The sequence below is a fragment of the Staurois parvus genome, unplaced genomic scaffold, assembly GCF_062004578.1.
Source record: "Staurois parvus isolate SC_StPar_1 unplaced genomic scaffold, SC_StPar_1.0 ptg000053l, whole genome shotgun sequence".
Lineage (NCBI taxonomy): Eukaryota > Metazoa > Chordata > Amphibia > Anura > Ranidae > Staurois > Staurois parvus.
In genome coordinates, this window is record NW_028317849.1 from 2009481 (window position 1) to 2297838 (window position 288358).

The 288358-nt window shown below is 42.9% G+C and overlaps 3 protein-coding genes across 3 annotated transcripts in view; 2 read left to right on the forward strand and 1 right to left on the reverse strand.

Moving 5' to 3' along the window:
- LOC149470066 (guanine nucleotide-binding protein subunit alpha-11) overlaps positions 1-17931 on the forward strand; it is a 99182-nt gene extending 81251 nt beyond the window's left edge. Inside the window, exon 7 of the mRNA XM_089667121.1 lies at positions 5614-17931. Coding sequence (XP_089523247.1) covers positions 5614-5804 — 191 coding nt within the window. The 3' untranslated portion in view covers positions 5805-17931. The remainder of the gene's footprint in view (positions 1-5613) is intronic.
- A 29010-nt stretch (positions 17932-46941) lies between these two features.
- Positions 46942-161305, forward strand: LOC149470067 (guanine nucleotide-binding protein subunit alpha-15-like). The gene is made up of 7 exons (XM_089667132.1): positions 46942-47566; positions 76819-77003; positions 89091-89245; positions 101887-102015; positions 103423-103552; positions 124880-125033; positions 156745-161305. Exons 1-7 carry the CDS (start codon positions 47422-47424, stop codon positions 156972-156974), a joined length of 1128 nt encoding a protein of 375 aa, XP_089523258.1. The 5' UTR covers positions 46942-47421; the 3' UTR covers positions 156975-161305.
- A 9093-nt stretch (positions 161306-170398) lies between these two features.
- On the reverse strand, positions 170399-224538 carry LOC149470068 (mast cell protease 1A-like). Its single transcript, XM_089667143.1, has 5 exons — positions 224429-224538; positions 211928-212072; positions 197915-198053; positions 195278-195529; positions 170399-170746 (listed from the first exon to the last, which is right to left on the reverse strand). The coding sequence occupies exons 1-5, from the start codon at positions 224496-224498 to the stop codon at positions 170594-170596; spliced, it is 759 nt and encodes a 252-aa protein (XP_089523269.1). The 5' UTR covers positions 224499-224538; the 3' UTR covers positions 170399-170593.
- Between the last annotated feature and the right edge of the window lie 63820 nt (positions 224539-288358).

Sequence of the window (288358 nt, forward strand, 5' to 3'; positions counted from 1 at the left end):
AAGATTCTGGCTCCGGTTCTGGGGCTGCTCAGAACTCGGGGAATATCAAATTTGGGCTGTCTGGACAATCTACTGCTCAGGGGTCAGTCAGGTCCAAGCCTGAGAAAAATGTGGCTGTCAGGAAAAGCCTGCCCATAGTGCAGGTGAAGTTCCACGGCGCACAAATATGAGTCCTTACAAGCTGAACAGATGTACAGGCACTTGGACATAGGCGCGCATACGGGCGCGCGCCTGTCACTAATGCTGGCGCCAAAAGTGCTATTTAAACTGGCTGCTGTAGGTGTCCCATTGCCGTATGGTCTTATCAATGCTCGTGTTCCCTGATTCCTGTGATTGTCTCCTGATACCGAACCAGCTTGTTCCTGACCTCCGCTTGATTGCTACCTGCCCTGACCTCTGGCTTGTCTTTATTATGATTATTCTTCTGTCTCTGCTCCTGTCTGATCTTCTGATGCTGACCTGGCCTGTGACCCGACTACTCTTCCTCCTGCCGCTTAAGCCTAATCTGCCTGACCGATACCGAACCCGGCTCGTCTGACTGCATCCTCAGCACGCTGCCCTCGAGTATCCATCCAGCACGGCTACATCAGAACCCTGCTCCCTGCCTACAACTCATCAGCTCATCCGCTATTACTGGACTGATCACAGGCACTCATACTCCACCGTGTCCCTGCGACCGCTGTCCCACCATCAGCGGACCTTGAGCAGGAGTTGTACGGAAGGCCTGCCTCTTCACGTCAGGCTCACTATCCAGGTACGTGACAGTGGCCCTTGCGGTTCATACTCTGGAACGTTTGGGCTGGGTGCTCAACTTCAGCCCTTGAGCCAGTACAGAGTCTGGAGTATTTGGGATTGGTCCTAGACACTGTTAAGGCAAAGGTGTTTCTGCCTCCAGGAAAGGGCTGCACCCTGAGAGATCAGGTTCGGAGTTTGAGGAGCAGGAAGTATCCTTCCATTCGTCTCTGCATGAGGTTGTGGGGAAGATGGTATCCTCATTGAAGGCAGTGCCCTATGCGCAGTTCCGCTTGAGGCCTTTGCAGAGGAATATTCTGTTGGCATGGAACAAAGATTCCAGAGCTGGATTGCCGCATGTGTTTGTCCCCCTGGGTGCTGTAAAGCTTGAATTGGTGGTTGGACGCTTGGAATTTCGGAAAGAGAAGATCTTTCCCACCAGTGATTTGGAGCTGCTAACAACCGATGCCAGCCTCTCGGTTTGGGGGGCTGCTCTAATAGGGGCTACAGTCCAGAGGACATGGTCGCCACAGGAAAAGATCCTGCCCATCAATATTCTGGAGCTTCAGGAGGTACGGCTGAGATATTGGACGACCAGGCTTCGTTGTTGGGCACTCAGGGTCTAGTCTGACAATGCTACAGCAGTGGCATACATCAACCACCATGGCGGTACCAAGAGCCGGAGGGCTCCGGAGGAGCTAGATCATATTCTGGCTTCGGCAGAAGGGCATGTTCCAGTTCTGTCAGAAGTATTCATTTCAGGAATAGAGAATTGGCAGGCGGACTACCTCGGTTGTTGGTGGTGGTTTCCAGAGGAATGTGCTCTGTATCCTGAGGTGTTTTCGGCAATCTGCCAGCGTTGGGGGTACCCAGACGTAGATCTATTGGCATCCAGGTTCAACAGCAAGTTGGACATGTTTTTCCTAATCTATGCCTTTTCTCTCGTTTCAGCTACTCCCGTGGCTGTTATGCAGGATTCTCCTTTTGGTGGCAATCACCTCTGCAAGAAAGGCATCGGAGTTGGCAGCTCTTTCTTGTACGGAACCATTTTTGGTTTTACATCAGGATAAGGTGGTTTTGCGGCCCCATCCGTCCTTTTTGCCTAAGGTGGTTTCTAGTTTTCATGTCAATCAGTACATTACATGGTTACATAGTTAGTCTGGCTGAAAAAAAGAGAAAAGTCCATCCAGTTCTACCAAAAAAAATAAAATAAAATTATAATCTTATATCCACAGTTGATCCAGAGGAAGGCAAAAAAAACACCCCAGCAAAACATGATCCAATTTGCTCCTGCAGGGGAAAAAAATTCCTGATCCCCTGAGAGAATATTCCCTGGATCAACTTTATCTATAAATGTTAGTATCTAGTTATATTATTTGTATCTAGAAAAAAATCCAGGCCTTTTTTTAAAGCAATACACTGAGCTGGCCAGAACCAACTCTTGAGGGAGTCTAGTCCACATTTTCACAGCTCTTACTGTGAAGAAAGCTTTCCGTATTTGGAGGTTAAATCTCTTTTTCTCCAGACGTAAAGAGTGCCTCCTTGTCCTCTGTGATGACCTCAGGGTGAATAACTCTACACCGAGTTCACTATGTGAACCATGAATTTGTACTGATGTATTTATGCATGTTTATCATATCCCCCCTTAATCTCCTCTTCTCAAGAGAGAATAAATTCAGTTCCTCTAATCTTTCCTCATAGCTGAGCTGCTCCTTGCCTCTTTATCAGTTTGGTTACCCTTTCTCCAGTTTCCCAATGTTCTTTTTGTGAGTTGGTGCCCAAAACTGAACTGCATATTCCAGATGAGGTCTTACTAATGATTTGTACAGGGGTAATATGATATCTCTCTCTCTGGAGTCTATACCTCTTTTAATACAAGAGAGGATTTTGCTGACTTTAGAAACCGCAGCTTGGCATTGCATGCTATTATTAGGATTACGATTTACCGTAACTTCTCCACCATTGATTCCCCCAGCTGTACTCCCCCCTAGCATGTATGATGCATGCATATTCTTAGCCCCCAAGTGCATAACCTTACATTTATCAACATTAAACCTCATTTGCCACATAGTTGCCCAATTAAACAGCATTGAGGTCGGCTTGTAAGTTGCAGACCTCCTGTAAGGACATTATTCCACTGCAAAGCTTGGTGTCATCTGCAAAGACTGAGATGGGATTTTTAATCCCAGACCCTATATTGTTTATAAATATATTAAAAAGTAAGGGTCCCAACACTGTACCCTGGGGTACACCACGAACAACCCTAGACCATCAGAGTATGAATCCTGAACCACTACTCGCTGAATACGATCTTTTAGCCAGTTTTCTATCCATTTATATACTGAATTATTATTTTTTATTTTCAAGCCTGTAGACTTTACCTTACACATTAGCTGTGTGTGGGGAACTGTGTCAAATGCGTTTGCAAAATCCAAGTATACCACGTCCACCGCCACCCCTCTGTCCAAGGTTTTGCTCACCTCCTCATAAAAAGAAATAAGATTTGTTTGACAACTTCTGTCTTTAATGAGTTCTTGCTGGAAAAAAATATTTTAAGCACCAGACAGCATGGATTCATCTATGTGATTCTTTTATTAAACTCTCCAGTATCTTCCCAAATATAGACGCTAAATTTACAGGTCTATAATTGGTGAAGATTTTAATCCCTTTTTAAATCTAGGCACCACATTGGCTTTACACCAATACAGTGGTACAATGCCAAAGAGTCCCTAAAAATTAGAAACCATGGCTTTGAAATTACAGAGCTCAATTCTTTAAGGACCTGTGGGTATATGCCATCCGTATTCACCTATATTCTCAATATTTCTGGATCATCTCAATTGTGAGCCAATGTGGATCACCTGTGACTGTGTCAATACCATGCCCATTATGGACAAGAGCTCCCCCATGCTCCTTTTGTATATGCAGAGCTGAAGAAGGTATTTTATAAATTTGCCTTCTCTTTGTCCCCAGTCACCCACTCTACATTATTTTTGTAAAGGGCCTACATGCTTGGATCTGACCTTTTTACTATTAATATATTTGAAGAATTTTTGGGGGTTTGTCCTGCTATCTTTTGCAGTCTGTCGTTTTTGAAATTTTTGTGGCCTTTATTTCCTTTTTGCATAATCTTGTTATATTTTTTGTAATGTTTAAACGATGATAGCGTTCTCTCATTTTTAGATTTAATAAAAGCTCTTTTCTTGTTTGTTGCTTTAACTTTGGCTGTAAGCCACATTGTTTGATTTTTAGCCTTTTAAACTTGTTGCCCATGGGAATATATTTTGCAGTGTGTTCACATAGTCTTTTTGAAGAACTCCCATTTCTGTGTCGTTCATCAATGCCAATATTCCCTCCCAGACTTAGACTTGGAGAGCAGCTCTCAGCCTTGGAAAATTAGCTCTCTTAAAATTGAGTGTTCCCTTCCCCCGTCCCCCCCCCCCCCCACCCGTATGTGCTTGTTTACAGCTAATAATAAATGAAATCATGTTATGGTCACTGCTATCCATATGTTTTTATATGGACATTAGTAATAAGCTCTGCATGGTTTGAGATTACCAGGAACAGCAGAGCATCATTCCTAGTTGTGGCCTCTATGAACTGTATCCTAAAGTTGCCCTGTAGTAGGTATATACATTTTTACTCTTTAACTGTTCCTGTAGTACCATTACTCCAGTGAATTTCTGGGTAGTTAAAAATACCCCATTATTATCACTGTTCCACCCCTTTCGATCTGTGTACGGGGCTGACATTGTTCTGCCTTCATTCTTTCCTAGGCTTGAGTCGGCAAAAGAGATCTTTGCATGCCCTGGATGTGGTTTGGGCAATGAGGGTTTTTTTGAGAATGAGGTTGCAGATTAGGCCAATTCCTTGTATTTTTTTGCTGGAAGGACCCAGGAGAGGACAGGTGGCATCCAAAGCAACTATTTATAAGTTGATTCACCAGTTAATCATTTAAGCCTATGGTTTGAAGAGCAATGTTCCACCCTTGTGGGTGAAAGCACACTCTACCATGACTGTCAGGGCATCTTGGGCTTTCCGCCACCAGGCATCAGTTGCTCAGGTTTGCAAGGCTGCTACATGGTCTTCGGTTTATACATTCACAAGGTTTTACCAGGTGGATGTCAGAGCCACAGAGGATTCTGCCTTTTGGCCTCGGTGTTTTACAAACCGCTTCTTTTTGGGATGTTGATGGTGGTTATTGTGATGTTACCCACCCCTCAAGGTTATTGCTTTACGTCCCACATAGTCATTATTATGGCCTGCTCTGTGTCCCATGATGTACGATCAAGAAATGGATTTTACAGTTAAGTATGTAGAGAAAAAAAATCCTATTTTCTTTGAGTACTTCACAGGACACAGATGTTCCTCCCCTCTTTCTGGATTTTCATTGCTTGCTACAAAAACAGACTATTTCCTGTGTGTAGGAGGGGTTATATGGGGGATGACTACCTGTTTAATTGGTCGGCCAGTGTCCTTTCACGTATAGGTGGCATATAACCCACATAGTCATTATTATGGCCTGCTCTGTGTCCCATGATGTGCGATAAAGAAAAAAGTAGTTCCTACAGAGAACTTCCTGAGAGAAAATCCAATGTTTTCATTGCCAAGAGTTAGGTATGTAATAGTGCAGTACTAACCCAACCAATCCTCCCTCCTTTTTTTTTTTTTTTTTTTTTTTAAATGTTCCCAACTAACAAATGGCTGAAAAAAACAGGAATCTGTCAGCATATGAGAACAGAGAATACAGGATACGACTGGGAAGGGGCCACAGTGCTCTGTGCAGTCAATCATGGTTTTTCCTATATGCAAATGTAGAAGCATAATGGCATGCTAAGAGGGAGGTGTGAAATTAATTTTTTCATATATTTTGCTTTCTAGGCCCTCAACGAGATGCAACGACCGCTCGTGAATTCATCTTGAAAATGTTTGTGGATCTGAATCCCGACAGTGACAAAATAATCTACTCACATTTTACCTGCGCCACAGACACAGAAAACATCCGCTTTGTATTTGCTGCTGTAAAAGACACCATCCTACAGCTAAACCTTAAAGAGTACAACCTGGTGTGACCAAGCTCCATCACTACTCCTGCTCGCCTAAATGATGTTATATATCTCGCCACCAGAGTGTGGAGCAACTGCATAACTGAGGAGGAGGAGGAGCCTCCAATCCTACATTTGTTTATTCTTTCTTTTTTTAAATTGGTGATTTTTTTTATTTGCCAAATTACTGAAAATGCAGCAAAGTGCTGCACGTCTGCCTTGGAAATAACATAAAATTAATGTGATTTTTATTTTCTTTTATATATATATATATATATTATATATTAAGTTGTTTCTAGAGAAATGTGTTGCTTCATCCTTAACTAAGTGGATGTAGTTATTTGAGCTGTTTGCTCAGTGTGTACATGGCCATTTTACAATCTTCCTTTTTATATACTTTTGTTTAGACAACAAAATGTCTTGCCTCCAACTTAGTTGTTCAGGTCTGCACCCATAAGTGGTTTCCCACCTTGTTTTTTTATTTTGTCAGTGCTGTTAAGCTGCATTGCATGGTTTTAACAGACTACAATATACATGACAGGGCTAAAATTCTGTATTTCTTTCTAGAGATGGTAAAATCAATCAGTTTTGTGTGTATGTATATTGTATATCATATATAGGTATGTATATTTTTCTTTTTTTTAATATTATTTTTATTCTGGACATATCTTCTGTCTTAAACTTATTTGCCCATGATCTCTTTCTGGAGTTTGAGCTTTCTCTATTAATGTTGGCTCTCCAAAAGTTATGATCTACAATAAGTTAGTAAAGTCTTAAGGGGGCGAGTCCCAGAAATTTTCCAAAAATACCTCAGATGATTTTTTTTTTTTTTTTTTTTTTCTAAGATCCTAAAGTATTTTCAATGTTGTGAATCTACTTGGGTATGCATTAATTCTCAAACACAGTTGTCCGTTTCCACTGTCCATTCCTGACAGCTCAAAGCAGCGTTGTTTAGTCTCATCAAGAATAGTGTCAGCCCTGCCTATAGCACCAAGTCAGCATCTTAATTACTTGGTGTGAACAACAATTTCTTGCAGGATTCTTTACACTTTTGGATCTTTATATGAGCTTATGGTTTCACCTCTAATTTGGTGAAGAGAACCACAGAGCATGACCTGTTAGTGGGCCATTCGAGATGGACTTCAATTGCTGAGCTATAGGAAGCTAAAGATACATTGGACTTTTTTTTTTACCAAACAGTTAATATAGTATTGGGTGTTTCCAGACCGTTTTTCTGCATTTATGTATTAAATCCTGAGGCCACTTCAGTATCCTGAATACTTTGCAGTAGATGGGCTATTCCGCAGTATTTTAATACGTTAAGGAATATGGTGTGGCAACAGGGCCTATACTTGAAGTTGATGAAAAAAAAATGTACTTCTATGTAAATTTCAGTATTACAGCTCACCAGCTGGTATCTGCAGTCACTATATTCATATAATGCAGAGCTGTTTGTGCTGAAGTAAACGGTTTTATGAGGTTTATGTAGTGTTTACTAGATCTGGCACTCCATAATTCTCCCCCCAAAATTGTCAATCAGTACTAAGCTGTAGATGGGGCTGTTCTAGTTTGATCTCTTGGGAATGATGGGCAGCCCGTCACAAAGCCCCCCAACCCAGTTTTCTGCTTGGCACGGGAACACTGTCCTGTTGAGATACTGAGATTTCATCAAGATAAAGGTGCGATTTGTTGCGTATAATTTGTCTGTGGAGGCCAGCAGGAGTTCTGTACTGATTTTTATGTGTAAGTGCACTTAAACTTAAAGGGACATTGAAGCCAATATTCAACTAATATTGCGTATTTCAAAAGTGTCAAGTGCTTACCAAGAGATGGAAACAACTGCAGTAAATCCCCCTGCCCTGCAAAGGAATTGTTTTCTTATAGCTTACTTCCAGTTAACAAGCCTATAGAAAGACACTACATGGCTGCCTTTGGTAAGCCTTATGTAGCCTAAGATGGCTTATAATGGACAGTTGTGCTCAAAAGCTTGCATACCCTTGGAGAATTGTATACAATATGTACCATTTTTAAAGAAAACACGAGTCAGCAGGTAAAACACATTTTGTATTTATTATGTGATTCATATTGAGCTGTAGGTCAAAACAGAATGGCACAATCATAAAATAAAACATGGCAACAAGTAAACTAATGGAATGTCCCCAGTTCAAAAGTCTGCAAACCCTTCGTTCCTAATACTGTGTATTCTCCCCTCTAGCATCAATGACTGCATTCAGTCTTTTTTAATAGTTGTCTATGAAGCCACAAATTCTTGAAGGTGGTATAACTGCCCATTCTACTTGGCAGAATGCCTCCAGGTCATGTAAAGTCTTTGGTCGTCTTGCATGAACTGCATGTTTTGAGATCTCCCCAGAGTGGCTTGATGATATTAAGATCAGGAGAATGATGGCCACAGTAGAACCTTCACCTTTCTGCTGTAACCACTGCAGGTCAACTTGACCTTGTGCTTGGGCTCATTGTCATGCTGGAAAGTCCAAGAGCATCCACCGCACAGCTTTAATGAAGAAAAATGCAATTTGTCTGCCAGAATTTTCTGATAACATGCTGCATTTATTTTGTCATCAATTTTCACAAGATTCCCTGTGCCTTTTATCGCTTGCACACTCCCAAAACATCAGTAAGCCACCACCATATGCTTCTCAGTGGGGATGGTATTCTTGTCATTGTTAACCCTCTCCAAACATAGCGTTTATGGTTGTGACCATAAAGCTCTATTTTGGTCTCCTCACTTCAGATTACAGTGTGCCTGAAGCCGTGAGGTGTGTCAAGGTGTTGTTGGGCATATTCTAACTGGACTTTTTTTTTCGGCATTAAAGCAGTAAATGCTTTTTTCTGGCAATTCGAGTATGAAGCTCATTTTTTGTTCAAGTATCGTCGTATAGTGCTCCTTGAAACAACCACACTGTCTCTTGCCGGAGCAGCCTGTATTTCTCCTGAGGTTACCTGTGGCTTTTTCTTTGTGTCGCAAACAATTCTTCTCTCAGTTATGGCTGCAATCTTTCTTGGTCTATCTGACCTTGGCTTGGTATCATGAGATCTCCCAAATTTTCCACTTCTTAATGATTGAACAGTACTGACTGGCATATTCAAGGCTTTGGATATCTTTTTATATCCTTGTCAATCTTAAAAAGTTCCATTATATCGTTACTGCTATTTAAAAAGCCACCGGTGTGGGAAATTAACCTTTTAATCGCCATTTACCCTGTGTGTGTCCCCTTGTGTGTCTGTACCAAGGCTAAACATTCCGGGTATGGAAACTTTTGATCATGGCCATTTGGGTGATTTCTGTTGCTATGGTTTAAAAAGGAGCCAAATGACTGTGTGATAATAAATGGCTTCATATGATTGCTATCCTTAAATAAGATGTTTTTTTGGCATGATCAGTCATATTTTCAATATCAAAGCCAAAATTTCAGGACTTCTGCCAGGGAATGAAAACTTTTGAGCACAGCTGTAGCTTTATGGCAAATATCTTAGCTTTTGTACATATGTCTGCATCTCTCTATCCATATTGGCAAATCGTGGCAGTAACTCTTACCCACGTATAATGTTCTATTTTCTGGTTCATTAATTCCAGTGCCATGGCTCACTCCCATATTTTTGTGGATGTGACTATACAGACTTTATAGATTACATAGCTTTTCCACTAACTCGTATGCTGAAAACACTAAAGGAAGCCTTTTTTTTTACCTCATGTTGGAAATAGCAAGGACTGTGGCGGTCTTTAAATATAAAGTTTCAGCTTGGGAAGGGTTAAAATGTATGCAAAGTGAGCCTGTCCTTGTAGGCCAAAGTAACAGATTCACTTAATTATCACCTGCCTTCTATTTGCTTATCAGCCGAAGTGAAATACTTAGTACTTCTGGGTATAAAGAAGCATGTGACTCTTCCATTGTCCTACAGTGCAATGTTGAGTGCCTGTTAGACTAGGTTTGCCTGCAACCATGTGAGGGCTGGGAGGGAGCCCATACTTCTTTGTAACCCCAAAATAAACATGAACAATTTTCCTTTTTTCTTTCTTTTTTAGTATGCTAGTGGAATGGTAGGGATGTAGATGGAATTGGGTAGTTTAGGCAACAGGGTAAAGGTTCAGAGGGCAATTAGGTGAAAGTGTTAATTTGCCCTGCATGGGTAAAATTCACTTGAAAATATTGTAAACGGTTTTGTTGATTTCCTGTGCTGCCCTCTAGTTTTCAGCAAATTGAAATGTGTTAATGCTTGTGTGGTGGTTTTCTGTAATATTAAGATTTATTCATATATCCGTGTAAGTCGAAATGTTTGGCTGCTTGCGTTTTCTGCACATTTTTGTCCCCTCAACTAATTATTCCAGTGTTTTCTGGCGTGCACTTTTTTTACATGGAATAAAAGGATCACTTGTGAGCAGTCAACAGAATATATTCTTATTGACATTTGATGTTTTTAATTGTCAGCTAAAGTGCTGGTAATATCCAGTTGGAATTGACCTTCCTCTAGTAAGAAGCTGATAAACTGCTGTATTTGGCTATACTGATTAATAATCCGCAAATTTTGTGCCTTATGAATTCAGTTGGAACAGTATATTTATTCCCTAGAAATATCATTTTGGACTGCTTCTAAAAAGCAGCAGTATTGTGTAAGTTTGAATCCTTTTATGCTAGGCGATGTGGCATCTGTGAGCAAGTTGCACTACATAGTATGATATTTTCCAGTTTTGATGCAGCTTTTATTTGTATCAGAAGCATGTTGTTGTTGTTGTGGTTATTGGTACTTCTATTAGTGACACTATATAGATTTAGGTTTTTTTTTTGTTATAAGTAAACTTAACCAGGCCATAGAACAATGTGAGGTATCCAGCAACCATCTTCAGGCATTGGTTGTCATTAGTATGTCCACTCTTCTGAGGGAATCTGTTTATCATTATTACTCTTTGGACTGTATTTAAGGGAAGTTGCCATTCTGAAGTTCCTGGACAATGAGCACGAAGGGTCCTGTCAACAGGCTTTTTTTTTCATCAAAACTGCCTTTATCTCCATAGAAGTAAATAGGAATTCAGAAACGGCCTGAAGCATAGGAGGTCTAATGCAGGTCTGGACGGCGTCAACTAGAGGCCAGATGTTCTGTACATGAACTCCAAAAGCTCTCAGAAGCATATAAAGCCAATGTCAAATGCATGTTGAATGCACCTAAAAACTGTATACGCCCACTGATACTAGCCCAAACTCATTGACACCGGTCTTGGGTCTGTTCAGACTCTTGACCTGGTCCAGTAGTCAGAAAATTAATTTGATTAATTTTCAAGGCAATTGTCACTAAAAAAAATAAATTTTCTTATCAGTGACAAGCTAAGTTCTTTTTTAACACTGGTCTGGTGCGAGTTATCTTTATATTTTAGCAGAGAATCATCTAGAAGCCTCGGGGTGCCTCCTGCGGATTGTCTTTTAGGAATTATAGGAAACTAAAGGAGAGGCAGTACAACTGTAAAGGCTCTTGATTTATCATGGCAGTCCTAGAAATGGGTGAAATCTCCAAACTTGGATCCTTGACAAAGCGATGGAACAAACCCTGTCCCACACCACAGAAAGTAACCGCTACTTTTTACTAACATGAGGGCTTTAAACATCTGAACCTAAAATGGCAACAGTGACTGTCCTAACTACTAAAAAGAGAGGTTTTTGTTGCATACATTTGCAAATACATATGGAATCTATACTGACACATCAAGGCATCTCTAATAAGTGTGGTTCCTGACTCTGAATTACAGGGGCCTTGGTGCCACTTGCCCTCCGGAGGATTTACCCCCCCCCCCCTCCTGGCCATGCCATTTTTTGCGTTACGGCGATGCGTTACTTTAACTGACAATTGCGTGGTCATGCAACGCTACACCCAAATAAAATTTACGTATATCCAGTAAAAAAATTGAAACCTCAAATTTCGTCATAAATTTAGGCTAAAATGTATTCTGCTACAGGTCTTTGCTAAAAGAAAAAAAAAATCCCAATACATGTAAATTAATTGGTTTACGTGAAAATCATAGCATTTAAAAATGGCGGTATAGATGCTGGAATTTTTTTTTCTTTTTTAACTAGTAATGGCTGCAATAAGCGACTTATAGCGGGACTGCGGCAGGCATTCTGACACTGGGGGGGAACTGACTTGGTGTCACTGACATCCTCAGTGACACCAATACAGTGATCAGTGCTAAAAAAAAAAAAACAAAACAAAAAACACTGTACTAATGGCACTGGGCAGGAAGAGGTTAACATGAGGGGCGATCAAAGGGTTAACCGTGTGCTGTTTCACTGCCATGTGCTTCACTGTAATCACACCATCCAAAGCAAAGTGCACGAGCTGACAGGGAGAACTGTTTTGTTTACAAACAGTTCTCCCCGTTTGGAGATGCTCAGCAATCACTGGACGCCGGTGTGTAATCACCAGCCAGGACCCGGTGATTGGTAGCCACAGCTGGGAACGGCGACGCAGATAGGGCACACGCCTCACGCGCACCCCCTACCCGGAGATGCAAAATCACGTGTATGTGATTTTGCGCACCCGTGCCGCCCTGTAGCAGTGTATCTGCTCTAGGGCAGTTGGGAAGCAGTTAATGTATGCAACTGATGTCTTTTTTTTTTAACCTGATTGAGTTGTGTGTTTTTTTTTGTTTTTGCTGTGGACCCCCTTTGTACTGTTTTTAAAGTGAACCTGTCAGTCATTTTTAAAATTTTCAAACATCATGCGCATTGGAAAGCACCACAAATTGTCTATTACCATTGTTGGCTACAAACGCCTTGTTTTGGGCATTTTTTTGCTTTAGTTTTATTGTACTAGAACTTGGCATCCTTGACTTTGAGCTCCTTCATACCTCTACTCCTATCCAATAAGTGTCTTTCATGGCTTCTGAATTGTTTTCATTGGACAGGGGAATGGAATTTGGGCATAGCTTAACCCTCATGCCCTCCCTAGTAATTACAGTATAGATGAGCTCCAGCATCCACCCAACTCTTGTTTTAACCCAACTTCCCATTTTTGTACTCCAGTGAGTTGCAGCCCTGGACATTCCTAAAATAACCAGGAACCCCACTGGTGTACAAAAAAGGTTGGTTAGAGATGCTCAAAGATGGTCTAACTCATCTTTACCATTAAAAAAAAAAATAAAATAGAGAAAATGAATTTAGACTCCCAGAAGAGGCTTTTCAGGCTAATTAATGGTAATATTCACTTTATAGTAGCTGCTATTTGAAACTTTCAGGTTTGTAGGGTTAAAATTGACGAGCCTTAAGGTACCTTTTTGGTTTCATTTAGCAAGTATTTTTTCATTTGTCAACTTTGTTGGACAAATGTTTGAAATTTTCTTGTGTTGAAAGTGGAATGTTATAAGTAAGACCCTGAAAAAAACCCTTACGTTTAAGCAGCCCCTGAACTGCTTCCTTTGTTACTGTTAAGAATTAACTAAAAATATAAAAAAACAATTTTTTTCTGACACAAAAAAAAAAAATAGAGAGGTAGGTGTTTGGAAGAACAAAAGCAATTTCTGAGATTATACTTGTAACTAGCCATGTCTAATTTGCATAGAACCTACTCCTTGGACAGTTTGGTATACAGGTCAGTGTTGATTTCCCCATGTCATGCATGAGCTTGTGTCTCTGAAAACTAACATTCAAATTGCCTGCTTGCTTCTGCTTAGACAATCAATGCTGGAAACTGAATCAGCTTTTTATGAATGTTAGATTTCGGAGTGTTCAGCTCATACTGGTTGATTTCTGAAACCTACTCGTTGCCTAAAATCCTGAATTTGCATGAAAAGACGATGATTAGGTGGAATGATCAGTAAGTCTTGATGTCAATCTTGGCGAATTGGTGTTGCAAATTGTAATCTGATAAAATTGTTGGCTGGCTTCCAGTAGCCCCAAGTGTTGTGCCAAGCATGCTCGTATTATAAAAGTTCTTCAGCCCAGCCTCCCATCTTTCAGGACAGTTGGTTGATTGCGATTCATAAGAATTAAATCAGAGGCTATGTCTCACTAGCAACTGCGTAGCAGCAATGACTACAAATATCTGCTTATTTTCTCTGGCGATGTATGTAGCTAGCTACAGAGTTGTTGCTGGCTACAATACATGTCTATGCAGCTATAAATCCCTGGTGTGCCATGATCATCAGCAGTTCCATTGGTTAACATGAGTAGCTAGTAAAAGCTGGCATTTGTCACTAGCTTTAAATGCCCCAAAGTCAGTCACTTAGTGATTTAGCTACAAATCATTTAGAATTTCCAGTGATGCTGAAATTTTAGATTTTTTTTTTTTTCCTAGCAAAAAAACCCTATTTTTTAGCTGCTAAAGATCACTACAACAGAATCACCAGTGTGACCTGGGCCTAAGAATGAGTGCCAGATGTTCCTGATATAATTGTTGGTGGTTTTGACATTTTTTAGCATTTTAATTTTGCTCAAATCATTTATGCAACCTAAGTTTTGTGGACTATCGTGTTGACATGTGCAATCAGATATAGATGTACAGTACTTACATAGAAAATGAAAGCAAACATCTTGTTGTTTACAAGACGCACTCAATTACCCCATTTTAATTTTTGTAACATGTTTTGTATAGTGTCTGTAGTGGTTTGTATATTTTATTCCACAGAAAGACATTCCTTTAAAGATGAACTCCAGGCAGGTATAACATAAACACTTTGATTTACTTGAAAATATTAATTATATTATACATGTTACTATCCTAAGCACTAATAGATTCTGACAGCTTCTTCAGTGTTACTGATCCTTCCTTTGTCCAGTCATAGGCTGGGGGAGAGGGGCAGTAAGGTGACAAAGCTGTGTTGCTTAACTACAAAAATGTCAAGTCACTAGCCTGGCTATGCTGTGTGACAGCTGTGTAGCTCTTGAGAGTGGATAGATGGGTAAAACAGCTCCCATATACAGTGTTCCAGCTGTGTATAAACACTGCTTACCCAAAGTTCAGGGTTACCTTTTACGCTTTTTCTGAATTAAGCATTTTAACTTTTTTTTTTTTTTTTGTGAAACTTTTTTTTTTTTTCTTTTGGTGATTTCAGAAAATTTTTATGAGAACACTAATCTCCCTTAACTATAATTTGGCCACAGAAGTTCACCGTTTTATTATTATTTTTTAAATACTTCTACACTGTTTGGACTTTAAAGTAACAATAGCTTTTTATCCATTGTCAATTTGCTCTGTTTTATATGCTAATATTTATGCTGTTGTGGCTATGAGATGACAACTCACCTAGCACTTCTTACTTAACCGTGTTCATTTTGCACCGTGTAATATATAAAGGATTGCCTAATGGGATTTTCCACTTTCCTTCCAGTATAAAGTAATGTCCACATAAGGAGGGTGTCCCTTTCCTGTGTTTAATGGATCTGCTGAGTACTGTGATTCTTCAGTTGAGGAAAAGAGTGCCTAAAAAAACCTTTTCAGTGGTATACTAAGGTGAAGGAGCCCCAAAACTGGTTATTAACCTAGGCTGACTAGGGATTTCCTCTTATACCTAAAGTGGAAAATTCCTTTAAATGCTCTATTCCCATTTTTGCTTTTGCTATCTTATATTTAAATGAAGCTTAATGAAGGCAAAACTGTGAACACTTTTCTAAGCATAATGTCTTACTGCTATCTTCTAACTTGCTCCACAGGCCTTCATATTTATACCCCATGTGAATTGTTTGCTCTTTTATTGTAAGTCTAAAGGAAAAGTGCCAAAGTAGTTGAGGTTTCAGCTGCATGGTTTATAAAAACTCCCTTTGTATAGGATAGAAGATGCTACTGTATTTTATAAGGTCCATTTTTTTTCATTCCCATTCAGCAATTTGCTGTTTATTGTAGCCCAGTTATGGGAAGTACGGAACACGTAAATCCGGACTCAGACCGTGATAAAATATCTGAAAGAACCCCCTTCTGCAATGAAAAAAAAAATGTATATATGTAGCCCTGGTTTGGCCTGATGACCCTTGTCAAAGAAACAGTGATGCTGTTCTCACTGGGACATTTACCCACACATCTTGTTCAGGTGTTAACACTTGTACTGTGACAAATGTCTCCCCCTAACTTTGGAGAGATTTTATCACATTTGCTTGTGTCTCCAAGAAAGAAAGTGAAGGGAAATCTCCCCAAAAGGGCACAGGCAGGAAAAAAGACCTGATAGGGGTTCTAACCCATTTCTTGGCTATACATAAGTTTTTAAAATCTACAGTGAAAGAGAGGAATCCTGGGTAGCTCTTACCAGTGGCTGGGGGAGGTATTGTTTGACAGATTGCATGTAATGTGACATAATGGGGTTTATGTACTAAAACTGGCGAGTGCTTTCTATGCAGATTTGCACCAGATTTTGCAATCTGTTTCCAAGCTGAGTTAGATGTTAGAAGCTGATTGGCTACCATGCACAGCTGCACCAGATTCTGAGTGCACCACTTTTATAAATCAACCCCAATGTGTGATTACATTCCCCTCCTCTGATGTTATTGCTGAATATGTATTCAATATATTTGCCATCATTTTATTTCCTGCATCACCAATACATCAGTACTGGGGTGTTACTGTCATTGCTGGCAGGTATTTTTGCTGATAGTGAGCACTGAGGACATGTAGTATTTTACCAACATTGTTTTTACTTTTATGTACATAAGCTGCATTTTTCTTCTCTATCTGGAATTTCACTGTAGGAATTGATGTAAAACTTTGCTGTATGAATTAAAAAATGTATCTATTGCAAGTATTTGTTGGGGAAAAAGTGAATTTGTTGTAAACGCATTTTATGCCTAATAATTTGTGCATTATATAATGGCAATGTACACCATAGGGCCCATTAACACCTCTGCAGTATTCATTTAGTGTGGTGCATTTTGATGCCTTTTGCAAGTGGTGCTCTTCATTCATTCTTTTAGAACATGCACTGCTGGAATCCACACCAACAGTGTGGCAAATAGGATTCAAAGAAATACACCACACTAAAATGCATAGATGTGAACCATCTTAAGCTGTATCCTCCCCAATGTCACTGGGATGCATAGGCTGTGCAGTTTCCTGCCATTTACTGGATGCAACATGCTTCTGATCATTTTAGGAGTTCCTCTGGTCAAATAGACATGATGGTTTGACACAAGAACAGAAGCTGCATTCAGCAAAATCTTTAATGTAATACCTCCAAGGAAACCTGTTTGTTACGGCTCGGTGGTGGAGAGTTTTTGTGGCTGTGTGTAAATTTATGCTTGCTTTTTGTGTCCCATCACAGTGCAAATCTCCAGAATATCTTCTGCTTGATATTGCTCTCTGTGCTGGTATTATGAGCAAGAAGGTGGAGAAAAGGAGATGAAAGAATGGTGACACTAGATGAAAATAAAAGGGTTCCAAATGCAATGATATTTTTACTATAGTCTATTAAAATTATCCTCCACCTAAGACTTTTAGCTTTCTCTCCTAATATGTACACTTTTTTTTTTTTTAGCAAGACCCTTATTTTTACTATGCCAGAGTTTTCTTATGGCTTTGGGCCCTGCTTATGAAATGTAAATCAGGATATAGAGAAAGTGATAACAAAGTTAAATACAAGCACAACATTAGAATTTCATGACTTTTTTTTTTTTTAAGTTAATCCCCTGGTAAAAAAAAAAAAGTTAATGTCAACATTGCTATCATGGGTTTAGAAAAAGAGGGAATAAAGTAGTATTGGTCAACCACCATGACATAAATCAAATTGGTTTGATAAAGTACCCAGTAAAACAAATGACTGACTGACTTGATAAATTGAATTAATGTTGATGTTCTTTCCAGATATTTCTGTATACATGGAAAAGTTATACAACATGTGGGGACCTTTTAAATTCTTTTTAGATTTTAATTCCTATGTGATTTTTACATGTCCTTTTAAATATTCTGCCGCTTCCTCACTTTTCTGAATGTACTAAGGATGTGGAGCATCCTCCACTCAAAGAATAGTAGCAGAATTCAAATGGACCCCATTCACTGATATGTACATGCTATACGCTCTACGATATATCCAGGCAGCCTGCACCCTCCACTCCTTTCCTTGAACTGACACTTGTCCCCTTGTGCTATCTTCCTTTTTGCTCATATGCACACACTGGAATTTGATTTTCTTATTGTGCTCTTGAAAATAAAATGTTTGAAAGTGGAACATGTTTCTGCACAGTGTCTGGTATGTTTTGTGTGTCTGTGTGGTTTTTATTATATAACAACAAAAAAAGAAGAAAAAAAAAAAAAAGTATATGGATATATCTATATAAAGTTGTGCGAGTTTGGTGGTGACCGTAGAATATGGTTAAAATTAAAAATAATAGTCCCCAGTAGGGACATTCACCCTCTTTTTGTCCTGGTTACCATTATCTGAGAAAGTAAAAGAAAATCCCAATTTTTGGGTTGTCCCCAGAAAAGTAATTGGGGGAAAATTTTCCAATGGGGACACTAGTTCTGGGGGACCACAAGGGATTCCCTTAATTTGCAGGGATTTTCTCTCACTTCCTGTTTTGGCAATGGGACAAGATGTGAAGGTAAATCTCTCCAATGGGACACAAATGGCAACAAAAATACTGACGGGTTCTGACCCTCCAGTACGCTATCCAATATTAAATAGAGAGTTTTGCCTATAGTTACACTTTCAAACAGCCTTTCAACATTGAAGAAGGGGACATACCCCGAAAGCTTGTCCTCAAAATTGTATGTTAGTGCAAATAAAAAAAGTATCACGTCAGTACTCAATTGTTTCTGTCGCAAATGCACTAATACGGCTACAATCACCTCAAACAACTTTTTCAAAACAGAAGAACCCTTAAAATACCTTTCCGGTTTTAGGAAATCCCCTGCTTAAATCTGCAACGCATGATACATTAGTGTGATGGTCAATGGGAAAAATGCTCCTTACACTGGTGGTCACTGGGAAGAATTACCCCCTTTATAGATAGCGAAAAAGATAAATTATGTCAGTGGGAACTTGTGAGTTGGAAGATATCTCTAAAAAAAAAATTGTGAAAACGTAAAGTATACCCACTACATATAACACAGTATGTTCTAACAAGGGATTAGACCATTGTGGTATGCATGTACATTGTATCATGCTTGGTGTTTTTGCAGAAAATGATGTAAATGCATGTATATACACACAAAAAAGTCTTAGCAAATCTACACCATTACATGTAGTAATCTATTTTCTCGTCATTTCAATAGATTTTCAAAGTAATCAGGTGGATTACTAAACGCACGTAGACTGAGCACTTTGCAAGTGAAGTTGCTCCAGAGCTTGGATGATGGAAGTCAACACCGCTCCCCTCATTTACTAACTGTGTACAAGCAAAAATGCTGTCTTTATTTTCCTTGCATGTGATTGGGTATTGTAAAGTGAAGCTTTCCCTCATTTTCTAAGCTCTGGAGCAACTTGGGTTGTTCTTTGGTGGTAGGTTATGGTAGTGACAATAAACGATAGCTAAATTTAAAAAAAATACCCATTACCATTTACCACCAAATGAAAGCCCAATTTGTCCTGAAAAAAACAAGGTATAATTCACCTGGATGTACAAAGTGATGTGTACAGTTTTACTAACACATTAAAGCTGCTAAGTTGTGCTTAGGCGTTAAGATTTGTTTTCCCCCTAGGCATGAAGGGGTTAAGGAACTTATTGAACATGCTTTCTCCACACCTGTGGGACATAATTTATCACAACCAAACCACACTATGGGAGATCATATTTTTTTAGTTCTTAAAGTGAATTTAAAAGCTACTCAGGAAAGGAAAACTTTTGAACTAAGAATGATAATTCTGTTTGACACAAAAGATGATGGTTTAAATGTAGACCTGGGCTTTCTTAATCATTATCCAACAGTTTGTATGAGTCCCTCTCTGGCTTATACTTCCCTCCAGTCTATAACTCTTATCTCAGTAACTATCCTAGTTTAAGTACCCTTACTGTGTACTGCTAAAGCTTTTGTGTATTAGTACTGTTTGGGTCTTGAAGACATTCCCCAAACATTTGTCCTAAAAAATTGTTCTTTAGTGCTAATAATAGTTTCATGGACAGTCCTCAATTGTTTGTCTTGAAACAGGAAAGTAGTGTTGTAGACTACCTAGCTAAGTCTTTCCTAACCTGTAGTAAAAATGGGGAGGAGTTAGTGGAGAAAACCTCCCCTAGGTGGGGGTGAGAAAAATTTAAGATGTCTCTGGGTCTACTTGAAACTGTAATTTCGGATTTGCAAGGGTCGATGAAGGAATATTAACCTCTTGGCGCTGGCTGCACGCAAATGTGTGGCCTCCCGGCGTCTGGGCCTTGAGGCCGAGCAGCCTATCATTTGCGTGCAATTAAGAAACACATATGTGCTGAGAGTGCGCGCCCCCAGCACACATGTCCAGTATTTACGGAAAGGTCCTTATCTCCTCTTTCAATTGGGACCTTTCCTGATCATGTGACTGCCCTAACAGCAAATCACGATGGTCACATGACCCTAAAACCTCGCCCTGCCTCCCATCTTCTGAAACCATTAAAGAGCCGGGGCCAAGGTGTTAATATATAAAGCCTCCAATTTTTGAAGGTTCAACTGAAAGTCAGAGCGCTATAGTTTTGGAATTCCATCAGTAAACTGGGTAAAAAGGTGGTTGGTTGGGTATGAAAGAACAGCACATTATCCACCCCACCATCATGTTGACACCTTTAAGATTTGTATTAGGTCCATACTAGAAGGGTTCTAAAGATAAAATAAAAATGAGTGGTGACATTGGGCATCCCTGCCTTGTAACATTATGAAGGTCAAAAGTTTCTGAAATAACACCATTCATTTTAATCAATGCAGCAGGATGGAAATACACTATTCAAAAAAATTAAAGGAACCCTTTTTAATCAGAGTATAGCATCAAGTTAATTAAACTTCTGTGATATTGATCTGGTCAGTTAAGTAGCAGAGGGGGTTGTTAATCAGTTTCAGTTGCTGTCTCAAGAGCAAGGAGGAGATTCCAGGAGACAGGCAGTTACTCTAGGAGAGCTGGACAGGGCCGTAGAAGGTCCTTAACCCATCAGCAGGACAGGTATCTGCTCCTTTGTGCAAGGAGGAACAGAATGAGCACTGCCAGAGCCCTACAAAATGACCTCCAATAGGCCACTGGTGTGAATGTCTCTGACCAATCAGAAACATACCTCATGAGGGTGGCCTGAGGGCCCAACGATGTCCTCTAGTGGGCCCTTTGCTCACCGGCACCATAGAGCTCGATTGGCATTTGCGATTGAACACCAGAATTGGTAGCTCCGCCATGGGCGCCCTGTGTTTTTCACAGATGAGAGTAGGTTCACCCTGAGCACATGTGGCAGACGAGAAAGGGTCTGGAGAGGCTGTGGAGTATGTTATGCTGCCTCTAACATTGTTCAGCTTGACCGTTTTGGTGGTAGGCCAGTGATGGTCTGGGGAGGCATATCCATGGAAGATGTACAGACCTCTACAGGCTAGACAATAGTCCACAGTAGCATTGGCAGAGCAGAGTAGGACTGTCCAAAAGGGATTACTTTGACACAGTTGCCCAGCTTGAACATGTATTGCAATAGATGTGAACTAAAAATCCCTATTTTGTATTGCAAAGTTTGCTGGAAAGGGTATATAGTAGTGGGCAGAGGGTTCCTTCAGAATTTCTAGTGTTAATATGTGGCTACACCCCTTTAGCAATTGATAGATAAATGCATATACAAGCTATTGGGATTTGATCAGAGGTATATCTTGTTTGTTTCTCTAATGTAAGAGGGAACACTGCGGCCTCTGATGTAAAGGAACAGTGATGGGGGTGGGGGGGGGGCTTTGGTGGCCAGAGTCCACCTTACATCAGAGTTCCCATTTAAATCACGGTCCCCAGTGTTTCCTTTATATCAGAGTTCTCCTTTACATCCAGGGTCTGCAGAGGTCCCCCTTACATTCTGATGTAAAGCAGAACTCTGAGGACCCTGATGTAAGGAAAATTCTAGGGACTCTTGTGTAAGGGGGGGGGGGGCTCTGGTGGTCCCTTTACATCAGTGTTCCCCATTTTCATCACCGTCCGCAGCATTCCCCATTACATATATAAAAATTTAAAAAAATCTTGGGGGAGGGGTTCAGAATTCTCTGCCTATAGGCTAAGATGTAAATCTGGCCCTGATTAAAATGCTTTTTACAATGGGGCAGGTTTATTTATTTCAGTTACTTATATGGCGCCGTCAATTTATGCAGCGCTTTATATATATATATATTGTGCATTCACATCAGTCCCTAACCCTCAAGGAGCATACAAGCTACAGTCCCTAACTTACATTCATATACAAAGGCCATTTTAGACAGGATCCAATTAACCTACCAGCATGTCTTTGGAGTGTGGGAGGAAACCAGAGTACCTGCAGGAAACCCATGCAGGCACAGGGAGAACATGCAAACTCCAGGCAGGAGGTGCCGTGGCTGAGATTTGAACCAACGACCCTAGTACTGCTAGGTGGAAGTGCTAACCATTTAGCCACTGTGCTGCCTGGATTGAAAGAAAGAATAATACATATTTTGAGAACATTTATATTGCTTCTATAAACTTATAAAATTCACAGGAAATAATTAGTTTTTGGCAAGTATAATAGCGTCATCCATGCTTTACCTCTAGAGCTTTGTTGGCCTTATCTACTAAGCTTGTTACTAACTAGCCACTGACCAGATTTTGGATGGCACCTGTACTCATTTCTGGTGTGCTTTTGTTTGACCACTAGGTGTCTCCATTGTAATGTTAAACACCCTGTAGTCTGCCAGGACTGGAAGTAGATATTACATAACTGGCTGCTGACCATGGAAACATTTGCTGAACATTCCAGCATTTTTCATTTCCAACAGGCTCTTACTGGAGATACATTACCTTTTCACAACTTGTAATGGCAATTTTGAGGACAGGGATTTTGATTCCAGGATTTTCATCATAAACACTTATGGAACAAATAATCTACCACTTGTCGTTTTGGCTTATTTTCATACCTGAACAAAAAAAAAGATATTTTCATTTTGACAAATAGCTAAACCATAACTTCAACATATCCTTTAACTGAAATCTAAATGCTTCTCCTCATTGATATGAACTAAAAACTATACCATATTGGCAAAACGGACACTTTCATGGTAATAAATAGTATAATAATACTGGGGTACATAGCATGAAAATTGGCAATAACAGAATAAACTCTCCAGCGCTCCAGGGATCAAATGCCAAAGGAAAGCCAAGGGAACCAGGACCACAATCGCTTATGGATAGCCTTTCAGAGATGCTGCCCTTCTCAGATAGGGAAATCAACTGTCAGGGAAGGCCTGCCCGTACTATAGGTGAAGCTCCACGGCGCACAAATATGCGCATGTGCAGGGTTCTGGCAAGCCGAGCAGATGTGCGGGCGCCTGGACCTCCTGTTATTGAGCCTAGCCTGGGACCCGACTATTTTCCTGCCTGCCGGATCCCAGGCCCTCTTACCCCGCCGAGCTCCCGCGACCACTGTCCCACTCTCAGCAGTCCTCGAGCCGGAGTTGTACGAGAGGTCTGCCTCTTCACATCAGGCTCACTACCCAGGTACGTGACATCAACAACTGAAAAAAAGAGCAAACAGGAGACGCACACCCCTAGTGCACTATCCAAGGTTATTAAAGGTAAAAAGGGATGAAAACATACTCACAAACATGGCATAAATGTAACGCTTAGTAGAACGGTAGAGATGGCCATAACATGACGCGTTTCAGGGCTGAATCTCTGGTTTGGAAGTGTTTGTTATTGGAAGCTTTAACATGGGAAGTGTCAGGTACTAAAATGGCTGCTGGAACGCATGCCAGCATGGTCGTGCACTCCAGGGCCTGGAGGGAGGAATCAGAGATCCGTTTCCTGGTGTGGAAGGAATGAGGAGAGGAAAGAAGGCCACTGGAAGGCATGCCAACATGGCGTTGCGCTCCATGTACTCCATGGGCACCCGGAAGTATGTCAGAGCTGATGTCACGTCTGCTGTTGGAGGAAGAAGCCGTTGGGACCGGCCAAGTGTCCCTGAATAGGTGCTTATACTGCGTTGCCTTCGACTGGGACCCCGGAGTGCAAGATGGAATGAAGCTTCTTGTGTTTCACTCAGGGGAAGTGCCATGAACAATGGAATGATTTAAAATAAATAAATAGATAAAATAATATAAAAATGATATAAATACAAATTAATATGGGGAATATGCTGGTTGGTGCATAGTGGGGACCATAAATGAAGTGTCGTGTGCATGTGGAAATGATGTAAATCTATATATACAAGTTTATAAAAGATATATATAAAAATACACATATAAATATATTAAGAAAAAAAAAAAAAGGGAAAGAAGTGTGTATGTGCTCATATGTCTGGTTGCACAATGATGTAATTCACCCTAATATTGCGGGCAATAATAATAATTAAAAGAAAGAAAAAATAAATAAATAAATCTATAAATATATATATATATAAGCAGCACAGTGGCTAAATGGTTAGCACTTCCCCGCCTGGCAGTACTAGGGTCGTTGGTTCGTATCCCAGCCACGGCACCACCTGCCTGGAGTTTGCATGTTCTCCCTGTGCCTGTGTGGGTTTCCTCCGGGTACTTCAGTTTCCTCCCACACTGCAAAGACATGCTGGGAGGTAATTGGATCCAGTCTAAATTGTTCCTAGTATGTGTATGTAAGAAATGTAAGTTAAGGACTTTAGATCGTACGCCCCTTGAGGGTTAAGGACTGATGTGAATGTACAATATATATATGTAAAAGCGCTGCGTAAATTGTCAGCGATATACAAGTACCTGTAATAAACATATATATATATATAATACTAATTAAGAATAGTAGACTTTATAAAAATGAAATAAAAATGGAAATGAAGATACAATCAAAAATGATTACAATCTTATAAATAATACTGATGTTAAAAACAAGGTTGATACAAAGCGGCATACACACTGAAAGCATGATGTCCTATGATGTTAATATTATATATATTTTTAGCTGATAAATGATAAAAGGTGCACCTGCCTTTGTATAATTTATAAGACATAGAATGGACAATAAATGTACTCAAGTAATGAACTCAAAGATACGCCCTGCTATGTATGCGTCATGGGACAAGTGATAACACTGTGCACCAGGCTGTATATATCTCATGGGATATTTAGTGGATTTTATATATATATATATATATATATATTGTGACAGGAGGTCAGGAAGAACTAAGACTACATTCACACTAGCGTTGTGTGCAGGCGGCAGAGAGGCGTTTGGGAAGTGTTTTTACCGCTTCCCAAACGCCTCGGACAATTCTGCACATTGCAGCACATGGTGCTGTTCTAACGGGAGTGTTAGCATTGCGGCAAAACGGACGCCTCTGGTCGAGTCAGAAGGCATTGAAGCCTCCTATTCTAGTCTATGGTGCCGCTCTGCAAACGCCCGGCCGGTGTTTGCGGTGCGGTTGCAGGGCGTTTGCGGAGCAGTAACACCATTTAAACTTCATTATAGGCGTTTGTGGGGCGTTTTAACACTTGGTAAACACCTAGCAACCGCCGCTAAACCGTGCTAAACGCCGGACCAACGCTTGCCAAAGGCTATAGGGGCGTTTGGCAAGTGTTGGTAAAACAGTCAAGTGTGAACGAGCTCTAAGGGATGTGTCCAGGATGGGAGGTATGTTTGTCCCAGGTTCATGCTTTACACGGACTGTTTCTCCTTTGGTGCTGTGTAGTGAGCCTGTCTGACTCACTAATGATTTAATGATCTCAGCTGTAGTGAGTTAAGGGCTCTGGGCTCTATAAAATGCCCGGGCTGCTTAGACTGGCCATACATTATACAATTTTCTTGAGATTTTTGGTTTAGATTTACCAAAAACCATATAAAAGGAGGTCAAACCTAACCACACTTTCAATTATATCCAATTAGGCAGGCTCTTGCACTACATAGTTGAAGGTAAATCTAAAGGAAATTGGGCAGAAATTGGACAGAAAATTGTATAGTGTATGGCCAGCCTTATGCAGGCCATAGATTTCCAATTTTCTTGCCGAATTATCAATAATTGGCCGATATTCATACCGTTAGTGGGGAAAAATTTCATCCGTTTTCTTAATTTTAAGAGATTTTGAAAATCGGCCATGCTGGAAAATCCTGGGATGATTTGTTAGATCAATTACCTTTCCATAATCTACAAACATATACCATAATCTCATATAAACAACATAATGTCCATCAAAAGTCCCAAAAAAAGTCCAAAAATTAAAGTCCAGAAATCTATAAAATAATAAATTGTGCAAATAACACTCCTCACTTCTTCAATCTTCCAACTGTGACAATGTCCAAATCTTCCCTTCAATCCAAAAAGTACCTCAAAAAAACAAACTAGATATGGTGCATTATCTTTAAAATCAATAAATGTGATAGCATGCAACACACTAGTGACATAACATCACACATGTGAAGTGAAAAAAAAAAAAAAACACACAACACACCACTTAGCTAGTGGTCCTGTGAAACTACCACTGCAAACGTGACAGTCTACAGAACACACTAAGTGATCAGTGACAAATGGTGTCAAATACGTGCCACTCCACGTGTAGGATAAATACAATTACCCCCTTGAACTTTGTGCCACATATAGTTGCCTTCACTGGGGGTATATCATCCTTGACAGTAGTAGACAATAAGAACTTCCTCACACAATGACGGGCATCGGGATCCCCGTTCCTCACAGGACAAATGGGAGCAGACTCAGTGGAGTAGTATAAATGGTAACATAATTTATTAGTAACAGCTTACATGGTAAAATTGCCGTCCATCCTCGCTGGTCTCCGTACTCTGCTGAGACCTTCTCCAAAATGGCCGCTCTGCACCTTCCGGCCTAGCGTCTGACGTCACGACCCTGACGCGTTTCGTCACTTCCGACTTTTTCACAAGGATCCCTTGTGAAAAAGTGCATGTGATTAGCTGTGACCATTCACAGCTAGGCACTAGTATACAATGGATGGCATCATGAATGAAGCCATCCATTGTATACAACTGTCATGTGACCTGCTGTGATTGGTCACAGCAGGTCACATGGTACCAGCAACGGGAGCCGGTACTCGGATCTGTCATCGGCCGTGTCCGAGGTGTGCGGCCCGTGACAGATCCCGCTGCTGCGCCGCTCTGCATTACCGCAAACGGCGCATGTGCGGGAGCACGCCAAATGGCGTGCACCCGGAATGAAGAGGCACATCTGAAGCCGCCAAACGGCCATTGGCCGGGCGGCTAATGGTTAAAAAAAACAAAAACAGACGATTTTCCCCACATCTATGGGCTGCATTAGACTGTGTGAACCCCCTGTGTCTGAGCAGTGGTAGCTGTATTCAGACAGCTAGATAGGAAACCTGGGTTTGCAGTTAGATGCCCAGTGCGGCAAGGCTTTATTTTCTGTTTGTTGAACACATGGTGCATATAGTCAAAACAGCAAAAAAAATACAGACTTGTAAATAAAGCACAACTTTTCACCAAGATCCTGCTGTCGTGCTGAGCAGGGGCGGACTGACCATTTGGAAACTCAGACACTGCCCGAGGGCCCGGGGTCAGTAGGGGGCCCCATGAGATTCCCCTGGTACCTTTTTCATAGGCTTTTTTGAGTTTGGGCAAGGACACAGGGGCCCCATGATCCCCTATTGCCCAGGGGCCCCATGAGTTGTCAGTCCGCCCCTGGTGCTGAGCCTCTTTCACGGTGTTCTGACCCATCCAGGGGGTCAAGCACAACCCGCTACTGGGCTAATCCCTCACTAATATATATATATATATATATATATATATATATTCAAGACATGAACTCATGATAGAAAGGTACACCTTACTATGTATATGTCATGGGACATATAATAGAGGCTCTGCCCAAGAGTGTATGCGTGGAAACGTATTAGGAGGACTATTCCGCCAGAGACTTTGTTATATGAGAGAATTGATGTCTAGCCCTTAATTGAGTCCTCTGGGTGATAGTGTTCCTGGATGGTGTATCCAAAAGGTCTCTCTCTGACATAGGCAGCAAAATCGTCTGCCAGTGTCTATGTCCCTAGGGATACTGTCTAGCCCAAATACCCTGAGGCCCGATGGGTTCTTATAACGTTTCTCCTTGAAATGATTGGGGATAGAATGCCCCTCACGACCATGCTTGATGTTTTTCTTATGCTCCCCAAACCTTATACACAATGTGCGGATGGTCCTGCCTACATATAGCAGGCCACAAGGGCAAATGAGGCAGTATATGACATACTGTGTACTGCAATTGATGAAACTTTTAATGGTATATGGGATGCCGTCATTTCCCATTACCTCTTTCCTCTTGTGCCACATGTATTTGCAGCATCAACAATTGCTGACACCACACCTAAAGCTTCCCTTTTGATCAAAAAGAGCATTCCAAGAGGATGTTAAAGACTGGACACTTTTCACTCTTTTAGTGGCTATGATGCTTTGGGTTTTCTAAAAATGATCTCCGGATGGTCCGAGATGACATTATTTAGAAAAGGATCTTGTTGTAGAATACCCCAATACTTTTTGAAGATATTTTTGGAAGGCCTTAGAGTTATATCGTGTAATAAAGGCCATCTGTTTGCTGGGTCTTTCTTTCTTGTGGGGTATTCTATCTAGCTATGGAGTATCCAAGAGGTATTCTGTTCTAGTGTATTGTAGTGTATCCCTTTTCCAGAAATGTTTTCATTAGGCAATGTTCTGTGCCTCAAAGTCTTCAAGACGCATGCAGGTTCTTTTTGGTCTACAAAATTGCCCCAAGGGGATGTTTTTTATCCATCTAGGATGGTGTTGACGTATGAATTATCCATCTAGGATGGTGTTGACGTATGAAGTGTTATCATCAACGACTTTAGTAAAATCGATGTTAAAAGAGTTGTTCTGGCAATGGGAAAGAAACTGATCTAATTCTTTATCCATGCCATCCCATATGATCAGAATATCATCAATGATAAACTCATAGAACAATGGCAGTGTACTGAATATCATGTGTTCACTGTCATCAGACTGCCATCTAGTGGAAGACATTTAAAACTACAATTCTGTATGATTATCCTATCAAGAAAGCTGACCATACACAAGCCAATTTCTGGTGATTTTCAAACACTTTCGTCCACACAGGAATCCACACAGGAATCGCACATACGATCGCAAATAGTCATCTGAAACTAATGAACATTGAGTTTGATCAACCACCAGAATTCACACAATTGTGAAGTTGAAACTGCAACACTGTACCCATATGAAATTTTTATCATTTGTTTTTGTGACAGAGCTTTATTTTATTTATTTACACTGAATGGCACTGTTAGGTGGCGCTCATAGGTGGCACTGACTGGCGCTGATAGGTGGCACTGACTGACGCTGATATGTGGCACTGATGGGTGACACAAAGACAGCTCAGATGGGCACTGATGGGCACTGGCAGGTGGCATGGATGAGCACTGAGAGCTGGCACTGATGGACACTGACAGGTGGCGCTGCTGGGACTACACAGATCATCAGGGCACACTGATCATCAGTGCTCTGATGATCAGTGTACATGTCCCCTCCGAGGAATGCCGATTACCGCCTCTCCTCTCCTCACGTGCTGTCAGCTTGGATTGGACACAGCTGATCACATGACCGAGCCGACATCTTCAGCTCTTTCTGAAGATGTCGGAAAGCATGGTTAGAATGGGAGGACGTCATATGACGTCCTCCAAGAATGAGAAAACAGCCTTGCGTCCGTCATTTTACTATATAGCGGGCGGGAGGCGGTTAAAGACTAGTCCCCGCTCCCCATTACAGGTTGGTAAACCAAGCCCTTCACTGAGTTCAAAGACATTCCAGAGAATGGGAAAAAAAATCATATCGTCACTCACTAAAAAAATCATATCGTCATATTAAAAAATCTCTTTTTAAAGATGCAGGATATAAACAATAAAATACAAAAAGGTTCACTACAGGTTTAAAGCTGTAAAACTTGATATTCTGATTGCACCCTATTGCTATTAAGCTATTGCTGTTATGTTTAAATTGACATAATAAAGCTATGTTATAATTGCAGTTTTTTATATTTTGGACTCTTTATTCTAAAGAAAAATGGAATTTCATAAGCTTTAAGGGGGCATGGTTGGGGGACGGCTGGGGGTGGGGTTGGAGGCGGACCTGGGCAAGGTTGGGTGGGGCAACTGGTACAGAGTAAGGTTTGTGCCTGGCTAGTAGGTCTAGACTCAAAATTTTAAGCTCTGCCTTTAGTACAGTGTCAGTGCTTTTTATTAGCACTGATCACTCTATTGGTGTCACTGGGGATGTCAGTGACACCAAGTCAGTTCCCTCCAGTGTCAGAATGCCCGCCGTAGTCCCGCTATAAGTCGCTGATTGCCCGCCATTACTAGTGAAAAAAAAATTACAGTATATATAACGCTATTTGTAAATGCTATAACTCGTAAACGAATTAATTTATACATATTGGGATTTTTTTTCGCAAAGACATGTAGCAGAATACATTTTGGCCTAAATTTATGATGAAATTTGATTTTTAACATTTTTTTTACTGGACATTAATAGCAAAAAGTCAAAAATATACGTAGGTTATTTTTCAAAATTTTTGGTCTTTTTTTGTTTATAGCGCAAAAAATAAAAAATGCAGAGGTGATCAAATACCACTAAAAGAAAGCTCTATTTCTGGGAAAAAAGGACATAACTTTCATTTGGGTGCAGCGTTGCATGACCGCGCAATTGTCAGTTAAAGTAACGCAGCGCCATATCACAAACAATGGCCTGGTCGTGAAGGGGGGTAAATCCTCAGGGTTGCAAGTGGTTAAGATTCAGTTCCAATTGACTTCAATGGGGTTCAAACATGGTCTCTGAACTTCAGTCATGTTGCCCGAGCTTGTGTTGAGCCAAACCCAGGTACGTTTGGCTCATCCCTAATAGTTGGGTCTTCTGGAGAAGATGCATGCTATTAGGCTTTGTACACAGGTTCTGACAATGGAGGGCCACTCACCTAGCTAAAGGCTACTTGCCCAGCTACCTCTGCCTGAACAGATGTGGCCCCTCTGAGCTGCTAGGCATGTTCAGGAACCCATGGAGGGGAATCCCCCAGGGCTGCGGGAAAAAGAACTAAAGAAGCCTGCATCTGAGCATGGTGAGTAAATGGGCACTGTGTCACACTATCTCCATCATCAATCACCTGCTAAAATTTATGCACAGAACCGTCAAAATGTTGATTGGCGTACCACAGGAACTGGATCTAGCTGACGCAAAAAAAAGGGGCTACCAATAATAATTAGAAATAGCAATGTAGATGGTTGATCCACAGAGTATCCAATTGCCTTCCTGTGCAAGGAGTGGTTATAGGAATGAGGAGGGAAGGGGGGAGGTGAGAAGAGATCTCTGTTCTTTATAATAAATCAGAAATGAAGTAGGCAGGGCTGACACCATGTGCTTAGGAATGCAGAGTTGCGTTATGTCATGGAGGGAGGTAGGAGCACACTATATTTTTGGTGCATCACCAGTTATTTACCTGTACTTTCAGTTTGTTTAACCTCCCTGGAGGTATTCCCGAGTGTAGCTCAGGGTAAAGTTTTAGCACCACAAGCGGTAACCCCGAGCTACACTCGGGAATACCCTGTAGCGTTGCTCCGGGATCCCTCGATCACTTACCTTGTCCTGTGCTCCCGCGATGTCCCTCCTGCAGTGTCCCCGGCAATGTCCTCTGGCCGATGCCGGCATCTGTCTTCTGGGTTCCATTCCCTGTGATGTCAGGACGTACGGGGGACGGAACTGACGGGAAATTCGAAAGTTGTAAAAGTGACATTCACTAAATTCACTAAAATCACATAGTAAAACATTACTGTATCAAACCATTTCACATACATGTTGTCCCTAGTGCTTTGTCCTGTGCCCTGCCTGCATTTTTACTGTTCTTTCTGCCTGGAAACTGAGAAACGTCCATGGTGTTCAAAAAGCGTCCCTTTAGGTCAAAAGTGGTTTTAAACCAGCTAGAGAACAGCGATAGTAAATTAGAACCACTTGGAGAATTGAGTGATAATGATTCGTGGGGAAATTCATCATCAGACACAGAAAACGATTTTGCGACTTTGCTCAGTGATGTGCGAACTTGGCGCTCTATTTAAAATTTCAGTGTTTTTGGTTTGATTATATTATTTAATTACATTTATTATTATTATTTTTTATGATTATTTATTAAATTATAATTTATGATTTGGTGTTTCAAATTTTAACATACCCGGGATGTTTACTAGACTTGTTCGGACAGATTTCAGTGTGTTATTCCTAAAAATTACAGGCCTACAATAAATAAAATACATATTTCCATGCAAACAAATGTACCGCTTTGAGCACAGAAATATGGACATAATCAGACCACTAGGGAGGTTAAAGAGATAAAACTTGGAAAATGGGCATATATTCCAGTGATGTAGTAAATATGTTCTTTAGCATTGAAAAAGCTCAGTCTATATTAATAGGTAGGTTAGGGGATTGGGTCAGGAAAGGAGATATATACAGTCAGTGTAAACCTTTTCCCAGTCATGTGCAATCAATTCTGAAATATTAATTTCTGATTGACCAGGGCTAATTCATTTATGAAATAAACTAAACAGTCTATCTATAATAGTTCTATAATAGACCCATTATATCAGCCAAATCTCTTCCCTGACTCTTTTAGAAATATCCCTTTCTCTCACTTTAAAACCAGCTAACGTATATGTACATTTAAAGTGGTTAAAGTACATTTAAAGTGGTTATTCTAGGTCGATGCCTGCAGGCATCATCCAGGCATTGTATTCTTCAGCCGGAGATGCTGTTTTAGTAAAATCCTGCCCAGATCAATTTTACACACTTTGAATGACAATTACTCAGTCATGCTACACTGTACCCCAACAAAACTTTTATCAATTTTTTCACAGAGATAGAGCTTTATTTTGGTGGTACCTAATCACCACTGTTTTTTTTTGCGAAAAAAGTGAAAAGTAAAAAAACCCAAAATACTTTTTTTTTAGTTTCTATTAACCACTTCCAGACCGGACACTTTTACCCCCTTCCTGACCAGGGCAATTTTCAGCTTTCAGCACTATCACACTTTGAATGACAATTGCGCAGTCATGCAACACTGTACCCAAATTAATTTTTTACCATTTTTTTTGCGACAGATAAAGCTTTATTTTGGTGGTATTTATTCACTGCTGGGATTTTTATTTTTTTTTGCTATGTAAATGAAAAAGTCCAAAAATTTTGAACAAAAGTGTTTTTTTTATAAAATTTTGCAAATAAATAATATTTCATCATAAATCTTTGCCAAAATGTATTTCATTATCTTTTTAGTAAAAAAACAAACAAAAAAAATTAATTTATAACCAAAAATTATAATTTTTAAACATTTTTTTTTTACATTTTTATTTTATTTTTTTATATTATTATTATTTTTTTTTTTTTTTTTTTTTACATACTGTCACCCTAGCAGTACAGTGTCACCATGGTGACACTGTACTACTTGTGGAGGGTGATGAAGATTTTTTATTTTTATTTTTACAATGATTGCTTTTACACCCATATAGGATGTAAAAGCAATCATTTCTCTTTCTCTCTGTGTGCATTCCTGCACTCATTGAGAAATACAGAGTGAGCTGTGATTGGTCAGAGCTTGTCACATGGTACAAGGCTATTGTGAATAGCCTTGTACCATGTGACCTCTGTGATCATTCACAGATTTCACACATAGTAAGCAATGATGTCACAAATGACATCTTGCTTACTACTTTGCATGTGATCACTGATTTGCCAATCAGTGATCACATGATCGGGATCTCGTACAGAGGTCCCGTCCGACGATCGGTGTTTCACTGTGTCCGGAGGACACAGCGGGCACCGGATCGCGGTGCTGCGCGCTCCCAGGGAGCGCACACAAGCAGGGTGCGGGGAGGCCATTCATAAATGGCCACCCGACCCTGCAGTGCCACCGTCCGGCCGTTTATATTCAACGGCCGGTAGGGAAGTGGTTAAACAATTTTGCAAATAAGTAAATTTTCTTCATAAATTTAGGCCAAAATGTTTACTGCTAAGTTTCTTTGGTAAAAATAACCCAAATCAGCGTATATAATTTAGTCTGTGTTATAGAGTCTACAAGCTATGGTACCAATCATTGAAAACTGATCACACCTGATGTACTGACGGCCTATCTCCTTTCTTGAGGCCCTAACAATGCTAGGAAAGTACAAATACCTCCAAATGACCCCTTTTTGGACTGTAGACAGTCCAAGCTATTTAGTAAGAGGCATGGTGAATTTTTTGAAGTTGTCATTTTTTCCATCAATTCTTTGGAATATTAAGAAATTTTTTTTTTTAACACAAAATTGTCATATTAACAAGTTATTTCTCACACACGACATATGCATACTTGCAATTACACCCCAAAACACATTCTGCTACTCCTCCTGAGTATGGTGATATCACATATGTGAGACTTTTTCACAGCCTGGACACATACAGAGACCCAACATCCAGGGGCATAAATTACACATCTAACTTCCTGACTACCTATCGCATTTTGTAAGGCCCTGGAGCACCAGGACAATGGAATTACCCACAAAATGACCTCATTTTGGAAAACAAACACCCCAACGTATATTCTATGAGGCATAATGAGTATTTTCCACAAGTTTTTGAAAAATATGGAAAATAGATTAAAACATTTTTTTACACAAAGTTGTCAGTTTATAAGATATATCTAACATATAGCATGTACATACCAAGAATTACACCCCAAAATACATTCTGCTACTTGTGCTGAATATGGTGATACCATATGTGTGAGACTTTTACACAGTCTGACTACATACAGAGGCTCAAGATCCAAATAGCACCTTTAGGCATTCTATGGGCATAAATTACACATCAAATTTCCTGACTACCTATCACATAGGAAGGCCCTGGAGCACCAAGACAATGGAATTACTCACAAAATGACCTTATTTTGGAAAGCAAACACCCCAATGTATACTCTATGAGGCATAATGAGTATTTTAAACCTGCCATTTTTTTCTACAAGTTTTTTGTAAAATGTGGAAAGAAAATTAAAACATTATTTTTTTTTTACACAAAGTTGTCACTTTGTAAGATATTTCTAAAAACACAGCATGGACATAGCAAAAAATACATTCTGCTACCTCTCCTGAGTATGGTGATACCACACACATGAGACTTTTTCACAACCTAGCTAAACAAAGGGTAAACAGAAGATTACCTGTGGTTATAGTAGAGAAGTTGTCTGCAAAGGAGAGCAATGGTCCAGGAAGCAGGCAGAGATGTGGTCAGCAATAGCCAAATGAATAGTCCAGGCAGCAGGCAGGAACAAAAAAAGTCCTGGGTCATTACAGGCAGCAGGCAGGAATATGATCAGCACAGCCAAAGTACTGGTTCAGGTAGCAAGCAGGAACATGGTCCATAAAAAGTCCAGGATCATTACAGGCAGCAGGCAGAGATATGGTCAGCCCAGACAGTAGAAAGGAACATCAAGCTTAGGGCCTTGGTCAGATAAGACCTGGCCACAGGGATAGAGGCTTCGTCCCACCCAATTTCTTCAAAGCCTTCAGACTAACAGACCCTGATCTGGGAATTACAAAACCTGGTGAAAACCAAAAACTGTTTTTCTCTACTCTGAAGCCCCTCGCATATGTGAGACCCCTGTGTTATTTTGCATCCCACTACTACAGTAGCAGGGCAAAAGATCAGTTCAAGCGGCAGGCATGGTCGATTAAGAGGCTGAGGTCAGTGTCGGTAGACGGCAGAAACGTGGTTTGGAAACAATCCAGACAGCAGGCAAAAGCATTGTTGGTAAACAGGCCAGGGTCAGTTCAGGTGGAAGGTAGAAAAGCGGTTTAGAAACAATCCAGACGGCAGGCAGAGGCATCGTCGATAAACAGGCCAGGGTCAGTTAACGTGGAATGCAAAGACATGGTCAGTCAAGGCAGCAGGCAAGTGATCAGCACAGATTTTATAAACTGGAAAATAGCAGGCTGTTTAAAAATAAGAGGAACTAATATTTTAGTGATGTGTGATAACGTCGGAAGCAATCTCCGATGCATAGGCCTGGTTGGGAGGGACATTGGGGACAATGAACACTGGTGTCTCTCCTAACTCCTCTTCTTCCGCATACCCGACATTTTTTTTGGGTGGAATGTTTTCTGGAAAATGTTGCTCGTGAAGTCTGCTCACACAGAGTGAATATTTTTTGTGGGGGGGATTCTTGCTGGTAGATCAGGGCAGTGATAATTTCTTCTATATATTTTAGGAAGGTGGTGGGTCTTTCTGTTGACTTTTGATAGATGATAAATGCATTGTAAATGGCCAAATGGAAAAAATAAATTGCAACTTTTTTATACCAGAAGAGGGACTTTCTTGTTGACAAATAGGGCTGTAGCATCTGATCATTTAAATCCACCCCCCAGAGTGCATATGCGCGGCCGCCGGGATCAGATGTCCCGGCGATAGCTCCGCACACCTCCGGCGCTGATAACAGCCCATATAAGGGCACTGTGCTTTCCCAGCTCCTGGGACCCCCCCCCCCCGGACCTTGGACCTTGCTCAGACCTCGGGCCCTGGAATCATGCCGGGGAAGGCGGCGGGGAAGAGCCGCGGAGGCTCCCATATGATGATCCCTGCGGGGACAGGGAGATCCAAGATGGAGCCCGCGGCTCCTGTCACCTCCTCTGCTCCACGCTCAGCAGCACCTCTCCCCCAGAAGGAAAAATTGGGCACCTCCTCCTTCACTGGACTAGAGGGGACTGCGACTGCTTTGCCTCCTAGGGTGAGTGACCCCCTGCGGCCCCCCCGGTCGCCTTCCAGCCCTATACTACCAGAATCTCAGGCTTCGGCCTGTTCCTTGGGCCACAACTCCCCTGCCTCCTCGCCACTGAGCAGCGAAATCGCTGCTATTTTTTCTAGCCAGAATAGTGGCCCAGAGCCCGTAGATGACAGCCCAGCTCCCTTGCCAACAGTTCCGCCAGACCCACTACAATACTCAGGTGATGCAACCTTGATAGCTCGGTTCACAGATTTGCTGCAACGCGAACTGGATAGAGCCACTTCAAAATTGGTGGCTGACCTTAAACAGGATTTTCAGGATTTGGGCCAACACCTAGACCGTATCGAGTCTAAAGTTGATGTGACAGTCCATAGCGTATCCCAAAATTCCAAGATGATTATCGACCTGCAAGATCGCTTGGAGGAAGCTTATTCAAAAATCGATGATTTGGAGAATCGGCTAGGCGATACAATTTCCGCATTCGAGGACTCCCAGAGTCAGTAAAAGAGCTCCCTAGCTGTGCACAATCCCTCATGCGGTCTGCTTTACCCGATATTGATGATCTTCACACTGAGATAGATCATATCCATAGAGCACTGATGCCCCCCAGACAAGGGGGACCTCCCAGGGATGTCATTGTCAAGTCTCATGTTTTCCAGGTCAAGGAAGCGGTTATGAAGTATGGCAGGGCAACTCCGGACCGGGAGTTTGCGGGGCATAAGATACAAATTTTTGCTGATGTATCTCCGACCACCATCCAGAAACGGCGTTCTCTCAAGCCACTACTTTCCCACTTGGTACAGAAGGGCATTCGATATTGTTGGGCCTACCCTTTTCGCCTGCAATTCAATCTTAATGGAAAGCCTTATGGGTTCTCTACATTGCAGGATGGCGAGGACTTATTGCTTCAACTGGGCGTTATCTCCCGTAGTTCTACATCCCATTCCCCTGCAGGATCGGCCACTCAACCTCCGCCTCTCTCCACTCTGGTCTACTCCAAATTCTAGGAAGAAGGAGTTACGAAACTCACCTGGGAAGATTTCTTGAACTTCCGTATCCTTTTGTGGACTTTCTTCGGTGATTTCCGATAGATGGTGGCCTCTCTGTGGCCCCTTGGGAACCTTGGCTGCTGCTCTGTTTTCGTGGGAGGATTGGCGGGGGGGGGGGGGGAGGGGATTTAGGGGTTACACTATATCTGATTATTGTTATTGTTATTTTTATCTACACTAAATTTTCGCTATATTGCTGATGGGTTACTGTTCTTGTCAGTGCCGGAGAGTGTCCATGCGCTCTCTTTGACTGGAAGACTCTTCCCTGAGTTCACTTCTCTGGGTAGATCCATTCCACTACAGGGCTATTGCTCTGTGCTTTCTGGTACACAGTTTGATTCATATATGCTATATTATTTTGAGTACCACTACTGGGTTACTCGACATGAGGATTTTTGTGTTCCACATGTCTTCTCTCTTCTCTTTTTTTTTTTTTTTTTCTCTCCATCTTTTCTCTCCCTTTTTTTTTTTTTTTTTTTGTCTTTCCCCAGGGTCAGCTGGCAACATCTATGGACTCCTTGGAATATTTCCATTCTTTGGGAATGGATGGTTCCTACCCTACATAGCTCCTTAACTATTTGTTATGTCTTCCCTACGGTCTGATAGAGGAGCTATTCGTCTACTATCTCACAACGTTCAGGGGCTCAATTCCCCCTAAAAACGCATAAAGGCCTTTAACTACCTGCCGACAGCAGATAGCCGAATGACAGCTTCACTGCGGCCGGCCAGTTCTGAGTGGACGTCATATGACGTCCCCCCAGAACGCGCTCTCCTGCGCGCCCCATGGGGCGCGCACCCGGCGATCTACGTGATCGCTGTGTCCTACGGACACAGCTGATCACGTGATGTGGTAAAAGGCCAGTCACAGCGGCCTTTTACCACCTGATCAGCGGTGTCCAATGACACGCTGATCAGAGGGAAATGCAAGTGCCGGTTCTCGGCTGCACTTTCCTCACGCTGTCAGATCGTGAGGAAAGTACTGCCGAGAACCGGCAGTTGTCAGAGCGGGGATCGGCACCGATCATCAGGGCACTGATGATCAGTGCCCTGATGATCGGTGCCCAGCAGTGCCACCCGCAAGTTCCGCCCACCTGTGCCCAGCAGTGCGCCCACTAGCTCCGCCCACCTGTGCCAAGCAGATCACCCACCTGTGCCCAGCAGTGCACCCACCTGTGCCCAGCAGTGCACCCATCTGTGCCACTCTGCAGTGCCACCTACCTGTGCCCAGAAGTGCCACCTACATGTGCCCAGCAGTGCCACCCACCTGTGCCCACCCACCTGTGCCCACCAGTGCCACCCACCTGTGCCACCCACCTGTGCCCACCCACCAGTGCTGCCCACCAGTGCCACCCACCAGTGCAGCCCAGCAGTGCTGCCAGTCAGTGCCACCAGTCAGTGCCCAGGGGTTGTGCCAGTCAGTGCCCAGCAGTGATGCCAGTCAGTGCCGTCTATCAGTACCCATCATCAGTGTCACCTATCAGTGCCGCCTATCAGTGCTGCATATTAGTGCCGCCTATCCGCGACACCTCATTAGTGCTGTCTATCAGTGCCGCCTATCCGTGCCACCTCATTAGTACTGCCTATCAGTGCCCTTTAGTGCTGCCTATCAGTGCCCATCAGTGCCGCCTATCAGTGCCCATCAGTGCTGCCTCATCAACGCACATCAGTGAAGGAGAAAAAATGCCTGTTTGAAAAATTTTATAATAGAAACAAAGAAACTTTTTTTTTTTTTTTTCAAATTTTTTGCACTTTTTTATTTATAGCGCAAAAAGTAAAGCGCCCAGTGGCGATTAAATACCACCAAAAGAAAGCTCTATTTGTGAGAAAAAAATGATCAAAATTTCATATGGGTACAATGTTGCATGACCGTGCAATTGTCAATCAAAGTGCGGCAGCGCTGAAAGCTGAAAATTGGTCTGGTAAATAAGGGGGTATAAGTGCCTGGTAGGCAAGTGGTTAATTCACATCACTCATTTGGGTCTGACATAGTTGCCCTGCACAAGACGCATTTTCCTCCCTCCTTCTCTCCACAATATGTTCATAAAAATTACCCTGTCTGTTTTTTTGCTAATGCTACAGAGAAAAAACGAGGGGTGGCCCTTTGCTTTTCTTGCCGTTTGTCCTTTACCGAATCTTAAATTATCCGGGACAGGGAGGGACGATATCTTCTGGTGAAAGGCCCCTTGGGAGGAAACCTCCTCACCTTTCAAATCTACTACACTCCAAATACCAATCAGGTGAACTTTTCCAATCCTTATTAAGCTCTATGACCAAGGAATTTGAGGATGAGGTTATTCTGGCTGGTGACTCCAGTTTGGCGTTGGACCAGATTCTGGATCGTTCCCAAACCGCCACGCTTCAGCCCCCTTCTAGACAGAGCCGTAAGTTGGCCCAACTATTGTATCGTTATGACTTTATTGATGCGTGGAGGGAAGCTAACCCTACTTCTCGAGACTACTCCCATTACTCCAGGGCTCATAATTGTTATTCTCGTATTGACCATATATTTCTTCATACGCATTCACTCCCCAGACTCCTCACTGCTAAAATTCTCTCCATGCCTTGGTCTGACCATGACTCAATTTCCATAACTTTGTCATCCTGGACACTTGGTAAGACGGCTTTTCACTGGTGTCTTAATGATTCTATTTTGGGTAACCCCTCTCATTGTCGGGGAATATCCTCACATTTAGAAGCATTATTTGAACTTAATAAAGCAGAGGACACCAATCAGGCGATTAATTGGGCAGCCCATAAGGCCTCGGTCAGGGGGTGTATTATTCAACTCTCCTCCCAAATTAAAAAAGCCCAAAATGACCTACTTACCACCAAACCCCAATCATACAGTGACTTGGTTGCTCAACATAAGCAAAATCCCAGTCCAGACTTGCTACTTAAACTTGACCAGGCCCGACTGGAACTTAATTTATGTCTTACTACCACTGCTGACAAACAGCTTTGTTGGTCTAACCATAAATTTTTTACTTGGAGGGACAGACCTGGCACTTTATTAGCACGCAAGCTGACTCCCAGACATTCCCAGACGGCTCTCCCCAAACTCAGATTGGATAATGGAACGCTATCTCAAGACCCTAGTAAGATCCTCCACAAATTTCAGTCTTTTTACACTAAACTTTATAGCTCGCCTCGGGGGGCTGCCTCTTCATCTCTCAAAACCTTTTTGAGTTCTGTTTTGCTTCCCCCCCCTCCAGGAGGCCCATAGGAAACTGATGGAACGGCCTATCTTGTGCGAAGAAATTGGGAGTGCTATCAAATCTCTTACCTCTCATAAGGCCCCAGGACCGGATGGTCTTCCCCATAGCTATTATAAAGTTTTCCCTGATATCCTGATTCCCCATATGGGCCTTTATTTTAACTATTTGCGGGATGGGGGACTGGTACTCCCAGATGAAAATAAGGCATTCATTAGTGTCATCCCCAAACCTCTTAAGGACGCCTCTATGGTTTCTAATTATCGCCCTATCTCCTTGATTAATTGCAATTTAAAGATTCTTACTAAAATCCTGGCCCTACGCCTCCATAAATTTTTGGCCCTATATATTCATGATGACCAGTCAGGATTCATAAGCGGTCGACAAACGTCGGACCAAATTCGTCAAACTCTAGCCCTATTGTCAGCTGTGCAGTCCAATTGAGACAGATCCTCACAGAGGGAAATCCTATTATTATTATTATTACAGATATCCAGAAAGCATTTGACAGTCTTTCTTGGGACTACTTGGGTTTGGCCCTTATTTTACGACGCTATTACGGGCACTATATTCCAATCCGTCCGATCAAGTTTCCATTCGTGAATATAAATCAGCCTTGTTTTTGATAGACTAGACAGGGATGTCCTCTTTCTCCATTACTGTTTGCTTTGGCAATGGAACCACTTGCAATTGCTATCCGCTCTGATCCCACCATCTCGGGCGTCCTCTGTGGTCAACGGGATCATAAATGCGCCTTATTCGCGGATGATGTTCTTATGTATATATCTAATCCTCGAATGTCTTTACCTGGTTTCCTACACCTGTTTCATTGTTTCTCTGAGGCCTCTGGTCTTACGCTTAAGTCTTCTAAAACAGTTGCCTTAAATATCTCATTACCCGACTCGGAGGTTCATTACCTCCAGGACAATTTTGATTTCCAGTGGGCCTCTAATTCTCTCCCCTATTTGGGGGTTCACCTCACAAAATCTATCTCGACGTTATATAAGACCAATTATCTCCCACTTTTCAAACAACTTAAATCGGACTTACTGGACTGGCAGGATCTTCCACTTTCCTGGTTTGGTAGAATTAATTCTATTAAAATGACCTTTTTACCGCGACTGTTGTACTATTTTCAGATGTTACCAATCATGGTCCCCAAACGGGAACTGCTATTATTACAGGCAGCCGTCTCTAGATTTGTTTGGAGGGGAAAACACCCTAGGATTAACAAGTCTACCTTATTTTCTCTAAAGAGGCATGGCGGTTTGGGACTTCCCAATCTTTTGGCCTACTTTCAGGCGGCTCAAATAGCACAGTTATCTTGCACTACGGCCAGGGAGTACGTCCCCCAGTGGGTTGGGATTGAGGCTTTATCATGCCATCCGTATGCTATTGGTACTCTCATGTGGCTTCCCAGTCGATTGCATCCTCCTATTTTGTGTCCTACTCTATCCTATTCGTTAATGGTGTGGGATAGATGGCGAGCTCGCAAACCTTTCTTCTCCCTGCATACCCCATTGGCTCCAGTATTTTGTAATCCTGAGTTTGTTCCGTGTTTATCTCCATCGGTGTTCCAATGGTAGATGAATAAGGGTTTGCTGCGTATCGGAGACTATCTAGATGGGTTTCGCCTTCAGTCTCTTCAATATTTGTTGATAGAGTATCAGATGCCTCCCCAGGAAATATTTCGCTATTACCAACTTAGCACTTTTATCACTAGCAAACTTAGATTACTCTCAGAACCTTGTGCACTTACTCCCCTCGAGGTCTCCTGCGGGGCAACTGGGATAATGAGAGGTCGTTTATCCATTATTTATGCTTCCACTGTTGACCCCCTCACTAAATTATCCTATATGACCCAATGGGAGGGGGATTTGAATAGCTCATTAGACCTGGATACTTGGCGGAATGCGGCCCATACGTTATCAAAAATCTCAATTAATACTGATCTTATCGAATCTAATTATAAAACGCTACTTCGCTGGTATCTGGTTCCCACGCGCCTTGCTAAAATGTACCCCTCAGTATCGTCTAGTTGTTTCCGGCGTTATGGTCAAGAGGGTACTATGTTCCACGTTTGGTGGAAATGTCCGATAGTGAGTAGGTTCTGGATCCGCATCTTTAATTTTATCTATTCAGTAACAGGAATTAATATTCATAGATCACCGGAAGTAGCCTTGTTTCATTTATACCCGCTGGCGTTCCCAAAAAATCGACTAAATTAATTTTATACCTCTTACTGGCGGCTTGCATTACCATAGCTAGAAGTTGGAAAAAATCACTGATCCTGCTAGATGGGGTTAAACAAAAACTTAATTGGATAATGGTAAATGATAAACTTACAAGTATTGTCAATAATGATGTGTCGAGATTTGAGGAGACGTGGGAGCCTTGAATCAGTTATATTTCTGTATTTTGAGAGTTCTACAGCTGACCCCCTCTTTTTTTCTCCTTTCCCCCTTTGGAGTCCCCCCCCCCTTTTTTTTTTTTTTATTTTCTCTTCTTCTCTCTCCTTTGATTTTCTTCCGTTTAATTGCCTTGGATACGTTTGGTTTATTTCTACGGTTAAGCCTATGTTTATTGCTTGCTGTTACTGGGTGGAGGTGGCGCTCTCGTGTACATTGCCATTGACTGCTACTAATTTTTTTTTTCATGTGTTCATTTGTTCTATATTTGTGGTCACACGTTTTGTTTCACCATGTAGGGGGGATTTGTTGCCATCTCTTTTTATGCCACTGTATGCCTATCTTTCAATAAAAAAATTGAAATATAAATCCACCCCCACATGAACCAATTATAATCCTGGATACATTCAGGTTTTTGGATGGGACCGCGTCTTCCGTGAATTTCCACCAAGGTGTCATTGTGCATGGTGCACAGGACGGAAACATTTCTCTTATCGTTCCACTTCATGGTCAACACTTCCTCGTTTCTCAGACTTGCAGATTCCCCCCTTTGTAGTCTTGTGGTTACAAAACTTTGCGGGAAGCCCTTTCTATTTCAGGTGGTACCACCGGCTAAGGTTTTCACACAGTGCAGATGCCGGAAAAGAGGAGACTGGTATAATAGTCATCAAGATAGATATGATAACATTTTTGAAACAGTGGGAACGCCAGGTCCCAAACAATTTTTCCACTTATGCCAATGTAGGTTGGGCACTCAGGGGGCTGGAGCTGGAAGTCTTTGCCTTCGTACACATGGAATGCATTCACATATCTTGTAGCTTTTTCGCAGAGCTTGTTTAGCTTCACTCCATACCTGGCCCTTTTACTGGGAATGTATTGCTTGAATCCCAGCCGGCCAGTGAAGTGGACAAGGGATTCATCCACACAAATTTTTTGCTCAGGGACATAAAGTTCTGCAAATCTCTTAGCAAAAGAATTTATTAGGGGGTGGATTTTGTATAACTTATAGTTGGGATGATTTCTGGGAGGGCACTGTGATTTGTCATTGAAATGCAGGAATCACATGATCAGATCATAGCGTGACCTAGACATTACAGCAGAATAGATGGGCATATGATGGATGGGGTTGGTGGACCAGTAGGCATGCAATTTGTTTTTTTTTTTTTTTTGTAAGCCCCATGTTAAACGTCAGGCCCAAAAACAATTTTAACTCCTCCACTGTGAGACAGCTTCATAGAAAAGGAGGAGAATAGGATGTACTGGGATAGTTATCAATATATTGCTGAGCAAAAAGGTTTGTCTGGTCCACAATGTATTAAAGTAAATCAGCAGGGAAAAACAAATAAAAAAAAATAAATTTCAGAAAAATTTTCAGTATTGATTTGCACACCTGGCTGTGCAGTGAAAGGGGTGATTGAAGCTGATCCATAGCTGGAAGGCAGCCATAAAGGGTTTGCCAGGGCATCAAGAAGATATGTTTGGGCCCTAATTCTTGGGTTCTGGTGGGATGCTCCAGTACTGGGCCTTTTTCATCCTGGGGTCTAACGCCATTGGTGTCTGATGATTGACCTTTGGGGTTTATGGCACTGCTTGTGCTTGCCTGCTCTTCACAGCGCCGTATCCTTTTAGGAGGGACTGCTTCCTCCTCCGATTCGGTCACTGAGCCACTCATTTCTACTGGTTCATATTCCGAATCGGAATTGAGGCTCTGGTGATTGTGGCTGTATGAGGGGTAAATTGCTGATGGATGGCTGTGATGGGTACACTGCTGATGGGTGGCAGTTGTGTTGATTCTGTGACAAGAACACTAATTAGACTGCACTGATGGCTGTAGTGACAGGTACACCGATGGTCTGCACTGATGAATGCACTGACAGACTGATGGATGTACTGATGGGCTGCACTGACAGGTACACTGTTGGATGCACTGTTGGGCTGCACTGACAGGTACACTGACAAGTATACTGATGGGCTGCACTGACAGGTCCACTGATGGGCTGCACTGACAGATCCACTGATGGGCTGTGCACTGATGGGTTGCACTGACAAATCCGCTGATGAGGATGCACTGACAGATGCACTGATGGCAGCACTGACAGATCCACTGATGGCACTGTCAGACAGACACAAGGCAAACAAGGCATTTGCTTAAGGTGGCATTTTTTAGGAAGCAGTGACATTTTTCAGGGGGGCAGTGCTGCCCCCCAGAAGAAGGAATAGAAGAAGGGACACACACAGCATGAGGGCCAGGTGGGATCCGAGAGAGGCTGCAGGGTGTTTGATGGTGTATGAAGAGCCTGACTCTTGTTCCCGGGGATTGTCTGGAGCTGTGATGGTGAGTGTCTTCTCTCTCTCACAGGGGTGGGTGGGGTGTCCAGTGTATGAGGGGCGGTGGTAGTGGAAGGCTCTCTTGGGTGGGGGGCTGGGGTCTTGTTGGTCAATGTCAGGCTCTCTTCGTGGGTGAGGAGGGTGTTGGTTGGTGTCAAGGTCTCTCCATGAAGGGGGGGAGGAGCTGATTTTTGTGTTGCCTAGGGCAGCACAAAACCTAAATACACAACTGCTGACAGATCCACTGACAGATCCACTGATTGGCTGATCTGACAGATCCACTGATGGGCTGATCTGACAGATCCACTGGTGGCACTGACAGGGACTCACTGTTCCTAGGTTCTCCTCCTCACACAAGATCGGTGTGTGAGGAGGAGAAGATAGGAACAGTGAGTGACCGCTGGGTGTTTATATTTATGATCGGCTGTGACATGTCACAGCTGATCACATGGTAAAAAGCCAATTTCATTGGCTCTTTACCTTCAGCGGGGAAACTCTGTGAACGAGGGACACAGCCTGATAGTAACGGCCGCGCTGAGCGCCGCAATACACAGGACTTCATATGACACCCAGTCACAGGGAGAAAAGAACCGCTTGGCCATCAATCCGCTATAGACCGGGCAGAATCATGTTAAAGCTTGTAGGAGGAGTTTTCATTCTGCTCTAGGAGGATGCAGAACTCCTGACCTCTGTCTAGACAGTGACGATTGGCCCTGTGCTAATCACATGCACTCTCCCAAGAACAAAAAAACCTCTCTAGGAATACATACCAAACTGAGCATGTGCAGAGTGACTCCACACGATATGTCTTATCAGGAGATAAGAGGGGGACACTGGAAGAAGGGGAGGATCAGAGAAGTCAGGATCATACAGCCTTTTTACACAATGCAGAGGATTAACCCCTTAGGTTCCTAAGTGAGTATAACAAGCATGCTTTACTGCATATACTGACTGATTTTACTGTTGTGGGTTTAGTAACACTTTAAAAAGAAAAGTTAAAGTAAAGAGTGAACACATTATTTTACAAATTGTCTTTTGTCAGATAATTGTCAAATTTTGTTTACATGTAGTCAGCATAGAAGAACACTAAGCAAATCCTCATCAGTAAAGCCTGTTTGACTTTGAAAATGCTAAATATTCTTCCTCTACCTCCCTCTTATATAGAATAATTGTATTATTATATTCTGCCTTTTTTCCAGTAGGGAGGGTGGCAGCTAGGAGCTCATAACCTGTTTTGCTGGCTCGAGATAAAGTGGAAGACATAGCACAGGTGCGGCTGAGACCTGTCAGCTTGAAAAACTTGTTTCTCTAACTAGTCTCCACTTGGCTCTGGCTGCCATCCCTTATACATTTGCTTGAAGTATCTCTCAAGAGACCTTGAGAGATGGGATTTGATGTTCAGTAGTAACCAGTTTATTTGTCAAGTACATTTTAAAGAATTTAGCTAGCTTTACATGGATCACTACGCTTCCTTATGGGACCTTGCTGGGAAAGAAGAAAAACCTTAACTGTGGATTATTAAGTAATTATTGCTACTGTTGTGTTTTCCTAAAGGAAAAATTTGTAAGGGCCACCTAAAAAGGAATTTTGGGAAGGTCTAAATGATTGGTTCAGGAAGTATAGCTAGAAAAATCTTGGTTTCTATCATTCATAAACCAGGAAAGAGGGCTCCTCTCAGTTTACTCAACACAGCAGACGTATTTTGGAGGCTTCAGTCTCTCCTCTGAGGCTTTACCGAATAGAGGATGAAACTGGCACTCAGGTGAAACTGGAGGATTGGGGTCTGCCAGTGTGGACACCTGGTGCTAACTTGTGAAATGCCGTGGTGGTGTTTGTGGTGCTTTTGCCCTCCCTGTCTGTCTGAAGATGACAAAGCAGCACTGGCCATTAACAGAGAGATTAACAGGATGCTTAAATTTCACAAGAGCAGGGATCGGAGAGAGTTAAAACTTCTGCTTCTAGGTAAGTGTCACTGATAATTATTATCCTTTAGTACAGATGATACGAAACTCGGCATACATGTCTTAGACCATGATGGGGTTATTCTGTTAATGTACTGGTTGTCTTAGGTAAATTGATGTTGTCCTGGTAATCAATTACATAAAGACCTTTGATGAAGATAAGTGTTTAAAACCGTATTTACCAAAAATTTTGCAAAAATTGGGAACTACAAATCACCATGCTAAAAGCATCACCAAGGAGTTGATTTACTGAGGAAGAAGCTGTTTGCTTAGCATGCTAAGCTCAGTTATCTGAAGCTGTGTTTACTTCTGTCAGCCAATCATGACCTAGCAGAAAATGTTTTTTTAATTTCCCTTGCACGTGGTTGGGTATTGAATGTGAATATAGGGTCACCTTATTTACTAACATTCACTTTACAAATAAAAATTCACTTTTCTACGCAAACAGCTACTCCTTTGGCAAATTAGCTCCAGTGAAATGATTTATGAATACTAGCGCAAAAAGATTTTTGTTTTTGCATTCATTGGTCAGCTACATCGAATTTCTATTTACAAGTAGCAATATATTGGTGTCTATAAAAGGGTGCGAAGAGTTTTTACATCCTCTTTTGGTATCATTTATCTTGGTGCTTTTTCCTGAACTCAACCTTAAGGCTAGGTTCACATATGTGAGGGTGATGCCACTGTGGATCCACACAAAAATCCGTGCAGCCGCACCACCTGCACAGAGGAATGCGGACCCGCGGGCAGGCGCCAATAATTCTAATGGCATGCTGCCGGCACTGGAAATCACAACTGTACTGTGAACCGAGGTTCCCGTACGGGTTGCGTTTTCAGAAGAAGTGCAGGGTCCCGAAGCGTGTCCCAGGTCACGGGAATCCATTCAAATGAATGGGCTCTTGTGCCCATGCAAAATGCGGACCGCAGGAACGCGGATATGTGAACCAGGGGTCAATGTTTCCATAACATTTAAAAAAAACAGAATTCAATATGGAGGTGGTATTCTGCACTGATGATAACATTGACAAAATAGCAGATAATACTTACTTGCCCGCCAATGATCCAGCATCTTCTCCCTGGCTTCTTCTGGGTGCCAGGTCTTTGCTGTCTTGATTGGTTGGTGCAGGATGATGTTACTCTTGTGCGTAGTCATCCAGGCATACAGGTACCATGCTAAGAATGTGCCCTGAGCTGTACATGAATACATTTTAAAGAAGATTGTAAACTGGCAGGTAAGTTCTTTTTTTGTTTGTTTTTTATATTTTAGAAGTGACAAATCATGTCTCCTGTACGATAAACATTCTGCCTGTTGCAATTTGTTTTTTTCATAGGTGTAGTTCCACTTTAACTACTTGACCTTGAACTCTGGTCATTTTAAAATGTCCTGGACTTCAAGTGGTTAAGGGCCAGTTCACACCACAAAAACACACTCTAGATGCATTCTGAATATGTTTTTGCTTACAGTTCACACCACACGCAGTTCCGGTGCAGTTTTGATGCAGTTTTCCACGTTCCAGTATGGTTCTGTGTAGAAAAAATGCAGCATGTTCTATTTTTTCTTTCTGCATTGGAAACTGACTGGAACTGACTGCACTAATGTGAACTAGGGCCATTGGAATACATGGATAACGCTGTGCATGCATTTTGATGCAGAAAAAAATCGCTTCTAGTGTGAACTAGCCCTAAGGCTCCAGATGCATTCCCTCCAGATACATTCCGGATACATTTTTGCTTACAGTTCATACCACATGCAGTTTTGATGCAGTTTGCCATGTTCTAGTATGGTTCTATGCAGAAAAAATGCTGCATGCTCTACCTTTTTTTTCTGTACTTGGAACTGACTGCTCTAGTACAGACCAGTGCCATTGGAATATATGAAAAACACTGGGCATGCATTTTTGATGCAGAAAAAAAGTGCACTGAACTGCATCTAGTGTGAACTAGCCCTCAAGCAAGGTCATGGTTGTAGCTACAGTTGTAGCTTTTAGCTTTGAATTATTTTCTTCACTTGGTGATTGGCAGAAAGGCTGTGACAGCGTGAGGAAAGTGCAGCCGATAACCGACAATTGCATTTTCCGGTGATCAGTGTGTCGTTGAACACGGCTGATCACGTGGTAAAAGGCCGCTGTGATTGGGGACACTTCTAACCGTAGGACACATTGTTCATGGAGATTGTTGGGTGCACGTCCCCAGGGGCACGCAGCAGAGCGCGTTCTGGGAGGACATCATATGACGCCTTCCCAGAACTGACTGGCTGCAGTGAAGCCGTCATTCGGCTATCTGCGGTCGGCAAGTGGTTAACGGGTTTGTGATGCTGGGAGGCGGGGCGAGGTTTAGGGTCATGTGACTGCCATGATTGGCTGTCACAGCGGTCACATGACCAGAATTGTACCAATCACAAGTAGCGGTCAGGAGCTTTCCATGAGGCACCAGTAAATGTGCCAGGAGCGCACAGGACTTTTGGTAAGCAAATATGCAGCTAATTGGCATCAAGGCCCAGCCACCAGGAGGCTGCATATTTGTCAGTGCCAACAGGTTAAGCAGAATTGCTCCAGAGGGAGCTAGGAGCTCCTTGAACTGTCGCTTACTGACCTACTATTTGATGGTGCCTGCATGGTGCTAAGGTTCTAAGGTCATGGTTACATCCGAATGGGAATATCTGATTGCCTCTCGGGGGGGGGATCTGGAAGGGATTTTTTCCCCTGCAGGAGCAAATTGGATCATGCTTTGCTGGTTTTTTTGCCTTCCTCTGGATCAACTGTGGGTATAGGATTATAACTTTTTTTTTTATGGTTGAACTGGATTGTCTTTTTTCAGCCAGACTAACTATGTAACTATGTTCTAAGGCCAATGCTAGGTGGCAGAGTCAGCAGCATGACCAGAGTTTAGTGTCACCTTAAAATGGATCTTGGTTTGCTGAGTTAACAGCTGAAAATATTCACAAATTATACTTTCCGCAGATATCTATAGACTTGAGATGAATATATGATAGGTAGGATTTCTGTTTCCCCTAGCCAGAATTCCATCCTTTGGTCTGAATGGTTGTATGAATCTGGAATTTATCAGCTAGGTTATGTTTTTTTGTGTTAAATAGACTTTTGTTATCCTGTGATCAGTATCTTTAACTTACTTTAGTGCCAAAGCATTGAAATAATATCCTCCTTTGTATCCACTGTATGTAAACTTGGAAGCATCTCACAACAAGGCAAAGACAGTGAAGGATGAATCAATGTGACACGTAAGACATAGTCAGATGGGAAGGTATCCACACAAAGAAAAGAGAAAGCATAGGTGTGTAAGAAAACACCCTAAATGATATACAAATTGGCACTACTGAAAAAAAATGAGCATGTGCAATGGTAATTTTTTTGCAGATAACTATTAGTTCATGTACATAAGATTTTTTGTAGGCGTATTATGTCTAGTGCAATGTCCGGGTGCTTTCTGACAGCTAGATATCAGTTATAGTTTGTTTTAAAGCTTTTTTACTTCTTGTTAGGAATATAAAAATGTTTGTTTTAAATGTTCATAGCCTGGGCACAGGTGCATCTCAAAGCGAACCTTTACCCCCCTTTCATTATGCACATCAGTATGTATTTCTGCAGGCTGATGTGAAATTCCCTAATGCACTTTTGTTTAACCACTTGCCTACTGGGCACTTATACCCCCTTCCTGCCCAGGCCAATTTTCAGCTTTCAGTGCTGTCACACTTTGAATGACAATTGCGCGGTCATGCAACTCTGTACGCATATAAAATTTTTATCATTTTTTTGAGACAGAGCTTTCTTTTGGTGGTATTTATTCACCTCTGGGTTTTTTATTTTTTGATAAACAAACCAAAAAAACCTGAAAATTTTGAAAAAAAAAAGAGTTTTGTTAGTTTTTGTTTTAAAATTTTGTAAATAAGTGATTTTTCTCCTTCACTGATATGCGCTAATGAGGCTGCAGTGCTGGGCACTGATAGGTGACACTGTTGGGCACTGATGAGGAGGCACTGGTAGGTGGCACTGATGGGCATTGACAGGCATCACTGATGGGCACTGAAAGGCAGCACTCATATATGGCACTGATAGGTGGCACTGACTGGCACTGATAGCCGGCACTGACTGGCACTGTTAGGTGGCACTGACTGGGCCTATTAGGTGGCACTGATAGGCAGCACTGATGGCACTGATAGCTGGCACTGATGCGCAGTGATAGGCAGCACTGACTGGCACTAATAGGCAGCACTGACTGGCACTGATTGGCAGCACTAATAGGTGGCACTGACTGGCATTGATAGTTGGCACTGACTGGCACTGATAGGAGGCATTGAAAGGCAGCTCAGATGAGCACTGATATATGGCATTGATGTGCACTGGTAGGCACTGATATGTGGCATTGATGTGGCACTGATGGGGACTGGCAGATGGCACCGATGAGCACTGACAGCTGGCATTGATGGACACTAACAGGTGGCACTGTTGGGTCTACACTGATCATCAGGGCACACTGATCATCAGTGCCCCGATGATCAGTGTACATGTCCCCTCCAATTACCGGCTCTCTTCTCCTCTCGAGCTGTCAGCGTGACAGCTTGTGAGGAGAGAAATTCCGATAACCAGCAGTTCCCTATTTACATGAGATCAGCTGTGATTGGACACAGCTGATCACATGACTGAGCCGAAATCTTCAGCTCTTTCCGTTGATCGGTGATTCGCTGTGCCCAAGGGACACAGCGCACTGCCGATCGCTACGCACTCCCGGAGCCGCGCATCCGCGGTTAGAATGGGAAGACATCATATGACGTCCTTCCAGAACGAGAGAACCACCTTGTGCCCGTCATTTCCTTATGTGGCGGGCGGGAGGTGGTTAAACAAAAAAAAAAAGTTTTTGCTGTATTTACCTTTTTTTTTGTTTTCTACTTTCGGGTTTCCCAGAAGGAAGTGGTGACATAGCTCTGGACACCCAGATGCCCCCTAGGAAGGCAACGTCACCATTACTTTCAGTGAAATCTTGTGTCTAAACTGTGAAATCTTGCATTATTGTCATAATACGCATACGTGAGATGAAGGGTATGACATCATGAGTCTCATTTTACAAATGCGCTATACAAAATTATATTAATATGCTGGCAAAAAAACCCTTCTCCCTGGGATATCACAAGATCTTGGTGGAAGGTTTTTTTTCTATTACAACAGATGCATGTACTGTAGTATCATATGGCACATATGTGAAATGAGACACTTCATCTTGCAGATGCACAGTATGAACTACATTTTTGAATGGCGGCGCAGGGATGAGGAACAGGGTAAGTTCTCATGTACACTTGACGTTTTTACAGCTGCTGTTTTTGGCGTTTTTTTTCTACAGCTAGTAAACCCCCCAGCATGTTATCCTATGTGTCCATGCACACACAGACTGTAATCAACATTTTTTGGCTGGGATGTTTTTAGGCTGGAAAAAAAACACAAGACTAGAGAGTTGCTAGAGGAGTTTTTTAGCTGCAAAAATGCTTTAACGCTGAAAATTGTGGCAAAACACAGTAAAATGCAGCAAACCGGCATTTAGGGACTTTTTTTTGACCCCAAAAAATAAAAAAAGCTAAAAAAATGCAGCTAAATGCGGCAAAACTCTGCTAAATGCTAATGTAAAAACAAAAAAGCTTAAAAACTCAAGTTTTTAGAGTGACTTTGCACACCTAACGTTACCAGCATTATCAAAACGTCTAGTGTGCATGGAGCCTGAGAATGAAGAAAAAGTCACAAGGACATGGGTATACTTGTTTATCCCCCCCTACAAATGATTGCCAGGTGTATATGTATAGAGTGAGGGAAAGGTAAATGTCCTCTATACATTCTAACAGATTTATAGGATTTTTCTGCTCAATTATCGTCTAAGGAATGTTATGCAAAACAATTCATTGTTTGTGACATTCCTAACAGGTTTTTGTAGTATAGTTTCAAACTAGTTTTCCTCTTCTTTGAAACATAGGTTCAAGGACAGTCCAATGACAATACTCGTGCGGCCTCCCTGTACACCTGGATAGGAGGGGTGGTGGAATGTAGAGGAACCGATCCCTCCATGCAGCCGCAAAATGCCTGCTTCTCCTCTTCTCCCTCCTGCAGACAGAGGAGGACATCCGTTGCTCTACATGTCACCCCCACTGCCTCCCTATCCCTGGGCCCCTGTGTGCTCTCCTGGCCCCTCCCCCCTCGCCCCCCCTGGAAGCGCCGCCAGGTTTCCCCCTCCCACCTGCTAGCTACTTGGGGGGTTACTGTTAGGATGGAGACCGGAGAAGGGGCCAGTAAATGTTTCATTAACCAGCCTCTTCCTTGTTTTAATGAAGAGAATCAGTGATCCGTACCATTTTTATATATTTATTAATTCATAGCTGAGGCATAGTAAATTGTGTTTACTGTGCTTCAATTTATGAATGAATGGGAAGCTCTGTACAGAGCTATTCTGGTTCATTCATTCTGTGCTGCTGAGGCTGCTGAGCTTGAGATTGAGGTGTCCTCACTCTCCTTTTTCTGTCTCAAAGATGTAAACATCAGAGGTGTGTTTAGACCCGTGATAATTCACCAAAGCCCCCCAATGGGGGTCCTATAAAAAAAAATGAATATAAATAAATAAATACAATAAAATGGTAAAATAATAATAGTAAAAGCAATAACAAAAATATAAAACTACTGACACCAGTGGCAGAACTACCAGGGTCGCAAAGGTCGCACTTGCGACTGGGCCCTGGCGTTCCATTATCGTAGGTGGAGCCCAAGATGGCAGGAAAGGTGCCTGCTGCAGGACTGTAATAATGTGCCCCATGAAGGGAGTAAAGGGCCCAAGAATCAGTAGGAAGGGCCCTGGCCGGGGGCTCTTCATGATTTCTTGCACCGGGGCCCTAAAGGTTCTAGTTATGCTTCTGGTGGAAAGTACTGGGAAATTAAAGTAGTTTGCCTATAAAAGCCATATGTGCATGAACTTTTAAATGGCATAAATCTAATACCAATACTGTTCTATAACTAATGTTATTGGTCTGTCCTTGAACTTTCACATATGTTTCAGAGAAGAGGAACACTAGTTTGAAACCATGCTACAAATACCAGGTAGAAATGTCAGGAACAATGCATTGTTTTGCGTAACATTGCTTAGATGACAATTACACCATGCTGTTTAGATGCTTTAAAATTTAAGAAGTGGGCAGAAAAATGTTATACCCCGTTTGGACTTAAAGTTCACCTGTGCCCAGGCTATGTACACTAAAACATTTACATACTGTATTCTTAACTAGTAGTAAAGCCCCATTCACATGCCAATGGGGTCATTTGTGATTTGCTGCAGGAGACCCAGCGGGGATTCCCTGCAATTGGCTGTGACCATGAAGCCCAACTGAAAGCAATAGGAGGCTGACAGCACCCGCAGGTATTCACAGCTAATCCATATAATCACGCACGCATGGATTACTTGTGGGTGATTGGTCCTGGAATATTTAATAGACCCAATGGGAGCAAATAAGAGAATTACATTGTTAGGGTTTTCATACACTTTATTAACCTCTTACTGCCAGCTCCCATCAGCTTAATAACGGAGACATTTCCATGTGATGGGCTGTAACACTGATCATGGACTTGTACTACTGGCTCCTGATGGTAAACAGTAACCAAGAGCCGTCGCTGACAGCATGGACACAGTGCTGTAGGATCTAAGAACAATACAGAAGCACCAACTGTATGCATGTATCTGGAGGTACAGCATTAAAATCCACCACTGTGCTGATACATACTGTATATGCCTATGGCTGGCGACAACAGGTCAACAAATCAGCTTTTGATTGCCCTAAGTATTCATAAATTCGATAGGACAGAGTGAATCCATTGTAAATATAGTATCTGCAATATCTCTGAAGGTAGATGTGACTGGTTTAACTGAAGAGGCTACAAATACTGTAGCTGCTGACTTTTACTAAAAAGACACTTGCATGTCCAGGGATCCAATGTTGTCCTCACCTGGTCTTTCCTGGTCTTCAGGTCCCTGCCACCATGTTGACTGTTGGAAGCCAACTGTGACTCCGTAAGGATTCACAGCTGGCTCCCCACTGCTGTGCCCTTGGATTGGTCCCACAGGCTGCTTGGACCTGTGATGTATCCCTGGAGTTTGCGGGCAGGGGTGTAAGAACTTCCACTGGAGTTGCCTAGGCAATGCCTAGGCAGGAGATGTTACCTGACCAAACCAGGTAGCTGCCTAGGAGGAGGATCAGTGGAACTTCCCTATAGGTAAGTCAAAACTTTTTATTTCATTTTAGATAAAGCGAAAGGTATAACCCATCAGTTTTTTTGTTTTGTTTTATTTAGTTTTTTTGTGATTTGTGTTCCATTTGGGAAAAGAGGAAGCAAAAAGAGGAAGTGAGAGGAAATTTCTCCAAAGTAAGGGAATCCCTGTTTGTCACCAGAGTCATCAGAACTAGTGTCCTCATTGGAAAATTTGCCCTCTATTCCAATTCTGGGACCTTCACCTTCAACGATAATGGTAAACATGACAAACAGAGAGGATGAATCCCCCTAACAGGCCAATAAAAACCTAGCATGGGTTTCTAATCCCTCTCCACTATATCCCAAAAAAAAACGTTTTGCATTTGGTTTTAATTTATCAGCATGTGTTTGTAAACCCCTGGGTACCATTTATGTTCTTTGCAGAACAGTAACGTTTTTCTGACTAAAAGTGTCTTGTAATCCTGTAAGTGGTGGCAGTCCATGTATGTTAATTTGGAAAGGGGGTAATATTTTTGCCTCATTGGACAGTGTTCTGGTAAATTTATGAACATGTCAACATCCATTGTTTTCCTCTCCCCTCTATCTGCCAACTACATTCTGCCTTAACTCGATTTGTAATACATACTGTATGTAGCTGGGGCAGCCGGCTCCTGTGTGCGCTCACTCTCCCCCCACCAGGTTGCCAGCAGGAGTGGAACAAGAGCTGCAGCTGTGATGCCGGCTCTGTGTTCTCCTGATGGACTATTATGGAACTGTGTGGAAAACTTTGCACCTGGAGGAGAAGCTTCACTGTTTTCCCAGGCACACTGATCTTTATTGCCAGAGCTCAGGGAAGAGAATGATGAGGAAGGATCTGCTATCAGGGTCTGTGCCTCAATCTGAGAGACCGGAGCCATTAATTAGAGATTAGCCAAGAGGATCTACGCTGTGCCTGTTCCCACACATCGGGGGGGGGGGGGGGGTGGGCCTGCACCTGAGCCTGCAGGAGCTGCCTTCAGAGACTGAATTGAGAGAGAGAATCGCTGCATCTTCAGTGTCTGAGCTGAGAGGCTGTGACCTCTGTGAGGATCCAGGACCTACCTGCTGGGAGCTGCTGATAGCCAAACCGTTGAAACTTGATTAACTGCCTACCAGGAAGTAGTGAGCTGAACTACATGTCCTAATCACACTCCACACTGTGTTAGCCAAAACAGAGACTGCTCCCATTTAGCAGCCTAGCCCCCGTTATCTACTACCACTCTTAAAAGGACAGTGCACCATCTAAAGAAAGGCCCCACCAAACGCCGGCCAGGTACTTTCTATCACCTCCAGGGGTACCCGCACACTAGGAACGCATATGCCTACTTTTCACTGGGGTTGTACGCACAAAGTGTACACCAGGACCCTTTTTATCCCCGTGAACTGGTTGCTATTGTTCAGAGACTTTAATAACACTGTTCAACAAATTTTTATTTTTTGCCAGTTTTGGAAACAAAAGGATCCATTTCTTAATGAATTTCACATTCTGAGTTCAAATATAACAATGAAATTTGTCAATTGGCTCTAGTTTTTCTGTAAACGGAAAGTTTTCTACTATAGGCGTAATGACTACATAATGCACAATAATTATATAGATAGATATCTTTCCACAAATATAAAGCAAGTGATATTGACTACATAACAAAGCCTAAATGGCATAATATATTGCATAGGATTACCAAGAAAAATTATAGCCATAAGCTAAGTTGAATCATTTTAATACTTAGGATTCTCATTAGTTTTGTCTTCAGTTTGTGTCGGTTTTGCTTCTCTTGGCTTTTCTCTTGTATTCGAGGAAAGGGCTATCTCTTACAACTGCACGTGACTACACGCTTCCGGTTCTTCCTCACTTGACTCAACCACGAAGGATTCTGGTGCTTTAGGAATTGGTAGCCCCTCTCCATGAGGAACTGGACGTATTGCCGATGGAATATTTGGATAGCGTACAGATAACTTTTTCTTCTTATTTAGCCCTTTTACAATTGGAGGCACCATACAAAAGTAACAATTACTAACATGATCTGTTGGCTCTTTCCAAATCATTGGCACAGCGAAAGGCATAGATGCCTTTTTTCCATTCAACCATTGCTCCAGTGTCGTCCCACAAGAATTGCAGCATATATGTGGTGCCCAGCTCTTGTCCTGGTCTCCTATCTTGCAGCCAAAATACAAGTTGTAGGCTTTCTTAATCATTCCTGTTATCCTCCTTTTTTGTGAGATAAAAGTTATTTCACCGCAGATATAGCAGAAATTATCTGCTTTATTCACACAAGTTCGAGGCATTACTGAGTAGCCTATATAAGCATAAAACGAAATGTAAAGACGCTGTCGAACTACAATCAGCTACAGATACTGCAGCTTTTATGCAGTGAAGTGATGCAATTAAAGGCTAATATTGCATCATCTCAGTATACATGCAATTTTCTATTGGTCACCAGTATCAATTGCGCAATATGCAGCTGAAGTTGCATCATAATTTTGAATGGCTTACGTCATTAGATGGGTGAATATATCATGGAAACTAGAGCCAATCAACATTTTTTAGGGTCATTTTCGTTTTCAGCACCCCAGAATTATGTAAGATTAGCTAATTTTATGCCCAAAACTTTTTACCTGTTGAACAGTGTAATCAGTTAAGATTCAAGTTAACAGTACTATAGTTTCTTTAAGTACAAGTTAGTAATTTGTTGCCCATTTGTCTATCATAGTGTTCTTTTGTCTATGCATTTATCTTTTTGTTGATTTGCACCATATTGCATTGAAATGCCTTAAAACATTCAACTGATTTGCTGCCAAGCTGCTTATGGCCTCATTCCTCTGCACTCTTAGAGTCGTAGCTTGCTAACCCTTAAATCCACAAGTGCAAACTGTCTTTAGTTCATGACCAAGTGTGTCAGTGGAGACCAAGCAGTATAAAGAGTCGTGGCAGAGCAGAGGACTCATCATCACCAGCGGCTCCTTTGGGGGTAGTGCTATGCATACAGTATATGGGAATAGATTTGAACTGATGCATAGAAAACAGGTATTATTTTCAGTGATACTTGAGTCAACAACATCATTGTATACTAATTTAACTTTGACAATATGTCTGTACAACGTTTTGGGTGTCTGCAGTTTTTTGGGCTACTGTCAGCAACAAAAAAATTGTGGTTTGAAATGAGTTTGTGTGTGACCTATATTTTTGTAAAGGCAAACAGCTAAATACACAGAAGGAATACATATAATAGAGCTGTTTTACCTGCTAAAGAATTTGCATTCTGTGTATCCAATTATAAGAGTTACACAGTTCTGCCCATTGATCCTGAAATTCTCCATAAAGTGTACCATACGCACCCATATCTGCCAGACCAAGATATTTAGAACATTAGCCAATATCCCATGCTCATCTCCAGGACTTCTCCAGAGCTTCCCCCATCCTCTGGAACTCTCTACCCCAATTTATCAGACTATCGCCTACTCTGCTCACTTTTAGGCGATCTCTGAAAACCTATCTCTTCAGGGATGCCTATCCTGCCATCAGCTAATAATGGAATCTTCTACTCTTCCTACCAGTCCACCCCCCACAGTTACTACCTTTTGTACCACTAGCCCCTCCCTCCTAGATTGTAAGCCCTAAGGAGCAGGGCCCTCCTATCCCTCTTGTATTGAACTGTATTGTTGCTGTATTGTCTCCCGTGTTATTGTAAAGCGCTGAGCAAACTGTTGGCGCTATATAAATCCTGTATAATAATAATAATATACACTGATCAGCCATAACATTATGACCACTGACAGGTAAAGTGAAAAACAAAGATTATCTTGTAACAATAGCATCTGAAAGTGAGTGGAATATATTAGGCAGCAGATGAACATGTTATCCCTGCAGCAGTCAGGACCTGTAGCAATATGTTATATGCTGTGTATGGCCTCTAGGGGTCTCACTACTTAGATACTGGTACAACTGTGTTATTGCCTCTCTTTGGTTGTAGTTCTAGAGCAGACACATGTATAATGGCAGCTAGAAGCACCTAATAAAATGTCTCCTGTTAACTACAGTGTGTGAGCATCTGAGCAGCATCCACTAACAGAACATGGTGGCAGCTGGGCACTGAACCTCTGAATAGCAAGTCTTCTGTCTACAAATACAGATTGTGTGACACTGGAACTGTACAGAGAATCAGCAACTGTAAGTACAGAGTCCCTATCAGACTGCACTATTGGAGAGTGGCCTGAAACCCCCTCAGAGACTGGATGTCACTTCTTCCAATCTCTCACAGACATGGAGACACTGGAAGGAAGAGTTTACTCTGTATGTGGACCTGACAGTGGCACCCAGAGATGAGCAGAGGGAAGTAAAGCTGTTTTATTACTTGATTGGGGAAAAAGGCAGAGAACTAGCCGAGACCCTGCTCACAGACAGCATGGCACTGACAGACATACTGCAAGCATTTGATAAGCACTGTGACCCCAAAAAGAATGAGACGGTGGAGAGATACAAGTTCTTCTCAAGGAATCAGGAGATTGGGGACAGTGTGGACAGATATGTGACAGAGCTGAGGAGACTGGCTGCAACCTGTGGATTTGGGGACATCAGGGACTCCCTTATCCGAGACAGGATAGTGTGTGGCATCAGAGACTCTCACCTCAGAGAAAGATTACTGAGGGAGGAAGAGCTGGCGCTGGAGAAATGTATACAAATCTGCAGGGCTGCAGAGCTGACTAAAGACAGGCTGAAGATGATGGAGGGCACCAGTGATGCCTCAGTACATGCAGTATCTGTGAAAGGCAGAGCAAGGTCCAGGCTCCCTGTGAGCTCAGTCCAGTGTAAATACTGTGGCAAAAGACATGAAAGAGACAAAGAGAAATGTCCAGCGTATGGGGAGTCCTGCAGGACTTGTGGCAAGATGAACCACTTTTCAGCTGTGTGCAGATTCAAAACCAGCAAACAGTACAGACAAGTCCACACAGTGACCCAGGACACAGACGAGGACAGCACAGAGGGCATCACATGGCTGCAGCTGCAGTCTGCAACAGAGAACGTCAATGTAGTCAAACAGCCAGTAGCCAATGATGCAAAGCAGCTCTTTGCCATATTTATGGTGGATGAACAGCCCATAAGATTTCAGCTGGATTGTGGAGCAAGTTGCAATGTCATTCCATTTACTCTGCTTAACAAACACGTTCCCATTGAGCCCACTGATAAGGTACTGGTCATGTACAACAAAAGTGTTCTGAAACCCATGGGAACATGCAAGCTAAAATTAAGAAATCCACGTAACAGAAAGAGCTATAGAGTGGAGTTTACTGTGTTGCAGGAGGACGATCACATTCCTTTGCTGGGAGTTAAAGCAGTTCAGGCTATGGACTTAATAAAGGTGCAGTCCCATAACATCATGGCTCTGGAAGTTTCTGACAATACTCATAATCCTACACAAAAGGCAGAATACATTTTGGATTTTCACCACATAAAAACAGAGTATGCTGATTTATTTGAAGGTGATGGGTGCCTGGAAGGTAAATACAAACTAGAAATTGATCACACAATACAGCCTACCAGACTGCCTACAAGAAGAGTACCTGTAGCCTTAATGCAACCGCTTAAAGAGGAACTGCAGGATTTGCACAGCAGAGGTATGATAGCACCAGTACAGGAAAGCACAGACTGGATAAGCAGTTTGGTGATAGTGAAAAAACCATCAGGCAAGTTAAGAATATGCATTGATCCTAAGCCACTGAACAAGGCCCTTAAAAGAAATCACTATCCAATGCCAACAATAGAAGATATTCTACCAGATCTATCAAAGGCTAAAATATTTTCGGTATGTGATGTGAAAAATGGGTTCTGGCACGTGGAACTGGATAAAGAATCAAGTTTATTAACAGCATTTTCTTCCCCATTTGGACGCTATAAGTGGCTTAGAATGCCAATGGGAGTAAGCCCAGCTCCAGAAGTGTTCCAACAAAAATTGATGCAAGCTTTGGAAGGACTGTCTGGAGTAAAAATAATAGCAGACGATATACTAATAGTTGGGGAAGGTGATGATCTAGAATCCGCAACAAAGGATCACGATAAAAAGATGATACAATTCTTAGACAGATGTAGAAAAAAACAAATCAAACTGAACCTGGAAAAATTCAAACTAAAAATGACAGAAGTACCATATATTGGACATCTTCTTACCTCAAATGGTGTTAAAGTCGATCCAGAGAAGGTGAGGGCGATACAGGACATGCCGACACCTACAGATATACGTGGAGTACAACGATTCCTGGGCATGGTGAATTATCTTTCCAAATTTTGCAAGCATTTATCAGACATGTGTGAGCCACTGAGACAGCTAACTCACAAAGACGTACTCTGGGAATGGACAGAAAGCCATGAAACTGCTTTTCAGTCAGTGAAAAATGCTATTGCAGACGCAGCAACGCTAAAATATTTTGATCCAGATCAAGCAGTGGTAGTACAATGTGATGCCTCAGAAACCGGCCTTGGAGCCACACTAATGCAGGATAAACAGCCAATCACATATGCAAGCAGAGCGTTAACTCTAACAGAGCAAGGATATGCTCAAATCGAGAAGGAACTACTAGCGGTAGTATTTGGGTTAGAGAAATTTCACCAGTACACCTACGGTCGACAAGTGGTGGTGCATTCAGATCACAAGCCTTTAGAAAGTATTACAAAGAAGCCACTACTGAATGCCCCAAAAAGACTGCAGCGTATGCTGTTAAGGCTTCAGAAATATGATTTTAACATTTGTTACTGTCCAGGGAAGGATTTACTGATTGCAGATGCCCTAAGCAGAGCTTACTTACCCATCACAAATGAAGAAGAAAAAGACATTGAAAGCATCAATATGTGTGAATATCTGTCTGTCTCAAAAGACAGACTGAAACAAATACAGACCTGCACAGCGGAAGATAAAACTCTACAGATCCTATCGACTGTCATCTTGAAGGGATGGCCAAAACACAAGCAGCATGCTCCAATGGAGGTTTCTCCATTTTTTCACATAAGAGATGAACTCTCTGTGCAGCATGGAATCATCTTTAAAGGAGAAAGAGCTGTCATACCACAATCACTTAGAAGAGACATTATAGAAAGATTGCACTCGACTCACTTAGGTGTAGAAGGATGTCTACGTCGTGCACGAGAATATGTTTATTGGCCTGGAATGAATGACCACATAAAAAACTTTATAGCACAGTGTGAAATATGTGCATCGTGCAATGATAAGCAACCGAAAGAGACATTGCAACCACATACAATTCCAAACAGACCATGGTCAAAAGTAGGAACAGATCTGTTCACGTGGAACGACAAGGAATATCTGGTAACTGTGGACTATTTTTCCAACTTCTGGGAGATAGATTACTTACAGGACACAAGGGCCAAAACAGTAATTAAAAAACTCAAGGCCCATTTTGCCAGATATGGCATTCCGGATATTGTGTTCTCTGACAACGCCGCTCAATTTACATCGGAAGAATTAAAAAAATTCAGGGAGAGGTGGGAATTTGAGCACATCATCTCCTGGATATCCGCAGAGTAATGGTAAAGCCGAGTCAGCAGTAAAAACAGCCAAAAGACTCATGCAAAAGGCAAAACAGGCAGGTACAGAGATATACCTGTCTATACTGGACCACAGAAACACACCCACACAAGGCCTAGACACCAGTCCAGCACAGCGGCTTATGAGTAGACGTACAAGGACTCTCCTACCAACTGCAGGTCAACTACTAAAGCCAAAGCTTGTGGGCAATGTTAAAGCCAAACTAACGAAGAATCAAGATAGGCAAGCTTTCTATTATAATAAATCTGCAAAAGATCTGCCTGTTCTTCAGAGCAATGACAATGTACGGATTCAGCCAATAGGGAAATATGACAAACACTGGAAAAAAGCGAAGGTTGTACAGAAATTGGGACCACGGTCCTATGAAATTATAACAGAGGAAGGAAGAAGATGGAGGAGAAATCGGAGACATCTGAGAAAAACACAAGAAGGAGATGATACAGGGCCCTGGGAACAGTATATGGACACTCAAAGCGATGAGACTATGAATACCAGCAACAAAGAAACAGGAACTGCTGGGGACCACAGAAGAGGAGGATGAGGGCTACTCTGTGCAAAACCATTGCACAGAGCAGGGAAGCATGACATGTTTGTTATTTAAACCCTTCATGCCTTTAAGAGTTTCAGAAGCAGGGAAGCAGGACGGGCGGGGTTTAGGGTCATGTGACACGTCACGGCGATCACATGATCGAGAAAGGTCCCAATCAAAAGAGGAGATTGGGACCTTTCCATGAGTACCGGACGTGTGCTGGGAGCGCGCAGTGCGCACGCTCTCGGCACATATGTCCTTTTTTAATAGAACACAAATGTGTGCCCGCTTGGTATCTAGGCCCAGAGGCCACACATTTGCGTTCAGCCGGCGTGAAGAGGTTAAAAAAGTAAATAAATATATTTATTATCACTTCAAACAATCTGCTACTGATGGTTTGGTGCCAAATACTACATCATACCAGAGGTCCAGTGGAGTCCATCCCTTAACGGGTTATGGTGGGTGATCATAATAATATGGCTGGTCAGTGTATCTATATAATTTTTGGGAAATAAACATATATTATCATATAGACATATGCAGGCCAGAAATTGTTGTTTTGTTTCGGAAGTATTTGTTCATTGAAGATTTTCATTTTATCACATTCGGTACGTTGAACTGATTTGTTTTCAGAATTTGTTTTGTATCTTCGGCATTTGTTTTGTATATTCGTAGGTCCGGGTGGATTGAAACAATATATTAGTTTTCGATTTCAATATTTTGGGTGAATTCGTTATTCATATATCAAAGCTATTCTATATTTTCAGACGCAATGGAATAAATATAATGCTAAATTCGGTGGCTCTGAATTTCTCAAACCTAAGAATTGCATTAGAACTGACTGACTGGAGGAGATTTACTAAAATTGGTGCACCCAGAATCTGGTGCAGCTGTGCATGGTAGCCAATCAACTTTAGCTTTGACAAAAAAATCTGGAAACTGATTGGTTTCTATGCAGAGTTGTACCCAATTTTGCACTCCCGTTTTAGTAAATAACCCCCACTGTCACCACTACAAATTCAATTTAAAGTGATATTAAAGGCCGGCACTCCTGGCTCCTCACTCCTGCCTAGTGCCCCCAGCAGCTTGTTATGCGGGTACCCAAGCAGGCTCGCTCCTCAAACAGAGCCGCGATTCGGCCCTGTACCCTTACTCTCCTCATTGGCTGTGATTGACAGCAGTGGAAGCCAATGGCTGCTATCTCAGGCAGTGAGAGGGAGAGTCCCCAGTCCTAAGATCTTAGGAAGCTGCTGTGGCTGGATCATGGGAATCTATCACTGAATGTTCAAAGTCCCTAATGATGATGGTGCATTGAATATTTACCCTACATATAGCTATTGAGAGCTTGGAAGTGACTGCTATAACATCTGATTATCCCTTAAGGCTTGATATTACTCAAAGAGGGTAATTGTATGCATTCTTGCCTTATAGAGCTGGTCACGGAGTGTTCACTTAATTTGATATATTTTTTTTATTTTGATTTAAATTTATTTTATTCTATTTCTGTTATTTAATTATTGATTTGGTTTATTTATTTAAATAGTTTATTTGTTTAATTATATTTTTAATAATTTAATTTAAATTTTCTGTTTTTGAGTGTACACAATTTGTCACTATATATTAGTGTACACAGAGTGATTTTGCATGATTCACGTGTTACTCACAGTTGAATCTATTTGTTAATTTTTTGCACAGATATAGTATATACTTCCTCTGGAACTCACTACCCCAATCCATCAGACTGTCACCTACCCTCCTCACCTTTAGGCGCACCCTGAAAACCCATCTCTTCAGGGAAGCCTACCCCACCCTCACCTAACAGCCGATCTTCTCCACTCCTCCTACCACTCCATCCCCCACAGCCACTTCCTCCTTTACCACTATCCCCTCCCTCCTAGATTGTAAGATCGAAAGAGCAGGGACCTCAAACCCCTCGTGTATTGTTTTGTTACTGTACTGTCTCATGTACTGTCCCCCACTATAATGTACAGCGCTGAGCAAACCTTTTGGCGCTATATAAATACTGTATATTAATACTTATTTGTTTGAAAGGTATATACACATATTTGAAGGTAATACACTATTTTTAGTTGTTGTTTTTTGAGGTAATCACTGGGTCCGGAATGCTGGAATTATTGAAGTTGGACACACAGGATTGAGAGATTTTGGTGGACTTGAAAATTACATTTTTGGACTTTATTTAATTTTATGTTTTGATTTATTAATTGAGTTAAGGTTAAGAAAAAGGTTTGGAATATTAGTATTTGCTTTCAAGGGTGAAAGTGTGACTTTTTATTTTGGGTTTAAAAGTTGGTTATTCACTATATGAGTTATATTTAGGTTATAAATTGCAGAGTGATTTATTTAAGAATTAGAAAACTGAATTAATTTTCCCATGGGCCCAAATTACTATGGCATCATGTGACATCATCCAAATGAAATGATTGAATTTAATAATTACGTAATAACTTTTTTCTGATTCGTTGACCTTTGTTACTATGTCCATTCGGAGATCCATATACATCCAAATCTCCAAAAATCAATTTTCAGCTGAAAATCAATTCATAACAAAATGCACATGTCTATTATCATATGTTTTACTTATTTACAGTATGTCCCATTCATTTGTTATCTAAACAGGGTTTGTGTAACATAGAAATTTACACCATTGCATTAGCTCTTTTGTGTCACTGTTTTGAACAATCAGATGGTGTTTTTGCTAAGTTATTGTGCAATATGGCAGAAATTCCGTGTAACTTGATTCAAAACTGGTAATATGAGCAACAAACTATTGTGGATTTTCCTGGACGTTTAGTTAGCATATCTCAACAGGAAGCACAGATGTATAATATTCTATTGCATTTCTTAGAAAAACATCTCCTATTATTTCCCCCTTCATTTTGTACAAACAACTAACATGTTAAGAGTAGCTTAAAGTGGTTCTAAAGGCTGAAGGATTTTTATCTTCATGCATTCTATGCATGAAGGTAAAAATACCTACTGTGTGCAGCTCTGGTATACATACCTGAGCCTGATCTCAAATCAGTGCTGTGCATGAGAGCAGAGGCTCTCCTGGCTCTCTCCCTCTCCATTGGTTCAGAGACAGCAACAGGAGCAATTAGCTCTCGCTGCTGTCAATCACAGTGCTGAGGAGGGAGCAGAGTGTGGGGTTGATCCACTCTCTGTGTATCTATGGACTCACAGAGCGGGGCTCAGGAGTGAGCATGCACGAGTGCCCCCATAGCAAGCCGCATGCTATGGGGGCACTCAGAAGGGGGAGGAGGAGCCAGGACAGCTGGTGGGGGACCCGAGAAGAAGTGGTTCAGGGCTGCTCTGTGCAAAATCATTGCACAGAGCAGATAAGTATGACATGTTTTCTTATTTTTAAAAAATTACATTTAGTATCACTTTAAAAGGGACACTAAATTTTGGTTTAAAAAATATATTCTATTCAAGTATATAGCCTTAATTGAAAAAAAAATCTTCTGTTAAAGTCTTGGCCTCTTCCAGATCTCCAAATTCTTTTGTTTTTGTTGCTGTGATCTGACTTCCTGTTAGGCCTCATGCACACAGGGCCACTTTTACAGGCATTTGGCTTTTTTTGCTGTGTGGCACAAAAGTGACTCCCGCACAAACGTGCGGGAGTGACCTTATCAATGCTCGGCCATTTAAGCCGCCAGAGCCCGCGAACCTGGAAGAACCGGGTGAAGATGGAAGCCCCATCAGCGGTGACGGTGCGCCACTGGAGGGCTTTGTTTTAAGGTAAGTTTCACATAATGTGCTAGTATGCGATGCATACTAGCACATTATGCCTTTGTCTGTAGGGTTTTTTTTTTAAATGGTCGCAGTTTACTACCGCTTTAAAAGGAGAACAAAATATGCTGTTTATATTGACAGCAAACTTTATTTCATTCCTGTCTTATTAAAAAAAAAAATCAACAAAAAAAAAAGAACAGCACAAAGACTTCTCAACAAGTCCCTCAGAATACATAGCAGACCCTTGAAGGGGTCTTTGTAGTGTTTTTTTGTACTTAAAAAAAAAAAAATATTTATAAAAGAATATATAATAACTATCAGGTATTTCATTGTCGACAGTTTTTAACCAGTTATCCTTTTGTAGCACTACCCCCTTTTCAGGCTCCCTGCCACTCTGGACCCATCTCTGAAAGCCCAACCCCTGCGGATCACCAATCGCGGTAAAGAGCTGATGATGTAGGCTCTACCATATGATTGGCTGTGTCCAATCACAGCTGATCACATGTAAACAGGAAATTCCAGTTATCTGCAGTCCACTTCTCACGCTGATAGCGCATGAGGAGAGCTGGTAAGCGTCATTCCTCAGAGGGGACATCTACACTGATCATCAGGGCACTGATCATCAGTGCATCCTCATCAGTGCTGATTTTCAGTGCCCATCAATGCCACATATCAGTGCCCATCAATGCCATGTCAGTGCCCATCATAGCAGCCTTTCAATGCCCATTAGTGCCGCCTATCAGTGCCTCCTCATCAGTGCAGCCTATCAGAGCCAGTCAGTGCTGCCTATCAATGCCAATCAGTGCCACCTATCAGTGTCCATCAGTGCTGCCTTTCAGTGCCCATCAGTGATGCCTGTCAATGCCTATCAGTGTCTCCTTATCAGTGCAGTCTATCAGTACCAGTCAGTGCCACCTATCAGTGCCCATTATTGACACCTATCAATGCCACATATCAGTGCCCATCTATGATGCCTATCAGTGCCAGTCAGTGCTGCCTATCAATGCCAATCTGTGCCACCTATCAGTGTCCATCAGTGCTGCCTTTCAGTGCCCATCAGTGATGCCTGTCAATGCCTATCAGTGCCATTTATCAGTGTCTCCTTATTAGTGCAGTCTATCAGTACCAGTCAGTGCCACCTATCAGTGCCGATCATTGACACCTATCAGTGCCACATATCAGTGCCCATCAATGATGCCTGTCAGTAGCCATCAGTGCAGCCTATCAGTGCCTCCTCATCAGTGCAGCATGTCAGTGTCATCTATAAGTACTGTCTATCAGTGCCATCTATAAGTGTCCATCAGTGCCGTTTATCAGTGCAGCTTCATCAGCGCACATCAGTGTTCATGTTACATGGGGATGTAAGGTAATTTTTTTAATTTTACTGGTCAAGATGAAGAATCTTTTTTTAAATCAGATCTCCTTAGACTGAATTTTTGAAATACCAAAAACAAATTTGAAGTTTACAAAACAAACGTCTAATGCACCCAGAAGAAAGAACAAGCTCTTCCAAACTTATTATATTTATCAAAGATAATTGGCTTATTTAAACAACAAAATCAAGTTTTTCTATTTCTCTTACCCATATAATGTGTTTCTGAGATCATTATCACTTGTCATTTTATGATACTAATTAATCTGCTGTTTTTCCTTTTATGCTTTTGTTCCTGTACTATCTCTTATTTGGAAAACCAAATAAAAATTTACTGAGGAAAAAAAAAAAAGAGAGAACAAGCTCTGATAATTCATACAGAATTTATGAGCATACAGTGACCATAAGCACAGATCTGCATTTAATATACTGATAGCACAGTTTTATATAATTACAACAAAATGAAAATATTAATGTAGACCTAATTTGTATATTTATAAAATATCTTAGCTAAATCAAACAATTTTCCAAACCAAAACTACTTTTTTTTTAATATTTAAATATGGACATTTCTCTGCTCTGTGCATGTGGTTTTGGGGGGTTATTTATAATCCAGCAAAGTCAAAGCCATCAATGTATGATTTTAAGAGAGTCCAGCAAAGTGAAGTGATTTTAAGAGCAGATCCTAATAGTATATCAGGCTTCTGGCCTGCAAAGTATGTAGCAATGGATTTTCAGGGTCATGAAATAGGTGAATAACCTCACAGCAGAAAGAGACAGAGAAAGGATTGAGGCCAAGGCAGAAGTTAGAGGTATAGTATAATACTGGAGGCAGTAGGTCCAGCTAGCTAGAGAGAAAGGCAGGCTTCCCAGCTAAATTCAGTGGCACTGAAGAGGCTGGAATTCTACAAAATGGGATTAAGAAACATCATGTTCTCATATGGTCAGAATATGCATCCCATTTCATTTGGCCAGTTAATGCTCAAGATCAGGGGTGGACTGACAACTCATGGGGCCCCTGGGCAATAGGGGATCATGGGGCCCCTGTGTCCTTGCCCAAACTTAAAAAAGCCTATGAAAAAGGTACCAGGGGCATCTCATGGGGCCCCCTACTGACCCCGGGCCCTCGGGCAGTGCCCGAGTTTCCAAATGGTCAGTCCGCCCCTGCTCAAGATACACAAGCATTGAAGGCATGCTATCTGGGGTAATTGTCAATGTTATGCCACCATCAATGCATTCAGTATTTATTAGTGGACCACAAAACATTGTCAGACAAGGGTATCTAATCTCAAATGGTGCATTTAAATCTTATATTTAAAAAAAAAACTTAAATGTGTATTTTTATATGATACTGTTATTTTAAAAAAGTTTTGTGACATATTTTATAAAGGTATTTCCTTGCCAAATTGAGGGACTACATCAAGGCCACTGGCATCCCATGTCAGTTAAGATGTCAGGCATGCCCTAAATAGACCCTCTCAAATCTCAAACATGGATAAAACAAATAATGAAAAGGATTGATATCTGAAACTCAACAGCTAAAACTTCACTAATGCATTAAAGCATCTTTTTTATAGTCACGACATCCCAAATCTGAAATTCCTCAAAAAGCTTATTAGTATAGTTCACAAAAAATCAGAAAGCATTTTTGGGTGTTGACCAAAAGGCTATACAGACTACTCTGTATACACATTCGCCATTATTTTATAGTCATCAGCCCACACCCAAGTGGTCAAACTGGACCGCTTGTATAGAAACAGATAGTTAAAAGGAGAATGTCACAATTGACCATATACATTGGAACCCTCACTGCACAGGTTCTTGTCCATGCAGAACAAGCACATTTACTGCTAACTGTACATTTTATACAATTCTTTGGCTGTCAGCCTTTTAATAATGTATAATTATTGGAAAAATTTGAGAAAATGCATAAAAAATAAATTGTTTTTGCTGTCAAAATGCAACTTTGCATATTATCTACTGTTTGTTCTGATACCAAAGGTATATGTGTCACACTCACATTTTATGTTTATTACCTGGTTTTTAAAATGGGCACGCACATTTCGTTTTGTTGTCTGTGTGCATATGCATACAAGGAAATGCTCTAAATTAAAAAGAAAAAAAACACAAGTCTAAATGCACCCATATACAGCAGCAGTCACCTAAATGTACAATTTTATGTACTGACAAAAAAAATTCTATAATCAGATACTTGTGCTATTTGTTAAAATTCTCCTCATATTTTGCATGTTATTCATTTAGCTTTACCCCCAAAGAAGACATTCAATTGTTTTGTGATTTCTCAGCACACCAGAAGATGACACACCTTGGTCACCCAGCATTTACTGACACACCTTGAGGAATTTATTGGGCCAAGCATGGCCTAATTAAAAAGAGAGGTTTATCAAGTATACTTATACAAACAATCAATAAGATAATAATATTACTTTGAAACATCTGGTTAAACACCTGCGGTATTCTGACTAACAATAATTAACATAACTGAACTGCATTTACCTAACAACAGTGTAAAAAACAGTCCTAACTTGCTATGTTTTGTCACACTGGCCAGTGAACGATAAAAAAAAACTTTGGCCAGCAAAGTTAAGGCCTTAGAAGAAAGCATAACAGTTCCCAGCAGACAACAGATTAACTTGTGCAATGTTAGTCTCTTGTGATAAACAATAAGGTTTATTTAATTATAACCAAAAGTATAAAAAATAATTAAACAAAAAAACCTCAGTCTAAAAATAGTGAAATATAAATCTTGTACACAATGAAATATTGATAAATAAATAATGTTATTATTAAACAGTAAAGAACAGATAGTGAATGATAAAGAAAAAAGTCCACAGTGAAAAAAGTGTCAGTTCCCTTTAAGGGGAATACACAGCCATCTTCTCTTTTTTTTCCCCCTTATGTTAACACCAGTGTTACCCAGAACAGTGGCTTACCAAATAAAAAGACCCCCTTATTCAGAGGGGTCCGTATTTGCTTCAGAGAAATCAATCTACTCTTACACCAATCCGTTATCCAGCACTGCTCCTCAAGTGAATGGCAAATGTAGTATAGGCAAGAAATATCATGTAAAGATAAGCAGATCAATACTTCTCATAGTGTGGACATCTCCAAACAAGGTTTATTAAGCCTAAAAAATGCACTTAAAAACATAAAATCTTATGTGCACATCAATATAGTCACCAAGCGGCATGAGTAGCATCAACTTCCGGTTTACTCCCTATACACGATGATGTCGTGGAGGCTCCGCCCGATGCATTTTATCATAAAAAGACATCTTCTGGAGATGTTAGTCTCTTACAAGATCCAGGGTGCCCTTTTTTGAGCCTCAGGACACATGCTCTGATTCAGTAAAAGTCAAGTTCAAGTCAGACAGGGATAATATTTGTTATACTCTCTCTCTTTCAATCCCGCTGAGACGTCCCCTTTTTTCCTTCCTTACAAGCAGTAGCAGTTCTCTCTAGTACACTCCTATCTCACAAGGCATCTTGCATCAGCCAATCATCTCCAGGATCAAAGCAGACCCGGCCAAGATGGCAACCCTTTGCACAGACACTCCATAGACGAGGATTGCTAAATGGTCTCCTTAAAGTAATTGTAAAACTTAATTGTTTTTTTTAAAATAATAAACGTGTTATACTTACCTGTTTTGTGCAATGCTACTGCACAGAACGGTCCCAAACCCCCTCTTCTTGAGTCCCCCGCCAGAACTCTGGGCTCCTCTTCTTCTCAGCGCGCCACCATAGGAAACCATTTCCTATGGGGGTGCATCTGCAGGTTCACTCCCGAGCTGGACTGTGTGAGTCTATTAACACAAACAGCATGGCTCAGTCCCATTGCCCCACTCTCTCTCTGCTCACAGGATTTGATTGACAACAGCAGAAGCCAATGGCTCCAGCTGCTGCCTCTGTGAGCATAGAAAGGGGAAAGAGAGACTGCAGAGGGGCACAGCGCTGGATCGAGATTGGACTCAGGTAAACATACAGCCCTGGCCAAAAGTTTTGAGAAGGACACAAATATTAATTTACCTGCAAGGAAACACAAGCAGTCATCATTGTTTTGCACAAAAAGGGATTCACAGGCAAGGATATTGCTGCTACTAAGATTGCACCTAAATCAACCATTTATTGGATCATCAAGAAATTCAAGGAGAGAGGTTCAGTTGTTGTAAAGAAGGCTTCAGGGTGCCCAAAAAAGTCCAGCAATGAGCCCATAGATGAGCATTAATAAATGGTCTCCCTAATCTGATTGTAAAGCTTAACTGTTTTTATTAAAATATTAAACATGTTATACTTACCTGCCTTGTACAGTGCTATTGCACAGATCGGCCCCAAACCTCCTATTCATCAGACCCAGTCAAGATGGCTGCCCCCTACACTGAAGACACTCCATAGATGATCATTGCAAAATGGCCTCCTTAAAGATGGCGGCTGTACTTCTGCATTAATGAATATTTAGTTTAGCCCTTTCCACAATGCAGAAGGGTAATGCAGCAACAACAAAGGAAGAAGTTCTGCATTAGTTATCAGCTACAGTCCAGGTTATACTCATTTTCAGTAAAATTGCTAAGGCTCATAAATGGTGTAGTAAAACAAGATTTTCTATCACTCTGCATTGTCACGATTGCTGACTAATCCAAGTTGCCATGATTACCTGCCTAGTTCCCAGAATACTCTTTGGGACTTTATAGTGTTGGGAGCATACATATCATGACAGATGAGTAGACCACATTTTCCAGAAGTGCAAGGCATGAAATATTGCCCCCATATATCTGGCAAAGGAGAGCCAGTTTGTAGGAGAAGACTCTGCTATGTTATGTCTCACCAGAAATACTGTATCTTTAGGCAGCTTCTTTCACACATGTAGAGGTATATCATGCAAAATCTATTAATGAGCAAAACCAAACATATTTACTTTACTTTAGTTTTACCAACAGCATTTAATAAATGTAAGGTATTACTGCAGGTATACTTATTACAATTCAGTCCAAGAATTCAGAAATGTATTTAAACCAAGTTTTCATTGTGGGGACAATGCCTTAATCTAGCATGACCCTAGGTAGTTTTTCTGTGTTTGCATTTGTAGCTAGGCTGTAGCCAGCCTGCACTTTTCTTACTTTTTCTGTGCTCTGCATGTTTCTGTGCACAGAGGCTATCAGTAGAAGCTAATGCTGGACATAGAAAGAAGGATTCATTGTCCATAAAGCAAGGCCCCTGTGAATACTATCAAAGTTTCAAGGACCAGATTGATTAGAGAGAGATTGATTGAAATGTAAAGAGAATTGTGACTATGGGTCATAAATCTGTTACTAATAAAACTATTGCCAAGAGGTTGCTATTAAACGTTAACTAGTATCAGAATACCTGTCTTATATGTGCTTTTTTTGTTATCCTAAACTCCTAACCCTCTTTCTCAAAGTTAATTGCAGCAGCAAATGGTAGAATGAATACAATAACTGGCGCCCAACTTATTTTTATCCCCACCATATACCAAGAACCCAACCCTGGAATAAAATGTTAGCCTACCATACCTCTTTGGGCTTTATCCAATTCCACCTTGAGAGAAGGAGTGCTACAGACATTTTTTGCTGTCTATGTCAGTTAATTGTACCTTATTTAAATCACTACTCCTTGCCTTCTTAGAAACACTATAAATGAGCATTTTGGACTACATATCTTATATCAAAATCTTGAAGGCTCAATAAAGTCACTGAGACAGTAAGCAAGGGGAAATTTTTTTATAGGGACTCAAAAGCAATAAAAAAGAGTCGAAGTGTGTGTAGTCTCAGTTCCTGTCACGGTAACAATATTATTTCCTATAACACTAACCCTAAACTAATCTAAACCACGCTCTTAAACTAAACTAACTTTGTTACATGGTTACATAGTTAGTCTGGCTGAAAAAAGACAAAAGTCCACCTAGTTCAACCATTAAAAAAAAAAAGTTATAATCCTATACCCACAGTTGATCCAGAGGAAGGCAAAAAAAACCAGCAAAGCATGATCTAATTTGCTCCTGCAGGGAAAAAAAATTCCTTCCTGATCCCCCAAGAGGCAATTGGATATTTCCTGGATCAACTTTACCTATAAATGTTAGTATCCAGTTATATTCTGTGTATCTAAGAAAGAATCCAGGCCTTTTTTCCTCCAGACGTAAAGAGTGCCCCCTTGTCCTCTGTGATGACCTCAGAGTGAATAACTCTACACCGAGTTCACTATATGAACCACTGATGTATTTATACATGGAGATCATATCCCCCCCTTAATCTCCTCTTCTCAAGAGAGAATAAATTTAAATCCTTCCTGACAAATTTTCACACTTGATCTGACAAACCTGTACAATGATCTTGTTGCCAAACAGACAGAGGCAAATTGTTGGTAGGTGTCAAAGACAGTTTTGTGAAACAATGGTTTAGAGCACCTAGCAAGAGTAAATGTCTTTACCTCATTTGAATGAACTGGACAATTATTTCCAGTTGGATTTCAAGGAAGAAATTCTACACCAGCAAATTGAGTAGAATATTCTCATTGCACATGTTCCTGGTGTGCCTTGATCTGGTGTCAAAGCATATATCACCAAGACACCATGGATCTTCACAATAACATGCAAAAATGTATTAAAGCAATCAAATCACAGAAGAAAATTGTGATGTTTTGGGGCCACATATGGCCCATGTGTCTGAGGAAGGGGTCCTGTGTGGCCCTGAAATATCACAATTTACTACTGTGATGTAATCGTTTGAATACATTTTTGGGTGTTATTCTGAAGATACTTGGTTGCTGGCGATATATGCTTTGACTGATTCACCATCAAGTTTCCTATTTCAGAATGGGAAGAAGAAACTGGCTGTTGCAGAAAAGGTCTTTTATGGGAAAATGGAATTTGTGTTCACATGCTCATTTTATGGGCACATTAGTGAATCTTGCAGACTGAAAGTCTATTGCAGTACATTAATCACAACTCTTAGTCCTTTGTTCAGATGGTCTTCTTTACAAAAATCATGGTGGAAGTTTAATTCTTTGTAGGAAGTAAGGAATACCACTTTTCCCCTATCTCTGCATTTTTGATGGTGGCTGAAGACTTTAAATGGCACAGCAGCACTGACAGATGTGTCCAGCTCAAAGTCCACCCAGAAGATACTTTTAAAATATGTTTAATTGGAAGCTGTGCTTTTGCTGCAACGTATCGTAATTGGAAAGAGAGGTCTGGCACTAGGTAATGAAGGAGGCATGTAAGACAGCGTGAGTGATGCTCAGCAAATATTACTAAAATGCATAAACAGTCCAAAACATTGGGATGAAGCCCTAAACGTTCACAAATATATTCAGCAAGTGTTTTGGCATGATCCAAGTCAAAAGTCATACCTGGCAAATTAATTTAGTGTTTCAGAAGTTGCTGTTTCTTTATGTGAAGTCCCATGCAGCAAATAACTAAATTAATGTTGGTTACCATACAAGCTAACATATGATGGGTTGCTGTAGTTTTTTTTAAGGCTTCTTCCCCTATTTTATTGTGGAGCTTCAGCTTCTTCTTTATTCAAGGCTCTTGTGATTAAGCTGGACCTCCACGATGTAAGGTTAAATTGAAGGGAAGTAGATATCAGAGATGGCACAAGGGAACTTCATGGCAAATAATCCAAGTAGGTGATATATTCTTTTGTACTACCTCCATCTTTAAGTAATTTGTTGTTGATTTAAAAAAAATTATACAATGTTTGTTAAACAAATGCAGTGTTCTAATTTGTAGTCTTTCCCATAGGAACTGGAGAGAGTGGAAAGAGCACATTTATAAAGCAGATGCGAATCATCCATGGAACTGGGTTTTCAGTAGAAGATCGCAGAATGTATGCAATACTTGTGCATCAGAACATAATTACCTGTGCTCAGTCTTTGGTGGGAGCAATGAAAACTCTACAAGTGCCTTATACCTTGCAAGAAAACATGGTAATGTTGTATCTGAGCAGTGTTAACGTGATACACACTGGATAACAGCTCTAATTATGATTTAATTGGTATTCCAGAATTTGGGATTCATTATTTACAAAATTGGGCTGATGTAGTTTCTATAAATGCTCTGTTTTGGAGACACGGGCTAAATATTAAAAGTATTGTATCTGTCTCTATGTAAAAAGTGATTGCAAATTAATATTATGTTGGTGGAGAGTGTGATAGTGTTGCGGCATTACAGTGGGACTTACATATGGAAGTGCACACTACCAATTATATTATTGGTGTGTTACAGCCCCAAATATTAATGATTAAGTAGTAATCTACAATGTCACAAGCATTTGCCGAAACATCACAAATTCTGAATAGGTTTTGCTTAATATGTTCATTAACTCTGACTGCCAGTGCAATCCAGTGGCCAAATGCTTTTTTTCCTGAAATACCTACAGTTGTGTTCAAAATAATAGCAGTCAGACATCACTAACCTGATCAATCACTGTTTTTGGTAGAAATGATATTTCTACATGGCAAATCATTTACTAGCAGGTGTAGTAGAGTAATAGAAATCCAATAGACCCAACAGTCATGACATGCATGCTGCTGATTCTGTGTAATTGAATCACTAATTGAAAGGGGCATGTTCGAAATAATAGCAGTGTGGAGTTCTATTAGTGAGGTCATTCATTCTTTGAAAAACAGGTGGTAATTATTGCCCTTATTTAAGGAAGGAAGGCAGCAAATGTTGTACATGCTGGTTACAGTGCATTTCTCTCTGAAATTCTGAGGAAAATGGGTCGTTCCAGACATTGTTCAGAAGAAAAGCGTACCTTGATTAAAAAGTTGATTGGAGAGGGGAAAACATATAAAGAAGTGCAGAACATGATAGGCTGCTCAGCTAAAATGTTTGCAAATGCTTTAAAATGGCAACCAAAACCTGAAAGACATGGAAGAAAGCGAAAAACTACCATTCTAATGGATAGAAGAATAGCCAAAATGGCAAGGACTCAGCCAACAATCAGCTCCAGGAAGATCAAAGAAGGTCTAAAGTTACCTGTGAGTACTGTTACAATTAGAAGACGCCTATGTGAAGCCAAGCTATCTGCAAGAAGCCCCCGCAAAGTCCCACTGTTGAAAAAAAGACGTGCTGAAGAGGTTACAATTTGCCAAAGAGCACATTGACTGGCCTAAAGAGAAATGGAGCAACATTTTGTGGACTGATGAAAGTAAGATTGTTCTTTTTGGGTCTAGTGGCCAGAGACAATTTGTCAGACGACCCCCAAACACTGAATTCAAGCCACAGTACACTGTGAAGACAGTGAAGCATGGTTGTGCAAGCATCATGATATGGGGATGTTTCTCATACTACGGTGTTGGGCCTATTTATCGCATACCAGGGATCATGGATCAGTTTGAATACATCAGAATACTTGAAGAGGTCATGCTGCCTTATGCTGCAGAGGAAATGCCTTTGAAATGGGTGTTCCAACAAGACAACGACCCCAAACACACCAGTAAACGTGCAACATCTTGGTTCCAGACCAACAAGATTGATGTTATGGAGTGGCCAGCCCAATCCCCGGATCTTAATCCAATAGAAAACTTGTGGGGTGACATCAAAAATGCAGTTTCTGAGGCAAAACCAAGAAATAGAGAAGAACTGTGGAATGTAGTCCAATCATCCTGGGCTGGAATACCTGTTCACAGGTGCCAGAAGTTGGTTGACTCCGTGCAACACAGATATACAGCAGTTCTCAGAAACAGTGCTTATACAACTAAATATTCATTAAGTGATTCAAAGGAAAGCAAAATCTTCAAACATTTTTCAGTTTATATAGTGAATGTTTGAGTTTGTAAAGAAGAATACAAAACACTGCAATTTTTTTGAACAGTCTAATATTCACTTTTCTTCAATTTTTTTAGAGGAACAACACAAATTTGATATATTTTTCTTCATGCCTTGATTTGGAATAGAATGTGTAGTGTTCCCAATGCATTTGTGTGTATGGAAATAAAAGCTATTAGAAGGATTTTGACCTTTATTCACTTTTTTCAACACACTGCTATTATTTTAAACACAACTGTAAATCAAGAAAATCGTGCATTATGGGCAATAGATAGAAATGAAGATAATAGAAAATTAACATACTTCCTCTGGATCAACTGTGGGTATAGGATTATAACCATTATTTATTTATTTATTTATTTTAATGGTTGAACTGGATGGACTTTTGTCTTTTTTTCAGCCAGACTAACTGTGTAACTACAGTTGTGTCCAAAATTATTCAACCCCCACTGAAATTGAGTGTTTTGGCCAGTTTGACATTGCTTTTGATCATTCAGTCATCTTGCTTACATTTACATTAAAGAGGCACTTGTAGGTCAGACAAATATAACATAACAGTTATAATGAAATAACCACAAATGTCTTTTCTGTGCTCACAGCATTATCAGTTTTATTCAACCCCCAAGTGACATTCAATCTTAGTACTTAGTACAGCATCCTTTTACAGTTATAACAGCTTTTAAACGTGAAGCATAGCTTGACACAAGTGTCTTGCAGCGATCTACGGGTATCTTCGCCCATTCTTCATGGGCAAAGGCCTCCAGTTCAGTCACATTCTTAGGCTTGCGCACTGCAACTGCTTTCTTTAAGTCCCACCAGAGGTTCTCAATCGGATTTAAGTCTGGTGACTGCGATGGCCACTCCAAAATGTTCCAGCCTTTCCTCTGCAACCATGCTCTAGTGGACTTGGAGGTATGCTTGGGATCATTGTCCTGTTGAAAGGTCCAACGTCTCCCAAGCCTCAGGTGTGTGACGGACTGCATCACGTTTCCATCCAATATCTCCTGGTACTGAAGAGAATTCATGGTACCTTGCACACGCTGAAGCTTCCCTGTACCTGCAGAAGCAAAACAGCCCCAAAGCATGATTGACCCTCCACCATGCTTCACAGTAGGCAAGGTGTTCTTTTCATCATAGGCCTTGTTCTTCCTCCTCCAAACATAGCGTTGATCCATGGGCCCAAACAGTTCTAATTTTGTTTCATCAGTCCACAGAACACTATCCCACAACTTTTGTGGTTTGTCCACATGGCTTTTGGCATACTGCAGTCGACTCTTCTTATTCTTTGGAGACAGCAAGGGGGTACGCCTGGGAGTTCTGGCACGGAGGCCTTCATTACGCAGTGTGCGTCTTATTGTCTGGGCTGAAACTTCTGTACCCACATCTGACAAATCTTTTCTCAGTTCCTCAGCAGTCACACGGGGACTTCTCTCCACTCTACGCTTCAGGTAGCGCACAGCAGTCGAAGTCAGCATCTTCTTTCTGCCACGACCAGGTAGCGTTTCAACAGTGCCCTTTGCCTTGAATTTGCGAATGATGCTTCCTAAGGTGTCTCTTGGTATGTTTAACATCTTTGCAATCTTCTTATAGCCATTGCCCTTCCTGTGAAGAGAAATCACCTCTTCTCTTGTCTTCCTGGACCATTCTCTTGCCTTCACCATGTTTGTAACCACACCAGTAAATGTCTAGAAGGAGCTGAGTATCACAGTCATTTTAAAGCTGCCTAATTGGTGCTTATTATGCTTGATTGCTGCTCGGTGACATCCACAGGTGTTTTCAATACCTGATGGAAAGCACCTGTATGAACCTCTGTTCTTCAGAGTGGTAGTCTTTAAGGGGTTGAATAATTGTGGCAATGAAGAAACCACATAAGAACCATTTACTACTGTATTACATAAACAATTGATGTCATTTTAGTTGCATTTGGGTAGTTACAACGTCCTTGTAGGATTTGATTCTGAATACAATTCCAAATGTACACTATAGTCCCTAAACCCCTTTACAGCATTGGGGGTTGAATAATTTTGGACACAACTGTATGTAACTACTAAGTTAATACAGTCAGAATTCGTGATGGCAAATGCTTGTGATATTTGTCCAACTCATTTTTTTTATAGTAGACCCCAAAGTGTAGTTTTGGATAGAATTACATAGACTTGGAACCCCTGTAATTTTTTAAAATTGTTATCATCACTGGGGAGGTTTACCCTTTCTATTTGTCTTGTGCCCATTGAACTGAAACTGGAAGTGACAGAATATACAACATTTTGAGTTGTCACAGGAACAGAAAAAAGATAATCTTCCAAAGGAGGTTACTTGTTTTGGTAATGAGGTTCCTTCACTTTGTAGTGATATTCTCTTATGTCCTGTTCAAGGTAAGGGAATCTCCCCAATCAAACTGTGACAGGGGTTTTGTCCATTTTCTACTCTACTAAAACATAAGAAAGATCAGGCTTACATGCATTTTACCTGTTCCCACCAGTAGCACATATATATGCAGCATCGTGGAGGTGGGCCTTCATCCAAGATGGCACATAAATGCACACTGCTGCTTCTGCTGAAGTCTCACTCTTAGCACAGTGACCGAACTGTCAAGGACAGCTCCAGGTCTCGTACTAATGATTGGGAGCTGGGAGGATTGGATATTGATCATATGATCACCATTATAGCCTGTGATATCAGGAGTTTCTCTTCCCAATGGAGAAACAGATACATTGTACCTTTTTCTCCTACTCAGAGAAGAATGAAAAAAAAATGTGTGTAAAAATATAAATATCAATAATAAAGAAAAAATAGCTAGATCGCTTCTCAGCCTTTTGGCTAAGATCAAGTGTAGTAAAGATAAAATAGCTAGGTCAGGGTTTTATCTAGGTTAGTGTCAGGGTCAGTGTCAAGGTCAGGGTCAACGATCAGAACCTCATCAAAAGTAATGGGCAAATGGTGGGGTCAAAGGGCAGGGTCTGTGGGTTATAGGTAGGAAAAACTATTTTTATTTAGTGTCAATGTGTTTAGATTTTTTTTTGGGGGGGGGGGGGTAGTTTTCCTTTGATAATAGAGAATATGAGATACCCATTACTATTTACCACAAAATGAAGGCCAAATTTATCCTGAAAAGACAAGGTATAATTTACCGGGATACATTAAGTAGTTGTGGTAATATATACAGTTTTACATGAACACATGCCTATGTTACAAAACTGTGTTCAGTCATTAAAGCTCCACAAATTAACTTTTAAGTTTTAACCATACCTCCCTGCCACTCCACACATTTTTATTCCAGAGAGGGACTTATTTTATATTCAGGTTTTAAGGTTATAAAAGCCAATTGTTTAGGGGCATCTAAACATATTTTAATAGAAAATTCCTATCATTTGGAGAATTACAAAGAATACAGCAAAGGCTGTAAACTTGTTGGTAAAAAAATGAAGGACAGATTTATAAAATAACTAAGGCAAATACCTAAAAATAATTTAAATATATATATATTATATATTTAAATATATAAAATAGTTTTTACTATAAGTTTTATAAATTAAAAAGTAAAGATTCATCATTAATATAGTCAAAATTATTAGACTAAGTAAATATGAATAACTTATGAGCAAATGCACATGCCCTCAGAGAGTTGAGTTTGGTTATTTTTGTTATTTATAAGCTATTGTTTCTAATTTTTCTAATTGTAGTCTGTTGCTTGGTACAAAATAAATTAAAAATCTGTTACTGGACTCATTGGTTCTGAAGGCTGAAATTAAATTTCTTAAACTCTTAATGTCCCTTTTTTCTTCCCTTGTGTATAGACTATTGTGTATAGTCTCTTTTTAGACTTAACCAGACTAAAACAGCTCACAAATCAATACATTCTTAATGTTTTGTGATTCTTATACTGTCTTAGTGTGCACTAAGTACAGCATTAACAATTATTTGAGTATAATGTTTCTGACTCCAACAAAAACGGTATTATTTACATTCAATCCCTCACATTTTCTTAAAAGTATCTTTACTCTGTATTTTTACAGTATTCTTTGTGTTATCTCTTCTGGAAATAACCAATAACATAGTTTGAATTAAACATTTGTTAGTCTGCTGATTGGTGCAAAGCAGATGTAGTACCCAAATTTTAAAAGGCATCATGGTCTTCAACCAGTAACTACCGATCTGATTCCTATCCTCTCAGGGATTTCAGCATTCCTTTTTCAAAGCTACAAACACCACAGATGCTTCATTCTGCCTTTTGGCTTAAGCTTGCAATGCCATTGTTTTGAATGTCTGGCCTAGAGCCTCTGTCTGGCAGCTGTCTTGTAGCCTCATGGGCTCCTGAGGAGTGTGAAGCTCTGAACACTACCCAACATCCTTACCATATGGACTGTGCAAAGATGCACAGTTTGTGTGTGCTTCTCACCACCAAAACGTGGACCTAAGATTGAAAGCTTCATCCCACTCAAAACTCTGCAAAGGTTTGAAGCTCCTGAACCCTGACTGGGCTATACTGAACCAAAAGAAAACTACCAAGTCAAATAATATTATATATATATATATATATATATACAGTGAAGGAAATAAGTATTTGATCCCCTGCTGATTTTGAATGTTTGCCCACTCACAAAGAAATGATCAGTCTAAAAATTGAATGGTAGGTGTATTGTAACACTGAGAGACAAAATAGCAACCAAAAAATTCAAAAGAAATGCATGTCTAACAAATTATGCACTGATTTGCATGTTCATCACGGAAATAAGTATTTGATCCCCTTCGCAAAACATGACTTAGTACTTGGTGGCAAATCCCTTGTTGGCAATCACAGAGGTCAGACGTTTCCTGTAGTTGGCCACCAGGTTTGCACACATCTCAGGAGGCCCACTCCTCTTGGCAGATCCTCTCCAAGTCCTTTAGGTTTGGTGGCTGACGTTTGACAACTCGAACTTTCAGCTCCCTCCACAGATTTTCAATCGGATTAAGGTCTGGAGACTGGTTAGACCGCTTCAGGATCTTAATGTGCTTCTTCTTGAGCCACTCCTTTGTTGCCCTGGCCATGTGTTTTGGGTCATTGTCATGCTGGAACATGCCCTGGCTGAGGGAAGAAGATTCTCACCCAAGATTTGATGGTACATTGCCCTGTCCATCGTCCCTTTGATGTGGTGCAGTGGTCCTGACCCCTTAGCAGAAAAACAACCCCAAAGCAGAATGTTTCCACCACCATGTTTGCCAGTTGGGATGGTGTTCTTGGGGTCATAGGCAGCATTCCTCCTCCTCCAAACACGGAGAGTTGAGTAGCCCAGTCCAGCCTTGTGTAGGTCTACAATTGTCAGGAATGGACTGGCCAGCAATAGTGGGACTCAGCTGCCTTAGGAGCTGCAGTACCAGGGCTGGCCAGCGGGTGCTCCCAGCAATCAGAGACTAAACCTTGCAGCCAGTCAAACACCTGGAACTAATTATACTGGTGTATTTAAGGGACATTCAGACCTGCAGACTCTGCCTTGGTGTTGTGTTTCTCTTGGGCCCTGCATCCTGTTCCTGCTCCCTGTTCCTGTCTGATTCTCTGCTGACCCTGCTCTGATCCCTGGCTTGTCTGACCATTCTCCTCTGCCTGACCCTCTGTACCACGCTGCCCGCTACCTGCTGAACCTGGCCTGTGACCCCGACCATTCTCCGCTTGCTCCCCCTGTACCTACCTGCCCGACTGATATTGACCCGGCCTGCCTGACGACGCTTGCATTGTATGTACTGTTATCTGTGGGTGGTTGGTTGGTTTGTTTGCACTGTGTTATGTTTTAGTATTGCACTGCGTTTATGTTTGTATGGTTAGTGTTAATAAATTACATTGTTTATAACATATCTGAAGTCTGCGTTTCCCTGCGTCAGTCACACACCTCTGGTCATACCCGGGAGCCCTGACATTACACCAAGGCCAATCCTGACCAGAAGTGGCTGCACAGGGAAGCCATCTTGGCTTGTTGATGGGAAGGATGGGTCTGGATGAGGTTGCGTATTTATATCTGCTAGTGTTTGATGACAGGGAGTATGCTTATCAAACTCTGAAGGAGTATACCTGGGATGAACTGCTAGAATGTATACGGCTCGCTCATGTTCTAGTAGATCAGGGCACAGAGTTCTCTGAGGTGCAGCCTTTGATTGAGGTTTGTGCTGAGTTGGTTTCATCTGGTACCCCCGAATGCAGGGATGAATTTTTGCCACCATTTAGTGCCGACCAGGTAGAGTCCCTGGTATGGTTATTAGAGGATGATGTGGATTACTTTCTGGAGCGTTATTCCACATGTTCACCACAGGTACTAAGAGATTGTATAAACGCAGTGCAATCTTTGGTCAGACAGGCTTTGTGTAAGCTCAGCTTTGTTCAACCCATACTGCAGACATGGACAGATTTGTTACACCCAGCCTCAGTCAGCTTACAAAGACCCAGTCCTGCTTCTAATCTATTTCCTCAAAACTCTATTCCTGCATTCCCAACAGCTCCTCCTGCCCTGCTATCTACCGCATGTCAGTACCCTGTTCCCACTCGCTGCACCTATCCTGCCTTTAACCCTGTAAAAAAGCCCTCTGTAGCAACTGCTCCCTCTCCTGTTCCATCCTCCAGTTCTTCTCTGTCTCCAGCTGCTCCATTCGTTTGCAGACCTGCGTTTACTTGCAGTGCTCCAGTAGTTAAAACCAGAAAAAAGCAAAAATTCTTTCCAACCAATACCATCCTGCCAGTATCCAAACCGGTGAACCTGCCTTCCGTGGTTCAGCCTGAAGCCTCTACTCAGCCTGAATCCTCTACTCAGCCTGATGCCTGTACTCAGCCTGAATCCTCTACTCAGCCTGAAGCCTCTACTCGGCCTGAAGCCTCTACTCGGCCTGAAGCCTCTACTCGGCCTGATGCCTCTACTCGGCCTGAAGCCTCTACTCGGCCTGAAGCCTCTACTCGGCCTGATGCCTCTATTCGGCCTGATGCCTCTACTCGGCCTGAAGCCTCTACTCAGCCGGACGCCGGCATTCAGCCTGATGCCTCTACCCAGCATGATGAACTGATCCAGCCTGACGATCCTATTAGGCCAGTTGACTCGATACCCGCTGTTGATCCAGACGATCCGGTACCTGATCCAGTGCCCGCTGTCGAGCCAGACAATCCGGTACCTGATGACCCGGTGCCCGCTGTCATACCTGGTGACCCGATACCCACGGTCGAGCCAGACAATCCGGTACCTGATGACCCGGTGCCCGCTGTCGTGCCAATTGACTCAGAGCCCGCTGTCGTACCTGGTGACTCGGTGCCCACTGCCTTGCCAGATGACGCGGTGCCGGCTGGCGAGCCAAATGACCTGATGCCTGGTGACCCAGGGCCCGCTGTCATACCTGGTGACCCGATGCCCGCTGTCGAGCCAGACGATCCAATGCCTGGTGACCCGGTGCCCACTGCCTTGCCAGATGATGCGGTGCCCGCTGGCAAGCCAAATGACCTGATGCCTGGTGACCCAGTGCCCGCTGTCATACCTGGTGACCCGATGCCCGCTGTCCAGTCAGACGATCCAATGTCTGACCCAGTGCCCGCGGTCATACCAGTTGACTCGGAGCCCACTGCCTTGCCAGATGACGTGGTGCCTGCTGTCGAGCCAAATGACCTGATGCCTGGTGACCCGCTGTCCAGCCAGACGATCCAATGTCTGACCCAGTGCCAGCGGTCATGCCAGTTGACTCGGAGCCCACTGTCGTGCCTGGTGACTCGGTGCCCGCCGCTTCGCCTGGGGGCCCGAGACCTGTCGCTCCGCCTGGGGGTCCGGCGCCCGCTGCCCCGCCTGGGGGCCTGAGACCTGTCGCTCCGCCTGAGGGCCTGAGACCTGTCGCTCCACCTGGGGGTCCGGCGCCTGCCGCTCCGCCTGAGGGCCCGAGACCTGTCACTCCGCCTGGGGGTCCGGCGCCCGCCGCTCCGCCTGAGGGCCCGAGACCTGTCGCTCCGCCTGGGGGTCCGGCGCCCGCCGCTCCGCCTGAGGGCCCGAGACCTGTCGCTCCGCCTGGGGGCCCGAGACCTGTCGCTCCGCCTGGGGGCCCGCCGCTCCGCCTGAGGGCCCGAGACCTGTCGCTCCACCTGGGGGTCCGATGCCTGTCGCCCCGCCTGGGGGCCCGATGCCTGTCGCCCCGCCTGGGGGCCCGATGCCTGTCGCCCCTCCTGGGGGCCCGGCGCCCGCCGCTCCGCCTGGGGACCCGATGCCTGTCGCCCCGTCTGGGGGCCCGATGCCTGTCGCCCCGCCTGGGGCCCGAAGCCTGTCGCCCCACCTGGGGGCCCGACGCCTGTCGCCCCGCCTGGGGGCCCGACACCTGTCGCCCCTCCTGGGGGCCCGGCGCCCGCCGCTCCGCCTGGAGGCCCGATGCCGGTCGCCCCGCCTGGGGACCCGATGCCGGTTGCCCCGCCCGGGGGCCCGATGCCTGTTGCCCCGCCCGGGGGCCCGGTGCCTGCTGCTCCCCCTGGGGGCCCGCTGCCTGCTGCTCTGCCCGGGGGCCCGCTGCCTGCTGCTCCGCCCGGTGGCCCGCTGCCTGCTGCTCCGCCTGGGGGCCCGGTGCCTGCTGCTCCGCCTGGGGGCCCGGTGCCTGCTGCTCCGCCTGGGGGCCCGGTGCCTGCTGCTTCGCCTGGTGGCCCGCTGCCTGCTGCTTCGCCTGGTAATCCGATGTGCCTCTGCCCAGAGTCCGGCCCGATGTGCCTCTGCCCGGAGTCCAGCCCGATGTGCCTCTGCCCGGTGTGCCGCTGCCCGGAGTGCCTCTGCCCGGAGTCCAGCCCGATGTGCCTCTGCCCGGAGTCCAGCCCGATGTGCCTCTGCCCGGAGTCCAGCCCGATGTGCCTCTGCCCGGAGTCCTGCCCGATGTGCCTCTGCCCGGAGTCCTGCCCGATGTGCCTCTGCCCGGTGTGCCGCTGCCCGGAGTCCTGCCCGGTGTGCCAGTCTTTGATATCCCGCCAGTTACCAGACCCGGGCGGTGGAACATTTTGCCCAGCTAGGACTGTTTGGAGCGTCCTGAGGCCGCTCCTTGAGGGGGGGGTACTGTCAGGAATGGACTGGCCAGCAATAGTGGGACTCAGCTGCCTTAGGAGCTGCAGTACCAGGGCTGGCCAGCGGGTGCTCCCAGCAATCTGAGACTCAACCTTGCAGCCAGTCAAACACCTGGAACTAATTATACTGGTGTATTTAAGGGACATTCAGACCTGCAGACTCTGCCTTGGTGTTGTGTTTCTCTTGGGCCCTGCATCCTGTTCCTGCTCCCTGTTCCTGTCTGATTCTCTGCTGACCCTGCTCTGATCCCTGGCTTGTCTGACCATTCTCCTCTGCCTGACCCTCTGTACCACGCTGCCCGCTACCTGCTGAACCTGGCCTGTGCCCCCGACCATTCTCCGCTCGCTCCCCCTGTACCTACCTGCCCGACTGATATTGACCCGGCCTGCCTGACGATGCTTGCATTGTATGTACTGTTATCTGTGGGTGGTTGGTTGGTTTGTTTGCACTGTGTTATGTTTTAGTATTGCACTGCGTTTATGTTTGTATGGTTAGTGTTAATAAATTACATTGTTTATAACATATCTGAAGTCTGCGTTTCCCTGTGTCAGTCACACACCTCTGGTCATACCCGGGAGCCCTGACAACAATCTTGTCCCTGACATCCTTGGACAGCTCTTTGGTCTTTGCCATGGTGGAGAGTTTGGAATCTGATTGTTTGATTGCTCCTGTGGACAGGTGTCTTTTATACAGGTAACAAAATGAGATTAGCAGCACTCCCTTTAAGAGACTGCTTCTAATCTCAGCTTGTTACCTGTGTGAAAGACACCTGGTAGCCAGAAATCCTGCTGAATGATAGGGGATCAAATACTTATTTCCCTCATGAACATGCAAATCAGTGCATAATTTGTTAGACATGCATTTCTTTTGAATTTTTTGTTGCTATTCTGTTACAATACACCTACCATTCGATTTGTAGACTGATCATTTCCTTGTGAGTGGGCAAACATTAGAAATCAGCAAGGGATCAAATACTTATTTCCTTCACTATATATTTATATATAGATAGATATATAGATATTACAGTATATATATATATATATAATTTTTTTTTTTTTTACTTTTTTATATTATATATATATTTTTTTTTTTTGCAAAGGGAAGCATTATTTAATATATTTGAGAAACATTGATGATTCTCATTCTTAGAATTAAATTCTGCTCTTCATTCCTCACTGACAATGTCATTATATTCTCTCTTCATAGATGAATGGGGAGCTGATCAAAAGTTTGGATGTAAATAATGTAAAGCAATTAGAAAAACATCATGCTACCGCCATAAAGAAAATATGGAGTGATCCTGGTGTGCGCAAGTGTTATGAGAAAAGAAGAGAATTTCATCTGCTTGACTCTGCTTACTAGTAAGATCATGAGAGAGGGACTAGAATCTATGAGAAATATGATGTTTCAAACCTCCCCAGTGGAACACAGACAACTCTAAAAACCTGAGAGGTTGTAACCCTTCAAAGCTCTATCATAATCTAAAAACAAAATAGGCTGAGGTTCTACTTTAAGAATAGGGTTCTGGAAAGTTTCTGTAGATTTTCAGTCTCCACATATATAATATATATTTAACCCTGAGAACACCATCAATTATACATTTTATTGTTTTCTTATTTCATAGTAATGTAATTGTTCCTGCAATTATTCTATGAGTCATACACCTAATTTGTCAGCAAGTTTCATTGGAGGAGAATTGCATCACAACCGAGAAAAAAAAATGACTCATGTTGACGTAAATGGAGTGTCTGCATAGATAAAGAGAACAAGAATGAATAAAGGCCAGAACTATCCATGAAATTACTTTAACAAGGACTAAGCATCTGGTACCTAGAGGCCTTAAATGTAACACTTGTTACAACAGAATAGGATAGTAAAATTCTGGCTGCATGTAAAATAATAAAGACTATACAGGAAAGATTTCACTAAAAAAGCCTATAGGCCCAGATAGGAATGTTCAGCATATCAACTTTTCTTTCTGTTACTGGATATTTGATTCAGATAATGTGTTAGACCACACGAGACGTAAATAAATTAATTTTGAAGTACTAAACAGTACAAAGAGCAATAAAAGCAAGCCATTTTTATTAATATCTCAGCTTTAAAGCAGATTTTACATTTTGTGAAGTTGACAAGATTCACAAGCCTGTTAAGAAAGGAAAGAATAAAATTTAGCAAATAACCTTACCGATAAATATCAGGCGTGATATTTAATCAGTAGCTAAAAGGTAAAGTAACAGCTCTTTGTACACATTTACATATGTGCTAAGTCAGACTTTTCTGTAAATTAAATGGGGTTTAAAGTACAACTGAATGATAAGTTCCCCCAACCCTGAAGTGCTGCCTACTAGATGTCATACCTTTAGCACTGACCCAGTGATCTTCACCGTCTGAGCTGCATTGCCTTTACCTCAAAGATGGATAGAATAATGTCCTTTAGTACCCAAGGTGAAGGTGCCAGAGAGCATCCCCCCCCCTTTCCATCCCACCATACTTACCTCTCTTAATCAATTACATGCCACCCTGTACCCTGGTACCACTTTATAATGGATATTAGCATTTGCAGCTAACTTCTAAAAGAGCTACTTCGAAATTTTACAAATACATTCTGCAATAACTATTAGTGTGGATCGAGGAATCTGTTTTTTTTTGTTTTTAGATTTGTTTCTTTCAGCCTAAAAATACAAATCTAGTGTATGGCCAGTTTTAAACTGTGGGGCTGATTTAGTAAAGGCAAATAGACTGTGCACTCTGCAATCTCAGTTCCTCCAGAACTTAGTAAATGATGGGAAGTGCTGCTGACTTCTATCATCCATTCATGTGCAAGAAAAAATGCTGATTTTTAATTGTATTTTTCCTGCATGTGATTGTGTATCCTTTGCAAAGTGAAGCTGTACCTCATTTACTAAGCTATGGAGCAACTACACTTTAAGAGCAACTGCACTTACAAGTACACCGTCTATTTGCCTTTAGCAAATCCACCTCTATATGTGTTTCTGAGCATCAGTAATAAGGAAAATAAGCTTCACCACTAAACTCCGCAGGGGTTAATCTGATGAGTAAAGGTTCTTTTTCAGAGGGTTTATTAAAGCCCAGCTTAATCCTTTCTATTTATTACTGTAACGCAGTCAGGCTGTATATTCATAAATTTGAAGTTTGATTTACTATTTTTTTGACTGCTAAATGCTCCAGTAAGGGTTAAAATACATTCTGCTGGCAGTATTTAGAAGAATCAGCATTCTTCCTCCCTGAGCTGTACTGTTTAATGGAACAGTGTTCAGGGGGATGGATACTGGACCTGTGAAAAGCCAGGTCGCTGAATTGTGAATGAGAACTACATTTTGACATTCCCAAATGCCAACAGCACAGTGTATTTTTTCCTTTGCTGTAGCATTTAGCAGCAAAGAAAAAAAGAAAGAAAATGAGGCCCATATTTATTACTTTATATATACTATATATTGTCTGATTGCATTATAGTAATCAGTGCCGTCTTTAATATTGATTGGACCCTTTGCAAACATTTTCTTGGGCCCCCCATGCAATTTTGCTCTCCACCTGCTCTGAGACATACAATACATAGCAGCTAGACTCAAAATCAGTTTACTGCAGCAGATCAGGCAGAAATTGCTATTGGTTGCAGGAGGTTACAGCATATCATTACTGCTCGCTGACTGGTTGCTAGAGGTTACAGTACACATTATGGCTCACTGATTAGTTGCTAGAAGATACAGCACATTATTTCTGCTTGCTGATTGGTTGCTAGAGGTTACTGCACATCATTACTACTCACTGATTGATTGCTAGAGCTTACTGCAAATCCTTACTGCTCACTGATTGGTTGCTAGAGGTTAGTGCACATCATTACCGGTCACTGGTTGCTAGAGGTCACTGCACATCATTACCACTCACTGATTGGTTGCTAGCAGTTACTGCACATCATTACCACTCACTGATTGGTTACTGTGCATCATTACCACTTACTTATTGATTGCTAGAGGTTACAGCACATCATTACAGCTCACTGATAGGTTGTTAGAGGTTACAGCACTTAATTATGTCTCACTGATTGGTTGCTGAAGGTTACAGCACATCATCTCCTCACTGTCTGCACACCATGGACTGAGGTGAGGGGACCTATCAATAGACAGATAACTTCTAGGGCTCCTAGGACTCCTGGGATTAGTGGCAGTGCTAGGGGGTTGATCAGGTCAGTGGCAGTGGTGGGGGAGATGGGATCAGTGGCAATGCTGGGGAATGGGATGAGTGACAGTGCAGGTGGGGGGATGGGATCAGTTGCAGTGCTTGGGGTGGATGGCATCAGTGGCAGTGCTGGGTGGAGATGGGAGGTGACATGTCTACACTAACCAGCAATGTTAGGGGGGATTTACAATGATGACCAATGTAAGGGGGGATTTACACTGACCACCAGTGTTAGGTCAATTCTGCACCTACCACCAATGTAAAGGGGAATTTACACTGACCACCAATGTGATGGGGGATTTTACACCAACAGCCAGTACATTTCTGCACTGGCCATCAATGTATGCAGGAATTTACACTGACCACCAATTTACGGGGGTCTTCTACATGGACCACCAATGTAAGGGACCACAAATGCAAGTTAGAATTTTTTACCAACTGTCAATATAAAGAGGAGTTTCTACACTGGCCACAAATGTAAAGAGGATGTACACTGACCACCAATGTAAAAGGAGCATTCACAGTGACCACCAATGTAGGAGTCATTTACACTGAACATCAATGTAAGGGGGACATTCCCACTGACCACTAGTGTGAATGAAAGGATTCTACACCATGCCCCAATGTAATGAGAAGGTATTACTGATGTAATTGAGATATTTAGCCTATGTTCATATTTGTGTGTGTCGGGAACGAATGCAAGAGCACTTTCCTGACACTACAGAAACATGCTGCCCTTTAGCAGACTCTCATCAGTGCCATTAATTGTTAATGACACCCTCACGTATCTGCTGAGGTCCGTGTTTTTAGATGCACCAAAATTCATGGTGCTGTGGCACTGTGTGGCTTGGTGCGATTCTGAAAAGGGGATTTTTTCTGGATTTCTAGCACATGGAACAGCCCATTGAAATGAATGGGCTGCCCTACACGTGACATACATCTTTATCCACCCTGCCAGTACACATTTGCATCCTAAATTTCCCTGCTAACCTCTGCACCCCAAACCTTCCTCATGCTCTCCACTCCAACCTCCTCCCCACATTAACTCTACATGCCTCCTCTGCTCATCTTTGCACACACCTTCCTTACCTCTGTACATCCCCTCCTTGCTCACCTGTGCACCACAAATTGTAATTCCTTTTCTGCCTACCTCTGCACACCCCCACACATTTGCATAACAGGTTGATGATAGGTACAGTTACTACAGTTGCAGGCAGGACTTTCAAGCATGCCCCTGTTTACCTCTCCAGTGGGCAACATTCAGCAGATGTGATTTTGGCTGGAACCTCAGAGGGCATAATATACATATGAATGCCACCACTATTTACATATGAACGCCAGTTATTTAGAGCATTGTGAATGCTGACGCTGTCTACACACATGAATCATCTGTACATGGCAATAGGGCAGAGCTAGGCAGCATAAGTGACAGCCCTTCACACTGAGATATCGGGACACACTGCAGGACGAAGACTTCAAGGGACAAGGGAATGTAAACCGGGACAGTTGGCAAGTATAGGACAGCTGCTTTGGGCCCCAAAGCAGCCAACATGTGTAGCAGAATACAAATAAATTTAAAAAAAGTTTTTAAATTTAAAAAAAAAAGAAATTAGATTTTTATTTTATTGGATATGTTTTATAACATAAAGTAGAAAATATTGGGGTTTTTTCAAAATTTTCAGTCTTTCTTCATTTATATGTAACCCATTGAAATGTTCCAGTTCTTTGGGGACCAAAGATTTATTTTCTTTTACAAAGAATTTTATTATAGAATAGGAAACAGCAGAGAATCAGTCAAAAACATATATAATGACCAGCAGGAATATAACATGCAAAGGATTCGATAATACAGAATATGTACTGATGAGAAAGCATGAAAATAAACTGCGTACATAAGTGCCGTATAGGACGAAAACACAATAAATTGCAGAAATGTTAAACATTTAGAGACCAATAACATAATAAACTCTAAGGAAAAATTGTTACTGTATCAGCATACAGAATGCGAGAAGAATAGGAGAAGGAACCTCTCTGAATACGGAGAGGTACTTAACACGCAGGGCTCTCAAAGGAGTCCAGCACATGGATGCAGTGTTGCTGGTACGGGGCTCAAAACAGGAATCACAATCAACACAAATAGCCTGAAGAAGACAGACTAAACAAGAGGAAAGAAAGGAGCGAAGAGAAAGAAGACAAACAAACAAACAACAACAAAGGAAAAAAAAAAGGGGGGGGGGGGGCTCCAGGGGTTCCTCAGCACAGAAAAAAGAAATAAAAAAGGAGAAAAAATAAACTGGTATGTAAGGTTTATATTAACAAGAGGGACTGGTCGAATCTCGATAGTTGAGCTATATCAAGTCAAGGACGCCATGTCTGTAAAAAGTTTGTATGGGTGTCTAGCAGTATAGCTGTCAACTTTTCATTGACCATTATAAAGTTCATCCAGTTTTTGACAGCCTCGAAGCTGAGGAGGGGAGTCTTCCAAGCCCTCGCAATCGTCAACTTGGTGGCCATGAATAAGTGCGATGCCAGCTGCCGTTCGGGATGAAGTATGCCCAATAATGGGTTAAATAACAGCGCTTCGTACGGGTTGCACTTAATGTCTGTGTGAAACATAGTGCAGAGAAGGGCGTAAACTCTGATCCACAATCTGCACACCTTGGGGCAAGTCCACCAAATATGGACCATGTTACCCGTTTGTTGACAACCCCGAAAGCAAGTCGGGGAATATGTGGTAATAAAACGAGCCAGACAAGCAGGCATGTTATACCATCTATAAAGAACCTTATAGGCATTTTCTAGAATGATAACATTCCTAGAACATTTGGATAATTGTTGGGTCATGATCCGCCAATCCTCCTGATCTAGAGTGCCCCCAAGTTCCAACTGCCAACGCTGATGATAAGAACGGACTGGAGGAGTTCTATGAGAAATAATGGAAGAGTAGACACCAGGGAAATTAAGCCCAGAGCATGGGGTCTATGTCTACATTGACTTTCAAAGGGGGTCAACCTGTAGGGTCCCGAATGTGTCTGTATTAATGTACTGATAAAGTGGCGGAGTTCAAGGTATCCAAAATGTTCCCGCAATGGGATATTGTAAGAAGAGCGCAGAGTTTCAAAGGCGAGTATCCGAGTGAGAGAGAGCATGGAATGTATATCATGGAAGCCATTTGCTTGCCACCAAGCAAACTGTCCAGGATTGTCACGACCTGGGGGAAAAGGACCAAAGATTTCAATTGGGGAGAGTATGCAACCCATTGAAATGTTATTACTTGCAATACATTAAGATGGGCATTATATGGCGATGGCCTGCCATTCAGAGTCACTCACATGGACAGAACAGCCCTCTGGAACTTGTATGCTGAATAGCAGGACTCAGCTGGTGAGCAGGGGATGTTGGGGACTACATTTCCCAAGAAAGTTAGCGTGTGGGTGAAAGCATATAAATATCAAAGGATGGGAGATTGGCCAGGTGAGTGCGGGGAGAGACTGAAGGAGAAGAAGGTGTGCGATGGCTGAAGTGCCAAACTGGGCCACGGAGCCAGGTGCTGGAGAGAGAGGAAGAGTGGAAAGAGCCTATTGACCATCCGGTCTGCCATGCTGCCCAGCAGGCCGATATGACAGTAGGAGACAAGACAAAATGCTGAGTCTAAGCCGGAGAGTCTATGGACTGACCCCAGCTACAGGGAAAGATGAATCGCTATGATCTGCCTGACTACTCTGATTGGGTGAGCGAGACCATGCACCCATGAACCAAGTGAATACTGACAGTTTGCCACCGCAGCTATTTGCTTACAATAGTTGTGAGCATTACATATAGCTGTCCCAGTTTGTGGCCCAGTTCTCCCAGCCACTATCGCCAGGATACATCTGCATTACAGTTCATCATACAAGCTGACCGCAGGGCATACAGTTGCAGGCCAGGCCACAGCAGTGTCAACTGAAACAACAAGTTTAGCTTTTTCAACAAAGCAGGATTCCTACTACTGTTCATTTTGCCTTTGATATTCAAAGGAGTTGTTTTGGTCTCTACACACTTATGCCAATTCTTGCTATTCACTATTTTAAGCCTGCCCTATATGTAGGGCCTTAAAGAGGACCCCAAACTAATTCTCTACCACCAAGAGGAAGGATGTCAAATCTTCCCTTTTTCCCTCACTATCCTTGTGTTGCCATCCTGGGGAACTATATTCCACACTTCAACTCATACCAACTGGGCCCCAACAAGTGTGCAGAAGACACTGTAGTACTCTTAAAGGGACATTGCTTAATTTCAAATGAGAATTCTCTTTACTCCACATTTAATCCTTGTCTTCTAGTTCTGAGGACCTACAGTGAGCTTACCTGTTTCTTGATAGTTCTTGCTGACTGGGGATTCAGCAGTCCCCTCAGACTAGAGGCAGTGGATTATTTCTGAAAGCAGGCCTGCTAACAGTTATTGTTGCTTTACTGTGAATGTCGTTACTTTTGCTCACAATTGCCAACAGTAATTGTATTTTTCTGCATATATTAGTGTCATTTTTTTCTTTTTGACCAAGTTACCTTTGATTCCAATACAAACTTCATATTGGTCTACACTAACTTGTGTGTAAGTCCATTTTACAGTTGTGATTTATTCTGGTCACAAGAACACAGTGGTGTCTGCAGAGGTTGGGCATTCAGCAAGAGTTCCAGATTGACATGGAACCCAAAAATTACTAAGGAGCCCTTAAGGGGGTAGTGCTACATATATAATGATAATTTAAAAAAAACAGTGGTAATCAAATACTGCCAAAAGAAAACTCTATTTGTGTGAAAGAAATAGCTTTGTTAAAAAAGTAATGCACTTCCAATATGTAGATATCAAAATGCCTCACCCCTGACGACCTCAATCCTATGATGAAACGCATTGGGTAGAGCCTGACATGACGTCACCACGCTGATCAGCCGTCGGACAGAATTTGTCATGTATTGGGATTACTGCAGCTCTGTGATGTTTTGATATCTACCTATTGTAAGAGCATTACTTTTTTTAATGAAGCTATTACTTTTGGAACGTACTGCACTATTGGTTTTTATGTATTCTATATACCGCTAATGATGGAGAGTGAAGGTACAGTGGAGCCATAAGAGTGGAGTACCACCATACAGCATCAATATGTTGTGGGATTGATCCTTTTAACGCGCTTTTGGCTTTTCATTAAATTGAGAGCCCAACAGTTCTTGTAAGGGCTCACCTGTGGTCACTAGAATCAACCTAGAGTGTCACTCCCTTCAGCCCTGTTGGATAAGCGGGTCTTTCTCTTCTTCTCCTATTGTGTGAAGCATATTCATTATCATGGACATTTCTTGATGTGTACATTCATCTGATTATGGTGGACTGTCACTATTTTGAACCCTGAGGTATAACAGTTTATCCAGACAGGAAGTGATGGGAAATCTTCATTAGCAGCACACAAATAAAAAGTGTATTAAACAATATTATCTTCTTTCCTGCCACCCTATATCAGAAATACTGCTACAGGGCTGTAGGGGTGTGCACAATCATGTGTATATATACACATGAGTTTGCATTTCTGGATAGCGGGAGCATACAAGACGCGCGCACCCTACCCACGCCACCATTGGCAGCCTCACCTGTCGATCACCGGGCGATCATTTCCCACCGGCACACGGCGATCTACATGTATCACCAACGGCGGAGAGACCTGTATGTAAACAATACAGATCTCTCCCCTGTCAACTCCTGCACACTGCTTTGTATGTCTGCATAGCAGAGCCATACAAAGCAGTGTGCTTACAGTGTAAAGCACACACACAGCACACAGTAAAACAGCACACCGTTAACTCTTTGATCGCCCCAGATGTTAACCCTCTTCCTGCCCAGTGTCATTAGTACAGTGTCAGTGCTTTTTATTAGCACTGATCACTGTATTGGTGTCATTGGGGATGTCAGTGACAGTTAGTCAGTTCCCTCCCAGTGTCAGAATGCCTGCCGCAGTCCAGCTATAAGTTGCTGATCGCCGCAATTACTAGTATAAAAAATTTTTTTTTAGCAAAGACATGTAGCAGAATACATTTGGGCCTAAATTTATGACGAAATTTGATATTTAAAAGTTTTTTACTGGACATGTTTAATAGCAAAAAGTAAACAATATTGTTTTTTCTCAAAATTGTTAACCTTTTTTGGTTTATAGCACAAAAAATAAAAACGCACAGGTGAGTAAATACCACCGATAGAAAGCTCTATTTGTGGGGAAAAAAGGACATAAATTTAATTTGGGTGCAGCGTTGACCGCATGACCGCGCAATTGTCAGTTAAAGTAACACAGTACTGTATAGCAAAAAATGGCCTAGTCAGGAAGGGGGGTAAAATCATCTGCAGGGGAAGTGGTTAAATAAACAAAAAAAAAATAATATATATATATATACTTTAAAACAATTACAATAGAAATTACTTATTATTCTAGTATCTTATGCCGAAGTGGTGTTTGCTGCTTCTGTGTTGTGTTATGTGTATGTGCAGGCATACAGTGTTATCGAATTCATCACAGTCTGACTGATGCTCTTAACTCACTAAACAACTTATTCACTCCCTTGTCATATCATGCCTCGACTATTGTAACTCCCTCCTCATTGGCCTACCGAATCACAGGCTATCCCCACTCCAGTCCATCATGAATGCTGCTGCCAGACTCATCTACCTCACTAACCGTTCTGTTTCTGCCAACCCTTTCTGCCAATCCCTCCACTGGCTCCCAGTTGCCCAATGGATAAAATTCAAAACACTAACTATGACATACAAAGTGATCCACAACCCCAATTTACATATCCAATCTTATTTCTAAATATCACCCAAACCGTACTCTCCGCTCCTTGCAAGACCTCCTACTCTCTAGCTCCCTTATCTCCTCCTCCCATGCTCGTCTCCAGGACTTCTCCAGGGCATCCCCCATCCTCTGGAACTCCCTACCCCAATCTATCAGACTATCACCTACTCTGCTCACTTTTAGGCGTTCTCTGAAAACCTCTGAAATCTCTTCAAGGAAACCTACCCTGCCCTCAGCTAATAATGAAATCTTCTACTCTTCCTACCAGTCCATCCCCCACAGTTACTACCTTTTGTACCACTAGCCCCTCCCTCCTAGATTGTAAGCTCCAAGGAGCAGGGCCCTCAAATCCCTCTTGTATGGAACTGTATTGTTACTGTATTGTCTCCCACTATAATGTAAAGCACTGAGCAAACCGTTGGCGCTATATAAATCCTGTAGTATAATAATAATAATAATAATAATAATAACTCCACAATCTTTCAGATTTCAAATAGATTGGGTCTGGTTTTAAAACAGACTTTGGCAAGATCTGAAACTCATATCAGGCAACCCTGAGGCATAGCAGTTTATTTTTTGACCAAGTCACCTTTGATTCCAATATAAACTGTATATTGGTCTACACTAACTTGTGTGTAAGTCCATTTTACAGTTGTGATTTATTCTGGTCACAAGAACACAGTGGTGTCCACAGAGATGATGGGAAATTTTTAACAGCAGCACGCAAATAAAAAGTATACTAAACAATATTATTCAATCACCCATGCTCAGTAAACAGTGACAGTCCCTCACCAGTTGTGGGAAACAGAATATGTGTTGGAAGATTTTTGTAACCATATAATATATAGTGCTACCTTAAGGTATAAAGTGCAATACCCAATGTATCTATACTAAATTTAAATCAATGCATTTATAAACAATCACATAAATAAAAAATCAATGTGTCCATAAAAAATCCAGTATATCCTAATTGCAATAACAATATTCAGCGTGACAGTCTATCCATATGTGCCACCACCATCAGTCAGGAGAACTCACCAGAAACCCAGGACCTCCCAATTTGAGTGGGTCAATATGCGCCTTATCCCCTCTGGGGATCACTTATGCAGGAACCAGGTCAATGATACACTCTCCGTTGTCATGAAAAGAAGAGAAAAAAGAGCTCCAATACTGTAAAAACCTCCTTTTAATTTTGCAAGTGTAACATTGGAGTAAGAGTGACATAAAACATTATAAAAAGACTTAACCTGTGAACTCTTAAATGGCTTAGCAGAAAAAAAGTTTTGAACTGTTGTAGGACAGGAAGACTTTATTGAAAATACATTTTGTAAAAGCAAAAGGGGGTAATTTACTAAAACTGCATGGTGCAAAATCTGGTGCAGCTCTGCACAGAAACCAATCGGCTTCCAGGTTTCATTTTCAAAGCTTAATTGAACGAGCTAAAGTTAGAATCTGATTGGCTGCCATGCACAGCTGCACCAGATTCTGAGTGCACCAGTTTTAGAAAGTGTCCCCCAGCATGTGTTAGGGATTTGAACCTCCATATTCAGGGTAAACAAAACACAATGGGGTTAACTTCCTAAAACTGGAGAATGCAAAATCTGGTGCAGCTCTGCATAGAAACCAATCAATTTCCAGGTTTTATTGTCAAAGCCTAATTGAACAAGCTGAAGTTAGAATCTGATTGGCTGCCATGCACAGCCACACCAGATTCTGAGTGCACCTGTTTTAGAAAGTTTCCCCCAGCGTGTTTTAGGGATTTGAACCTCCATATTCAGGGTAAACAAAACACAATGGGGTTAACTTCCTAAAACTGGAGAATGCAAAATCTGGTGCAGCTCTGCATAGAAACCAATCAACTTCCAGGTTTTATTGTCAATGCTTAATTGCACAAGCTGATGTGAGAAGCTACCATGCACAGCTGCACCAGATTTTGCATGCTCCAGTTGTAGTAAATCAACCCCAATGCATAGCATAAAGATTGCTATACTTATTGTTCTTATGCGTCAAATATAAAATATTTTTGAAAAAAAACAATTATAAAATATACAATAAAACATTTTATGAAATCGAAAATAAATGCAACCATGACATTTTATGTGTAATGCATCTAAAAATCAGATCCATCATATAGATGCATACAAGCTGAAGATTTACAAAGAGACTCTTTATCAGTCAATGGTAAAATAATGAATGTGCCCTTTGCAAGTGCAGTTGCTCCACAGCTTTGTAAATAAGGGGAAGCTCTGCTGACTTCCATTATCCAATTATGTGCAAGTGAAAATGCTGTTTATTTTTTAAATTTTCCTTGCATGCGTTTAGCTATTTTGTGAAGTGACGTTTTACCTCATTTGCTAAGCTGTAGAGCAGTGGTCTCCAAACTGCAGCCCGAGGGCTAGATGAGGCCCTTTGCCTGCATTTATCTGGCCCTTGGGGCAGTATTCCTCCCATTGACACTGACAATGGGGTATAATTCCTGTTACTGACATCAACAATGGGGCAGAGTTTCTCCCTCTGACACTGATGATGGGGCACCTTTCCTCCCACTGTCACTGACGATGGGGCATAATTCCACCCACTGAGAGCAATGATGGGGCATTATTCCTCCCCTTAATGCCAACGATACACTGTTTATTCCTACTGACATTAGGACAATTTGTACTCCTGCTGGTCACCGTCCAGTGCCTTAAATTCTGAAGAACAGTAAACTGGCCCTTTGTTTAGAAAGTTTGGAGACCCCTGCTCTAGAGCAACTGCGCTTGCAGAGTGTGCAACTGCACTTGTAAGGTGCACAGTCTCTTTGCCATTAGTAAATCAACCTCAGGTGTTGTTTTTCCATAGGTGACAAAACATCAGTGCCATACCTTTTACTTACAATATAAAACTGGGATGGATTACAGATATCGAATACATTAAACCTTATCACAGGGTTACATAACGTGATATGTAAGCCTCACTTATCTCAACTAACAATGCCTTCCTGTCTTGCAGCTACTTGACCAATCTGGAACGGATCACAGAGGATGGATATCTACCAACTAATGAAGACATTGTAAGAGTCAGGATGCCAACCACAGGAATCAATGAGTATTGTTTCTCTGTGGACAATGTTACTCTTAGGTGAGAAACAAGGAATATACATGACGCTGGTTTAGTCTAGCCAACATCTCAAATTTGTAAATATATAACAGGTCATACATAATCCAAGTTCTATTAATGCAGTAAGATTGTTTGAACACTTTCTGTTTATTAGCCATGCATATCCCTCTCTGATGTCATGCACTGAGCTACTATATGATGTTCTAATGTGTGTAAATTTTAAAACACCATGCTCGAAATGTGCAAATTAGGGATGCACCGATACCCATTTTTGATTGGCGCGTACAAGTACTGATACTTTCGGTCATGTATTTGCTGATACTGCGTAGCGATACTTTGCGGTGCAATTTGCATTGATACAAATTGTATGGATGCAAATTGCACCACAAAGAATAGCATGGGATTTGAACAGGAAGGCAATGTGATTCCTGTCCAAATCGCATGCGGTTTCTCCACTGCTACTTTGAGAACCCAGGCTTCTCATAGCCTGAGTTCACACAGGAGTGGTGCAGGAAACCTCCTTGCACCAATCCAATGCTGTCACAGAAGGAAAAGCTAGGGATTTGAAATCCCCACTGCTTTCTCTCCTCTCAGTCCAGGGATGACAGTATGGCTTGTGATTGGTCAGCACTGCCATGGTGCTGACCAGTCAGAAGCCGTCTAGCCCGTACTGTCACCTCTGCAAGGAGAGGAGAGAAAGCTGCTTCACAGGTCTGGGGATTTGAAATTCCAGTGGCTTTCTCTCCTCTCCTTGCAGAGATGACAACTTGTAGTGGACCAGTCACAGGAGAGGCTCAGAGACCGCTACTGCTGCTGAGTTCTGGTGGGTGCTGTGACAGTGCCGACCAATCAGAAGCCATCTAGCCCATACTGTCATCCCTGCAAGGAGAGGAGAGAAAGCCACAGGGGTTTCAAATCCCCAGACCTGTAAAGCGGCTCTCTCTTCTCTCCTCTCCTCGCAGGGATGACAGCTTGGAGACTACCAGTCATAGAAAAGGCTCAGAGACCACTACTGCTGCTGAGTTCTGGTGGGTGCTGAGACAGTGCTGACCAATCAGAAGCCATCTAGCCAATACTGTCATCTCTGCAAGGAGAGGAAAGAAAGCCGCTGTTATTTCAAATCCCCAAAACTGTAAAGCGGCTTTCTCTCCTCTCCTTGCAGAGATGACAGTACAGGCTAGATGGCTTCTCATTAGTTAGCACAGTGAGGGTGCTGACATTCAAAAGTTGTACTGTCATCCTTGCACTGAGAGGAAAGAAAGCCGTGGTGATTTTGAATCCCTGGCTTTTCCTACTGTGACAGCAGGGAGGTTTCCCGCACGACTCCTTCTCCGCTTTATCCAAAACTGAAAAAAAAGTTTTGCCTATAGTCATACTTGCCTTTAGCCTCTCTATTAAAGCAAACTTTTCTTATCTAATTTTTTCCAGGATTGTGGATGTAGGGGGGCAGAAATCTGAGCGCAAGAAGTGGATCCACTGCTTTGAAAATGTGAATGCTCTCATTTACCTGGCATCTCTCAGTGAATATGACCAACAGCTAGAAGAGAAGAAGGACGAGGTAAAAATGTTTAATTGTAGCATAATTCATTTTGAATGGCACCCCAATTGACCTGTGAACCATCTATGCTTTGTAGGGCAGTGTGAAGGAAAAAATTGGTGCAGGTCCATTAAAACCTGTCCATTTAATAAGCCTAAATGCAGCCTACACAATAGACAGGGCACCTGAGCGCAATGGTGTACTTAGAATATTTTACACCTGAAACAAAGGGTTTCTTTAACCCCACCATCCTGTATACTGTAAATATACTGCAAACAGGCGGCAGGTACAGGTACGATCATGTGCATGTGCACGCCCCCTGCCGAACCTTGCTGTGATTGGACATGGCTAGAGTTTGGCAGCTGATTTCAGCCAGTGATTTCAGCTGTCCAATCACACACAGAGTTCTGTGTTTTCAAACATACTGAACTCTGTGTACTGTGAACAGCGATCTGGCTGCTACTTCTTCCGGAAAGCCAGGAAGAAAAAACAGCCAGATAGTAAAGTAAACCAGCACATATTACACATAGTACACATTGTTAGGCACACAGTTAACCCTTTGATTGCCCCTAGATGCTAGCCTCTTCCCAGGCAGTGTCTTTAGTACAGTGACGGTGTACAGTATTACTACTGATGTCAGTGCCAGTTAGTGTCCCTCCCAGCCAGCATCAGCTAGCGCCAGATTGCCTGTCACAGTATCACAGTCTCACTATAAGTATAGCATCTATTGCTGCATAAATTCCAGTATATATCCCATAATTTGTAGACACTATACCTTTCACACAAACCCATTACCCACTTGTCTACTGGGCACTTTCACTCGCTTCCTGCCCGGGCCAATTTTCAGCTTTCAGCGCTGTCACACTTTGAATAACTATTGCGCGGTCATGCAACACTGTACCCAAATGAAATGTTTAGAACTTGTTTGTGACATGCAGAGCTTTCTTTTGGTGGTATTTAATCACCACTGGGGTTTTTTTTTTTTTGCTAAACAAACAAAAACAGACTAAAAATGTGAAAAAAACATTTATTTTCTTAGTTTCTGTTATAAAAGGTAATGCTGATGTGCGCTGATGAGGCTGCACTGATGGACACTGATATGCAGCACTAATGTGCACTGATAAGCTGCACTGATGGGTACTGATGAGGCAGCACTAATGAGGCGGCACTGATAGGCAGCACTGATGGGCACTGATAGGTTGCACTGATGATCACTGACGAGGAGGCATTGATGAGGCTGCACTGATATGCGGCACTGATGGGCACTGATAGGCGGCACTGATGGGCACTGATGAGCGGCACTGAAAGTCACTGATGGATGGGTGGCACTGACTGGCAGCACTGATGGGCACTCATAGATGGCACTGACTGGCAGCACTGATGGGCACTGACTGATGGACAATGACTGGCGGCACTGATGGACACTGACTGGCAGCATAGATGGATACTGTTAGGACTGCACTGATGGACACTAACTGGCAGCATTGATGGACACTGGTGGGACTGCACCAATAGACACTTCTGGGACTACACTGATGGACATTGTTGGGGCTGCACTAATGTCCCCTTGGGGCTACACTGATGTCCTGATGTGTATTATACTGTTGCCGATTACCGGCTCTCCTCTCTCCTCATGCTGTGACAGCATGAGGAAAATGCAGCCGATAACCAGCAACTGTATTTACATTGTGATCAGATGTGTCATTGGACTCAGCTGATCACGTAGTAAAAGGACGCTGTGAATAGCCCTTTACCATGTCATGGGATCAGCTGTGTCCAAAGAACACAGTGATCACAGAGAATGCCGGGTACGCCCCACTGGGGGCGCTTTCTGGGAGGACGTCATATGATGCCTTCCCAGAACTAGATGACTGCGCTGTAGCCGCCATTCAGCTATAGGCCGGTCGTCAAGTTGTTAATATACACTTATTGGGATATTTTATTTACTAAAGACATGTAGCAGAATACATTTGACCTAAAGTTATGAAAACATTTGATTTTTGATTTTTTTCTTATTGGATATGTTTATAACAGAAAGTAGAAAATATTGTTTTTTTCCAAAATTTGCAGTCCTTCTTAAAACAAAACATCTGCTGGTCCAAGCTATTAACTAAGCTCAGGTCAGTTCCCGGCTAACAGGGTCTTCCCTTAAGCGTTCCCCAACACACACAAGCAGGCAGCACTTGTACCTTTTTTAGGGTTCTGTTCACATTCAGTCTTTTCACCCAGCAGCAGACTCTCACAGTAGAGATGGTGATGAGAGAGATCCAGGAGCACTAGCCATCACATATACGTATAAAGGCGCGTGTGTGTTTTGCACAGGTTTATAGAGTACAGTGAACTCTATTTACCATTTAGAAACAGATGTTGGTGAATGTTTGCAAATTACAGCTGTTAGTGAATATATAGGTGAACTTTCTAGGAGAAAACATTTCTTCTTTTTATCTTTGGATAGTGGTGATGTGAAACTGTCAGTTTATTATTGCTGTCTGTGACCCTTCCAAAATATTTATTGTCTCTGTTCCGGTAACCATTGTTTTTGGGACTGAAAGTAAGGAAAAATCAAAAATTTTGTGACCAGAACACAGGAGAAATTTATCAATGCTCTTTCCCAATGCTCTTTCCAGTGACAACTGTCTAAAAGAGACTCTTCCTCACTGGAGATATTTCCCCTGACTTCCTGTTGTGTCTACAACATAAATAGGACACATATGCCAAAAAAACTGACAGGGGTTCCCTTCTCCATCCAAATAGAAAGAAAAAGGTTTTTGATATACAGTTGCGCTCAAAGGTTTGCATACCCTGGAAGAAATTACTAAATTTTGGCATTGATATTGAAAATATGACTGATCATGCCAAAAAACTGTCTTTTATTTAAAACCACTTGCCTACCAGCCACAGTATATATACTGCGGCAGGGCGGCACCGCTGTGCAGAATCACGTTTTAAAACATAATTTTGTAAAACAGGTAGGGAGCAGGCGTGAGGTGCGCAACCGCCCTACCCGCGCCGTCGATCGCGGGTGTCAATCACCGGGTCCCGGACGGTCATTACCCGCTGGGTCCCGGCGAATGCTGGCAAACTCTTGCACAGAGCACAGCTGTATTGTTTTCAATGCAGCTTTGCTCCCTGTCAGTTCCCAGCTCACTGTCCCGGATATCAGAGATTAGCTTTCCAGGACAGCAGACAGCATGCAACAGTGAAACACACACCCCCTGCCCACTAGCAAAACACTCCCCTCACACAGTTAACCCTTTGATTGCCTAAAAAAAGGTAATCCCTTCCTCCCCAGTGCCATTAGTACAGTGTCAGTGGTTTTTTTTTGCACTGATCACTGTATTGGTGTCACTGGGGATGTCAGTGACCCAAGTCAGTTCCCCCCAGTGTCAGAATGTCAGCCGCAGTCCCACAGTCCCGCCATAAGTTGCTGATCGCCACCATAAGTCCATGATCGCCGCTATTAATATACAGAAAAAAATTAAAATCCAGTATCTATATCGCCATTTGTAAACGCTATAACTTTCACGTAAACCAATTAATTTACACGTATGGGGATTTTGTTTTAGCAAAGACATGTCGCAGAATACATTTTGGCTGAAAGTTATGACAAAATTAGATTTTTACATTTTTTTACTGGACATGTCTTATAGCAAAAAGTTCAAAATATTGTTCTTTTTCTCAAAATAGAGCTTTATGGTCACAACCATAAGCGATATGTTTGGAGCGACAAGAATACCATCCCCGCTGTGAAGTATGGCAGTGGCTCACTGATGTTTTTGGGGGGTGTGAGCTATAAAGATATGGGAAATCTTGTAAAAATTGTTGGCATGATGAATGCAGCATGTTATAAAAAATATTGGCAGACAATTCTGCACGAAAACTGTGCATGGGATGCTCTTGGACTTTCCTGCATGACAATGACCCTAAGCACAAGCCATCAGGGGGAAATTGAATGGCTTCATCAGGGGGAAATTGATTCATTCATTTCCAAGTCCATTTAAAGGGACACAAGCTGTTTTTGACCTCACTTAACGGTTTGGTCATATAAATCAGGTGAACGCACACTGGTGAAGGAGCACATAAGTAAAAGTTTTTTGTGGACTTTTTTATGTTTCACTAGAGGAAGACACCTAAATAAGCACGGATTGTGTTTAAAATAAGCATGCAGTTTCAGAAGGACTGCAAATCAAAGTTGGACTCAAATATGCTATTTATAATTTATAATTTATTTGAATTACTTTGAATTTTATATTGTTTATGAATAAGTCCATTGAGTATATTTCACAATTATTAGTGGAGCGCGACACGTTTGCATTTGTTTTTGGTGTTTACAAGCTGTTATCAGTTTGATCAAATGCTTTCAGGAAAGAAGAGGGTATATAAGACCCCAAATCTCTCCATAAAGAGAAGACCTGTCATGCTGAATACTATCACAAAATATGTTGTTCATCCCTTGTAATAGCAATAAAGTTAATTAAAAAATTAAAGGGACAGTAAAATGCAAAAAAAACAAAAAGGTTTAAATAAAATAAATACTATGTAAAAAAAAATTAAACGTGCCCCCATCCTTCTATGCTCACACGCAAATGTGAATGTATACGCAAGTCCTGCACGCACATGTAAAAGGTGATTGCACCACACATGTGAGGTATTGCCATGAACATCAACGCAAGAGCAATAAGTCTAGCACCAGACCTCCTGTGTAACTCTAAGGTTGCATTCACACTTGAGCATTTTGTAGCTTGAAGCTCAAAGCTCCAAGCTCCAAAAAGCTCAAACTTTCCAAAACCGAGCTCCTAGTTTTCCCCCCAGCCCGCGCCCCCCCCAACCTCTCCATCACGACCAACAACACCACCATCAGTCCTACCTCGCAAGCCAAAGTTCTAGGTGTCACTCTAGACTCCAATCTGTCCTTCCAGCCCCATGTCCAATTGCTGGCAAATTCATGCAGGCTCCACCTCCGCAATATCTCCAAAATACGTTCGTTCCTAACCCCAGAAACTACTAAGCGCAACTCATTCACTCCCTTATTATCTCATGACTTGACTACTGTAACTCCCTCCACACCGGCCTACCTCGTCACAGGCTATCCCCGCTTCAGTCTATCCTGAACTCTGCGGCCAGACTTATCCACCTCACCAAACGCTCCGTATCCGCCACCCCCCTCTGCCAATCCCTCCACTGGCTTCCGATTGCCCAACGCATAAAATTCAAATTGCTAACATTGACGTACAAAGCTGTTCATAACACTGCCCCAAACTACATCACCGACCTGATATCCATATTCCACCCAAAACGTACTCTCCGATCCTTACAAGACCTCCTACTCTCTAGCTCCCTGGTCTCCTCCTCCCATGCCCGGCTCCAGGACTTCACCAGGGCTTCCCCCTTCCTCTGGAACTCACTACCCCAATCCATCAGACTGTCACCTACCCTCCTCACCTTTAGGCGCACCCTGAAAACCCATCTCTTCAGGGAAGCTTACCCTGCCCTCACCTAACTGCCGATCTCCTCCACTCCTCCTACCACTCCGTCCCCCACAGCCATTTCCTTCTGTACCACTATCCCCTCCCTCCTAGATTGTAAGCTCCAAGGAGCAGGGCCCTCGAACACCTCATGTATTGTATTGTTATTGTACTGTCTCATGTATTGTCTCCCATTGTAATGTACAGCGCTGAGCAAACTTTTGGCGCTATATAAATACTGTATAATAATAATAATAACTTAAAAAATCAAATGTTCCTATGGTGCCTGTTCGCTCGATCAAGTGTGAACAGGCACCATAGAGGACAATTGATTTTTTTAAGTTTGAGCTTTTTTGGAACTTCGAGCTTCAAGGTACAAAACACTCAAGTGTGAATGCAGCCTTAAAGTGTCGCATGTTAGATATCTATTTACTTAGCAGCGCAACATTATCTTTTATATTTTATCAAAAAATTAGGTATTATATTGTGCTTGTGTGCACTAAAATTCATTAAAGTGTATTTTTTCCAAAAAACTGTTCTTGCAAAAAAATGCTGATTTTATATGTATGACAGAAATGTCAGAATTGGCCTGGTGGTAAGGTGGTTGAGATTCAAATGTAACAGACTGTATCTCTTCATTTTAGTTATATACCATACAAATGTATGGGAAATTTTGTGAAAAATCACCTAAGGTGGAACAGGTAGAGTGATCTCAGTGTGTACGCTTTTGGACATTATGAAACAAATTTGGTGTTCAAAACGATGATACAGTTGCTGTGTAAAAAATATTTGAGAAGGCTGATGATCTGCACGTACTATTTCTTGTTAGAGTGTTTGCAAACACTTATTGATATAAGTGGCAAATATTTAAAGTATGTGGATAAGAGCCCTTATAGTTTTTTTTATCAGCGATGGAAACACAGATAAAAGGGGGGAGGAAAGAGTCTGGTAACAAGCTATTAAACTAAAAAATTAATAATTCTAGCGAGGACATATAAAATAAAATTCCTCCAAATGTTTTATTTCATAGCCAGCAGTTAATTGTAGTGCCAGGATTAGTTATGCCCTAATCCTAAATGATGATCCTTCCCAATTTTGTCCTGCTGCTAGATGGAATGGGATAGAAACAGGAATGGGGTCAGTGTTTAAAAGAATTCCCCTCACCTTACAAAAATCTTTCCAATGACATCTAAAAAGGGAGCAGACTCAACTGGTATTGTTCAACAGGAAACCATGCAAGAAATTATTATTATTATACAGGATTTATATAGCGCCAACAGTTTGTGCAGCGCTTTGGAAAATGAAGGTAGATATTACAGGTACAGTACAATTTCGTACAAAAGGAATTAAAGGGCTCTGCTAGTTAGAGCTTACAACCTAAGAGATTGCTACAGCATCAGAGAGGGAGCATTAAGGAACTGATAACAGCTCCAATGATACATACTGTTAGATTAGATAGCAACAGGAATGGTGTGGATCAATTTAAAGTGTTACTAAACCCACAAAAGTACAGTCAGTCAGTATATGCAGTAAAGCATGCTTGTTGTACTCACTGTGGAACCTGAGGGGTTAATCCTCTGCATTCTGTAAAAAGGCTGTTTGATCCCGTCTTCTCTGACCCTCCCCTTCTCTTACTGTCTCCAGTCCATCTGCCATTATACAGAGCAGCAGTGGCAAGTCTGCACATGCATGCTCTGTTTGGTTTGTATTGCTAGAGAGCTTTTTTTTGGTCAAGGGAGGGATCAGCACAGGGCCAATTAGCACTGCCTGCTCTAGGTCAGGGGTCATGCAGCCTTATAGGACAGTCAGAGGAAAATGACAACTCCTCCTACAAGATTAACCAGTGCTTGGCCGGACACTGATAGAAGTCACAAGACTGCTATATACTGCTGATGAAAAAAGGCATTTAGCAGTTTATATTTAGAAAAATAATTGCATTTCCAAGTTCTGTGTACTGTGGAAGACTGGATATAGTGAATGCAGAGTCATAGGTTTAGTAACACTTTAAAATCCTGGGATGCATGACATCATTTGCCTAGGCATGGAAACCAGGAAGTAACTGAAGAAATGTAAAAAAAGTTTAAAACAAGTAAATATAATATACTTTCTTATCCATTTACTAATAGTACCAGCATAAGAATTAAAAATAGTTAATGTTGATTGAGAGAATGAAGTTCCACTTTAAATGAATTTTAGTGCACACAAACACATTATAATCCCCTTTTTTTGTAAAATATGATGTTGTGTTCAGTAAAAACAACAAACATGTCAAGAGTTTAAATTCTGCATGCCTACCACAGTACTTAAATTGTCTATAAGCAATGCTTTAAAAGCCTTCACAGGTTATCAGTTTGGAGTTAAATATGAGCTATGTTGCTAGAATGTTTGTTCACTCTTTGACATTCACAACAATACCTCACATGTGTGGTGCAATCACTGTTTACATACTGTATGCGTGCCAGACTTACATGTGTGTTTGCATTTGTGCATGAGCATGGGGGGATGGGGGTGCATTACATTTTTTAAAATTATTTTTATTTATTTAATTTAAATTTCCTTACATTTTTTAAAATGTAACTTTATTGCTCTCACAGGTGGTGAATAAGCCCCGTGAGATAGCTCTGGGCAGTGATAGGTCCTCTTTATGGAGGCATCATGTCTATTAGTTTGATTAGCTGCTTCCCTGACTGTAATGGTCAGGAAAAGACAGCACTGAAACTAAAAGGAACAAAATCCTTGTCGCTGGCAGCTTCATTCATCACAGAGAAGATCAGGGGAACGGATGTTCCTCCATCTCCTTTAAGGGCAGCCAACCTGATGGCTTGCTGCGCAGGGCGTTTATATCCACTTGCGGAAAGGCAACATATCTGTACGTCGCTGGACTTTGAGTTGTTATACTGGGATGATGCCTGCATCATCTTGGTACAGGGGCGGACTGACCATTTGGAAACTTGGGCACTGCCCAAGGGCCCGGGGTCAGTAGGGGGCCCCATGAGATGCCCCTGGTACATTTTTCATAGGCTCTTTTGAGTTTGGGCAAGGACACAGGGGCCCCATGATCCCCTATTGCCCGGGGGCCCCATGAGTTGTCAGTCCACCCCTGTCTTGGTATTGTTTTTTTTAAAGCAGATATACATATCCTGGACGGCAAGTGGTAAATAGCAATAAAATGTTTTAGGGCTCATGTCAATAGGTATGGTTTTCCTGCCTTTAACTTGTGTTAGAACACATGTCAAACACAGGTCGGAAAAACCTGTAGACTTTAATTGAGTAGTGCACATGGCCAATCAGAGACTGTTTGTCCTGCATTTCTTCAGATGTAGCATTCCCTAAGGTGCATTTAAACTGCAGGTAAAACAAGTCAAATGCAGTCTACTCTTGTCAAGTGTTACATTTTACAATCTAATGCACATTTCTAATGCTGCATTTCAATAGAAAATTTGACTAGAACACTCTTTGACATAACCTCTAATTTAGTTTAAAATAAATTTGGTTTCATGGGGAGTAATACAAACTGCACTCCACCTCTTATCCCGGCTAGAGGTCTCCAAAGTGGTGCCAGCAGCAGTGAAGAAGAGATCTTCAGATCAGTGTGACGCAATACACAGGGCATATTAGTATAGGACTGCTTTCATACTGATGTGCTGTGGTTTGCTGCACTTAGCCCTAGACTTCTATTATATCCTGCTGGTTTTTTGCACTTTTTTTCTTTTTTATTGCTTTTAACAATAAATATAAAACCACAGTTACAGCCTGAACAACAGGCCACACAAACAGTACATTACCAAGCATCAGCACTAAGTAGCCAGTACAGCTTCATGGCATATAAAGTACCTCTTCAACAAAAGATCTTCATTTACCAGCCCCCACATGTAATACAAAACTGTCATCTCCTCAAAACCAAAGAAAATATTGGAATACATTTCTCTCAATCAGATACAGTAGACATATTATTTACCCACCTGCCGCACACCTTATCAAAGTTGAGTGGCACACCTCTGCTAGTGTATTTGGCCTTATAGAAGGTTTATTAATTAGTGCTTTCCAAGCTTGAACGGAAGGGGCTGTAGGCTTTTTCCATGAAAGAATAATACGTTTCCAGGCATAATAAAACAATATTGTGAGTAAAGTATGGATCACTGTTATGGCAGCAAAGGAATCCACCAGGCCCAATAGACATATTTCTATAGAGGTGCAAACAAATATTGCTGTGACTGACATAATACATTGTACTACCTCTGACCAGTATTGCTGGATATCCGTACATTCCCAAAATATGTGTATAAAATTGTCCTGGGAGGAGGTACATCACTAACATTTGGATGAGTAAGAAATGAAGATCCTAACCAATCTGGCTGACATCTGGATGAGTAAGAAGGGAAGATCCCAACCAATCTGGTTGACATCTGGATGAGTAAGAAGGAAAGATCCTAACCAATCTGGCTGGAGTGAAATGTATTCTATGCAGGAACTTAAATTGAATAATATGGTCTCAAGCAAACACCAATCTAGTGAAAGGGACCACCCAGAGATTGTTCCAGTTATCACCATCCAACTGAGGGAACTCAACCAAATAGGCATTCCTACAAGGCATGAGAACCTTGCTTGTATCCATAAACAATTGTTAATATACGAGGGGCGTTCATGTCAAACCGTAACTTTTGAGTTTATATAATAAAAGAACAAATTTCGAGGAGTGGAAACTAGATTTAATTTTTCAACATACTCTCCTACTAGATTGATATAAGTATACCAGCATTTAACTAATGCCTGGAAAGCCTTGGCATAGAAAGATTTGTTAGTACACTTTAACCATTCTAGGACATTCGTGAATGATTGTGCTCACCATTCCCACGGAAAGATTCATCTTTTGCACAATTTCACGACAAGGTATGTGTCGATTATCCAGGATCAGGCATTCCACGTGCTGAATGTTCACAGGAATGACTGCTGTGGGCTGGGAACCACCACAGCTGGGATCATCACTGACGGCCATCTATGAAACGTTTGCACCATTCAAACAGCTGAGCATCTCATCACCATGCTGTGCTTGAAGTCTTCTGTGAAAATCAGTGGGTCTTACTCCTTCGTTCACAAGAAACTTCATCAACACACGCTGTTCCATGCACAAACTATCACTATTGTCTGCCATTTTGATTAACGGTCTCTGGACTGGCCTGCAACATGTGTGCTGCCTATCAGTAATAGGACGCACTTGCCACTTACTACTGCGTGTAGTAAGCCCTCTTGTATTGAACTGTATCGTTGCAGTATTGTCTCCCCTTATATTGTAAAGCGCTGAGCAAACTGTTGGCGCTATATAAAGCCTATATAATAATAATAGTACCACCACGCTAGTGTCCCTTTTTATACCTATAAAATGAAACGTCGCGGTTTGACTGGAATGCCCCTTGTATATTGGATAATGTCTTGGACAAAGTGTCATCTCGGAACAAGGCCTCCAAATCCCCAGCTCGGATGGTGATCCCAGAGGAGACAAATTGGGCAAGGTAAGCATGGCAGAGCTGACAGTACCTAAATGAATGCGATTTGGGTAATTGGTGCCTGGATTTCATGGTATCAAACTGGAGTAGCAACCCTTTTCACTCTACATCCCCAACCTTTTTAACTCCACATTTGGTCCACACAATGGGATCAGGGTAAATATAAAAATGGGGTAACTGAGGGTTCCTCCATAATGGTGTATGAGGGGATATTATGCCTCCAGATTCTAGTTACCTCTCATTCCCTGACAGTAGAATGCTGTGAGGGAATAGGGGGCCCTACCTCCCCGAACTACCAGATGAGACAGTACCTCATAGGAGCTAACTATAGCCGCCTCCAAGTACACCGCTGCAACATCTTCCAGGAGGGTCAGCCATCTATGGGCAAAGACCAGTTGAGGGTTTGGTGCACTTTCTGAAAGCGCACAAAACTCCTGTGAACCAGCCCTAAGGGTGCTGCTGCTGAATGCATCTAAGGGCTCATTCACAAGTGAAGCAGGCACTGCTGTTCCTCCGAAAAGCAATCCGAATGTGCTTGACAGTATGTTTGACTGGTAATGAGAAGATAATATATTGCCTCCTCACAACCTGATTTAAACGCATTATTGCCTTGCAATGCACATGCAGTAAGGAAATTAGAGGTTTAAATCAGGTGTGAAGAGGTGACACTGGGCGACAATGTGCTGGTGATCTTTGACTTCTCTCTTGTTGTTTAGGTAAATCTCCATCTCTTTAAGGTTGCCTACCCCTGTTCTATAGGGATTATGTCTTCGAAATCACAACTGATTTCTATTAAAGGAATAAGAAAAGCAAAATTCCTATGATGTCATTTCATTCTGTCATGCCTTATTCATACAAACACTGGCTACTGGTCCCTGTCAGGAAACCACCCTTTGACGACTTGTTTCACCATGTATATTGCAGGGCTAAGCTTGTAAGGGTGAAATCTTGAATTGGCTGTTTCCAGGAAGGGAATGGCAGCATGGGTTCTATGTTTAAATAAAGCTTGTAGAGCAAGGTGGCATCATTAGTATGCAGCATTTCTGTTTGCTGCACAGTGTTTACAGGGAGTGAGGATGGGCTCCTATGGCCAGTACCCAGCGTAGCTGATGGGAATATTGAAGATTGGAGCAGTGAATGCTTTTCTGAATCGTGTGGCTATTTCCTGTCTGGTCACACAGAAAATATTATTTCTATTTTAAAACTATATTTTAGAGCAAAATTAAACATCTGACAAATCTTACTAATTTACATAGATAATTGTGTGTGTAATTAGCAATTTTTCCAAGTAAAATAACTTTTTGTTTGCTTTAGGCTTACCAGTCTTTTAATATAAAAATGACAAGTGATCAATTACATTATATGGTGATCCAATACAAATGAATCAATCAAATTAAATAAAGGTGAGAAAGTAACAAATCCTGACTACAACCCCCCACCGCCACTGTCTACAGCCTCACAGGTACATCCTTCTCTTTGCGCTCATAATGTGATGGGGTGCAGTGCGAAGGACATCACACAGCAATGAAAATTTGAGCTGTGTTGAAGAGACACTAAATTCCCCCTCTCCAAATCCCCCCAGTGCAAATCCTCTTTCCCTCTTAATCTACCTTTCCAGCACAACAAATCCCCCCCAAATTTCTTCTCCCAGCAAAAATTCTGTCCCCCCCTTCAAGCATAATCCCTCTCCCTAATCGCTCTTCTAGCACAGATCGTCCCCCCAGTGTAAATCTGTTTACCATTTCTAGTACAAATCATTTGCCACAAATTCCCCTTCCCAGGACAACCTCACCCCCATCCCAGGACAAACCCTTCTTTCCCCTCTTCAAATCCCCCCAGGTCCTCCTTCCCAGCTAAAATCCTCTCCCCACTTCTAGCACAGATCCTCTCCCCCAAGTCCTCCACTCCAGCACAACCTTGCCCCCATCCTGGGTCAAAGCCTCATCCTTCCCAGCACAAATTCTCTTTTCCCCAAATCCCCCAGACCAGCACAAGTCCGCTCCACAGTTCTGTCATAAATCCACCCACCCAAATCCACCTTCCCAGTACGAAACCTCCCTCCCAAACACAGATCCTCTCCCCTCTCCATAATACAAATCACCCAAAAATACTTTCCAACTGTCCTGCTTTTTGTAGGCTAAAGTCCAGTTTACACCAGCACGCAGTGCCGGAAACTCACATTCCATGTGCATTTCTCGCACCACATACTCAACGCTTTGCAGTTGCGATCTGCAGTGGATGTCAACGTTCGCTTAATGACACCCCAAACACAGGTTGCAAATGTACTACAGTGTGTTTCTGTGCGATTCATGGTGTGAACCAGTCCTGGAACCCATTGCTGAAAAAAGTTCTTCCACCTGGCTCCCTTAACTTGCCTGTCAGGGGAGCACTAGTGTGGACACCTGGGGCGATTGCCCAGCAACTCTAGCAGGGTTTCCAAGATCGTCCCCTGTGTAGCAGCCAGCATTTCTTTGATTTGGGGGTGAGGGAGGGTGGGTAAGGGGATACTGGATGAGCTAAGGGGTGCTTTGGGAAGAGAGAGCAACTGTGCTGCGGGGGTTGCTCAGATTTAATATACATCCCCCCTTCTAGCACAAGTTCTCTTTCCTCCCAAAGCGCCCTCTAGCACATACAATTTCCTGTTACCCACCCTTCCACACCCCCAAATCACTGCAAGTATTAATTTTTGGCAGCTTGCAACCCCTCCCCCCCTTCCTTGTGTTCCCCCAAGTGTCATCTATAGTGTCATCTATATATTCACAGACTTTAGATTAGCATGGTACATGCAGAGTGGTGATCCTCCTCCTCCCCGGGTCCTTCTCCTGTCTATGTACAGGAAAACATCAGCGCCAAGTAGGAGGAGGCTGTGACTTCACTTCTCTTTGCATTGTCTGCCATGCGCCAGTGTGAAAGGCAGTTGGCGGGGAGAGATGCCGGCTGCCATGCAGAGCTGAGATTGCTAAGATTGAGACATCAAACACCCCGGAAATGTTGGGGGCGGTGTGCCCACACTAGCGTGCCCCTGCCAGGCAAGTCACTGCTCCAGCAGGATTCAGCCTGCATTCACTTCAAGGTCCCAGCTAATGCATGAGGTATAGGATTTACTACTCCCCCAACCCCATCCTAGCACCCTCAGGCAGCTGCCTGAGCTGCCCTGTGGTGGCGCCAGCCCTGACCCCACAACTCAAAAGGTCTAAATCAGCATTTAAAAGATGGCAGATCCCAGATGGATGGTTCCAGCTCTCTTCCTCTCACACCTCAGCAAGCTTCAAGCCTCACATTCTCGTAAATGGAATGCCCCAAAAGTGGTCACTGGATTTTTTCTCATATACAGTCATGGCCGAAATTGTTGGCACCCTTGATATTTCTCCAGGAAATCATGTATTTCTCACGAAACGTATTGCATTAACACATGTTTTGCTATACACATGTTTATTCCCTTTGTGTGTATTGGGACAAAACAAAAAAAGGGAGGAAAGAAAGCAAATTCGACATAATGTCACACAAACCTCCAAAAATGGGCTGGACAAAAGTATTGGCACCCTTTCACAACTGCGGATAAATAAGAATGTTACAAGCATGTGATGCTCCTGTAAACTCACCTGGGGCAAGTAACAGGTGTGGGCAATATAGAAATCACACCTGAAAGCAGATAAAAAGGAGAGACGTTCACTTAACCTTTGCATTGTGTGTCTGTCTGTGCCACACTAAGCATGGACAACAGAAAGAGGAGACGAGAACTGTCTGAGGACCTGAGAACCAAAATTGTGGCAAAATATCAACAATCTCAAGGTTACAAGTCCATCTCCAGAGAACTAGATTTGCCTTTGTCCACAGTGCGCAACATTATCAAGAAGTTTGCAACCCATGGCACTGTAGCTAATCTCCCTGGTCGTGGACGGATGAGGAAAATTGATGAAAGATTGCAACGCAGAATAGTCCGGATGGTGGATAAGCAGCCCCAAACATGTTCCAAAGACATTCAAGCTGTCCTGCAGGCTCAGGGAGCATCAGTGTCAGCGCGAACTATCCGTCGACATTTAAATGAAATGAAACGCTATGGCAGGAGACCCAGGAGGACCCCACTGCTGACACAGAGACATAAAAAAGCAAGACTACAGTTTGCCAAAATGTACTTGAGTAAGCCAAAAGCCTTCTGGGAAAACGTCTTGTGGACAGATGAGACCAAGATAGAGCTTTTCGGTAAAGCACATCATTCTACTGTTTACCGAAAACGGAATGAGGCCTACAAAGAACAAAACACAGTACCTACGGTAAAATATGGTGGAGGTTCAATGATGTTTTGGGGTTGTTTTGCTGCCTCTGGCACTGGGTGCCTTGACTGTGTGCAAGGCATCATGAAATCTGAGGATTACCAAAGGATTTTGGGTCGCACTGTAGGGCCCAGTGTCAGAAAGCTGGGTTTGCGTCCAAGATCCTGGGTCTTCCAGCAGGACAATGACCCCAAACATACGTCAAAAAGCACTCAGAAATGGATGGCAAAGAAGCGCTGGAGAGTTCTGAAGTGGCCAGCAATGAGCCCAGATCTAAATCCCATTGAACACCTGTGGAGAGATCTTAAAATTGCTGTTGGGAAAAGGTGTCCTTCCAATAAGAGAGACCTGGAGCTGTTTGCAAAGGAAGAGTGGTCCAAAATTCCGGGTGAGAGGTGTCAGAAGCTTATTGATGGTTATAGGAAGCGACTGATTTCAGTTATGTTTTCCAAAGGGTGTGCAACCAAATATTAAGTTAAGGGTGCCAATACTTTTGTCCAGCCCATTTTTGGGGTTTTGTGTGACATTATGTCATATTTGCTTTTCTGCCTCTGTTTTATATTTGTTCCAATACATACAAAGGGAATAAACATGTGTATAGCAAAACATGTGTTAATGCAATACCTTTTTTGTGTGAAATACTTGATTTTCAGGAAAAATATCAAGGGTGCCAACAATTTCGGCCATGACTGTATCTGTCTCAGCAACAGAAGCACATACCAAGGAAAGAACAAGGAAAACCCATAGGGAAGTACTGTTTAAAGAAATATAATAATTATCCAAGTGGGTACTTGCAAAACAAATAGTATGACAAGCTTATCACACAGCATTGCTGACTCTCCAGGCTGGAGTGATGATGTCACAGCTAAACTCTGCTCAGCACTTGTCTAGCTCGATTGTATATGTACAATGGCCAGGCAGGAAGCAGTTATAGCCGGAATCAACTCATAATAAGTCCCTCTAGTCATTCCATGGTAAAATGAAGTCCAAAAAGAGCAAAAAATTTTTTTAACAAAATTGTGTGTAGTACCCGTTTAAGGTAGTACCCCTTTAAATTTTCACACATGTGCAAAAGGCTCAGAGATGCATAAAAGCTGTTAAAAGGAGATTAAAGACCACTTCCAGTTTTTAAAAGCTTCACTTCCGATTTTAGAAAAGGGCAGAGTTGAAAGCCATGACATCACCCTGCATGCAGACGTGCACTAAGCCCTGGGCGGGTATTATCATACAGCACTGATAATTTTATTCAATGTGAATGTTTTTGTTCAATTTTAAATACAGCTATCAGATATATATTATTGGAGAACCTGGCTCTTTCTTTTTCTCTTTTGGCATACATATGATGCTCAGACTGGATTTACAATAAAAAGTGGTGGATTCTACCTGCTACATTTGTTAACATCATGCACAATATGACATCTCTATCTTAGAGGGTCATGTTTCTCTGGTAAGCCACTTTGCACGATGGTGGCAATCAAGGTGAAAACTTGGGAGTGGAACACAAATGAACAGTTCTTCTTTTGTGCTTTTTTATGTTGTATAGACTTTGGGGACTCACAGGAGTTTGTGTGAAGGACATTTTTAATTTTAATTTGTTTTCTTTTTTTTTTACACCATTTAGACATGTCCAGAATGAAAAAATGTGTTTACTTTCAGACCGATTAATTAAGTTACTAATTTAGATTTGTTACATTCCTTAAACTCTGAAGATTTGTTCTTGTGATTCCTTTTGTTTTGTTTATTCATTTTCTAATAGATTCAAATTTTTGGAAGTATTTGAATTCGGATCGAATTGAAAATATCGAATCAATCTGAATTCATTGTGAAAAATAGCTGGTTGTTAAGGAGCAGGTGGCTTACGCATCCTTTAAAGTGGTAGTAAACTGCAGCTTAGAAAAGTCCCCTGCAAGGTAATGTGTAAGTATGCATCGCATACTAGCACGTTATGAAGGACTTACCTTAAAACAAAGCCCTCCAGTGGCACGCTGTCACTGCTGCAGAGGCTTCCATCTTCACCCGGTCTTCCTCCCAGGTTCGCAAGCTCCAGCTGTCTGACTGGCCAAACCGCAATGATGTTACTCCTGCGCGGGAGTCCAGGGCCATGGCACAGTGCTCTGAAGGAACGGCATGGGAATGCGGTTCCTTCAGAGTGCATGTGCCAGCTCTCAAAAAGATATTCCTTTACCTACAGGTAAGCTTTATTATAAGCTTGCCTGTAGGTAAAAGTATAAAAATAGAGTTTACTACCACTTTACTACCACACCAACAGCAGTAATAGAGTTTACTACCACACCAACAGCAGAATGTAAACAAACGATGCTGGCTTTAAAAATTAAAAAGGCCCTTCGATCTGTTATGGATTTTAAAGGGAACCCCATGCCAAAATTTTGAAACTACTAAAAAGGTATGGGGTCCCCCCCAAAATTTATACCAGACCCTTTGGTCCAGTATAGATTTTAAGGAAAACCTTATGCTAAATTTAAAAAAAAGGTGTGGGGTCCCCTCAAAATCCATACCAGACCTTTATCCGAGCATGTAGCTTGGCAATCCCGGAAAGGAGGGTGCCCCTCTCCTGATCCATACCAGGTCATATATCCTCAACATAGCGGGTGCTTTGGGGCAGGGGGGCCTCTTCCCCACAACCCTGGCCTGGCGGTTGTGGGAGGCTGCGTGACGGAGGGTAATCAGAATCTGGAAGACCCCTTTAACAAGGGGCCCCTAGATCCTGCCCCCCTCATGTGAATGAATATGGGGTACAAACAAAAAAAAAAAAAAAAAATGTCCCCGAAGTAAATCCAGTGTCAATTAGGATGAACGCCAGCCACCGACCCAAAAGCAGAAAAATAAAAAGAGGTGCGCACATGTGTTATTGATGTGCTTTATTGTGATTAGCATTGCACATATTCATATGTTACATTTATGTGATACTGAATATGCAATACTGTGCAAGCTGCTTTCCTTTGGTCACTATTTTTGGTTACATTTTCATTTTTTGATTCACATATTTTGTTTGTTTACCTACAAGTGCAATTTCATGCACATTTTCGTGGTTTAAAGAAAAGGCAGAAATGGCCAATTGGTTGACTTTTTGAGGATGGAATCAACAAGAAATCCTTCTGGTCATTCCATGTTAAAATTAAGCTGAAAATGAAAAACAAAATTGATAAAAGGGGTCCTTCAAACAGTTGAGCCCAATATCTGAAAATAGTTTGAGCTTTTGAGCTTAGGACCTAAAAATAGATTAAACAGTTTAGCTTAGGAGCTAAAAATAGATCAAACAGCTGAGCCCAGGATCTAAAATAAGATCGTACAGTTGAACCTGTTATCTAAAAATATATTACATTTTCATGTGTAGCTTTTACCCCCAGAGAGGCCGCTAAGAATATGTCCAGGTCTCCCACAATAGTACAGAGGCTGCCAGTCACAAGCACAGTCTCACGCACACCGACAATTATGGCTCCATCTAGGGGATGCATTTTTATCATTTATTACTTAGGAACTTTAACAGGAGAGGGGTTCAAGGTCATAGGATACTGCAAAATGATAAGCCCCGGTGCGACTTGTCATGTGACTTGACAGATCAAAGCAGATATACTGACAGGAAGCTTCAATGAACTACCACGGTGCTCCACAGAACCATGGTAGTTCACTAAAAACTACAAGCCCACAGCCGCTACTGCTGCCGGGACTTGTAGGCACTCATTAACAAAACACTGTGCAAGAATGATGCCCCGCACGTCCACACTATTTTAAAATCTGACAGATAGTACAGGGAAACTTCTGCCTGCATTAGCTGTCGGGGGGGGGGGGGGGGGGCGTCTATGGGAACATGTTACATGTTCCACCCTAAAAACAGATGTAACATGTTCCAAAGGTGAACTTATCCTTTAAAATACAAGAAGTCATGGGAAAAAAGGTTTTTGAAGTATCACTTCCTTTTTCAGGAAATTGCAGTTTCCCAGCCAATTGCTTGGCTTTTTAAGGCTGAAATCAACTCACATAAAATCCCTTTGGTCATTCTATGGAAAAATGAAGCCAAAAAGGCCAAATAAATAAAAAAAAAATGGGGATATTGCCCCTTTAAGTTCTCCTTTTAGCATTTTGCAAAAGTTTATGAAATGCAGAAAGGGTGTCAAAATGGGCTCAAACGTCCCTAAGAGGAACTCTACTAGGCTTAAACAGCAATAAAAGTAAAGGAAAAAGGGGTTAAAAGGCAACTTTCGGTTTCTGGAAATGGCAGCTTCCTAGCCAATTTCTTTGCTTTTTAAGGCTGAAATCAACACTTATTTAATCCCTTGAGTCTTTCCTTGGTAAAATTAAGCCAAAAAGGGAAAAACCACATAAAAATTACTTTGGGGAGTGGTGCTCCTTTACGTTTTTGACGCTTTTGAAAAAAAGGCTCTGAGCCTTTTTTCAAAAGTGTGAAGATTTAATGGGGCACCACTCTCCAAATAATTTTTCTGCCTTTTTTTTGCCTTTTTTTGGCTTCATTTCACCAAGGGAAGACCCAGGAGATTAAAAGCAAGTTAAAGCAGCCTTAAAAACCAGCAAATGCAAAAATGTGTCAAAATGGGACACAAAGTCCCTAAAATAAATGTAACAAAGCTTGAAGTGCAAAAAAAGTTATGAAAAAAGGACTAAAAGACAACTTCTGGTTTTGGAAGTTTCGATTCCGGGTTCAGAAAAGGGCCAGCCAATTTCTTGGCTTTTTAACTGATTATTCTATTTTCGGGCTTAGATTTTGTTGCAGGTTTTTGGCATCCTGTAAACAGAAAGTACAGATGTTTGTCACATATCTAGTATCACTGTGATGGTATTGACAGCTGAAGATAAGTGTCACCAGCTCCCAGTAGGCCACTGGGCAAAAGTCGTGATGACGAAACGCGTCAGTTGGTGGCTGTATGGCAACTGGAAGTGATGCAAAACACGTTCTGCCTGAAGTGGTGGTCTGGAAGTATCAGTGGTGTGAGAGATCAGTGGTCAGGTGAGACGACGATTGTATTGGCCTGGCCAATTCTATCCAGTCACGCTTCTGACTTTGCATGTGAGATTAATGTGAAACAGATAGGGAAAAAATTAAGTTTTTAACATATTACACTATTGGAGTTTCTTTGTTTGTTTTTTTTTCCTTTCATATGAGCTAAATTCTTATGCATATGAGCTGCTGGATCTGGAGTGTTCTGGTGATGGAGTACATTGAGTAAAGAAATAAAGGGCATTTTTCCGAACATGAGAATGTGAGGCAACTTAATCTTGTGAGTTAGTGTCCTACTGGGAGCTGGTAACACTTGAGCATATGGTATGGTGTGAAGATTGCACAGTGTTGAGAAGATTTTTACAGAGTCTACTATGACTACTAAAAGTGGACTTATATGTGGACTTTATGGTTAAGAATATATATTTTTTCACACTATGTTTACACTGGGTGTGTTTAATTTGCATTTTTAATTTCATATTGTTATTTCTTTCTATTCTTTATTTGATAGTATTACATTTGTATTATTTTAGAACACAGGTATAAATGATTTATGTAAGGGAGAGCCACTGTTTTACTCTGTCACAAAAAGGGTAAATGTTTATAGATTATATGGTATTAATTTAAAAGTGGCAGCAATTAAGATTTGTGTATAATTTACACTGTTTTTAAAAAAAATCTGTGGTGCAAAGGTCAGATTGCTGTGGTACATACAAGAAGTCATACAAGAAGTGATGAAAACTTTTAATTAGCAACCAAGACAGAAAAAATTTTTTTTAGTACAGTAGGGGAAGACTAGAACCTCTGTCTGACTTTTATTCTGTCTTATTTATGTTTTCCTATCTTCCTGTCTAATGGAACTGTCAGCCAGGCAGGAAATGAGGGTAAACACAAGCCCAAATAGTAGGAAAAACCTGACAGGAGTTCTAATCCTTCACCACTCTTTTCAAAACTGGAGAAAATATTTTTGTCTTGACAAACACTTTAAAATTTGTGTGCCAAAATGCTTGGCACTCAAGCTTACAGATTTTCAGCTGAAAATAAAAGTACCACTTTTTACATAAATCAAGTGCCCTTTTGTAATGAAGCATAGAAAACTTTTCCTGACATTCTCTATCTTTTCATCGTAGAATCGAATGAGGGAGAGCTTGGCACTCTTCAAGCAAATAATGGCGCTTCCTTGGTTTAAAGAGACTCCTATTATTCTTTTCCTCAACAAGACAGACTTGCTGGCAGAGAAGATCTACATGTCTGATTTGGCTACATACTTCCCCAAATTCAAAGGTACATTACAATGTCAAAATAAGCTTGGTTAATGAAAGAAACTTGTCGTTTAATAAAAAAAAAATGGAAAGCAACAATAACATACCACCAAATAGATCAAGCTAATATAAAATAGATGCATAAACTAGATATAATAATTTTAATAACAGCAATAATAATATTAATCCTGTATAGCATAAAAGGAGCTTTGCATTTTGTATTTCCTGTCTGAATCACTGAAATATTCTTGCTCTTATTTAGTTTTACACCCTCGGTGAACATGCTTCAATTTACTATCTGCTCTTTCTCAATGCTTACTCTGCCTACAACTCTCCTTTGGAGAAGAGCATCCCTGTATTCTGTATGCAGTAGTGGAGACATCCTGTTCATATCCAGCTTTATATCCTAATGGTTCATTCAGATCTTCTCTCTCTGCATGACTATACCATATTGTTAAACTGTCACCATGTTTGTGAAGCCTTACTATAACATTGTTTACAGGTTATTCCTAAATACTACCTAAGCCAGGGGCGGACTGACCATTTGGAAACTGGGGCACTGTCCGAGGGCCCGGGGTCATTAGATGCCCCTGGTATCTTTTTCATAGGCTTTTTTGAGTTTGGGCAAGGACACAGGGGCCCCATGATCCCCTATTGCCCGGGGGCCCCATGAGTTGTAAGTCCGCCCCTGACCTAAGCCACATAAATAATCAATAATAATAATGAATGAGTGCTAAAAAACTAAAAAAGTTATACTTAAAACATGGTGCATTAGCCTTTTTACTTTTCTTTCCTTTTATTTTGATGAATTTACCAACAACACACTTACTCTTATGGGGTGATAACACACAGGCACTATACTGTATCTATTTAGAAACAGCATTGTCACCATAGGCTGCAATCCTGATTTGGGCTGCAAACATCTTCACATCTCATCATCTACATAACCTAGAGGAAAAGGATTTTTGTTCTGCCTCCTCAGTCAAAGCATTAAGTCAAAGCATGATCTCAAACTCACAAAAGCACTCAAGAGGGTCACAAGAGCAGCATGTTTTCATGCATTGAGGGGCTTTCCATTCAAAATCAATAGGCTGTAAAGCACCAAAAATTTTGATCTGCTGTATTTTTTCCAGTGTACTGTAATGCACACTGATGAGAAAGTGGGAGTAAGATAAGGCCTGTCTGTCTGAGTAATAGTATCTCCTATCGTTGCTATCAGTGACCACAATATAACCCCCAGCATTGGTGTCAGTGGCCACAATATATCAACAGCCCTTTCTCACATTTTCTAAACATACAGGAGGAGCAGGGCCATCTTTAGGCTAGGTTCACATATGTGCGGGTGGTGCCGCTGTGGATCCATACAAATATCCGTGCACCACCCGCACAGAAGAATGCGGACCCACGGGCTGATGCCATTAGTTCTAATGGCACGCCGTCCGCATTGGAAATCACAACCGCACTGGGAACCAAGGTTTCCAAAGAAGTGAGTGTCCCGGGCACGGGAGTCCATTCAAATGAATATATGTGAACCAGGGCTTAAGGAGGGGAAAAAGGGGCAGCTGCCCTGGGCCCTGTCATTGCTGTGGGGCCCAAACAGCTGCCCCATACTTGCCAACTGTCCAGGTGTACTTTCTCTTGTCTCTTGAAGTCTTTGTCCCATGCTGTGTCTTGATATCTCAGTGTGCAGTGCTGCCACTTATGCTGCATTCACATGTACATAAGCAGCCTTCATATGTAAATAGCGGCAGCATTCATATGTAAATAGTGGTGGCAATGTGGCATTTATATGTAAATAATGGCAGAATTCACATGTATATTATGCTCCCCTGAGGTTCCAGCTACCATCATCTCTGCTGAATGCTGTCCACTGAGAGGTAAACAGGGGCATGCTTGAAAGTCCTGTCTGCAACTTTGGTCACTGAGCCTAACATCAGCCTGTTCTACAAACGTAAGCAAAATTGGGGGGGGAGAAGGGTGGGCAGAGGTAGGCAGAAAAGGAATTAGTTGAGCAAGGAGGGGATATACAGAAGTAAGGAAGGTGGGTGTAAAGATGAGCAGAGGAGGCACGTAGAGTTAAGGTGGGGGGGGGGGTTGTAGTGGAAAGGATGGGGGAGGTTTGGGGTGCAGAGGTTAGCACTGAAATGTATGATGCAAAGGTGTACTGACAGAGTGGATAAATGGATAAAGATGTACACCACGTGTAGGGCAGCCCATTCATTTCAATGGGCAGCTCTATGTGCTAAAAATGTGAAAAAAGTCCCTGAACCTTTTTCAAAATCACACCGAGCCCTATAGTACCACAGTGCATTGTAAAATGTTGGTGCATGTGAAAACGTGTAGGTCAGCAGATACGTGAGGGTGTCATTAACAATAAATGGCACTACTGTGTATCTGCTAAAGGGCAGAAGGTTTCTGTGGTGTTAGGAAAGATATTTTGCATGTGTTCCTGACATGTGAACAAAAATGCTTGCCTTCATTCAACACCTGCATTCAAGAGTCAGCCCACAAACCTTTATCAAGGTGGTATAAAATACACCAGAAACCTCATAAAATCTTTCCAGATGCTCACATAACCTAATTTTCAAGGTAGATTTATACCTTTATCTCCAAGATTTCAAGTCCCACCTATAGACCTGCAACTTGGGTACTCTTATGGCCCTTCAGCATTTCTGTGTGGCCCTCAGTTCTCCCTGCAATCAGTTGTCTAGTTTGGTGCTTACTAAGGCCAATAGTTTGGTATATTTCTTTTACACTTCTTATTTTTTCTATTCTGGCCATCCCTTTTCTCTTTTTATATTTTGTGTTTTGTTTTTGCCTTTGATCTATTATAAAGGATTATGCTGAGAGAAATAGCAAATGACAATTTGGACATCATAAGTGCAATTTCCCTACCCCTCATCATGCTTTCTACCCCCCTAAAAGTAAAAGTTTTTTTGTTCCCTTTCTTCTCTCTGTTCCTCTCCCACTCTTCCTTTTGTCGGTATCCACTCCTAGTTCCTCTTCATTTTTCTCAACCTTTTCTTATTCCGCATTCTACAAATGTCTCTTCACTGTCACAAATGTTATACATCTTTGGACATTGGATGTCAACCCTGCACAACTCCTCATTGTATCACCATTTTGTACAGGGATCTCCTCACATTCCCACTATGACCTACAGTGACCTCCTCTTGCTGCCACATTTGTGGGGGCAACAGGAAAATCCAAGAAACTCCCATCTTATTTAGTTATTAGTTATTATTTAGCTGGTTATATTATACTTTTTGATTAAACACAATTTGGGCATTCCTAGAAAGCAAACTTCTCCCACAAATTCCTCAGGTGATTTGACTGATCTGTCAATGATACCTCTTACAAGATCGGAAACTAATTCCAAACGAATTGCCTATTATACAGGTGAAACTCGAAAAATTAGAATATCGTGCAAAAGTTCATTTATTTCAGTAATGCAACTTAAAAGGTGAATTTAATATATGAGATAGACTCATTGCTGCAAAGCAAGATAGATCAAGCCGTGATATGTCATAATTGTGATGATTATGGCTTACAGCTCATGAAAACCCCAAATCCACAATCTCAGAAAATTAGAATATTACATGCAATCAATAAAACAAGGATTGTACATAGAACAATATCGGACCTCTGAAAAGTATAAGCATACATATGTACTCAGTACTTGGTTTGGGCCCCTTTTGCAGCAATTACTGCCTCAATGCGGCGTGGCATTGAAGCTATCAGCCTGTGGCACTGCTGAGGTGTTATGGAAGACCAGGATGCTTCAATAGCGGCCTTCAGCTCTTCTGCATTGTTCGGTCTCATGTCTCTCATCTTTCTCTTGGCAAGGCCCCATAGATTCTCTATAGGGTTCAGGTCAAGTGAGTTTGCTGGCCAATCAAGCACAGTAATCCCACGGTCATTGAACCAGGTTTTAGTGCTTTTGGCAGTGTGGGCAGGTGCCAAGTCCTGCTGAAAAATGAAGTCAGCATCCCCATAAAGCTCGTCTGCGGAAGGAAGCATGAAGTGCTCCAACATCTCCTGGTAGACGGCTGTGTTGACCCTGGACTTAATGAAGCACAGTGGACCAACACCAGCAGATGACATGGCTCCCCAAATCAACACAGACTGTGGAAACGTCACACTGGATTTCAAGCATCTTGCAGTGTGTGCCTCTCCATTCTTCCTCCATACTCTGGGTCCTTTGTTTCCAAATGAGATGCAAACATTGCTCTCATCAGAAAAGAGGACTTTGGACCACTGAGCAACAGACCAGGTCTGTTTTTCTTTAGCCCAGGTAAGACGCTTCTGACATTGTTTGTTGTTCAGGAGTGGCTTGACAAGATGAATACGACATTTGAAGCCCATGTCCAGGATCCGTCTGTGTGTGGTGGCTCTTGATGCACTGACTCCAGCCTCAGTCCACTCCTTGTGAAAGTCCCCTACACTTTTGAATGGCCTTTTCCTGACAATCCTCTCCAGGCTGTGGTCATCCCTGCTGCTTGTGCACCTTTTTCTTCCACACTTTTCCCTTCCACCTAACTTTCTATTAATGTGCTTTGATACAGCACTTTAGGAACATCCAACTTCTTTTGTAATTACCTTTTGAGGCTTTCCCTCCTTATGGAGGGTGTCAATGATAGTTTTCTGCACAACAGTCAGGTCAGCAGTCTTTCCCATGATTGTGATTCCTACTGAACCAGACTGAGAGACCATTTAAAGGCTCAGGAACCCTTTGCAGGTGTTATGGCTTAATTAGCTGATTAGAGTAGGATACGTTGAGCCTAGAATATTGCACCTTTTCACAATATTCTAATTTTCTGAGATTGTGGATTTGGGGTTTTCATGAGCTGTAAGCCATAATCATCACAATTATGACAAATCACGGCTTGAACTATCTTGCTTTGCATGTAATGAGTCTATCTCATATATTAGTTTCACCTTTTAAGTTTCATTACTGAAATAAATGAACTTTTGCACGATATTCTAATTTTTTGAGTTTCACCTGTATGTATATATTTTATGTATTCCTCTATCTGCCAATAGGTGTACTTTTCTGGTATACTTTTCATTGTATGAAACCTAGAGAAAAAAAGTGATGGAAAAAACATGGGAAATAACTAAATAATGCTTTTTTGATCACCCCCGGTGTGAGCAGCAGTATACTGTTCTGGAATCCGTATTTTTTATTTTTAAAACTGTAAGAACCTCCATCCAAGCATCTTTCATTCTTTTCTATGAAGAAACTACTTTCATAAACAATTTTCAGCATGGAATTGGAGAGAATTCCCATCAAAAAAAGAACCAGAGAAATTACTATTAGTTTGTTCCTATTTTAGCTTTAATGGTGTGTTCCAATCACTGACAGATTGGAAAAGTGATTCTACACAGCAAAAATTGCTGAATCGAATAGAAATTGCAAAATCTACTTTGTGCCATTGGAAGTCAATTTGTGGGCTTTTTAAACATCACCATAAATTATTCTTTTACTTTTTTCATACAAAGGCAGCAATTTATACATTTGTAACCATCTTCTTGTTACAACATTTTGTCACGCCTCTGTAGAATAATTTTGTAGGACACTGCAGCAAATATTCAACTTTCAAAAATATATTTATTAGCTTACAACAAAGAATGCAAGTACTTTAGTTACACAGAATGCAATGTGTGTACAATAACTCCATAGTCATATATATCCTTGACTCCTTTTCTGGGAGTACACAAGGGTTGGAAGCCTTTTAAAGAAGTGATGATAGGCCTTATTTTGAGCAATGGCTCCTGTCAAAGTGCAGGGAGTGGGGTGATAAGTCCAAGCAGCAGCTCTGATATTCCTGGCTGAATCCCATCCTAGATGTACACTGTGATCTGTGGCAGTCTTTTGCCTGCTCCACCGCCTCAGAATCAGGTTCCAGACTGGGCAAAGCTTCTGGCTTGGAAACAATACTGTCAGCCCCACTGGTGATTGTTAGTATCTCTAAACAATAGTGACTTACCCAAGACCAATTGGATGATGATCCTGAGGAGTCCCACTCCAAGTCACTTGGGTCTGCAACAAATTTTGGAGACCCTAGATTGGTCTCCACATCACTCTCTTCTTTTCTCAAATCTATCGAGACATCGTATACTGTCTCCACTACTTCAGCAGGCTCTGATGGTGCCATGACTACAGACCCTTTTGCCACAACATCCCCAACAGCTTGCTTCTTTTCTACTAAAAGGAGGTTCTTCCACACTGGCAGCACACCTGGCTGTAGTGCAGATATCCTCTACAGTGGTGCCAGCATTCACAGCAACCCTAATGCCTGCCCGCAATCATTACACAACTTCACACTTTGACAATGCACCAAGATTACCATTTCACCGGTTGCCACCAGCAACGGTTGCACTTTTCCCGCTCTGCAGGATAATACAGTTTCATAACATAGTGACAGCAGCTACTGTCATGTAAGTACTTTGTCACTTTTAACTCTTTCATTTACAGGCCCGTGACATTTTGGACAGTAGGCAACAGTATTCCATAGCAACAAAGTCTCTGTAAGCACTCATTCACTGCCTGCAGACTCCTCCGCTTGACATGGATGCTTTACACTATAAGTATAAAAAGTAGCAACAGCTTTTAGCATAGGGGGCTTCCTCTAAGGTGCAGCCCTGGCAGCAGGTCTGGAATGGTCCCTCTCAGGGGCGGACTGACAACTCATGGGGCCTCCGGCCAATAGGGGATCATGGGGCCCCTGTGTCCTTGCCAAAACTCAAAAAAGCCTATGAAAAAGGTACCAGGGGCATCTCATGGGGCCCCCTACTGACCCCGGACCCTTGGGAAGTGCCCAAGTTTCCAAATGGTCAGTCCGCCCCTGGTCCCTCTATCAAGAAGGAGTGTACAGGCAACAGTATCTCTATCAGGATTTCTCTGCGGCCTACTCACTGTGATCCAGGCAGTCTGAAGGCCTCCTTCACTTCAGCTGTCTCTGACACAAGGTATCTCAGGAAGATCCCCTTTAGACATTCCCCTGTGTTCCTGCGACTTTGGGGGTGATCCTTCTGCTCCTTGGTGAGCTAGAATCATCCAGAACTTCTTAAGGCTCCTCCTAAGCCTTGGAAGGTCTAACAGCACTGCCGGGCTGGGTCAATCTCTGGAGTTGAAGGACCCTGCTACTCTCTGCTCTAACCCTTATATACCTCTCTCTGCCCCCTGCTGATCACTTTTCCCAACCAGGTATTGGCTAAGGCTGTATACAGAGCCAGCTCAGACTTTACCCTCTCCGCCCACTATGTTCCAGAGATTTCTGAAAAGACAGGGGGAGACAGGTAAGACTACAGCTGCAGAACCCAGAGAAGGTAAAACACAATCACAGCTCCACTACTACAACAGAGTCCAAAAACAAAATTTGCATAATTTCTAGCACCTAATTAGGATGGTGCGACACATAGATATACCCATGTGAATGAGGCCTTATAGCTTGTTAGGAACCCTACTTATGACTACAGCAGGTGGGCAAATTCAGGAACAAATGCACAGATATCTCACCAATAGAGTACCAAAAGATATAAGTAATTATCAGATGGACCTGCATGCAGGCAGCCTAAGGCGACTCTTACACTTGCGGACCATTTGTCCGTTTTTCATCCATCCGGTGACGGATGAAAAACAGACATCAATGTACCTCTATGGAAAAATGGATGTAAACGAGTGATCATCTGTTTACATCTGCATCCGTCTACATTCATTTTTTTAAACAGATCAGAGCCCTATTTTGTGTTCCATTAATAAAATTGGAACAGAGGATAAACAGATGTAAATGAACAAACAGTCCATTTTTGCATTGGTTTTTAGGAGCCAGCACCCACTGGGGATTCCCACTAACAGCCAAAAGTAAACAAAAGAAAATAAAAAAGACTGAATGTGAGTGGGTGGGGCTGTGTGTACTGCAGACAAGGTGGGTGGGCAGAGACAGGCAGGAGAGGAGAGATGCAGTGTATACAGTGAGAAAGCTGTGTATACAGACAGGCTCCTGCACTTATCAGTGCTAACTGTCATTGCTGGATTTAAATGTAAAAATGTAATTGGCAGCTTTTTTTTCTTTACTATACAGCGTCGAGAAGGAGCTATCATTCAGGCCCGGCACTGAAGTAATCAAAGGGCAAAAGGGCGGGGTCTCCGGGGGATGTCACTGAGTTACTTTGTTTACTTTAGCGGAGGAGCAAATGGCAGCTCCTTCTCGGCACTATAAAATAAAGAAAGTATACACTACATTGCCAAAAATATTTGGCCAGCCCTCCATATCATTGGATTCAGGTGTTGCAATCAAGCACCTAGGCATGCAGACTGCTTCTACAAACATTTGTGAAAGAATGGGTCACTCTCAGGAGCTCAGTGAATTCAAGCATGCTACTGTGATAGGTTGCCACCTGTGCAATAAGTTCATCCTTGAAATTTCTTCCTAGTTCTTACTATGCTATATGCAAAAAGGAAATGAAGGCCGCAAAAATTGAAAACAAACGACAGATTGCAAAAGATAGCAGGACAAACCCCAAAAAATTCTTCAAATATATTAATAGTAAAAAGGTTCGGTCCGAGCATGTAGGCCCTTTACAAAATAATCTAGAGTTGGTGACTGGGGACAAAGAGAAGGCAAATGTATGAAATACCTTCTTCAGCTCTGTGTATACAAAGGAGCATGGAGGAGCTCTTGTCCATAATGGACATAGTATTGACACAGCTCCAGATGATCCACATTGGCTCACAATTGATATGATCCAAAAATATTTAGACGGAATAAAGGTGAATAAAGCACCTGGACCAGATGGCATACACCCACGGGTCCTTAAAGAATTGAGCTCTGTCATTTCAAAGCCATTGTTTCTAATTTTTAGAGACTCTTTAATGACTGACATAGTATCATTGGATTGGCGTAAGGCCAATGTGGTGCCAATATTTATAAAGGGGTCAAAATCTTTACCAAGTAATTATAGACCTGCTAGTTTAACTTCTATAGTTGGAAAGATATTGGAGAGTTTAATAAAAGACCACATAGATGAGTTCTTGCTGGAAACAAAATATTTTAAGCAACAGACAGTATGGATTCATGAAAGACAGAAGTTGTCAAACAAATCTGATTCTTTTTATGAGGAGGTGAGCAAAACCTTGGACAGAGGGGTGGCGGTGGACGTGGTATACTTGGATTTTGCAAAAGGGTTTGACACAGTTCCCCACACATGGCTAATGTGTAAGGTAAAGTCTACAGGCTTGGAAAAATCCGTATGTAAATGGATAGAAAACTGGCAAAAAGATCGTATTCAGAGAGCAGTGGTTAATTATTCATACTCTGAATGGTCTAGGGTCGTCAGTGGTGTACCCCAAGGTCCAGTGTTGGGACCCTTACTTTTTAATATATTTATAAACAATATAGGGTCTGAGATTGAAAATCCCATTTCAGTCTTTGCAGATGACACCAAGCTGTGCAGTGGAATAACGTCCTTACAGGATGTCTTCAACTTACAAGCCGACCTCAATGCACTGTTTAATTGGGCAACTATGTGGCAAATTAGGTTTAATGTTGATAAATGTAAGGTGATGCACTTGTGGGATAAGAATATGCATGCATCATACATACTAGGGGGGGTACAACTGGGGGAATCAATGGTGGAGAAGGATCTGGGAGTTCTGGTAGATCACAAGCTTAATAATGGCATGCAATACCAAGCTGCAGATTCTAAAGTAAGCAAAATCCTCTCTTGTATTAAAAGAGGTATAGACTCCAGAGAGAGATATCATACTACCCCTGTACAAATCATTAGTAACACCTCATCTGGAATATGCAGTTCAGTTTTGGGCACCAATTTGCAAAAAGAACATTAGGGAACTTGAGAAAGTACAGAGAAGGGCAACCAAACTGATACGAGGCATGGAGGAGATCAGCTATGAGGAAAGATTAGAGGAACTAAATTTATTCTCTCTTGAGAAGAGGAGATTAACAGGGTATATGATCAACATGTATAAATACATCAGTGGTTCATATAGTGTAGAGTTATTCACCCTGAGGTCATCACAGAGGACAAGGGATCACTCTTTACGTCTGGAGGAAAAGAAATTTAATCTCCAAACACGGAAAGGTTTCTTCACAGTGAGAGCTGTGAAAATGTGGAATAGGCTCCCTCAAGAGTTGGTTCTGGCCAGTTCAGTGGATTTCTTCTGGATTGTTTCTTAGATACACAGAATATAACTGGATACTAATTTCCCAGCAGGAGCAAATTGGATCATGCTTTGCTGGGTTTTTTTGCCTTCCTGGATCAACTGTGGGTATAGGATTATAACTTTTTTTTTTTCTATGGTTGAACTGGATGGACTTTTGTCTTTTTTCAGCCAGACTAACTATGTAAATAAATATTCCATGGTCAACTGTTAGTGGTATTATAACAAAGTGGAAGCAACTGGGAACAAAAGCAACTCAGCCACGAAGTGATAGGCCACACAAAATGACAGAGCAGGGTCAGCACATGTTGAAAAGCACAGTGTGCAGAAGTCACCAACTGTCTGCAGAGTCAATAGCTAAAGACCTCCAAACTTCGTTTGGCCTTCAGATTAGCACAACAACAGTGTGTAGAGATCTTCATGGAATGGTTTTCCATGGCCGAACAGCTGCATTCAAGCCTTACATCACCAAGTGAAATTCAAAGCATCAGATGCAGTGGCGTAAAGCATGCCGACACTGCACTCTAGAGCAGTGGAGATGTATTCTCTGGAGTGACGAATCGCCCTTCTCTGGCAATCTGATGGATGTGTCTGGGTCTGGCGGCTGCCAGGAGAATGGTACTTGCCTGACTGCTTTGTGCCAAATGTAAAGTTTGGCGGAGGGGGGATTATGGTGTGGGGTTGCTTTTCTGGGGTTGGGCTTGGCTCCTTAGTTCCAGTGAAGGGAACTTTTAAGGTGTCAACATACCAAGACGTTTTGGACAGTTTCATGATTCCAACATTGTGGGAACAGTTTTGGGATGGCCCCTTCCTGTTCCAACATGACTGCGCACCAGTGCACAAAGCAAGGTCCATAAATACATGTAGAGATGAGCGAATCGAACATGACGAAGTGGAATTCGTTCCGAAGATTTGTAAAAATTCTATTCGCGACGAATCCGAAGATTAGCAAACTTCGGATGCACGAATCGAATTTTCCCAAAAATGGCGGCGACATGTGTGGCGACGGAGAAAATGGACAGAGAAGATGGGGTGGGGATCTCTGGGAAGGCGCGCAGACAAGGCACGCTGACCCATAATGCATTCATGACATGTGATCGCATTAGCCAATCAGCAGCCAGCCAGCACTGTGTAATGGTGGAGCTATAAATCGCGGCCATCTTAGAATTCTCCATTAGCCTCCGGTCATTCAAGAGAGACAGACCTGTGTGTATTAAGGGACAGAGTTAGGGCCACAGAGACTTTAGGGCCACAGAATCGTTACTCAGGGCCACAGAATCGTTACTCAGGGACACAGAATCGTTACTCAGGGACACAGCTATCAAAGAATCGAAAATTTAAAGTGACATACACCCTTTTTTTTTTTGGTGGCTGTCGTGCACAGTTGGTGCTGCAGTTTGCCGATTGTGCTAAATAAACTGACTTTCTGCTTCACAACCACTATTGTACGTTCAAAGAGTTAAATCCATTTACACGCCGGCTGGCGGTAATATTTTTTGGGTGATTAGTGCATTCCAGTGACAGAAACGTACAGTTTCCAGCCAACGGCAAGCTGCAATTGACCGATTGTGTACAATAAACTGACTTTCTGCTTCACAACCACTATTGTACGTTCAAAGAGTTAGATCCATTTACACGCCGGGTGGCGGTAATATTTTTTGGGTGATTAGTGCATTCCAGTGACATAAACGTACAGTTTCCAGCCAACGGCAAGCTGCAATTGACCGATTGTGCTAAATAAACTGACTTTCTGCTTCACAACCACTATTGTACGTTCAAAGAGTTAAATCCATATACACGCCGGGTGGCGGTAATATTTTTTGGGTGATTAGTGCATTCCAGTGACATAAACGTACAGTTTCCAGCCAATGGCAAGCTGCAATTGACCGATTGTGTACAATAAACTGACTTTCTGCTTCACAACCACTATTGTACGTTCAAAGAGTTAGATCCATTTACACGCCGGGTGGCGGTAATATTTTTTGGGTGATTAGTGCATTCCAGTGACATAAACGTACAGTTTCCAGCCAACGGCAAGCTGCAATTGACCGATTGTGCTAAATAAACTGACTTTCTGCTTCACAACCACTATTGTACGTTCAAAGAGTTAAATCCATTTACACGCCGGCTGGCGGTAATATTTTTTGGGTGATTAGTGCATTCCAGTGACAGAAACGTGCAGTTTCCAGCCAACGGCAAGCTGCAATTGACCGATTGTGTACAATAAACTGACTTTCTGCTTCACAACCACTATTGTACGTTCAAAGAGTTAAATCCATTTACACGCCGGCTGGCGGTAATATTTTTTGGGTGATTAGTGCATTCCAGTGACAAACGTACAGTTTACAGCCAACGGCAAGCTGCAATTGACCGATTGTGTACAATAAACTGACTTTCTGCTTCACAACCACTATTGTACGTTCAAAGAGTTAAATCCATTTACACGCCGGCTGGCGGTAATATTTTTTGGGTGATTAGTGCATTCCAGTGACCTAAACGTACAGTTTCCAGACAACGGCAAGCTGCAATTGACCGATTGTGTACAATAAACTAACTTTCTGCTTCACAACCACTATTGTACGTTCAAAGAGTTAAATCCATATACACGCCGGGTGGCGGTAATATTTTTTGGGTGATTAGTGCATTCCAGTGACATAAACGTACAGTTTCCAGCCAACGGCAAGCTGCAATTGACCGATTGTGCTAAATAAACGGACTTTCTGCTTCACAACCACTATTGTACGTTCAAAGAGTTAAATCCGGTTTTATTTTTGGGGTGCTTATTGAATTAAAGAGTATGTCAGACAACACGCAGAGGAGTGGCAGAGGAGGCAATGTTTCAGGAGCGAGCAGACGTGGCAGCAGAGGAAGGGGTCGAGGCAGCACTAGTCGCAGCCAGAGGCCAGTGCTCCTGGTGTCATCCAGCGGTCGTGTCTCCACCGACAACCCTGCCGTCATCGATTGATTGACTCGGTCGTCTTCCTCTTCCTAGGTCACCTCTGACACCTACAGCCAACGGTCGGTGGGTACGTCAGACACAACCGTTAGTTGGCATGGCCCGGGAGCAAGCCCACTGAAATCACGTGTCCTCGACCTGCCCCTGTCCTTTGGTGTTCCCTCACCAAGCGAAGTATCGCATGCTGTGGGCTCAGCCCCACTGTACAGTGAGGAAGAGCTAACAGAGGGCGGTCAGGAACGGGGGGAGACATCCGCCTCTTCAGCAGCCAGGCGAAGAAGTACTGGCGAGGAGAGTGGCTCGGTAGCCGGTCTAGAGACAGGTCTGTCTCCTGACCCACACGCAGCCGAGGGGGCTAGTAGTGACGCGGAGACCCTAATTGATGATGATGAGGCTGATCGCACTTGGCAGCCTCGTCGTCATCAGGCTATTGCTTCCGCATCATCAGGAGAAGAGGGTGCTAGCTTGCCAGCGAGCAAAACAGTCGGTGGGTTGCCCAGGAGGCAGCAGGGTCGCAGCAGTGTCACTGGAGCCAAACGGCCACGGAGTAGAGCACCAGCTCTACTGCAGCCTACCACCACGGCCAGTAGTGGTGCCGGTGTGCACGGAGGAAGTAGCAGTCAGCCAGTGAGGAGTAGCGGGGGCAAAGTTTCCTACTCGGCGGTGTGGCAATTTTTCGTCAAGCCGCCCGAGGAAGTAAACGTAGCCGTATGTCGACTATGTGGCCAGAAAGTCAAGCGTGGCCAGGGGGCCAATGTTGGGACTACAGCGTTGTGTCAGCATATGCAGCGTCGCCATTCGGTGGCCTGGGAAAACCGTGATAAAGATACGGCGGTTCTGCCTGCCCCAGCCCCCGCTCCATCACCCGCTCCGTTACTTGCTCCGTCACCCGACGTCAATCGCCCTCTATCAGCCAGTCAAGGCTCCAACACCTCTGCTGAGGGGAGTTGTCGCTCGTTGGCATCTTCCGCTCGTTCAGATGCTCCTTCTCCTGCTACTCCTCTTCACGGATTCCGTCAGCAGTCTTTCTTGGAATCCGTTTCCAAGAGACAACAGTTTGCGAGCACGCACCCGACGGTGCAGAAGCTGAACGTCCTCCTGTCCAAGTTGCTGGTACTGCAGTCCCTCCCTTTCCAAGTGGTGGACTCAGCACCTTTCCGAGAAATGATGGCTTGTGCCGAGCCGCGGTGGAGAGTGCCAAGCCGGCATTTCTTCGCCAAAAAGGCAGTGCCAGCCCTGCATTCACATGTAGAAGAGATGGTGGGCCAGTCTTTGAGCATGTCGGTCTCTGCCAAAGTGCACGGCAGCGCCGACGTGTGGAGCTGTAACTACGGTCAGGGACAGTACATGTCATTTACGGCCCACTGGGTGAACGTGGTGCCGGCACAGCCGCACCAGCAACTTGGACAGGTCACGCCGCTTTTGCCTCCACGTTTGCACGTCCTTGGTCCAGCAAAGATGTCCGCCTCTACCACCTCTTCTTCCGCCGTGTCCTCAGCCGCCACCCCCGTGCCAAGTCCCATTACCCGACCGGCATATCACATGTGCAGGGCGCAACGGTGTCACGCTGTGCTGCACCTGGTATGCCTTGGCGAACGTAGTCACACAGGGGAGGAACTTCTGAGTGTAATGAACAGAGAAATCGACAGATGGCTGTCTCCGCGCAAACTGAAAATCGGAACCATGTTGACCGACAACGGAGAGAACATGGTGTCTGCTCTGCGTCAAAGAAGGTTGTGCCATGCGCCATGCATGGCTCACGTGTTCAATCTGGTTGTCAAGCGGTTCCTAAAATCCACCATCCCACTGCAAGACATCCTTAAAATGTCACGTAAACTTTGCATGCATTTCAGCCATTCCTACACCGCAAAGCACACCCTCCTTGAGCTGCAGCGGCAGAACGGAATTCCACAGCATCGCCTGATCTGCGACGTTGCAACAAGGTGGAATTCAACCCTACATATGTTAGACCGCCTTTACGAACAGGCCATCACCGATTTCCTGATGTTACAAGCGGATAAAGGTACTCCCCTGTGTAACTTAGATGTCAGCCATTGGCAGCTCATGCGTGACATCTGCCGCTTGCTCAGACCCTTTGAGGAGGCCACGCTATTCGTGAGTCGGCAGGACTATGGGATGAACGACGTCATTCCTCTGTTGCACGTCCTGGAACAAATGCTGTTAACAATGGCTGGTCAGGGTGCGGTAGACGTGGCGCACAGATCTCAACGCCACATGACCCCTGTGGGGGCAGGACAGGAAGAAGAGGAGGAGGTAGAGGAGGACATTGGTGCTCAGGAATTATTGAGTGAAATGGGTGGTTTTTCCACTCAGTGGACAGGAGTGGAGGAGCAGGAGCATCTGGTAGAGGAGGAGGAGGAGACAGAGGACCCAGACGCACCGTGGCAGTATGCTGTGGAGATGGAGGCAGGGAGTCCCTCGCATTCCTTGGCACAAATGGCCCATAGCATGCTCGGTTGCTTGCGTAGCGACAGCCGAATAATAACCATCAGACAGAGGGATGACTTTTGGCTGTCCACCTTGTTGGACCCTCGCTACCGTTCAAAAATGGTGGCCTTTTTCACACCTGCTGAGAGGGAGGCCAAAATAAAGTACTATAAAAACCACCTATGTAGTCAGTTGGTCTCTGCCTTTCTGCGCCAACGTCCATCCTCAGACACTGTGGGCCCTGTGCGCTCGCGTTCCACTGCCATGGCAGCAGGGGAGGGGTGGGGTGGTAGGAGCAGTGGCAGCTCTACCAGCAGCGGCTGCCTCAGTCTGCAGTCGATGATGAGTAGCTTTCTTCACCAGCGCAGTGAGGAAACTACTAACCAGCAGCAGCAGCATCAGGTGGACCTGGAGCAGGACCTCAAACAACAGGCTTGGGCCTACTTGGACAGCACCCTGCCAACCGAGGTAGACAATCCCCTTGACTACTGGGCAACGAAACTTGACCTTTGGCCCCAACTAGCTGAATTTGCCCTTGAAAGGCTGTCATGCCCGGCCAGTAGCGTGGCATCGGAGCGCGTGTTTAGTGCGGCAGGAGGTATTGTAACTCCGCGGAGGACACGACTGTCCACCCAAAGTGTGGAGAGACTCACGTTTGTGAAAATGAATCAGGCGTGGATTAGTCTGGATTTCAAACCACCAGTTCCTGACACAACTGACTAAATCCGCCATGAATCATGCCCCAAACATGTTATTAGGGACAAATGGAAGACCTCCACCTGATCCGTACATTTGTATATATATTTTATTGAGAGGCTGCTGGTCGGCCGACTCATGTTTTGCACATTTTTAATGACTTATACTCTGCAGGTCGGGCCCCTCATGAATTGGGGTTTTTAAATTATTTATACTTCGCTGGACGACCGTCACATGAATTGAACCTTTTTAATGACTTATACTCTGCTGGTCGGGCCCCTCATGAATTGGTGTTTTTAAATTATTTATACGTCGCTGGACGACTGTCACATGAATTTAAACTTTTTAATTATTTATAGTCGACCAGTTCCAGACCGATGGAATAGCAATTTTTTTAAATATTTATTTGACACGTGTTGTCCATCTCATCAATGAGGTGGACTGTTTATTTATTGGCCACGGTTTGGCCCCCTCCTGTTTCTTACATTGTTAACTTGTTGTATCGGTCACGGTTTGGCCACATGTTTGGTTGTCTTGTTAAGATTTTCTGTAATGTACACAGTTACGCTTGACTTGTCGACTTTCCACAATCTACTAAGGTATAGCATCGCATCAAAGTTTTTTTGTTTTTTTTTTGGTCTAAACCATTTCTTATAATGTCAATTTGTAGGATACGCCGCTGTAAGACGACCTACTTTTTTGTCACTGTGTAGACATCTATTTATAGGCCGATGTTTGGCCAGAAAGATATATTTAGTAATAACCTAGCCGTTCAAGCCGCTCACTGAACACCTCGGGAATTGCTTTGTATATCTGTCGCCTTAGGGGCCGCTGTCTGGCGACCTACTTTTTTGTCACTGTGTAGACATCTATTTATAGGCCGATGTTTGGCCACAAAAATATATTTAGTAATAACCTAGCCGTTCAGGCCGCTCCCTGAACACCTCGGGAATTGCTTTGTATATCTGTCGCCTTAGAGGCCGCTGTCTGAACAGCTCATGAATTGCTTTCTATATGTGTCGCCTTTGAGGCCGCTGGCTGGACAGCTGATGAATTGATTTGTATATATGTACTTATTGTCCGCTGTCCGGACAGCTCATGAATTACTTTTTGTATATAGCCTTCCAAACCACTCTCAGAATAAGTCATGATATTCATGCTGTGTATAGCCTTATAGGCCAATGGTCAATCAAGTCATGATTGTTATAGTGTGTATAGCCTTATAGGCCGCTGTCTTTACAACTTTATAATTCCATGCAGTATATAGCCCTATCGGCCACTTTCTGGCATCCAGTTGCTGTAGCCCCCATCACCACACTGTGCCACGGGCCCCTGTACCGCCTTCTCATACTGCTGCCAGATCCATCCTCTGCCATGTGCGTCTTTGTCGTCTGCTCACGCTGCTGGGTTCCAGTTTTAAACCTAGGCCTGTGTATGGCTTCCGAATACTGCTGCCTCCACCGCCACCCTGCGCCATGTGCCTCTGTTGTCTGCTCACGCTGCTGACGGCTTCCGCTTTTTAACCTAGGCCTGTGTATGGCTTCCGAATACTGCTGCCTCCACCGCCACCCTGCGCCATGTGCCTCTGTCGTCTGCTCACGCTGCTGACGGCTTCCGCTTTTTAAACTAGTCCTGTGTATGTCTTCCGAATACTGCTGCGTCCACCGCCACCCTGCGCCATGTGCCACTTTCGGGTCTCCTCACACTGCTGCCAGGTCCATACTGATTCATGGCCCCCTGTACCGGCTCCTCATGAACGTGGTTCAGCGGGTTTGCATCACTTAACGGCAAATCGTTGACAAATGCTGGGACGTTCAGTGTTGTGCGCATTAAGCCAGACACCAAAGGGCAGCACAGACCTGTTATTACTCGCTCAAGCATGGCTGAACAAAACCAGTCTCTACCACAAATTGGACCCAGACCTGCCCAGGGTCTCGTAACTAGATTGCACGGAGGAGTAGAGTCCGTTATCGGAATTAAATAGACAAAACGCCACACCAAACAGAGTGGCCATTTCCAACACTTATTCCAGAAAGAGGAACAACCCGTTTCATATACGGCCCGTAGACGTTTCACGTCTGCCACATTCAGTCGATTTAAGACGCAAGCTTCACTTCCTGTGGTCTCTGACCGTCGATATACCTTTAAGTGTCAGCTTTGAAGCTATATTTCCTCCGGAGCACTGACACTGGTGCCCTTCCGTCAACATGCCTTTAAGTTTCAGTTTTCAACCATATTCCCCACAGAAGCCAAACTCTTGGGTATCCCAGAAGCTGCTCAGCGGGTCAGGGCAATAAAGCTCCCGGTTCGCAGGTTGTTCCGTCTTATGGATGGAAGTACGACGGTATATGATCTTCTTCGCACCCACAGCATTACCTCATAAAATTTCTGCATTGCATCTGCAATCACAACGCTGACTTCCCGGATCGCCACTCAGCCATTGGACTCTTGATAGTCGTCTCCCCACACTGCTGCTGGGGGGACTTTTTAACCTAGGCCTGTGTATGGCCTTCAATTGAAGCTGCTTCCGCTCCGCCACTCTGCCATTGGACTCTTGATAGTCGTCTCCCCACGCTGCTGCTGGGGGGACTTTTTAACATAGGCCTCTGTATGGCCTTTAATTGAAGCTGCTTACGCTCCGCCACTCTGCCATGGGCCTCTTGGGTATCCCAGAAGCTGCTCAGCGGGTCAGGGCAATAAAGCTCCCGGTTCGCAGGTTGTTCCGTCGTATGGATGGAAGTACGACGGTATATGATCTTCTTCGCACCCACGGCATCACCTCATAGAATCTCTGCATTGCATCTGCAATCACAACGCTGACTTCCCGGATCGCCACTCAGCCATTGGACTCTTGATAGTCGTCTCCCCACACTGCTGCTGGGGGGACTTTTTAACCTAGGCCTGTGTATGGCCTTCAATTGAAGCTGCTTCCGCTCCGCCACTCTGCCATTGGACTCTTGATAGTCGTCTCCCCACGCTGCTGCTGGGGGGACTTTTTAACATAGGCCTCTGTATGGCCTTTAATTGAAGCTGCTTACACTCTGCCACTCTGCCATGGGCCTCTTGGGTATCCCAGAAGTTGCTCAGCGGGTCAGGGCAATAAAGCTCCCGGTTCGCAGGTTGTTCCGTCTTATGGATGGAAGTACGACGGTATATGATCTTCTTCGCACCCACGGCATTACTTCGTAGAATTTCTGCATTGCATCTGCAATCACAACGCTGACTTCCCGGATCGCCACTCAGCCATTGGACTCTTGATAGTCGTCTCCCCACACTGCTGCTGGGGGGACTTTTTAACCTAGGCCTGTGTATGGCCTTCAATTGAAGCTGCTTCCGCTCCGCCACTCTGCCATTGGACTCTTGATAGTCGTCTCCCCACGCTGCTGCTGGGGGGACGTTTTAACCCAGGCCTGTGTATGGCCTTCAATTGAAGCTGCTTCTGCTCCGCCACTCTGCCATTGGACTCTTGATAGTCGTCTCCCCACACTGCTGCTGGGGGGACTTTTTAACATAGGCCTCTGTATGGCCTTCAATTTAAGCTGCTTACGCTTCGCCACTCTGCCATGGGCCCCTGTACCGCCTCCTCTTGCTGCTGCCAGGTCCAGAGTGTGTCATGGGTCCCTGTACGGCCTCCCATTGCTGCTGACTTCATCGCCAGACTCTGCCATGTGCCACTTTCAGGTCTCCTTACACTGTTGGTGGGTTCCATTTTGTGATAGGGTGCTGTATGGCCTTCCATTGCTGCTGCCTCCACCGCCACCCTGCGCCATGTGCCTCTGTCATCTGCTCACGCTGCTGACGGTTTCCGCTTTTTAACCGAGGCCTGTGTTTGGCTTCCGAATACTGCTGCATCCACCGCCACCCTGCGCCATGTGTCTCTGTCGTCTGCTCACGCTGCTGACGGCTTCCGCTTTTTAACCTAGGCCTGTGTATGGCTTCAGAATAATGCTGCCTACACCGCCACCCTGCGCCATGTGCCTCTGTCGTCTGCTCACACTGCTGCCAGGTCCATACTGATTCATGGCCCCCTGTACCGGCTCCTCATGAACGTGGTTCAGCGGGTTTGCATCACTTAACGGCAAATCGTTGACAAACGCTGGGACGTTCAGTGTTGTGCGCATTAAGCCAGACACCAAAGGGCAGCACAGACCTGTTATTACTCGCTCAAGCATGGCTGAACAAAACCAGTCTCTACCACAAATTGGACCCAGACCTGCCCAGGGTCTCGTAAGTAGATTGCACGGAGGAGTAGAGTTCGTTATTGGAATTAACTGTGAGGGACTTTTAAAACTAGGCCTGTGTATGGCCTTCAATTGAAGCTGCTTCTGCTCTGCCACTCTGCCATTGGACTCTTGATAGTCGTCTCCCCACGCTGCTGCTGGGGGGACTTTTTAACATAGGCCTCTGTATGGCCTTCAATTTTAGCTGCTTACGCTCCACCACTCTGCCATGGGCCCCTGTACCGCCCCCTCATGCTGCTGCCAGGCCCGTAATCTGCCATGGGCCCCCGTACCGACTCCTCATGCTGCTGCCAGGCCCGTAATCTGTCATGGGCCCCTGTACCGCCTCCTCATGCTGCTGCCAGGTCCAGAGTGTGTCATGGGTCCCTGTACGGCCTCCCATTGCTGCTGTCTCCATCGCCACACTCTGCCATGTGCCACTTTCAGGTCTCCTCACACTGCTGGTGGGTTCCATTTTGTCATAGGGTGCTGTATGGCCTCCCATTGCTGCTGCCTCCACCGCCACACTGTGGCTCCACACTCTGGTTTTGGCCCCGTGACTGCCCAAATGAGTGAAGTGTGCGGTGATTCTAAGATCGACGGCACTCATCTGCATGTCATACTGACTGACAGTATTATTTCTCTTCCCCAGCAGACTCCAAGGGCATTTAAATTAAAGGTACAGTGTTCTGCACTAATATAAAGGCTCTCTGAAGCCTAGAAACACCCTTTTTATAAGTTAAATTCGCAGCGAATATATTCGGCATGAAGCGAATTTATTCGGCGAATTCGGCGAATCAGCCGAACCGAATTTTTGAATAATTCGCTCATCTCTAAATACATGGATGAATGAGTTTGAGGTGGAGGACTTGACTGGCCTGCACCTCAACCCGACAGAACACCTTTGAGATGAATTCGAGTGGAGACTGTGAGCCAGGCCTTCCTGTCCGACATCAGTGCCTGACCTCACAAATGTGCTTCTGGAAGAATGATCAAACATTCCCATAGACACACTCCTAAACCTTGTGGACGGCCTTCCCAGAAGAGTTGAAGCTGTTATAGCTTCAAAGGGTGGGCCAACTCAACATTGAACCCTACAGACTAAGACTGGGATACCATTAAAGTTCATGTGCGTGTAAAGGCGGGCGCCCCAATACTTTTGGCAATATGGGGTGTCTGCATGGGCTGATTGGGAAACAGATATTCCACACTTCCCAACAGTAGCTGAACATTTGATGATCTAAACATACATTTGACACAAGACCCACTCCCCTGTACTTGACACACAGAAGTGCAAGAAATGGCACTAAATGTTGCATTATCTCTTTGGCCTAGAGCAGTGGTTCTCAACCTTTCTAATGCCGCGACCCCTTAATACAGTTCCTCATGTTGTGGTGACCCCCAACCATAAAATTATTTTCGTTGCTACTTCATAACTGTAATTTTGCAGTGGGAGGACTAGTGCCACATCATTGGTGTCAGTGGAAGGAGTAGTGCCCCATCACTGATGTCAGTGGGATGAATAGTGCCCCATCGTTGGTGTCAGTGGGAGGAATAGTGCCCCATCGTTGGTGTCAGTGGGGGTAATAGTGCCCCATCGTTGGTGTCAGTGGGGGGAATAGTGCCCCATCGTTGGTCTCAGTGGGGGGAATAGTGCCCCATCGTTGGTGTCAGTGGGGGGAATAGTGCCCCATCGTTGGTGTCAGTGGGGGGAATAGTGCCCCATCGTTGGTGTCAGTGGGGGGAATAGTGCCCCATCGTTGGTGTCAGTGGGGGGAATAGTGCCCCATCGTTGGTGTCAGTGGGGGGAATAGTGCCCCATCGTTGGTGTCAGTGGGGGGAATAGTGCCCCATCGTTGGTGTCATTGGGAGGAATAGTGCCCCATCGTTGGTGTCATTGGGGGGAATAGTGCCCCATCGTTGGTGTCAGTGGGGGGAATAGTGCCCCATCGTTGGTGTCAGTGGGGGGGAGGAATAGTGCCCCATCGTTGGTGTCAGTGGGGGGGAGGAATAGTGCCCCATCGTTGGTGTCAGTGGGGGGGAGGAATAGTGCCCCATCATTGGTGTCAGTGCGGGGGGGGAGGAAATAGTGCCCCATCATTGGTGTCAGTGGGAGAAATAGTGCCCCATTGTTGGTATTAGTCACACAAATGATGGGGCACTATTCCTCCCACTGACACCAATGATACTTACCTTGCTGACCCCTGCTCCAGCCTGGGCTCGCTCTCTCACTTACCTGTCAGCTGTCTTCCTTCTCTGGCCGCTCTCCTCTTCACTTACTCCGGCAGTTCCCTCGATCTTCTTAGATCTACGCGCGCTGCCGCTCGGCTCCTCCTCTCCAAGCTCCACCTCCTCGCCGGTGATTGGCCGCCTGTGTGCCTCTCCTGAGCTACAGTTCCGGTGGCCAATCAGTGGCGAGGAGGCGGAGTTGTTGAGGGATCCCAGAGGTGTGGCCAGGTGACAGGGCAGCGTGTCATCCCGCCCACACATCGACTGAGTCAGAGGAGCGGTGTCTCGGTTCCTAAGACCATCGGAAATATGTGTTTTCCGATGGTCTTAGGCGACCCCTGGGAAATGGTCGTTCGACCCCCAAAGGGGTCGCGACCCCCAGGTTGAGAACCGCTGGCCTAGAGACTGGTACTCATACAAAAAAGAACCAGTTTAACTAGAAGCCTGTAGTCCTTTAGGAGATAATACCATCGCATTCAAAGTATGAAGCACTGACTGCCTAGCTTTTGAGATGTTGGTGGGTTCTCCTGTCACTCCCAGTGGTGACCTGCCCTGAACTGAACCCAACATTCACAGACACCAGTAATAATTCAAACAGATTTATTACAGCAAAATAAGTAAGGTTGTAACAATTACAATAACAGTGTTAAATCTGACACTTTACAATGGCACAATAACAATACAAAATTGGTAGCAATACAGTAAACCAAGTGCTCATAAAGTGAACTTTAGGCTTTAACAAAAGGGCTGTAAACCCTTACATATACTCAGTGAAGACTAATTCTTCACTACAGAAGTTGTACTTGTTTGTTTGTACTTTTTTATTTGTTTATCGCCCTCTCTCTTCTACATAAGTTCAAAGTACACATATCAAAAGATTTTTCTAAGCAGCAGAAGGCGGGGGGTGGGGACTTCACACTTAGAAACATACACAGCTGAGGTTGTCAGTCACCTGCTGTGTGCTGGAGGGGAAGCGAGCTGTCACCTGGGATGCTGTGGTGTTGGCTTAACCTAACAGGTGTGAGATATGCAGATAGCAGAGGGAAGAAAGTGAAGACAGAAATTACACTTAGTGCTTTGGATTGAGCTAAGTGTCCACTATAAAACTATGTGCTTTTTTAGTTTATAGTGTTAGAAAATTACAACCACTTTAATTTAACCAATCTGGCAGGAATCAAATCCAAAGGCAATGAGACAGAATTTCATTAGGGTGGCCAGAGGCCTCTCGCCACTGGTGTTGATTAAATGTCTTCCAGGCAGTCTACACGTCCTCCCCAACAGCCAGCTGAGAAGCTGAGAGGTCTCACCACACTCAGGCTCCATGCACATTGTGTGTTTTGATAACATTTTCCGCGTTTACGCTTTTAGCGTTTTTTTAACAAAAAGGGGTCAAAAAGGGGGCAAAAATGCAGTGGTGTTTTGCCACGTTTTTCAGCGTTAGAGCGTTTTTACAGCTAAAAAATTCATCTAGAAACCCACTAGTCCTGGGTATTTTTTCCAGGCAAAAAACGTCACAGCCAAAAAAACTGATTACAGTCTATGTGTGCATGGACACATAGGATAGTTTACTGGCTGTAGATAAAAATGTCAAAAGCCAAAAACAGCAGCTGTAAAAACGTCAAGTGTGCATGAGGACTCAAAACCTCCCCCATCAAATCAGTTTTTTTCTCCCTGTGTGGGGTTCTCATTGCAAATCCCAGGCTGGTGTTCTGAGATTCTTTCCTCTACGGTCTCACAATGTCTGTGTACCTTGAAGCTCTCTCTCACAGACAGTGTGCAATGTACACACCACAGTCTCCTGCACAGTAACCCCTCATGACTCTCTGCAGCTCTCTCTACTGTGCACAGTCCCTGGCCCTGTTCACCACATAGCATTGTCTGCCCTGTACTCCTCACTCCATGGTGGCTCTTCCTAATTCCCAGTCAGGGGCGGACTGACCATTTGGAAACTCGAATGCCCGGGGTCAGTAGGGGGCCCCATGAGATGCCCCTGGTACCTTTTTCATAGGCTTTTTTGAGTTTGGGCAAGGACACAGGGGCCCCATGATCCCCTATTGCCCGGGGGCCCCATGAGTTGTCAGTCCGCCCCTGCCCTGGTACCTTTCATAGGCTTTTTTGGGTGTGGTTCGAGTGTGTGCAAGGACACAGGGGCCCCATGATCCCCTATTGCCCGGGGGCCCCATGAGTTGTCAGTCCGCCCTTGTTCCCAGTTCTACTCTCATCTGGTCTCCAACAAATGACCAGCACTCTATCTCATATTGGGGACACTTCCTTTCACCAGTAGGTTGGGTTTTGAGGGTATCACAAGACTTTGCCATATGCTCTTTGCTTATTCCCTATACCCATAGAGAGTTCTCTGTACAGACAAAACATATATATTTAATTTTTAATAAATCTGTTTGCTAAAGCACTTAGCCTAGGTACTCATCATGTATAGCTAATTTACTGCTTGTTAAAGCCTCTATTTTTCGACATTTGTTAAGCAATTAATATGTGCTTAGTGAGTTTCTGAGAGGCATTCCGAATGCTTCTCAAAGACTCGCAAGACATACAAATAAGCCATTAAATTTAAATATAGCAGAGAAGAGCTTCTCAATATAGAACTGAAATAATATTCAACAATGAAAAACAATTATGATGGAGATTTGTGGTATACAAATAAGCACAGGATTTAGGGTAACAGAGTGCTTTTATTGAGTTCTCATTAAAATAGTTAATAAAATGTTGTGCTACCCATGCAGGAGCTGCTTGGTATGATGGGTTCTCTGTTCTGCCATGACTCTTGAAGCTGTTCGGTCCCCACTGACACTACTGTGCAAATTACACCCTAGTATGCTACTACACTTTAACCACTTCCAGTCCGACACTTTTACCCCCTTCCTGTTCAGGCCAATTTTCAGGTTTCAGTGCTATCTCCCTTTGAATGACAATTGCGCGGTTTTGCAACACTGTACCCATATGAATTTTTTAGCATTTGTTTGAGACAGATAAAGCTTTATTTTGCTGGTATTTATTCACCACTGGGATTTTTATTTTTTTGCTATGTCAATGAAAAAGTCCAAAAATTTTGAAAAAAAGTCTTTTTCTTATAAAATTTTGCAAATAAATAGTATTTTATCATAAATCTTGGCCAAAATTTATTCCGTTATCTTTTTAGTAAAAAAAAAATAACCCAAATTAGTTTATAAACCAAAATTATAATTTTTAAACTTTTTTTTACATTTTGTTTTTATTTTTTTATATTATTATTTATGGGTTTTTTTACATACTGTCACCCTAGCAGTACAGTGTCACCATGGTAACACTGTACTACTTGTGGGGGGGTGATGAAGATTTTTTTTTTTTTTTTACACTGATTGCTTTTACAGCCTTTATGGGTGTAAAAGCAATCATTTCTCCTTCACTCTAGCTGCATTCTTGCAGCCATTGAGAACTACTGTGTGAGCCGTGATTGGTCACAGCTTGTCACATGGTACAAGGCTGTTGTGAATAGCCTTGTACCATGTGACCTCTGTGATCATTCACAGATTTCACACGTAGTAAGCAATGATGTCAGAAGTGACATCTTGCTTACTACTCTGCATGTCATCACTGATCGGCCAATCAGTGATCACATGATCGGGACCTCGCACAGAGGTCCCGTCCGACGATCGGTGTTGCACTGTGTCCGGAAGACACAGCGGGCACCGGATCGCGGTGCTGTGCGCTCCCTGGGAGCGTGCACAAGCAGGCTGCGTGGAGGCCGTATATAAACGCATTGCCACTGTCTGGCCGTTTATATACAATGGCCGGACGGGAGGTGGTTAATAATATACAGAAAATAGGTCACAAGCAAGTTGGTGGTAGATTATTTAGATGTATTATAGCAAGGCAAGTTAGACAATTCATAATTCAGTAAGCAAACAACTGAACACAATTAAAGATGCTGTACTAGATAAGGTGAACACTGACCCATACCATGGCAAGCAACTGAACTGCAGCAAAGCTAAACCAAACTTTAGCTGATGCAAACAGGGTTTAAAGTATCAACATTAATTAACTCAAAAATGAATGCCCTCTAGTGCACTCTTCGCATACAGCCATAATACTGGGTGGATACATGGCTTTCTGACAAGGGTTACCTATTTTAGCAGTACCAAGCTGGCAATCGTTGGGTTTTCCAAGTGAAACAGTCCCTTTAAGACTGTATTCCATAGATGGCTGATGGACTGTTAAGTAAGAAGCAGTCTTCCTTAGATGTTAACTGTGGGCAGTAAGGCATTACGCGTGGTAATTCTGCTCACCACTCTTAGTATAGAATGGATCTGGTCCAATAAGCTTGGCAGTCAGCTGAAAGCTCCATCCTCATAATCAGGTCCTCAGGATCAGGTCTTCTCTGATTTGGGCACACACGGCAACAGGTCTTCCCCTGTTTGGGTCTTAAGACACAGCAGCTCTCTCTGGCTCAGTCTCTCAGCCTCCTGGGTGCTAACAAAGGCCCAGTTTCTCACTGGTGTTGGTACACATGAATCCAATGTCTGCCCAGCTCAGATGCGCATAGGCACCAGCCGTAATTCAGTCTCCGTCTCAGCTTTCTGCAACAGGTACCTCTTCATTCTGGTGTGGTGTTCAGACCCCAGCAGCAGGTCTGTACGTTGCCGCAGAAAGTTCTGTCTACCCTGTCCTTTGTGTGCAGGGAATCTGGGAAGTGAAGTCTATGGCTCCATCTACTTGAATATTGCTGCACTGCTTGAGGACTACATGTCCAAACGTCCTCAGTGGCTGCAACATCAGTTGCCCTTGATTGGATCCGAGCTACTGCTGCCAGGAGGGAGAAGCAAGAGCTAGCAGGGGATAATTCACAAACCTCTTTGCTCAATGCAGCAGGGAAGTGAGAGATGAGAGCTACAGAAAGGCTCACAGCCCGGAGCTCCTTTCAACCAATAGCAAGTGATGGGGGAGAGGGTGAGCAGGTGGAGATTTCACACAGTCAGCGGGCACCCAGATTCAAAACTGTCACTAATAAATTATTTGTGTGGTATACATATTGCATGGTCTACTGAAAAAAGCCACAAATAAGCTATTAATGGCTAGCTGAATAGGGCAGCAGCTCGCATTGAAAAATAGGGGAGCCAGCTGGGACTATTTTGGTGGTAAGTTCACTGGAGGGGAGCTGAAGGAAGGTTGCCTGCAGTTAGTAGGGTGGCGTGTTGTATTAAAGGAAACTGTCACCAAATATGAAGCTGTTCTTTAGGTCAGAATGGAGCCCTAGACAAGGTAGAGGCTTTGCCCCCCATCCCAAGGCAGGGTAATGGATAACATAATAGCTTGCCCCATTGTTAAGGATTGCAATAGGCACAAGGAATTTGTATTATCTGTAGTGAGTTATTGGGGCTTGGCATGATTACTCATCAGACACCATCTGCCTACAAGATCTGTCGGTGCACAGGTAAGACCAAATATGCTATCCACCTGGCCTGTTGCAGGGGCATATAGGTTTAATTTGAACCTCATGGATAATACAGCTGTTGGAGATGGGGTATATTGTTTTGTCTGTTGTTTTCTCTATCTATTTCATTTGTTATATTCAGTTATTGTAAATTACATTTGTATTTAACTCTGTAGAGCTTCAGCATTTTCTCCCATTTTCTCATGTATGATTGTGTGATCTGTAGGAAGCAGTGGACTGAGGCCAGCTAAAGCTGGGTATACATGTTTGGGGTTTTTTGTTCAATCAGGGGGGTTGAAAGAAAAAAGCTGACAGACCCCACAGCCACTTTCTTCAAGGGATTCCTCCCTACGAGGATGCTGCTGTAACAATCTATTTTTCTTCCTGGGCCTTTGGGACTAGTGGTTGGAGTGCTACAGTAATCTCCCCTCCTGGGAGGAATCCTGAAGATGCTTGCTTCTAGAAGCTGTCCTATCTGGCCTGGAGGAAGTAACAACAAATGACTGGGAGTAAGGGAGGGTTATTACTAGGAATGCACCAATATATTGACTGCCAAAATGTATTGGCCGAAAATCTTGTTATTGACATTTTGCCGATAGGAAAAAAGGTGCCGATAATGGCGAAAATGCACGATTTTGCTGCAATCGTACTATGATTTTGCTGCAATTTTACCACGTTTAGGGTGCATATTTCATCGGTCACGTGACTTTTTTTGATGGGTTTTTCAATGCATTTCAGGCCTGGTTCACTCCGATGCAGTTTGTGTTTTGTCCGTTTTGCAGTGCTTTGCGCAGTGCGTTTTGCGTCTTTGACGCTTTTTTTAAACGTTTTGCGTTTTTTGAATTTTTTTTGGCCAACTTGCTGCTGGGCAGATTAAAAACAAAAAATGCATCATAAAAGGCAACACGTACTTTTTTTATGCATTTGCAATGCATTTCAGGCCTGTTCACACCAATGCAGTTTACGGTTTTTTCCGTTTTGCAGTGTGTTTTTGCACACGTTTTTGATGCTTTTTTTATGCAATTTGCGTTTTTTACATTTTTCTGCCCAATTTGTTGCTGGGCAGATTAAAACACAAAACGCATCAATATTGCAACATGTGTACATTTTTTATGCGTTTTCAATGCATTTCAGGCCTGGTTCACAGTTTGCATTTTGTCCGGTTTGCAGTGCTTTTTGTGGTGCGTTTTGCATTTTTGTATGCGCGTTTTTGATAACTTGTTGCGTGGCAGATTAAAAATGCAAAACACACCAAAAATGCTGCAAATGCATGAAAACAAGTAAAAAACGCATTACATGCCTTTTCTTTAGTGTTTCCATTGAAGTCTATTGAGCCAAGAAGGGGGCCCCCAGATCTCAGCCTGCCCCATGTGAATGTGTATGGTCTACATGGTACCGCTACCCTTTCACAAACAAAAAAAGTGTAGTGTGAAAAAAGACAAGAGGCAGTCTTTGACAAGTCCTTTATTAAAAGAAGAAAAATAAAAGAATGTCCCCCGAAGTAGATCCAATGTCAATCACGATGCCCGCCACAGCTACTCGAAAAAGGAAAAAAAATGGATCTACTTCAGGGGGACATTTGTTTATCTTTCTTCTTTCAATAAAGGACTTGTCAAAGACTGTCTCCTATCTTTTTTCACACTATACTTTTTTTGTGTGAATGGGTAGTGGTACCATGTACCGCATACTCATTCACATGAGAGGGGGGCTGGGATCTGGGGGCCCCCTTACCAAAGGGGGCTCCCAGATTCCGATAAACCACCACCCGCAGACCCCCACAACCACCGGCCAGGGTTGTGGGGAAGAGGCTCTTGTACCCATCAACATGGGGACAAGGTGCTTTGGGGGCGATCACTTATCCCCCCCTTTCCTGACCTGCCTGGCTGCATGCTTGGATAAGGGTCTGGTATGGATTTTGGGGGGGACCCCCACACCATTTATTTAAAATTTTGGCATGGGGGTTCCCCTCAAAATCCATACCAGACCTGAAGGGCTTGGTATGGATGAACGGCGGACCCCACTCCATTTTTTAAATTTTTTTTTTAATTGCCGGCAATTCTTTCTTTTACATTCAGTTGTCAGTGGGGAAGCCCGCTGACAGCTGAAACATTAACACATAGTTTTCACTACTAAAATAACGCATGACTTGATAAAATAACTCATGCAGTATTTTAGTAACGTTATTGGTGAATTCAAACCTTTTTTTAAAAAAAATGATGTGCGGTATCCTACCGCATACTCGGATGCAGTAAGATACCGCTTATTGAATTGTGTCTAGTGAGCCTCTCACCGGGCCCCCTACTGACCCCGGGCCCTCGGGCAATGCCCGAATGGTCAGTCCGCCCCTGGTTATAACCTCAGATTTTTTTACCCACTAGGTATAATTCCTTAACCTCTTGTCCCATAGCCAAAACAGGAAGAGAGACAATCCTTAGTGGTCACCAGGATCACCAGTACTAGTGTCCCCACCAGGGGCGGACTGACCATTTGGAAACTCGGGCACTGCCCGAGGGCCCGGGGTCAGTAGGGGGCCCCATGAGATGCCCCTGGTATTTTTTTCATAGGCTTTTTTGAGTTTGGGCAAGGACTAAGGGGCCCCATGATCCTCTATTGCCCCATGAGTTGTCAGTCCGCCCCTGGAAGAAATCAGTATTTTCTTTCACTTTGATGACAATGGTAAATATACTGTATGTAGCGCTAACCACTGGAGGGGTTGCTGGAAATAAATTGGGTCAACCTTGCCTGTTCAGAGGCTACCTACTTGCTTTTATATCCCAGAAGCATACCGACAAATTCAGGATCAGTCTAGGGGGTCTTTTTATCTTTTATTGCAGATCTTCAGAAACATGCAGCGAGGGGGATTAAGGGTGCAGTATATCCAAAGGTACTTACAGTTCTTGGAGGGCAGCTTCCTAAAAAATCCTAGTTCCAACAGTGTTAGGCCCTATAGTAGCAGCCTCAAAAATAGTGTTGTGTACAAGGGGACAGCTAGTCAATCTGAGACCCTATGTGAGCAGTCACAGTCCTTTGCTGCAATTTCTGGTGTCTCAATCTACTTCCACACCTGGAGTTACAGGCAGAAAAAGCCCCACCTCTTCAGCCAAACTTCCACAGGCAAGTTTCCCTCAGGAATGTTGACCTAGACCCTCAGTCCATAGCACATGCTGAGGCCTAGCAGCAGTAGATATTTGGAACACACAAACACAGACTCCGTCCCAGGGGAAGAGCCCCAGGGAAAGGGAGCTCTGATCAGATTCTCCCAAATATTTATATTCTCCCCAGCCACATCTTCTGGGTCACCTAGGGTATTGGCTAGGGTCAGATTACTATTCATAACTCCTCCCAAAGTATTTCTGGAATATTCTTCCAAAAGCAGGCAGAAGCAATCAGCCACCCAGTGTAGGGTTATCCAAAATCATACCTTAAAATGAAGTGCAGCACAGCTGGTTACAGCAAAGCCATATACTATATTTAGCCCCCCCTGAGCAGGGGCACAACACATAACAAATAGAGACAAAGAAAAAAAAAAGTAATATGCAGCTGATATAATTTTCTTTTTTTTATCTCTAGGTCCTCGTCAAGATGCCCAAGCTGCTACACAGTTTATCAGGAAGTCCTACAAAGATATCTTTAATAAAACAAAACCACAGGATCTTTCAGGAAAGGACAAGAAAGATGCAGAGCGCAAACTTTATATTCATGAGACCTGTGCTACGGAAACTAAAAACATCCAAAGAGTGTTTGAATACACAAAGGAAGATGTACTCCGAAAGTATCTTATAGAGTTTGGAATTGTATGACCGCCATTGCCAAAAATCCTAATTTGCTTCCTTATTTATCTGCCACTTGCACAAACATAGAGGAATTGTATCTTGGACATTGGTGCACCTCTTGTTAAGTATTTACCTATTTGAATAGATATCATGCACAAAAATTGACAGAAGACTGACGGGCTTGACTGACCTATGAGTCCATGGAGTCAAATCTCATAAACAATATGGCTTCCTTGCATGATGGATTTTCACAGGCCATGAAAGATGCACAGGCCATTTGGCAACTGTGTGTGGGTCCAAAAGATGGAGTTTTCTGAGCAAGCTTCCATTTCTGTATTTGTGGAGCTTTAAAAAATTGGTGTAGCCTAATAAATTAAAAAAAAAAATCTATGTGAATGCAGACTAAGGCTTTCACAACTGACTATGAGAGTTGGAATTTGTACATATAACAGTAAGAGGTAAGCAAGATACACCTACAAGTCTGCATGCTTTCAGATGTTTTCAGAAAGGTAAAAGATTGCTTTTTTGAGGGGGGCAGGGGTCAGTAACCCATAGATCGCAAACTGGGCAGGTAGCAGAGGCTGCAGGCTGATTGTTACAGTTTGCTTTGCTGTAACACTTTTTGAGGAATATGTCCAAAATACAGGTGTCAAATGCAAGCTTGGCTCTCTTTAAGTTTGGCCTTGGGGAACATCAGTCTTCTCTCTTGTCCAAAGTGAAATACTGCACCAGTAAAAGGTGATGGACCAGGGGTCTTACAGTGTGGCATGATTGTGTAGGAGTGCACGAGGCAGAGCATCTGTATCAGCAAGTGAGGCACTTGCATTGAGAAAGAAGTGTGTTCTCAGTGGGCGTCTCTTCCAAACACAGTAGACACAGCTACCCTCACGAAGGCCGCTGTAAGACGTGTGCCCCCAAAGGTTGCCCTGACCTTTCAAGCTGTCTGACACCTCTGACACCCTGGGTTCAGACATAATGCGCACAGGAAACAGTTGCACAGACACTTAAATGCAGTAATGCAATTGAGTATTTACTGAGAATTATTCAGTCAGTAAACAGTAAATAATGTTTATGAAAATACCTCTTTTAGGTATGTTTATGAAAACACCTTGCTGGAAACTCAAACTGTGAACACAGGTGAACTTGGCAGAGATAAACACAATAAATGAACAGGGTTTCAAATATGGTCAGTAGGGGGCCTCTGACTTCAGGTAGAGAAGAGGAGAGGAAAAGTTTATGGTGTCAGCCTGCTCCCTCAGAATACTGATGCCACAGGTCCTGAAAAACAACACACTCTGTATTTTAAATGTATGAGCAGTATCAAGGAGAATCTTGGTGAAAGGGATGTCCTGGATCTTCAGCTAGTTCAATAAGGGCCCAAAGTATGGCTGTGCAATGGTGACCAGCAATAATAGATATTTTATGTAAATGATTCCAGGTAAAGGTCTCAAACTTGTAAGCAGGTGCAAGGTGTAAAAGGTGTCTGCATGCAGTGCCCCTTAGTGAAGAGTGTACACAATGTGGGCTTCTGCCCGTTCACCAATCCTCAAGGATGTCCTGGAAAGCTCCTGCAGAATCTGCAACCAGCAAGAGATGCTCGGCCTAGTGCCTTGTGACACTGGGATTCCACTGTAGATGAGACGGTGACAATGCTCACATCTTGGCTCAGTCACTTCTGCCAACAGGAAACTGCAGACGGGTGCTCTGGTGGACAGTTTTCCCCGACAGGAGTGGCACTGCCCATTACTCCTGTTAATCAAGCAGCTGAAAAATGGAGCAGCTGGAAGCCACGTACCCCCTCTGCCCCCCCCCCCCCCAACCCAGCACTGGTTCTGGTTTATTGACTCAGTAAAGAAGGCATGAGTATGACAACCCTTCAGCTTGCACCTTCAAAAATATGTCAGCTGCTACTTTAAAAAATTGTAAAGAATACAAAAAATTATAGTTGGAGTTACCTACTCTTCTAAACACATTTCAGACCTTAAAGTGGAACTTTAGTCAGAAAATAATGTTCTGCTAGATCACTTCAGGCTGGCCCCTTTTGCAGATATAGCTACATAATGCATTAAAAATAAGTGCCTATACTGTTACAAATCGAGCAATAAACTGTCTCACCCTGCCCTGCACATGCTCAGTTGCTCTCTATTATTTGGCACTGTGCTGAATTTGTAGAGGCCGATCTGTTGACAGCCTAAAGATTTACTGCTGCTCAGGAGCTCTGGGCTTCAGCAAAATGGCAGCCTCCACTAAGAAGACACAAGAACAATGCTGGGGGCAATTTACAGCACACACACACTAATTTTGTAGCAGAATTATTAAGATAGAATGTATGTTCCTTGCTGAAGAACATTATTTTTTTATCAAGTTGTCATGGGTTAAGTTCCACTTCAACATCTTTGTGTAGACAGGCTACTGAAAAAAAGCACATTTCTGATTAACTGCCAAGGATAACCACACTTTGCTTATTGCCTAATAAGCTAATAACAAGGCTGAAATAGCCAATTACACACATATCAGCAATCACACACACAATCAGAGCATAACAAAGCAAAGCGGCCATCAAGGAAAATCACAAGCCATAGTTGTATTCATGCTGGTTTGTATAGTGAGTGTGTGTGATCATGCTATGGTTTGATAAACAAACCTTTTCATTTACTCTTGCGATCTGTGTCTCCAAGATTGAACATAAAATGAAAAAGTATTCAGTTATAAACTTGGAATTCTGCATAATTGCAAACATCACATTATGCCTAAAATTGCCATTATTTGACAGAAAATCATTTTCCTTGCCCACGTCTGATTTCACTTTTTTGGGTTTCTGCCACTTGTCATCCCCTTGGCCACTGAGGCATTCTTACTGGACAGTGGCAAGCAGGGGCGGACTGACCATTTGGAAACTCGGGCACTGCCTGAGGGCCCGGGGTCAGTAGGGGGCCCCATGAGATGCCCCTGGTACCTTTTTCAGAGGCTTTTTTGAGTTTGGGCAAGGACACAGGGGCCCCATGATCCCCTAATGCCCAGGGGCCCCATGAGTTGTCAGTCCACCCCTGGTGGCAAGGCCAAGCTAGTAAGAGGTGTACAGTTGCTTTGGCAACTTAGGATTATCTTTGTGCAGTAACAGCATCCTGGCGGGATAGCTCAGGTGGGTTTGGACTAGGATCTGAACATGCCTCAGCTCATCTCTGCTGTCTAGTAGCACATACCTTTCCTATGCTCAGCTACTGCTCTGTCCAGATGCTAGGAGCAAAGAAAATACCCACTACGTCTGGGTAGGTAACCTACTCCTCTTTACCACATGAGACAGCATTGGTCTTTGGCAAATGTCTCAATACTTTCACATGGCCACAAAATACAGTCCTCGGCTCCGTGTAAGCTCTGATTTGCATCTGACAAAGACAGTATAGATCAGCGGTCACTAAATGGCAGACCGCGGTCCACGAACGGCACCAGCAGCGCTGCCGCCAAGAGGTGGCAACGTGATATCTGATGTAAAGTGGCACTCTGATGGGGACAACTGATGTGATGGGAATACATGTAACCAGGGGTGGACTGACCATTTGGAAACTTGGGCACTGTCCGAGGGCCGGGGGTCAGTAGGGGGCCCCATGAAATGCCCCTGGTACCTTTTTCATAGGTTTTTTTGAGTTTGGGCAAGGACACGGGCCCCATGATCCCCTATTGCCCGAGGGCCCCATGAGTTGTCAATCCGCCCCTGGATGTAACGTAGCACGCTGATGGCGACACCTAATGTAAGGGGGCACATGATGGGCACACCCTATTTGGACCTCAGCCAGAAGAAAATGACCGGACCTCCTTGAATTTTAATTCAATACCCCTGGTCTAAATAAAAGGATGACTGCATCATTGAATAGGAGGTTGACGTCTTTGACAGAATGGACTGATAGATACAACTGGAGTAGTAGAAATTGGTTTTGCTGCTGATAAAATGCTTCTTCATCTCACTCCTGGCAGATGAATGGAGTCTGGAGTCAGTATATTCTGCTTGGACAAAGCAGAGGTTCACTTTAAGCATCTGACAATATAACCTGCTTAAGGTCAGGAGGTCTTTGACACTGCTTTGTGCAAGAGAACTGAAGATGAGCATTCAATATGTCAGTGTCTAGAGTCTATATTATACTGCAACTTTAATTAGTGCACTAACAGTCATGGCTGAAATGCTTTATATAATTAATGAGTTGCTGCATGTTTGAGAAATCTTTAGTGGCAAGTTACTCTTTAACGCCCAAATAGTTGTGTGACTTATAGTTTTCGCTTGTCAATGTATTATCATAGCAATTTATGTACTTTTGTCTTCTGTCCTATTATTTTGTTTTCTTAAATAAAGAACTCATTTTTCATTGGTTTACTTTATTGGTGTTAAACTAGAACTATAGGCAAAACTTAGTTTTTCATTTTGCATAGAGTAAGGGAAAGTTATAACCCTTGTCAGGTTTTTTTTGCCATCTGTGCCCCATTTACCTTAAGGAAGTGAAGGAAGATTTACCTTCAATTCCTGTCCCAAATCCAAAGCAGGAAGTGAGAGGAAACCTCTAAAAATTAAGGCAATCCCTTGGGGCCCTCATTGGAGGATTTACTCTTAATTATTTTCCTTTGGGCAACTTAAAATTTTGGATTTTCTTTTACTTTCACTTTCAATGATAATGGTAAACAGGACAAACAGAGCTGGTGTATCTCCCTAATGGGGGCCTTTAGTTATACTTTAAGCAGGCATTTTACAGTATGTCTGTCTTCAATTGCAAATGATCAGCTTGTGAGTTTTAGATCTTTTGAGTCACCTTGGTCAGAATATTGCTGAGAAAGCATCTAAAATAAAGCTAGTCACAGAAGTGTGATAGGGATGGAGGGGCTACATGATTAATTGGAGGAACAGTCCTGGGAAAACAGGGACTCCTGGAGACCTCCCTATCAGGTTGTGGATCTGCCCAACTGGCTGATATCTTTCACTGCCCCACTTAGTTTTAGCTGCCGAGTGGGTCACCATGCATGGAGCACTAAAAGGACCAGAGTATGGGTGGTGTCATCTACTTGGAGAGGACCGGAATGTGTCAGGCTGGAATTGCAGATTGGCTTCACACCTTCATCCAGCTTTTTACCTCTTCGACTATATGTGGAGAACTGGGAACCCAGTTAAATAACTGTTAAAAACTGATATCAACTTCTACTGATGCTTGAACTGGATTTGTGAGGTGCCTATAACTTGGTGCGCTTGATGAGTTTTTGGCACCCAATTCAGAAGCTATGTATATAGGTAGTAATGCCTTTCGGACTATGTAATGCACCTGCTACTTTCCATCACTTCACTAATGATAACTTCAAAGACTTCCTAAATCTATTTTTCATTCTTTATTTGAATGACATCTTGATTTTATTTTACCTAGATTTTGCAAACTTTTCCTGTAAATTTATCAAAGGGTTCTCTGTAATTGTCACTCTTGTCGCACATCTTACCAAACAGGCCATTTTTTTGAGACTTTTGAGGCCCAGTCAGCTTTCTATCAGCTAAACATCTTGTTTACAACACCTGTTTTGAGTCACCCAGATCCAGCTTTGTCTAACAGGTGAAGTTCAGTATTTAAACAAATGGAAGGGAACCTAGCTTGCCTTGACCTGCTCCTGCTCATCTGCCTGTTACTAACCTGTAACAGGCAGGTATTAACCTGTTTCTTGACTACTCTTCCGTCTCCTCCTTCTGTTCCTGATTTGCTTCTCTGACACAGACTCTCGCCTGAACTCTGACCATGCATTGGCTGCCATCGCTGTACCTGATATGCCCGCCTATTGCTTATCTTCTGCCTGGCTTGACTTTGCACTAGTCACCAGTTCTTGCACCATGACTATTTACCTTACTATTTACATCTATATCCAGTAGGCCACTCCCTGCCCTTGAGCTACTTCTGTTTAAGGGAGGCAATTCTCACCTCATCAGGCTCCTCCATAAGATACATAACAGAAGTGTTTCAAGAGTGTGTCCTTTAGAAAGGACCTGTCCTTGAGGATAGCATTAAATGCCGTGGTGAACTTGAGGGTTAGATTTTGTATTATGATAAGGTGAAGCCATCAGACCCGTGGACTTTCTCAAATTGAATAGAACATGTGGCAGACTCCACCTTTTCTGCCAAGATGGGTGATTTGATAGACAGGTCTTAATGCAGTTCTGAAAGTACAGTTGTGTTCAAAATAATAGCAGTCAGACATCACTAACTTGATCAATCACTGTTTTTGGTAGAAATGATATTTCTACATGGCAAATAATTTACTAGCAGGTGTAGTAGAGTAATAGAAATCCAACAGACCCAACAGTCATGACATGCATGCTGCTGATTCTGTGTAATTGAATCAGTAATGGAAAGGGGTATGTTCAAAATAATAGCAGTGTGGAGTTCTATTAGTGAGATCATTCATTCTTTGAAAAACAGGTGGCAATCATTGCCCTTATTTATGGAAGGAAGGCAGCAAATGTTGTACATGCTGGTTACAGTGCATTTCTCTCTGAAATTCTGAGGAAAATGGGTCGTTCCAGACATTGTTCAGAACAGCGTACCTTGATTAAAAAGTTGATTGGAGAGGGGAAACCTGAAAGATGTGGAAGAAAGCGAAAAACTACCATTCGAATGGCTAGAAGAATAGCCAAAATGGCAAGTACTCCGCCAACAATCAGCTCCAGGAAGATCAAAGAAGGTCTAAAGTTACCTGTGAGTACTGTTACAATTAGAAGACGCCTATGTGAAGCCAAGCTATCTGCAAGAAGCCCCCGCAAAGTCCCACTGTTGAAAAAAAGACGTGCTGAAGAGGTTACAATTTGCCAAAGAGCACATTGACTGGCCTAAAGAGAAATGGCGCAACATTTTGTGGACTGATGAAAGTAAGATTGTTCTTTTTGGGTCTAGTGGCCGGAGACAGTTTGTCAGACGACCCCCAAACACTGAATTCAAGCCACAGTACACTGTGAAGACAGTGAAGCATGGTTACGCAAGCATCATGATATGGGGATGTTTCTCATACTATGGTGTTGGGCCTATTTATCGCATACCAGGGATCATGGATCAGTTTGAATACATCAGAATACTTGAAGAGGTCATGCTGCCTTATGCTGAAGAGGAAATGCCCTTGAAATGGGTGTTCCAACAAGACAACGACCCCAAACACACCAGTAAACGTGCAACATCTTGGTTCCAGACCAACAAGATTGACATTATGGAGTGGCCAGCCCAATCCCCGGATCTTAATCCAATAGAAAACTTGTGGGGTGACATCAAAAATGCAGTTTCTGAGGCAAAACCAAGAAATAGAGAAGAACTATGGAATGTCGTCCAATCATCCTGGGCTGGAATACCTGTTCACAGGTGCCAGAAGTTGGTTGACTTGATGCAACACAGATGTACAGCAGTTCTCAGAAACAGTGCTTATACAACTAAATATTAATTAAGTGATTCAAAGGAAAGCAAAATCTTCAAACATTTTTCAGTTTAACGTATTTTTCGCTCCATAAGACGCACTTTTTTTCCCCCAAGAAAGGGGGGAAAATGTCAGTGCGTCTTATGGAGCGAATATAGAGCATTTCCACCGCCGCCGTGTCAGAATACCGGGCCGACCGCTCAGTTCTGCAGTGGGACCTTAGCTGTCCCTCTATCCAGCGGCGCGCTGTCTTCCCGGCTTCTGTAGTGTGCGTGACAGCCGGGTCCCAAGTGCGCATGCGCAAGAAGCAGTGCTCTTTGTGAATGGTAAGGCGGTACCTGGGACACATGACAGATCCCAGAAGCCGCCGGACCAATCACAAAGCGCAGCGCTTCTCGCGCATGCGCACTGGGCATCCGTCTGTCCGCCGAGCGCCCACACTACAGAAGCCGGTAAGACAGCGCGCGGCTGGATAGAGGAACAGGTAAGATAAAAAAAAAACTCTGCGGAAGTAAGAGCGGGTACCTGTCAAATTCAGGTACCCGCTCCCCCTCCCTCCCCAAAGGTCAGCAGTCATCTCCTGTGCTGTCCGCAGTCTCTGGTCATCTCCTGTACTGTCCGCAGTCTCTGGTCATCCCTGTACTGTGTCTGCAGTCTCTGGTCATCTCCTGTACTATGTCCGCAGTCTCTGGTCATCCCTGTACTGTGTCTGCAGTCTCTGGTCATCCCTGTACTGTCCGCAGTCTCTGGTCATCCCTGTACTGTCCGCAGTCACTGGTCATCCCGGTACTGTCCGCAGTCTCTGGTCATCCCTGTACTGTGTCCACAGTCTCTGGTCATCCCTGTACTGTGTCCGCAGTCTCTGGTCATCCCTGTACTGTCCGCAGTCTCTGGTCATCCCTGTACTGTCCGCAGTCTCTGGTCATCTCCTCTACTATGTCTGCAGTCCATTAGTTCAGAATTTTTTTTTCCTGTTTTCTGCCTCTAAAACCTAGGTGCGTCTTATGGTCAGGTGCGTCTTATGGAGCGAAAAATATGGTATATAGTGAATGTTTTTGAGTTTGTAAAGAAGAATACAAACACTGCTATTTTTTTTGAACAGTCTAATATTCACTTTTCTTCAATTTTTTTTAGAGGAACAACACAAATTTGATATATTTTTCTTCATGTTTTGGTTTGGAATAGAATGTGTAGTGTTCCCAATGCATTTATGTGTATGGAAATAAAAGCTATTAAAAGGATTTTGAGCTTTATTCACTTTTTTCAACACACTGCTATTATTTTGAACACAACTGTATGTGTGGATATCTCCTCAGTGTGAAGACGTGTTGTTAGAGGCAGGGATTTTTTTAACTGGATGTTCTCCCACCTTTGGACTAGCTCTGTGCTTACCTCTCACTACTGTCACTTGTAAACACAGAAACCTGGCTTCTGTGTTTACATGTGACAGTGCTCCTCTCTTGGTGGCTGGCAAAGAGTCCTCCCTGCCCTACATATCCCTATGAGAAGGAAACACAAAGAGGGCAGTGCAAAGTAGACCCCATAGTGTATTATGTGTAGCACCCTCCTAGTTTAGCTAGGGGGAGCTAATGTTTTAATTGTCAGTGAGGAGGGCTGAGTAGCAGCCTGGGTGTAAAAGCCTGAAGGTCAAATCATGGTCAGGAGCTGAGAGGCTCTGCAGGCCAGGCCCTCTGGAATATTCCCCTACTCTACGGCTTTGGAGGAAGGCCCAAGAGGCAGTGGGTGGATTTGAGGAGTGGCTGGCTGCACTCTTGAGGGATCCTGGCCAATCCCCAACAGGAGGCTTGGCAAGGGGCTGGGACCCCCCTAAACATGTTGGAGCCTGCTCAGTTGCAGGAGAGTTCGGGTGGAATTTACAAAGGAAGATGTGAGGCTGAAGGAATGAGGCTGCGAGGAGGCCCACCTGCAGGCCTGGAGCTGGAAAGGAGGAAAGCTCACAGCTCACCGGCCCCCTGAGAGAGGACCACCTGTATGGCAGGGAAGGAGCAGCCCAGCCAATAGGCCTGGTAGCAGCCACCAACCCACCAGCGATACAGAAGAGGATCTGAGTGAGTACACCTGCACCCCCTGGGCAGATAGGGGAAGGAGCAAACTGGTGGGAAATTAGATTGGCCACCTACCAGTGATTGCTCATCTCTTAAAGTGACAGGAACTGGATCCCCTGTTAAGGGATACCTCCAGATTGCTGGGTGAAGAGGAGAAGTTCATCTAGGATCTGGGGTAGTACACTAAGGAGACGATGGCTGGCTCTCCAACAGAGACTGTAAAACTTGTAAATGAGCTCTGCACTCTGTATGCAGTGCACATCTGAATTCCACTGCGTGTACATAGCACACTCTTGGACCCTGCACCCTGTGCATAATGCACTCCTGGTTTTTAACAATACTCTTTAAGATAGTCCCACTATTAGTGCAATTTGCCAACACCCACCAGTTAAGCACTTGCCTACCGGGCACTTATACCCCCTTCCTTACCAGGCCAATTTTTAGCTTTCAGCACTGTCGCACTTTGAATGACAATTGCGCGGTCATGCAAGATTGTACCCATATGAAATTTTTATAATTTTTTTTCTCATAAATAGAGCTTTCTTTTGGTGGTATTTTATTGTCGCCGGGTGTTTTACTTTTTGCGCTATAAACAAAAAAAGTGCAAAAAATTTGAAAAAAAAAAGTTTCTTTGTTTCTTTTTTATAAAATTTTGCAAACAGGTAATTTTTCTCCTTCACTGATGTGCGTTGATGAGGCAGCAGTGATGGGCACTGATAGGCAGCACTAATGGGCACTGATAGGCAGTACTGAAGGGCACTGATAGGCGGCACTGATAGGCAGCACTAATGAGGTGGCATGGATAGGTGGCACTGATAGGCGGCACTGATAGGGGGCACTGATGATGGGTACTGATAGCACTGATAGGCGGCACTGACTGGCGGCACTGCTGGGCACTGACTGGCGGCACTGCTGGGCATTGACTGGCACAACTGTTGGGCACTGACTGGCACAATTGCTGAATAGGGCCATGTATCGTGAGATTTTGAGTGCAAACCTCCTTCCATCAGCAAGGGCATTGAAGATGAAACGTGGCTGGGTCTTCCAACATGACAATGATCCCAAACATACCGCCCGGGCAACGAAGGAGTGGCTTCGTAAGAAGCATTTCAAGGTCCTGGAGTGGCCTAGCCAGTCTCCAGATCTCAACCCCATAGAAAACCTTTGGAGGGAGTTGAAAGTCCGTATTGCCCAGCGACAGCCCCAAAACATCACTGCTCTAGAGGAGATCTGCATGGAGGAATGGGCCAACATACCAGCAACAGTGTGTGCCAACCTTGTGAAGACTTACAAGAAACGTTTGACCTCTGTCATTGCCAACAAAGGATATATAACAAAGTATTGAGATGAACTTTTGATATTGACCAAATACTTATTTTCCACCATAATTTGCAAATAAATTCTTTCCAAATCAGCCAATGTGATTGTCTGGATTTTTTTTCTCATTTTGTCTCTCATAGTTGAGGTCTACCTATGATGCCAATTACAGGCCTCTCTCATCTTTTTAAGTGGGAGAACTTGCACAATTGGTGGCTGACTAAATACTTTTTTGCCCCACTGTATGTTCACTTGCTACTTGTTCACTGTATGTTCACCCCACTTGCTAAAGGACAGCTTTAATATAGACAGAAAGTGGGTGAAAAAGGTTGTAGGAGATCAGCAGCATGGAGATGAAACAATCAATGAAAACATTCTAAAAACAGTATTTTATGAAAAAAACAGTGTTTTAGTAAACGTAAAGTCATCCAGTTAGGGTTTAGAGCTACCTTAAAATACACCACATGTAACTGCAAAGATCTGAACTATACTACTTAATAAAACAAGGAAGTGTGTAAGTTCTATGCTTAAATAAAAGGTTTATTTACCTTTGTTATCATGTGCAAAATGCACATATTTTTTTTAGTTGGGTCTCCATCCATTGTGAATTTAATAAATATGCCAAAATGGCATAATTAACCGCTTCTTGACCGCCCTATAGCAGAACTACTGCTACAGGGCGGCAGGGCTGCACAAAATCACGTCTATATACATGATTTTGTATTTCTGGGTAGGGGGCGCACGCGCCCCCTACCCACGCCACCGTTCGATGCTACAGCTGTCCATCACCTGGCCGGAGATTCCACGTCGGCACCCAGTGACCATCGACTATGACTGACGGGGGAGAGGTCTGTATGTAAACAATACAGATCTCCCCCTGTAAGCTCCAGCATGCTGCTTTGTATTGCTGTGCATAGCACAGCAATACAAAACAGCATGCCTCCCTAGTAAAGCACACAGTACAACACACACAGCACACAGTTAACCAATTGATCACCCCAGATGTTAACCACTTCCTGCCCAGTGTCATTGGTAACCTGTCAGTGCTTCTGAGGCTCCATGCACACTGGGCGTTTTGATAACACTGGTAACGTAAGCTGTGTAAAGTTTTTCAGCTTTTCTAGCGTTTTTGCATTAGCATTTAGCAGTGTTTTGCCACGATTAGCAGCATTTTCCCGCTTTTTTACTGTGTTTTGCCACATTTGTCAGCGTTAGAGCAGTTTTACAGCTAAAAAACTCCTCTAGAAACCCACTAGTTCTGGGGGTTTTTTTCCAGCCAAGAAACGTCCAAGCCAAAAAATGTTGATTACAGTCTATGTGTGCATGGACACATACGATAACATGCTGGGGAGTTTACTGGCTGTAGAAAAAAATGTCAAAAGCCAAAAATAAAAATGTAAAAATGTCTAGTGTGCATGAGGACTCATTAGCACTGATCACTGTATTGGTGATGTCAGTGACGGTCAGTTTCCCCCCCCATGTCAGAATGCCCACCATTACTAGTATGAAAAAAAAAATCCAGTATATATACCGCCATTTGTAGACGCTATAACTTTCATGTACACCAATTAATTTACACGTATTGGGATTTTTTTTTAGCAAAGGCATGTAGGAGAATACATTTTGGCCTAAATTTATGATGAAATTTGATTTTTAAAATTTTTTTACTGGATATGTTTTATAGCAAAAAGAAAAAAATATTTTTTTTTCAAAATTATTGGTCTTTTTTGGTTTATAGCGCAAAAAATACAAAATGCAAGGGCAATCAAATACTACCGAAAGAAAGCTCTACTCGTGGGAAAAAAGGACATATATTTAAGTAGGGTGCAGCGTTGCATGACCGCGCAATTGTCAGTTAAAGTAACACAGTGGCGTATCACAAAAAATGGTCTGGTCAGGAAGGGGAGTAAATACAATAGAGGGCAAATGGTTAAAGGGTCAACCCACCCAAAACTGACATTTATTTTTTTGGTAGATGTTAGAGAGAAAAACCTGAGGGACTCACCTGGAGAGACCTCTGTACTCGAGTCCCTGGTTCTGCATTCCCCCTATGGTCATTAGAAGAGGTTTTCACTCTTCCTGTTGTTTATTTATTTTTTAATTTATTGATATGGTATTATCAATAATGCAAAAGGAGGATCTGGAATATACAAAGATGGACAGCAATACACAAAACTTGAAGGTGAATGGGAACAGTAATTATAGCAGGCAGGGGTTATCTCAGCCTATTGGGTTGATCGGCCTATTACCTTTACTAGTACTTCTCATGTGGCCTACTGCTAAAGTCACATCTTGATTGAAACCAGGGGCGGACTGACCATTTGGAAACTCGGGCACTGCCCGAGGGCCCGGGGTCAGTAGGGGGCCCCATGAGATGCCCCTGGTACCTTTTTCATAGGATTTTTTGAGTTTGGGCAAGGACACAGGGGCCCCATGATCTCCTATTGCCCGGGGGCCCCATGAGTTGTCAGTCCGCCCCTGATTGAAACCATGTTGTTGCATGATGCAGAAAGGGAAAGTTTCATTTTCTTTGCAGCTTCTCTTTCATTTTCTTTGTGACCTCATTCTGTACAGTTAGCTTATCATTATTCATCCCATCATCAAAGTAAGGTTGGCTCTGAATATACGTACCTATATAATGTAAGCATATAATGCTGCTTAAATCTTTTTTATTAATCATGACTGCGATTATCTGACCAAACATCATTCATGACTCCTGTTACATTTCAGTACTAATGTTAACATATGAGTATGTTCATATACTGTACATATTTTTTACCATGAAAATCAGAAATTTGTGAAAGGAAAATAAATGTGGTGTGGCAAATTATGCACAAACAGCATTGTTCAGAGTTTTGGGTCTTCATGTTCTGACATGGTCTGTTTGATCCAATCCAAGTACTTTCCAACTCTTGCATAGACACCAGGGGGGTGATGATAACCAAATGACACTATACCTTCCTGTACCCCTTTACAAATCAGAGGCCCTCCGGAGTCTCCCTACAAGCAAAGAGTACAGAAATGGCATTAGGTGAATCAAGATAAATGTGACAGGTTTAATAAATACTGGTATGACATCTAGGGCCACAACAGGCTTATCAGACTGGTATTTAAAGTGGAGCTCCACCCAAAAGGGGAAGTTCTGCTTTAAAGACTGGTCCCTCACTCCCCGTTAAGGATTGGCACCTTTGGGGAGCGGGTACCGGAAATTGACAGGTACCCTCTCCCACCAGTAGTCCTCCCACCCTTCTCTCCCCATAGTCTTCTGGGACAAACAGGCTATTCCCCAAATACCAAGGTGACCTTGCATAACATTAACATAGCAAAGAGTTCTTGTGTAATCCAAGAATGTAATCCAAGAATGAACAGTATGTGTTTGAATATCTTCAATATCTATCTATATATGCTGTATATATATTACACACAATATACTACAATACGCAGTGACCACCCGGCAGTGAAGCCACAAGCTGTCACAGCCGGGTACCCACTCTGAAGATGCCGGCGCCGGGAACACAGGACAGCTGGTGAACCTGGCTTCAGGGAGGACACCGTGGGATCGAGGGACAAGCAATGCAGGGCACACATGGGTTGAATTTCGAACGATGTTTTGTCCGAAAATCGACTCGTTTGCTCGGTAATCCGATGGTGCCATCAATGATTTAGAAAATAGGCCGACCAAGTCATAAAGTTCACCCCATATAACAGGTGAAACTTCTGTTCCTTCCAGGTCACGGCTCATGCGCATATTCTTTTCGGAAAAACGATAGTACGATTTGACCATCATTGAGTCAAAAATTGGTCGTTTCTCACAAATTTTCCCACATATCTGATCACCGGAAAGGGGAGGAACCACAAAAATCGCCCGGTGCCATTGACCCACTAACAGAGCAAAAATCGTCCGATTATTCTTAGGTCCGATTTTCGGACAAAAAAATTGGTAGAATTTCGACCCATGTATGGCCAGCATAAGTGTCCGTTTTTTTAAAAGTCAATAGCTACAGTTTATGAAGCTGCTGACTTTTATTTACTTTTTTTTTTCACTGGAACTCCATTTTAAGGGACTGGATTACTTTCTTCCTTGTGGCAAGTAGTCTGCCCTTTCAGTTCTCTTCAGCCATTCCACTCTGTAGTCAATAAGCAAGCAAGGAGAGCTGGATAGGACAGTCTACACAGCAACCAAGAAGAGGCTTTGTTGCTTTTTCCTGTAAATCAACACCCATGTTTAATTGTAAGTTAGGGTCTATACAAAGGAAGGGTTAGCACGATTTGTACATAGACATATGTGCAACAACCATTCTCATATATTATACTGTGTTTAGTAGTTCTGCCACTAGGTGGGGTTGTTATCTTGAATGTAATATTATTCCTAGTGGAACTACATGGTTGGAATGTAAATTCTTGGTTTTCACATCCCTGTCATTTATAATAAAACAAGATTCGCTCAGGTGATGTGTCCAGCATAATCTTGACTGGTAAGAGTCATATCTGCATTTGATTTCCAATGTAATTGTACATGCGGATGTTAGAAGAGTACAGCACTGAAGACCTTTAAAGTAATCCTTTCCTTTGCTGATTTCCACAGAAACTGCCAATATATATAGTATGAGCTATTTAACATTTTTCACAACATGGAAGACAAATCATTCTGTAGTTGTAAAATTATAACTAGAAGGGCTAATTAGATGTATTGGGATAACACAAGGGGATTTATTCACTAAAGCTGGAGAGTGCAAAATCAGGCTCACTTCTGCAGAGAAACCAATCAGCTTCTAACCTCAGCTTGTTCAGTTACGCTTTGGCAATAAAACCTGGAAGCTCGGTGGCTTCTATGCAGAAGTGAGCCTGATTTTGCACACTATAGCTTTAGTAAATAAACCCCAAGAAGTCTGTACAAGACATAGCACCGCTTTGCATATCCGGCATGATCAACATGTGTTTTTTTTGTTTTTTGAACGTATCAGACACATATAACAAAATGCTTTCAATGGTTATTTAAGAGAGAGCAAAAAAAAAGAGTTCATTGTTAGGACTCATGCACCTCTTAAAGTGTTACTAAACCCACAACAGTGGAGTCAGGCTGTATATGCAGTAAAGCATGCTTTTTATGCTCACTGTGGAACCTAAGGGGTTAATCCTCTGCATTGTGTAAAAACACTGTTTGATCCTGTTTTCTCTGATCCACCCCTTCTTCTACTGTCCCCAATCCTTGCTGATAGAACAGAGCCTTGGGGGCAAGCTGCACATGCCCAGTTTGATGTGTATTGCTACAGAGTTTTTTTTTCTTGGGAGAGTGCATGAGAGAGTGATTAGTACAGGGCCCATCAGCACCAGGGGCGGACTGACCATTCAAGCACTCAGGCACTGCCCGAGGGCCCGAGGTCAGTAGGGGGCCCCATGAAATGCCCCTGGTTCCTTTTATAGGCCCCATGAAATGCCCCATGAGTTGTCAGTCCGCCCCTGATCAGCACTGTCCAGACAGGTCAGGGGTCCTGCAGCCTCATAGGACAGTCAGAGGAGAATGAAAACTCCTCCTAAAAGCTTTAACCAGTGCTCTGCTAGACACTGATAGAAGTCACAAGACTGCTCTAACTGCTGATGAGAAAAGGTATTTAGCAGTTTATATTTACTAAAATAATTACATTCCCATGTTGGGTGTACCGTGGGAGACCAGATATAGTGAATGCAGGATCCTGGGTTTAGTAACACTTTAAAGTGTATTTCCAGTTAAACTATCAACTTGGTATGTAGTGCAGCTTGCTCTATTACACCTGTACTTGTTGAGTTGTCCTCTGAGCCAAATGATCAGTGTTCAGATTTAGGTCTCGTTCACACCATACGTGCAGAGAAACTGATGGAAACTGACATGCAGATTTCACTTGCAGAGACATCAGTTTTCATGCGCACTCCAATGAGATTTATACAGGTTGCAGATTGCTGGGCTTAAAAAATCTGCACATGATACAAGTGTTGAGGTGTGAACAGGGCACATAGAGAACAATTGATTTAGTTGTGCCCTTGCAGAACACCTGCAGAAAAACTGACATCTCTGCACCATGGTGTGAACAAGCCCTTAAGGAAGAAGAAACTCTTCATATATACTACAGTTATTACATGTTAAAGTATAACAAAAGGCAAAACTTTTATTTTAGTTTTGGATAGAATGGAGGTGGATTAGAACCCCTGTCAGTTTTGCTGGGTGCCCTGTTAAGGAGACTCACCCACTCTATTTGTCCTGTTTACCATTATTGTTGAAAGTGAAAGTAAAAGAAATCCCAAATTTTGGGTTGTCCCCAGAAAAGTAAAAGGGGAAATCTTCCAATGAGTTCTGCTGACCTGGGGGTCCCCAAGGTATTCCCTTAATTTGCAGGAATTTCCTCTCACTTCCTGTTTTGTCTATGGAACAGGAAATGAAGGAAAATCTCCACAATAGGACAAAGCTGGCGAAAAAATAATCTGACAGGGGTTATAACCCTCCCTTACGCTGTCCAAAATGAAAATAAATTGGCTATAGTTCTACTCTAACTGTGATAGCATGCATGTTTTAAACAGTTCCCATTTGGGGCATTGGATACTGCAAGAGCATGAATGAGCAACTGTCAAAGAACCACTACCCCCCCATCTTTATTTATCATATCTGCTTAAAACATAGGTTGTGGCTTTACATAACTGTATAATGTTCAACTGAATACATTCATTGTTTGAAACTAACAGTTGCAGCCATGTACACTCACTGGCCACTTTATTAGGTACACCTGTTCAATTGCTTGGTAACACAAATTGCTAATCAGCCAATCACATGGCAGCAGCTTAATGCACTTAGGCATCTAGACGTGGTAAAGACAACTTGCTGAAATTCAGACCGAGCATCAGCATGGGGAAGAAAGGGGATTTAAGTGACTGTGAATGTGGCATGGTGGTTGATGCCAGACAGGCTGGTCTGAGTATTTCAAAAACTGCTGATCTACTGGGATTTTTACACACAACCATCTCTAGGGTTTACAGAGAATGGTCCGAAAAATAGAAAACATCCAGTGAGTGGCAGTTGTGTGGATGAAAATTCCTTGTACCTAGTAAAGTGGTGGGTGAGTGTATGTTCATATTGCATCCTGCCTATTAGAAATTGAATAATATATCCTTGGAAGTCAGAGTAGTAAACAATGCTAGTACAGTGACTTCCACTAGCTTGCAGGTCCAATGCTGAATGGCTGCCTTACTGCATTGTGAACACAGGAGGTTGTCCACTCAGCACAGCACCATTCAGAGAATGCTTTGCATGTTCTTATGACCTGCCTCTCCACCTCTTCCAATCAGAGAATACTTTGCATTTACTGAGAAAATGTTAAACTTTTTATAAATGGTGCAAATGCCGAGTGACCAACCCCCTGTGTTCATAAAGTAATGCCCGTAGCGAAAAAAGGAAAGGAAAATTAGCGCAGGGCAGGCATGACTAGGCCTAGAGTGGGAAGGAGAATAAAAAGGGTTAAGGATGTGCCAGGGGGTGTGGAAAAGTATAGCTGGGGGTGCTGGTTGGTGGAGAGAGAGCGTGGGTGGGCTCTGCCGCACCTTAGGGTGGGGTGTCCCAGGGGGGCATCATTCGGAGCTGGACGTTGGTGAGTGAGATTCCCTCCCACCCTCCCTACGCCAGCATATTGTTAGGGCCTTTTCCCTGGGGGTCTCGGGGCGGTCCGTGGGGCTGTCATGGACGGATTGGTGGCCCAGCTGCGTGAGGCGGTAGCCTCACATGGGATGGAATGGCTGCAGAGCCGGGTCTCTGCCTTCCTGCAGGACCCGGGCTTGTCACAGGACCCGGGCTTATCGCAGGACCCGGGTCTATCACCCTGCTGCAGCCGGCAGGCCCCCTGGGAAGCATGGAGTGGCGGCTCCGAAGAGACACAGGCAGGAGGGGAGTGCTGCAGAGAGCGTGTCTGGACAGAGCCCGGGGACTTCGATGGGCGTGGCTGGTGCCGGGAGGCGGAGTCGGCAGCGGCACAGCACTCAAGGACCCGTGGCTCCTGGGACTGGGAGGCCATGCAGCCGTCGAGGGGAGGACGTGAGATCGGAGGGCGAGTTGTCGGAACCCGATGCGGGGGCGACAGCTGGCTGCTCGGCATCGCTGAACGTGGGTCGCGCGGCTGATGGGACGTCTCCTGGGCAGCCTGGTGAGTTACCTTTTTCCTTTTCTTCTGCGCTACGGGACCTGTTGGGGGGCGGGGCCTCGGCGGTGCGGGAGGTAGGCGTTCCCGAGTCGGGTCTCAGGGGGGGGCTCTGCGATTTGATTTCCAGTCTGCGGACCTTGTTGCAGCGACTTGAGCGGGGCGGTAGTGGGGGCCCTGGGCCTGCTGCGGCGTGGCTCCCGCCGGCTGGTGGGGAAGGGATACAGGTCCGAGTGCGGGAAGGGGGGGACGTGCGGAGCTCGGGGGTTTCTCCTCCCTCCGGTTCTGGGCCAGGGGTGGTTGCGGCGGAAACCGATGCTCTGGGTTCCACGGCTTTGGATTGGCCAAGTGCGAGGTGTACGTGTGCTTTGAGGGCCCTTTAGGTGCGCACTTACCGTTGGAGGTTCGGGAGAGGATTTGGAGAGGGGAGTATGTGGAGATCTTCACGCTCTTGCCGTTGGAGCGTTTTCCTTTAGAGGGGTTGCGTGTTGACGAGGGCAGGCGGGAGGAAGCGGAGAAGCGGCGTTTTCGCTTTATCCCGCGTACTTTTGCGAATTGGATGCAGGCGTTTGCGATCATGGCCAGTGTTATTGGGGAGAAGGCTCCTGAGCATTGCTCGGCGCTTTTTTGTTACCTTGACGCCATTAGCGAGGCTCACAGGGTTTACGGTGGGACTGCGTGGCTCCGGTATGATGAGCAGTTTCGGCAGCGGCGGGCGGTTCGCCCTTCATTGCGTTGGGACCATAAGGACATTGACCTTTGGATGCGCCTCAAGGAGGACTCCAGCGAGGCCTCCTGGTCCGTTTTTTCAGGGGGGGGGCGGTGGTTCATTCTCCCCCGGACAATCGGCCTCAAAGCGTAGGGGCTTCTGTTGGCAGTTCCAGGACGGCGCTTGTCGTTTCGGAGGGTCCTGCCGTTTTAAGCATGAGTGTTCCGGTTGCGGCGGCTCCCATCCATTGTCGCGCTGTTTCAAGCGGGGCAGAGGCCCTTCCGGCGAGCATGCGGGTAAGAGGGACGACACCGGTGAGGGTGGAAAGGATGCAGCCTTTCGTAAATAGATATCCTGATCGGGCAGCCGTTGTGCTGCTGGCGGCAGGGTTTTCGGAGGGTTTCCGCATCCCGTGCACTTTGACTTCGGTTCCCCCCTTAGCCCGGAACTTGCGGTCGAACTTGCGGCATGCGGAGGTTGTTTCGGTTAAGTTGCAAAAAGAAGTGGGGTTAGGACGTATGGGCGGCCCGTTTTCTTGCGCCCCATTTTCGGATCTGGTAGTTTCCCCCTGGGGGGTGGTGCCCAAGAAGGAGCCAAATTCGTTTCGGTTAATTCATCACCTGTCTTTTCCGAAAGGGGGGTCGGTGAATGACGCTATCGATCCGCAGTCATGTTCAGTGTCTTACACGTCGTTTGACGCAGCGTTTTTCTGGGTTCGTCGTTATGGGCGTGGTTCGCTTATGGCGAAATCGGATGTTGAGTCCGCGTTTCGATTGTTGCCGGTACATCCGGACAGTTTTCGTTTCTTGGGTTGTCATTGGGAGGGCTCGTTTTACGTTGATAAGTGCCTTCCCATGGGGTGTTCCATATCTTGCGCTTTGTTTGAGCAGTTCAGTTCGTTCGTGGAGTGGGTGGTGCGGGATGTTTCCGGGGTCAATTCTGTCATCCACTATTTGGATGATTTTCTTTGTGTGGGTCCGCCAGCTTCCAGAGTGTGCGCAGTTTTGCTGGCCACTTTGCAACACGTTGCTGAACGTTTTGGGATTCCGCTGGCTTTGGACAAGACAGAGGGCCCGGCTTCGGTCATGACTTTCCTGGGTATCGTTTTGGACTCGGATGCAATGGAGTGCCGGCTGCCTGGGGACAAGCTTTTGGCCCTACAAGGGGAAATTGGTGGGGTGCTCGGCAAGCGAAAAATTCAGCTGCGGGCCTTACAGTCGTTGTTGGGTAAACTGAACTTCGCTTGTCGCATCCTGCCAATGGTCGGGTGTTTTGCCGCCGGTTGGCAGCGGCGACGGCAGGGATTACTTCCCCTTTACATTTTATTCGTTTGACTAGGGAGCATCGGGAGGATTTGCGGATTTGGCACATTTTTTTTTGGATTCGTTTAACGGACGGGCTTTGTGGATGTCTGGCCCGGTCAGCAATTTTGACTTGGACTTGTTCACGGATGCGGCGGCTTCCGGGGGTTATGGGGCCTTTTTTCAGGGGCGGTGGAGTGCGGCTCCGTGGCCTCCTTCCTGGGTGGCAGCGGGTTTCCTTCGTAACCTGGTTCTGTTGGAACTTTTTCCGGTGGTTTTGGCGGTCGAGGTTTGGGGTGAAAATTTTCGGAATCAGAAGGTTTGTTTTCATTGCGACAATTTGGGGGTGGTTCAGGTCATCAACCGGGTGTCGGCTGCCTCGCGGCCGGTGGTTGGCCTGCTTCGCCATTTAGTGTTGCGTTGCCTGCAGCTGAACGTTTTTATCCATGCGGTGCATCTCCCTGGGGTTGACAACACTTTGGCTGACGCTTTGTCTCGTTTTCAGTGGGACAAATTCCGAGAGTTGGCGCCGGCTGCGGAGCACCGTGGGGTTCCTTGTCCCGACTGGCTGTGGGAGATTGCCTTGGGGTCGTATCCGGCTGGATCCGGCGGTCGGTGAGTGAGGTGACATGGTCTGCATACTCGACGGTTTGGCGGGAGTGGCTGGACCTGTTACAACAGGTCGATATTGATCCCTGGGGGCCGGAGGTGCGTGTGGCATTGCTGTACTATTTGGCGAGGAATTTGGAGCGGGGGGTGTCTGCTGCGGCAATGGATCGGCGGTTGGCTGGTTTGGCCTTCTTTTTTAAGTTACAAGGGTGTCGGGATTTTACCAAAGATTTTTGGGTGCGTCAGGCTATTCGGGGTTACCGTAGGGCTCATCGCCGTAGGGATTCCCGTCGCCCGGTGTCCTTCGAGTTGTTAGGATCTTTATTTACGCATTTGCGGTTTGTTTGTTCTTCGGACTTTGAAGTGGGCTTGTTTCGGGCGGCTTTTGGGGTGGCCTTCTTTGGGGCGTTGCGTATTGGGGAGCTTGTTAGTCCATCCAAATCGGTGCTTGGGGGGTTGTTGGTGGATGATGTTGTGTGCTTGGGCGAATGGGTGGAGGTGTTCATCCGTCGGTCTAAGACGGACCGCTTGGGTCGTGGTGCGCGGGTTCGGTTTCTTGCCCTTCCAGGATCACTAGTGTGCCCGGTGCATGCGGTTCGAGAATTTTTGTCCCGGCGTCCGGTGGGGCAGGGGTCCTTTTTGATGCATGCTGATGGGTCCCCGTTAACTCGTTTTCAATTTGTGTCGGTTTTTCGGAAATGTTTACGGGATGTTGGTTTGGATGCGTCTTTGTATGCTTCACACTCGTTTCGGATTGGGGCTGCTACTGAGGCCGCCCGGTGGGGTTTGTCGGACGAGGCGGTGAAACGGATTGGTAGGTGGGATTCGCAGAGATTTCGCCTGTACGTTCGCCCGCATCTGCTGGGGGACTAAGGGTGGATTCCGGGTTCTTTTGGTTGCTGGGGCTGGGGGAGTTTGTACTGTCTCTGTGCTGTTGTTGTTCTTGTGGTAGTTTTTGTTCTTTTATTTCAGATGGAGCGGTTTGCCTGGTATGGATCCTGGGGCACTCCTACGTTTTTTGGGGGGCTCGGCGGGCGGATGTGAGGCCTAATGGCCGGCAGCTGGGATTGGCTAGGCAAGAGGCTTGTGTCCGATAGATAGGTGTGCCAGGGATGTTGTGGGGTCGTGTGGTACCTGAAGTGCGGCGTTTTGCATGCCTGCATAGACCGCCGGATGTTTTGGTGCTTCATGCGGGTGGCAACGATCTAGGGGTTAGGTCCATGGGGGAGCTGGTGCGGGATGTTAAGCTGGATTTTCTTCAATTACGTCGGGATTATCCTGAGATGGTGTTGGTGTGGTCGGACATGGTAGCCCGCACCTCTTGGCGTTTGGCGCGGTCGGTGGAGCGGATCAATAAGGCTCGGATCAAGGTCAACAAGGAGGTGGGGCGCTTCTTTGTTCGGAATGGGGGGTTGGTGGTCCGGCACTTCGAGTTGGAGGTAGATACTTGGCGGTATCTGCGGAGTGATGGGGTTCATCTCAATGCCGTTGGCACGGATTTATGGTCTCTGGGTTTGCAGGACGGAGTTCAGAGAGCTGTTCGTTTGTGGTGGGGCACGCATGGGTAAGGGCTTACCCAGCGTGCTGTGGCAGTTGTTGGTCTTGGAGGCGGTTCTTATCTTGGAGGTACAGATAATGGTGTGGGACCCATCGGTGGTATGGTGTGCCCGGGGACATTCCAGTTAACCAAGGTTTAACTGGAAGGTGGTGGTGCTGCACTGCGGACGGTATGGTTGTCTCCGAGCTGGTTGGTTGCGGCTGGAGGCCTTTGTGTAATATGGTTGTCCGCAGGTGCATTTCAGATCATTTTTGTGGGGTGCCTTCGAAGACCAACAACAACAACTCTGTATGTTTCTGTTATAAGGAATGGTTGGTGTTAAAATGTTTGTTAATAAAAGGCCATGTTGGCCATTTACTCCAAAATTGGTGTCATGGTTTTTATTTAAGTATAGTAGGGGGGGGGGGATTTGGATGACCTTTCTCTGGTGCTCTAGTCAAGTAATGCCCGTAGCGAAAAAAGGAAAGGAAAATTAGCGCAGGGCAGGCATGACTAGGCCTAGAGTGGGAAGGAGAATAGAAAGGGTTAAGGATGTGCCAGGGGGTGTGGAAAAGTATAGCTGGGGGTGCTGGTTGGTGGAGAGAGAGCGTGGGTGGGCTCTGCCGCATCTTAGGGTGGGGTGTCCCGGGGGGGGGCATCATTCGGAGCTGGACGTTGGTGAGTGAGATTCCCTCCCGCCCTCCCATATTATAGGGAGTATTGTGTTCCTCTCGGGGGAAAAGGGGGTTATTTCGGTCTTGGGCGGTTGTTGGTCTTGGAGGCGGTTCTTATCTTGGAGGTACAGATAATGGTGTGGGACCCATCGGTGGTATGGTGTGCCCGGGGACATTCCAGTTAACCAAGGTTTAACTGGAAGGTGGTGGTGCTGCACTGCGGACGGTATGGTCGTCTCCGAGCTGGTTGGTTGCGGCTGGAGGCCTTTGTGTAATATGGTTGTCCGCAGGTGCATTTCAGATCATTTTTGTGGGGTGCCTTCGAAGACCAACAACAACAACTCTGTATGTTTCTGTTATAAGGAATGGTTGGTGTTAAAATGTTTGTTAATAAAAGGCCATGTTGGGGGGGGCGTGGCCGAGCCGCGAGTGAGGATGGCCGCATAGGTATAGAGCTCCCGCCGGCCGGATCTTACCTTGCTGCCGCTCTGCACGGACGGGTGAGACATCTCCCCTCTGCTATGGGGAAGTCTGACAGGGCACCCTCTGGGGCCAGATCGCGGTCCCCGCGGGGCCCGAACACACAGGGGAGGCATATAAAGGAGCTCTTCCGCTCCCAGCTGAAAGACGGGCCGCAGCCCTCTCCTCCTCCAGCTTCATCCCCCTCTCCCCCTCCCTCTGCAGTCTCTGACACAGGCTCTGCAAGCACAGCCGAATATGCTGTGCTGGACACAGTGCCACAGCTGGATTCCTCACATTCCTCACGTGCTACACATTCCCTATCATTAAGGGACCTCCAGACTGTGGCAGCTGACATAAAATCCACCTTGACCACCACATTAACCTCTGCCCTTACTGACTTGAGAGATGACATCCGCTCTATGGGCACAAGGGTGGAGCGGGTGGAGCTGGATACCAGGCAGAATCAGGCCGCAATTTCTGTTCTACAACAACAATCCGCGCTGCACGTGTCGACCATTCGAGATTTTTATAGACACATTGAGGACTTAGACAATCGTGGACGCAGACGCAATATTAGGGTCCGGGGCCTTCTTGAATCAGTGGAACCTTGTGATGTCCCTAAAGCGGTAATAGCTATCTTTAATGACCTCCTAGGTCGCCCACCTTCAACCATGATTGCCATTGAACGTGTACACCGGGCGACCCGCCCTAGGGGGGGAGACACAGACCCTCCCAGGGACATAATTTGCTGTCTCGAAAGTTACCCTCTTAAAGAGGATATCCTCAAATGCGCCAGGGGGAGAAGACACCTTGCCTATGAGGGGGCGGAGATAGAGCTATATCAGGACCTATCCAATCTGACCCTGCGACAAAGGCGGGCGCTGCGCCCCCTATTGGATACTCTCCGCATGCGCAACATCCCCTATAGATGGCGGTTTCCGTTCTGCCTTTCTGCTCAAGTGAATGGCCGTAATTTCAACCTGCGAGTTCCTGAGGAACTGCCATCTTTTTGCTCTGATTTGGATATTCCTCCGATTGCCTTACCCGATTGGAACGGGTCTATGTGGTTGCCACGTGCCCTAGATCTGAGAGCTGAAGATGGTGCGACAAGCGGGCCTAGCCCTGCTCAACGACGGCGCCGGACGGTCCCCTCGACACCTCCAAGACTCCCTGCAGGGGCCTCTATGGACACTTCCAGTCCCACGGCCTCCCCGGCACACAGGAAGCCTCGGCACGGGACCCAATGATCCGCCACGCCAGCAGGCTTTCAGCCTCCGTTTTTCCAGTTTTCCAGTTGATTTGTGTTTGGCCAGCTACTTTTGTTTTGAGTTGGGCTTTACGGGTTTGCCCCGATGGTTCCTGTTGCCTCTTTACAGTCGCTCCCGCAGGCTCTAGTCATCCATGTGGATATGCCACCTCCCCAGGTTTTGGGGTGATATTTGTTAAGCATACGGGTCAGGAGACTTGTTCAAGATCGACACCCGGTATACACCCCATTAGTTTGTGGATTCTCAGTGCTCTAATAAGCCTTCTGCTCTTGTTATGGATCTCTGCGCCTATTGCTTCGTGGAACTATCTCTCAGTGGTTTACTGACTACTGAAGAAGAGCGGTCTTGCTCCTACGGCAGGGGTCTCTATATCCTTCCGGGTGTCCGGTTCGCTTCCTGTTTTTAAGTTCCTCTCGTTCAGGTTTGGTGAAAGTTCTTGGGAAGGCCGGCTCCTTCAAGTTTAGACTGCACTGCAATCCCAGGCCGTGACCTGGCGTCATCTGAGGGATTTTTGCAGCCTTTTGGGATTTATTTGACCAGGGGGAGTTGCCTCTGCTCCTGCTTCGGACACGCACTCTATATGATACCCGTGGTTACATCTGATATCCTTTGAGTTCTGCACTAGATACGGGATTTTGAGGGGGGGGCAGTTGTTATTTAGGGGGGGGGGGGACGGGGGGGAGAGGGATCTACCTCACAATGTTGCTGCCAGGGGATTGATGGGAGCTCTGTTACATTCTAAACGACGCCGCGTGAATGACCATCACCTCTGCGCACTTTGAGGCCTCATGGAGCCGGTTAGTGTACCCCCCTGTGACCTGCTCTTATGTAAGCGCTTGCGGCTGTTTTGGGGCTCTATGCATCCCCCCAGTCCTAGGGGTGTGCCCCCCCCTCCTTTCAGCATTGGTTATAAGAGAGGTGCTGCTCTTTCTCGTGGGTGTCATAGGGGTTTGGGTTGAATCCGTTCCATATTTTGCAATACTTAGTTGAGCTCGTTTCCACAGGGTAACAGTTCTGGCACTGAGTCTGGGGATCCTCAGTAGTACGGATGCTTGAAGCTGGGGTATAATGTTTTCTAGGGTTCTCTCCTGACCTCAGTTTTTGCTTTGAAATTTGTTTTTCCTGTATGGCATTTGTTCATATGTTATGTTGTATTATTGCTTCTTTACTTGATAAGCCTGTATTACTCCTTACGGCCTCTCACAGATCCACCATTTAACATGTCCTGCCTGTTGGTTCTGCTCTTGTACGGATATAATTTGCCCTGTCCTCAAGCAGGATTGGTTAGCCCCTAGATATCTTCTCTATACATATATTGGAATATCTGTGGCCTTTAATCCCATCACGGTTGCCCCTTTTTGCCAGCGTGCCCGCCGCGGGCACCTGCATACGCCTCCTGGCTTGTTACCTCTTGGGGATGTCCAAGGCCTTTTCCCTTTTAGCTTGGCCTTTATAGTACACAGTATTACATGCCTTGCTTGCACCCCCCCCCCTTTTCAACACTCACCCTCCTTTTGTTTTGTCTTTTTGGTTATGCTCTTTACAAGGCGACCGGCCGGCGGTTGCTTCACTCTTGGCTCAACGCTTACTTCGTTCCCCACACAGTGAGCTCTGTGAGCTTTCACTGACCTCACACATTAGGCTACTATTATTAGTTTCCTCTCCTCTACTTTTTCTTTTCTCTCGTTTTCCTTCCCTTTTTTCTTTTTTGGCTCTGATCTCTTTCTTCTTCTAACTTTCCTCCCTCTTTCTGTACTCTTCCTTTCATACGTGGACTAGCTGGTCTTCTCCCCGAGCCGTGTAGTACTTTCACCCCTTTTCTTCTCTCTCTCTTTTTTTTTTTCTTCTCTCTCTCTTGGGAGTTCTCTTATTCCTTCTCTTTTTTCTCGCTCTCTACCCCCTTACTTCTCTCCCTTTTCTCCTTCTCCCCCCCCCCCTCTTTTTTTTTTTTTTTTCTTCTTGCTCGTTTGTAGTTGTGTCATCAGGCTTCCACGATCAAGCTCTGCAGTCATGCTTTCTCCCGCCTCTAATGCGGGACTGCTGTCCTTAAAAATTCTTTCACTCAATGTTCAGGGTCTGAACACTCCCGAAAAGAGATCTATGTTACTTTCTTACGCGCATAAGCTAAAGGCGGATATACTCCTCCTCCAGGAGACGCATTTTCGCCGGGACTCCATACCCAAGCTTTTTAACTTCAGATACCCTACTGTTCTTCATGCCACCAATCCACTGGCTAAATCGAAAGGAGTGGCTATCCTGTTTGCCAGACATCTCCCATTTGTGCTACAGGATTCCCTTGCTGACCCGGAGGGCAGATATCTGTTTGTCAAGGGCTCTTTTTCCAACAGACCCATCACACTTGCCAATATTTATGCTCCCAATACCAAACAGGTCACGTTTATGCGTATGACTGCTGCTACTTTGGCTGAGTTTCAATCGGGTATGCTGATAATGGGGGGGTACTTGAATGTCCCATTAAACCCATTGCTAGACTCCTCTTCGGGCAGTTCATTTTTGCCTTTTAAGGCCCTCAGGTAGATACATTTGCAGTTGCAACACTTGCAATTACATGACTCCAGGCGCACACTCCACCCCACTGTTAAGGATTACACGTTCTTTTCTCCGCCGCACAATAAGTATTCTAGGATTGATTACCTTTTTCTGTCGCAGTCGGACCTCCCATTTCTACATGCTGCCTCTATAGAGCCGATGGTTCTCTCCGATCACCACCCCATAACCGTAACCTTGCGGCTCCCGGAGAAACTTGCTCGCTCGAAGCTGTGACGCTTAGACGCCTCGCTTCTTGCAGACTGTGCTATTGAACAAGATATTCGCTCTCATCTGTGTGAATATTTCTCTTTAAATGGCTCTTCGGATACCTCCCCCCTTACGCAATGGGAAGCTCATAAATGTGTTATCCGGGGTTGCCTTATAGCGGCAGCAACGAGATGTAAGAAAGACAGACAGCAACGTTTGAAGCTACTTACAGATAGGATACGCTCTCTGGAGAGGGCACATAAACAGACTCTGGCTGCGTCGACTCTTTCGGAACTCACAAGTGCTCGCTTGCGACTTCTTACTGAGCTGGGCAAAGTGGTCAAGAAAAGATTCATCCTCTCCCAAAAGCTTTATTATGAGTTTGCCAATAAAAGTGGGAGGTTTCTTGCTCGGGCTCTTCGGGAAAAACGATCCCATATGACTATACATAAAATAAGAGGCCCTGACGGTGTGATGGCCACGTCCAATCCTGATATTGCCTCTCAGTTCGAACATTTTTATAAGTCCCTTTATAATCTTCCACCAGAACGTCCCCCGATGCACGTTGACAGGCCTAGAGCGTCCCTAATCTCTGAATTTCTTCGTCTTCATGGTCCAAACGCTCTCTCTGAGGAGACGGTTTTATCGCTGGACCAAGATCTGACCTTAAGCGAATTGCAGTGCGCGGTACGGCAGTTGAAAACGGGCAAAAGTCCGGGTCCTGACGGCTTGTCTGCGGCTTATTATAAATCCTTTCTGGACATTCTGAGTACTCCATTTCTTTCCGCTTTCAATACTCTTTCTCAGTCCCCTAGGCCACACCATAGGCTGTTGGAAGCACACATTTCCGTCATCCCCAAAAGCGGTAAAGATACCTCCCAGGTATCTAATTACAGACCCATCTCCCTGCTAAATGTGGATATTAAGTTGTTTGCAAAGATGCTTGGTAACCGACTTCTCCCTTTGCTCCCTTCCCTCATTGACTTGGATCAGGTGGGATTTATCCCTGGTAGAGAAGCTAGGGACAACACTATCAAGGCCCTTAATCTCCAACACTGGCTTTGCAAATCTAACTCTCCGGCCTTCTTCCTTTCATTGGATGCTGAGAAGGCCTTTGACAGGATTGCTTGGGATTATTTGCAGGGATCACTGATGGCTTTGGGCCTGGGCGAGAAAATGATAAGCTTTATTATGACCCTATACTCGGGCCCTACAGCTCAAGTTCGGGTTAATAGACACTTATCGAACCCTTTCCGCCTGGGTAATGGCACTCGTCAGGGTTGCCCCCTATCCCCGCTTCTGTTCGTCATTTCCCTTGAACCTCTTTTGAGACAAATTCGCGCTAACCCAGATATTAAGGGGATCAGGATAGCAGACAAAGAATACAAACTTGCTGCTTATGCGGATGATATCCTCCTTTTTTTGGCTGACCCTCGCACCACCCTACCGAGTTTGCTGAAAGACTTTGCTTTTTTCCGCTTTTTGTCAAACTTGAAAATTAATTTTTCAAAGTCATACGCCCTCAACATAACCCTTCCCACTGATCTCGTCTCCTTCTGTGAGTCTCATTTTCCATTTCAGTGGGTGAGGGATGCCCTTCCATATCTTGGTGTACAACTTACTCGCAATCTGGACGACCTTTATGCCAAAAATTTCTTACCGGTTTTCAAAGTCATACAGGAAGACCTAAACAAGTGGCATCGCCCCTGCTTCTCTTGGTTTGGTAGGGCTGCCATTATTAAAATGAATATACTTCCGCGTCTCCTCTATCTCTTCCAAACTTTGCCAATTCAACTTCCATTGACATTCTTTGCTTCTTGCAAGAAACTATGTTCCTTATTTTTATGGAATCACAAGCGTCCGCGGGTCTCGTTCTCTCAGCTGACTCGTCCCAAACTCAGCGGGGGCATTGGGCTCCCTGACCTACACCGCTATTACTGGGCGTGTCATCTTTCCCGCATAGTCGATTGGCACATTCATTCTGCTTCCAAAGACTGGGTCCTTTTGGAGAAGGCTTTTTCGCCCACTCCCCTACCATCGATCCCTTGGCTATTGCCGAAACACACACCTCAAGTTCTCCTCTCCCATCCTTTGATAGGTCCCACGTTAGAAGTTTTCCGTAAGGCCTGTAAAACGTCATCCGTTTCGGACTCTCCTAGTCCCTTGACGTCGATCCGCTTGAATCCAGATTTTCCCCCAGGGTTGCACAAGGATTTTTTATCAAATTACTGGCCATACGCTCAGATTCTAGTAAAACATTTTCTTCACTCCGGCAAGGTGAAAACATTACAGGAGCTGAAGGTTAGCTTGAATATCCGCGAATTCCCTCTCTGGGCCTTTCTTCAGATTAGACACTTCCTGCTTTTCCATAAATCCCGCCATAATTGGACTCGCCCTGTTACTCCATTTGAATCCTTATGCTCTCAATCCGAACCGCGGAAGCATTTGATCTCTGAGATTTATCCTCTCCTAGGGGACAGCAGGACTTGCACTTCTTTCCCCTCTTGCCGTGCGTGGAACAGAGACCTAAAGACGGATTTATCAGAGTCGGATTGGGACCGCATTTTTATGTACTCCCACTCCTGCTCGAGTAATGTTTCGACGCAGGAAAATGGCTTCAAATTAGCCACTAGATGGTATCGTACTCCCTCCAGAATTCATCGGTTTAACTCTTCTGCCCCTGACGTGTGCTGGAGATGTGGGACACCTGATGGCTCTTTCTTACATATTTGGTGGTCCTGTCCACTTATTCAACCATTCTGGCAGGAGGTCCACCGGTTGGTGACTTCAGTGACCACTCTGCCCATAGTTTTCTCTGCTGCTCAGCTATTGCTTCATCATACCCCCATTCCTAGGAGTCAATATTTCAAGTCCCTAGCGATGCATATGATCAACGCAGCCAGACTCTGTCTTCCTGTGCTATGGGGCTCCACTCACCCCCCAACTATACGCGATTGGCTCAATCGAGTAGGCAAAGTGGCGGAGATGGAGGAACTGATTGCGACTGCACTTGATCTGCCAACTAAATACTCACATGTTTGGGCCTGCTGGACCCACTTTGTAACTACCCCTGAATTCGGATCTCTCATGGGTCGGGATACCTGATTGAGCTCAGCCCTACCTCTGGTTATGCCCTTGGTTCTCTCATAATCTGTGTGGTTATGACCTCTTTTCCGGTAATTTATATTTGCCTGCTTAGCTTTGGTGAGTGTTTAAATTCTTGACACTCTCATTTATGATCTCCAATAACACTGTTGACACAAACTTCGCAGCCCGGACCTTTCGCTTCCCTTGCTTCCCTTTTTTTTTTTTTTTTTTGCCTCTTATCCCCCCTTCTCCCTCTCCCCTTACTCTTCCCCCCCCCCCTTTTTTTTTTTCTCTCCCCCTCTTTCTCTTCTCTCTCTCTCTACTATGACTCCCATTCTTTTCCTTTTCTTATCCTTTTCTTTCTTTCTATTCCCCTTTTTTCTTTTCTTTCTCGACAACCTCTTAGTCTTCGATCAGGCTTAGTCTTCATTTTATCCAGGATTACTTGGTATATGGTTAGCTTATCTCCTCTAGGATAGTCAATGGTACTCACGACATCTTCTCTTATACTGCGATGCTCACTTAGCCTCATGATAGCGTACTGCTTTTGGTTTAGGCTCTGAAGGTTCATCTCCTCCATGCTTAGGCCAGTACGCCAATATTCACTTGGTGGAAGTAAGCTGTTATTACCTTCTATATTGTACATTTTTGAACCTTGAGTACTACAGGCATATCTCTGCCGTAATTTGCCATGCTTATGTTATCCACAGTGTCGCACTCTACCATGTTGTTTCTTCCTGTATTTTGGTTTAAGCTGTGTCTATGACCTGATTGATGCTGCGTGTGCATTTCTTTATATTTTCCTGTAACATGTTGTCACTTCTAAATAAACTTTTATGGAATAAAAAAAAGGCCATGTTGGCCATTTACTCCAAAATTGGTGTCATGGTTTTTATTTAAGTATAGTTAGGGGGGGGGGGGGGGATTTGGATGACCTATCTCTGGTGCTCTAGTCATGCACCAAGGCAGCTGTTTGGCGTGGGACCTGGAAGCTAGTGGAGATCATTGTACTAGCAAAGTCTACTATGGTGATTTCCAGCTTCTAGAGGGATCCCACAGGTATGGTACATGCTGGATCAATGTAACTATGTAAAAATGCCATACCTGGAATTCTTTAACTGCAGCAGCACTCCTTGGTCAATAACACTGGTCAAAACACATTCCAGGCATCTGACTGAACAATGAAGAAGCCCCTTAGAAGGGGGCCAACCCCTCTACCAGGCTGAGCACAGGGACTTACAGAAATCTCATATCAAGACAGATCCAGGTATATACGCTAGTTGGATTTATCAGCACACACATGATCTTTTAATGAATACATATCTGTAACAAATGAAGATTTATTACATATTCCTGGAGTTCAGTATTAAATTAATGCTTATTGTTATGCCGCTAAACTGAGTGCTGCTGTGTAATGAGTTTGAACCACATTCAAAAATATCAATGCATGGCATTAAAAAGAAATACCAGAAAGAATGCAAGGCTCGGAAATAAATGTTAGAAGCTGTTCATCTGTTTTAGCTTTAGGATGCGATTTGGCATTAAATGCAGTACCCCATATCTGTTCTTACAACAGTCCCAAAAGTCTTACTATGACAAATGTGCCTGCTTTTGTACAAATCCAGCCATTATCTAAAATATAGTCAGAGCCAAAATTAGTTTGTGAAAGGGGCTCAGGGCATAGATATAATATTTGTCCTTCAGAGAGAGGTCTGAGGATTATCCTAAATGTTTATTTGATGTTGTTGTAATGACAAATTAACTTACATGCATTTGCTTTTTTTTTTAAATAAATTTCTTCCTCTGAGCTTTCTTTGAAACAGGTCCCCACTCGCACTGCCACACTCCCACTATATTTGTGCCCCCTGTGCTGCCAGGACCTATGGAGTCCCATAGGAGACTCCTCTACATGCTCATTGCCACTCGGAAGTATACATGCAGCCTTTCATAGCGCCGCACTCACAGGCACTGCGAGAGGGACGCAGAGCAACCGTAACCTTTCTCTGCAAACAATATCATATACTGCATTTACGAGCATTTTTTTGGGGGGTGATTTACCTGTTTGGCATTGATTCAGAAATAAGCACATGCAAACATTCTCATTCCCCCTCCCCTTCTCTTCTCCATCTACACCTCCTCCCTTGGCCAACTCATACACTCTCACGGCTTCAACTACCACCTCTATGCCGACGACACACAAATCTATCTCTCAACCCCCCACCTCACCCCCTCGGTCTCCTCCCGAATCACACACCTACTGAGCGACATATCAGACTGGATGTCGCTCCACTTCCTTAAACTGAACCTCTCCAAAACCGAGTTTCTTGTCTTCCCCCCAGCCCGGACCCCACCCCCCATTGACTTCTCCATCACATCCAACAAAGCCACCATCAAACCCGCCCCGCAGGCCAGAGTACTTGGTGTCATTCTGGACTCCAACCTATCCTTCCAGCCCCAAGTCCAATCTTTAACAAACTCGTGCAGACTCCACCTCCGCAACATCGCCAAAATCCGCACGTTCCTAACCCCAGAAACCACTAAACAGCTCATCCACTCCCTCATCATATCACGACTCGACTACTGCAACTCCCTCCTCACTGGCCTGCCTCGCCGCTGGTTATCCCCGCTTCAGTCGATCCTGAATACGGCTGCCAGACTTATTCACCTTTCCAACCGCTCCATCTCCGACACCCCCCTCTGCCAATCCCTCCACTGGCTTCCGATTGCGCAACGGATCAAATTCAAAATCCTAACACTGACGTACAAAGCCGTCCACCATACTGCCCCGAACTACATCACTGACCTAATATCCAAGTACCGCCCAGCACGCACACTCCGCTCCTCACAAGACTTCCTTCTCTCTAGTTCCCTGGTCTCCTCCTCCCATGCCCGCCTCCAGGACTTCTCCAGGTTTTCACCCATCCCCTGGAACTCCCTGCCCCAAACCATCACATTATCACCTACTCTCCTCTCCTTTAGGTGCACCCTGAAAACCCATATCTTCAGGGAAGCCTACCCCACCCTCTGCTAACTTGCCAACCTCCTCCACTCTTCCTACCACCCCATCCCCCACAGCTTTCTCCTCCTGTGCCACCATCCCCTCCCTCCTAGATTGTAAGCTCGAAAGAGCAGGGCCCTCGATCCCCTCATGTTTTGCATTGTATCGGTATTGTTCTGTCACATGTTCTGTCCCCCTTTGTAATGTACAGCGCTGAGCGAACTATTGGCACTTTATAAATACTGTATAATAATACAATAATAATAATAATAATGATAGCAAACCTGGTTATCTGTACATTAGAAAGAATGAATAAATATAGGTGGTGCCAGAACAATAATAGTGATGATTATTACAGTCAAAATTGTATATCAAGAATACCAGCTGCAAAATCTATCGTGTAATAAGGTGCATATAAGTACAAAAATACATAGACTGCGCTAGTAAAAAAATATATATAACCGTGACAAAAATATATTAAAATATACTAAATCATGTAAAACTCCCAAAAACAAAAATATCAAAACAAAATCATATCAAAAATATAAACTCCCAAAAATATATAATAGTAATGATGAAACAATTGAAACGAAATCCACCAAGTGTATCCACCTCTGAAAAAAATGAATAAACTCACTAGAGCAATATGCTGATCATATTATAAACCAGCATAAACACTTTTCTGCTCTGGGAGGCTGGGTCTGCTTTCTTGCATTTGGATATGCTGATTGTGCTGGTGCCAGCTAGGACACCGTGTTTTGTAAGTGTGATAAGTTTTTTAATAAAGCAACGATTTTAAAAGGTACTGCACCATGAGCTTCTGTTCTTTATATTTTCCGAGTGGCTATTAAAATACCCGATGACAAGGATGGTGTTTGAATGAAGTGGATCTACAGAGTCACAGTCTCCTGCAGAGTATTGCTCCAGGGGTAGTGGAGATCGTTTTTCCAAGACAAGCTTCTGTCTCAACTGTCTACAGATCATTGCTTATGTAAAGATGTGCTGGTTGCTTTAAATCTTAAACAGCAGTTGCAAAGCATTTTTTTTTCTTTTCCCTCTTTGTGAGTGACAGACAGGGAAAGCAGGACTGTGCTCTGATTGGTGGTTGCTACAGCTGAGAAGGATCCACCCATAGCAGCACTGTTGCAGCTGGACCTATGATTGGCTGTGGAGGAAAGGAGAGAGGAAAAAAGAAGAAGAAGACATGTGGAGAAGGAGACATTTTGGGGGGACCGCATGGAGCAAGGGCTCCTGGTGTAAAGTCATAAGAGACTCACTCTCTGTGCTGCTAGAGCCCATGGGCTGGGCTGGGAATGTGTAGCAGAGGAATTGTTGCAGGAGGACAGTGTGCAAACCAAGGATTGTCCTGCCTGACACTCAGGATTACAGCCACTCAAGTGCATGTGTCTCTCAAAGTCTGGAGCTGCTGAAAGAGAGAGGATTTCTACTACTGTCTAATGCTATCTAGAGGACAATCCAGAAACAGTGAGTACTCTGTGATGAAAGGGGATTTTGATATTGCTGCATTTGCTGTTCATCTCTGGAGAATGGTCATGAGAAAGCCTGCTCTCTAATTCTCAGAGTGACACAGATCTTGGAAAGCCCTAGCTGCTCAGAATTAGCTATTCCTGCTGATTGATGAGAGAACTCTGTCTCTGTATATTACTGGTTTGTCTCCTCAAGACCTGTGCTGTGGCTGAAGTGTGTGTTGTGTTCCAAGTCCCCACAGAAGCTTGCTGCTCTGAATATACTGAGCAAGTGTCAGTATATCAGAATTTCACCTGTGTGGTAAAGATTTTGTTGAAGTGTTATTTTTCTATTGCAATGTTCACTGGAAGATTCTGCTTAACCACTTCCTGTCCGGACACTTTTACCCCTACCTGTCCAGGGCAATTTTTAGCTTTCAGCGCTATCACACTTTGAATGACAATTGCGCGGTCATGCAATACTGTACCCATATGAATTTTTTACCATTTTTTTGAGACAGATAAAGCTTTATTTTGGTGGTGTTTATTCACCGCTGGGATTTTTATTTTTTTTACTATGTAAATGAAAAAGTTCAAAAATTTTGAAAAAAAGTGTTTTTTTAAATAAAATTTTGCAAATAAATAATATTTCATCATAAATCTTAGCCAAAATTTATTCCGTTATTTTTTTAGTAAAAAAAAAAAAATCCAAATTAGTTTATAACCAAAAATTATAATTTTTAAACATTTTTTTTTACATTTCATTTTTTTTTTTATATTATTATTTTTTATTTTTATTATTTTGTTTTACATACTGTCACCCTAGCAGTACACTGTCACCATGGTGACACTGTACTACTTGTGGGGGGTGATGAAGATTTTTTTTTTTTTTTTTTACACTGATTGCTTTTACACCCATATAGGATGTAAAAGCAATCATTTCTCTTTCTCTGTGTCTGCATTCCTGCAGTCATTGAGAATTACTGAGTGAGCTGTGAGTGGTCACAGCTTGTCACATGGTACAAGGCTGTTGTGAATAGCCTTGTACCATGTGACCTCTGTGATCATTCACAGATTTCACACGTAGTAAGCAATGATGTCACAAGTGACATCTTGCTTACTACTTTGCATGTGATCACTGATTCGCCAATCAGTGATCACATGATCGGGACCTCGTACAGAGGTCCCGTCTGACGATCGGTGTTTCACTGTGTCCGGAGGACACAGCGGGCACCGGATCGCGGTGGTGCGCGCTCCCAGGGAGCGCGCACAGCTAGAAAAGGCGGGTGCCGTTTATGGACGGCAACCCGACCCTGGACTGCCACCGCCCTGCCGTTTATAAACAGCAGGCGGACGGCAAGAGGTTAAAGGAGACTGTGCTATCCTGCTACCCCTGGATTACAAATACTCTCTCATGCAGAGAGTGAGCGCTCTTCCATTGATTAAAGGGCCCCAACGTTGAGAGACTTTAAGTTTCATCCCACTGGCCAGTGGTTAGGTAGGACATTTCTACCCTAGATTGTACTGCTATAACAAATGTCAATAAGCTGCTAAACCTCATTAACAGTTATTGTTCATGTGTCAATGTCACTCTCATATGTCACCCTAGTCAGTGTGATACTAGTCAGTTTTTGGAGTCTTTGGCGAGTGCATTGTGACTTCTTACTAACTGTGTTATGCAAAGTGGTATCTGTGGTTTATGTACATTACCTGTGTTAAATCAACTAGTTCTTTTTCAGGGTTTGTCTTCTTCAATAAAACCCATAAAAAATATTCTCAGAGTGTCGAAGTGTTCTGGGTATAATTGGAGGTGTCACCAGATTCAGGTGGGAGATGAACCTATATATCTAGCCAAGTTCCACCCAAGGGTGTGCTACACTTAGAAGAGTGATCTACAGAGTCTCCTGCAGAGTATTGCTCCAGGTGTAGTGGAGATCGTTTTTCCAAGCCAAGCTTCTGTCTCAACTGTCTACAGATCATTACTCCCAGAGCAGAAAAGTGTTTATGCTGGTTTATAATATGATCAGCATATTGCTCTGGTGAGTTTATTCATTTTATTCGGTGGTGGATACACTTGGTGGATTTCGTTTGAATTTTTTCATCATTACTATTATATACTTTTGGGACTTTATATGTTGGATATGATTTTGTTTTGATATTTTTGTTTTTTGGGAGTTTTACATGATTTATTATATTTTAATATATTTTTGTCACGGTTATATATATATTTTTATATTTTTTTACTAGCGCAGTCTATGTATTTTTGTACTTATCTGTGCATTAGCTTGCATTCTGTAAAGGCAGTCCATTAATTTGAATAATAACACAACAAAAGGTGCGTGCAGCAATTCTGTCAATGCAGTGCAGCACAACATACATTGTGCTGTAACACAGGTCCATGGGCAAAGTGCACTATTCAGGATAATTGTGTTACTGCAGTGTGAAAGTGTGGACCCTGGAGTGTGGACTGGCATTCTCCTTTCCGTGAAAAGATTTCATTACATTACCTGACTAGAGTCTGTGATTTTTTCGTTGCTCCCTGCGCATATCATTCCATCAGTTAGATCATGATAATAGCGGTGGCACAATCTTCGGCTTACAATAGTCACATTGGTCTCAAATAATTTGTCAGTAGCATGGATCTTGTCAATCAGTCCCCACCCTGCAACACTGCAGGGGATGTCCTTTGGAAGGTCTGTGTTACTGGCTGGAAGTTCAACTGCCTGCACATAGCGATTTATCTCGGCTGGGGACAAGAGCTGGAAGTAAAAAGACCAGTAAAAAGAACAGTACTTGACTAAGTCCCTTAGGACCAACTAGTAAACATCACAAGGTGACTGATTAGTAAACATCATAAGTGACATATGATCAATAGTCATACATGAATCTGGATTGATTCACCAAGATTCCTGCAGGTCTTGTTCAAAATCTGGCAAACCTTATTGAATTTTATCATTGCAGATCTTGTGGTTACATTTTGGCCAATTTTAGGTTTAATAAGGCAAACTACTGCCAAAAGAAGGTACTCCAGTTCTTACGACATAGCCCAGCTTTGCAGACTGCCTTATTAAACCATAAGTTTCATGCAATATCACATGGTCCTGATGAAGCAGTGTGATCTTGCAAAACTTGTAGACCTACAACTGATCCAAGAACTTGGGACATCGGTGGGATTGTCCCATCTTTCTGTGACTTCTAAAGTTCTCTTTATAAGCATTGTCTGTTAATCTTTATGTTGATTATTAATTTGATATTTTAAACAATAGCATTTGTAATGAAGTCTATGTTTTAATGTACAATATTGTGTAAGTGTGGCTCCCAGAGGCATATTTAAAGCCCCATTTTGCAAATTATGTAAATATATGGTCACTTCACCTTCTTCCTCTGGCCCATATTTGACCTGGGCACTAAATGACCTTGTCCAAACCCTGGAACTGCCTTTATCTTTGCTACCATTTGTTACCGACTTTTGACTTGTTGCTCAACTATGCTTCCACCTGCTCCCAACTTGCAAGCACTTGCTACCAACCTTTGACTTGTTTACTGACTACACTTATGTTTGATACTTACCTGCTACATCTGTAACCAGACCCCAGCTTGTTCACCTCCTGGTGGGGTGATCCTGAAGACCACGACCTGGCATTAGCACTCAACGAAACCGATATCCACCATCACAAGCTCTGGTGAAGACTAGTTAGTGCTTAGACTGCATGGCCCCGGGAGAGCCCACATCATCCGAAAGGGTGACCTGTTTATGTACCAGGGGTGGACTGACCATTTGGAAACTCGGGCACTGCCCGAGGGCCCAGGGTCAGTAGGGGGCCCCATGAGATGCCCCTGGTACCTTTTTCATAGGCTTTTTTGAGTTTGAGCAAGGACACAGGGGCCCCATGATCCCCTGACTGTACAACATACTGAGGATCTGTCAACCCTGAAAGCTGAAAATGAACCTGTTCTGTTCTTCCATCTACTGAAAATATGTACTAGACAAAAAAAAGGACTCTTTATTTAAGAAAAGGTTTTTCTTCTCTTAGAGAAAAGAATACATTCTTTCTCCTTGGACGCTCTGCAAAAAACCTGAGACAGGCTTAAAGTGGGAGGGGTTACACTGGACTGTCCTTACCAGTGTCCAATCTCCTGAAGGCAGCATCATAACCCAAAATACCTGAATACTTCATCCCCGTCCCTCAATTTATGACTTGACCGCTTTCCCACTGCCCTATAGCAGATATACTTCTACAGGGAGGCAGGGGTGCACAAAATCACATATATATATATGTGTGATTTTGCATTTCCGGGCAGGGGGTGCGCGCGCGCCCTACCCACACCGCTGCTCGTGGCCTCAGCTGTCAATCACAGGGTCCCAGCCAGTGTAAACAATACAGTTCTCTCCCGCCAGTTCCTGCACACTGCTTTGCATAGCTCTGCATAGCAGAGCCATGCAAAGCAGTGTGCTTACAGTTGAAAGCACTAACACAGCACACAGTAAAACAGCACACAATTAACCCTTTGATTGCCCCACATGTTAACCCCTTCCTGCCCAGTGCCATTAGTACAGTGCCAGTGATTTTTATTAGCACTGATCACTGTATTCGTGTCACTGGGGATGTCAGTGACACCAAGTCAGTTCCCCCCAGTGTCAGAATGCCCGCCACAGTCCCGCTATAAGTCGCTGATCGCCATCATTATTAGTAGCAAAAAAAAATACCAGTATCTATACCACCATTTGTAAACGCTATAACTTTCACGTAAACCAATTAATTTGCACGTATTGGGATTTTTTTTTTAGCAATGACAAGTAGCAGAATACATTTTGGCCTACATTTATGACGAAATTTGATTTTTTTACATTTTTTTACTGGCCATGCTTAATAGCAGAAAGTCAAAAATATTCTTTTTTTTTCTCAAAATTGGTCTTTTTTTTTTATAGCGCAAAAAATTAAAAACTGCACAGGCGATCAAATACCACCAAAAGAAAGCTCTACGTAAACTTCATTTGGGTGCAGTATTGCATGACTGCGCAATTGTCAGTTAAAGTAACGCAGCACCGTAACGCAAAAAATGGCCTGGTCAGGAAGGGGGGGGGGGGGGGTGGTAAATCCTCAGGAGGGCAAGTGGTTAAAAAATAAAAGTTTTCTTCTCACCTTTAACAACATGATGTCATTATTTGTCAATTCTGGATTATACTCTGGGTGAACGTGATAGCTCTCCACACCCAAGATCTGTTGACTACTTTCAGGTTCAGATATATCATGGGCCCCAAGGATAACTGTAGTTGTTTCCCTGTACAGACAAAGCCACCGGCATGGTCAATCAAACTGAATAGGGTTTCTTTCTCATTAAGATTGCATAAACAGTACCACGCTTTCTGGGGGTGATGAAGTGTTTAGCTCAGACATATATATTTATTTTGTTTAATATGACTAAAGGATTCAACAATCCCTGGTTCTTTTATTATGTTCAATCAAAGGCAGGAACTGCGTGAGTCTTACATGATGACAGAATCCTTTTATTTACAAGAAAAGCAACAATAAGTAACAATCACTGAGCAATGATGATGATGTTACTGGAAAGTGGGGCTTTGGGGTGTCCTTAAAACACACTATTTAAACTAGAATAGCCTTTGTCCTAAGCTGCACCCCACCACATTGAACATGAGACCAGGTTCACATACTCTAACTTTACGTCACGGGACTTAGCTCCCGAAGGAACCACCAGAACCACCAAGTGGAAGCACCATCCCACCAGATTGACCCCTGGTAGACCAGGTTGACCTGTAACCTGCCCCTTTATCCTTTGCTTGCTAAGTAATTTTAAAACCTAAAATGAAGGGTGGTGGGAAAATGATCCCTCCGCACTTTCCAGAATTAAACTTTAGTCAGAAAATGAATTAAGTCCGACTAGATCATTTCAGGCTGGCCCCTTTTGCAGGTATAGCTATGTAAAACATTTAAAACAAGTGCCTATACTGTTCAAAGCCCTGTCTCACCCTGCTCTGCACATGCTCACTTCTCTCTATTTTTTGGTACTGCCAAAAATCTAGAGGTTAATCTGCTGACAGCCTAAACATTTACTTATGCTCAGGGGGTTTGGGCTTCGGCAAAATGGCAGCCTATGGCATTATATATATTGCTGGAGGCAATATACAGCACACAGTAATTTTGGTAGCATAATTATTACTGTGGAATGTATGTTCCTTGCTGAAGAACATTATTTTTTGTTAAGTTGTTATGGGTAAAGTTGTGCTTTAAGTCCCACAGTCCCCACAGGAGCAACCCTTTTGTCTTCTCCCTGCTCATCTGACCTTCACCTCCACATCCTAAACTCACAATTTACCTGTCTCTTGGACCTATTTCTCCCCTTAATCATGCAGACCCTCCATTCATTTGTTCTTTGCCATACCTTGCTTGTTATTATCTACTGAGTATTTGTAATAACAGTACTGATAACTATACTTGAAAGATATCATCTAACCTTTATAACAATTTATAAATTACTATTTATAACTCTATAACTTACTATGGAGGCAAAAACAGTGATTGCCAAATATTGTACAGAAATTACTACAGAAAGAATGTTTTAATAGATGACAAGTCTTAAAAGATAGTAAGTCTTAAAGTGTTACTATACCCATGACCCTGCATTCACTATATCTGGTCTTCCACAGTACACAGAACATGGAAATGCAATTATTTTAGTAAATAAAGACTGCTATACACCTTTTCTCATCAGCAGTTATAAAAGGCTTGTGGTTCCTGTCGGTGTCCAGCAGAGCACTGGTTAAAGTGTTACTGAACCCAGGACCCTGCATTCACTATGTCTGGTCTCCCACAGTGCACACAACATGGAAATGCAATTATTTTAGTAAATAAAGACTGCTAAATACCTTTTCTCATCAGCAGTTAGAAAAGGCTTGTGGTTTCTATCAGTGTCCAGTGGAGCACTGGTTAAAATGTTACTAAACCCAGGACCCTGCATTCACTATATCTGGTCTCCCACAGTACACAGAACATAGAAATACAATTACTTTAGTAAATATAAACTGCTAAATACCTTTTCTCATCAGCAGTTAGAGCAGTCTTGTGACTTCTATCAGTGTCCAGCAGAGCACTGGTTAAAGTGTTACTAAACCCAGGACTCTGCATTCACTATATCTGGTCTCCCACAGTTCACAGAAAAATGGAAGTGCAATTATTTTAGTAAATATAAACTGCTAAATACCTTTTCTCATCAGCAGTGCAGTCTTGTGACTTCTATCAGTGTTCAGCAGAGCACTGGTTAAAGCTTGGAGGAGTTTTCTTTCTGCTCTAGGAGGATGCAAAACCCCTGACCTCTGTCTGGACAGTGCTAATTGGCCCTGTGCTGATCACATGCACTCTCCCAAGAAAAAAAACAAACCTCTCTAGCAATACACACTAAACTGAGCATGTGCAGAATGGCTACAGGTTCAGTCTGTCTTATCAGGAGATAAGATGTGGACAATTGAAGAAGAGGAGGAGCAGCTGTTCATGCGTATCCACACATTAGGCTGTTACTGCAGTTAGGGATGGATGATCACCCCGGATACAGGCAGATAGCATCTACTAACCCCTAAAAACAACGCCACTGCATTGCAACCGTGTGCATTGGGTTTGATCTGCTAAAGGCTGTTCCTTTTGAAAGGAAGTTGCACCTTGCAAGGAAATTTACCCTAAACCTTAGTGAGTGTGGTGAAGTTTCACTTTGTAAAATACCCAATCCTGTGCAAGGAAGATATAAAAAAAGATGTTTGCTTGCATATGATTGGCTGATGAAAACAGGAGAGCTTTGCTGCATTCACTAAGATCTGGGGAAAATTGTCTTGCAAAGTACAGTCTATTGACCATTAGTAAATTAACCCCATTGCATCTTAGTCACATGAATGCATACTATCCTTCATTTATCTAAGGCTAGAATTACAATTTCCCGATGCTGTGCTGCGTTGCATTAAGGGAACCTAAATGAATGGGTGGCAATACACCAAAATGTTCTAAGGGCCAGTTCACACTACATGCGTTTCAGTTGCTTTTTTTCTGCATCCAAAATGCACAGAAAGTAGGTTATATGGTTGTCAATGTCATAGTAGAACAGGCTGCATTTGTTCTGCACAGAACTGTACTAGAACGTGGTAAAACGCATCAAAAACACACAGGAACTCAACAAAACGCATAAAAAGGGGAACTGGAATGCACATGTCCCTATTTATCTTGAAGAAAAAGAGAGGGGGAAAAAATGAACTGGAACGTATCAAAAACACACTGGAATGCGTCAAAAACACGCATGCGAAAACGCATCCGGAATGCATTTGGACTGCGTTTCTATAGTGTGAACCGGCCCTAAAAGTGGGACAGAGTAGCATTGTGGGGCACTACAACACTTGTAAGTGGAGTGCTACTCACAATGAATTGCACATGGGAATTCTGCCATACTGAAGTTTCTATCTGCCAAACCCAGGTATCTATTATTATAATAACATACACTATTTTATACCACACAGAATGAAATGAACGTATTCTGTTTTTAAAATTTTAAATAGCACTTGTGCTTTTGCATTTACACACATATATATGTATACATGTTTATTCTGTGGATTCTCTCTCTCTCTCTCTCTGAGTGTGTGTGTGTATATATGTGTATGTATATGGAAAGATGTGGGTTTTTTTTTTTTTTTTTTTTTTTTTTTACGTTTTCTATATATACACTTTTTCTGTATGTGACTTTTTACATTATGATTACTATTATTACTATACATATTACCATGAGTATTTTCATGTGTATTGCTACGTTCAGTTAACAGTATCACCACCTGTTATACCATCATGATTTATGTTATTAGTTTGAGGGGAATTTGTATTTGTATATGCATTTGTTTTTTACCAGCTCTGATGAAGAAGGGAGCACCCTTCGAAACGCGTTAGACTTCATACCCCCCCTTTTTGATTTACCTGTAACCCTGTTTGGATTATGGTTACTTATGCCTGTTATACAATCATTTTGTGAGTATATTTCCTTATTAATAAAATTAGTCACTATTTATTGAGGTAATGCGCAAGGTTTGTGCGCTCTTTCTTTCATCTTCCTCTACAGTTTTATTAAGCTTCCCCAGCTTCATGATAGAGCTGCACAACCTCTGATCACCAGTGGAGGAATACACAACACGCTGCTTGTCACTAACGCCTGTTTGATCTGAGTCCTTGAGCGCAGGAGATAATGGATCTTTGTTGACACCTTAATATGCAGTCTATTGGCCTTTTGTAAATCAACTCCATTGCATCTTAATTACATGAATGCATACTATCCTTCATTTATCTAAGGCTAGAATCACAATTTCCCGATGCTGTGCTGCGTTGCATTAAGGGAACCTAAATGAATGGGTGGCAATACACCAAAATGTATTAAGGGCCAGTTCACACTACATGCGTTTCAGTTGCTTTTTTCTGCATCCAAACCGCACAGAACGTAGGTGATATGGTTGTCAGTGTCATAGTTCACATCAGTGCTTGCAGTTCCACAAAACACAATTCACCACAGAGGAAAAGTCTGAGCCAAGTACAAAGAAATAGAATTTCATTAGATACATGGAAAACAACATAATTAATGTCAGGTTATTATTATTTATTTATTACAGATACTTAGCACCATCAATGCACACAGTTCTTTACATATACAGTTGTGTTCAAAATAATAGCAGTGTGTTGAAAAAAGTGAATAAAGCTCAAAATCCTTCTAATAGCTTTTATTTCCATACACATAAATGCATTGGAAACACTACACATTCTATTCCAAATCAAAACATGAAGAAAAATATATATCAAATTTGTGTTGTTCCTCTAAAAAAATTGAAGAAAAGTGAATATTAGACTGTTCAAAAAAATAGCAGTGTTTGTATTCTTCTTTACAAACTCAAACATTCACTATATAAACTGAAAAATGTTTGAAGATTTTGCTTTCCTTTGAATCACTTAATATTTAGTTGTATAAGCACTGTTTCTGAGAACTGCTGTACATCTGTGTTGCACGGAGTCAACCAACTTCTGGCACCTGGGAACAGGTATTCCAGCCCAGAATGGATGGACTACATTCCACAGTTCTTCTCTATTTCTTGGTTTTGCCTCAGAAACTGCATTTTTGATGTCACCCCACAAGTTTTCTATTGGATTAAGATCCGGGGATTGGGCTGGCCACTCCATAACGTCAATCTTGTTGGTCTGGAACCAAGATATTGTACGTTTACTGGTGTGTTTGGGGTCGTTGTCTTGTTGGAACACCCATTTCAAGTGCATTTCCTCTTCAGCATAAGGCAACATGACCTCTTCAAGTATTCTGATGTATTCAAACTGATCCATGATCCCTGGTATGCGATAAATAGGCCCAACACCGTAGTATGAGAAACATCCCCATATCATGATCCTTGCGCAACCATGCTTCACTGTCTTCACAGTGTACTGTGGCTTGAATTCAGTGTTTGGGGGTCGTCTGACAAACTGTCTCCGGCCACTAGACCCAAAAAGAACAATCTTACTTTCATCAGTCCACAAAATGTTGTGCCATTTCTCTTTAGGCCAGTCAGTGTGCTCTTTGGCAAATTGTAACCTCTTCAGCACGTCTTTTTTTCAACAGTGGGACCTTGCGGGGGCTTCTTGCAGATAGCTTGGCTTCACATAGGCGTCTTCTAATTGTAACAGTACTCACAGGTAACTTTACACCTTCTTTGATCTTCCTGGAGCTGATTGTTGGCTGAGTCCTTGCCATTTTGGCTATTCTTCTATCCATTCGAATGGTAGTTTTTTGCTTTCTTCCATGTCTTTCAGGTTTTGGTTGCCATTTTAAAGCATTTGCAGAATGTTCTATGAAAAATGTTCCGGAGGAATGTTCTATGAAAAATATTCTGAAATATTCTATGAAAAATGTTCTGGAGGAATTTTCTATGAGGAACTTCCAAAATGTTCTATGAAGAAGTTCCAGAAGAATATTCTATAAAGAAATTCCAGAATGTTCTATGAAAAATTTTCTGGAGGAATGTCGTATGAAAAAATATTCCGGAATGTTCAATGGAAAATGTTCCAGAGGAATGTTCTATGAAGAACTATCAGAATGTTCTATGAAAAATGTTTTGGAGTGTTCTCTGAAGAAGTTCTGGAAGAATGTTCAATGAAAAATGTTTCGGAATGTTCTATTAAAAATGTTCGGAGGAATGTTCTATGAAAAATGTTACTGAAGAATGTTCTATGAAAGTCTATGAAGGAGTTTTGGAAAAAAGTTCTATGAAAAATGTTCCAGAAGAATGTTCTATGAAAAATGTTTTGGAGTGTTCTCTGAAGACGTTCTGGAAGAATGATCAATGAAAAATGTTCAGAGGAATGTTCTATGAAAAATGTTACTGAAGAATGTTCTATGAAAGTCTATGAAGAAGTTTTGGAAGAATGTTCTATGAAAAATGTTCAGAAGGAATGTTCTATGAAAAATGTTACTGAAGAATGTTCTATGAAAGTCTATGAAGAAGTTTTGGAAGAATGTTCTATGAAAAATGTTCAGAAGGAATGTTCTATGAAAAATGTTCCAGAAGAATGTTCTAAGAGGAACTTCTGGAATTTTCTATGAAGGAAAAATGTTCTATAAATAAATTCCAGAATGTTCTAGGAAAAATGTTCCATAATGTTCTTTGAAGTTCTGGATTAATGTCCTATGAAAAATGTTCCGGAATTTTCTATGAAAAATGTTCCATGGGAATGTTGTATGAAGAACATCCAGAATATTCTATGAAAAATGTTCCAGAAGAATTATTTATGAAAAATGTTCCGGAAGAATGTTCTATGAAGAAGTTCTATAAAGAAGTTCTGGAAGAATGTTCTGTAATGAAATTCCAGAATATTCTATGAAAAATTATCTGGAGTATTTTGTGAAAAATGTTCCAGAATGTTCTATGAAGACGTACCAGAAGAATGTTCTATAAAAAATGTTCCAGACTGTTCCATGAAGTCCAAGAATATTCTATGAAAAATGTTCCAGAAGAATTTTCTATGAAAAATGTTTTGAAATATATGAAAAATGTTGTAAAGAACTTCCAGAAAGTTCTATGAAAAATGTTTTAGATAGTTCTCTGAAGAAGTTATGGAAGAATGTTCAATGAAAAATGTTCCAGAATGTTCTATGAAAAATGTTCCAGAGGAATGTTCTATGAAGAACTTCGAGAATGTTCTATGAAAAATGTTTTGTAATGTTCTCTGAAGAAGTTCTGAAAGAATCTTCAATAAAAAAATGTTCCGGATTGTTGTATGAAAAATGTTCTGGAGGAATATTCTATGAAGAACTTTGAGAATATTTCATGAAAAATGTTCCAGAAGAATGTTTTATGAAAAATGTTTTGGAACAATGTTCCATGCACAAATTCCAGAGTGTTCTAAGAAAAATGTTCCAGAATGTTTTATGAAAAAGTACCAGAAGCATGTTCTATGAAAAATGTTCTGGAATGTTCTATGAAAAAGTTCTGTAAGAATGTTCTATTAAAAATGTTTCAGAGGAATGATCTATGATTAACTTCCAGAATGATCTATGAAAAATGTTCCAGAAGAATGATCTATGCAAAATGTCCGGGAAGAATTTTCTATGAAAAATGTTCCATAATGTTCTATATAGAAGTTCCGGAAGAATGTTCTATGAAAAATATTCCGGAATGTACTATGAAAATGTTCTACAGGAATGTTCTATGAGGAACTTCCAGAATGTTCTATGAAAAATGTTCCTGAAGAATGTTCTATGAAAAATGTTCCAGGGGAATGTTCCAAGAAAAATGTTCAAGAAGAATGTTCTATGAGGAACTTTCAGAATGTTCTATGAAAAATGTTCTGGAAGAACATTCTATGAAAAATGTTCTAGAAGAATGTTCTATGAAAAATGTTCTGGAGGAATGTTATAGAAAAAATATTTCGGAATATTGTTCTCTGAAAAATGTGCAGGAATGTTATATGAGAAATGTTTCAGAAGAATGTTTTAAGAGGAACTTCTGGAATTTTCTATGAAGAAGTTCCAGAAGAATGTTCTATAAAGAAATTCCAGAATGTTCCAGGAAAAATCTTTCATAATGTTCTATGAAGTTCCAGATGAATGTTCTATGAAAAATGTTCTGTGGGAATGTTCTACGAAGAACTTCCAGAATGTCCTATAAAATATTATCTGGAGTGTTTTATGAAAAAAATTTCCAGAATGTTCTATGAAGAAGTACCAGAAGAATGTTCTATGAAAAATGTTCTATGAAGTCCAAGAATAATATTCTATGAAAAATATTCTAGAAGAATGTTCTATGAAAAATGTTGCAGAAGAATGTTCCAGAATGTTCTGTGAAGAAGTTCCTAAAGAATGTTCTATAAAGAATTTTCTGAATGTTCTATGAAGTACTGGAAGAATTTTGTTCTATGAAAAATGTTCCAGAAGAATGTTTATGAAGAAGTTCTATGAAAAAGTTCTGGAAGAATTCCTCTGGAACAGAATGTTCTATGTAAAATGTTTCGGAATTCCTCCAGAACATTTTTCATAAAACATTCTTCTGGAACATATTTCATAGAATATTTTGGAAGTTCTTTATAGAACATTCCTCGAACATTTTTTATAAAACATTTTGGAACTTTTTTTATAGAATTTTCCGTAAGTTCTTAGAACATTCTTTTGGAAATTTTTCATAGAACATTCTTCCAGAACGTCTTCATAGAACATTCTGAAAGTTCTTCATAGAACATTCCTCTGGAACATTTTTCACAGAACATTTCAGAAAAAATTTTAATCGAACAATTTTCATAGAACATTCAGGATCATTTTTCCTACAACATTCCGATGGAACATTTTTCATAAAACATTCTGGAACATTTTTCATAGAACATTCCAGAACATTTTTCATAGAACATTCCAGAAGTTCTTCATAGAACATTTTTCCAGACAATTTTTTATAGAACATTCTACTGGAACTTCTTCATAGAACATGCCATAACATTTTTCATAGAACATTCTGGAACATTTTTCATAGAACATTCTTCCAGAACTTGTTCATAGACCATCCTGGAGCATTTTTCTTATTACATTCTGGAATTTTTTGATAGAACATTCTTCCAGAATGTCTTCATAGAACATCTTCATAGAACATTCTTCCGGAACTTCTTCACAAAACACTCTGGAAGTTCTTCATAGAACTTTCCTCTGGAACATTTTTCATAAAAATTATTCTGGAACTTCATAGAACATTCCAGAACATTTTTTCTAGAACATTTTGGAATTTATAGAACATTCTTCCGGAACTTATTCATAGAACTTCATAGAACATTCCGAAACTTCTTCATAGAACATTCCTCTAGAACATTTTTCATAGAACATTCCTCTGGAATTTCTTAATAGAACTTCTTTATGGAACATAAACATCTTAGAACATTAATCTGGAATATTTTTTCATAGAACATTTTTTTCAGAACTTCTGCATAGGACATTTCAGATTTTCTTTATAGAACATTCTTTTGGAACCTTTTCCATAGAACATTCTAGAACTTTTTTCATAGAACATTTTCCTAGAAACTTCTTCATAGAACATTTTGAAACATTTTTCATAGAACATTCTGGAATTACTTTGTAGAACATTTTTTTGGAACTTCTTAATAGAACTTCTTCATGGAACATTCTGGAAGTTCTTCATAGAACATTAATCTGGAACATTTTTCATAGAACACTTTTTCAGAACTTCTGCATAGGACATTTCAGATTTTCTTTATAGAACATTCTTTTGGAACCTTTTTCATACAACATTCTAGAACTTTTTTCATAGAACATTTTCCTAAAACTTCTTCATAGAACATTCTGGAACATTTTCCATAGAACATTCCAGAACATTTTTCATGCAACATTTCAGAAGTTCTTCATAGAACATTTCTGATAGAATATTTAAAAACATTTTTTATAGAACATTCCTACATAATTTATTTATTATTTATTTCAGGTACTTATATAGAGCTGTCAATTTATGCAGCGCTTTACATATATATTGTACATTCACATCAGTCCCTAACCCTCAAGGAGCGTACAATCTAAGGTCCCTAACTCACATTCATACATACACATACTAGGGACAATTTAGACAGGATCCAATTCACCTACCAGCATGTCTTTGGAGTGTAGGTGGAAACTGAAGTACCCGGAGGAAACCCACGCAGGCACAGGGAGAACATGCAAACTCCAGGCAGGTGGTGCCGTGGTTGGGATTCAAACCAACGACCCTAGTACTGCCAGGAGGAAGTGCTAACCATACATAACATTTTTCATAAAACATTCCAGAATATTTTTCATAGAACATTCCAGAAGTTCTTCATAGAACATTCCTCTGGAATATTTTTCATTGAACATTCTGGAATTTCTTTATAGAACAGTCTTCTGGAACTTCTTCAAAGAACGTCTTCATAGTGCATTCTTTTAGAACATTTTTCATAGAACATTCTTCCAGAACCTCTTCATAGAACATTTTGAAAGTTCTTCACAAAACATTCTTCTAGAACATTTTTCATAGAACATTCCGGGACATTTTTAATAGAACATTCTGGATCATTTTTCATAGAACATTCTACTGGAACTTCTTCATAGAACATTCCGAAAAAATGTTCATATAACATTCTACAGGAGCTTTTTCATTTTTCATAGAACATTCTGGAATATCTTGATAGAACATTCTTCTAGAACTTCATAGAACTTCTTTAAAGAACATTTCAGAACATTTTCCATAGAACATTTTTCAAAGAACATTCCAGAAGTTCCTTATAGAACATTCTTCTGGAACATTTTTCATAGAACATTCTTCTGGAACTTCTTCATAGAACATTCTTCTGGAACTTCTTCATAGAACATTCTGGAACGTTTTTCATAGAACATTCAAGAACATTTTTCATAGAACATTCCAGAAGTTCCTTATAGTACATTCCTCTGGAACATTTTTCATAGAACATTTTGGAACATTTTTCATAGAACATTCTTCCACAACTTCTTCATAGAACATTTCGGAACATTATCCACAGAACTTTCCAGAATATTTTTCACAAAACATTCTGGAAGTTCTTGATAGAACATTTTTCATAGAACATTCTTCATAGAACATTCTTGAATTTATTTATAGAACATTCTTCCGGAACATTTTCATAGAACTTTACGGAAGTTCTTCATAGAACATTATGGAACATTTTTCATAGAACATTCTTCTAGAACTTGTTCATAGAACACTTTTATAGAGCTTTCTTGAACATTTTTCATAGAATGTTCCAGAATGTATAGAACATTGTTCTGGAACATTTTCCACAAAACATTCCAGAAGTTCTTGATAGAACATTCCTCCCGAACATTTTTCATACAACTTTTTCATAAAACATTGTGGAACTTTTTTTGTAGAACATTCTGGAAATTCTTTATAGAACATTCTTCGGTAACTTCTTCATAGAACATCCCATAACCCCTGTTGCTCCACAGACATATATAAACAGGGTGCAGATACATATGTAAACCGTGATTGCACCACATGTGTGGCAATCATTTTACCACAAGACCTCTTGGTTAAGTCTAAATTGATGAGCTGGAAAGGCTTTTAGAGTGACACCTATGAAGATTTTTGGGTGGCATAGTTTTTTGCGATGTCACAGGTGCATGGTCTTGGCATGTAAGGTATCTTGATGCAACCTCATCTTTTATATTTTACCACAAAAGTGGGTATTATATGGTGTGTGTTTGCACTAAAATTCATGGTATTATATTTTTTGCTGAAAATTTGCATTTAATAAACAGTTGCACAAATATCAGGCAACATAAAAAATCGCAACTATCTTTTTACTCTACAGGCCCTCTACTTTCAGAAAATATGTGTTCTTGGAATTAAAGAAATTTCATGGCCAAAAATGAAGAATTTTTTCACTTGAGAACAAAGAATTATTATTATTATTATTATACAGTATTTATATAGCGCCAGTTTGCTCAGCGCTGTACATTATAATGGCAGACAGTACAAGACACAGTACAGTAACAATATAATACACGAGAGGTTTGAGGGCCCTGCTCCTTGGAGCTTACAATCTAGGAGGGAGAGGAGAGTGGTACAGGAGGAAATAGCTATGGGGGATGGAGTGGTGGGAAGAGCGGAGGAGATCAGCAAATAAGGTGAGGGTGGGGTAGGCTTCTCTGAAGAGATGGGCTTTCAGGGTGCGCCTGAAGGTGAGGAGGGAAGGTGAGAGTCTTATGGATTGGGGTAGTAAGTTCCAGAGGATGGGGGAAGCTCTGGAGAAGTCCTGGAGATGGGCATGGGAGGAGGAGACCAGGGAACTGGAGAGAAGGAGGTCTTGAGAGGAGCGGAGAGTACGTTTTGGGTGGTAGATGGATATCAGGTCGGTGATGTAGTTTGGGGCAGTGTTATGAACAGCTTTGTTGGTTAATGTTAATATTTTGAATTTTATGCATTAAGCAATCGGAAGCCATTGGAGGGATTGGCAGAGGGTGGTCCCGGATACGGAGCGGTTAGTAAGGTGGATAAGTCTGGCCGCAGAGTTCAGGATAGACTGAAGCGGGGAAAGCCTGTGATGAGGTAAGCCGGTGAGGAGGGAATTACAGTAGTCAAGTCGTGAGATAATAAGGGAGTGAATGAGTTGCTTAGTAGTGTCTGGGGTTAGGAACGGATGTGTTTTGGAGATATTGCGGAGGTGGAGCCTGCATGAATTTGTCAGCGATTGGACCTGGGGCTGGAAAGACAGACTGGAGTATAGAATGACACCTAGTACTTTGGCTTGCGGAGTGGGGCTGATGGTGGCGTTGTTGGTCGTGATGGAGAGGGCAGGGGGGGGCGCGGGCTGGGGGGAAAACCAGGAGCTCGGTTTTGCAAGGTTTAATTTGAGGAAGTGGAATGACATCCAGTCTGATATGTCGTTCAGAAGGCTAGTGATTCCGGCGGAGACTGAAGAGGTGGAGACAATAAAAACAATTGATCTAATGACTGAACTAGTTAAATGCATGTAAGCCCAAATTTGTTAATTGTGACAGCAATCGATATATTTCTGACATTCGCAAACTTTCAGTGCAGGTGTATCTTTCTGGTGCATATGATGTAAACTACAGTGAAGAATTCACCTGCAGTGAATATTCAGTAAGCCTGGGTTCACACTGATGCAGTGCGACATATCACATGTGATTCGCTCTGGAACTGCACCACATTCCTGTGCAAATCACATGTGAATTCTGTGCGTTGTGATTTGAGCCATACATTTTGTATACCAAATTAAAAAAGAAAAAAGCGCCATTTACAAAAAAACCCCAAAGTGTCAGAAGCATGTCCCACCCAAAATAAATTTTGGCAACAATAATCCTAATTAAAAAGGTATGCGCTAATAACAAACTTATACAAAGGTGTATATCATCATCCAAAAAAAATTTAGTGTTTTAAATAAATAATTATAGTGACCAAACATAAATTAGGGTCCAAAAAAATATATATTAGTGTCCAAAAAAATATATATATATAGATCTTCAGTGACTTGAACCAATTGTGAAAAATCCACCACCAAAGGAGATTAAATGAACTCACCAGAGCTAACCGCATCTGCAGCAAAAAGGTGGAGAACCCTTTCTTTGGTCCGCACTAGAATTGAATTGCATGGGTATTTATGCCCAGGGGTGGACTGACAACTCATGGGGCCCCTGGGCAATAGGTGATCATGGGGCCCCTGTGTCCTTGCCCAAACTCAAAAAAGCCTTTGAAAAAGGTGCCAGGGGCATCTCATGGGGCCCCCTACTGACCCCGGGCCCTCGGGCAGTGCCCGAGTTTCCAAATGATCAGTTCTCCCCTGTTCACGCCCATGCGATCTGATTCTGCACATTGCACAGTGTTTGTGAACCAATATCGGGGTGTTATCAACTTAACATACACACCCGCAGGGGTTCACATGAATGGGGTGTGATTGTGATGCGGTGCGGAATTCACACAGAAACCGCTGCGAATTCCGCACAGCATCAGTGTGAACCCAGGCTAAATGTCACATTCAGTGCTTTACAAATATGCCCCATAAAGCGCTTTCCATATAAGCATTTGAACCCTATGTATTTTACACTGGATAATAATGTGAGGATAGTATGCTGTCACTTACCCATGACAGTGGGCTGCAGATAACACCCATCTTGGATCAATAAGCGAGCCTCCACAAGCGAACCCACCAATTTGTAAATATGCCATGTAAGGCCGTGAATGTGGTTCTGCCTCTTGACCTCCAATAATCGTATGGCGGAGCTTCCCTGCATAATACATTGGAAGTTGTCATCACGCAATTTTAGGAAATTTAAGTTCTTTAGTAGTTGGGTTATCGGCACTTCTGACATGCAAATCAATGAGACTGGTTTACTAAAAGGGTTGAGAATCTTTGTTCGTAAATTAAGACAAAATTTCAATTTTCCAATCACAAAAAAGGAAATTGCTGCAAATGTAAAAAGCAAACAAGACTTTTACATGGTTGGTTAATTCTCTTACTTTATGAGTGAAGATTCTCAATCCCTTTTTGACAAGTCAATCAACTTGTATCATTAAAATGAACTTAAATACGTTATTATTTACCTCTTCAATGGAGATACTTTAATGAAGTTTAAGGCTTCATTAACCACTTGCCCTCCAGAGGATTTACCCCCCTTCCTGATCAGACCATTTTTTGCGATATAGTACTGCGTTACTTTAACTGACTATTGCCCGATCATGCAACCCAAATGAAATTTAAATCCTTTTTTCCCCCACAATAGATCTTTCTTTCAGTGGTATTTGATCACCTCTGCGGTTTTTATTTTTTGCGCTATAAACAAAAAAAGACCAATAAGTTTGAAGAAAAAAAAACAATATTTTTTACTTTTTGAGAATTTTTTTTTTTTACATTTTGCTATAAAACAGCTCAAATTTCATCATAAATTTAGGCCAAAATGTATTCTGCTACGTCTTTGCTAAAAAAAATCCCAATACATGTAAATTAATTGGTTTACATGAAAGTTATAGTGTTTGCAAATGGAGGTATATACAGTATACTGGAATTTGTTTTTCTTTTTTTTCACTAGTAATGGCGGTGATCAGTGACTTATAGCGGGACTGACACTGGGAGGAACTGACTTGGTGTCACTAACATCCCCAGTGACACCAATACAGTGATCAGTGCTAATAAAAAACACTGACACTGTACTAATGGCACTGGGCAGGAAGGGATTAACATGTGGGCCGATCAAAGGGTTAACTGTATGCTGTTTTACAGTGTGCTGTGTTTGTGCTTTACACTGTAGGCACACAGCTTTGTATGGCTCTGCTATGCAGAGCCATGCAATGCAGTGTGCAGGAGCTGACAGAAGAGATCTGTATTGTTTATACACAGGTCTCTCCCCTGATGGTAATACTCGGCGATTGCCGGGTGCCGGCGGGGAATCACCGGCAGGAACCCAGTGATTGACAGACACGGCCACGAATGACGGCGGGGGTAGGATCCACCCTACCCAGAACTACAAAATCACGTATATATATATGATTTTGCGCACCTGTGCCACCCTGTATCAGTATTTCTGTTATGATGTGGGGCGGAGGTGGTTAAACTATACTTATACTTAAATGAAATTTAAGGCTTCATTTAGACTTTTTTTTTGGGGGGGGGGCACAAAAATGCGCTGTTGTAAATACTTTTTGGTCACCCCCTCCCATCTTAAGCTGCAATAGGCCACAGATGCGGATGTTCACATGCAGCGACATCGATGCTTCACGGCCACGGCAAAGTTCACCCAATGGTTAGCCACTCACTGAATGCTACACAGTCAAGCAAATGGGGATGCACAGCTAACGTCCCTACAACCATGTGCAATGCATGAGGTTGTGGCACATTTTTCGGCAAAAATGGGGTTAAAACAGGCCATGAGAAGGTGTCATATCTCTCCCTCACCACCTGTCAGTTGTCTTTGCAGCGTGATCCAGAAGCAGACTTCAGAGGAAAGGGAGATTTACATGCAAGTCTAAAGCTACCCTTAGTCTAGGTTAACACCTAAGCGTTTTCCGCAGCTTTTTGCAGAAACTCAGTACAGTCCATTTAACATGATTTCCTACGGGACAGGTTCACATCTCTGCGTTTTCACCTAGTGCGTTTTTTGGAAAGGGTCAAGGACTTTTTTAAATGCAAAACGTTGCATTTTTGGTTGTATAGACTTCATTGGAGATGCTGCAGAAAAGCATATAGTGCATTTTGTATGCATTTTTGATGCGTCTTTGACGCATTTGTGATGCGTTTTTGATGAGGTTTGTGTTTTATTCTGCACAGTACCAAAAAAACGCAAAACACATCAAAAATGTGGCAAAAACACATGTGCAAAAATGCAAGATGCACCACAAAAAGCACTGCAGAGCTGTGAACCTAGCCTAAGTCCTCATGCACACGGGACATTTTTACAGCGGCTGTTTTTGGCTTTTGGCATTTTTTTCTACAGCCAGTAAACTCCCCATGCACACGTAGACTGTAATCAGCATTTTTTGGCTGGAAAAAGAGCCCAAAACTAGCAGAGTTTTTAACTGTAAAAATACTCTAACTCTGAAAAACATGGTAAAACATCACAAAATACGGCAAACTGGAGCTTTTTGACCTTTTTTTAGTGTAAAAAAATGCTTAAAAATGCAAACTCAGAAAAATGCAACAAAACACGGCTAAACGCTAATGCAAAAACGCTTAAAACACTGAAAAACTGACGTTTTTATCCTGACTTTACACAGCTAACACTGCCAGCGTTATTAAAACACCCAGTGTGCTTGGAGCCTAAGAGTTGGCTCTTGCTATGCTAAATCCTCTGATTGTTTGTTTGTCCACTGGTTGTTGAGATCTGTAGACTTTAACCACATGCTGCCCAGCCACTGTATAAATACGGCGGCAGGGCGGCACGGTGGCACGGCTGGGCAAAACCACGTTTGAAAACGTGTGTTTTGAAAACAAGTATGGGGTGCGCGCGAGGCGCACCACCGCCCTACCTGTCCCGCGATCACAGCCACGGATGTCAGTCGCCGGGTCACAGCCGGACATTACCGGCTATGTCCTGGCGATCGGCGGCAATCGCTGACAGGGAGCACAGCTGCAGCAGCTGTGCTTTCTGTCAGTTATCTGACAGCTCCAGGACACGCTGATCGGGACAGAAGAGTTTCTCTCTCCAGATCAGCGGTGTTGCCTGCAGTACACACCCCCGCCCCCTAGTAAAACACTCCCCTCACACAGTTAACCCTTTCCCTGAATAATAAACTTAACCCCTTCCTCTCCAGTGCCATTAATACAGTGTTAGTGTTTTTTTTTTTGCACTGATCACTGTATTGGTGTCACTGGGGATGACAGTGACCCCAAGTCAGTACCTCCCAATGTCAGAATGTCCACCGCAGTCCCGCCATAAGTCGCTGATCGCTTCCATAAGTCACTGATCGCCACCATAAGTTGCTGATCGCCGCCATTATTAGTATAAAAAAAAACTAAAAATCTCAGTATCTTTCTCGCCATTTGTAAACGCTATAACTTTCGCGTAAACCAATTAATTTACACGCATTGGGGTTTTTTTTTAGCAAAGACATGTCGCAGAATGCATTTTGGCAGAAATTTATGACTAAATTTGATTTTTACATTTTTTTTTTACTGGACATGTTTTATAGCAAAAACTCCAAAATACTGTTTTTTTCCTCAAAATTGTCAGCCTTTTTTTTTTATAGCACAAAAAATAAAAACCGAACAGGCGATCAAATACCACCGAAAGAAAGCTCAATTTGTGGGAAAAAAAAGGATGTAAATTTCATTTATGTACCGTATTGCATGACCGCGCAATTGTCCATTAAACTAGCGCAGCGCTGTATAGCAAAAAAATGGCGTAAATTGCAGTATCTATACCATAGTTTGTAGATGCTATAACTTTCACACAAAGCAATCTATATACACTTATTGGGATTTTGTTTACCAAAAACATGTAGCAGAATACATTTTGGCCGAAATTTATAACTAACTTTGAGTTTACTATATATTTTTTATAGCTGAAAGTAAAAAATATTGTTTTTCTTCAAAATTTTTGGCCTTTTTTTGTTTATAGCGTGAAAAATAAAAAGCGCACAGGTGATCAAATACCACCAAAAGAAAGCTCTATTTGTGTGAAAAAAAGGACATAAATTTCGTTTGGGTGCAGCATTGCATGACAACACAATTATCAGTTGAATTAGTGCAGCGCTGAGTAGCAAAAAGAGGCCTGGTCATTAAGGGGGGTAAATCCTCAGGAGCTCAAGTGGTTAATGTACAATAATGTTTAAACATTAGTAATAGTGAAGTGGCGAGCAAGCGACTAGATATGACTATTGCACCACATCCCTTAAAATTGTGAATATTCAATACAGAAGATGGGACTTTCAGGGTGCATGAACATGAATACCAAACATATTAAAAAGTTATATAATTTTAATTTCATATTTTTACTGAAAGTCCCATCTTCTCTATTGAATATTTGCAATTTTTAAATATTGTTTTAATCCATACAATTAATATCCAAATACTTGTGTTATACATATCTGGAAAAATGCTGTTAATATTGACTCCAACATTGGATTTGTTATTTAATGGTTTTCTCTCCTACTCTAAATACAAGCTAGCAAAAGTGAGCTTGTAGCAAGAGAAATATGGGGGCCTCTGCCCACCCTCTCTTAAAATGCTAGATGCCTGGCTGTGTGCAGTTTCAGTGTTTTGAGACACTGGTCTGAAACAAGCATGAGGAGTCATAACACCTAACACCACACCTATGCAGTTTGCGTTTGATCTGTTTCTGCAGTGCGTTTTTGCACATGCGTGTTTGCTGCATTTTTGATGCATTTGCATTTAAAAAAAAATTCTTGCTGCTAGGCAAATTAAAACTCAAAAAGCATCAAAATCGTGGCAAAAATGCACTACATGCTTTTTTTGCAACATTTCCATTGAGGTCTATAGAACCAAAAATGCAACTTTTTGCATTTAAAAAAGTCCCTGACCCTTTCCAAAAAACGCACCGGGTGAAAACGCAGAGATGTGAACGTGTCCCATAGGAAATCATGTTAAATGGACTATAGTGCTCCTCAGCTCACCCCATCAATTTCCTCCTTATTCACTCCCTGGTTGTCTCTCGCCTCGACGACTGCAACTCCCCCTCCTCATTGGCTTACCTTTACATAGTCTATGCCCCCTCCAGTCCATCATGAATACTGCTGCCAGGTTTATCCACCTTACCAACTGTTCAGTGTCTGCTACCCCTCTCTGCCAATCCCTCCACTGGCTTCCACTCGCCCAACGAATGAAATTCAAAATACTAACAACAACTTACAAAGCCATCCACAACTCTGCCTCCAGCTACATCACCATCCTGGTCTCAAAATATCTCAAAAGACCTTCTGCTTTCTAGTTCCCATGTCACCTCCTCCCATGCTCGCCTCCAGGACTTCTCCCGAGCTTCTCCCATCCTATGGAACTCCCTACCCCAATCTGTTCGACTGTCTCCTAATCTATCCATCTTTAGATGATCCCTGAAAACTGTTCTCTTTAACCACCTGCCCTCCTGAGGATTTACCCCCCTTCCTGATCAGGTAATTTTTTGCTTTACGGCGCTGCGTTATTTTATCCTCTTGGTGCCAGCGCCTCCTAGCACTTTAAGGGTTTCAGAAGGCAGGGCGAGGTTTAGAGTCATGTTACACGCCATGATGGCGTGTCACAGCGGTCACATGATCGAGAAAGGTCCCAGTCGAAAGAGGAGATCGGGACCTTTCCATGAGTACCAGACATGCGTGCTGGGAACGCGCAGGGCACGTGCTGTCAGCACATATGTTCTTTTTTAACAGAACGCAAATGTGCAGCGGCTCGGCGTCTAGGCCCAGACGCCGAGAGGCAGCACATTTGCGTTCGGCCAGCATGAAGAGGTTAACTGGCAAATCACTGCATCCAAATGAAATTTACATCCCTTTTTCCCCACTAATTGAGCTTTCTTTCAGTGGTATTTGATTGCCTGTGCGTTTTTTTTTATTTTTTGTGCGCTAAAAAAAAAAGACCAACAATTATGAGAAAATAACAATATTTTTGACTTTTTTTTATTAAACGTGTCCAGTGAAAAAGTTAAAAAATCTAATTTCATCATAAATTTAGGCCACAAATGTATTCTGCTACATGTCTTTCTAAAAAAAAAATCTCAATATGTGTAAACTAATTGGTTTACATGACAGTTAAAGCGTTTACAAATGGCAGTATATATACTTGGATTTTTAAAATTTTTTTTACTAGTAATATACTAGTAATGGCGGTGATCAGCGACTTATAGCGGGACTGCGGGGGACATTCTGACACTGGGGGGAACTGACTTGGTGTCACTGACATCCCCAGTCACACTGCTTTTGATGGCTGTGCTGTGCACAGCTATCCAGAGCATGTGCCCAAGCTGACAGTGAGGAGAACAAAAACAAAACAGTCCTCCTCATCTAAGATCTTCGGAAATCACCAGGGGCTGGCGAGTAATTACCTGGTGATTGAGCCGCGAATATACATACGTGATTTTGCGCACCCGTGCCGCCCTGCAGCAGTATTTCTGCTATAGAGTGGTCGGCAATCAATTAACCTCCCTGGCGGTATTCCCGAGTGTAGCTCGGGGTAAAGTTTCAGTACCACAGAGATCTTTGCCATGAGGTGCCATGTTGAACTTCCAGTGACCAGTATGAGAGAGTGAAATTTAACACATCTGTTCCCCATTCACACCTGAGACCTTGTAACACTAATGAGTCACATGACACCGGGGAGGGAAAATGGCTAAGTGGGCCCAATTTGGACATTTCCACTTAGGGGTGTACTCACTTTTGTTGCCAGCAGTTTAGACATTAATAACTGTGTGTTATTAATGTCTAAACCGTCGATCACCGTGTCCCGACCGGAGACTTCCCTCTGAGACCCGGTGAAGGTCAAAAGAACACTGACAGAGCAGAGGTCTGTGTGTAAACAATACAGCACACAGTTAACCCTTTGATTGCCGCAGATATTAACCCCTTCCTGCCCAGTGTCATTAGTACAGTGTCAGTGTGTTTTTTTTTCTGATCACTTTATTAGTGTCACTGGAGATGTCAGCAGCAGTTAGTCAGTGTCAGTCAGTGTCAGAATGCCCACCGCAGTCCCGCATTACTAGTATAATAAAAATCCCAGTATATATACTGCCATTTGTAGACGCTATAACTTTCACGTAAACCAATTTATTTACATGTATTGGGATTTTTTTTTAGCAAAAACATGGAGCAGAATACATTTTGGCATAAATTAATGACTGAAAATATTGGGTTTTTTTTTTGTAAAATTGTCGGTCTCTCTTTTTTTATAGTGCAAGGAATAAAAAATGCAGAGGTGATCAAAAGCCACCAAAAGGAAGCTATATTTGTGGGAAAAAAGGACATAAATTTCATATATGTACAGCATTGCATGACCGCGTAATTGTCAGTTACATTAACACAGCACCGTAACACAAAAAATGGCCTGATCAGGAAGGGGGGTGGTGTAAATCCTTTTGAGGGCAAATATACCTATGCACACTGGTACTGACTAGTATTCCAGTGTTTCTCCCTCAGTTTCTCTCCCTTACTCAGCTAATGTGACCCCAGTGCTAATGGGCAGGGGATGGGAAAACAAGGATGCTATGCAGGCACTCAACGCCCTCCTTATCACCTGATGATGTCATTGGTTGTTAGGATGCTGACAGCTACAAGGTTGTAAATGAAATGAAAACCTGTGGCTTTGTGTACTAAAAGGCAGGCTTGATCCACCTACTGGCTGGCTTTTTGGGCAATTTGTAGGCATTTTGCCAAGGCACCCTTCAAGATGCCTAAAGGCACCCCAGGGTATCTGGGTACCCTGGTTGAAAAAGACTGCTGTAGAGGAACCCTAGGGTTCCATGGAATGCTGGTTGAGAATCCTTGCTCTAAAGCAGGGGTCTCCAAACTTTCTAAACAAAGGGCCAGTTTAATGTCCTTCAGACTTTAGGAGGGCCAGATTTTGGCTACTGGGACTAGAAAATACCTCAGACTTAGTGATCAGTGGAGGTGAAATAATTACATGCTGCCTGTTGAAAGATTGGTATTATTGGGAAGAATAACCTGAATCGTTGGTGTCAGAAGGAGGAATGGTGCCTCACCAGTGGTGTCAGTGATAAAGTGCCCCATCATTGGTATCAGTGGGAGTAATAGTGCCCCATCTATGGTGTCAGTGGGAGGAATACTGCCTCATCATTGGTGTCAGTGGTAGGTATAGTGCCCCGTCATTAGTATTAGTGGGAGGAATAGTGTCATTGGTGTCAGTGGGAGGAATAGTGCCCCATCTATGGTGTCAGTGGGAGGAACAGTGTCTCATCATTGGTGTCATTGGTAGGTATACTACCGCATCATTGGTATCGGTGGGGGAATAGTGTCCTATTATTGGTATTAGTGGGAGGAATAATCCCCATCATTGGTGTCAGTGGGAGGAATAGTGCCCCACTCCTGATGTCAGTGGGAGGAATAGTGCCCCACTCCTGGTGTTAGTGGAAGGAATAATGCCCCACTCTTGGTGTCAGTGGGAGGAATAGTGCCCCATCATTGGTGTCAGTGGGAGGAGTAGTACCCTATCTATGTATCATTGGGAGAAATGGTGCCCTATCTATGGTGTTAGTGGGAAGAATAGTGCCCCATGTACAGTGTCAGTGGGAGGAATGGTGCCACATCTATGGTGTCAGTGGAAGGAATAGTGTCCCATCTACTGTATCAGTAGGAGGAATGGTGCCACATCTACGGTGTCAGTGGGAGGAATGGTGCCCCATCTACTGTATCAGTGGGAGGAATGGTGCCACATCTACGGTGTCAGTGGGAGGAATATTGCCCCATCTACAGTGTAAGTGGGAGGAATAATGCCCCATCTATAGTGTCAGTGGGAGGAATAGTGTTCCATCTACTGTATCAGTGGGAGGAATGGTGCCACATCTATGGTGTCAGTGGGAGGAATAGTGCCCCATCTACGGTGTAAGTGGGAGGAATGATGCCCCATCTATGGTGTCAGTGGGAGGAATAGTGCCCCATCTATGGTATCAGTGGGGGGAATGGTGCCCCATCTACAGTGTCAGTGTCAGATTGACAGTGCCCTGATCATCAGTGCCGCCTATCAGTGCCCATCAGTGCCACCAGTCAGTGCCCATCAGTGCTGCCTTTCAGTGGCCATCATTGCTGCATATCAGTGCAGCATCACCAGAGCATATTTAAGAACTGTTAAGCCAGAAGAGCTTTCAGACGGCTGGGAGCCAGCATTGGGAGATGAGCCTTTTTTTTTTTCTTTTTTCGGGTAGCGGAGACAGCGGGTATCATGATTGACATTGGATCTATTTTGTTTGGGGTGCGGGGGGGGTGCTCGCTCATCCCTCCCCTTTTCCTGACCTGCCGGGCTGCATGCTCGGATAAGGGTCTGGTATCGCTCTTGGGAGGGACCCAACGCCAATTTTTAAATTTTGGCGTGGGAGTTCCCTTCAAAACCCATACCAGACCTGAAGGGCTTGGTATGAATGGAGGGGGGGCCCAACAATGTTGTTTTATTATTTTTTTAATTACTTTTAATGCCCTTTCTATGTAGTAGAGCTGCAATATGTAGGTGGGGTGTTGTGTGGGTGTGTCTTTGGCTTGAGTGTAGACGGAGACACAGGGAGCCCCATTATCTTTTATTGCCTGGGGGGCCCCATCAGTTGTCAGTCCTCCCTTGAGCATAACCACTTCTGACATTACCATGTCTTTATTTCCCCCAGATTACCTTATATTGCAATCTAGCATCCTTCTCACCTCCTCCCATGCTTACCACCAGGACTTCTCCTGAGCCTCTGCCATCCTATGGAACTCCTTACCCCAGTTTTTGTATTTCCTAGTCTTTCCACTTTTAAACAATCCCTGAAAACCTATCTTTTTAGAGAAGACTATCCTGCCCCACCTAACAACTGTACTTTTTTTTTTCTCCATCAGCTCATCCCCCACGGTTATTACCTTTTGTATCACTTGACCCTCCTTTTTTTTAGACCGCAAGTTCTAACAAGCAGGACCTTCTCATACTTCCTGTATTGAGTTGTATTGTAACTACTGTCTGTCCTCATTTTGTAAACTGCGGTGCAAACTGTCGGCGCTATATAAATCCTGTATAAGAATAATAATATACAGCTATGTAAGCTATGTATTGTGACTTGCATATCTATTACCATAGCAGTGTAACTCCTCTGACCTTGAAAGGCAGATCATATAATGACATACTTGCAGAATTATACTGACTACTTGGACATTAGCTCAATTTTGCAGTTCGGTTTTATTGTTAACACTGGCACGAATGCACTAGGCTAGGTTTACATCTATGCCTTTTCTTAGTACATTTGTAGATCTGCAGAAATGCAGTACATTCAATTTATTATTATTTCCTATGGGTTCAATTCATATCTTTGCACTTTCCTGCAATCCATTTTTTGGAAAGGTGCAGATACTTTTTTACATGCAGAACAGTGTGTTTTTTGGCTCCACAAACTGTCCTTGGCGGACCTTGGCCAGAGCCTGGGGCCAAATGTTCCTTAATTTTGCTGAAGGTAAGCAGTGGCTCATGGGAACCATGGTCTATGAGAAGGCCACATCTATACTTATCGACAACCACACAGAATTTCTGAAGATTTAGGGATCCCTGGATAACCTATAATGACCATTTAAACTCAGACCGTTGTTTACTCCCCATATGATCGTTTGGACAAACATCTAATGTGCTATGTAATGGGATAGAGCCTCCACACCCCCTTTTCTTCCTATCTGCCGCCCGCCGTGGATTTTGGGTGATATTCTGCTCACTCCCCTCTTCTCTCTCACTCTTCACCCTCGTCTAGGGTTCTGGAATACCCTACTCCTACTGCCCCCATCGAGGCATAGACCTTCATAAGTAGTAGAATCAGGGCAGCTTCTCCCAGTCCGCAGTCGAATATGTGCAGTAACTTGTGCCCAGGGGCAGACTGACCATTTGGAAACTTGGGCACTGCCCGAGGGCCCGGCGTCAGTAGGGGGCCCCATGATATGCCCCTGGTACCTTTTTTCATAGGCTTTTTTGAGTTTGGGCAAGGACACAGGGGCCCCATGATCACATATTGCCCGGGGGCCCCATGAGTTGTCAGTCCACCCCTGCTTGTGCCTTACAATTTGAGATGTCATTTGCAGTGTCACCTCTACTCTGTTGGTGGACCTATTTCTATTGTTTTTTTGCCTTTGTAACCTCACTGTTTCTATTATTATTATTATACAGTATTTATATAGCGCCAGAAAGGTTTGCTCAGGGCCCTGCTCTTTCCAGCTTACAATCTAGGAATTCTATATGCATTTTTTTTCTAAATGTGAATGCTTTACATACCCTGTACCAACACTCAAAAGCAATAACATTTTTGTGAAACAAAAACACATCAGAAATGGATGTACGTGTGTTTTTGATGCATTTTTTGTAAGGTTTTGTGTTTAACAACCAGTGTCCTTTCCTACTAAAAAAAAAACGCAAGAAGTATGAAAACACATCAAAATGCATGAAAAATGTACCTAAAAGTAGCATCAACCACATAGATGTGAAGATGTGAAGTGCTTAGATGTGAAGTATGTTCCTCAAGACTCCCTCAAGAGTTGGTTCTGACCAGCTCAGTGGATTGCTTTAAAAAAGGTCTGGATTCTTTCCTAGATATTCTAGGATTCTTTCCTAGAATATAACTGGACGCTAAGGCTGGCCATACACTATACAATTTTCTGTCCAATTTCTGCCCAATTTCCTTTAGATTTACCTTCAACTATGTAGTACAAGAGCCTGCCTAATTGGATACAATTGAAAATGTTGCTAGGTTTGACCTCATATTATATGGTTTTTGTTAAATCTAAACCAAAAGTCTCAAGAAAATTGTATAATCTATGGCCAGCCTCCTAACATTTCTAGGTAAAGTTGATCCAGGGAATATCCGATTGCCTCTCGGGGGGATCAGGAAGGAATGTTTTTCCTCTGCAGGAGCAAATTGGATCGTGCTTTGCTGTTTTTTTTTGCCTTCCTCTGGAAGGCATAAACTGTGGGTGTAGGATTATAACTTTTTTTTTTAATGGGTGAACTGAATGGACTTTTGTCTTTTTTCAGGCAGACTAACTATGTAACTATGAGGTTCCTAGTTCTGATAACAGGTAAATGTGTAGAATGGCACATACCAGATGCCTGAATGGTGCTTTTATATATAGTATATGGTTGATTGTTTTCAACTGTCCAATACAATATTATCTTGGGTAAATGGTGAAAAATGTCAAGCTTGCAGAATACAGGTAGGGCACAGATGCTGATGGCTGACACTCTTAAGTTGATTTACTAAAACTGGAGCGTGCAAAATCGGGTGCATAGAAACCAATCAGTTTATTGCTTAATTGAACAAGCTGAAGTTAGAAACTGATTGGCCACCATGCACGGCTGCACCAGATTCCGAGTGCACCTGTTTTAGTCAATCAACCCCTCTTTGTCTAATGCAACAGAAAAAACATATATATGACATAAAGCTTTGGCCTGTAATTCAATGGTAGTTAACATGCTTACCTGCACATGGGGCTGGTACAGAAAGAATATACATTAAGAAGATCACCAGGAGGACTAGGCGTTGTTCCATATCACAGTTTTGTTTAGAACTGTGGCTCCTGCAAACTGGCGGCAAGTATCTCCTTTTATATTCTTCTCAGCACAGATAGTCATCTCGTCACATCACACCCTGTCACTTAGCTATTACAGGCATATAACAATGTATGTGCTACATATATATTTAATAACAAGCAATTTTCTATATATCAAAAAGCTAAATATTATAAAATTTACAATATAAATAACTGTATGTGTATCTTATTATAGCCAGGTTAGAGAGGATTTTGGTATGTTTTAGGAAAAACATTTAAGCCTCAAAAAAAAAAAGAGAAGTCTGCTTTACATATTCCTGACTGCAGCACTCCGTGCATTATGTACTTTTTGCATTATATACCCCTGCAATGTGTGCGTTACAGACTCCTGCAATATATATGTACATACAGTACTGTGCAAAAGTTTTAGACAGGTGTGAATAAATACTGTAAAGTAAGAATGCTTTCAAAAATACACTGCGCAAAAAAATTAAAGGAACACTTTGAAAACACATCAGATCTCAACGGGGAAAAATATCATGCTGGATATACTGATATGGACTGGGCAATGTGTTAGGAACATAAGGATGCCACAACGTTTGATGGAAATGAAAATGATCAACCTACAGAGGACTGCATTCACAGACACCCCGAAAATGAAAGTGAAAAAATGATGCAGCAGCCTAGTCCATTTTGCTGAAATTTAATTGCAGCAACTCAGAATGGTCCTCAGTAGTTTGTATGGCCCCCACGTGCTTGTATGCATGCCTGAAAACGTTGGGACATGCTCCTCATGAGAAGATGGTTGGTGTCCTGCGGTATTTCCTCCCAGATCTGGACCAGGGTATCACTGAGCTCCTGGTCAGTCTGAGGTACAACCTGGCGGTGTCGGATGGACCAAAGCATGATGTCCCAGAGGTGTTCTATTGTATTTAGGTCAGGCAAGTGTGGGGGCCATTAAATGGTATTAATACCTTCATCCCCCAGGAACTGCCTGCATACTCTCGCCACATGAGTCCAGGCATTGTCATGCACTAGGAGGAACCCAAGACCCAATGAACCAGCGTAGGGTCTGACAGTGAGTCTAAGGCAGGGGCGGACTGACCATTTGGAAACTTGGGCACTGCCCTAGGGCCCGGGGTCAGTAGGGGGCCCCATGAGATGCCCCTGGTACCTTTTTCATAGGCTTTTTTGAGTTTCAGCAAGGACACAGGGGCCCCATGATCCCCTATTGCCCGGGGGCCCCTCGAGTTGTCAGTCCACCCCTGGTTTAAGGTTTTCATCCCAATACCTAATGGCAGTCAGGGTGCCATTGTCTAGCCTGTAGTCTCTGCATCCCTCCATGGATATGCCTCCACAGACCATCACAGATGCTTGAAACAGTCATTAACTGAAACAGAAACAGCTGTGTAGAAGGCTTAAAACTGGGTGAGGAGCAACCAAACTCTGCTATTAAGGTGAGGCCGTGGAAGACCGTTTCATGTCACAGGTCATATGCCATGGCAAGACTGAGTTCAGCAACAAGACACAAGGTAGTTATATTGTATTAGCAAGGTCTCTGCCAGGGAAAGATTTCAAGCAGAGTTGGGTTTCAGGTTGTGGTATTCAAGCTTTTTTGAAGAAGCATAAAGAAATGGGCAACAGGGGGAAGTGTAGGCACAATGGTCGGCCAAGAACATTTAATGCAGCAGATCAAAGGCACATCATGCTTATTGCCCTTTGACATCAAAAGATGCCAAGCAGTGATATCAGCACAGAACTGGAGGAAACCAGTGGGACCCAGGTACACCCATCTACTGTTCGGAGAAGTCTGGCCAGAAGTGGTCTTCATGGATTGCATCCAAAAAGTCATACCTCCGACATGTAAACAAGGCTAAGAAACTCAACTATTCACAAAAACATAGAAACTAATGCGCAAAAAAATGGCAGCAGGTGCTCAGGACTGATGAGTCAAAATGTGAAATATTTGCCTGTAGCAGTAGGCAGTTTATTTGCTAAAGGGCTGGAAAGCCATATAATAATGAGTGTCTGCAGGTAACAGTGCAGCATGCTGGAGGTTCTTTGCAAGTTTGGGGTTGCATTTCTGCAAATTGTCAGGATCAATGGTGTCCTTATGCTGAGATATAAAGGCATATACAGTACTTATCCACCATCAGGGAGGCTTGTGATTTGCCCCAAATGTATTCTGCAGTAGGATAATGACCCCAGGCATACAGCCAATGTCACTAAGAAGTAGCTTCAGCATAAAGAAGACTTTCGCAGCTACTGAAAAAGCCTGTAACAAGTATGCCACACAGTGGGCCATCTTGCAGAGTCTGAGTCTGTGGTGAGAGGGGATGTTGCCATAGAATGTTATAATGTTATAATGTTATTGCCATAGCACTTTGTGTGCACTTATATGTGAGTGTTCTTTTATCTGAGAGGCTGATGAAATGTTTTAGGTATACGGAGAACACTATTGGTCCCAATTTCTTTTGCATGAGTAATTACCGCTGTGTTTTATGATCGGAGAAGGCAAAGAGTACTACCAAGAGCCACTCTGACCTGAGCCCAGGAGGGGGCAAAAGCGCATTTGACCTTGATTTAAAATTGGGGTCAAGTACTGGAGGGGAGCATATATTGTTGACAGGAGGTGAACTGCATGTGGAGCACAGGTGATATGAGATTAGTTTGAAGATATTGGGTAGGGATGGTCTATATGTTCAAGTCAAACATATGTTCGACTCGAACATTGGATACATCTGGGCGTTTATCCGTGCCCCCTAACAATGCAATGCACTCTGACTGCGCATTGTAATTGGCCAAAGCATTGCACCTGACCACAGGTCAGGTGCAATGCTTTGGCCAATCACAGCTGAGTTCACAGGAAGAGCCATGATTGGCCAGAGTCTTGGTGACTTTGGCCAATGATGGCTCAGGGGCTAAGTCCACGCCCAACACTATATAAGGCTGCGTACACAGCAGCCTTGTGTAGTGTGTTAATGGAGTTAGGTGAGGTTAGTTAGTGGTTTGTTAGGAGACAGTATAGTGAATGTAGTGCAATGTTGTGGTGTCAGTGTGTTGTTTTTACAACACTTCTGCATCACTAGTGTTCCCATATTTTTTTTTTCTTTAATTTTTTGTTTTTTTTGTCAGCAGCAGGTTCTATTGCTGCATCTTTAGTGTTCCCCTTTTGTTACATAGTTACATGCATAGTTAGTCTGGCTGAAAAAAGACAAACGTCCATCCAGTTCAACCAAAACAAAAAGTTATAATCCTACACCTACAGTTGATCCAGAGGAAGGCAAAAAAACCCAGCAAAGCATGACTCAATTTGCTCCTGCAGGGGAAAAAATTCCTTCCTGATCCCCCGAGAGGCATTCGGATTTTCTCTGGATCAACTTTACCTATAAATGTTAGTATCCAGTTATATTCTGTGTATCCAAAAAGGAATCCAGGCCTTTTTTAAAGCAATCCACTGAGCTGGCCAGAACCAACTCTTGAGGGAGTCTATTCCACATATTCACAGCTCTTACTGTGAAGAAACCTTTCCGTATTTGGAGATGAAATTTCTTTTCCTCCAGACATAAAGAGTGCTTCCTTGTCCTCTGTGATGACCTCAGGGTGAATAATTCTACACCGAGTTCACTATATGAACCACTGATGTATTTATACATGTTGATTATATCCCCCCTTAATCTCCTCTTCTCAAGAGAGAATAAATTTAGTTCGTCTAATCTTTCCTCATAGCTGATCTCCATGCCTCGTATCAGTTTGGTTGCCCTTTTCTGTACTTTCTCCAGTTCCCCAATGTTCTTTTTGTGAATTGGTGCCCAAAATTGAACTGTGTATTCCAGATGAGGTTTTACTAATGATTTGTACAGGGGTGATATGATATCTCTCTCTGGAGTCTATACCTCTTTTAATACAAGAGAGGTTTTTGCTTGCTTTAGAAATGGCGGCTTGGTATTGCATGTGATCTACCAGAACCCCCAGATCCTTCTCCACCATTGATTCCTCCAGTTGTACTCCCCTCTAGTATGTATGATGCATGCATATTCTTAGCCCCCAAGTGCATAACCTTACATTTATCAACATTAAACCTCATTTGCCACATAGTTGCCCAATTAAACAGTGCATTGAGGTCAGCTTGTAAGTTGAAGACATCCTGTAAGGACGTTATTCCACTGCACAGCTTGGTGTCATCTGCAAAGACTGAAATGGTATTTATAATCCCAGATATCATTTATAAATGTATTAAAAAGTAAGGGTCCCAACACTGAACCTTGGAGTACACCACTGAAGACCCCAGACCATTCAGAGTATGAATCATTAACCACTACTCTCTCAATACGATCTTTTAGCCAGTTTTCTATCCATTTACATACAGATTTTTCCAAGCCTGTAGACTTTACCTTACACATTAGCCATGTGTGGGGAACTGTGTCAAATGTTTTGCGAAATCCAAGTATACCACGTCCACCACCAAACCTCTGTCCAAGGTTTTGCTCACCTCCTCAATAAATGCCATCCGGTCCAGGTGCTTTATTCACCTTTATTCTGTCTAAATATTTCTGGATCATATCAATTGTGAGTCAATGTGGATCATCTGGAGCTGTGTCAATACCATGCCCATTGTGGACAAGAACTCCCCCATGCTCCTTTGTATACACAAAGCTGAAGAAGGTATTTAATAAATTTGCCTTCTCTTTGTCCCCAGTCACCCACTGTAGATTATTTTGTAATGGGCCTACATGCTCGGACCTATCCTTTTTACTATTAATAAATTTGAAGAATTTTTTGCGGTTTGTCCTGCTATCTTTTGCAATCTGTCGTTCGTTTTCAAATTTTGTGGGCTTTTTTTCCTTTTTGCATATTCTGTTATATTCTTTGTAATGTTTAAACAATGATAGCGTTCTTTCATTTTTATATTTAATAAAAGCTTTTTTCTTGTTTATTTATAGCTTTTTTTAACTTAGGCCGTATGCCACATAGGTTTTGGTTTTTAGCCTTTTCAACTTGTTGCCCGTGGGAATATATTTTGAAGAACTCCCATTTCTGTATTATGTTCATCGATGCCAATATTCCCTTTGATTCTATGTCTTGGAGAGCAGCTCTCAGCCTTGGAAAATTTGCTCTCTTACAGTTGAGCGTTTTTATTTTTCCCATATATGCTTGATGTTTACAGCTAACAATAAATTAAATCATGTTATGGTCACTGCTACCCAGACGTTCTGTTATGTTGACATTTGTAATAAGCTCTGCATGGTTTGAGTTTACCAGGTCCAGGACACAGTGAGAGACCACACTAACATATACAATAATCACAGTTTATTGACATAAAATAGTCACAAAAGGGTTTATAATATCAACAATACATACATAACCCCCAGACACAACAGGGGGTATAAAAAATTAATACATCGCCTATCCCTTGCATATGACACATATCATCTATAACATGAATACTGATTCCAAAAATGGGATAGAAGGTCAGAAAACGCTCAACACATTTTTCCTATACATCTGGCTTCCTCAGGACCGTAACTTCTGTATAAGGGAAAGCAGAGCTACTATATATAGAATATAGAAAAAACAATATTTTCACAATCCATTATATACAGTAGCATGAATAATACATATAATAAACAAAAAGTGCTACTTATTGGGCTTACATAGCAATGTAGCAGACAGCAGTATATAGTCTGGGGGGCGGACATAGGAGGCTTGAATGTTGAATATAGGCAAGAAACCCTGGAAACGTTAAGGAAATACAACCATTTGTTAGATTTGCCAACTTTTATAGTAAATTCATTAGAAACTTCTCTAAAGTAATAGCACCAATTACACAGCTGACAAAAAAAGGAGTGCCCTTTGTATGGTCACCTGAGGCACAGACTGCTTTTAGCAAGCTCAAGACTCTTTTCACTTCTGCACCAATATTGGCACATCCAGATCCTGAACTACCTTTTATTCTTGAAGTCGATGCCTCAGACTTTGCCATGGGAGCTATACTTTCTCAGCGAAGAGGAGAAAATTGCAGCTTCATCCCTGTTCATATTTTTTTCACTTGATGTGGTCAGCTGAAAAGAATTATGAAATTGGGAATAAGGAGTTGCTATCAATTAAGGAAGCTTTTTCTGAATGGAGGCATCTGCTGAAAAATCTAGAATTCATCCGTTCTGCCAATAGATTGTCTTCTAACATGTTGGTCACTGTTCTTTTCCAGGTTTAATTTTATTATCTCGTATTTTCTGGGTCAAGAAATAGTAAGGCTGATGCTTTATCATGGATGTTGTCTGGGCCTCTCCAGGAAAACAAATCTGAATACACAATCAGGCCTCGAGAACTTTCTAGGGGCCACAAGTTCTAAGGAACTCTTGAATCTTCTCAAAGGGGTATGATAATGACCCACTTCTAAGTCTTCCACCTAAGGATATTTCCCTGGCTTACAGGAATGGCTTTTGGATTCAAGGGCATCATCTCTACATACTTGAATTTGCTCGGGTTGAAGCCCTCAGGTTGGTTCATGATTCTGAACTTGCTGGGCATTTTGGGGTTCTAAGACTGAAGAACTTTTATCACGTTCCTTTTGGTGGCCTGGTTAAAAGAAGGATGTCAAATGCTTTGTGGCCTCGTGCCTGACATGTGCATGTAATAAGACTCCCTGAGATTCTCCTTTGGGCTTGCTTCAGTCACTCCCTGTTCCATCAAGACCAAGGGGGTTAACTTTATTTCATTTAAGGGGATGTCCACTGCTGAACGAACTGCAGAACTGATGGTTCGAGAAGTCTTCAAACTGCATGGAATCCCTGATGATGTGGTGTTTGACAGAGGATTGCTGTTTTCTTCAAAAATCTGCAAAAGCTTTTGCTCATCATTAGGTGTTACAATTAATCTGTCCTCTGCTTTTCATCCCCAGTCTAATGCTCAGACCAATCAAACTCTGGAGCAGTATTGTAACGGAACCGGACCCCGACTGCACTTGGGTATTTCCGTTATAATACCGCTTCCCCATCCGAACACCGACTACGGACACTACCACTGACCATACGAGACTAGAGAACACCAGTCTTGAAATAAATCAGGAAATAGACTCCTTTATTTTAAAACAGATACAAGGTATATACATTCAAGGGAACAATCCCCCCTCCCTGCATAATGACACAGGGCAGGGCAATCCACACTTACTAACAAGAGACACACCAGCAGACAGTCCCATCAGAGGGGAGGGCTTCCGGAAACACCCCCCACCAAGCTAATACACACAAACACATACATCCCATAATAGTCTGCTCCCAAGCAAGACACACAATAGAACAATGGGATGCAACCACATGGCATTAAACAATCCACAACCCCCCACCCTACCTATACATATTTACACAATATTAGGACATAACACCCTGCACCCCTAACAGGCACAGGGTGACTTACGCATAATGGGGATATGGGGAGCTGAGACAGGGGTCTCCCCACCTCTCCAAAGTGAGCTGTGTTCCATGGGCCCCCCACCCAAAGTGACTCCCGTCACATATCTCCCCTTTCGGCAAGAGACTAACACAGGAGAAAACCCCAGATGGGTGGACTCCAAAGTTAGTCTGTACTTCCAGTCCCCCAATGCCAGCACCCACACAGTTCCCCAAACAAATTGTCCCAAACATAGCATTACTCACCCAGCCAACCTCTGCCTCTCTCGTAGAACATACCCGCCACTGGGGAGAAATACAAACTGGTCCTTCTCCCTGAAGTCCTCTCAGCCGCTGGAGAGAAGACAGGGTGACTGGGCTGACTCCATCATGCTGTTGGAGATCTGGGCCGACTGCCCAGCATCCCTGGGGTATCCAGGTGGTGACTGTAGTCTCATCCACTTTGACTTGATGGACATCCCCCAGTGTTTGCAAAGTAAGGCTGACATCCTCTTGTCCCAATGCCAGACCCTTTTCTGGGGTTGGGTCAGTGCTGACCGAAGTCCCATCCACAGACAGCTCAAGCTGCAATTGTGAGGTGCCGATTGCATCCTCTTCCTGTAGCTCCTGCAGTGCTGATTGTTGTGGGCAGAGGTCAACAATGCCATGCCCTAATGCCAGCTCTTCTGCTGGAGGCGTGCCGGCTGGTTCCTCCTCAGCAGAAAAGTCAATCAAATCCCCTGTCTCCGGAACTGGTGTCTGGGGATAGGGGTTCACCATCTCCTGTCCGTGGAACCCAGAAGATGTTACCAGTGCTGGGCAGAGGCTAGCAGAGCTCTGCCCTTTTGTCAGTACTTCAGGTTTGGGGACGGCAATCTCTGGAATTTCCACTGCCGATTCTTGGGCATGCTGCTGAACATGTTTTAGCAGTTGCCTGTATGCCCTTTCCAAATGCTGTTCTTTCATCAGCAGGTATTCCAGATCTGGTTCAAGCTCTGAGACCCCTGTGAGACCGAACATAGCCTATCTGTCTTCTCGCAGGTCCTCAAGGGTAGGATCTCCTTCATCACTAAACACAAAATGATCTGTAAGGCTCTCCTGCAGCAATCCAGGGCCACCAAAGTGATATCCCTCTGGAGAGCATTCTGTTGTCACCCCTAAATATTTCTGCTCTGCATACCATTGCAGAGCCTGATATTGGTTGTCCAGCTCTATCTCCTGCTGGACCAGCTTGTCCAACTCAGTCACCCATTGCTCCTGGGGTTGCTCTCCCAGGAATGGCATCTGTAACTTCTGATGGTCCCTGACCCATTCCCATGGGGTTGGATAGCACTTGCCCTTGTACATACCAGCAACCTGGAGGGCTCCACTCCAAAGCACCACCCAAATCCACTGCCTGAGCTCCAGGTACTCGTATGCAGACACAGTCCTGGGGTATGTTGCAAGAACGATCCGCAGCAGCCCCGGGAACTCTGATGCCAGGTCCATATCTCCACTGGGGTGACCGACATCCACCTTCCTGATCTTGAATCCTGGTGGTGGTTTGGACGTGTTCACAGCTTGGAAGAACAATCCCACTGCTTGCCACCAATGAACCGGACCCCGACTGCACTTGGGTATTTCCGTTATAATACCGCTTCCCCGTCCAAACACTGACCACAGACACCACCGCTGACCATACAAGACTAGAGAACACCAGTCTTGAAATAAGTCAGGAAATAGACTTCTTTATTTTAAAACAGATACAAGATATATACATTCAAGGGAACAATCCCCTCTCCCTGCATAATGACACAGGGCAGGGCAATCCACACCCAGTAACGAGACACACCAGCAGACAGTCCCATCAGAGGGGAGGGCTGCCAGAAACACCCCCCCACCAAGCCAATACACACAAACACATACATTCCATAATAGTCTGCTCCCAAGCAAGACACACAATAGAACAATGGGATGCAACCACATGGCATTAAACAATCCACAACCCCCCACCCCACCTATACATGTCTGCACAATATTAGAACATATCACCCTGCACCCCTAACAGGCATAGGGTGACTTACACATAATAGGGATATGGGGAGCTGAGACAGGGGCCTCCCCACCTCTCCAAAGTGAACTGTGTTCCATGGGCCCCCATCCAAAGTGACTCCCGTCAAAAGTATCTTTGATGTTTTGTCGCTTATCTTCAGGATGACTGGGTGGACTGTCTTCCTACAGCAGAGTTTGCATATAATAATTCTAAACATAGTTCCACTTCTCAAAGTCCCTTTTACTTAAATACCAGTTATCATCCAATTTTTATTCCTGATCTCCCTATCACAACTACAATTCCTGCTGATCTCAACAGACTAACTACATTGCAGGAGATTCAGGCGAAATTGATTGAGACTTTGAGGGCAGCTCAGGAATGTTGCAAAGAGGTTGCCGACAGACATCGCAGATTACTTCCTACCTTTCATGTGGGAGACAACGTTTGGTTATCAACTAAAAATTTGAAAGTTCATGTTTCTTCTGCTAAGTTTGGTCAAAAGTTTGTGGGTCCTCTTCAGATTTCTGCTCAAATCAACCCAGTCACCTTTGTTTTAAAACTTCCTGACAGTATGAAGATATTGCTACTCAAACTGTTTCTCTGGAAGAATTCTTCCACCTCCTCCACCCGTTGAGGTACAGGGTGAAGAAGAAATTCTGGTGGAGAATATTCTTAATTCCAGGATCTTTAGGAACAAATTACAATATCTAATTCATTGGGAAGGTTATGGGCCAGAAAAAAATTCTTGGGAGCCTGAGGAGAATGTTCATGCCCCTAGATTAACAAGATAATTCCACCAGAGGTTTCTTCACAAACCTGGCCCTAAGACATCTAGGGGTTGTCCTGGGAGGAGGGGAGTACTGTCAGGGCCTGGACTTGAACCTGGGATCTCTACTGGGTCTGGCAGTAACTCTTCTCACTGGACCTGAGATACTGGACAGCACTCTGCTTAAACCATTGGACAATCCTGCCTTGTGCCTTGTTTTCTGCTGAACCTTGAACTCTTTGCTCCTCCCATGAACTTCCTGATTTAAGCCATGTCTCTGCACTTCCTGTTTGCAAAGATTATTGTACCTTCTCCAGCCAATATCTCACTCTTGTCTCTCCTCCTGCTGTCCATACCTTCGCTACTGACCTTTGGCTTGTTCTTCAACTACACTTCTGCCTCATTCCAACCTGCAACCACTTGTTACTGACTTTGGCTTGTTTACTGACTAAGCTTCTGCTTGATCCCTACCTGCCATATCTGTTACTGGATCCTGGTTTGCTCACCTCTTGGTGGGGCGAGCCTGAGAACTGTGGCCTGGTACTAACACACAGTAAAACCCATCTCCACCATCAGGAGCTCTGGTGGATATCGGTTAGTGCTTAGAACCCGCACCTCAGGTGAGCTGGGTGACCTGCTTGTATACCTATCCTGTTGGTTGATCTGCTGCTATAGCTACTAGTCTCCGAACCTGACCTCTGACTGTGACTCTAACATAAAGATGTGTACTTGAAAATTAATTCTATAGAAATTGCACCTGGCGTTCTGAATAGAAGATTCTGATGGTATATCAATTGTGATATGTTACAGGAAGTTATGTGAAGATACAAAGTTGCAGAAAAGTTCTGAAAATGCATCTGTGTGTGGACATACCTTTTTTCTGAATATCAAGTGGGAATGACGTGAGCAGGCCTATGGCCAGGAGACAAGTTCAAGGTGGTGGCAACAAGAAGTGGGGCGGGACTGATACAATTTGACGCCAACATCTGCCCAATCGCAAGTTACATGTATATGGAGGTTTTCTATTTTTCTATTTATCTATTTTTTCTGTTGGTTGGGCTAGATGGACTTTTTCATCCTGACTATATAACTATGTAATAAACATTTGAAAAGGCTCTGTGAAAACAGGAGCCTTATGAGAAATCTAAAAAAAACCCTGCAATAATAATTTTTAAAAAATGGAATTAAACGGATAGAAGTTAATTATAAAATCTCATTGAATCTACTTCTCCCCAGGCTAGTATTCAGATTAAGGTCATCTCTAACCTAACTTGAACTCATATAAAAGAACACATTGTTCTCAGGCCAACTGTACTTGCAAAATAACTTTAACATGGTACAAACACACACATAATTTACATGCACAGTGAGAACAAGCCGTGCTCACATGGTTAAGAACTACAGTACATTTTTTTTACATTGGTTTATCTGACCTGTTTTACATTCTCTGCACTTACACATTTAAAATTAGTTGTCAAGCAGTGCACTAGCAAGGTGTTAGAAATAAATCCTAAAGAAAGACAAGAACATGGTATATAAACAGTCACAATTGCCCTTGTAAGACATCATTAAACAAAGTTGATATTTAAAAAAAAGAAAGTATAACCCTAATATGTAAACCACTGGTAAAGATAATCAATGATTTGTTTCTGTTTCACATGCTTTATTTGATATTATTAATTAACCAACATATATTCTGTCATAGGAAAATATATATGTATGTAAAGGAATCCTTTGAATATACAGTATCACCAGACTCACAGCTTGGATTTTAAATTGGGAAATGTTTACTTGCCAAAGGATTTGTAATTTGTTATTTCTTGTGGTCCAGACACCCTTGCCACACAGCATCCTCACCAAAAAGCACATTCAGATCCTCAAACTTTGCAGCAGGACAGCTTGGCCAAAGACACTTGGATATTGAAGCAGCAGCACAAGGATGAGCTCATTTCCTACTTACACTGGCCTCTTCTGTCAAAAAACCCCAATGGCTATCCAGCTTGTCCTGGGAGTAGTACACCAGCTTATGCCAAACCCCCTACACAACATATGACAGGGGGAGGCGCATCCAAAAGAAAGTCACTGCAGAAACCCCAAAGAGAAAAAGGATACAGCACCTCAATGGCTAATGAACAGGATATGTTTATTGGATGTAAACAGTAAGCATAACAGTGCACATCCCATACATTCCCTCCCCTCATCACCTGCCCCCACCTACAATGGAAGCCCCCCAAGAAGGTGTGACCCCCACACCAACCAATCATCCCCCAGGGTACCCCCGGAACAGACCCACCCCCCCAATCTCTAAAGAGAGATGCGGGTGACATAGGCCAGCCCTCCACACCTCTCCCTATGCTCCCTCACTGTGCAGATGGAAACTTCCTGAAGACCCTGCTGCAAGGGGCTATATAACTATGTAATGCGCAAGCAAAATGTCAATTCCTGCTATGATAAATGCTGTAAACCAAATCTCAATGAGCCAGCAATAATGTCAGTTCCACAGAGTATTCCAATGAAGAGAAGCTACAAAGCAACTATGTGCCAAATGAAAATTCTCATGTAACTCAGTCTGTAATGTATTCAACTCCTCCTGTGTAGTATGCATACAGAAGGCCAAGAGAGCCAGCGTGCACTCCGACTTCTCAGCAGGGGAAGGCACATGGAAGGAGGACATGATCCCTACTGCCTACATGTTTCACCCCTCTGACTAACTGGGGCTTCTTTAGGGTGTAGCTAAGAATTGTATGGCTTGCATGCCTATATATCTACATGATCACACTATATTCCACCTCTTAAAGCAGTCACCTGGGACAAATCTAAGCAATGTGTGCCGCGTGGCTGCTCCCTCCTGGTTGGTCCACATGTGGGATTACATAGGTAAAATAATCCTTCAATTTCAAATATATGGCAATTACAGACAAAATACCTGATTCCTCTAAATAGGAACCCTACAGGTACTGGTTTTATCTTTCCTCCTCATGATAGAATCCACATGTCCACCAACAACTTATTAACAAAGATAGGCAAGAATCTTTTTGTATATCTAATATAAAGATTATTATAAAAAGGATGTAAGGACAGATCATTGTTAAGTCCAACAGGACTCATAGCATTTAATAAAAAGATCCATCTTGCTTCCTTTTGTAACAAGATCTTGTCCTTATCACCTCTCCTCTCTGACAACTGAAAGATGGCTGCACATTTTATTCCTTTTAGGGATGAGTTGTGATATTGTTCAAAATGAATGGCTAATGGCGACTCATCTTTGCTGGTGATACTAGCTAGATGTTTCCCTATTCTATGTCTAAATTCTCTTTTTGTCTTACCAATGTAAATTTTATTACATGGACATACAATTGTATATATTACCCATCATAATGAACAGTTAATGAAAGAGTATATGTTCTCATACCTGTGGAATCCTGAAACTCTCTAATTTTATCGACATGTCTACAAATGGAACAATGTCCACATGGAAACATGCCCTTTATAGGTGGTTGTATATACATTGGTTTGCTTCTACTTCTTCTGTATTAACTGCACACCAAAGTATCTCCTATAGAGGGGGCCTTTTTTGCTATAATCCAAGGCCTGTTCCCTATTAATTCCTGTATTCTCTTGTCTAACGTGAGAATGGGCCAATGTTTATTTAACACAGATTTTAATTGATTCCAATGAGTTCCATATCTAGTGACCAACCCAACTTTATCAAATTTTTGTTTCTTCTTACCTTTGGAATTTTTTAGTAGCTGTATCCTGTCTTATTTTAATGCTCTTACTCTACCTGCTTCCAATACTGACCTGGGATATCCTCTCGTTTTGAACCTTTCCTTCAATTCCTGGCTTTCAACATGATAGTCCTCTATATTTGAACAGTTTCTCCAACTTCTGAGGAACTGCCCATAAGGAATCCCTTCAATAAGTTGCCAGGGATGATGGCTGGTGGTGTGGAGAAGGGTATTACCTGCTGTGGGTTTGCGAAAGGTGGTAGTTTCAATCTTATCGCCCACCATTTTTATTTTCAAATTCCATTTCACATTGATCCACTTCATATGTTAAGTAGATATTTTTATCATTGGAATTTAATTCTTGTATGAATAATTTGAATTCTTCCAATGACCCTCTCCACGCCACTAAGACATCCGTTTAGCGAACCCACATCACAACATGATCTTGATATCTGGGGTTAGTGTATACCACAGTTTTTTCCCACCAGCCTAGGTGTAGGCATGCGTATGAAGGTGCACATGATGCACCCATTGCAACTCCTCGAGTTTGATGGTAAAATTTTCCATCAAACATAAAGAAGTTATTGTGGAGAATTAAATCTAGTAGTTCTACCAGGAATTCATTATGTGGACTGGATAGTCGATGCTTGAGTTCCAACCACACTGAAATTGCTTGAATTCCTGTCTGGTGAGGGATGGACGTATATAATGATTCCATGTCCACTCCTGCTAGTAAGCAGTCTACTGGTACCTTCAAATCAGTCAATATGCTCAGGAGATGCCTCGTATCTAGGACAAATGATGGTAGGGCTTCTACTAGGTGCTTAATTCTTCTATCTACATATTGTCCCAAATGTTACTCGGGTCCACCTACCCCTGAGACAATAGGTCTCCCTGTTGGTTGAGTTAAATTTTTGTGGACTTTTGCAGTCACATAGAAAGTAGGGATATTATATTCCTCTATATGCAGATAGTCCCGTTCTTTTTTCCCTATCATTCCCACTTCAAAGGTTGTCTCCAATTTGTAATTATTTTCAGTGACAAGGGTGGGAAAAGGGTTACCTGTACATCTTTCATAACAGGAACCATTATTAAATCGTCTATAGACTTCATCAACGTATTCCTTCTCCTTCCAAATCACCACATTCCTGCCCTTGTCACTGGGCTTGATCACATGCTCTTTAAGATTTTTGAGTTCCCTAAGTGCTCCACTTTCGCCTGTCGATAGGTTATCCTGGTCAAGTAGAAAACAATCCCAATCCATCTCCGTAATGTCTCTAGTTACTGCCTCCAAAAATGTCTGGAGGTACCTATTATTAGTTGTACTTGGGAAAGTCTTGGACTTATTAACTAAACCTGATGGAGGTGGTGGATCCAAAATATTTAATCCCAAGGGGAGTGGGTAGATGTCTTTTACTGTGAGCATGTTCTCTGTCAGTTGATTTGTATGCAACAGCACTTGACTGGCTCTTAGTGCACTCCTCCTTCTCCTAGTCTGATTTCTTTTCAAAGAACTATAAGAGCTGGATATGAAGATAAACCGTGGTACTTACACTATTTGCATTTAAAAGTACATTTAATTTTTAATTTTTTAAATAAATATATTAAATGGTGTGCTTATGTATCTCTGTAATTCAGTTTTACTGTAGGCATTTAGCATTGAAATATAACAAAACAGTTCCATTAAAGGCAGGCTTACACTGATGCATTATGGTAATAAGTGGTAAAATACATGTTTTAGCCGGATTGTTAAAAAATGCATGGATTGCACTGGTCCGGATGACCCAGCTTTTTTCTTCTTCATTACTAATATACCACCCAAAATCTACAAAAGCTTAGTTGTGCGCCACCTTCTGAATGCTGCCAAATATTGTATCTCCCTTAGGTGGAGGGACCATTGGGGTATGGCTCCATAAGGTTGAGGAGTTGAACTTAAAGGAGGATCTTGTGCTGACGAACCAACATAAACATGAGGTATAACATGCTATCCCCTATTGTGCTGGATGCATTTGTAATCCTTTGTTACATCGCCCCTCCCCCCCCCCTTTTCCCCTTCCCTCTCCCCTTTTTTCTCTTTCTTCTTCCCCTCTCTTTCTTTTCTTTTTACTTCATTCCTTTCTCCCTCTTTTTTTTTTCTCCTCCATTCCTTCTCTTCTCTTTTCCGCCCCTTTTTTCTTTCTGGTTTAGCCTAAGAACAAATTAAAAATAGTACAACAGTGTCCACAATCACTATCATGCTTTCAGTCTGGTGTTGCTCCCCTGAGCCCTAGCTTTTGGGGATACTTGATGTCTTCAGAGATTTCAGGAGGGATGCCTGTAGTTAGGTGCAACCACCAGGGCGATTTACTGCTTTCCATTGTATTCTGGGTATCCTATATTTGTTTTACTGCAATGTTTTACGTTGTTGGAAACTGCTATCTTATAAATAAACAATTTTAAAAAAATACATATTTCAAAAGTGCATTACCTTAAAGCGGCTAAAAAAGTGTAGTGTGTTGCAGTGCCATTCATTCTGAGCAGCAACCCAACACACCTAGGAAGCAAATGGCATGCAGTTTGTAGTAACTTTTGTAACACTACCCCCTTAGGAGTCGCTGAGTTTTGGACCCCCCTACAGCTCTGCACAACCAGATAACACGTCATTTCTTTCACTCTTTGCATTCAAAGTCAGTAAACATTCCTTCAGCTTGGTTTTGTGATTTTATTAGGGGTTGTTAACTTGGATAAGGTTGAGGGGTGTATAGGATACCCAATCAAAATACAAACTTGAGCACCCTGCACAACGATTTTCCAGCTAATTGGACCACAATCGATGTACCGGCAGCCTGGGAACGATTGTTACTGGGTCAGGTTAATTATGCAACTAACCCTTCACACTGCCACCACCTCCTTTTTGTACAGAGAAAGAGGACACTCGGCGATATCAGCAATAACACTGTAATGGTTGAGATAATCATCTGTATAACACGCTCACCGCAGGCCGGTTATACAGAGGGTTAAGCCTTTTAGAGGCAGGAATTCGTAAATTGCAATAAGGAGCTATAGAAACAGTTCAACACTTTCAGAAGGAAAGATATACTAAAAGGTCAAAAGGGTGCAATAAAAATATTTACAGAAAAAAAGATGTAACCAATATGTATATAAATATACAGAGAGCAACAGCACAGCAAAGAGATAACAGAGAGAAGTTAGAGGGCTAAAGTACTTGCCAAAGTCCTGGGTTAGCAGATCAAGTTTCAGAGCGAAAGGGTACAGGTCTCCCAAGTTCTGATGTTAAACGGGAGAATTCTTCAGCCTCTCTTTCTTAGGCCTAACAACCCATTTTGTAGTTCCCCAGCAGGGGGTGTCTCTGAGGTCAAGGACCAATGCCCCTTTTAAGGAGGGATCGTCTGGGCGTAGGCCTAAACTAGAGCCAAAATCTCTTATTTCATATTTTGGCTCATAACTTTCCCTATGCACAAGTGACATTCCACCCGCGGATAGATTATTATGCAGACACATCTGAGGAATGATTAGATATGAAATATGAAATTATACACTGAATGGTTCAAGAGATCTGCTTTCCTATGTATTCCAGCCAAGGAGAGTGACCTATCAAACTGTTTGTCTCCTCTGAAGATATGCCTGTTTTTTATGTCAGTCTCTCATATTCCAAGATATGAGACATAGGGGAAAATGGATTTTAAAAGTGTTATCTGGTTCGTGTTTCTCTGGAATGTCTTTGAACTCCTGGGAAGGCTTGCGTTATCTTTTACGATATGCTATATTTCACAGCTTTCTTAGACAACCAGGCGCTTAGCTCAGAGAGGTGTTTTATGGCTCTGGGCTTCCTGCTGTGCCCTGGCCAGCCTATGACACTCCTAACACACAGGCCATATGTCAAGGTGTATGAACAGAGAGGAAGGGGGAGAATGAGGGGAGAACATGGAGAATTCTTAATAAAATGGAGGGTTGGAGCAAAATGGTTGAACCGCATCCATCTTTGTGTGTACGCTTGTTACACAAGCTTTGTGACAAGGAGTGGAATATCCAAGGGACAACAGGGGTTGAAGCCATCAGAGTCTCAGTGGCAGGTGTTCCCAAATACTACTGTGATCTTTTCTGCAGTGCATACAGAGGAAAACTTTACCCAGAAGTGCTGCCCCAATTGGCCACTTTCAAAGTCAGGGGCCAATGGGGTTGGTGTGCATTGACTCTCTGCATCTGGAGTCTGACTTAAGTGAACTGGGGAATGTCCTGGTGATAACCGATCACTTCACCCAGTACGCCCAGGCCTTCCCAAACAGAGACTAGCAAGCATCTACAGTAGCCAAAATCCTGGTCGAGATATTTTTCGTCCACTATGGCCTGCCTCAATGTATTCTCTCAGACCAGGGGAAAGACTTTGAGAGTAGACTCATTAAAAGACTGTTAGACCTGTTAGGCATTCAGAAGTCAAGAACAACCCCTTATCACCCTCAGGGGGATCCACAACTGGAAATGTTTAATTGTACCCTCCTAGATACATTTGGGACTCTTTCTTCAGAAAAGAAGCAACATTGGGGCAGGCATATTGCAGCCACTGTACATGCCTACAATAGTACTGAAAGTGATGCCACAGTCTATTCACTGTACAAGCTGATGTTTGGGAGGGAAGCTCACCTACCAGTTGATCTAACCTTTGGCACATCCATAGATCATACCTTGATGGTATCCCACCAAGTATATGTGGACCCCCTAAGTGAGAGCCTGAAAACAGCATATGAGAAATCCATGGCTGCCACAGACATACGGGGGCAGTAGAACAAATTAAATTTTGACCTGAAGGTGAAAATTCATGATCTACAGCCTGGTGATAGAGCATTGCTGAGGAATCTGGGAATCCCTGGGAAGCATAACTTAGCTGATCACTGAAAGTCACAGTCATAAATCATCTGCAAGCAGTTGCCGGGACTGCCAGTGTACCAGATCTGCCCAGAAGGAAACACAGGCCCACTAAAGACTTTTCACCATAATTGCCTACTGCCATTATCAGAAGCAGTTCATGTGCCCCGACAGCCAGATCCACAGATTCTGTACACTTCTCAAACATTGTATCTGTGCCACTGAACACAGATGAAGAGGACAGTGAGGATGAAGAAATGGGCACTGATTGGCTGCGGCCATCTACCATGTCAGAGGCTGCCGCTCCACCTCTTCCTAGAGAGACAGATACTGGGATCCTCAGGTCTGAGGCTCCAGAGTTCATACCTCAAAGCCAGCTCTACCAAGTCAAGAAGATCCCAGGCCTCGCTTACTGTAGAAGGTATGGAACCTTGTCAGACTCTCATTGTGGAAGAAAAGTCTGTTCCTTCAAAAGTACCTGAGCATAAAGAGCAGAGAGGAAAGCAAACAATTCACCTCCCAAAAAGACTGACTTACAATACCCTAGGTGAAAATTCAGAAGAAATAATTGTCACCTCTCAAAGGACTCATGACATGTTGACCCACAACAGATTCAGTGGAGGGCAACTCCAACTCACTCCCTGACTAGTGATGAGCCGAACAACCCCCTGTTTGGTTCGTGGTTGAACGTTCGAACCTAATGTACGTTTGACCGCAAACTTCAAACTCAATGCAAGTCTATGGGACTCAAACTTATAAAATTCAAAAGTGCCCATTTTGAAGGCTTTTTGCAAGTTACTGGCCATAAAAGGGATTTGGGGACTTGGGTGCTGCCCTGAGGGACATGAATCAGTGAAAAAATTAAAAAAGTACCGTTTTTAAAGGGGATGTAATTTTTCATTGCTTAAAGTAAAAAGAAAAAAAAACTTTAAACATGCCTGGGGGGGGGGGGGGGTGCAATTAAACTAACTGCAAAGTTGCACATCTGTACAATGTATAGGACTGACATTGCGTGTGGTTCCCCCCTTAGCCATAACAGACCCTTTAGGTCTGGTAGGAAGGTTAGGAGGGACCCCACAGTAAAAAGTATTTTTTTAAAGTGCATGGGGTTCCCCCTAAAATCCCTACCAGACCCTTTAGGCCTGGTAGGACATTTAAGGGGAACCCGACCTCCCAAAAACCTTCTACAGGCTCTTTAGGCCTGGTAGGTCTTTTAAAGAGAACCTCAGCTCCAAAAAATAGGGGGGAAAGTGTGGGATCCCCCTAAATTCCTACCAGACTCTTGATCTGAACACAGGCATAGCAGGCCAGGAAAGGGAGGGGGGTGATCGAGCAACCCCCCATGGCTTACCAGGCCACATGCCCTTGGCATGGGGACAGTGTCCCCATGCAGATGGGGACAAGGGCCTCTTCCCCATAGTCCTGGTCAGGTGGTTGTGGGTGTCTGCGAGCAGGGGAGCTCATTAACATCAGGGTACCCCTTTAAATAAGGAATAAGGGGTACCCATTCACTAAAGATGCCAGACTTTTGAAAAATTCCTTTAATTGAACAAAAAACAAAACAACAGTTTTTGACAAGTCCTTTAATAAGAAAAAAAACACCATGATTGATGATGGATTACAACAATGGAACCATTTTTTGCCCTTTTTGTTTTTTAAATTAAAGGACAAAACTGTTTTGTTTTTGTTCAATTAAAGGTATTTTTCAACAGTCTGGCATCCAAAAGGGCCTGGTATGGGTTTGGGAACCCTTTTTCTAAATTTTTTTACTGTGGGGTCCCTCCTAATCTTCCTAGCAGGCCTAAAGGACCTGGTAAGGATTGGGGTGAGAACCCACTCTGTTTCTTTTTTTTTTAATGTATTTTTTGTTTTATTTGTTTTGTTTTTTTTATGTTTTCTTTATTATTTTCTTATTTTTTTTTCGGGAAGAGTATTCTCCCTTTTGTCTTCTGCTGTGTCCAGCAACACACTGCATAAGGCTTCAATGTAAGCAGCCTTATATAGTGTGGGGTGTGGACTTAGCCGTAAGCTATGATTGGCCAAACTCACCGTGACTTTTGGCCAATCATGGCTCTCACTGTGCATTGTAATGTGATTGGCCAAAGCATTGCACCTGACCTGTGGTCAGGTGCATTGCTTTGCCCAATCATGGCTCTCACAATGCACTGTGAGAGCGTAGTGCATTGTGGCGTGCTTGGCGGGCGAACAGCCTGGCAAACGCCTTTTCCGTTCACTACCCCTGACACATCTTGGTGGGCCACTCCAATTTCGGTGGCTTCTGGACAGTAAGTGGTGGGAGGTTCCTCTGTCAACTTTGTGTCATTAATATGAGCTGCTTAACTCTATATTCTAGCCAAATAAATGTTTATGGTTCATATATGTGTATATATATGTGTGTGTGTGTGTGTGTATGTATGTATGTATGTATGTATGTATGTATGTATGTATATATATATATATATATATATATTATATGTGTAATTTTGTTCGCTTTTCAAACACTCTTGGTTTAAAAATGTTATGGTTTCTTTGGGGACCAAAGGTTTCATGTAGGGGGAGGATGTAGCCAGGTTCAGGCTGGGTCATTCCACAATGCCGAATGCCACTAGCCATAGACTATGCCACCAACTATGGATCGTACTACTACTTATGGACTTATGCTGACATGATGCTCATGCCTGGGCCATGTAATAGTTAGGGTTTTGGAAGGAATGGTTTGCACGTTTTTCTGGTTATCATGTTTGTATTGAAGAAGGTCAGCAAACATTGTTGAACTTTTCCTTAAAGTGTTACTAAACCCAGAACAGTAAAATCAGTCTGTATATGCAGTAAAGCATACTTGTTATACTGTGGAATTGAAGGGGTTAATCCCTGCATTGTGTAAAAAGGATGTTTGATCCCATCTTATCTGATCCTCCCCTTCTTCCACGTTCCCCATTTCAACTCCTGATAGAACACAGCCTCAGGGACACTCTGCATATGTTAAGATTGGTGTGTACTGCTGGAGAATTTTTTTTCTTTTTCTTGGGAGGGTGCATGTGATCACCACAGGGCCAATCAGCACTGTCCAGACAGAGGGTCAGGGTTATGCAATCTCATAGGGCAGTGAGAGAAAAATGAAAAGTCCTCCTACAAGCTTTAACCAGTGCTCTTCTGGACACTGATAGAAGTCACAAGACTGCTCTAACTGCTGATGAGAAAAGGTATTTAGCAGTTTATATTTACTAAAATAATTGCATTTCCATGTTCGGTGTACTGTGGGAGACTGGATGTAGTGAATGCAGGGTCCTGGGCTTAGTAACACTTTCGCCTGGTCTGAAGTTATTCAAAGGGGTGCATAATGATGCTGACGTATACAAAGAACCTGGGCCTGTTTAGGCACTAGAGGGGTATGAAGTATACAGCATTAAATAAGAACATTAAAGTAGAACTATAGGCAAAACTTTTTTTTTAATTTTGGATAGAGTAAGGGAGAGTTATAACCCGTCAGATTTTTTTTCGCCATCGGTGTTCCATTGGGGAGATTTCCCTTCACTTCCTGCCCTATAGCCAAACAGGAAGTGAGAGGGAATCCCTGCAAATTAAGGGAATTCCTTGGGAATCCCCAGGTCACTAGAACTGTTGTTCCCTGGTGTTCCCACTGGGTGTCATGTTTCATATTGACTGTCATATGCCTTTAAGTGTTTTCTATATTTTGTCTCTGCTTCTCCCTTTCCTTTTATTTAGTTAATGTTGTATAGCTAGCCCTCCCCCTTTCCCAGGAATGCAAGCCTGCTACTAGTACTTCTTTTGCCCAAAGAGGAAGACAAGTCATTAACCTGATTTAAAGGGAGGTAAGAAGGAATCGTGCATGTTGCTGCCTTCCTCTCTGAATATGGATTTCCATGTCTCAGCCTGGGCTTTCGAGACCAACATCTGCAAGTATTATGCTAAATGTTTGCATTGTTTTCTTTTGTTCTTCTCTTCCCTCTTGTTTTGCAGATGTTCCTGGAAAGAATCGTCATTATTTATATTGGACTTGAACTAAAGTTTATTATAATAGAAATCATAGATTTCGACAGGGAGTGTCATGTTTCACATGACTGTCATATTGACTGTCATATGCCTTTAAGTGTTTTCTATATTTTGTCTCTGCTCCTCCCTTTCCTTTAGTTTAGTTAATGTTTTATAGATAGCTCTCCCCCTTTCCCAGGAATGCATTGCAGCAAGCCTCAAGGCATGGAACAGGAAACATTATGATCTTTTGACCTATCGAATGTTCATTGTTGTAAGATTCTCTAAGTTTATGGAATAAACTTCACAAGATCTACAAGATGTCTTATCGATTGAGTCACTGACTGTGGTATCCAACTGAGGTTGAAGTTATCACTATCTCATCACAACTGTAAGTTACAGAGATCACACTATCAATGCTTAGATTGGAGAGACAGAACACTGGGGACAACCCAAAATGTGGGATTTTCTTTTTCTTTCACTTTGATAATGGTAAACAGGACAAAAAGAGAGGGAAATCTTCTTAACGTGGGGCACAGACAGCAATAAAAACTGACAAGCAATCTAATCCCTCTCCACTCTATCCAAAACTTCAAAAAAATTGCCTTTAGTTATACTTTAACCCCTTCACGCCTAAGGGTAAAACAAATCTTAACGCCTAAGCACAATTTTGCAACTTTGACATGTGTTAGTAAAACCGTACATATCATCACAACTACTTTGTACATCCAGGTGAATTATACCTTATTTTTTTCAGGACAAATTGGGCTTTCATTTGGTGGTAAATGGTAATGGATATCTCCTGATTTTTTTTAATATATCAAAGGAAAGCTGGCCCAAAATCCTTTTTTTTTAATTTAGCTGTGTGGTTCTTGTTACTACCATAACCTACCACCAAAGAACAACCCAAAATTAATTTTCCAGCTCTTGATGATTGCAGCAATACCATATATATGTGTATGTTATTTGTTGTTTGTACCCACAGTACAGCCCAGAAACAATACACATTTTGTTTTTTTTTACCTAAAACACAAAGACACTAACACTGACACCAATTTTTTAAAAATCTGACCTTTGACCATGACTTTTGACCCTGACCTTGACCCAAACACTAACCCTGGCACTGAACTAGATCAAACCTTGATCTAGGTATATTTTCTTTGTTTTCTTTTACTTTTTAATATTAATTTATTTAATCTTTTTTTTTACAAACAGTTGTGTTTTTTTTTCTCTATGCAAGGAGACAGAGTTACAATGTATCTCTCTCCTCCATTCAGAGAGAAAAAACCCAAGTGGGGCGGGCTTCACAGTGACCGATCACTGTGATAGCCAATCAGAGGCTATCACAGCGATCATGTGACCCGGAATTGGAAGTCCCAGGTCCCGATTGTTAGAACAGGACCCAGTGCTCTCAGTGACACCCCGGTCTTTGTGCTGGGAGTGCGCTGTGCGGCGTGCTCCCAGCACAAAGACAGGTATGCAAATATGCGGCCCCATGGAAAAAAGCCCAGTTCTGTGAGGCCATATATTTGTGTGACATCAAGAGCAAATAGTTTATAATGGAAGGTTACAAGGCAACAAGTCAAGGCATGGTACCTCTGATAGTGAGGGATTGCCATCCGGTCTCCCTCCATAGCAGTCAGTCTCCCATGGCAACCCAGGAGCAGACCAGCATCATGGAGGCCCTCACCTTGACTAATAGTACGATAGGAAAAGGAGGAGTTAACTAAGAACATGTAGGAGATGGGCGGGCTTTCATTCTATTCCTGGGAGGGAGGTAACTGAGATACACTGGCTGGTTGGGGGGCAACATGGTTTGGCCAGTTGTCCCTAATGCAACACATGTAAATCACTGGAAGTAGAGCAATGGGACAACTCTTGGAAAAGGAACTCCGCTTCATACTACTTGCAGTATCAGCTCATCTTTAACCCCTTCACGCCTAAGGGTAAAACAAATCTAAATGCCTAAGCACAATTCTGCAACGTTGACATGTTAGTAAAACCGTACATATCGTCACAACTACTTTGTACATCCAGGTGGATTATACCTTGTTTTTTTCAGGACAAATTGGGCTTTCATTTGGTGGTAAATGGTCATGGATAGCTCCTAAATTTTTTTTATTATTAAAGGAAAACTGGGCCAAAATAGTAAAAAAAATCATTTTTTTATATTTAACTGTGTGTTTCTTGTTACGACCATAACCTACCACCAAAGAACAACCCAAAATACATTTTCCAGTTCTTGACGATCGCAGCGATACCATATATGTGTATGTTATTTGTTGTTTGTACCCGTAGTACAGCCCAGAAACAACAGTGCGCATTTTGTTTTTGTCTTTTTTTTTTTATTTTTTTTTTTACATAAAACACACTGTCACTGACATTGACATTAACACTAACTGACACTGATACCAATTTTTTTTTTTTTAAATCCTGACCTTTGACCCTGACCTTTGCCCTTGACCCTGACCTTTGACCCTGACCTTGACCCAAACACTAACCCTGGTACTGAACTAGATCAAACCTTGATCTAGGTATTTTTCTTTATTTTTTAATATTTATTTATCTTTTTTTTTTTTTTTTTACAAACTTTTTTTTTCTCTCTCTATGTCAGGAGTTTGAGAGATACAATGTATCTCTCTTCTCCATTCATAGAGAGAGAGAAAACAAGGGGGCCGGGCTGCACAGTGATTGATCACTGTGATAGCCAATCAGAGGCTATCACAGCGATCACGTGACCCGGAATCGGGAGTCCCGGGTCCCGATCGTTAGAACGGGACCCGGGGCTCTCAGTGACACCGCGGTCTTGGTGCTGGGAGCGCGCCGAGCGGCGCGCTCCCAGCACAAAGACAGGTACGCAAATATGCGGCCCCACGGAAAAAAGCCCAGGTCCGTGAGGCCGCATATTTGTGTTACGTCGGCGTCAAGGGGTTAAGTAGGGAGACTGCCTTCAAGCGGTAATAAAGTCCACTTTGCAACTTTTACCTACAGGTAAGCTTCTAATAAAATGGATATCGCATAAACATGCACCATTTAGGAGATATTCCAGCTAACAGCAGCCCATGATATCACCGACACATGCACTCTGAAGGAACGGCATATCCGTGCTGTTCCTTCAGAGCCCTGTGACGTGCCCGTGATGTCATTGCAGCTCGGCCAATCAAACAGCCAGAGCCTGCGAAGCCAGACCTAGTGAAAATAGAATCAGTGGAGAGAGGGCAGCGCTGGAGGGATCTTTTCTAAAGGTAAAACTGACATAATGTGCTAGTATGCTATGCATACTAACAGAATATGGCTTAAACCTGCAGGGGGGACCCCTTTTTTTGTTAACTTTACTACCACTTTAATGTTGAACTCTGCACATGACCGCAGTTTCCACCTAATCCCAGGCATTGATGAGTGTGCCTTTGGGCAAACGTACCCCTGATGTATGGGTGTGTTAGGCTCCGCCCACAACATGGTGTAGTCTGGATATTATACGGTAAAACGTCTGGTGCCAATTTCTCAAACCGTACACAACACATTTCTATTCACCTTTACTTAGGACAGGAAAAGGTGGAATACATCAACACATGACTTTTGAGCTCTGACAGTTTCAGCACCCAGAACTTCTGTCCTAGTGGTTTTTCATGCCAGTAAGGATTAGCATAGAACACCATTAGGCTCATATGGCATCCCGGTACACAGCCTTCTCTCAGAGAGGTGATACCCTTTAGGCCTCAAACCAGGCACATTGCTTTCACAGTAGCAGCTCTCCTCAGAAGGGATGGTGGGTGACAATACTGTCTGGACTGACTAGGTCTAAGGCTGGCCATACACTATACAATTTTTTTACAATTTTCTGTCCAACTTCTGCCCAATTTCCTTTAGATTTACCTTCAACTATGTAGTGCAAGGGCCTGCCTAAATGGATACAATTGAAAGTGTTGATTAGGTTTGACCTCATATTATATGGTTTTTGGTAAATCTAAGGCTGGCCATACATTATACAATTTTCTTGAGAATTTTTCTTTAGATTTACCAAAAACCATATAATAGGAGATCAAACCGAATCAACACTTTCAATTACATTCAATTAGGCAGACCCTTGCACTACATAGTTGAAGGTAAATCCAAAAGAAATTAGGCAGAAATTGGACAGAAAATTGTAAAGTGTATGGCCAGCCTAAACCAACATTCTCAAGAAAATTGGATAATGTATGGCCAGCCTAAGACTGTCCATACATTATCCAATTTTCTTGAGATTTTTGGTTTAGATTTACCAAAAACCATATAATAGGTCAAACCTAACAACACTTTCAGTTGTATCCAATTAGGCAGGCCCTTGCACTACATAGTTGAAGGTAAATCTGGAGCCTTTAACTGCAATAAAACCTAACAGGAGTTTTAATCCTTCTCCACTCAGTCACATATAAAAAAAAAACGGTTGGGCTATAGATACCTAATTTATAGAAGTTTGAAAATAATGGATAAGTTGTAACACAATATACACAGAGTGAATGGTTAATTTAACCGCTTATCCGCCACCGTATAGCAGATATACTGGTACACGGCGGCACAGGTGCGCAAAATCACGTATATATACGTGCTTTTATATCAGAAAAAATGATGTAGCGCTAACACCAAAAACAACCTCATAAAATATACATAAAACATATATATATTGGTGACATATATAGGTGACACAACACAAAAACATAAAGTGACTGTTGACAGTGATGGCTGATCATACAGGTGCAGCCTGTGGGCTGTGATTCCTACACATGAACTGTGATCTCACAGGTATCAGGGATACGTTAAAGAATGTGATTTAAAAAAATAAATAATAATAATATTTTTAAATAAAACCTCCAGTGACCACACGCCTAGGAAATTGAGATGATCTCAATAAGATCCAAAAACATATATAATAAGGTGCAAGAATAGTCCAAATATGACTATATAAGTGCCCAAAGAAGGACCCTGATATGGTCCAAGTGATACTATAAATAAAAAAGTCCAATAAGGACCAATATATCACAAACCAAAAAAATTATAATAAACAAATGTGTACACATACTAATAAAATGCAAATACCAAAAATGCAAATCAATGTGCAAAATTGACAAACACACAAATGCATGCATGATAGTGCTTAAAAAATGTCCCAACATGAATATAATGAAACTTCAGGAACAACCCATGTTCCTTAAATGCAAATAAAGAAAAACCAACCTGGTGTTAAACACCTGATCTTCCAAAAACACCCGTGTTAAAGTGGGTAATGACATGTATCCATAAGTGGCTGAATTACACGCTCTCCTCAATGCTTCGACCGCTAGGGGTCAAAACGCTTTTGGATCACTATATAGGATCCTCCATGCAAGAGACTCCTCTGGAGTTACTCCCCTTCTCTCCACAATGGTCTCCCCCTCACGGACAGGTAAAGTGGAAATTCAACACTCTCCAGGTAAGATATGGCCAGTTATCTCATTAGGACACAATAAAAAGCTTCCATAGCATAATACTGTTTTATTTAATGAGGAAACGTAAACCCAAATCTCCAATCTCTCTATATACACTCACATTCTCCAATTCTTGTCCAGAGCATAAACACAGCAAACCTCATGTTTCTGGGTGTAGTACATGGGTGTAGCAAGATGGCGTCCAAAACCGGAAGCACGTCACTGCGCTGCCAACACGTTGCGTCATGTTGGTCACGTGACTTCATCAGGGCTAACCTGATCAGGGCTAAAAGTTGCTGATCGCTGCCATTACTAGTAGGAAAAAAAAAATCCCAGTGTATGTAAACGCTATAACTGTCACATAAACCAATTAATTTACACGTATTGAGATTTTTTTTTTTAGCAAAGACATGTAGCAGAATACATTTTGGCCTAAATTTATGACGAAATTTAATTTTTTACAAAATTTTTTTTACTGGACATGTTTAATAACAAAAAGTACAAAATGTTTTATTTTTCTCAAAATTGTTAGTATTTTTTTGCTTATAGTGCAAAAAATAAAAAATGCACAAGCGATCAAATACCACCAAAAGAAAGTTCAATTTGTGGGAAAAAAGGGACGTAAATTTCATCTCGGTGTGGAGTTGCATGACCGAGCAATTGTCTGTTAAAGTAACACAAAAAATGGCCTGGTCATGAAGGGAGTAAATCCTCTGGAGGGCAAGTGGTTAAAGGCAGTCTTAGTACACATGAAAATTAATCTTCATTTCATGGGAGATATCCTTTACAATAAAATCCTCCCTCTTATTGCTTTGAATGATGTACCAAACAGATAAAGTGAAATCTATTTTGGAAGAGGCATGCATGCAGAGATAAGCCTGTGAACTTGAATTTTCCGTTGCCAAAGATAAAATCTAAATAGAAATAACATTGTCTGTTAAGTCAAATTGCCGTTAACATATGATTTTTTTTTTGCTGTAAAATAGTCTTGGGGTTTTTACAGACCCATGAACATGACATTTCTGGGCTGATATAGTTATTTTAGTCATATGCATGCTTTAGGCCCCGTTCACATTAGTTAGGGCTGCGTGGCCCGCGTTTTCATGGGCATGGCTGCTCATTCATTTGTATGGGCTGCTGTGCCCACGTTTCATGCACGGGAAAGGTGCATGCACCATTTCCAAAATGCACCTGTATGGAAACCGCATGGACTTTTTGACTATGTGGTTTCCATGCTGCTCCTGCGATCATGATGCAGCATAAGATGCGTGGGGTTGCCATGCAGAATGAAGAGCACCCCCCCCATGTGTCTCAATAGAAATGTGATGCGGCTGCAGATGGCTGCGGGTGCAGGAACAGGTGTGATTCCTGCACCTGCAATCAGCCATAGCCGCGGGGCTAGTGTGAACCAGGGGTTATAGAATATAATGTGTAAGGAATCGCTCACACTACATAGCCATGCTGAATACATGGCCTCTGGTGTGTACTGGCAGGTATGGTGCCAATGTACTGATCCTGGCATAAAATACTTTTTTTTTTCAAACTTATTTGAAATGTAAAAGTGACATTTCTTCATTTTGTAGTCACACAGTGGCATTGCAATGTGGTAGTTTGGGTTGCAATCCGCTGTCCTGTAAAAAAGCACTACATGAAGTGGTGTGAACCAGGGGCGGACTGACCATTTGGAAACTCGGGCACTGCCTGAGGGCCCGGGGTCAGTAGGGGGCCCCCATGAGATGCCCCTGGTACCTTTTTCATAGGCTTTTTTGAGTTTGGGCAAGGACACAGGGGCCCCATGATCCCCTACTGCCCGGGGGCCCCATGAGTTGTCAGTCTGCCCCTGGTGTGAACTGACACCATAGCAAACAAGGCTTTTTGCCTGGTCTTGTGCTGGGACTGTGCTGGACAAGGCTGTTTAGTGCAAGCCCCACCACACCTAGTGTGAACGAGCCCTAAAATGTACCAAAGCTATTGACATTGGAACGGTTCTAGCTTTATAAATCCTAAAGCAATAGAACTTCAAGTATTTAAGTGAAGCTGCAGACAGCCAAATAAAACATTGTTTTACCTAATGTGGGGGATCAGTTTCATCCCGATTTGCCAGCCTCCTTCATCAGCCATTGTCCAATTCCAGTAGCAGGAGTGCTGTTCTCTGACTCGGCTCCAGAGGACCTGCACCCTCACTGAAGATCTACACTCCTCACCCAAGATGACCATATCCGATGCCCCTATCTCATCATGCTTAATATTTCTGTCTTAATTGAGACAACTTTTTCTGATCAACCTATCTAACGCCAGATGACTGTGCCAGATCTTTTAGTCTCATTCGAAAAAACAATGTCTGAGCCCTCAGCCCTTCCACCTGTATCTCTTGAAACTTGATTGCCATCTATTGTACAGATGTCTTCGCTGCCCTTGCTTTGTACTGTTGCTCACATGTCTGTTGGATAGAACTTCTAATTTAAAGATGTTGGTTCCTGTTGTGAAGACATTTCTGGTTGCTGGGATCACCTGGAGGTTACACTCAGCAGAGTGACACCATCACTTTCATTGGGTTATTAAACCCAGTTGAGCAAATGTTGCATTTTAGCGCAACACAGGTCAATGCAGCAGTATGGTGTGAACAGGACACATTGGAAATTTTTGTTTTCAGATGTCTTTCCATTGATCTGTGTTTTACAACTGCGCTAAAACGCAGAGCAATGCACTGGTGTGAACGAGTCCTACTTGTGAAATACTTGTGAAACCAACCAATGTTTGTTTTTGTAATATCGGGATGAGAATAAAAACACCAAAAATTTGCTTTAAAGGCCCTTGAGGATGGGGCTTCAGAACATGAAAAAAAACACATAAGTGTTTTATGTTTTGCATGTTTTGCAGAAACGCAGTACAGTCCATTTAACATGATTTCCTAAGAGACATGTTCACACCTGTGCATTTTTTGGAAAGGGTCAGGGACTCTTTTGAATGCAAAAAGTTGCGTTTCTGTTTCTTTAGACTTCAATGGAAATGCTGCAGAAAAGCATGTATTGCATTTTATTTCAGCATTTGTGATGCATTTCTGATGTATTTTGCATTTTAAATCTGCCTAGCAACAAGAAAAATTAAAAACGATTACCTCCCCCCACACAAAATGCATCGAAAACGCGAATGTAAAAATGCAATGCAATGCAGAAACAGCTCAAGCGCAACCTGCATAGGTGTGAACCTAGATTAAATAAAGAAAAAGGCAAAGGCCTTGTATTGGGTCTCTTACTTGCCATTCATATCAGGATTTTTCTAAATGGCATGACAAATAAAGAGGAGTTTGTAATAGAAAGTCTGCTCCTTGATTGCTGAACAAATATTTAATCTGCTCATTGTATTTGTGAACTGGTAAAAATGGTCAAAAGGACCACTTACCCATTCACTTACTAACATTAAAGTGAAAGTGGGCCATTCCCAAACTCACACTAACATTACTGATCTAATAAGAAAGAATACTTATTAGGACAATACCTGATAAAAAATATAGCACATATGAGACCAATAAAAGAAGGATCTCCATTGGATCCCCTAGGTGACTAGTGGTAACCCAAGTGCAGGGCTGCTGTTGGAAACCATGGAGCACCATACAGCCAACCTGACAGGGTCCCGCCAAAGAAAACAGTTTACTATGCTTCAGTTATGAATGAACACAGTGAATGATTCATTCATTGTGTTCATTAAGGAAATCAAGGGGCTAGTAAATGTGACATGTTTACCGGACCCTTTCCCCACGCTCCATGCTGAAGGATCCACTTGTGTGCTTGCAGCTGGTGGTGGTGAGGAGAGGAGGGAAGCTGGCAGCACTGTTGGTGGTGGAGGCACATAAGGGTGCCTGGGCAGCAGGGGGAAATGTATGGTGCACAGGGAGGGTGATGGGTGCGGTGGGGGGGGGGGGGGCAATGACTGGAATTGACCCCTGTATGGCTCTCTGCAGCAGCTGAAATCCAGCGGGTGGGAGGGGAAAAGACTGCTTTCAGCTGCTGCAGAGAGAGCCATGCAGGAGATTTGCTGCAGTAATTGCCCCTCTGCCCCTCAATCACCCTCCCTGCCCACATCCAATTCACCCAGCTGCCTAGGCCCTCCTGCTGGCTTGGACCCCGTACAGGAAGACTGGTGGTACCCCCTTATCCACAGCCCTGCCCAGGCAGCAGGAAGATTGTGCTTTGGACCACTTTAGTAGTTTTTTTTTAACCAGTTCTGATTCATTACCCAAGTCAGCCACCTCTTCTGGGCAAACCCAACATCTGAGTGAATTGGCAAGATCTGACTTTTGTAAATCAATTCAGTCATCACCCATGAAGGAGTTACTTGTGGTAATTGGGTACCAACTGAGTGAAAAATGAACCGCTTCCCGATCGCCCTATGCAGATATACAGGGCAGCAGGGGTGCGCAAAATCACATATATATATATATATATATATATATATATATATATATATATATATATATATGTGATTTTGTGTTTCCGGGTAGGGGGCGAACGTGGGCCGCACACCGCGCACCCTACCCGTGCCGCCATTTGCAGCCGCAGCTGTCAATCACCGGGTCCCAGCCAGCCATCCAGCACAGCCATCCAGAGCAGGGTGATTACAGTGAAGCCCACACACACCACCCCCTCGTAAAACATTCCCTGCACACAACCCTTTGCCTCTCATGTTAACCCCTTCCTGCCCAGTGCCCTTACTACAGTCAGTGCTTTTTTTTTTAGCACTGATCACTGTATTGGTGTCACTGGATGTCAGTGAGACCGAGTCAGTTCCCCCCCAGTGTCTGAATGCCCACCTCAGTCCCCCTATAAGTCGCTAATCGCCACCATTACTAGTAAATTCCAGTATCTATACCGCCATTAGTAAACGCTATAATTTTCACGTAAACCAGTTCATTTACACGTATTAGGATTCTTTTTATCAAAGACATATTGCAGAATACATTTTGACCTAAATTTATGTTGAAATTTCTGATTTTTAAATTTTTTTTACTGAACATGTTTAATAGCAAAAAGTCTAAAATAATGTTTTATTCTCAAAATTGTTGGTCTTTTTTTTTTATAGCGCAAAAAATAAAAACTGCACAGGTGATCAAATACCACTGAAAGAAAGCTTAATTTGTGGGAAAAAAAGAACGTACATTTCATTCGGGTGCAAATTTGCATGACCGTGCAATTTTCAGTTAAAGTAATGTAAATGTTTTTCTTATTAAGGAATAGACTGCAAAAACAGCATAATAGCATAAAGTATAGTATACAACATAAAAAAGGCACATATGTAGTAACCATTCCAATAAAGTACAATCATGAAAGACATAAAAATTTAAGTACATGAGCAATGTAGGCAGGAAGGTAAACAGAGCAATAAGGCTACCTACAGAGGAACACTATCAATTAAATCATGAATATCCATCAGTCAGACAATAAATGTTGATGAATTTTCCAAACATCCCATTTTCTGTTGAATAAGTGCATCCTATCTAGTAACGTATATTGAATGCATACCAAAAGCATCACCGCATCGACTCGAGCACGGACATTTTTTAAGCAAGTGTGCATGCAGCCTTAATATATGTACTGCTCAAAAATTTCAGATTTTGTTTAATCTGTTCCATGTTTTATTTAACAAACTACCTTTCTGATCATTGTAGTATGTCAAACTTACTAAATAATTGTTAGTTCTGGACATGACAAATTAAAATTGTAAGATATCCAAAAGCTGAGTGCACCCATTTTTTTCCGCTAATATCACACAAATGTTTTATCTGATTGAAAAGAAACCTTAAAACGGATTTGTCTGTGGTGAATGCAGAAGAGCAATCTTCTATATCAAAACTGAGCTGTTACTGTTTGTCAAATTATCTTATAGAATGTGATTGTGGTTTCTGATTTCTAAATAAAATGGAAAAACACAGTAAATCTCCAGTTTCTTCACAAAGGAAAAGTGTAAAATGTCTGCAAATCTGTATGACTAGTCTGTTAGAGTTGCTTTTAAAATCATTATTTTCTCTTCAGTCCAACAGTAATACAGTAGGGGTCTAGTTGATGAAGTTGCAATATCATTTTAGGAGTCCTGAACAGGGGCGGACTGACCATTTGAGCACTCGGGCACTGCCCGAGGGCCCGGGGTCAGTGGGGGACCCCATGAAAGGCCCCTGGTACTTTTTTTATTTTTTTTTATTTTTATATAGGCTTTTTTGGGTGTGCTTTGAGTGTGGGCAAGGAAACGAGCCCCATGATCCCCTATTGCCCGGGGGCCCCATGAGTTGTCAGTCCGCCCCTGGTCCTGAATAGTGCTTGACAATAAAATGTTTGGTCTCTCCCTCACTGCTCAGTCACCCCCTCTTACATCTTCTGGGATTCTTCTTCTGGTGTGGACTTTTCAGCTGTCATGATTGGACAGCCAGGTATTATGTATGGCTCCATGTACACGGGACACTTCTGAACGATGGATACTGACTGCTGGAAAACGTAGGGTAAAAAAAGTATGTTTAGCTGCATTTGCATACCGCGTTTATGCACGTTTATGAGTGTTTGCGTTTAGAAGCGTTTTTTAAAGATAACCTCAGGAGACCTTCCAGAATGCACTGAAAAACAGTAAAAAATTAACTATCTCAGACATTTTGAGAGAAATAGAGAGCAGAAGCAGAGAGAGCAGTATGTGTTGAGATTAGCTGTCTTTTTTTTTTTTTTGTGGTGTTTGGATGTGTTCCAGCTCATTTCTGTGCAAAAATTATTGCAGTAGTGTCTAACATATTTTCTTTCATGCGAAACCTCAAAGTATGGTGTACCAGGTCCATTTGAGTACCGGTAAAACACTTTGCATGCATTTTTCATAATGAAAAAAGGCTCTGGATAGCATCTGAAAATGGAAGAGTTAAAAAAAATTTCCAAACACAAATACTTATAAACGCGATTAGCCGCGTTTACAAGCATTTGAAAGGCTGATAAAATCTACTCCTGAACGCAAGTTTGGTGCATTAAAAAAACGACTGTAAATTCAACTGCCTGTAAACGGCGATGTGTACATGGACACATAGGAAAACATTAGGGAGCGTTCAGGGGCTGCTGAAAAAAAAACGCAGAAAAGCTCCTAAATGTGAGTTTATCAGCTGCAGTGTACATGGTGCCTAACTCTGGTGCATGTGCAGTAGAATTTCTGTATCCCAACATCCACAGCATGCCGAGATTGTACACTGAATTGTGCACGTGTCTGTCAGTGCTCAATTAGATGACACATTTCTAGCAGCCAGAGAAGGAACTTTTGTAGCAAAAGAGACATACCAATTCTCATCTGCCATAAAAAAAAGAATTTTCTTCTAAAACAAGACCTTGGTTCCCCTTAAAAGGGGTATTAAACGCAAAAGCAATTATTTATTATATTGCAGAATACCATTTCTTAGATGTGATGGCTGCGGTCATTTTTTTTTTAGGCTTTATTTCTTCTATTTTTATCTGGTGATCCAGCCATTAAGTTTGTTGTTTTTCCACAGCACAAGCTCTCCATCAGAATGTATCAGTTTACATAGATGAGACAAACCATTTATCACTGACAGGGGTGCTTACAATGATCAGTTTTTATTTATTCATATAAAACCTTTATCACAAAATGAAAAACTGTTTGCTGTAACTGCCTATAAAAGTATTAGCTGGAGTTCAGCTTCAATTTGTTAGTGTATTTAAATCTGCTAGTACAACTACTACTTGACGGAGAAACTCAGAACTCATGGGTTGCAGTAACATTTTGACTGCAGAAGCTAGATTGAAAAGTAGATGTGTTTATTATACAAGCATGTAGTTAGACCTCCATGCAGGGAGAGCAGAACAAATACATAGTGTGGATTCAAAGTAATGCTCTAACCAGGGGCGGACTGACAACTCATGGGGCCCCGGGCAATAGGGGATCATGGGGCCCCTGTGTCCTTGCCCAAACTCAAAAAAGCCTATGAAAAAGGTACCAGAGGCATCTCATGGGGCACATATTTCGCACAACCAGACCACACAATGGAAGACCTCAATATTTTAGTTCTTAAATGAAATTTCGAAACTATTCAGGAAAGGAAAACTTTTGAACTAAGAATGATAATTCTATTTGATACAAAAGATAACGGCCTTAATTTGGACATGGGATTCCTCACTCATTATCCAACAGTTTTACGACCCCCTCTTTGAGTGTTGTCCCCCCCCCCCCCAGTCTTTGCTTTTGCTGTGTCTTCTCTCTAGTCTAATCCTAGTTTTATAATTATTGCTGTGTACATTTGTTTGTGTGTTTCTCGCTTTTTTTTTTTTTTTTTTTTATCCCCCTTTCAACATCTCTTCTAACATTCTGCTAAAACTTTGTGAAGTAGTACTGCCTGCACCTTGAAGAAGGGGAAATATCCCGAAAGCTTGTCCTCAAAATTGTATGTTAGTGCAAATAAAAAAAGTATCAAAAAGGTTAGTACTCAATTGTTTCTGGTGGAGTTCTTTGAAATGTAAATAGGCATTCACACAATCATGTTACTTCCCATTGCTGCTTTAGATCGCAATCTTCCCAACTGGAGGTGTAAATAGCATTCTAACACAAGAAATACAGCTGTTACACAATGAGACTTCTAATAACAAAATATACATTCAATATATAGCCACTTAATCAGAACTAAATGTTTGATATATAAAATGGCTGTTCCATTTTCCCTCACACACTCTTCTCCCCCCAGATTGACAACGCTGCTGTCCAAATTTGCCCATTGTGCTCCTTCATCTAGAGTGGGGGGGCGCTCAAATACAGGAGGTGTGTTACTGGTCAGATCACCAGGTGAATACAAAGGGGAAAAAGCATAAAAAAAGAAAAGGAATGCAGCCACCACATCTAAAGATTGGTAAGCTGCAATACAATACATTTTGGGTTATGGTTTGGGTTTAATGCTGCTTTAAGTGACCCTTAAAAATGAATTCCAGGCACCAGCTAACTACTCTTAAAAATATGCTCCCTCCCCCACTCTCAACACCTATTCTAATTAGCATACATAAGAAAGATGACTGGGGTACCTCCAAGGATATGAAGAGAAAAAGAAAAAAAGCAAAGACAGAGGCCGCAGTAGAGATCTTTACAGTGTGGTAGTTTACAGAGTGTTCAATACAATGTATGAGGATAAAAGGCAGCAATGTGGTTACATCTGGGAGGTTGCTGAGCCCCCTTATGGGAGATCAGATAGCCTGTGGTGAAAGCCTGCAGGGAATATAGCTGCTCCTGTACAGAAATCGGTTGCACTCAATGCTCAATGGGGTGATCCAAACAATTCTATGCACTGTGGTCTCTGTATTCTGGTGGATTCATAGCAAGAAATCTTTGAGCCCAAAAAAGAAGAAGCTGGGATGTGGATTCTTCATAAATTTGATGTCCATGGAATATTATAAAAACATCGTCAACGCATTTTGTGGCACTATACTGGCCACTTCCTCAGGATGGTGCATAAAGCACATAAATGAAAAAAATAATAATTATATATATATATATATAAAAAGTACTGTATGCATATGTATATATGATATCTCTTACAATGGTTATGAAATCCAAGTATGTAAGACACAAGTTATAGGAATGTCTTAATCATAAAAAGCAAGTTTTATTAGTATAAAGTATCAATGTAAATACAAATAACAATACTTGTAATACATTTTATATATATATATATATATATATATATATATATATATATATACACACACACAGTGAGGAACATACTGTAAGTATTTGAACACCCTGCGATTTTGCAAGTTCTCCCACTTAGAAATCCTGGAGGGGTCTGAAATTCACATTGTAGGTGCATTCCCACTCTGAGAGACAGAATTTAAAAAAAAAAATTCAGGAAATCACATTGTATGATTTGTAAAGAATTTATTTGTCTTGCACTGCTGAACATAAGTATTTGAACACCTGAGAAAATCAGTGTTAATATTTGGTACAGAAGCCTTTGTTTGCAATTACAGAGGTCAAACGTTTCCTGTAGTTCTTGACCAGGTTTGCACACACTGCAACAGGGATTTTGGCCCACTCATCCACACAGATCTCCTCTAGATCTGTCAGGTTTCGGGGCTGTCGCTGAGCAACATGGAGTTTCAGCTCCCTCCAAAGATGTTCTATTGGATTTAGGTCTGGAGACTGGTTAGGCCACTCCAGAACCTTGATATGCGTCTTACGGAGCCACTCCTTGGTTATCCTGGCTGTGTGCTTCAGGTCGTTGTCATGTTGGAAGACCCAGTTACAACCCATCTTCAATGCTCTGACTGAGGAAAGGGGGTTGTTGCTGAAAATCTCACAATAAATGGCCCCATTAATCCTCTCCTTAACACAGTGCAGTCGTCCTGTCCCCTTCGCAGAAAAGCACCCCCAAAGCATGATATTACCACCCCCATGCTTCACAGTACGGATGGTGTTCTTGGGATGCAACTCATCCTTCTTTTTCCTGCAAACACGACGAGTGAAGTTTAAACCAAAAAGTTCTACTTTGGTCTCATCTGACCACATGACTTTCTCCCATGCCTCCTCTGGATCATCCAGATGGTCATTGGCAAACTTCAGAGGGGCCTCGACATGTGATGACTTGAGCAGGGGAACCTTCCGTGCAATGCATGATTTGAAACCATGACGGCGTAGTGTTCTACCGACAGTGACCTTTGAAACTGTGGTCCCAGCTCTCTTCATGTCATTGACCAGCTCCTCCCTTGTAGTTCTGGGCTGATTCCTCACCTTTCTTATCATCAGTGATACCCCACGAGGTGAGATCTTGCATGGAGGCCCAGTCCGAGGGAGATTGACAGTCGTCTTTAGCCTCTTCCATTTTCTAACAATTGCTCCAACAGTTGATCTATTTTCACCAAGCTGCTTGGCAATTGCCCCGTAGCCCTTTTCAGCCTTGTGGAGGTCCACAATTTTGTCTCTGGTGTCTTTTGACAGCTCTTTGGTCTTGCCCATGGTAGTAGTTGGCGTCTGACTGACTGTGGTGTGGACAGGTGTCTTCAAAGAGCTCAGACAGGTGCTACTAAGTTAGATTAATGAGTGGAATAGAGGTGGACTTTTTAAAGGCACAGTAACAGGTCTTTGAGAGCCAGAATTCTTGCTGTTTCTTAGGTGTTCAAATACTTATGTTCTGCAGTGCAAGACAAATAAATTCTTTAAAAATCATACAATGTGATTTCCTGAATTTTTTTTTAATTCTGTCTCTCAGAGTGGGAATGCACCTACAATGTGAATTTCAGACCCCTCCATGATTTCTAAGTGGGAGAACTTGCAAAATCGCAGGGTGTTCAAATACTTCTGTTCCTCACTGTGTGTATATGTATATATGTGTATGTATGTATATATAGAGAGAGAGAGAGAGAGAGAGAGAGAGAGAGAGAGAGAGAGAAAGAGAGAGACAACTACCCCCTTGGAAGTTGCTGTGTTTTGGGTCTCCCTATAGTTCTGCACAGCCAGGCAACTCACATTTTCTTCCTCCACACTTGCACATTGTAGACAGTAACCAGTCCTTAGGCTTGTGTTTGTAGTTTTATTAAGGGGTATTGAACTTTAAAACAGTTGAGGGGTGTATGGGATGTCCTAGGAACTTTTAACTGTGAGGACAACTCCTTAGCAATTATGTACAAGTCTACAAGTCAGGATCTGCCACTTTAGTGAAGCAGTCCCAAATGAGGACCAGACTGTCCTCTCCCTTATCCGCCCCAGGGGGTACAGGATTACTCACTCAGTCCTCTCCTATAAGCTTGTGGGTTGGTGGCTGCCTTCAGGCCTTACACTGGGCTGGCTCCTTCCCTGCTTCCCAGGCTGTCCTTTCTCTGGGGAAGGTTAAGGCTGAGAGATCCTCCTGCCCAGCTGCTGCCTGAAGGAAGGCAGTTCCCTGGGCCCCCTCTCAGGCTCTACACTCGAGGCTCTCCCATACTTAAGGGCTGCCCTGATCCCATGCCAAGCCTCCTACTTGGGGATTGGTCAGAGTCCCCTGAGTATGCAAATCAGCCCCTCCTCACACACACCCACTGCCTTCTAGAAACTTCTCAAGCTTCTAGAGCAGGGGGAGGTAGCAGGGAACTGACCTGCAGAGCCCTCAGCCCTGACCTCACGTTACTTGGCTGACTGATACCAGGCTGCTATCCAGCTAATTAAAAAACCAAGCTAGCTCCCCCTGGCTAATTAAATAAATAAAATAGAATTAGGAAATAAAGTTGATGTTTATTTATATAGGAGGTCCTTGATAACCTTCATAATAGAATTTCCTAAGACAATTTAGATAGAAATTCAGGTTACCTTTAAACAGCTGTGATCTGTCTTTCCTGCTGTTTGTTAGTGTGCTGGAGGGCATGCTCTGCATGTCTAGTGTTCAAATAAACGGTGTACATGTCAGTGAAGTGAAGGACTTCCAGTGATTTGCATTGTGTAAGAAAAATGTATATACTTACCTATTTTCAGGCCACTCTGGTTTAGTCACATGATCTGGCTCCACTATATGAGCCAACATGGCTTTGGGGAGAAGAAGGAGCGGCAACAACAGATGATAAGCTTATGGAGTGCTCTCTCCTCTTCGCTGCAGCCGCACTGGCTGAGACAGGAGAGATGACACGATTGGACTGGAATGGCCTGAAAATAGGTAAGTATATAGGCCTTTCTTACACATGATTGTCAGAATAGATGTTAGGAAGGGGGAGGAAGCATTTTTAAGATTATTTAGGTGGTGCCCGGAATTCCACTTTAAGGTGCCATAAATGCTATTGCAGCTTGATGAATGAGAGCCTGTACTTTTCCAAAGCAGTTGTCCTGTGCAGTGGCATGATCATATTCATCCTTGGTATTACATTGTTAAACCTGGAGTGAAAGGAGAAAACATTAGGCAATCACACACCTCTTTCAAGACAACACCAGGAGCTTCCATGTTCTTCATAACTAGTCAGTGCCCCAAGCAGTGTCCTGAAGTTCCCAGTGGGCTCTGAGCCAGGGCACCTCAGCATCAACCCCTCCTCTGCATACATAGCCTGGTTTTACCCACTGGTCTCATTACTCATCATGAAAGGCCTCTTAACTTCTCCAGGTTTTCACTCCATTCTCCCATGTAGGTCTATAGGGATTCAGTGGCTTTGTGCATTCAGGACCACTCAGCTGTCAAATTAGGATGCGTGACTGTGTCTTTATCTGTACTTCCCTACAGACAAAAGCTGTCCATACATTATGCAATTTTCTTATTCAATTTAACTTAGATTTACCTTCAGCTATGTAGTGCAAAGGCCTGTCTGATTGCTTACAAACTGAAAGTGTTTAGGTTTGACCTCATATTATGTGGTTTTGGTAAATCTAAAGGAAAATTGTGCTAGAAAATTGCATAATCTATGGCCAGCCATACATGGATTGGCTGCATGCAGCACCAGGTTTCTCCAGTGGCATAAACATGTGGGCAGGGCTTAACATGCTTGGTGCATGTATGGGGACTGTGAACTATTGCTCTCACTATTCCAAAGCTGTGGGCAGCACCTACATGCCCATGGTGTGTATGTGTGCGGGATCATTAACCCCCTTTCTCCCTGATGGCTTTCTCTACATAGAAGTAGCTATTCAGATGGACAGTGAGCAGCCACTACATCATTAACCCACTACCTTCCCTCGCTAACTATGTCCAGTTTTGGGAACCTAAACTAACCAGGATGGGAACCTAAACTACAAATCGAAACAAAAACGAGAAGCACACCAACCTTGCTCATCAGAGCTCTGATGAAGAAGGGATGCCCTTCGAAACGCATCAGCTGTACTGAGTATCGACCCCCATCATGGGATCCGCGCTGGCTTTTTACCTTTCAGGTCCCTTTGAGGACCTATATGCCTGATTTTATTCGCTGTTTGTGAGTATTATTTTATAATTAATAAACTTTGATTACAGAGGTAATGCGCAAGGTTGGTGCGCTTCTCGTTTTTGTTTCGATTTGCAGTATTGGTCGAGCTTCCCCAGCCTTATTTGGAGCTGCACAACTCTACATGCATTGGTGGTCGACCTTTCCAGGTCTGGTTCCATCTATTCGCCACCCGCCTGAGTCCTTGAGCGCAGGAGATTTTGCTTGGGAACCTAAACTAACCAGGATGGGAACCTCAAGTCTATACCCTACCTACAGGATGCCTTGCTCTATAGGGGAGAGCCTTGCTGTTCAAAACTTGCATTTAAAGCAGCATTCTGGCCCAAGAGCATGGAACTAACACTTTCACCCCTTAGCAACCCTTTTCTAACTAACTTCATGGTTAACACTATAACCACCACTACAGGTTACAGACCTCAGCTCCTAGGTACACAGCATTTAGGAACTGGACTGCAGAGCAGGTCCCAGTCACCACCAACACAGCAATACCCTGGCACCTCACTCCCAATGACATGCCAGCAGGTTGCTACTGGATACAGGGGAACTCAATACACCAACCTGAAATTACATGCTTGTACTATGCTCCAGAGGCCTCTATACCTCTCCCCTGTGACTTCCCAGACTAGGTCCCTAGGCAATCTATGCAGAACTGGTCCCAGAAATGGGGGAGCTGGGTGTAAGTGAAAGGGCTATAACACCAGGAGCATAACACCCCTTCATCACCAGAGTAACTGTCACCCTTGCAAAGTCACCATCCCCTGGCTGGTTGGCTGCCTTAAGCAAATTACACATGAACCTATTTGTCTGTATTTTCAGCAATATAGCCTACACTAGACAGCAAACCTATGATGGACTCTATGTGTAGTGTTCATTCTAATCTAAGTCCACTTACTTACAAGCCCTGGTTCTTTGGATCAAGCATTACACCACTTAAGAGAAAGACTTCAGACCAGGCAGTAAACAGTTAACTGCGACTTTACTATAATAAGGAAGATTTACAGGAACAGTTCTTATAGCAACTTCTATGTAGCATGCATAAGTAGCACTACCCTCTTGAGGGCCGCTATGTGTTTCTAGGTCTCCCTAAGCTCTGCACAGCAAGATAAAATGCATTTTTCACACTCGCATCCAGAGTCAGTGAACAGTCCATGAGCTTGGTTTTTGTTATTTTATTAGGGGAAATAACTTAGGGCCCAACTTGACTGAACCAATGCATGGGACAACTTCCTACCTATTTACAGAAATAGATCCTGGACTGTTCTTTTCCTTGAAAGTGGTCAGTCTTTTCGAATCAGTAGCAACAGACACTAATGGGCTAGGGAATCGCAGCCCCCTCTGAAAGTTAGCTTACAGTAGCTTGTTGCATACTACATACAGAGATGTCTCCTCTCCCCTGTAGAACTGATACCAGTTCCACAGCCTGTAAACACTACCAGCCCTCCTGGCTACTCTGTAGATCTCCCAGGACAAGGATAAAGGATTAGGCATAAAACTGTCCTTTGAAAGCTTGCTACACATGGAAGTCTTTCCCCTTGTAAATCCCCAGGTGTGCTGATGTACTCACTCTGTCCTCTTTGCTCCATCTGCTCCCAAGCCTTGATCCTGTTCATACCATAATGCTGAATGTATTCTCCTGAGCCAGCCCAAGCCCAGCCTGGAGGACAACCCCCCTAGACCTGCCATGACTCTTCCTTATTTATTATTATACAGTATTTATAAAGCGCCAATAGTTCGCTCAGCGCTGTACATTACAAAGGGGGGCAGAACATGTGACAGAACAATACCAATACAATGCAAAACATGAGGGGATTGAGGGCCCTGCTCTTTCGAGCTTACAATCTAGGAGGGAGGGGATAGGGGCACAGGAGGAGATAGCTGTGGGGTATGGAGTGGTAGGAAGAGTGGAGGAGGTTGGCAAGTTAGCAGGGGGTGGGGTAGGCTTCCCTGAAGAGATGGGTTTTTTAGGGTGCGCCTAAAGGAGAGGAGAGTAGGTGATAATCTGATGGGTTGGGGAAGGGAGTTCCAGAGGATGGGTGACACCCTGGAGAAGTCCTGAAAGCGGGCATGGGAGGAGGAGACCAGGGAACTAGAGAGAAGGAGGTCTTGTGAGGAGCGGCGTGTGTGTGCTGGGCGGTACTTTGATATTAGGTCAGTGATGTAGTTTGGGGCAGTATGGTGGACAGCTTTGTACGTCAGTGTTAGGATTTTGAATTTGATCCGTTGCGTAACCGGAAGCCAGTGGAGGGAATGGCAGAGGGGGGTGGTGGAAACGGAGCGGTTGGAAAGGTGAATGAGTCTGGCAGCCGTATTCAGGATCGACTGAAGCAGGGATAACCAGCGGCGAGGCAGGCCAGTGAGGAGGGAGTTGCAGTAGTCGAGTCTACTGCAGGACCCCCAAACCTGGGATTGGTTAGATTCCCATAAACATGCAGATTAGATCTCCACCCCTCTGCCCACTGGCTTCTGGAAGGTTCCATGGTCCTCAAGAGCCAGGTCGAGACGACAGAGTCCCAATCTGTTAAGCCATCCAGCTTGACCTGCAGTAACCTGGCCTAATCATAGACTCACACAGTTACCATAAGTCATGCACAATAAAATTACCTTCTGTACCCTAGAAGCAGAGTAGATCATGATAAACATAATTATGTACAGAAGGGCTCTAGTGTGTCATACCAGAGTAGCAGCAAAGAGTCCTTAGAGTCCATAATTGCCAAATGATCCACAGGAGGTAGCAGAAGTCCATAGGAGTTCTTTAAAGTGGTTGTAAAGGCTCAAGGTTTTTTACCTTCTTGCATTCTATGCATGAAATTAAAAAACCTTCAGTGTGCAGCAGCCCCCCTAATATTTACCTGAGCCCCCTCTTGATCCGGCAATGTGCAAGAGAGCAGCGACTCTCCGGGGACTCTTCCTCCTCATTGGCTGAGACAACAGCAGAAGCCATTGACTCCCACTACCGTCAATCACAGCTCGTGAGCGAATGAGGAGAGAGGGGAGGGCATGGCCAAGCTGTGCTAATGTATGAATAGACACACACAGCAGCGGCTCAGGTGCTCCCATAGCAAGCTGATTCCTACGGGGGCACTCAGCAGGAGGGAGGGGCCAGGAGCGTTGGCAGGGGACCCGAAAAGAAGAGGATTGGGTTGTTCTGTGCAAAATCACTGCACAGAGCAGGTAAGTATGAGATGTTTGTAATTTTTTTTTAATTTGCCTTTAATATCACTTTTAGTGTCCATAAGAGTCCTCAGGTTCCTAGGCCCACAGGTAATCCCATGTGCCCCCCAGATGAGGGCAGCAACTGGCAGAGTAGCAGTCTACCTCTTGGCAGTGGTTTTCAGCAGAACCCTCTGGGGCACTGGAGAGCTCTTTTTTACGTGGATCTGTAAAATTTTGGTGGGAAAATCAAGCCAATCAACTCCTCAGATCCACCACACATTTACATTGTAATAGTTTCACAGGACAGACTGCAGACAACCCAGATAACTGCAAAACATGAGTCAGCACAGAAAAAAACATTAACCCTTCTTTAGGCACCTGCCTACAAATAAAGCCCTATAGCAGGCCAAGATTTTTTCATACTTCAGTTCCAGTGAAAACCATTTTCTTTTTGATAACTAGGGAGAGGGTTAAAATTATTGCAAAGTTAATCTCTCTTTTTTTAAAATAACAAAATTGTTATATTTACCTGCTCTGCGCAATGGTTTTGCACAGAGCAGCATCTATCCTCCTCCTCTTAGGTCCCCCGCTGGTCCCCTGCTGGCTCCTCCTCTTCTCTGTGTGCCATCATAGGAAGCTGCTTCCTATGCTGGTGCACGTGTGGGCTTTTCCCCACCCACTGCTCCTGCGTCACTGGATTTGATTGACAGAAGCAGGAGCCAATGGCTCCTGCTGCAATCACCAAGTCCAGTGAGGAGAGAGCGCGCCACTGCTCCTGTGCACAGTGCTGGATTGAGATTGGGCTCATTTGGGGGCTGGGATTTTTTTTTTACCTCAAAGCAGAGAATGTATTAAAGGTAAAAACTTTCAGCCCTTACAACCGTTTTGAAGCCTTTGCAAGGTTTTTACTGCTGTCTGAGTTCCCATTGGGAAGATTTCCCCTTACATCCTCTCAGAAGAGAAAGTGACAGGAAATCTCTCCAATGGTACAAACAAAAACACATTTTTAGCAAAGTGGTGGAAGGTTAGAACTTTTGTGCCTTCCTATCCAGGTGTCAACTGTACCCCCGCTGTGAGAGCCCACAGCACCTAACCCACTAACCTGTAAAGGAAGAGGTTAATAAGAAATAAACAAACAAACCAGACAGGTCCTTTAGTGGGGTTTAAATCAGACAAATATATAGTGCCTTGAAATTTTTCACATTTTGTCATGTTACAACCAAAAGCATAAATGTAAAGGGTGCTGAATACAAATGCACGCCACACTTTCCAGATATTTATTTGTAAATAACTTTGAAAACCATTTTTCATTTTCCTTCCACTTCACAATTATGTGCCACTTTGTGTTGGTCTATCACATAAAATCCCAATAAAATACATTTACACTTTTGGTTGTAACATGACAACATGTGGAGAATGTCAAGGGGTATGAATACTTTTTCAAGGCACTGTACAGTATAATGTTAACCAAAACTCTTTATCCATAAACCTGGAAGTAGGGAAAAACCTCCCCAATGAGGTTGGAGACACAAAAACAACTTGACACAAATGATAACTCTTTCCTAAAAAATTAGCTGGAGTTTGACCTTAACTCTCTCAATAAACATTAAGGGACATGATGAATAATGAATATTACATTATTTTCTATTCAGATTAATTATCAAAATACCCAAAAAGGTTTTATAATAATCTATAATAACCTATGGGCCCTGATGGAAGCCATGGTACAGAATCTAAGGACCCACCCCACCTGGTATTCACCGGGGCAAGGGGTGATGCAATTTGCAGTAGGTTGGCTTCCTGGTTGTAGCCCTTTAACCACTTACCTGCCGCCGTATAGCAGATATACTGCTACACGGTGACACGGGTGCGCAAAATCAAGTATATATACGTGATTTTGCATTTCCGAGTAGGAAGCACTCGCGAGCCACACGCACGCCCTACCCATGCCGCCATTTGCAGCCGCGCATGTAAATCACTGGTTATTACCCACCAGCGCCCGGTGATTACTGACAATCACTGACGGGGAGGATGACTGTTTTGTTTACAAACAGTCTTTCTCCCTGTCAGCTCGGGCCCACTGCTCGGGATGACTGTGCACAGCACAGCCATCCCGAGCAGTGTGCTTACAGTGAAACACACACCCCCCGCCCCCTAGAAAACACTCCCAGCACATAGTTAACCCTTTGATCAGCCCTCACATTAACCCCTTCCTGCCCAGTGTCATTAGTATAGTGGCAGTGCTGTTTTTTAGCACTGATCACTGTATTGGTGTCACTGGGGATGTCAGTGACACCAAGTTAGTTCCCCCTCAGTGTCAGAATGCCCGCCGCAGTCCCACAGACCTGCTAAAAGTCGCTGATCGCCGCCATTACTACTAGGGGGAAAAAAATCCCAGTATCTATATCGCCATTTGCAAACACTATAACTTTCATGTAAAACAATTAATTTAAACGTATTGGGATTTTTTTTTAGCAAAGACATGTAGCAGAATACATTTTGGCCTAAATTTATGACCAAATTTGATTTTTTAAATTTTTTTACTTGACATGTTTAATAGCAAAAAGTCGAAAATACAGTTTTTTTTCAAAATTGTCGGGTTTTTGTTGCTTATAGCGCAAAAAATAAAAACGCAGAGGTGATCAAATACCACCGAAAGAAAGCTCAATTCGTGGGAAAAAAAGGATGTACATTTTATCTGGGTGCGGTCTTGCAGACCGAGCAATTGTCAGTTAAAGTAACTCAGTGTCGTAGCCCAAAAAATGGCCTGGTTAGGAAGAGGGTAAATCCTCTGGAGGGCAAGTGGTTAATACTCCTGGAATAGCAACATCTAGCAGAGATGAGATGCAGTACAGAATCAGAAGGCAAGATTGTTGTCAAAGAGAAGCAAGAGATCAGGGCGGGCAGAAAACAAGAATTTTATAAACAGAGGTCAGGGCAGGCAGTGGAAAGGGTGTGTGGTCAGAGGTAAGCCAAATTATCAATGAGAAATGGAATTGAAAATCAAGAACAAGGCCACAGGAACTGGAGCCTGAAAAAAAGGTCATAAAATAAAGTCCTGCACTTCTCAATAAAGATAAGCAGAGGGAGCATAGGAATGCCTTAAAAAACAGAGTAAGATTTGGCATACATTTTCATGCAGGATGAAATCCCTTGTGCAAGGGAAGAGGAAACATCAGTAAGTATAGAGCCCAGGGGAAATAAGACTCACCTGCAGCAAGCTGCAAACACCAGCACACATCAGTTCTAAAGTGTCCTAAATTAACTCAAGTTTCAATATTTGCTAATTTATTTTATGATAAAAGTGATTCTAAAGGTTGTAATTTAAAGAAAAATAACAACAAATATGTTATACTTACCTGCTGTGTGCAGTGGTTCTACACAGAGAAGCCCCAAGCCTCCTCTTCTTGGGTCCCCCACCAGCAGTCCTGGCTCCTTCCCCATGCCAAGTGCCCCTTATAGCAAGCCTCTTGCTATGGGAGTATTCAAGCAGGCTCACTCCACCCCCCCCCCCCCCCGCTGCTGTGTGAGCCAATGAGAAGAGAGGGACCCTGGAGAGCAGTGGCTCTCAAGCACATCACTGGATCAAGATGGGGCTCAGCAAGTATAATTAGGGGCTGAGGAAGGAGCTGCACTCAAAAGGTAAAAACCCTTCTGCCTTTAGAACCACTTTAACAGAGGCAAAAACCTATTTTAGTTCTTAATTTACAGGGATTAAAGGTTAACTCTTTTTATAAAAAAGAAAGGCACATGCAGGGAGGCAATTATATGCCATATAGATGAAAAAAAAAACATTCTAAACCCCTCAGTTGAGTTATAATATTAAAGTGGTTGTAAAGCCAGAAGGTTCTTTATATCAGGCACTCTACACATACACGTAAAAAACCTTCTGCATGCAGTCAAAGGTCCTGACATCATCAACGCCAATGTAGGACATTGCCCTGCATTGGATGTGATGATACAAAGGGGCAGTCCACCATTGGAGCATGGGGGAGTGCCATTTGAGAGGGGACAATAGGATCAGTTCACTTAAAGTGCTTCTTTCTCCTAGACTAAACAAGCAGTTAGTGGAAGGACTCATTTTCAAATTTCCCATTTTGTGTCCTGAATTGTGCTTTAAATACACAGAAAACATTTTACATGACCTTGATGCTTATTGATCAACATGTTTTCACAGCAGATCATGGTCTCTGATTAGACATATGTGAAGGTCTAGGATAATGACTAAATGGTGTTGATTTACTAGAGCAGTGGTTCTCAACCTGTGGGCCCCTTTGGGGTCACCTAAGACCATCGGAAAACACATATTTCCGATGTGTAAAGAGCAGCTACTGTGTAGAAAGCAGCTACTGTGTTGAAAGCAGCTACTCTGTTAAAAGCAGCTACTGTGTTGAAAGCAGCAGTATTGGAGGTAAAACGACACTTCATGAATTATAATTACTGGGTAAATAATTTTATGGTTGGGGGTCACCACAACATGAGGAACTGTATTAGAGGGTCGCGGCATTAGGAAGGTTGAGAACCACTGTACTAGAGGAATATAGACTGATTATTTAAAAAAGTAAATCATAACCGAGCTTAGATAAAGTGGTTTTAAAGCCTGGACATTCTTTACTTTAATGCACTCCCTGCATTAGGGTAAAAAATGTCCCAGTGTTTATATCGCTCCCTCACCTCCATAAATACCTACTTATCTCAATTCAGTGTTGTGTTCGTCTGCAGCGGCTCTCTCCTCTTAATCTGCTCACAGAGGCAGCAGTGGGAGCTATTGGCTCTTTCTGCTGCCATAAAGTCTGTGAGCAGAGATGGGGGGGGCGGGACTGAGCAGCACTATGTGTGTCAATAGATGGAAGAAGCCTGTCTTGGGATTGAGCCTGCAGGTGTGCCACCAAAGGATGTGGTACTCGCTACTCCTAAAAAAGAAAAAATATGTACTATTATGTAACAGGCTAAGGATCAGTTTCATTTTCAGGTGAAGACATGCCTTAAGTTAGCTAAAGTCTACTTGGGTATTTCACAGCATTACTGGAACAATGTTTTGTGGACAGATGAGAGATAAGTGGATTTTGTTGAAAATGTAGACAGCGTTATCTTTAGAGAAAAGGGTTTTTTTCCAAAACATTTTATTGAGATGTTATGAAATAGCTTGAATAAAGAATTACAAAGAATTAAAAATACAAAAAGCGTAATATAAAGTTACCATGAATAATATTGGTTGTGAAAAGTTCTGCAATAAAAGAGGGAAATAAATAAATCAAAATACAATTCTGTACCATCACCCAACGAGAAGACTCTATATATTATATAATCTGGTGAAGGTCTCTTCAGGAGTCATCCAGTCCATCTTCAAGAATATATTAATAGTCTTCCATTATAAACAAAATACCAGGTACAATAACAACTCTGTGAAACAATATAATCAATCTATCTGGGTATACTAGGTATTGGCAACCTCCAGTCCAGGGAGTTCTTGTCTGAGGACATATCCCTCAAAGCAACATGCTCACCCACCATCTGCAAGCTTTTGACTGCCCAGTCTCCTAAGAGGAAGACCTACACCAGTGTTTTGGCCTTGTGCACACTGACATTTTTTTAACTCTTTTAGTGTTTCTCAATCTTTTTTCATTCAAAGCACCCTTTAGAAGTATGCACAATCTCAAAGGCACCCTGTTTTGAAAATGTAAAAACGAAAAATAGTTTTACATAGTTACATAGTTAGTCTGGCTGAAAAGAAGACAAACGTCCATCCAGTTAAACCATTAAAAAAAACGCTCTTATGCTATACCCACAGTTGATCCAGAGGAAGGCAAAAAAAACCAGCAAAGCATGATACAATTTGCTCCTGCAGGGAAAAAAATTCCTTCCTGATCCCCTGAGAGGCAATCGGATATTCCCTGGATCAACTTTACCTATAAATCCAGTTATATTCTGTGTAGCTAAGAAACAATCCAGGCCTTTTTTAAAGCAATCCACTGAGCTGGTCAGAACCAACTCTTGAGGGAATCTATTCCACATTTTCACAGCTCACACTGTGAAGAGACATTTCCGTATTTGGAGATTACATTTCTTTTCCTCCAGACATAGAGTGCCCCCTTGTCCTCTGTGATGACCTCAGGGTGAATAACTCTACACCGAGTTCACTATATGAACCACTGATGCAGGGGCGCACTGACAATTCATGGGGCCCCTGTGTCCTTGCCCAAACTCAAAAAAACCTATGAAAAAGGTACCAGGGGCATCTCATGGGGCCCCCTACTGACCCCGGGCCCTCGGGCAGTGCCCGAGTTTCCAAATGGTCAGTCCAACCCTGCACTGATGTATTTATACATGTTGATTAGAGATGAGCGAATTATTCAAAAATTCGATTCGGCTGATTCGCCGAATTCGCGGAATAAATTCGATTCGAGGCGAATATATTCGCTGCGAATTTAACTTATAAAAAGGGTGTTTCTAGGCTTCAGAGAGCCTTTATATTAGTGCAGAACACTGTACCTTTAACTATCAAGAGTCCAATGGCAGAGTGGCGGAGCAGAAGCAGCTTCAATTGAAGGCCATACACAGGCCTAGGTTTAAAAGTCCCTCACAGTTAATTCCAATAACGAACTCTACTCCTCCGTGCAATCTACTTACGAGACCCTGGGCAGGTCTGGGTCCAATTTGTGGTAGAGACTGGTTTTGTTCAGCCATGCTTGAGCGAGTAATAACAGGTCTGTGCTGCCCTTTGGTGTCTGGCTTAATGCGCACAACACTGAACGTCCCAGCGTTTGTCAACGATTTGCCGTTAAGTGATGCAAACCCGCTGAACCACGTTCATGAGGAGCCGGTACAGGGGGCCATGAATCAGTATGGACCTGGCAGCAGCGTGAGCAGACGACAGAGGCACATGGCGCAGGTTGGCGGTGTAGGCAGCATTATTCTGAAGCCATACACAGGCCTAGGTTAAAAAGCGGAAGCCGTCAGCAGCGTGAGCAGACGACAGAGACACATGGCGCAGGGTGGCGGTGGATGCAGCAGTATTCGGAAGCCAAACACAGGCCTCGGTTAAAAAGCGGAAGCCGTCAGCAGCGTGAGCAGACGACAGAGGCACATGGCGCAGGGTGGCGGTGGAGGCAGCAGCAATGGAAGGCCATACAGCACCCTATCACAAAATGGAACCCACCAACAGTGTAAGGAGACCTGAAAGTGGCACATGGCAGAGTCTGGCGATGAAGTCAGCAGCAATGGGAGGCCGTACAGGGACCCATGACACACTCTGGACCTGGCAGCAGCAAGAGGAGGCGGTACAGGGGCCCATGGCAGAGTGGCGAAGCGTAAGCAGCTTAAATTGAAGGCCATACAGAGGCCTATGTTAAAAATAATAACATGTTTGGGGCATGATTCATGGCGGATTTAGTCAGTTGTGTCAGGAACTGGTGGTTTGAAATCCAGACTAATCCACGCCTGATTCATTTTCACAAACGTGAGTCTCTCCACACTTTGGGTGGACAGTCGTGTCCTCCGCGGAGTTACAATACCTCCTGCCGCACTAAACACGCGCTCCGATGCCACGCTACTGGCCGGGCATGACAGCCTTTCAAGGGCAAATTCAGCTAGTTGGGGCCAAAGGTCAAGTTTCGTTGCCCAGTAGTCAAGAGGATTGTCTACCTCGGTTGGCAGGGTGCTGTCCAAGTAGGCCCGAGCCTGTTGTTTGAGGTCCTGCTCCAGGTCCACCTGATGCTGCTGCTGCTGCTGCTGCGGCTGGTTAGTAGTTTCCTCACTGCGCTGGTGAAGAAAGCTACTCATCATCGACTGCAGACTGAGGCAGCCGCTGCTGGTGGAGCTGCCACTGCTCCTACCACCCCACCCCTCCCCTGCTGCCATGGCAGCGGAACGCGAGCGCACAGGGCCCACAGTGTCTGAGGATGGACGTTGGCGCAGAAAGGCAGAGACCAACTGACTACATAGGTGGTTTTTATAGTACTTTATTTTGGCCTCCCTCTCAGCAGGTGTGAAAAAGGCCACCATTTTTGAACGGTAGCTAGAGTCCAACAAGGTGGACAGCCAAAAGTCATCCCTCTGTCTGATGGTTATTATTCGGCTGTCGCTACGCAAGCAACCGAGCATGCTATGGGCCATTTGTGCCAAGGAATGCGAGGGACTCCCTGCCTCCATCTCCATAGCATACTGCCACGGTGCGTCTGGGTCCTCTGTCTCCTCCTCCTCCTCCTCTACCAGATGCTCCTGCTCCTCCACTCCTGTCCGCTGAGTGGAAAAACCACCCATTTCACTCAATAATTCCTGAGCACCAATGTCCTCCTCTACCTCCTCCTCTTCTTCCTGTCCTGCCCCCACAGGGGTCATGTGGCGTTGAGATCTGTGCGCCACGTCTACCGCACCCTGACCAGCCATTGTTAACAGCATTTGTTCCAGGACGTGCAACAGAGGAATGACGTCGTTCATCCCATAGTCCTGCCGACTCACGAATAGCGTGGCCTCCTCAAAGGGCCTGAGCAAGCGGCAGGTGTCACGCATGAGCTGCCAATGGCTGACATCGAAGTTACACAGGGGAGTACCTTTATCCGCTTGTAACATCAGGAAATCGGTGATGGCCTTTCGCTGTTTGTAAAGGCGGTCTAACATATGTAGGGTTGAATTCCACCTTGTTGCAACGTCGCAGATCAGGCGATGCTGTGGAATTCCGTTCTGCCGCTGCAGCTCAAGGAGGGTGTGCTTTGCGGTGTAGGAATGGCTGAAATGCATGCAAAGTTTACGTGACATTTTAAGGATGTCTTGCAGTGGGATGGTGGATTTTAGGAACCGCTTGACAACCAGATTGAACACGTGAGCCATGCATGGCGCATGGCACAACCTTCCTTGACACAGAGCAGACACCATGTTCTTTCCGTTGTCGGTCAACATGGTTCCGATTTTCAGTTTGCGCGGAGACAGCCATCTGTCGATTTCTCTGTTCATTACACTCAGAAGTTCCTCCCCTGTGTGACTACGTTCGCCAAGGCATACCAAGTGCAGCACAGCGTGACACCGTTGCGCCCTGCACATGTGATATGCCGGTCGGGTAATGGGACTTGGCACGGGGGTGGCGGCTGAGGACACGGCGGAAGAAGAGGTGGTAGAGGCGGACATCTTTGCTGGACCAAGGACGTGCAAACGTGGAGGCAAAAGCGGCGTGACCTGTCCAAGTTGCTGGTGCGGCTGTGCCGGCACCACGTTCACCCAGTGGGCCGTAAATGACATGTACTGTCCCTGACCGTAGTTACAGCTCCACACGTCGGCGCTGCCGTGCACTTTGGCAGAGACCGACATGCTCAAAGACTGGCCCACCATCTCTTCTACATGTGAATGCAGGGCTGGCACTGCCTTTTTGGCGAAGAAATGCCGGCTTGGCACTCTCCACCGCGGCTCGGCACAAGCCATCATTTCTCGGAAAGGTGCTGAGTCCACCACTTGGAAAGGGAGGGACTGCAGCACCAGCAACTTGGACAGGAGGACGTTCAGCTTCTGCACCGTCGGGTGCGTGCTCGCAAACTGTTGTCTCTTGGAAACGGATTCCAAGAAAGACTGCTGACGGAATCCGTGAAGAGGAGTAGCAGGAGAAGGAGCATCTGAACGAGCGGAAGATGCCAACAAGCGACAACTCCCCTCAGCAGAGGTGTTGGAGCCTTGACTGGCTGATAGAGGGCGATTGACGTCGGGTGACGGAGCAAGTAACGGAGCGGGTGATGGAGCGGGGGCTGGGGCAGGCAGAACCGCCGTATCTTTATCACGGTTTTCCCAGGCCACCGAATGGCGACGCTGCATATGCTGACGCAACGCTGTAGTCCCAACATGGGCCCCCTGGCCACGCTTGACTTTCTGGCCACATAGACGACATACGGCTACGTTTACTTCCTCGGGCGGCTTGACGAAAAATTGCCACACCGCCGAGTAGGAAACTTTGCCCCCGCTACTCCTCACTGGCTGACTGCTACTTCCTCCGTGCACACCGGCACCACTACTGGCCGTGGTGGTAGGCTGCAGTGGAGCTGGTGCTCTACTCCGTGGCCGTTTGGCTCCACTGACACTGCTGCGACCCTGCTGCCTCCTGGGCAACCCACCGACTGTTTTGCTCGCTGGCAAACTGGCACCCTCTTCTCCTGATGATGCGGAAGCAATAGCCTGATGACGACGAGGCTGCCAAGTGCGATCAGCCTCATCATCATCAATTAGGGTCTCCGCGTCACTACTAGCCCCCTCGGCTGCGTGTGGGTCAGGAGACAGACCTGTCTCTAGACCGGCTACCGAGCCACTCTCCGAGCCAGTACTTCTTCGCCTGGCTGCTGAAGAGGCGGATGTCTCCCCCCGTTCCTGACCGCACTCTGTTAGCTCTTCCTCACTGTACAGTGGGGCTGAGCCCACAGCATGCGATACTTCGCTTGGTGAGGGAACACCAAAGGACAGGGGCAGGTAGAGGACACGTGATTTCAGTGGGCTTGCTCCCGGGCCATGCCAACTAACGGTTGTGTCTGACGTACCCACCGACCGTTGGCTGTAGGTGTCAGAGGTGACCTGGGAAGAGGAAGACGACCGAGTCAACCAATCGATGACGGCAGGGTTGACGGTGGAGACACGACCGCTGGATGACACCGGGAGCACTGGCCTCTGGCTGCGACTAGTGCTGCCTCGACCCCTTCCTCTGCTGCCACGTCTGCTCGCTTCTGAAACATTGCCTCCTCTGCCACTCCTCTGCGTGTTGTCTTACATACTCTTTAATTCAATAGTGGTTGTGAAGCAGAAAGTAACGATTCTGTGTCCCTGAGTAACAATTCTGTGTCCCCGAGTAACGATTCTGTGTCCCTCAGTAACGATTCTGTGTCCCTCAGTAACGATTCTGTGTCCCTGAGTAACGATTCTGTGTCCCTGAGTAACGATTCTGTGTCCCTGAGTAACGATTCTGTGTCTGTCCCTGAGTAACGATTCTGTGTCCCTGAGTAACAATTCTGTGTCCCTGAGTAACAATTCTGTGTCCCTGAGTAACAATTCTGTGTCCCTGAGTAATGATTCTGTGGCCCTAAAGTCTCTGTGGCCCTAACTCTGTCCCTAATACAGACAGGTCTGTCTCTCTTGAATGACCGGAGGCTAATGGAGAATTCTAAGATGGCCGCGATTTATAGCTCCACCATTACACAGTGCTGGCTGGCTGGCTGCTGATTGGCTAATGCGATCACATGTCATGAATGAATGCACTATGGGTCAGCGCGCCTTGTCTGCGCCCCTTCCCAGAGATCCCCGCTCCGTCGCCACACATGTCGCCGCCATTTTTGGGAAAATTCGATTCGTGCATCCGAAGTTTGCTAATTTTCGGATTCGGCGTGAATCTAATTTTTCCTAATCTTCGAAACGAATTCCACTTCGCCATGTTCGATTCGCTCATCTCTAATGTTGATCATATCCCCCTTAACCATTTGACGCCCGGCCTATGGCCAAATGGTGTCCGCAAAAATGTATTAGTTTTCCGGGGTGACAAAGCCGCGCAGTGGCGCAATCTGTCACCGGCCGTGTACCTCGGACACGGCCGATGACAGATCTGAGTACCGGCCCCCGTTACCGGTACCGTGTGACCTGCTGTGACCAATCACAGCAGGTCACATGACAGTTGTATACAATGGATGGCTTCATTCATGCCATCCATTGTATACTAGTGTCTAGCTGTGAATGGTCACAGCTAATCACATGCACATGTCATGTGATTAGCTGTGGCCAAATCACAGCTAAGCAGAAAAAAAAACCAAAAAAAACCCCTGAATGAATCAATGTCATTCAGGTAAATGCTTGCTTATAGCAAAATAATTATTTGCTTTAAGCAAAAAAAAAATACTGATCTCTTCCCCAAAGTAGTACAATGTTACTATGGTAACATTGTACTATTTTGGACATAGTGAAATATGAAAAAAAAAATCTTAAAAAAAAGAAAACAAATTTAATAAAAAATGTAAAATAAAATAAAAAAAAAATATTTTTTTTTTTCACACTGTCACCAGTCAGTGTCCCTGATCACCGCCATGCCAGTTATATGATGACGCTGTACTGCACTGGTGACAGTATGTAAAAAAAAATAGTGAAAATAATTTTTATTATTTTTTCATTTTCCGAAAAATTATGACAAAAAAAATACAACTTCAAAAAACTCGCCGTGCCTCTTATGAAGTACGTCGGACTGTCTACTTTGCAAAAAGTGGTCATTTGGGGGATATCTGTACTATTCTGACATTCTTGGACCTCAAGAAATTAGATTGGCTGTCAGTACTACAGGATTGATCAATATTCAGATCTATACCATAGTTTGTGAACTCTATAACTTTCCTACAAACTAAATAATACATCCTAATTTGGGTTATTTTGACCAAAGACATGTAGCAGAATACATATTGGCCTAAATTTATGAAGAACAATTATTTATTTGCAAACTTTTATAACAGAAACAAAGAAAAACGTGGGTTTTTTTTCAAAATTTTCGGTCTTTTTTGTTAATTTAGCAAAAAATAAAAACCCTAGCAATGATTAAATACCACCAAAAGAAAGCTCTAGTTGTGTGAAGAAAATGATAAAATTTTAGTTTGGGTACAATGTTGTATGACTGCGCAATTGTCAAAGTGTGAGAGGGCTGAAACCTGAAAAATGGCCTGGGCAGGAAGGTGTAAAATTGCCCGGTATTGAAATGGTTAATCTCCTCTTCTTAAGAGAGCATAAATTCAGTTCCTCTAATCTTTTCTCATAGCTGATCTCATCCATGCCTCGTATCAGTTTCTGCACTTTCTCCAGTTCCCCAATGTTCTTTTTGTGAATTGGTGCCCAAAACTAAACTGCATATTCCAGATGAGGTGTTACTAATGATTTGTACAGGGGTAATATGATATCTCTCTCTGGAGTCTATACCTCTTTTAATACATGAGAGGCTTTTTCTTGCTTTAGAACCCGCAGCTTGGCATTGCATGCCATTATTAAGCTTGTGATCTACCAGAACTCCCAGATCCTTCTCCACCATTGATTCCCCCAGTTGTACTCCCCCTAGTATGTAGGATGCATGCATATTCTTAGCCCCCAAGTGCATCACCTTACATTTATCATTTTACATATTACATTTATTTACATAACACAGTAACATCCACACAAGTAGGGTGCCCAATGTTAGAGGTGATTTATTCTTCTAAAGCAAATACACTTTTGCACACTGGTACTGACTAGTACACCAGTGTTTCTCTTCTCCCTTAGTTCCTCTCCATCACTCAGCTAATGTGACCCCAGTGCTGATAGAGAGGGGAAGGGGAGGGGCAAACAAGGATGCTGTGCAGGCACCTAACATTTTGACTTATCAATCGATGATTTAATTGGTTGTTGGGACACTGGTGGCTAGAACGGTTTCATGGAGCACAATGAAAGCTTGCAACGTTTTGTAACTAAAAGGCAGGCTTGATCCAATTCCTGGCTTGTATACAGTTTTTAAACAATTTTTAGGTATTTTGCCAAGGCACCCCTAAAGAAACCTCAAGGGACTGGCACCCTGGTTGAAAAAGGCTGCTCTAGAAGCCTCCTCCTTCCAGCAGTGTTTTGGCAAAAAAAAAACACCTGACGCTTGTAAAAGTGTGTAAGACATTTACCTGAGTCAAGCATTTTGAGTCAATTAATGTAATAAATAATTAATTTAAAGCATAAATAATTTATTGTGGCCATTGAAATAAATGAATGCTCAAGTGCTAAACGTGCCTAGCATTAAAGTGAGGGGGACACTGCCCAACCAACCCCAAGAGTCCAATGTTGAGGAATGGCCTCAGCTGCCATTCTGGCCATGCCCCCTAATGTGTTTCGCCCTGCCCGTCGGGGCTTGGTCACAAAGGTAGTGAGGATGTGAGAAGCCAGGAAATGTGTATGCATCATTAGCTATGAAAATGAATCAGATGTGTATATGTGATAATAGAGTAATATGAAAACAGGAAGATGACAAGAGAAACTGAATAGTAATGCAGAAATACATAGAAAAAGAAAGAGAGAAAGAAAGAAAAAAAAAGATAGATATAGTAGAAATGGGAAATATCAGTCTCTAAAATTAAGCTTTATTCTGAAAAAGGTAAAAATCTGTAAAAATGTAAACATTATGTGATGTGTATGTGTGAAAAATAAAAATTGTTCTGAAGACAAAATTTTCGGAAGTCTTTAGTCCTCATAAGGGACATCATGCAGGACAATGGAAAGAGGGAGGGAGGTAGGGAGGGGGAAAGGGTGGAACTATAGGAATTATCAAATGTTCTGAGAATAGCAACAACTAAAGGAGAATGTCAACATCCAGGGGATGTTTAGGTGTATTTAAACGCATTTTTTCTGCCAATATGCCGCTGTCCCAGGACGTGAGGTTTTTTTTCCTGCCACTAAACTATCCTACCACAAAACACCGCTAAAATCCTATGTGTGCTTGGATACATAGGACAACATGCAAGGGAGTATAGATGTAGTAAAAGAAAATGTCTGATGCCCCCAGAAATACTGTAGTTTCAATAATGCCCAGTGTACACAAGACCCTAATTTTATGGAATTTGTCCGTTTACACCAGCCACTCCATAGAGGAGAATGGAGGATCCGATTGGGTCTGTCTGAAAAACAGGCAGGCGGACCTGATCAGAATGTCCATGTGAAAGGAGTCAAAGTCAGATCAAAGTAGAAGAAAAAAAGAATTTGGAGAATTGGAGGTATTGAGAGTGATAGAAAGTATCCTAGATTGTAAGCTTGAAAGAGTAGGGCCCTCTTACCCCCCGTACACTGTCTGTTTTTGTTGTACTGTGCCATGTATTGTCCCCCCTTTTGTACAGCGCTGAGCAAACCCTTTGGCGCTATATAAACTCGATGTAATAATAATAATTTATTTGAGTTAGGAATATAAACTTGAATATATTTATTTTTAACCAGAATTTAGTGTCATTTTAAATGACCAGTTTGTAAATTGTGTGGGTAACCTTAGTTATGCAACCTGGCTTGTGAAATGCATTAAGCATTTACCCTACAAATGTGTTATGTAATACCATAAGAGTCTCTATTTCCTTGTTTTAAACCCTGTTTCAGCCCAGTCTGTTAAAGCAGGGTTAAACCCAAAAACAAACATTTATTATGTTGCAACTTACCATTTTTTTGTAATGGCTGCATTCATTTTCTTCTAGGCTTTCCTTCTTTTATTTTTATGATTCTGCCAGTAAGTCTGTTGTTTTTCAATGAAACAAGCTGTCCTACAGAAGGAGCAGTTAGAGGGTTGAGACAAACCATTTACCACTGACAGGGGTGCTTGCAATGATCAGTTTTTATTGATTTATGTAAAACCTTTATTCCAAAGGGAAAAAAACAGTTTGCTACAACTGCTTATAAAGTGTTAGCTTGAGTTTGTCTTCAGTGTTCTGACAATGCTGCTGTCAAAATGTTCCCCCTGTGCTCCTTCAACCAGAGTGGGGGCACTCCAACACAGGAGTTGTGTTACTGGCCAGTTGAAAAAGAGGGGGGAAAATCCTAAAAAATAAAACTAATGCAGCCACCACATCAAATGATTGGAAAACTGCAATTATTCTGACTCCAACTGTTGTATTAGTGACTTATCCCTTGCTGAGACCTCTAAGCCTGGCATGTACCTGCTACCAACCGAATTGTCCTGTCTAACAGTTTGCGGTAAAAACAGGGGTTTAGTTTGCACACATTTGCAAAAATATGCATAAGCTACAGAGCCTTTATACAGCACCCCATTATTCTGCAGCTCCTAACTCTTTTGAGTGCCTCCATTGTAGGAGCACATGGTACCTTAGGTGTAACAGCACACTCCCAGTCTGGTATTGTAAAATACCACTATATTATAACATAACAGTAGTTTTGCAATTGCAAATAAACAATAGTGCAATTTGCAGTTGTCTTGAAGACCTGAAAGACAAAAAAGAAAAAACATGCATATATATGCAACAACAATATCTGCAATGTAAGGCATCAAGTAGTGTCCATTAAAGTTCAAGACACATTCTTCTTAAGGTCAGAAGTGGGATCCAGCAAACCCAGGTAAGCAAGTCCAGTCCCCAAAGGACAAGAGCAAAATGAGTTCTGTGATGGGTCTAGTGAAAATCTTTACAGTACCTTGTCTGGCAATTTGTATCTCTACCTTACATACCTTACCATCATCACTAGGGATGATCTTTACAATGAGCTCTATGGGCCATTCAATTCTTTCAGCTTGCTGGTCTTTGAGCCAAACAAGGTCTCCAACTTGGAGATTAGGGTTCAGACGTTGTCATTTTCTGTGTCCTTGCAGAACAGAAAGGTACTCCAATGATTCCAGAAGCAGTTGGCAAGGTGTTGTACTCGCTTCCATTGATCATGGTATAGGTTCCCTGCTTTAAAGTCTCCAGGTGGAACAGGAACAGACCCAAGCTTCTAGGTAATAAGAGTAGCTGGACTAAGCATGGTTGGGGACTCTGGATCTGTAAACACTGGAACAAGTGGTCTTGAATTAATTATGGCAGACACTGGCCTGGTAGCATGATCTGCAGGATTAAACTTTGATGGAACATCATTTAGGCCTGCAGGATTTTCTGATTCTTTCTACACAGTTGCTCGCATAGTCATAGAAGCATTTTGTCTGATTGTATATGTAGCCTAAAACAACTTTGCTGTCTGTGTAGAATTTGATGCCATCTATCTGAATGTCTAGCTCACGCGGCATAAAATCTGCAATTTCTATGGCTAGCACAGCTCCACCGCAAGCCTGGAAATTTTGTGCTCAGGCTTAGGTGCTAATTTAGCTTTGCCAAACAGAAACCCTACATGGATTTGATTGAGAGTGTCTATTACCTCGAGGTAGGCAACAGCCAATCTGACTCCAGTGGATGCATCTGAGAAGATGTGAATTTCTTTTCTCTGACTTGCAGCAAGGGAAGCTGTGTAGCAGCGCGGTATCTCAAATCCATCTAAAGCATGCAGAGATTGTTTCCAGGACTCCCATTTTGAATGTTTGTCTGTTGGTAGTGGAGCATACCAATCATTAATAACCTCTCATAGCTGTCTTAATAAGAATTTACCTTGTACTGTGATGGGAGCCACAAATCCCAGTGGATCGTATAGACTGTTCACCACTGACAGAACACCATGTTTGGTAAATGGCTTGTCTGCAGAGCTGACTTTAAAGCCGAAGGTGTCTTTTAATAGGTTCCATCGTACGCCCAGACTTCTCTGAACAGGAGGCATGTCCATTCCCAGTTTTAAATCTTGTGGCATGGTCACCAGGCTAAAAGGCTTTCATCACAGCAGCACTGTTTGAGGCAATCTTATGGAGTCTGAGGTTGGCCTCAGAAAGCATACCTTGAGTCCTTGGAGCAGGTCTATGGGTTTTTCATCTGTGGGTAAGGATTGGAGTCCATTGTCCATGTAGTAGTCTCTCTCAGCAAAGTGTCGAGCATCTGCACTATACACTTTTTCACCATCAAGAGTCAATCGTAGACCATATGTTGCAACTGCAGGAGAGGGACTGTTTCCGAAGACATACTTTCATGCGGTATTTAATCACTTCATTGTTTATGTTGTTGTCACGTGCCACAGAAACCTTAGGAGGTTCCTATGGTCTTCTCTTACTAAAAAAGCAATGCAATAATTGTTCAATGTCAGCAGTTGTGGCAACTCGCTCTCTTCTGAACCTCATAAGTACTCCTTTTCATAAGGCAATGAAATGGTCCTTCATTTCAGGCCTGTTCTTTAGTGTTTACAGAAGATAATTGAATCTGGATAAAGCTTGTTCATGATTGTTTGGAGGTCTGACTCTTGTAGCATGAAGAAGTAATGGTGCAAGCCAGCTGTTAGATTTATTTTTGAATAATTCATTGTCCAATATTTTGATGAACTCTCTATCTTCAACTGACAAGGCTATTCTGTTGTCATCATGTGTAGTAGAGAACACTGTGCTACCTAAGTTGTCATCACAGGGGATGGGAGTAACATTAGATATCTGGATGATGTCAAGAGGCTTCTCCTTTACAAAATTATGAAGACATTGTCTGAAGAAAGATGCACACCCATTTCTTAACATGTGAGTTTTGAAGTTGATATCAGATGGTGTGTACACTCTATTCAAGCATACATTGCCCACTATCACCCAGCCTAGATCAAGTCTTTGTGCATATGGGGCATCATCAGATCCACTGCACTGCTGTCATACTTTATGTATCTCAGCATCCATGTCCATTGGAGGAATTTCAGTAACCAGGTGCCTTAAGTGGGAATGGTGATACACAGTTTCTGGAGTAGGAATTTCTTCCCTGTTGTCATATATTTGGTCAAACTTAACTAATGATGGCAAGGTTATGCCCTTATTTGCCTTTGACTTGATATGGGAGACCATGAACCCATCGGCCCTTCTGTTGGAGGTTTATACAGGACCAGAACAAGTGTTGGTGTTGCATGTCCCTTTACGCCAAAGATCTGAAAGAATTTAGGTTTAACCTGAGATCTGGTCTATTATGGCACACATCCTGGTAGATTTCTCAGGTTGATCCTTCAGATATACACAGTACACTCACCGGCCACTTTATTAGGTACTCATGTACAATTGCTTGGTAACAC

Coding starts and splice junctions, on each gene's coding strand:
- LOC149470068 (XM_089667143.1), bottom strand. CDS start 224,498: ATGGAACAACGCCTAGTCCTCCTGGTGATCTTCTTAATGTATATTCTT. Junction 212,073..224,428: donor TGTACCAGCCCCATGTGCAG/GTAAGCATGTTA, acceptor TGTATTATGCAG/GGAAGCTCCGCCATACGATT. Junction 170,747..195,277: donor AAATCACAGACTCTAGTCAG/GTAATGTAATGA, acceptor CTTTGCTTGTAG/GGAGACTCCGGAGGGCCTCT.
- LOC149470067 (XM_089667132.1), top strand. CDS start 47,422: ATGCCGTGGTGGTGTTTGTGGTGCTTTTGCCCTCCCTGTCTGTCTGAA. Junction 77,004..89,090: donor ATACCTTGCAAGAAAACATG/GTAATGTTGTAT, acceptor CTCTCTTCATAG/ATGAATGGGGAGCTGATCAA. Junction 102,016..103,422: donor GTGGACAATGTTACTCTTAG/GTGAGAAACAAG, acceptor AATTTTTTCCAG/GATTGTGGATGTAGGGGGGC.